We start from the raw sequence: 220948 nt of genomic DNA, 5'->3' as shown, positions 1-220948 counted from the left end.
AAATCGTATTTTCCCCCCCTGGTTTTTTTTTACCGAAATTGATATATCTTCAACCCGGTTACATCTAGAACTTCCATATTGACTCATTTTGTTGAAAAATGATTCACGAAGCTAATGAGACCAAAATTGATGAAATTTATCAAATAGTTTTTTCAAAAAATAAGCAGAACTCAAGATGTTTGAATGAAAAACTGCTGTTTGTATGGAAACCGAAAAAAAAATTATTTTCGATGCTTCGCACCACCATGTACACTGCATAAACCACGCTCAAAACATATTGAATCACTTGGGGACATTTCAAGGAATCGATTGGTATCCGGATTTCCCCGGAAATTCCTCCCAAAGTGGCCAAAAGTAAGAAGGAAGTTGAAAGTCTGATTCCGGATAGTCCCGGGCGTACCGGCATCCATGCCTGGCACGGCGTTTGTTGCATGCACAGTATAAAAAGCTGAAAAAAAGATGGTCAAAAAATAAAAAACAGTCCAATACTTCAACTTTATCACCAACAACTTTTTGCAAAAATGCTTTCTAGTCAATGATAATGAAATCTATAGGTTTTGATAACATTACACACAATATTACAATATTTTTTGCAAATTTGCATTGAACGATTTGAAATTCCTAAAACAAAAAACCGTTTCTACTGTGCATCTTTTCTAAATATGTTTTGTTGCACGCCGATTGTTTTGTTGCACGCAGTTTGATTTGTTGCATATGTTTGTTTTGGTAACAGCTGTTTGTTTCGCGATTCCGGTCGGATGTCGGTTCAAATTCCGCGATTACAGGTCGGTCGGTCGGTCGCTCCGCGAGTGGAATGTTTGGGGGAGTGTCCAACTACCGCTGGTCCAGCAGTTTGTGTGTGATGTCCCGGGAAGAAACCCGGGTTTGCCGCGTCCCACCGTGAACGTTGGAGGTAAGCTGGTCCAGCAACCCGGGTTGGCGGATGAAGGTAAGCTGGTCCAGCGGTGTGTGAAGACGGAAGAAACCCGGGTTTGTCGGAGGAGATTAGCTGAACCAGCGGCGGGAGGACGGAAGAAACACGGGTTGGCGTTTGTGTGTTGTCCTGGAGGACGGAAAACCCCAGGGTTTATTGGAGGAGGCTAGCTGGACCAGCAGCTTGTGTGTTGTCCCAGGAGGACGGAATAAACCCGGGTTGGCGGGTGAAGGTAAACAGGTCCAGCGGTGTGTTTGTGTGAGGATGGAAAATAAACCCGGGTTTGTCGGAGAAGCGGTTTGTGTGTGTTGTCCCGGGAGGACGAAAAAAATCCAGGTTTGTCGAAGGAAATTATCTGGACCAGCGGCGTGTGTGCTGTCCCGGGAAGACGGAAGAACCCCGGGTTGGCGGGTGGAGGTAAGCTGGTTCAGCGGAGTGTGTGTTGTTCCGGGAAGACGAAGAAACCCGAGTTTGCCGCGTCATGACCAAGAACGGGAGGACAGAAGAAGATCTGGAAAGAAGGATGGAAACACATGTTGCCCGCTCAAAAGGAAGTACATCTCACGATGGCACGGCATCAACCCAACAAGGCACGGAAAAGCATCTCAGTCGAAAGGATTAAAAAAATAATGAGATATCGCAAATTTCTGACGCTTGTCTGAACCCGCGGTTCGGTAAGTTATTTGTAAATAAATGTATGCATCTTTTATAAATAAATTATAAGAAAGTTATTTTGTAAACTTCTTACACTTTTTATCTAAGAAAAAAAAATTAAAATTCTAAAATTCTATAATTCTAAAATTATAAAATTCTAAAATTCTAAAATTCTAAAATTCTAAAATTCTAAAATTCTAAAATTCTAAAATTCTAAAATTCTAAAATTCTAAAATTCTAAAATTCTAAAATTCTAAAATTCTAAAATTCTAAAATTCTAAAATTCTAAAATTCTAAAATACTAAAATTCTAAAATTCTAAAATTCTAAAATTCTAAAATTCTAAAATTTTAAAATTCTAAAATTCTAAAATTCTAAAATTCTAAAATTCTAAAATTCTAAAATTCTAAAATTCTAAAATTATAAAATTATAAAATTCTGAAATTCTAAAATTCTAAAATTCTAAAATTGTACCAAAAAATTGGAAAATAAGAAAATAAGCAAATAAGAAAATAAGCAAATAAGTAAATAATAAAATAAGAAAATAAGAAAATAAGAAAATAAGAAAATAAGAAAATAAGAAAATAAGAAAATAAGAAAATAAGAAAATAAGAAAATAAGAAAATAAGAAAATAAGAAAATAAGAAAATAAGAAAATAAGAAAATAAGAAAATAAGAAAATAAGAAAATAAGAAAATAAGAAAATAAGAAAATAAGAAAATAAGAAAATAAGAAAATAAGAAAATAAGAAAATAAGAAAATAAGAAAATAAGAAAATAAGAAAATAAGAAAATAAGAAAATAAGAAAATAAGAAAATTAGAAAATTAGAAAATAAGAAAATAAGAAAATAAGAAAATAAGAAAATAAGAAAATAAGAAAATAAGAAAATAAGAAAATAAGAAAATAAGAAAATAAGAAAATAAGAAAATAAGAAAATAAGAAAATTAGAAAATTAGAAAATTAGAAAATAAGAAAATAAGAAAATAAGAAAATAAGAAAATAAGAAAATAAGAAAATAAGAAAATAAGAAAATAAGAAAATAAGAAAATAAGAAAATAAGAAAATAAGAAAATAAGAAAATAAGAAAATACATACAATTACAAAATTACAAAATTACAAAATTACAAAATTACAAAATTACAAAATTACAAAATTACAAAATTACAAAATTACAAAATTACAAAATTACAAAATTACAAAATTACAAAATTACAAAATTACAAAATTACAAAATTACAAAATTACAAAATTACAAAATTACAAAATTACAAAATTACAAAATTACAAAATTACAAAATTACAAAATTACAAAATTACAAAATTACAAAATTACAAAATTACAAAATTACAAAATTACAAAATTACAAAATTACGAAATTGCAAAATTACAAAATTACAAAATTACAAAATTACAAAATTACAAATGCCGGGACCGTGGTGTAGAGGTAAGCGTGATTGCCTCTCACCCAGTCGGCCTGGGTTCGATCCCAGACGGTCCCGGTGGCATTTTTCGAGGCGAGATTTGTCTGATCACGCCTTCCGTCGGAAGGGAAGTAAATGTTGGTCCCGGACTAACCTAAAAAAAAGGTTAGGTCGTTAGCTCAGTCCAGGTGTAGGAGTCGTCTCCCTGGGTCCTATCTCGGTGGAGTCGCTGGTAGGCAGTTGGACTAACAATCCAAAGGTCGTCAGTTCGAATCCCGGGGTGGATGGAAGCTAAGGTGTAAAAAGAGGTTTGCAATTGCCTCAACAATCAAGCCTTCGAACACCTAGTTTCGAGTAGGAATCTCGCAATCGAGAACGCCAAGGCAATGCTGTAGAGCGAATAATTTGATTTGACAAAATTACAAAATTACAAAATTACAAAATTACAAAATTACAAAATTACAAAATTACAAAATTACAAAATTACAAAATTACAAAATTACAAAACTACAAAATTACAAAATTACAAAATTACAAAATTACAAAATTACAAAATTACAAAATTACAAAATTACAAAATTACAAAATTACAAAATTACAAAATTACTAAATTACAAAATTACAAAATTACAAAATTACAAAATTACAAAATTACAAAATTACAAAATTACAAAATCACAAAATTACAAAATTACAAAATTACAAAATTACAAAATTACAAAATTACAAAATTACAAAATTACAAAATTACAAAATAACAAAATTACAAAATTACAAAATTACAAAATTACAAAATTACAAAATTACAAAATTACAAAATTACAATATTACAAAATTACAAATTTACAAAATTACAAAATTACAAAATTACAAAATTACAAAATTCAACATCCGGGATATCCATGATCATCCTAACATATCAAAAAACTAGTCTACCATATAATACCAGAATATGATCTGGAGTCGAAACCTATCGACCTCTCGCTTATTACGGTGGTAGACCCGCAAGAACCAACTTCAGGGAGTTCTAAATGATCTTTGATATCCCAACATATCAACATAGTAGTCTACCATACCCACTGAAGCTATTGGCATATGATCCTGGGTCGAAACCTATCGACCTCTAGCTTATTACGGTGGTAGACCCGCAGGAACCAACTTCAGGGAGTTCTAGATGATCTTGGATATCCCAACATATCAACAAAGTAGTCTACCATACCCACTGAAGCTATTGACATGTGATCCGGAGTCGAAATCTATCGACCACTTGCTTGTTACGGTGGTAGACCCGCAAGAACCAACTTCAGGGAGTTCTAGATGATCTTGGATATCCCAACATATCAACAAAGTAGTCTACCATACCCACTGAAGCTATTGACATGTGATCCGGAGTCGAAATCTATCGACCACTTGCTTGTTACGGTGGTAGACCCGCAAGAACCAACTTCAGGGAGTTCTAGATGATCTTGGATATCCCAACATATCAACAAAGTAGTCTACCATACCCACTGAAGTTATTGGCATATGATCCTGGGTCGAAATCTATCGACCACTTGCTTGTTACGGTGGTAGACTCACGGACCTAAACTTCTGGAGGTTCTTGATGACCTAGGATATCTCAACAAATCTACAACATCCGGATCGAACACGTTTGCTGTGTTTGAAAAGGAATTCGTATACGATTCTAGTTAGATTCCGTTTCAAAATTCGAATTGTGTTGACTGGGTACCTTGCAACATCAATTTATGTTGCGCGACTTTTTTTTGGAAGTGTTGGCAAAAATCATGAAAATTGACCAGATTTCGGTTTTAGTGGTACCTTAAGCCTAATAAGCGGTCGTGTTTGAATGATGCTGGATAATCTGGAGTGTGCCTTGAAATTCACTAAAACCAAGTACACCAACGAGTAGAGCAACTTTTTGTGAACATTTCTGTTTATTTTTACTTTTATTAAAAGTTATGCTATTCCTTTTACAAGCATTTAAAAAAAATATTTCAAAAATGCATTCCAATCAGTCGAGTGCATTGGGCCACGCCCATTTTCCTATTTTCAGCATAGTTCTTTTTTTCTTCCAGCGCTCTTTTGGGTCTGCTTACTGCCGTTCTACGCATAATTGTCCCATGTTCAAAAAAGTGCAACTGAGAAAAACGCGATTGAAATTTTTCGACCGATTTCTGTGTTTCTACGCATAATTGTCCCATGGGTTCCTATTCGCCCAATGTGTCCCTAATTGCCCCAGTTAGTAGTTTATCACCCTTATTTGTGATTCTCTTGCTATACAACAGGTAAACAAGCTTAGTAAAACTAATGATTCCGTGTAAGAAAATACTTGGTGGGACAATTATGCGTAGAGGTTCAACGATGGGACAAACAGACTTGGTGTTGTTTTTGATGAGTTTCCGAACAAAGTACCAGATTTTATGTGTGTTTCTTAAAGTACACATCAGACTAAACTTAAAAATGGCATAAAGTCAAAATCGTCAAAAACTGACATGGGACAATTATGCGTAGAACGGCAGCTTAGTGCTGCCAAAATTGATGAAATTTTAAGCGAACACTCACGAAAAGAAGCATTTATAGAGAAAGTTTCCTGGCAACACCACAAGCGCTGCTGGTGATAGGAAGATAGGTGTTTGATTAGAAAGGGTATATTTCCCCTAATTCAACTTTTGTCTTAAAAATTAAATAAAAAATGGGATTTTTGTCGACGAAGACACCAAATCGATCGGAAAAACTAATAATGCATAATGACTTCTTCTGACATAGGGAAAGACAAGGTTTCATTCAATAAAAAAACGAAAATTTAAAAATTAAAAGTTTGCTAAATCGTAGACAATTACTCACGTTTAGAATAAATCTAGAGTTTGTTTTAATAGGTAAGTTTATAGGACCAAAGACAATAGTTTATAGGACCTTTTAAAAAATCTAGATGAAAGAAAAAAACAAACAAATTTTATGGGAAGACTGAAAACAATATGGCTATAGTTTTATTGCTGTAACATTTTCCATTCACAACTTGTAACAGATTCCTAAAACGGTTCTCAAAACGGGAAGACCATCCCTATATTACCTACAATATAATAAATGCACTTTTTTCACTGCCACTTTTCACCAAGTAAAATCAACCTGTCCGCCTAATTCTTAAAATCCTTCAACGGATAGTGCTCCTTATGCTTCTCGATGTGCTCCTCCATCTGCTTCATCTGATCGCGCAGGTGCTGCGGCATCTCGTGGTACACATCCTGGAACGTTTCGCGCCAGTCCGCCTTCGGGATCTTTTCGCTCTGGTTGATCTGGGCCAGCACCTGCTTCCGGATGGCCTTCACGTGCGCCCCTTCGGCGGCCTCGTCAAACCAACCGCGTTGCTTCATGAAGTTCTTCAGCTTCGAGATCGGGTGCTCGGTCGTGTTCCAGATTTCGAGGTCTTCCGCCGGTCGGTACGCCGTACTGTCGTCCGAGGTCGAGTGATGGCTGATGCGGTACTGCATCGCTTCCATCACGATCGGCTTGTTGTTCTTCAGGACGTACTCGCGGGCCATCTTGGTGGCGTTGTACACGGCGAAGATGTCCGTACCGTCGAATCGGAGGGCGGCGATTCCGTAGCCGGCGGCACGACCCGCAATTCCGTCGCCACGGTACTGTTCCTTCGAGGGCGTTGAAATGGCGAACCCGTTGTTTCGGCAGAACAGCATCACCGGACAGTCCAGGGTTGCGGCAAAGTTGAACGCCGCGTGGGCATCGCCTTCGGAGGCAGCGCCTTCGCCAAAGTACGTGATCACCACGCGTTGGTTGTCCGGTTGACGCTTGAACGCGTACGCCGCTCCGACGGCCTGCGGAATCTGCGTTCCCAGCGGCGAAGAAATGGTCACAAAGTTCAGCTTCTTCGAGCCGTAATGCACCGGCATTTGACGACCTTTACCCTCGTCTTCCCGATTGCCGTAGCACTGGTTGATAAAGTCCGAGATGGTGAATCCTCGCCAGACCAACACCCCAGCCTCGCGGTACTGCCCATAAACCCAATCTTCCGGACTCAACGCCGCAGCGCTACCAATGTGGCTAGCTTCCTCGCCAAAGTTCGTCATGTAGAACGAGATGCGGCCCTGCCGTTGCGACTCGTACAGAATCTTGTCCATCGTGTTCAGCAGCACCATATCGCGGAACATCTTGTGCACGACCTCCCGACTCAGTCCCGGATCCTGCGAAGCGTCCTCGATCACCCCTTCCGCGTTCATGACCCGATAGATCGGCACCGACTCGACATGTTCCGGCAGCACCAGCGTTGGCTTACCCACGAAGGCCGCCTGCGCCCCCGGGAACTTGGCCAATCCCGTCGCCGGTTCAGAACTCTGCGCCTCGCCGTGAATCGCCCGTGTTGTCGTCAAGCACTGAAATGACGATCAATCAACGAGATCTTCTTCCCAGCTAATATCCCACCGATCTTACCTTCAACGCGAGTTGGTTCCTGCTGGCCAGCCGACCTGCCAGAACCGATGCCGAGCGGAGCAGGGACATTGCGATTTTATTTTGCAGAACCACGAGCGCGGATAATTACGTCAGTCACGTCAAGTCGGTGTGGTCGTCGAGTTGAGTTGAGTTGAACCTGTTTACGAGACGACGTACGCGTTTGTGATGGTGATAAGAAAAGTGACTTGACTTTAGGGCAAAACTTGCTGGGGACCAACAAACACTACTCACCAGGCGAGCTTAATTTGTTTTGACGAAAACGGTGGAGGGAAGTAAGAGAAGACACGATCGCACAGATACAATGGAACGTTTGGATAGGCGATGTAGTCTGATGCGTAAAAATGTGAAATCATTGGAAAATGCAGATCATACGTAGCTTGAATCGATTTTTTAAGTTTTTAAATCTGCGATGTTTCAGGTTCATCCACAGCAGTTGACTCAACATACTGCGAATCAAAACAATACCGTCTACAATCACAAATTACTTCCGTTTCCCACATTGATGCGCCCCTTTCTTTCAGCCGTCTCGACTCTGACCCTCGCTGGTCACAGCTTTACGAGCCGTTTCCACAGGCCACCAGCTAGTTTACACCTTGTCATCATGATGACGAAACCCATTTGTATTACAAATGCCGAATAAATTGCAGTTTCTTTTAATTTTTTTGCCGTGAAGTTATTTTTATTTTGTCAGCCTGCATAAATTTGGCTTTATTTGCGAACTTGGCAAACTGTCAAATACAAATAAGTACGAGTTTGTTTGTTTGTTTGCCATAGTCTAATAGCACCTTTAGAAGGGAAAATTAAACCTTTATTAGCCGTTACTACAAGTTTTCCCTTGTTTTAAAGCTAAAATTCAACCTTTGTCAGTCAGGAGAGTTTTCCTATCTTTAAAGAAGGAAACACTTTCTAGCCGTGTAATAACTGCTAACAAGTTAACGTGGTGATTATTAGGATGACTCGAGATGGTCGATTTTTCAGAACATGTTTTTTTCGGTTGATTTTAGGCCTCTTAACAACCCCCCGAAATTTGGGAGCGATTGGTTGTGTCCACACTTTGCGCATTGCATTTCAATTTTGTATTGGAATTAGCATGGAAAACCCCTCCTTTTCATATTTTTATTTTTATCATTTTTATTTTCCACTATTTTTTTCAAACCAGCACAATATTGTTAAAATTGAAAAAAAAAAATCTCTAAAACTTTCCCGAAGGAAGTGTTGTGCTATCTTGCTTCTGTCAGATACAGCGTGCTCAAAACTGCTCTAAAACGTGATTTCACGTGCAGTTTTTGAAAATAAAAGTGATATAAAAATCTGAATGTAAAAAGAGGGGTTTTCGTGGAGGTTTTCCATACTAATTCCCATACAAAATTTAAATGCAATGCGCAAAGTGTGGACACAACCAATCGATCGCTCGCTCGTTTATGCCCAAAAGGCTTTGTTCTGGTTTGATTTCTAGATTTTTTTAGAAAGTTCTATAAACATATGAACACACACAAAAAAATATTATGGTAATGACAAAAGTAACTTACTCTTGAATTAATAAGTGGTTAAAATTTGCTACATTAAAAGTTTTTTTCTTGTTTTGAAAATGAAAACTTTTACTGCTACAGTTTTTGAAAATCTCATTGCTAACTTATTTAAAAGTTTTAACTTTTAATTCGACTGTATAATTTCTTTCATTTTGTTGTTCTCGTGAAACCGTGTACGTCTAAGTCCAAAATGTAAACAAACGTTTAGGTGATTCCGGTGGTTAGTGAGTGGTGGTCCCGGTGGTCCACGACGTCAATCAAAACAGAACGCGTCCGCAGCCAGGACTTGGACGCGGATACCTTCGAAGGAGGATGGTGCGGAACAAGGTTAGGGGATTAGGGGAAAGTTGGTTTTCAAAAGGATGAGGCCAGCTTCCTGCCGGATCTGCAGCTGTTTCACGACCGAAATGGGTAAGAAGGAAGCTTGGGTGTTTGTTGGCGTTTGTGTTTGATTTTGTTTGTTTTTGTAGGACGCCGTTTATGTGGATGTGAATTTGCACGTGTATTCGATAAAGTTAATTTTAACGGTGAGGAGAAGGATCCAACAGAAGAGGGAAACGACGAGAAGCGATCGGAGGTGGTCAGCGCGGATGTTGCACTCGGTGCCGGCGGTTTACGACCATCAGCAGCATTATGTGCCGGAAGTGATGACGGGACAGTGTGGGATGCCTGAGGGTCCGCAGTCTATTTCTCGGTGCGGGACATGTTTGACGAGTATTACATAAACATCCGGAAGAACAGTTTGCACCAGTTCTGGAAGAACCGTCTGTACTTCCAGAGGTTGGAGCGATATCCGACGAACCTGATCAAGAACATCTACCTGGAATACCGAAGAAGTCACCGGTGAGTATTGAGAATGTGTTCAGTGTCTAGCCATAATTTAATTTACTTTCAAACTCTTTCAGCAACTCCCGCCCGCAAACTCTCAACTTGCGACGGCGCAGCTTCGGCCGGATGAACTGGCAACATCTGTGCCATTCTCGAAGGAGGACGATGTGATCGGAAACTATCGGTTCAGGCGCTTCACTTCCCAGCCGGAAAACGTCGACTTACCTTCCCGAATTAACACCCAATGGCCAACTCCTCCAAGCCTGTCCTGATGATGGCCGGCAACGAGACCACCCTGTTCTCTACATCGCTGTCGAGCTCCAACATGTAGGCCGCGATGTTAAGCAGCATAAGCAGCAGTTTTAATATTAAAATAAAAATAAAAATAGAAATAAAATCCATCATATTTTCGAAAATCATCACTGTAATGTTAAATGTTATTTATTGTTGCCGGGACCGTGGTGTAGGGGTAAGCGTGATTGCCTCTCACCCAGTCGGCCTGGGTTCGATCCCAGACGGTCCCGGTGGCATTTTTCGAGACGAGATTTGTCTGATCACGCCTTCCGTCGGACGGGAAGTAAATGTTGGCCCCGGACTAACCTAAAAAGGTTAGGTCGTTAGCTCAGTCCAGGTGTAAGAGTCGTCTCCCTGGGTCCTGCCTCGGTGGAGTCGCTGGTAGGCAGTTGGACTAACAGTCCAAAGGTCGTCAGTTCGATTCCCGGGGTAGATGGAAGCTAAGGTGTAAAAAGAGGTTTGCAATTGCCTCAACAATCAAGCCTTCGAACACCTAGTTTCGAGTAGGAATCTCGCAATCGAGAACGCCAAGGCAATGCTGTAGAGCGAATAATTTGAATTTTTTTTTTGTTGCCATAAAAAGTTTCTTCTTATAATAAAAGTAAAAAACTTTTACCGATACAACGATTTTGTTCCAGAAGTGCATGGTAGTATCAAAAACTTTCCAACTTTTAAATTAAAAAGTTTGAACTTTCTACGAATATTCACCAACGCGAACTTTTAATCCAACGAACGATCTTTTTAAATTTAGAGTATTTTTTCTTTGTGTGCACAATAACTTATAGGACCTTTTTTTTAAAAAAAAACTCTAGATTTGATCTTTTTTTAAATTTTTCATATAAATTAATTTGAAAATGGTTAGTAAAACAAATAAAACTTACAAAAATTTTATAAATTAAAAAAAGAATTCTCATAAAGTTTCAAAATTAAAAAAAAAAATAAAAATTCAAAAATCAAAATTTAAAAAGAATTGAAATTGTATTACTTTTTATTTGATTAATATATATTATGATTCTATTATCAAATATATTAATCAAATAAAAAAATAGCTTTTTAAATTTCGGGTTTTTTTTTTAATTGGAAATTAGAAAAAAGGAAACATTGTGATTGTTTTTTTTTATTTTGATATTGAAAAAAAAAATATTGATTTTTTTATATTCTTAAAAATTTGGGAATTTTTAAAATCTTGAAAAAAATCTACAATTTTTGAGCTATAGAAAAGTATGGACAAAAATTTTGCTGCCGAGTTATGATATTTTTAAAAAATGTGCTTTTTAGAAAAAAATATAAATTTTATTTATTTTTTTAAACTCCAGTATTTAATGTATCAAGTTTGCAATCAGAAAGTACTTAACACATTTGCACCCTTTTCAAGTAATAGCCACTTAAAATTTAATTTTAAATGAAAAATTCCAGTTTTGTGATTTTTTTAACCCTTTCCCGCCCAGAGCAAAATCGAGATTTTTTACGTTTTTCACCATTACTTGTAACTGGATCGACCGAATTGAGTGCAATTTTAATGGTTATAACATTAAATTCTATAAAAACTAATGCAGTTTGAACCAGGTTGAAAATGGTGGGTTGCAGAGAAATTTAGTTTTGAAGACAAAAATTAGTGGTGCTCTGGAGTAACCATGGGCGTTAGAGGGTTAATAAAGTGTCCATGATTGTCCGTTCCAATATTTCGATGCCAACATTTCAAAAAGCATCATGTACAAACCATGCGTTTTGAGAAAAACGCATTTCTCGACTTTTTTTTGATTAGGTCCTATAAACATATGAAAGACAATAGCTTATAGGACCTTTTCAAAAAAAACTCTGGATTTGAATGTTGAGCATCCATTTTCAATTACCATTTTTATGTAAAAGCAAAATAAGATGTTCTAATGATAACAAACGATGAAAAACGTTGCTTTTGTTGATAGTTGATCATCCATATTCAATAAAACATTATTTCCGTAATTTTATTTGAGAAAAACAAACATAACTTCTTTTGAAATCACCAACGTCGATATCACCCTGCTGTCACTGAGGGGGGCGCTTTGTTATGATTCGTTTTTCTTCGCCGAATGTACATGGCGCTTTTTTCATGTTGCTTTTTTTTCGTCACGAGGTTTATGTAGCCTTTTGTTTGACAGGTTGACAGGGCTATATAAACAGGGACTGCTGATGGCAGAGATTTTGTTTATGTTACTTTATTTAAAATCATGATTAAACAGACTTTACTGAAGTAAATTTTGCTCATTTTTGGTGGAGAGGTAGCCTATTAGGAGTACTTTCAGAATATACAATAACCCAGAAAGTGTCAAAATGTACATGATGCCTTTTGAAATGTTACCGTCGATTTTTTCGGAACGTTGAAAAAAAAATTCCAATAAAATTGCCTAACAAACATTGAAGATTTTACCTCTAGTTGTTGAAACAGCCTTTTATTTTATAGTACCAATATCTCAAAAAATAATTTCCAATGTTAAAAAAATCAAACAATCGTAAAATTTTCTGAACTTTTCGAAAAAAATATATAAATATATAAATAATAATATAAAGTTCAACTCTTAAATTTCAAAAAGGAGTAATATTGATTTTTTTTATTGTTTCATACCATATTTATTATCGCGGGCGTCACTAATTAGAGTTCACGCGCGGTGATACGACCGCAAGATAATGATCGCATGACAGCCGCATGACAACCGCAGAACAAATTTTTGGCTGTTGTCAAAGGTTGCCTTGAGTTTTCAGCTCACTTTTTGGAAAATATTCAAAACAAATCAAGTTGACAGCCAAATCAACGTAGAATTTCAGTTCAATTTGCTGATTTTTACACTGCTGAAGTAAGGCGGCTATAATCTCCAATCAGTCACAGCGAAGGAGAAACGTGATTTTATCTCGCAATAAGCAATACTATTTTTAAAATTTAACATTTCTGCTACCAACCCACCTCCCCCTTTCACACGGTCTTGTTTACCAACCCACTCACACCAACACAAACAAAAAAATTGGTAACGAAAATGTTTTGACACATGCAGCTGCCTGTCAGTGTCATTTACAGAATCTGTCACTGTGTGGCAGAGAAAGAAAAGAAAGAAAAAAAAACATCACCACCCCGTCTAAAAATAAAAACGCCATCGGAACTCTTCAATCAGTGGCGCTTCGGAACGCGATCTCCGAGGACACTCCGCAGCAGCAGAGGTTTTTCCATAAGCTTACTCACGAATAATAACAACATACTCCTCCTCTATCTATTCAAACGATTCACCGGCTTGTAGTTTTTGTGTGGTGTTTTGGTTCTGTTTTTGTCTTTCCACGGGAAACTCCGGGGCTTTATTCCAGGCCTCTCAGTTGGCACAACGCAGTTTGGTGGTAGAGTGTTCAATGGTTCATGGTCCAAGCGTAAACATCGTCCTAACCGGAATATTTTCTTTTTTTTCTAAATTTATTCTTGATTTAGGTTTTTGGTTTAGGGGCACACGTCTCTTGCGTGTCTTCCCTCTTGCTTTTAATACTTTAACTTCTCCAAGGGCTCTCACACACTATCTATAATTCTTCAAAAGCAAGCACCAAAAAACAAAACAATCTCACCTCCCCCCCAAGAACCATGTCCGTAATAGGCAATAACATTGATTACCAGCAGAACGCTGACTTTGACCAGAGCAGCAGCATGGCATCGCCCTCGCAAGCCTCACCGGCCAACTCGGGAGCGGCCGTTCCCGGGGGTGCGACGGCATCGGCCGGCGGTTCGGGCGGACCCAAGGCGGGGGGTGCGGCCGGCGGTGGTGGCGGTTCCAGCGCGCCCGACATGGCCACACAGGTGAGATGCTTCGGATTTCGGTGGAGTTGGACCTAATTTTGAGATTCCTTCTTTGTAGATTCTCACAAAACCCCGGCTGCAGGAGCTGGTCCGGGAGATTGACCCGACCGAGCAGCTCGACGAGGAGGTCGAGGAGCTGCTGCTGCAGATCGCGGACGACTTTGTCGAGAACACGGTGAACGCGGCCTGCCTGCTGGCCAAGCACCGGAAGGTGGCCAAGGTGGAGGTGCGCGACGTGCAGCTGCATCTCGGTAAGGGTCTTTTGATCGTTTTGAGAATGGATTGAAACTAAATTTCTGTTATTCTTCTAGAACGCAACTGGAACATGTGGATCCCCGGCTTCGGAACGGACGAGCTGCGGCCGTACAAGCGCGCCACCGTTACGGAAGCGCACAAGCAGCGGCTGGCGCTGATACGGAAAGCAATCAAAAAGTATTAGGAGCTTAATCATCCCCCCATCTCAGATTATTTCCCACTAAAATAAATTTGTAATTTTCCCCCATCTGAAAACTACGCAGGAAGTGTTCACTTTTGACAAACTCTAGAACAAAGAAATATCCTCTTGATTTCCCTACTTTATATTTTTAGAATTTAGAAAGATTCGAAATAAATGCTTTTATTCGCCGGAATCGATCCGAACTGAGCAATGGCTTGACTTATCAACTTACTCCTCTACAGCTCCGTCTTCCGCTCGATCTTGACCAGCTCCACCTCGAAGATCAGCACCGAGTTCGGCGGAATCTTGTCCCCGGCACCACGCTCCCCATAACCCAACTCCGGCGGAATCACCAGCTTCCGCTTCTCACCCTCGCACATGTTCAGCAGGCCCTGGTCCCAACCCTTGATGACCTGACCCATCCCGAGCGTAAACGAGAGCGGCTGCCCCCGCGGGATGCTACTGTCGAACTCGGTCCCATCCTCCAACGTACCCTGCACCATAAATCCAAAATCATTAAACTTTTAACCCAAAACCTCCCCACTTTGAACTCACCGTGTAGTGCATATGCACCAGGTCGCCCTTTTTCGTCCGGACGGTGCAGTTTTCCACCCGCTTTTTCACGCCGATCTTCAGCTTGCCCTCGGAGCTGGCGTAGCAGACGGCGGCGGTGGCCGCCAGGAGCAGTACAACGGAGAGTTTCATGGGTGCGAATGGGGTTTTACCGGCGGAAAAAGAAAGGACACGTACCGCGGACCGGAGTGAAGTTTTGGATCTTTGGATGCGGCGGAGCAGGGTTGTCAGCTTGCGGGTGAGTGTGAGAGGAAATGTCTGTATCGAGTGATGGAGAAAATCTGTATTTGCTGTTTTAACCCTCATCTGCGGGATTCGCAAATTGGGTACTAAAGCCCTATGGTCCCCTTGGAACGAGCTGTCAAGTAGGACCTTTTTCTGTCAAGAAGGGCCGTGAAGTTAATTTTTAAAAATTGAATTAAAAATCCATTTTTAACTCTTTGTTGTCGTACAAAGGGTCATTGTACTCAGAAAAATAAGCTTTATCGCTGTAAACAATAATATCAGCAATCTAAGCTTCTAAGCTAGCTTTTTGGTCGAAATGGAGAAAAAAGGTGTCGCCAACTATTTATTGCTAGTACCAACCAGCAACCTGAGTCCCCTACGCTGTCCGATTGATCTACACTAGCGGGACCGAAATGATGTAAACCAGAGTGAAAATAAACGTGACAATAATCATAGAAATATCTTTCTCTTGCTGAAAATTTAATAATAATCTGAAATTTTGAAATTCAACAAAACCAATAATTCAAAAATAAAAATTCTATATCAGGAAGTTCAAATAACAAAAAAATTAAAAATATAATAACGGAAATTTCAATAATTTTTAATACCTTAAATTTGGAATTAAAAAAAAATGCAGAATTGAATAATAATTTTATTATTAAAGTATTTATAAATTAAAAAGTTTAAATCGAGGCTTAAATATTTGAATTCGAGGGGAACGACAGTAATCCATTGAGCTATAATTCCAACGAATTTTGTAAATTTTCGTCAGTTTAGTTGGAATTCAAACGATTTAATCGATTGTATCGGATTTAATCGACTTTATCGGATTATTTCGGATTTCATCGGATTTCAACCAAATTTGTCGAGTTTAATCGAGTTTTGAATGGTTCCAGTTTAGTGTGTACGCCGAATGACAGATCACTCGACCAACACAAAACAAAACAAACGTCACAATTCGGGATGATATTGATTTATTGTTGCAACAATTTTGATCCATTGCTTCGGCAGAAGTCTCAGCGGGTGGACGTGTTTTTTCGCGGTGTGTTTGGCGCGTTTTTCACGGCGATTCCGAGGCGTGTGCGAGCGGACAAGCCCGTTCCGGTGGTCAGAGAGGCCACAATCTGGTCGTCGTGGACACGGCGGCGGTGCAGCAGCGGAAGAGGAACGAGTTCCTGCATCCGAGCAGCAGCAGCAGGAGGAGTGAGCAGCAGCGGCCGCGGAGGCAGCTGAGGCGAGAGACGGTCGTTGGTCGGTGGAACCGGCCCCGGAGAGTCGACTGCGGTCGGCGGACCAGTTTTCGGCCAGGCCAGGTCGGAGACAACCCCGTTGTTTACGTGGCTGGCAGCAGGCAGCACAACAACAACAACAAGCGCGCTCAAACGAGCTTCCCGCGCATCCCGCTGCGGGCGGCAGCCAGTGCGGCCAGTTCGGCGGTGAGTGCGAAAGGCGAGTTAATTAGTTTTTTTTTTCGCTCATAGTTTTTTTTTTGTTAGTCATATTTTTTTTCTCTTCTTCCTTGGGTTTTTTTTTTCTTTTTCGCGTAAATCTTGATTAGCTTTTGTATTAGTTTTTCTTTCGTTTTTCATTCCAACCATGGATCCGGATGAGGACCAGGTGGAAAAAATGTCCGAGTCCGAAGACTGGGACACGGACAACGAGGGTGAAGTTGATCCTCTCCCAGGAGTGCCTTCTAACCAAACCGCGTTGGAACTCTACGGAAAGGACACCAAGGTCGTTGTGAAGGGCACTGGCGGGCGCAAAGCGAAGAAACGCAAGTCTCGACTGTCTCCGAAACCATACCCAAAACCTGATCCCACTTCCCCTCCAACACAAAAACCGGATCCAGCTCTTCCACTGAATCCAAGTCCTCTGGTCCCAACAAATCCAACTCCTATTCCAACGAACCCAACCCCTCCGATCCCGCCAAATACGAATCCAATCCCTCCGGCACCAACCCCTCCGATTCCGCCAAATCCGAATCCTATTCCACCGGCACCAACCCCTCCGATCCCTCCAAATCCAAATCCACCAGGTGACAAGGAAAGACCAGTTCAAGCTCGCGCTCGCCAGTACGTGGGGGGCTCGCAGACGGAGTGGGTGGTCTTCTTCCGGCCCAAACAAAAACCCCTTAACTTCGTTCGGATCACAAAAGATCTGCATAACCATTATCCTGGGCTGGTACAATGTACTAAGCTGAACAAGAGCAAGCTCAGCGTGATCGTGAACTCCGCGGAGGAAGCTAACCAGATCGTGAAAGACATTCGGTTCTGTGTCGAGTACCGTGTTTGGATTCCGGCCCACAAAGTCGAAATCGACGGCGTGGTGACCGATGACAGTCTGTCGCTTGTCGACCTCTCAAGGGCGGTGGGACGCTTCAAGAACCCTAAACTTCCAGCTGTGGAGGTACTCGAGTGCCGGCAACTGGGCAACGTCACCACCGAGGGTGGCAAGAAGAAGTTCATTCCTTCTGCCTCGTTCCGGGTGACTTTTGCAGGGTCAGCTCTGCCGGACTACATTGAGCTGTACAAACTTCGGCTTCCAGTTCGATTGTACGTTCCGCGTGTGATGAGCTGCGAAAACTGCCAGCAGTTGGGACACACCAAGACCTACTGCAGCAACAAGAGCAAGTGCTCAAAGTGCGCCGGCCCCCACAAGGACGTGGAATGCCAAAAGCAGGCTGAAAAATGCCTGCTTTGTGGCGGGGAACCGCACAAAACTCGGCAGTGCCCAAAGTACAAGGAGCGCGAGGACAAGATGAAGCGATCCTTGAAGGAACGCTCCAAGAAGTCCTTCGCGGAAATCCTTAGCCAGGCGAACCAATCCAATCGTTTCGCCCCCTTGGCAGATGATTCGGGAGACGAGGAAAACGAGGAGGAAGTCCTCTTCCGGAGAGACGAGGAAAGTGACTCTTCCGGACCAAATCCGAAGCGCAACAAGGTTTCCAAGTCCACAAAAGCCGCTGGCGGCAAGGGTAAGGAAAGTAACTCGTTGAACTTCGAGGAGGATTTTCCTTTCGGTCCGTCAGGTAAGCCCGCTCCGAAGCCGGCACCGATACCTCTCAAGCCGCTGAAGCCCGTTCCCAAGCTGCCAAAGATCCCCCTAAAACCGGTTCCTCAACCAAATCCGATCACCGATGCCTTCAAAGGAGTCCTTACCTTTTCCACAATCGTGGAATGGCTGTGCTCTTTTGTGAGTGAACCGACGCGTTTAATCATAAAGCGGTTTGAGCCTCTCGCTAGACACATCGGGAAACAGCTTGCTAGCACGATGCCCCTCTTGTCGTTCATTTCCTTTGATGGGTAATACACCAAAAACGAAAAACGGCATCTCCTTTCTACAATGGAATTGTAGAAGTTTAACCCCCAAGTTAAACGATTTTCAACAATTCGCATTCGAACGAGACTGTGATGTGTTTGCGCTGAGCGAAACGTTTCTTATCGGAGATGAGACGCCAGCTTTCCGGGGGTACAACATCATCACAGAGAGCAGGGCAGGGCCAAATAGAGGTGGAGGCGTACTGATTGGGGTCAGGAAATGCCACACTTTTAGAAAGGTCACGCTCCCGAAGCTAGGAGGAATCGAAGCAGTCGCAGTACAGGCCAGGATCAGAGGACTGGACATTTGCATTGTGTCCGTCTATGTTCCCCCACAGGTGTCGTTAACTCGACAAAAGTTGTGGGGTATGCTTGAGCTGTTGCAGGCACCGCGACTGGTTCTGGGTGACTTTAATCTTCACAGCACCGAGTGGGGAAGTCACAAGACAGACCCTCAAGCATATCTGATTCATGAACTGTGTGACGACTTCCAGATGACCCTCCTAAACAGGGACAAGCAAGTTACGCGGATTGCAACACCACCAACGCCAACTACGTCTGGTACGAAGGCGAGTGCCATCGACTTGTCGCTCTGTTCCAACAGTCTGGCAGTTCTTTGTGACTGGAACGTGCTCCAAGATCCTCGTGGCAGTGATCATTTGCCGATCGCTATTCTGGTTAGCCATGGCCCACAGCAATCGACAACGGTGGAGATGCCTTACGATCTGACGCGAAATATCGACTGGAAACAGTACGCGGAGGCAGTCTCCATTGGAGTTGAGTTGCGAGCTGGGTTGGCACCGCTTGAAGAATATGCGTTTCTGGCTAATATGATCTATGACAGTGCGGTACAAGCTCAGACGAAACCCGTCCCGGGACCATACATCCGAACGCGCCCTCCACTTCCCTGGTGGGACAAGGAGTGTACGGATCTCTCGGCGGCCAGGTCTGTAGCTTATGTGGACTTCTGCAAGTGTGGATCCCCAGCGAACTTCCAAAGGTATAGAGCTCTTGATCGCAGGTACAGTAATACTCTGAAGCGGAAGAAGCGAATGTACTGGCGGGAGTTCGTTGAAGGACTACCAGCAGATACGTCCATGAGCACTCTGTGGCGCGTTGCGAGGGCCATGCGTAGAGGTTCCGTTCCGAACGAGAGTGTGGAAAAATCGGACAAGTGGATATTGGATTTCGCCAAGAAGGTGTGCCCGGACTCGGTGCCGACACAACCATCATTCGACGTTGTTGATGGGAGCGATTCTAATCCTCCCTTCTCGATGGTAGAGCTCTCCATAGCACTATTGACGGGCAACAACACTGCTCCTGGTCCGGACAAGATCAAGTTCAGCTTGCTGAAGAATCTTCCGGACGTCGCCAAGCAGCGTTTGTTGAAACTGTTCAACACGTTGGTGGAGCAGAACGTAATTCCACACGAATGGCGACAGGTCCGGGTGGTTGCCATTCAAAAGCCCGGTAAGCCGGCGTCCGACCACAACTCGTATCGTCCAATCAGCTTGCTGTCGTGTCTACGCAAGTTGCTGGAGAAGATGATCCTCGACCGCCTCGAACCATGGATGGAACGAGAGCACTTGCTGTCAGACACGCAGTATGGCTTCCGGAGAGGCAAGGGAACAAGCGACTGTCTAGCCTTGCTGGCTACAGGGATCGACATAGCCCGTGGTAAAAAACAGCAAATGGCTTCTGTCTTTCTAGACATCAAGGGTGCATTCGATTCAGTCTCCATCGATGTGTTGGGAGTAAAGCTGCGGCGGAGCGGTCTCAATCCGACGATGTGCAACTTCCTCATCAACCTGTTGTCAGAAAAACACATGCACTTTGTGCAAGGTGATCTGGCAATCACCCGGATAAGTTACATGGGTTTGGCACAAGGCTCACGCCTTAGTCCATCCATGTATAACTTCTATGTCAGTGATATCGACGATTGCTTGACCGGAGACTGCACCCTTATACAGTACGCAGATGACGCAGTGGTTTCAATCGCTGCCAAGAAGGAAGTCGATCTGCTAGAACCCTTGCAAGATACCCTGAACAACTTGGCCCATTGGGCAGTTGAAAAGGGTATTGAATTCTCTCCGGCGAAGACGGAACTGGTCGTTTTTACGGGGAAGCATGAACCGGCACAGCTCAATCTTTCTCTCTCGGGAAAGACTATCGAGCAGTCGGACCACTTCATGTACATGGGTACCATCTTTGATCAGAAGGGAACATGGGGGAAGCACATTAACTACCTGAAGCAAAAGTGCCTGCAAAGAACTAATTTTCTGCGCAGTGTCTCTGGCAACCGGTGGGGTGCTCATCCTTCTGACCTGCTTCGACTGTACAAGACAACGATACTCTCGGTGCTGGAATATGGCAGTTTCTGCTTCCAGTCAGCTGCGAAATCACGCTTGTTGGTTCTCCAGCGGATACAGTACCGAAGTCTTCGCATTGTCTTGGGATGCATGCACTCAACTCACAACATGACCCTCGAGGTCTTGGCGGGAGTGTTGCCTCTGCGAACTCGTTACTACGAACTGTCTTACCGGTTCCTGATCCGGTGTGATTACAGGAATAAACTGGTAATTGACAACTTTGAAACGTTGCTGAACCTTCACGTTGAGTCTCGGCGCATGCTTCTATATTATGACTTTATGTCATCGTGGGAGTGGAGCCCGAGCACAACGGTACAGCGCACGCCTCCGTTAACCAGCAGCACCCTGATTGGCTTCGACACGTCCATGAAAGCCGATACTCGCGGTATCCCAAACCATCTTCTGCGGGGAGTTGTACCGTCGATCTTCGCATCAAAGTACAACCATGTTCCTCCAAACAACAGATTCTTCACCGATGGCTCCAAGCTCGACGGCTGTACGGGATTCGGTGTTTATCATGAATCTTATCAGCTGTTCTTTAAGCTGAAGGACCCGAGTTCGGTTTATGTCGCAGAGTTAGCCGCGGTTTACTGCGCACTGCGAATCATCGAGACCATGCCACCTGACCACTACTTCATCTTCACCGATAGCTTTAGCTCTGTTGAGGCTATCCGGTCTCTGAAGCCGACCAGGGAGTCTGCGTTTTTCCTCACGGAAATACGCAAGACTTTAAACAACCTGGCGGCTCAGTCCTTCAGCATCACGGTGGTGTGGGTCCGCGCTCATTGCTCGATTCCGGGTAATGAGAAAGCGGACTTGCTCGCCAAGATGGGTGCTGAGAGTGGAGACATTTTTGAAAGGCCAATTAGCCTACAAGAATGCTACGGTTTGCCGAGGCAGCGTGCGCTTCTGGATTGGCAAAATCAATGGGACGACGACACCAAGGGACGTTGGATGTATTCCATACGACCTAAGGTGCAAAGAAAAGCCTGGTTCAAGGGAATGGACTTGACGCGTGGATTCATCAGAATGATGTCCCGCCTTATGTCGAACCATTACTCATCCAAGGCTCATCTGTACCGTATCAACATGAGTGATACGAACTTATGCGACTGTGGGCAGGGTTATCAGGACATCGACCATCTCGTATGGGCGTGTCCAGATCACCAGGCTCACAGAATTAAGTTGAAAGATACCCTCAGGGCCCGAGGAAGACCACCAGAAATCCCGATGCGAGACGCGTTATCTCAACTAGACCTTGATGTTCTCTATCCGATCTATCAGTTCCTCGTAGATTCCAAAATATCCATTTAGTTTTCTTCCAGTTAGTTTTCCTTCAGTTAGTTTTCCTTTTGTTAGTATAACTCGCCTTCGCACAAAGCCGTCGTTTCTGGATTGCACCGGAAGCAAAGCAAGAACGCCCCAGCAGCTGGACACCGAGTTGCGGCTGAGGACAAAACGCAAAGGCTAGCAGAGCCAACCAAGACCCCTACACAATCCCCCTTCCCACCCCATGCCTTGTCTTTAACATCAATCCCTTCCCTACTAACCCCGAGTAGGCCGCGGGTAATCGGCTCCCCTCCCACTAACATTTACACACAAGATCCTCTGTAATTATTAAGTTTTTTGTAATTACAAAAGCCGACTCGGTCCTAACCAGGTCCCAGTACCGAAAAGGACCTAATAAAAATAATTTTATGAAAAAAAAAAAAAAAAAAAAAAAACAATTTTGATCGCGTGAAACATATCTAAATTCCTGAATTAAGAACTATGTGATTCCGGAATAGGAAGCTGCTGCGGGATGCTGCTTTTGTTGAGGCTGAGTAGTAGTAGCACCAAGAGTACCTGCTTCTCTGGCCATCTGGTTGCAGGTAGAGCATCATGCAGACAAAAAGGTTTAGGTGAAAAAGTTACGCTTGGCATTTCCAATCTGAATGTGTGACTAAGGTGGTCACTAAGGGTCAGCGCTGGGGAAGTGGCCAATTGCAATTTACTTCCATCGGATTCGGCAACTTGTGGTCATAGTAAGTATCCATAGGTTATAAGATTGCTAAATGTGTTTTCCTAACCTCAATCGATTTTCTTTTGTTGCAGCAGGTTCACGCTGCTGGGCAAGTATCATGGAATCGACGATCGTCGATGGAATCTTCGATGAAAACAGGCAGAACTGTGGTTCTTGGAACACCCTGAGTGAGAATTTAATTTAGACCATTCGTACCGGAGACAATTTGGGAGGAGTGTTTTTCTTAGAGACGATGGTTTTGTGATGATAAACGAAGATAAACAGTTAATAAAGTGGATAAATGTAACTAAAACCAATGCATCTAATTTTATTAAATAAATGTTGAATGCACAACGGTTGTCTTTTAATTCGAATACGTCTGATGTCATTTAACGCAAACCCCCCGCACATTACTAGGCGCAGCTATGGTGAGTTCTGGTAGGGGTTAAGTTCCGGTACGGTAGCCAAGATAAGATCCCACCAATGATGATGAAAGCTGACGCCATTTTTGGTGTTGCCGTCAACATCCGAGAGGGAATGAAACATTTGACAACTCAAACAATGCCGAAGATCTTGAAAAAGATCCTTCACTCCGTGAGGAACAGCCCCGCCGTTTATCTGTGGACCATCGGTAAACTGCATCCAGGAGTTTTAGTTGATTCGGTGCGCCTTTCGATGGATTTTTGCGCCAGTTTCCCCCTTTGCGATGTCTTAGACGTCGGTTTCCTATCTTTCCACCTTTACACGCACAAGTCCAAAGCCAAGGCTCCAGGTTCTACAGCTCCCTCGCCTCTGTAATCACCCTGCGCAACGTACGAGGCCACTTTTCGAGATTCTGTTCCCCTGCTTAAATACGCTAACACGCCATTGAGTTCCAGAAGGTGCTAGCAAAAAAAAAATCCAAACAAACTTTCATAACTGTCATTTTTAAAAATCCATTTGACAGATTGATGATCGATTTCGCCGAGATTCGGCTCGCTAAAGTCAGATTTGCTTTGGCTGAAATCGGATTTGCTAGGATTTTTTGGATTTCACACGCTGAGTCAGATTCAACCCGATTTGCAAAAAATGGTGGAATGTTAGCCAAAATCCGAGATATTTCGCTGTGTCGTTCCCCTCGTTTGAATTGGAAACCTGTAAAATTTCAGAAATAACTAGTAAAATTTCAAAAGTTTTAAAAATCTGAAACATAGAAATTCGAAAATATAAATTTCAAAAGCATTTAAAAACTCTGAATATGAATTCAAAGAGACGAGTTGTTCCTTTTAATTCCGCTATATATTTTTTTTAATATCTTGCAGATACGATATGTACGTATCCAAAATTAAAAAAAAATATAGATTGAAAATTAATAATTGAGTCCTAAAATGAAGCTTAGATTGCTGATATTATTGTATACAGCGATAAAGCTTATTTTTCTGAGTACAATGGCCCTTTGTACGACAACAAATAGTTTAAAATTGATTTTTAAAACAATTTTGAAAAATAAACCTCGCAGTCCATCTTGACAGAAAAGGTCCTACTTGACAGCTCTTTCCAAGGAGACCATAGTTGATCCATTGAAAAAATGTTGTCTTGTCAACTTTTTTTTGCAAAATAAAAAAAAAGTGAAGAAATGGTTTTTATGTAAATTTTGTAAGAATTTAAGAATTTAAGAATTTAAGAATTTAAGAATTTAAGAATTTAAGAATTTAAGAATTTAAGAATTTAAGAATTTAAGAATTTAAGAATTTAAGAATTTAAGAATTTAAGAATTTAAGAATTTAAGAATTTAAGAATTTAAGAATTTAAGAATTTAAGAATTTAAGAATTTAAGAATTTAAGAATTTAAGAATTTAAGAATTTAAGAATTTAAGAATTTAAGAATTTAAGAATTTAAGAATTTAAGAATTTAAGAATTTAAGAATTTAAGAATTTAAGAATTTAAGAATTTAAGAATTTAAGAATTTAAGAATTTAAGAATTTAAGAATTTAAGAATTTAAGAATTTAAGAATTTAAGAATTTAAGAATTTAAGAATTTAAGAATTTAAGAATTTAAGAATTTAAGAATTTAAGAATTTAAGAATTTGAGAATTTAAGAATTTAAGAATTTAAAAATTTGGTCCTAAAATGAAGTTTAGATTGCTGATATTATTGTTTACAGCGATAAAGCTTATTATTCTGAGTACAATGACCCTTTGTACGACCACAAAGAGTTTAAAATGGATTTTTAAATCAATTTTGAAAAATTATCCTCGCGGTCCTTCTTGACAGAAAAGCTCCTACTTGACAGCTCGTTCGAAGGGGACCATAGTTGATCTATCGAAAAAATGTTGTCTTGTCAATTTTTTTTTGCATTAAAATGAAAAAAAGTGATCAGAAATGGTTTTTAATCGTGTTTTTTACCGTTGTACATAAAAATTTACGTAGGGCTTTAGTACCCAATTTCCTTACTTCATAATTTCATAATTTTATAATTTTAGTTTTTCTTGTTTTAGAATTTAAGAATTTCTAATTTTCTGTTTTTTTAAAGAAATTTTCAACTATTGATTTCTTAATTTTGTTTATAAATAATAATTGTTGTTAAAAGTTTTTGAATAAACATTTTTAATCTATTTGATTTTAACTTTTGAATATTTTTAATGTTTTAATTTTTTCCCCCAAAGAACCTCAAGCGCGCACACCTTCAAACGCGCTCATACCGAACTGTCAACTTTTCTTAGGGGGGTCACGAAAAGAACACGCAACATTTCTTGACCGCGTTCCTTCCGATCTGCATACTTAGCTTTAACATGACAGCTGCGAAAGTTTCACTCCATATTGCTGGCTCGCATCTCTTTTTAATATTTATAAATATCTCGATATATCTATTAGGGTGGGTACGTTTTTCAAAAAGTTCTCGGATCAAGTTTTAGTATGGTTCCCCTTGAAGGGCATGCCCATAGGGACTTTCATGCCAAATATCAGCTCATTTGGTTGTAAACTGGCTGCGCGCATCAGGGTTAAAGTTTACATGGGAATTACTATGGGAAATTGGAACTTTTTGTTCAAACGCTCCTACAGGTCTGGGAAAATCATGCGCCAACTTCTGGTATGGTCAGACCTATGGGGAATGGTCTGGAGAACATTTTTCCCGAAGAGAGCATATGGATTCGTTGTCCCTAGACCTGGCGCATCGGCAAATAATCCGATGTCTCCGGAATCAACGGTTTTCCCTCAAAAAGCATCAAATTTTCCTTAGCATGCTATGAAAGCATGATGCACACCGCGACGCCATACGTCAGGCAGCTACCACGTGGTTAGAATATTTGCAAAAAAAAAACAAATTTGCTATGCAAAGATTCTGAATTCGACTAAATAATATCAGGAATACTCGAAATGATCATTTTCTAGTTAAAAGAAGGTTTGCAATTAAATATTCCAGCCGTTTCTCACCCACGTGGTAGCTACCTGACGTATGGCGTCGCGGTGTGCATCAAGCTTGTCGCAGATAAGGCGTGTACATAATAATGTTTCGTAGAGATAGCTTAGAATATCAGAATTAGTGCGCAATATTTTAGAGAAGTCATTTATGACCATTTGTATTATTAGTGTCGAGTTTCGAACGAGCGACGACGCTCACGAAGCAAGAGCAACATCGGTGTGCTTTGAAATAGACAAGCAATGCGTGTGCGACTGTATTAGTGCGTCGCGAGCGTTGAGTGTAGTCGACGCAACGCGAAGCGTTGGTGTTGAAAAGAGAGAATGCGAAACACACGAAGGCGGCGCGGGAGATAGAAATTAGAGTGTTTTGTATGTGTCTGTGCACATCGGATCGTTGGTAGCGGGAGAGTAGCTTTGGTGCATCGCAAATCAGAGAGAGGTCTTTAGTCTGGTTTTCAGTGTTGAAGCGAGCAGTTTAGTTTCAAGTGGTGGGTGGTGGGATCTTGAAATAAAGAAAAGACTCTCGCTCGGTTTAGGCCAAAAACTACGACAATGGCACAGTTGGTAGAATTTAGTGTTTAAAAATAGAATACCTTCGAAAAATGTATGTTATATGGTCCCCCACCCCCACAAGTAGTGTAAATTGTGAAAAGGTGAGCAAGTGATACAATACGAAGACTAGGAGCAACCGGTAAGTTATGCTTGAGACTTTGTTGGACAATTGGAAAAGACGACAACCCACAGTGATGTGTTTGTGCTGAGTCGGGTGAGTGTAGAGCCGACCGGCAACGGGTGTATGCGTGCTCATGCTCTGTTTCGGGCCGATGTTGAGTTAAAAACGTGCCGAAAATTTGATTTTCTGGGTTGTGTTTTGGAATCAAGTTGATCAAACACTGAGGGGAGATTTCAAGAATGTTGTTTTATGCATTGTTTTGGAGAGGCATTGGTTCGATTTCGTGAGGATTTCATGATTTAATTTATTTTTCCTTTTATTAAAATTTAAAGTTGAAGGATGCGTTGTTGCGCGGAGGATTGATTGTTTGGGTTGACAGCTGAATGTTTGTAAATGGAAAAAGATAGATCAGTGTGAGACGACCGTTGTTTGCAGGTCTGCAATGCGGAGAACTGTGAGACGAGTGTTGCACTTTGTGACGGAACTTAAGCGTCGAGCTATTTCCCTGTAGATTGGATTGGTACGAAAGCTGTTCGATGTAACACCGATTGTTTTGTTGGCCTGGTGTTGATTACGCTTTACAATTGGCCTGTTTTGGTACGACACCGGACTGGAGTACTATTATCTGTGGAACGAATTGATTTTAGATCACTCCGATATTCTGATAATGTTTCGATCAAAGTCTGGATGAAATGGCACGAGTTTTCTTATAAAATAAGAGTTTTGGTGATGGTAAGTTGTGGTACGACTGTAATTATTTGAACTTGATGGGAAAAATCGTGAGATGAGCGTTGCTTGTTGGACACGAGGAGGAAACCGTGAGACGAGCGTTGCTCGTTGGACACGAAGAGAAAATCATGAGATGAGCGTTGCTCATTGGACATGAGGAGGAAATCGTGAGACGAGCGTTGCTCGTTGGACACGAAGAGAAAATCATGAGATGAGCGTTGCTCATTGGACATGAGGAGGAAATCGTGAGACGAGCATTGCTCGTTGGTCACGAGGAGGAAACCGTGAGACGAGCGTTGCTCGTTGGATACGAGGAGGAAGCCGTGAGACGAGCGTTGCTCGTTGGACACACAAATCGTGAGACAAGCGTTGCTCGTTGGACACGAAGAGAAAATCATGAGATGAGCGTTGCTCGTTGGACATGAAGAGGAAATCGTGAGACGAGCATTGCTCGTTGGACACGAAAGGAAAACAATGAGACGGGCGTTGCTCGTATGATACGAGGGAAAATCATGAGAGGAGCGTTACTCGTTGGATACCATGAGGAGAAAGAATATTCTCGATTTCATTGGTAAGTTTTCAAACGAGCACTTACAATGAACTCACTTTCATGAGCGATGAACTCCAATGCATGTAAAAAGTCACAATCAGGAATCAGGGAGTACGAAATAGGACGCGAATGTCAAGAAAATGAAGGAATTCGACGATAAATGGGAGAGAATTGAGCGAAAAGAGACCGGAAATAGACATTTTTCTCTCAAGTCTTTCTCGTTTTGCACAAACGATGAACGTTTGACCGAACGATGATCATTTTGCTTCGTGCGTGTTTGAAAAGATCTGAGTGAAAAAGATAATATTTTGTGAGACGAGCGTTGCTCGTTGGCCAAATCAGAGTGTTTGTGAGACGAGTGTTGCTCGTTGACCACATCGGAGTGTTTGTGAGATGAGCAGGACTAGCGTTGCTCGTTGGCATCAAGGGTATTTTGTAAGGTGAACGTTGCTCATTGAACGCAAGGGTGTATTTGTGAAAGAGAGAAGCTCTTTAGCAACAACAGAGTGATTGTAAGACGAGCGTACACAGAAAAAAAAAATCCGGTAAATTTACATCATTTATGATGTACCAAAAGTGCACGCCATTAATGATGCGAATTTACATCTATCTCATCGGAAATTTACATGCCATCCGATGTAATTGTGCCGAAGAAATAAAGCTCTGAAACATGTAAATTTCCGATGAAATCTACGTAAATTTACCCAAATTAAATTTTTTTTTGCTCCGTTGAATTTTGAATCTGATGTAATTTTCAATGTCTTTTGGCGCATTACAGTATTGAAAATATTGTATATTCCGTTGCAATCAATGCTGTTAGCAAAGCAGCGAGGAAATATAAAAATATCTTCATTATGAACTACACAAGGCTAGCCAAAAGAGATTGAAAAGTATTAAAGATTCTAAATTCAACGGAGTTATAAATGAATATATGTTTTTTTAACATTTTCGGCAAGTTCCGAGTTGCTTTAAGAGTTTTGTTTTGATACACTTACCAGCAGTTTTTACCAGGTCATCACCATTCCAAAGTTGTTGACGTCATTTTGGTTCTTCTATTTGATGTTTCAACCAAGCTTTGTAGACTGCTGCAATTGTTCCAATTGAATTTGGCGAAAAGTGCACTATAGTATGACTCGTTGAAGATTCTGCCGAATATCCATCCGAGTGTGCATTACGGTCATCTGCAAGAATTGCATTATAAAGGTTTAGTGATTTCTTGGTGCTGATGGTCGCTCTGGATCTATATTAAGATTGCGTGAAGTTGATATGGGCGTGCAATATGGAATTAAACATTACGTTGCTACCAACAAAAAAATTACAAATATTAAAAGAAATTTGGCACAATCACAATAAGATTCGACGTTTCCTAACATTTTATGTTAGGTTCAATACCATCAAAATGAGTGAAGTGGCTTCCGATTGATAAACATTTGATTTCTTTCAAACTGAAATTTAACAAATTCCTAAAAAAGTGAAACAAATCACTTCAAAATGACTGCTCCAGATTCCCATACTTACGGCATCATTTATTTCAATCCTTGTTTCAGACCTCGGAAAGCTTTCCTCCTCCGAAATGGAAATGATAAACAAGACTGGCAGAAAACATGGCTCGTTTTCCCTTAGCTGTGCAAGCAGTTTGATCTGCATGTCATGTATCTACGGAAAATGAAAAAAAAAAAAAAAAAATAAAGCAAAACTTTCGTTTATAAAAACAAGCCACTAACTCACCATATTCTCTATGACCATTGATAAATGGTGCACTTGGACGCCGGCTTTGTCCGCTTTCGATGACCACCACACTGGAAACTAAATTCTTTTAAAACAGTTCAACAGTTCAAACAGGATTACTGAATTGAAAATAGTTTTTATGAAAAGTCCGAGTTGAAATTTTCATTCATTCATGCGCTGTCTCTGTCTGACCGCTCGACTGAGAACTTTGAACAAACTTTGACAGCTAATACCAATGACTTTGAAAAGTGGTACGGACTGCACTCTTCAAGCGTTTTGTCGGAGTTGCTTTTAATCAAAACTGGGTAAGGAAAAAAGCGTCTAGTTATGACTTTTGTCGAATCTTTGTTTTTTGTGTTAACTTTTATTTGAATTTAAATTTTGTAAAATAGACGAAAGTTTTTTTTTTGAATACTTTAAAAATATCAGTTTGAATTTAATTTAAAAATCACAAACACAGTTTTATTATTTTATTTTAGTAGGTTTGTCGTCAGCATTTTGTTTTTTCTAAAAGTTTTGTGAACAGATATTATTTTTTTCAATCAAATAAATGAATCTTAAACATAAATTTTGAAGGGTGTTAGTGTTTTTGAAACACAATTAAAAAAATTATCCAAATTTATAGGCAATTTCAGTTGAGCAAATTTCATGTAAAATGTGAAAACTTGTGATTCGTGCTTCGAATTCAGTATAAAATGCAATATAAATCGATAAACAAAACTAGTTTTAACAAATTTCAGGAAAATATCCGACTTTTTAACTATTTTACTTAAAATTCATATGTAGGTATTTTGTTAAAAAGCATATGAACTAAGTTACTATCCAGGTTTTTAAGCGAAGATGGCGTTGGAATGTTGAACGTCCAAAATGTCAAAATCGCGCAGTAGCACCAACATTAGAAAAAAATGCGGCTTTCATGCCATGGCACACTTTTTTCGTAATGTTGGTACCACCGCGTGATTTTGACATTTCGGGCGTTCACCATTCGAACGCCATTTTCGCTTAAAAAGCTGGATAGTTAAGAAAGTTAAACATTGATTTTTTTCTTAAAAACTATACCAGCTACTTTAGTGATGGTACATTTAACGTCCAAATAAAGTTTGAAAATCTTAAATATGATTTTAACAAGAAAAACTTTGACTATCAAAGTCACCCTAGAATTTAAACTAAGAATTTTTAACGTAACTATTTTCTTAACACTATTGAAAAAAACTTTTTTCCAAAATAGTTCATGGACTTTGTGTGGCCTATTCCAGTACATGTTTTAAAAATAATAATCTTGAGAAAACCCTTACCTGTTTTAAAATATTCCATAAACAAATTGAAATCCTATCAAAGTCATCCCGGTTTACAGTAATCAAAAAATCCTGTAGTATAACAAATAGTACTTACATAGGTAATTTTTAATGAAAAAAAAAAACTACTTCAATGGGTAAATTGTTAACCGGGTTTTTTATTTGTGTCTAAAGATAATTTTTTAAAGTTTACAAAACAAAATACTGAAAAGACGTGGAATTTAAGGGAAAATTATAATGAATTCTTTTTTATGCAAATAATGGCTGACATCATGTTCAAATCATTTTGTGATACTTATTGTAAAAAAAAGCTTGAGATTTGAAATCTTTTGATTTAAAATGTTTCAACCGGGTCTTTAAATTAATTTTGAATGGCAATAATTAAAAAAGAAAAAAAACATATAATTTTTTAAAACATATATATTAGACATTTTAGAATGGTTTTGGAAAGAACAGACAAAAAAAATATAGTGAATTGTTTAAAAAAAAATAAGATAGGCCGTTGCAAATTTGGTCAAAATCGATCCGAAAAATCAGGGGGCAAAAAGAAAATTGTTTCAAAAAACATCAAAATTTCAATAGAAATAGAAGTCTAATCAACTGAGAATATTCTAAAATACCTTTTTCTGCATTGATAATCATATTTACCATGTTTGGGCTCGTTTGAAAATATTTTGAACTTTTATGAAATTACAATGTACAGCACCGCAAATACTTTTTTCTGATTACTGATTGCAAAACAACTGGACAGGTGTATGATGCATTTTAAAACACTTTTTTCATTCAAATGTTGGTACCGTGGCCTGTAATTTCAATTTTTTAACTTTTTTATTTTTTTGCTCCCCCTCCCTCGACTTTGATCAGAGTAGACGGACATAAACTTCACAAAATATTTGCAACGGCCTTATTAAGTTCTGTCTTCAGGGGTGACATTGAGTCTTGGGCTGAAATTGGGTCTTACAAATTTCTGCAGTTCAAAAAACTGGTGTCGCGAAATGTTCAGACAAACACTCAAAGTCAAAAGTGTCCTTTTTCAAGTTCATCCGTCGTCTCCATTTAAAAGGGTACCAGATTTGAACTGATTTTGACGTGAAAGGTCCTATAAACCATTGTCTTTCACATGTTTATAGGACCTATTAAAAAAAACTGTAGAAATCCTTTTTGGAAGATTCCCATTTCAGAGGTAATTCTAATTTTGAGTGAATCTTGAACCTTTTTGCAAACGGATTACGTTAATATAGTAAGCTTACTCAATTTTGAGTAAATGCTAGTGTCGGAGTTCCTTATTTAAATACCATATTATTGGTAACTAAGTTTTCCGTGCTACAGAACTCCGACAATGTTGAACTGATGGAACTGATGGCTACGGCATGGCTTTCTACCTATGATACACAGCCTTGTGGCTACGGTTCCTTTGATTGGTACTTTCAATCTGTCAACTGATCAAAACAACTAGTTTTTTCCGCTGAAAATGTATCAAAACTTAATTTTGATAGTTGAAAAGTGTTTTAAATTTCAAAAAACGTCTTTTTTACATATATAATACACAAAAGGTGAGTAAAAAATTCAAAACAATTACCTCTTATTCTGAAATAAGTCAAATCTGGCTCACCAGCAGCTGGTTCCAGGGCACCCTCTCGTCGCGATTCTGGCCGTTTTCTCTCCGGATGTTATCATGTTTGAAGCAAATCCTTAAATTACCAATGTCGTTGACCGCTTGCAGACGCAGAACCGGAACGTGACAAGAGTTTCCGGAAACGATCGCGTCAAGAGTGTTGGAGCTTTCCAGTTCTAGCTTCTAATCCGGTTTCATCAGATGAAAGGCTGGTCCCGTCCAGAATCAGCAGGTAACTGGTCCCAAGCAAGTGTAGTTGGAGCTAAACTTCCGGAACCTGTAACAAAACTAAAAGGTAAGAACTCTGAAGTAATTTAGTTTCGTTTTAGCACTTGAATCCTATCCTACCTATTTGAAAAACTGAATTCCGGAAGCAGCTGCTTTGGTCTTGTGCTGACAAAGTTGTTAACAACATGCAAAACAAGTTTCATTAACAAACAAAACTTCCTAATTGTTGCCATTCACAACAACCTTCCAACGCAAACCCGAGTTTGGTTTGTTTTGTTTTGATTAACCGACGTTTCCGAAGATCCATAGCACAAAAATCAACAAAACAATTCAAATCTTGCAATTAGTTTTGAGCACTTGACTTGATAAACAACTTGATGCTCTGCCGCGCAAAAATATCTGTTTTGTTTTCATCAGCTGTCATTCACCAAAAGATAGCAAATTTACATCAAGCTTCATTTACATGCTTTTTAAATTTACAAATTAATGAATTGGGAGGAATAAAAGTTCCATTTACATAAGATTCATGCATTACATTCAATCTCATTTTACAAGAAGGGTCTTTAAATGCAGTTCAACTTTTTACATTGATTTTCAAAGTTACATCGAGCATGTTTACGTTTAATTCAAGGTTTCAGTTTCGGGTAAATTTACATTTTTTTTTCTGTGTAGCTCGTTGGCCTTAACAATGCGTTTGTATGACGAGCGTTGTTGGTCGTTGGCCAAACGGGTGTATTGGCGAGACGAGCGTTGCTTGATGGCCGTAACGGGGTATCTGTTAAACGGACGTTGCTCGTTGGCTATTGGCTATAATATATATGTTTTGTGACTTCAGATGAAGAGGGTTAAGTATAAAGGTTGATAAGACGAGCGTTACTAATTTGCTACGGAGATCGAGGTTCATGGGAGGAGCGTGACTGTTGGCTGCAGGTTTGAAATTAGTTGGAGTTGTTCAACCTTTACGATGGAGCCTTTCTGTGGGTTTGTAGAGAAAACTAGAGGTGGAATAGGAAAAATAGTCGAGTTTGATGAAATCAATCACTTATGATGGAGGGTAGATTGATAAAATATACGCTTACGCTTCGGGCTTTGGTTGAGTTTTTGGAAAGTTGTTGTTTATTTTATTAACGTGACTTTAACCTAGAGAGGTAATTTGTCACTTGTTTTTGGAAAGAGTTCAGAAATTATAGTTGAGTTTTTGGGGATGAAGCTGGTTGCTAACGGGAGGAATTGTGGAATTCAGGTTTACCAGTCGGTTTGAGGCGAAACATTTTAAGTTGGAGCATATTTGTAGGGAGATGTTAAATTGTGTTTATTACGAACGAGAATTGTCGTGAGTTTGAGAGTGTCATTCAGTAAAAGGAGGCTGGGGAGAATTTTAGAAAAAATGGTTTTGAGCGATTATACTCAATGTGTTTATGAATTTGAGTAAGTTTGTGCCGTGGGTTTGAGAAAGGGTAGCTTGAAGGCTTACATGAGTTGTATTGGAGCCTTTGATTGAGTTCTGAAGAGAATTAAAAATAAGTTGGTTTTGATCAAGAGATATTTGATTGATATTCTAGGGAGAGTTTAAAGATTATGATGAGCGAAAAATCGCTGTGCTCAAGAATTTGATTTCTGGTGAGAATTAAAAATGAGCGTAACGCACAGAATGATCGATGTGCTTGAGAGTTTTGATCAGTTTCATGTGAAGTTTTGAGGAGCAGTATTTGATGGTCTTGATTTCAGGAAGGAATGATTTGTTTTCTAGGCAGATTTGTTTTTCTTAGTAATGAAGGGATTATGATTGTGAGCGGAAAATCGCTGTGTTTTGGAATTTGGTCAATTTTGATAATTTGAAAGATGATGATTGCAGGCATCGATGTTTTGAGAAATTCAATCAGTTTGATGCGAAGACCTTTAAAAAGAGTGACCTGATGACTAACACACCTTGCGTTGGAGCCTCTGATTTTTTTCTTCTAGCGAGAATTAAAGATGATTGTGAGTAAAGGAATCACTGTATTTATAAACTTCATTTCGAGTAGGAATTAGAAGATGAGGATTGCGAGCAGGAGTAATATATGTGTGGAGAGACTTTAGAAGCGGTAGCCTGAGGAGGACCCACACACCTTTCTGTTAATGCCTATTATTGAACTTCTAAGGAGAATTAAAAGATGATTGAGAGCTGGAAAAATCGTTTTGTTTGGTTTTAGGCAAAGATTTGGGAATCGGTAATCGATATGGCGCATTGGTTGTTTTGAAAAAGTAGTCTAGAAATGATCGATGTGTTTGGGAAATTCGTTTAATTTGAAGCAAGTGGCCTAAGAGCCTTCACGTCTAAGTTGGAGCCTAGACTGGAGCCTGTGATTGTGTTTCAAGAGAGATGTTAAATGTTGATCATTGCAATCGAGAACTTTCGTGAGTTTTAGAGTGTCAGTCAGTATCACATTTCTGGAGAGAATATAAGAAAAGTTGGTTTTGAGCGATAATAATCGATGTGATTATGAATTTGGGTCAGTTTGTGCCGTGGATTTGAGAAAGGGTAGCTTGAAGGCTTACATGAGTTGAATTGGAGCTTTTGATTGAGTTCTGAAGATAATTCAAAAATGAGTTGGTTTTGATCGATGATGACTTGATTGAAATTCAGGGGAGAGTTTAAATATGGCGATTGTGTGCAAAAACTGCTAGGCTTAAGATATTGATTTCTAGTGGAAAAATGATTTCTAGTGAAAAAAGAATGATGATAACCATCAAACTAATCGATGTGTTTGAGAATTTGAGGGAGATTTGATTGACAATTTAGGGAGAGTTTAAATATGATGATTGTGAATAAAAAGTGCTGTTTTTCTTCAGAATTTGATTTCTGTGAGAATTTAAAGAATGATTATAGCGAGAAAAAAAAAGATGTGCCTGAGAATTTTTATCAGTTTGACAGTTTGCTGCAAATATTTGAAGAGCGGAATTTTGATAGTCTTGATTTATTTACTAGGAGGATTTGTTTTGTGAGCGGAAATCGCTGTGTTTTGGGATTTCATCTCTGTGGACATTTTAAAAGATGATGATTGAGAGCTTCGATGTGTTTGATTATTTTTTTTAATCAGTTTGATGCCAAGATTTGATGATGATAAGCAAATCGTTGTTCTTATGAATTTGATTTCAGGTGAGAGTTAAAAAATGAGCGTAGCGCACAGAATGATCGATGTGTTTGGAAGTTTTGGTCAGTTTGATGTGAAGATTAGAAGAGTGGTATTTGGTAGTCTTGATTTGTTTTCAAGGAGGAATGATTTGTTTCTAGGGTAGTTAAGAAATAATGAATGCGAGTGGGAAATCGCTGTGCTTTAAGATTTAATCTCTGTGGTTGATGATGATTTGGCGAGTTTCGATGTTTGATTTGAAAAAGTGATGACCTATACGCATTGCGTTAGAGCGTTTGTTTGATTACCTAGGGAGAATTTGAAGATGATTGTGAGTAAATAAATGACTGTGCTAAAGAATTTATTTCATGGCGAGAATGTTTCATTCAATTTGATGCAAAGATTTAGGAAACGGAGGCTTAATGACCCACATGGCTTTATGTTGTAGCCTTCGCCTGAATTTTTAGGAAGAATTTTACGATGATGATGAGTAAAAATTTGCGATGAGAAATTCTGTCAGTTTTAAGGACGGTTGTGGCTGTTTTTTCTCTGTTAAACAGAGTACAGGAGAAGGAAAATGTCGCAGATAAGGCGTGTACATAATAATGTTTCGTAGAGATAGCTTAGAATATCAGAATTAGTGCGCAATATTTTAGAGAAGTCATTTATGACCATTTGTATTATTAGTGTCGAGTTTCGAACGAGCGACGACGCTCACGAAGCAAGAGCAACATCGGTGTGCTTTGAAATAGACAAGCAATGCGTGTGCGACTGTATTAGTGCGTCGCGAGCGTTGAGTGTAGTCGACGCAACGCGAAGCGTTGGTGTTGAAAAGAGAGAATGCGAAACACACGAAGGCGGCGCGGGAGATAGAAATTAGAGTGTTTTGTATGTGTCTGTGCACATCGGATCGTTGGTAGCGGGAGAGTAGCTTTGGTGCATCGCAAATCAGAGAGAGGTCTTTAGTCTGGTTTTCAGTGTTGAAGCGAGCAGTTTAGTTTCAAGTGGTGGGTGGTGGGATCTTGAAATAAAGAAAAGACTCTCGCTCGGTTTAGGCCAAAAACTACGACAAAGCTTTCATAGCATGCTAAGGAAAATTTAATGCTTTTTCAGGGAAAACCGTTGATTCCGGAGACATCGGATTGTTTGCCGATGCGCCAGGTCTAGGGACAACGAATCCATATGCTCTCTTCGGGAAAAATGTTCTACAGACCATTCCCCATAGGCCTGACCATACCAGAAGTTGGCGCGTGATTTTCCCAGACCTGTAGGAGCGTTTGAACAAAAAGTTCCAATTTCCCATAGTAATTCCCATGTAAACTTTAACCCTGATGCGCGCAGCCAGTTTACAACCAAATGAGCTGATATTTGGCATGAAAGTCCCTATGGGCATGCCCTTCAAGGGGAACCATACTAAAACTTGATCCGAGAACTTTTTGAAAAACGTACCCACCCTAATATCTATATATCTTGATATATTAAAAAAAACCGTGTCGAATTGAATTCCGTTTCAGAATTCCGATTGAGTTGACTGGAATCCGTTTGGAGCTGCGTATAAGGCTGATACGCAGATCGGAAGGAAAGCAAAACTCCATAAGCGGTATACGCACTTCGGAAGGAACCGGTCAAGAAAAATTTCAAATGGGCAGCAGCGGCAGCGAAAGCAAGCCAGATAGGGTGAAGAAAAGTCCCAAGAAAACGCTCCCTCTCCTTTGTTCTGCTGTTCGTAAAGCTGTTTCTTGACCCCTTTCCTTCCGATCTCCATACTAGCCTTATATATGAAAAACCGCTCAAGAAACGGTCAAGGAAAGAAAAATATTAAGAATTTAAGAATTTAAGAATTTAAGAATTCTAGAGTTTTTTTTGATTAGGTCCTATAAACATATGAAAGACAATGGTTTATTGGTCCTTTTCAAAAAAAACTCTGGAATTTAAGAATTCAATAAAAAAAAGTTGATTTGAATGCATCCCTGGCGGCGCCGTCGCCGCCGCCGCCTTCCACGCCGCCCAAAACAAAAACAACCCGAAAAAGGGCAAAACGTCAAAACAGCGAGGAGAGAGCAGCGGAGAAAAGTCAACGCAAAAATAAAAGAAAGACACCACTCTTGCCAAAAGTCACCATCGGCAGCATCGCACTTTTGTGTCTCCTCCGCGGCGGACCCTCAGCGCGAAAAGAGAAAGTGGCCAGAAACGCACGCACGCACACCCGTGGTGTCCTCTCCTGGGTCAGGCGACATTGTGGGAGGAGAAGGAAAATCTGAAGGCGAGAAAAAGAAAAACGAAGAGATTTTCTGGTTTTTGCCAACGCAAAATAAAAAAAAGAAAAGTGAATGTTGCAAAACCTGTGCGTGTTCCGTGGGTGGTGGTGAGTTGGCCACTTGGTGTGGTCTGTGGAGTGTGATAGGTTCCTTGTTTTCCGTCGACGTCTGTCACGCTCAAAATTAAATTTTGTCCAAGTCATTGGACCCGATCGATCGGTGCGAGGAGGGTGGAGAAGGAGGAGTAAGGCGTGGAACTTGCCCCCCCGCTGGGAGTGAGAGAGATAGAGAGGGGTCACACACTGATAAGACCGCGATAATGCGTGAAGGTTCGACCTGAGAGTCGGAAGATCTGGATTTGGGAACGACGAAGACGACGAGAGGCGGATAACTTGAGGGTTGAGACGCAGTTGCGCGCAGGCTTCCGAGCTGGGTGAGATAAATCTAGGTCAGCTGCTGCCAGTTTTGTTAGCGCTGTTTGCCAACTTGGAGGAAGCTAGCAGAATTTGGGCCAAGATCCGGAAGAGGATGGACGGCAGTAGTATTGGGAGTGGGGGTGGTGGAGGTGGAGGTGGTGCCGGAACGAGTGGCAACGGGTCGACGGCGGGAGCTTCCGGCAGTGGCCGCGGCATCTCGCTTCGGGACAGCGACGACAGCAACAGCGATGACAATGCCGCCCACGGTTCCAACGGGCAGCAGCAGCAGCGAACAATGACACTGATGTCGCCGGCCGGAGGTCGCAAGAAGAGTTGGTCCGAGCTGAAGACGATCGTCAACGAGATGCGCCGCCAGATGTCCTCGCTGTCCAGCATGTTCCCGATGAACGTAAACTTCCGCACGCTGTCCGACGGGCGCACCCGGGTCTACTTCCTAAGTCCACCTCCTGCCAACGGGTGGGACACGGTCCTGTTCTACGCCGACGTTCCCGCCAGCGACACCGACAACCGAGCCCCGAACCGGCTCGAGTGGCACCCCGTGCTGGAACCGATCGTGTCCCCCCTCTCCATCAGCAACTCCCGCGAGGTCCAGCTCCTGCTCGAGCGCAAACGCCTCTCCATCTGGGGCATCACCTCGTACGAACTGCACAAATCCAGCGGCAAGATCGTGTTCCCCGCATGCAACACGCTCTACCAATGCCTCGACACCGGCTACGGCGAGGGAACGCTCTTCGCCACCGAACTCCGCATCTTCCAACGCTCGGCTGCCATCGACCCGCAAATCTGCCCCCAAAACTCGGACCTCGTCGCGTACGTCTGCAACGGCGACATCTGGGTCATTCACACGCTAAGCGGCCACAGCGAACGACTCACGTACGCCCACGACGGACGGCGCTCGTTCTCGGAAGACCCACTCACCGCCGGTGTCCCCTCGTACGTCATGCAGGAAGAGTTCAGCCGCTACCAGGGCTTCTGGTGGCAACCGGCCAGCGCCGACGAAATCTACCGGATAGTGTACGAAGAGGTGGACGAAAGCGACGTCAGTCTGTATACCTTCCCCTCGTCGCAGTCCGTCGGCGGGGACTACGAGGAGTATCGGTTCCCGCGCGCTGGTTCCGCCAACGCCAAGTCCAAGCTCAAGCTCGTTCAGTTTCGGCTGTCGGAGTCGCTCAAGATTACGGACGCGTGCATCCGGGAGCTGCAGTGTCCGCTGACGTACGCGTTCCCGTGGGCCGAGTACGTGGTGCGCGTCGGATGGACGCCGGACTCGAAGTAGTAAGTTGGCATGTTTTATCCATTTTTTTTTTATTTAGTCCCTACATTTTGCCCATATTGTTATGTTATTTCATTTTTTAACTCGTGTTTAGGAGGTCTGACTGCCAAACTTGTTCTGTTTTTTGTTTGTTTTCTTTTATTTGTATGTTTGTCCTTTTTATTTGCTTTGGACCCTGAATTGACGTTTCCCGGAATATTTATTTTTCTTATTTTTGATAGACCGCGGAATTTTTTTTTCCTATATTTTTCAAGAGGAATGCAGAAATAATTCTTTGAAATGAAAAACTGGCATATGTTGTTAGATAAAATTCTCCCTTCTTTTAATTTTGTAAAGAATGTAAAAAAGACAAAAAAAAAAAATTTGAAAAGAGTGAATTTCGTTATTTTTAAAGGAATGAACATCTTAAGGAGTTATTATACTACGGCAAACAAACAAAATCGCACTTTTTTGTGTTTAAAAGTTGTCCTGCTTTGTTTATTTGCCTGTATTTTTCAGTCTCTTTTATTTAGCAAAAAATTGTAGAAAACTTACATTGTAATGGAATTTCCTTCATTAAAAAAAAATCAGTCTATATAGAAAAAAGTGTTATGTAATAATAATAATAATAATAATTGTATTACCCCGGACGTCCGTATTACTATATTATTGTAAATCTTAAATCTTCAGTTAACTTTCAAAATATGATATCAAGCAAGGCTGTGTTACGCTTCATACCTTTTTTTTAAATTTATGTGGAAATTTTGTTACAATGGGGAGAAGGGGTCAAAAATCCAAAAAAAAACGCTTCCTAAGTTCTTCAATGAAATGAAATTGAAATAAAATAAATTCATCAATTTGTGCATTATTGGAGTCATATTTCAGGTTATTTTCAATCCCACAAATAAAAATGTTGGCGAGGACTTTGGATAATCGAGAACGAACTGTATTTACATTTTTTAAACTTCTAAATTTTTGTAGTTTTTGAATTTCCAAAAATTTTAGTTTGGCCGATGCAAATATTTTTCAAAGTTTTTGTCTCTCGGTTCTGGCCGGGGTTGACTGGAGTCAAAAAAATAAATAAAATGAAAAAAATAAAATGAATTTTACACTAGTTCCGATGTTTTGCAATCATTAGTTTTCAAAAAAATTTAGATTTGACGAAAACAAAAAATTTAGCAAGGGGTGACAACAATTTTTCAAAATATTTGTACAAGAGCAATTCTCTACGAAATCCCTGGAGATGGAGCCACACGTTGCCGTCGTTTCAGGGCTATTTGCAAAGATGGTTTCCGATGTTGATATATATCACACATTTATTTTATATTTATATACTTGTGTTGATAGAAATCACAACTTTTATACTATGTAAAATTGCAAGATATTGATTTTTTTTATTTGCATCTCAATATTCTTGTTTATAAAATCTGGTAGGAACAGGTTTAAATCTTTTTGATACATCGTTAGCTTAGGTAGAAATTCATAAAGCAAAGCAACGCTTACGCACAACAGTAAGAGTGGTCTCTTCTAGGCATTGTGGGATTATATTAAATAATTTAATTAATCACAAAAACAGAAGCGTGATTTTTTCTTATCTTAATGTACGTGTTAGGTTAGGATCTGGTATTTTAATAAATATGTTTTTTGCAAGGCACTCAGAATAGCTAGTTTTTTTGTAACTTTAGATTGTTTAATAATTCCAGGCCGACAGTTCTAGGCGAGTTAAGTGATGCTATCAGAATCTCTGATTTCAATTTAAGTGATATACTAACCATTCGGAATTGTCAAAACATCCATAGAGTCTCGATCAATCAATAATGGAATGATATCGGACAAAATTCGTTAATCTGTTGAACTAACGGTTCTCGGATTATGGTTGTATCGTCCATTGTTGCGAATCGAGGATTTACTGGAGTTCTGACGATCGAATGGAGCCTAACATTTGAAAGGGACACATTAGTTTTGTGAACAGGAGTTCATCTCTTTCACTCAAATGACAGTTTATATAAGGTATGATAGGGATACACTCTTGTTTGCAGAGCTTCTGTGCCCTAATGAAATGGAAGGCACGAAATATTCTTCTTAACGAAGAGTATTCACCTTGTAAATTATGAACTGTTCATTTATGTTTATTGGTTTTGGAAGCGGCAAGTCATGTTTAAAAACTAGGTAAAGGAATGTTTGCCTTTGTATTTAAAATTTCGGGGATTTAAGATTCAAGTTACTTTCAGACAGTTTAGTTGAGGTTGTTGATTCAAGTTAGTTAGTTATCCTAAAATGAATAATTGGGCATAAATTATTAGTTAAATTGGTCAAAGTGTACTATTTTATTGGCAGATCTGCTTCTAATTGTAATGTACGACAAGACTACTGACGGACGTGACAAGACGGGCCCAGTAAAAAGGCCTCAAGATTTATATTCCCTAGACAAGTTAGTTTTCATCTTTTGTTTTCCAGTATTTTTTTAATTTCCTTTAAATTATAGGTTTCCTTTGTATAAATCTCCGATTAGTTACATTTTCTTATTTAATTAACTCATAATTCAATTTCTTTCGGGCCTTTTTACTTTGAATCATAATTTCAGATTTTCTTTATTCAGTGTTAAACTTAGATTAACGTAACTGCTCAAGTCATCCAAGTTCTTAAAACTCACACCTACACTAATTTTCTCTCACCTTCCCCCTCCCGATCCCCTATATCTTCCGGTGGTGTTCATTTTGTATGCAATACTAGTTCGGCCACTACCCTTTTTTCCACAAGAAAACGGACTTGGACTGACTTGAGGCCGCGTCCCCCACCTTGCTCCGTTAAACGAAAACGAAACGGAAGAGCAATTCTCTACGAAATCGGTCTTTTTTCTTCAATTTAATTTTTTGTATTTTTTAATCCGACTGAAACTTTTTTGGTGCCTTCGGTATGCCCAAAGAAGCCATTTTGCATCATTAGTTTGTCCATATAATTTTCCATACAAATTTGGCAGCTGTCCATACTAAAATGATGTTTGAAAATTCAAAAATCTGTATCTTTTGAAGGAATTTTTTGATCGATTTGGTGTCTTCGGCAAAGTTGTAGGTATGGATACGGACTACACTGTAAAAAAAAACACGGTAAAAAAAATTTGGTGATTTTTTTATTTAACTTTTAATCACTAAAACTTGATTTACAAAAAAACACTATTTTTATTTTTTTTATTTTTTGATATGTTTTAGAGGATATAAAATGCCAACTTTTCAGAAATTTCCAGGTTGTGCAAAAAATCATTGACCGAGTTATGAATTTTTTAATCAATACTGATTTTTTCAAAAAATCGAAATTTTGGTCGCAAATTTTTTTCAACTACATTTTTCGGTGTAAAATTGAATTTGCAATCAAAAAGTACTTCAGTGAAATTTTGATAAAGTGCACCGTTTTCAAGTTATAGCCATTTTTATGTAACTTTTTTCAAAATAGTCGCAGTTTTTCATTTTTTTAAATTAGTGCACATGCTTGCCCACTTCTGAAAAAAATATTTTTGAAAAGCTGAGAAAATTTTCTATATTTTGCTTCTTCGGACTTTGTTGATACGACCTTTAGTTGCTGAGATATTGCAATGCGAAGGTTTAAAAACAGGAAAATTGATGTTTTCTAAGTCTCACCCAAACAGCCCACCATTTTTAAATGTCGATATCTCAGCAACTAATGGTCCGATTTTCAATGTTAAAATATGAAATATTTGTGAAATTTTCCGATCTTTTCGAAAACATTGTTTTCAAAATTTTCAAATCAAGACTAACATTTCAAAAGGGCCAAACATTCAATATTACGCCCTTTTAAAATGTTAGTCCTGATTTGAAAATTTTGAAAACAATGTTTTCGAAAAGATCGGAAAATTCCACAAATATTTCATATTTTAACATTGAAAATCGGACCATTAGTTGCTGAGATATCGACATTTAACCCTCTACAACCCAACCCCGCCTTTAGACGGGCTTCGATTTAAAAAATCGCCAAAAATCAATTTTTCAACCAATTTTTGATCTTTAAAAAGCATTGGAAAGAAGAACTCCTTAAATTTTAGAAAATGTATGGGCTGGAAGTTTTACTTGTTTTATGTGACTTTGCCAATGTTTTTAAAAATTTCATTTTTTTAGTGGTCAACTTTGGCTGTGTTTTTCACTATCATTTCCTAGACTTTAAGTAAAAAGAAGTTAGCAGTAATTTTTCTAGTGCCCCAGACTATGCCTTTACGCATTTATTTACAATTTAAATGATAATGGTTTCATTTTTCAGCAGAAAATGTGAAAAACATGCAAAAAAATGAAAAAGTTACTGTAAAAACATGAAAAAATTAGATAGGCAAAATGTTATGATAGGAGGTGGTAGACTGCCCATAATTGAAAATTCGGCTATTATGCCAAATCAAGTATTCCGAGAAAAACGCGTTTTAGTGTTTCTCACAAAATCTCCGTCAAGGCAAGTTCCCATAAGAGTGGCATATTAGCCGTTTGGTTTTTCGCATCGGCAGCCAAGTCTAAACACTATTTCAGTGAAATTCAAGTTCCACAAGATGCATTGGAACATCCTCTACCAGCTAGTGCTAATATCTCGTTTTTGCCAAAAGTGGATATTAGCCGTTTTTTCAATGGTGGGCAGTAGAGTAGGCCAAATACTACCAAAAACAAACATAAAATAAACAAGATAAATGCAAATTAAAATACTAAAAATGAAACAAGAAAAACATAAAATAAGACAAGTAAAGTTTTTCGTAGAACAAAAGTTGCTCAAAATGACCTCCTGAAAACGGGAAAAATAAAAATTTTCGAAAAAAAAATTTGGGCAGTAGAGGGTTAAAAATGGTGGGCTGTTTTGGGTGAGACTTAGAAAACATCAATTTTCCTGTTTTTAAACCGTTGCATTGCAATATCTCAGCAACTAAAGGTCGTATCAACAAAGTCCGGAGAAGCAAAATATAGAGAATTTTCTCAACTTTTCAAAAATAGTGGGCAAACATGTGCACTAATTTAAAAAAATGAAAAACTTCGACTATTTTCAAAAAAGTCACCTAAATATGGATTTAACTTGAAAACGGTGCACTTTATCAAAATTTCAGTAAAGTACTTTTTGATTGCAAATTTAATTTTACATCGAAAAATGAAGTTGAAAAATTTTTGCGACCAAAATTTCGATTTTTTGAAAAAATCAGTATTGATTAAAAAAATCATAACTCGGTCAATGATTTTTTGCACAACCTGGAAATTTCTGAAAAGTTGGCATTTTATGTCTTCTAAAACATATCAAAAAATAAAAAAAAATAAAAATAGTGTTTTTTTGCAAATCAAGTTTTAGTGATAAAAAGTTAAATAAAAAAATCACCAAATTTTTTTTACCGTGTATTATTTTTTTCCAGTGTAGTCCGTATCCATACCTACAACTTTGCCGAAGACACCAAATCGATCAAAAAATTCCTTCAAAAGATACAGATTTTTGAATTTTCATAAATCATTTTTGTATGGACAGCTGCCAAATTTGTATGGAAAATTATATGGACAAACTAATGATGCAAAATGGCTTCTTTGGGCATACCGAAGGCACCAAAAAAGTTTCAGTCGGATTAAAAAATACAAAAAAAATCGAATGAACGAAATCCTAGAGAACTGCTCAGTTACTTATTTTTCCCTAAAAAAAATGAGCAAGGGGGTATCTCTGTTGACGATTTTTTATTGGCACCCAACTTTCTATCTTTTCTTCAAAGTTTCAATATCAAAATTAAATGAATAATATTTATGTATTTATTATTTCAGCGTTTGGGCCCAACTGGTGAACCGCATCCAGCAACGCCTCGACCTGGTCCTAATCCCACTGGACAACTTTTGCGAGCTGTACAGCAGCTCATCGCCGTCGCCCGGCACCTCCGGAGCTGGCAGCACCGGCACCACAAGCTCAAGCAGCCACAACAACAGCAAACCCGAATCTTCCAGCGCCTCCAACGAGTACTGGAAGTCGTCGACGTCGGTGACCTGCCGCCCGATGCAGGTCATCTACAGCGAGACCTCCCCGAACTGGGTCAACGTGAACGACATCCTGCACTTTCTCGAACTCACCGACAACGGAGTGACGTTCCTCTGGGCCTCGGAGGAAACCGGCTTCCGGCATCTGTACTTGGTCACGTCTAGTCTAGCGGCCGCTGCGTCGAACGGTGGCGGCGGTAGCAGTAGGAACCACAATCATCATCATAACCACAGCAACAATACTGTCGACAATAGTAGCAATCACTCGTCCGCGATGGACACCAGCAATCATCACTATCACCACCATCACCACAGTCACAGCTTGGACGGGTCGTGCGGGACGCTCGTGCCGCGGATCGTCAACAAGGTGAGTTGGTGGAACTGCTACATATTAGTAAGAAGACCACTGACCTTACTGTCCACAGGTCGCCCTAACATCCGGCGAATGGGAGGTGCTCGGCCGTAACGTCTGGGTCGACAAGAAGCGCCAGCTGGTCTACTTCATGGGACTGCGCCAGACGCCGCTCGAGAAGCACCTGTACGCGGTCAGTCTGCTCAAGCCCAACTGGCTGCGGCTGCTGACCGTGCCCGGCTATTCGTTCACCATCGAGTTCAACGATGTGAGTATGGATTCAGGGTTGTTACGGAAGGTGCGGATCGCACGGATTTGCTGGCTAATTTGGCTTAGGCGCGGATTTCGCGCGGATCGCAGTTTTGATAAATAAAGCAATTGAGAGAGATAGAATTACTTTCAAGTTATAAAGAAAAATAATATCAAATAATTTAAAATTTAAAAGTTTTTTTGTATTCAAAAATTCTTATTTTAGAAATTTAAAAAATCGAAATTTCTAAATTCAAAATTTAAAATATCGGAAATCCAAAACTCTAAAAATTTATGATTCAAAATTCAAGAATTTAAAATTATTAAATGAAAATTTTTAAAATTGAAAAAGTGTTAAAATAATCAAAAGAACAAAAATGTAAATTCTTAAATTCTTAAATTATTAAATTCTCAAATTCTTAAATTCTTAAATTCTTAAATTCTTAAATTCTTAAATTCTTAAATTATTAAATTCTCAAATTCTTAAATTCTTAAATTCTTAAATTCTTAAATTCTTAAATTCTTCAATTCTTAAATTCTTAAATTCTTAAATTCTTAAATTCTTAAATTCTTAAATTCTTAAATTCTTAAATTCTTAAATTCTTAAATTCTTAAATTCTTAAGTTCTTAAATTCTTAAATTCTTAAATTCTTCAATTCTTAAATTCTTAAATTCTTAAATTCTTAAATTCTTAAATTCTTAAATTCTTAAATTCTTAAATTCTTAAATTCTTAAATTCTTAAATTCTTAAATTCTTAAATTCTTAAATTCTTAAATTCTTAAATTCTTAAATTCTTAAATTCTTAAATTCTTAAATTCTTAAATTCTTAAATTCTTAAATTCTTAAATTCTTAAATTCTTAAATTCTTAAATTCTTAAATTCTTAAATTCTTAAATTCTTAAATTCTTAAATTCTTAAATTCTTAAATTCTTAAATTCTTAAATTCTTAAATTCTTAAATTCTTAAATTCTTAAATTCTTAAATTCTTAAATTCTTAAATTCTTAAATTCTTAAATTCTTAAATTCTTAAATTCTTAAATTCTTAAATTCTTAAATTCTTAAATTCTTAAATTCTTAAATTCTTAAATTCTTAAATTCTTAAATTCTTAAATTCTTAAATTCTTAAATTCTTAAATTCTTAAATTCTTAAATTCTTAATTCTTTAATTCTTAAATTCTTAAATTCTTTAATTCTTAAATTCTTAAATTCTTAAATTCTTAAATTCTTAAATTCTTAAATTCTTAAATTCTTAAATTCTTAAATTCTTAAATTCTTAAATTCTTAAATTTCTTAAATTTCTTAAATTTCTTAAATTTCTTAAAATTATTAAAATTATTAAAATTCTTAAAATTCTTAAAACTCTTAAATTCTTAAAATTCTTAAAACTCTTAAATTCTTAAAATACTTAAAATTTATAAAATTCTTAAAATTCCTTAAATTCTTAAAATTCTTAAAATTCTTAAAATTCTTAAAATTCTTAAAATTTTTAAAATTCTTAAAATTCCTAAAATTATTAAAATTCCTAAAATTCCTGAAATTCCTAAAATTCCTAAAATTCCTAAAATTCCTAAAATTCCTAAAATTCCTAAAATTCCTAAAATTCCTTAAAATTCCTAAAATTCCTAAAATTCTTAAAATTCCTAAAATTCCTAAAATTCCTAAAATTCCTAAAATTCTTTAAATTCTTTAAATTTCTTAAATTCCTTAAATTCCTTGAATTCCTTAAATTTCTTAAATTCCTTAAATTTCTTAAATTTCTTAAATTTCTTAAATTTCTTAAATTTCTTAAATTTCTTAAATTTCTTAAATTTCTTAAATTTCTTAAATTTCTTAAAATTCTTAAAATTATTAAAATTCCTAAAATTCCTAAAATTCCTAAAACTCCTAAAATTCCTAAAATTCCTAAAATTCTTTAAATTCCTTAAATTCCTTAAATTCCTTAAATTTCTTAAATTTCTTAAATTTCTTAAATTTCTTAAATTTCTTAAATTTCTTAAATTTTTTAAATTTCTTAAATTTCTTAATTTTCTTAAATTTCTTAAATTTCTTAAATTTCTTAAATTTCTTAAATTTCTTAAATTTCTTAAATTTCTTAAATTTTTTAAATTTCTTAAGTTTCTTAAATTTCTTAAATTTCTTAAATTCCTTAAAATTCTTAAATTTCTTAAAATTCTTAAAATTCCTAAAATTTCTAAAATTCCTAAAATTCCTTAAAATTCTTTAAATTCCTTAAATTCCTTAAATTTCTTAAATTTCTAAAATTTTTTAAATTTCTTAAATTTCTTAAATTTCTTAAATTTCTTAAATTTCTTAAATTTCTTAAATTTCTTAAATTTCTTAAATTTCTTAAATTTCTTAAATTTCTTAAATTTCTTAAATTTCTTAAATTTCTTAAATTTCTTAAATTTCTTAAATTTCTTAAATTTCTTAAATTCCTTAAATTTCTTAAATTTCTTAAATTTTTTTAAATTTCTTAAATTTCTTAAATTTCTTAAATTTCTTAAATTTCTTAAATTTTTTAAATTTCTTAAATTTCTTAAATTTCTTAAATTTCTTAAATTTCTTAAATTTCTTAAAATTCTTAAAATTTTTAAATTTCTTAAATTTCTTAAATTTCTTAAATTTCTTAAATTTCTTAAATTTCTTAAATTTCTAAAATTCCTTAAATTTCTTAAATTTCTTAAATTTCTTAAATTTCTTAAATTTCTTAAATTTCTTAAAATTCTTTAAATAATTAATATTCCTAAAATTCCTAAAATTCCTAAAATTCCTAAAATTCCTAAAATTTCTAAAATTCCTAAAATTCCTAAAATTCCTAAAATTCCTAAAATTCCTTAAATTCCTTAAATTCCTTAAATTCCTTAAATTTCTTAAATTTCTTAAATTTCTTAAATTTCTTAAATTACTTAAATTTCTTAAATTTCTTAAATTTCTTAAATTTCTTAAATTTCTTAAATTTCTTAAATTTCTTAAATTTCTTAAATTTCTTAAATTTTTTAAATTTCTTAAATTTCTTAAATTTCTTAAATTTTTTAAATTTCTTAAATTTCTTAAATTTCTTAAATTTCTTAAATTTCTTAAATTTCTAAAATTCCTTAAAATTATTAAATTTCTTAAATTTCTTAAAATTCTTAAAATTATTAATATTCCTAAAATTCCTAAAATTCCTAAAATTCCTAAAATTCCTAAAATTCCTAAAATTCCTAAAATTTCTAAAATTTCTAAAATTCCTTAAATTCCTTAAATTCCTTAAATTCCTTAAATTCCTTAAATTCCTTAAATTCCTTAAATTCCTTAAATTCCTTAAATTTCTTAAATTTCTTAAATTTCTTAAATTTCTTATATTTCTTAAATTTCTTAAATTTCTTAAATTTCTTAAATTTCTTAAATTTCTTAAATTTCTTAAATTTCTTAAATTTCTTAAATTTCTTAAATTTCTTAAATTTCTTAAATTTCTTAAATTTCTTAAATTTCTTAAATTTCTTAAATTTCTTAAATTTCTTAAATTTCTTAAATTTCTTAAATTTTTTAAATTTCTTAAATTTCTTAAATTTCTTAAATTTCTTAAATTTCTTAAATTTTTTAAATTTCTTAAATTTCTTAAATTTCTTTAATTTCTTAAATTTCTTAAATTTCTTAAATTTCTTAAATTTCTTAAATTTCTTAAATTTCTTAAATTTCTTAAATTTCTTAAATTTCTTAAATTTCTAAAATTCCTTAAAATTATTAAATTTCTTAAATTTCTTAAATTTCTTAAATTTCTTAAATTTCTTAAAATTCTTAAAATTATTAATATTCCTAAAATTCCTAAAATTCCTAAAATTTCTAAAATTCCTAAAATTCCTAAAATTCCTAAAATTCCTAAAATTTCTAAAATTCCTAAAATTCCTAAAATTCCTTAAATTCCTTAAATTCCTTAAATTCCTTAAATTTCTTAAATTTCTTAAATTTCTTAAATTTCTTAAATTTCTTAAATTTCTTAACTTTCTTAAATTTCTTAAATTTCTTAAATTTCTTAAATTTCTTAAATTTCTTAAATTTCTTAAATTTCTTAAATTTCTTAAATTTCTTAAATTTCTTAAATTTCTTAAATTTCTTAAATTTCTTAAATTTCTTAAATTTCTTAAATTTCTTAAATTTCTTAAATTTCTTAAATTTCTTAAATTTCTTAAATTTTTTAAATTTCTTAAATTTCTTAAATTTCTTAAATTTTTTAAATTTCTTAAATTTCTTAAATTTCTTAAATTTCTTAAATTTCTTAAATTTCTTAAATTTCTTAAATTTCTTAAATTTCTTAAATTTCTTAAATTTCTTAAATTTCTTAAATTTCTTAAATTTCTTAAATTTCTTAAATTTCTTAAATTTCTTAAATTTCTTAAATTTTTTAAATTCCTTAAATTCTTAAATTCAGAAAATCTTGAAGTTTTAAATTCTGATCCTTAAAAAAAAAATTATTTTATTTAAGGTTTAAGAAATTTTTCAAAAAATTAAAAAAAAAATGCATTCTGAGATTCGGCCTCATGAGGCTATTTCGGATTCAAAACTGTATTTATTTATTGAAAACGAGTTTAATTTGTGTTCTCAACTAACGTTTTTTATTCTCTTATATGTTTGTCGTGAAATTATTTTTCTTAATATTGCGCGGATTTCGCGCGGATTGGGTTTTGAGACGGCGCGGATTTTTTTCGACTTCTCCGTAACAACCCTGAATAATAGCGCAAGTAATCGCACTTTTACGAACGCCTCTTCTCCGTCCAGGATTGCACGATGTTCCTGCAGACGTACTGCAACATCCAGACGACGCCGTCCTGGGAGCTGGTGCGGCTGAAGCAGACCTGCCCGAGCGGTAGCGTGTCGGGGCTGGAACTGATCTCGATGGGGTACCTGTTCGAGGGTGGCCCCTCGGAAAATACTCAATACAACCCGACCATCTACAGCCCGCAGCTGGCGTCCGGCGAGACGATCTACGCGATGGTGTTCAAGCCGCACAACTTTACGCTCGGCGTCAAGTACCCGACGGTGCTGAACGTGTACGGTGGGCCGGAGGTCCAGACGGTCAGCAATACGTTCAAGGTAAGCTGACCAAAAGTCTCCACTCTGTGGAAGTGTCTCAACTTCAGCGTTCTGTTTTCTCCAGGGTATGCGCCAGCTGCGGATGCACATGCTGGCCGCCCAGGGCTACTGCGTGGTGTGCGTGGATTCGCGTGGCTCGCGCCATCGAGGCGTTCAGTTTGAGAGTCACATCCGCTGCCGGATGGGAACGGTCGAGCTGGCGGATCAGGTCGAGGTGCTGCGCAAGCTGGCGGACCAGCTGGGTTACATCGATATGGAGCGGGTGGCGATTCACGGGTGGTCGTACGGTACGTTTCCACAACTCAACTCTGCCAGTCCAACTCTTCATAGACATTCTTAAATTCCCAGGAGGCTACCTTAGTCTGATGGGCCTGGTGCAGCATCCGGACATCTTTAAGCTGTCGATTGCGGGCGCGCCGGTTACGAGCTGGGAGTATTACGACACGGGGTACACCGAGCGGTACATGGATCTTCCCGACAATAATCGGTCCGGCTACACGGCCGGCTCGGTGCTCAACTACATCCACAAGTTCCCGGACGAGTGAGTATAGATTTGAGTGGCATTGTATGGATGGATGTCTGCCTGTGTGGATCAATCGGACCGCGCACTGGACTCACAATCCATAGGTCGCCGGTTCGAATCCCGAGGCGGACGCAAAAAAAAGGTGCAGGTGGTTATGTTACACATGACCAGTATGACAAAGAACTTTGCAAGAATTAGAATGTCGATTAGAATGTCCGGTCCAAATTTCCCCATGATTCCCGTATAATTAACGTCCTATCGAACTAAGGGGACGGAAATTAAAAGTAGAGCTTAAATAGAAATCGAGGTGAAATCAATCGACTGGTGAACCACTCGAAAGTTACCAAGATGCGGGAATGTTTTTGCAAGACTGTTGCAAGCAGTAAAGGAAATTTCAAAAAAAAAAAATGATTTCGAAACTCAAAAATATAATCATTTTCAAAATCCTAAGATTCTTAAATTGTTCAGCTTGTTCACTGGGAGCGATCTCAGGCTAATTGGGGTAGAGGCAACCACGCTGGCCACTACACCTAAACAACGTCAAAAAAAAAAATCAAAAAAAATATTGTAAACAATATTAAAAAAAAAATAAACTAAACATTCTTTAAACTTAAAATTTCTAGAAATTTCTAAAAAAATTATAAATTCTAAAATTTTTAAAAATTCAGAACAACCTAAAAATATAAAAAAAATAAAAAAATTCTATTAGTTTAAAAAAAATTAAAAATCTTTTCGGATTTTTTGAAAGTTCTGAAAAATTCCACAAATTCTGAAAGTTCTAAGTTCTTTATTATAATTAAAAAATCTATTTTAATAAAAGTTCTAAATGTTCTTAAATTTTTTTTGATTAATTCTAAAAACTCCAAAATTTAAAAAAAAATCTGGAAATTCTATAAATTCTTAAAATTTTAAAAATTCTAGCAACTCTATAAATTCAAAAAAAAATAAAAATTCCTAAACAATCTAAAAATTTAAATTTTTGAATTTTTTTAAATTAAAAAAAAAACTAGATATTATAATTCTAGAATTTCAAAAATTCTGAAAAATAATAATTGTATTTTTTTTAATTCTCAATATTCTGATTTTTTTTTTTGAATTTTTTTTTTTATTTTGTTTTTTTTTTAATAATATCTAAAAATTCTAAAGAACCAAAAAAACTTAAAATATTTATAATTCTATAAATTTTTAAATTTCTAAAAAATTAAAATTCTTAAAACTTTAAATATTTTTTTATTTTGGTAAATTTTAAAATAAAAAAAAATATATAGATTCTGATTTTTTTAAATTCATTTTTTTTTTATTTTGATTTTTATAGAATCTAAAAATTCTAAAAACTCTACAAGATTAAAAATATTTGAAAATTCTAAAAAAGCAAAATTCTTAAGATTTAGAATGAACAAATTAAAAATTCTTGAAATTTCTAAAAAAAAACACAAAATTCTTGAAATTAAAAAAAAAAAAAATTAGGTTTTTTTAATTAAAACAAACTAAAAAATTTAATTCTGGAAATCCTAAAAAAAATATTTATTTTTTTTTAATTCTCTGAATTTTGTTATCCTAAAAATCCTTAAAATAAAAAAAATCTGATTTTTTTTAATTCTAGAAATTTTGTTTTTGTTTGATATCTTTTATAAATTCTCAAAATTCCAAAATCTCTACAAAATGTAATTTTTTTTATAAATTTTAAGAGCCTCAAAACTAAATTTTTAAAAAATTCTAAAAACTTATTTTTTTTTAATTCTTCAAATTCTAGAAAATTTAAAAAAAATCAGATTTCTCAATTCTTTATTTCTAAACATTCGTAAAATGCTAAACAATCCAAAAAAATTATAAAAATAAAAAAATCTTACAGTTTTAAAATTTTTGTACAAAATTTGAATTGCTTAATTTTTTAATTCTTATATTTTTTAAATTTTGAATTCTTAAATTAAAACAATATATTTAATCAATGAAGCCGGGACCGTGGTGTAGGGGTAAGCGTGATTGCCTCTCACCCAGTCGGCCTGGGTTCGATCCCAGACGGTCCCGGTGGCATTTTTCGAGACGAGATTTGTCTGATCACGCCTTCCGTCGGACAGGCAGTAAATGTTGGCCCCGGACTAACCTAAAAAGGTTAGGTCGTTAGCTCAGTCCAGGTGTAGGAATCGTCTCCCTGGGTCCTGTCTCGGTGGAGTCGCTGGTAGGCAGTTGGACTAACAATCCAAAGGTCGTCAGTTCGAATCCCGGGGTGGATGGAAGCTAAGGTGTAAAAAGAGGTTTGCAATTGCCTCAACAATCAAGTCTTCGAACACCTAGTTTCGAGTAGGAATCTCGCAATCGAGAACGCCAAGGCAATGCTGTAGAGCGAATAATTTGATTTGATTTGATTTAATCAATTTCTTAACTTTGAAAATTAAAATGTAAAAGTTGAAATTTGAATTTTTTTATTTTCTAATGAAATTTCTCATCTCTTATTCTTTCCTCTTGTTCCAGGGACAACCGGTTGCTCATCATCCACGGACTGATCGACGAGAACGTCCACTTCTTCCACACATCACAGCTCGTGAACGGACTGATCAAGGCCAACAAGCCGTACCAGCTGCAGGTCTACCCGAACGAGCGCCACTCGCTGCGCAACCTGGAGGCGAGCAAGCACTACGAAACGAAGCTTCTGTCCTTTCTCCAGAATCACCTGTGAGTGTCCTCCTCCTCCTCCTCCTCCCACCTCTACCTCACCTCGCCCCCCCTTCCCCTCTCAATTTCCCCTCTCGAAACTCGTATTTATAGCAAGTTCCGCCGTTAATGTCGATGTTGCTGGATTGTTTCCGATTAAACGAAACGAAACGCGCTTGTTTTATTCTGTCTGTGTGTGCGTGTATGCGTGTGTACTACTACTACAAACAAACCTGTTTAGGGAAGAATCCCCCGCGAAACAAGAGTCACTAATTTTACGAAACGTGTTTTTCACAATTGCGCCAAGTCATCCGGAAGTAGGTACCTACCACATCGGTGGGCACCAGCAGTAGTATTGCGAAGAATACTTATACATATTCAAGAGGAAGAAGAAAAAGAGCAATTTTTGGCAATAAGTTATTGTGTGTTTCCTTTTCGTTTTCCTTTTCTTTCTTCGTAGATTTTTTGTTTCTATAGTCCCTAAGACTCATCACAAACGTGTCACAAAACTCACTCACACATTTAATCGTTTTCACACGCGCGTGAACATTTGTTAGAGCAAGGCAGCGGCATGTAATATCATTATTATTAGTAGCGTAATATGAAAGCAATTGAAATCAATCATTTTCAGTAGCACCAACGGAATGTTTGTTTGTTATTTTTACCTGACGGTTTTAGCATTTTATTTTGTTAAAATGATGCAACACACAGAGGAAAAATTTGAAAATTAAAGTTTATAAACAAAAAAAAACATATTTGCTGTTGAGTAATTTCTTTAAATCAAAGCTTTTCTATAAGGTGAAGAAATTAGTCACCACACAAAATAAAAAAAAGTAAAAAAACGCAAGCTGGGCTTCGATGCTGAAGAGCGTGAACTCGTACTCGTAGTAATGTAGAGAATCATATAAAAAAAAGAAGAAGCAACAACAGAGTGAAGTAATATATTTATTGTGCACAAACAACACCATCTATATACGCTGAAATGCTCACATTCTTGTTTGTTAATCCGAAATGCCTTGTTCATCCTTATAATATTTTTATTTCCTTCTAAATTTCAGAACATAGCTGTAAGTGGAATTGTAGAGAAAAAATTAGGTCAACCTGAATCTGTCAACGAAAAAAAGGAACTCCAGAAACGTCGTCAAGAGGATGCAAAAGGTTCTTGATTTTACAAACATATTTAAAAAAAATATGTTTGATCGAAGCTTCTGGCTACGAGTTGCCAACAACAACTCAAACAGAAGGCAAAGAAGGTAAGTGCAAACTTTTTTTTATTTGACGCCATGACTGCGTTTAAATGATTGCTTTCACCACGCAGCTTTGCACAAACAAAAAGAGAGAGAAAAAAAGACAGAGAAAGAGCATGTTCCTTCGTGTCGCGTGGCTGGTTGATTGTCGAGCTCGGTGTTCGTTCGTTTCAACTTCGTGTGCGGCGTTCACTGACGGTCGCTTCAAAATGACGATTATGACAGGTGCACTCAGTCGGCATTCAACGTTCGAGTTCATTATGAAAGCTGACGGAGGAGCTCTATCAAATATGGAGCAAGCACTTTAAGTGACAGTTCCTCTTTTGAGCATTACTCTAATGTATTGTAGCCTTGGTTTTAAAATTTCAAAAGTTCAAAAAATTATTCTGCTTCAGGAAATATTAAAAAAAAAATCTTTAAATTGAGAAAAAAAAACAAAAAGGTAGATATGATTTTAAATTTGAAAAGGATATTTTTTTACATGGAAGACGATATTCGAAGATAAACGACAACTGGTAGTATCAAGTGGTTAAGACGCGAAAAAATCACCAGATCACAGGCGGGATTCGAACCCGTACCACCTACGTCTCTAGATTTTCTAATAAATCATTATATAATTTTTTAACTACGCAAAAATGTCTGCATCCTAAAAAAATCTTTTTTGTTTTTGGTTTACAAATTACATGGAAATTGAAAATAAGACATTTAAAAAATTTGAATTGAATGAATGATTTTAATCCTTTGATGAAGATATCTCGAGTTTAACCCTCTACAACCTAACCCCGCCTTTAGACGGGCTTCGATCTAAAAAATCACCAAAAAACAATTTTCCAACCGATCTTTGATCTTTAAAAAGCATTGTAAAGAAGAACTCTTAAAATTTTAGAAAATTTCAGGGTTGGTAGTTTAACTTGTTTTATGTGACTTTGCCAATGTTTTTAAAAATGTATTTTTTTAGGGGTCAACTTTGGCTGTGTTTTATACTAACATTTCCTATATTTTCAGTAAAAAGAAGTATGCAGTAATTTTTGTAGTGTCCCAGACTATGCCTCTAAGCACTTTTTTGCAATTTAAATGATGATGGTGCCATTCTATAGCCAAAATGTGAAAAACATGCAAAAAATTGAAAAAGTGACTGAAAAACCTGAAAAAATTAGATAGGCAAAATGTCATTTTATTAGGTGGTAGGTAGAATAGGCCAAATACTACCAAAAACAAACATACACTAAACAAGATAAATGCAAAATAAAATACTAAAAATTAAACAAGAAAAACATAAAACAAGAGAAGTAAAGTTTTTCGTAGAACAAAAGTTGCTCAAAATGACCTCCTGAACAAGGGAAAAATAAAAAATTTCGAAAAAAAAATTGGGCAGTAGAGGGTTAAAGAAAAATAATCCCGAGTTTTTTTCAGCGAATGCAAACTGGCGCCTGAAATTTGGCCTTTACGAGAAATTTATGTTTTAAATTTGAATTTTTTTTACAATAAATGGTTGTTACTTTTGGCCCTTAAGTTCAAATTTACTCGTAAAAAAATAAAAATGTTTGTTTTTTTAGAGCTCTAAAAGTGCCTGGAATATTATTTTTCTCTAAAACTTATCCCTAAATTGCTACCTTAGAAAAGCTGATTTTTAAAGGTTTGCTCAGATGCTTTCTCTGAATTTGGTCGTAGAAGGCGTAGATTGCGAGATAAAATGTTGGTGTCTTTGACAAAGTTGCTCACCACTTCGCGACTCTCAAAGGCCCCTATTATTCTGATCAATCACGGCGCCGGCCACGACCAGTGGTAAGATTCTGCTAAATCGGCTGCGTCTACGGCAAAATATCACGTGAGTTTTAAGGGATTAGTAAGATGGGTATGAGCAACACCGGCTACAATGTTAATTATTTAAAATGATTTTTAATCGAACGTGTGCCAACCGAGCAGTAGTGCTATGGGAAGGACTTATCAGTAAGATTTTACAATAAATAACGCGTGCTTATAAAAAAATACTGCATAAAAGACGGTTGACTCAATAAATCGGATAGCTTGATTAGTTAATACCTAAACTGGAATACAATGTTGATTTTAGCAAATTTGGAAAAAAAATAAATAAAAAGGAACAAACTTAGGATGTCTCATGAACGCATGTCATATGTTATTTGTAACACAATTACTTCGACGAACTGAACAGGCGACGTGCCTTCCGATCAACGATGACAAAGGAAAGACTGATAATGTCATTGCTAGCTAGCGAGAAAACGCACGCAGAAAAATAGGGCATATTTGAATCAACAAAACCATTTTGTTGATTTCAAAATCATGATCTTTGTTGAATCAACACTAAACGTCAAAGCTGATTTTTCAAAACAAAAAAAAACTTTTGTGGAATTGAGAAAATCAAGGTTTGTTTCAACGCAATTTTTTGTTGATTATATTCAACAAAAATTTTGTTGATTCAAACCTCGTACAGGCTGATTCTACAAAACATTTTTCTGCGTGCGCAAAAAAAACACGATCGATCCTGCGAAGCGACCGCGTGGCGCCGCTGCTCACAATCGACTCCACGAACAGCGACTGATGAAAATCAATTTCAATTAGCACAATGACCACCAAACGTGGATCAAAAATAAAATTGGAAAGCACAACAACATTCTACAAGACATAAAAGTCGGAAATAGGGGAAACAAGTTAAGCACGCGCTCCTAACTCCATCCAATTTGCTGATTTTCACTATTTAAGCAAAAAGTTTTGCAAAACTTTTGATAGAAACTTGCTTGCTCACTTCCTATTGAGTTATTTATCACTCGATTACATAAAACTCAATTAAAACCTCAGGGTAAATTGAATAGTTCTTGAGAAATCACGTTTTTAAGTTGGAAATTCCTATTTTGCTTAGCAAATGTTTTTCTAATCCTTCCATTTTCTACCATATATTGCGTTAGAGCACAGTAGGTCTTGAAATTTGCAGAAATAATTTTTAAAAGTTCGCAGCGAAAATAAGTAAATGTTCCTAATTGAATTCATGCCCCAAAAAAACGAGTTCTGTGCGGGCAGCGAGGACGCAAAGATAAGTATTTGTGTTTCTTTTGTTTTATTTGTGATCCGCGTTTGGTGGTCATTGTGCTAACTGAAATTGATTTTCATCAGTCGCTGTTCGTGGAGTCGATTTTGGGCAGCGGGGCAACGCGGTTGCTTCGCAGGATCGATCGTGTTTTTTTGCGACGGTCCGTTTTCTCGCTAGCTAGCAATGACAAATTTTTCCTTTGTCATCGTTGATCGGAAGGCACGTCGCCGTGATTGATCAGCATGATAGGGGCCTTTGAGAGTCGCGAAGTGGTGATGATTGGTTCCTACTTTCCGTCTGTGGTCCATGGAGTAATTTTTGGAGGTCCTGGTCAATAACGGAGTAACAACTACGCTTTGCTAGTTTTGTCTTAGGAAAATGCATTTGAAAATTTGAAAAATATGAGCAGATATGGTGAAGGTCGATGTCGGACGCGTGGTCACTTGGGAAGGAATAACCCAAATAACTATGGATTAGGAAAGATGATCGGAAAAGAAATAACAAGTTGACGTTGGTTTTAGTCTCGTTAAAATTTTATTTGTTCGTGTCTTAGGGAAACTTAAAAATCACAATTAATTCTAGATCGCTTCTGAAATGCCTCTTCACCCTTACAATCAATCAATCAATAAATAGATCTGGATTTGGTTCAGTTTGTTTTAAGTAGGGAGTTTTCGACATTTAAAAAAACAGATCAAGCACTCTTACAAGCTAGCACAGGCAAAAGAAACGAAAAAAATCACTCCGGCTGACGGTACACTCCGTTGAACAGCACGGCCTGCGTAGCGTAGTCGTAGATGACGAAGATGAACGGATGGTTGCAGTGGAACATGGCCGGATCGGCGGGTCGCGACGACCGGAAGCTGAACGCGACCGTCGCGGACGCCGCCGTCGCGCCCTCCTCGTTGACGGTGATCTTGGACTTTTGCAGCACCTCGTCGAAGCCGATCTGGGTTTTCTTCGAGAAGCCGGAGAAGTCGGCCGAATTTTCGAACAGCTTGCCCATGCCCAGTCGGCCGAGGACGGTCTTCATGTCGACGGTCTTTTCGATGCTGAACTTGGGCAGCTTGACGTCGACACGACGGGAGATGCCCTCGTTGACGACCTCGGAGAGGATGTCTGGCGACGAGGTCAGGCGGGCTAGGAGTTTGTCCAGTGCGTTGGATTCGGTGGGGGGTAGGAACACGAACATCGAAACGCGGGACGCTTCGTCCTGACCGGTGTAGGGCAGCTCCAAGATGTGGCAGCCGAGCTTCTCGTTGGCGGCTGGTGGAGAGACGAACCGGTTAGATATTTGACAATACAGTTGATGATTGTAGATTACTCACCGTGGTTGAAGGTTCCCTCGACGTGCATCATGTCGACAAATTCCTGGCGCTCGTTCGAAACGTAAAAGATCTCTTTCTTGGTCTCCTCGGGCTTGAATTTGCTCTGCCAGGTTCCCTACGAAGAATCGTTTCAATAAGCTACTGTAACTCAATCAAAGTTATTCAAACTCACCTTGAAGTAGGCAGCATTGGCGATCGCCAGCTTGGTGTTCTTCGTGATCGAGCCCGGAATCAGCAGGTCCGTAATCTCCCCGTGCGTCGTGTTCTCCACCCAGTTGTTAATGTACAGCCGCTGCGATTCCGGATCCTTCTCAAAGTCCAGCTTTTCAATCTCCTCGAAGAACTTGTCCTCCATGCACTCCTCGACCGGGATCTGCTTGCCGAAGAACAGCTTATCAACGGACACAAACTGGATCTCGTCCGCCTTGTTCTGCCCGAACCGCATCGCCAGCGCCTTCTTCCCCACATTGTAAGCCTGCCACACCACCGGTTTGTCCTCGGTCCAGTGCAACTCCAAGCCCTTCCTCAGCGTCTGCTCGGTGTCGGACTTGGCGCCAAAGTACATCAGCAGCAGCACGTGGTACAGGCTGTACGGCGAGAAGAACACATTCTCCGACGGCGTGGCCGCGTTGATGGCCTCCAGCAGCTTCAGCGTGAAGATGGACTCGCCCTTGTAGAGCCGGGTTCGGGCCAGCGGGTTGTCCGCCTTGCTGTGCTGCACGTTGTCGTCCTCGGCCAGGCACTGGCCGTTGGCGGCGACGGCCGCGGACAGCAGCAGCGCCACGATGGACGCGAAGAACTTCATCTGTGGAAAGAAGAAAATTAAGTTAGTTTGTAAAAATCATCACTTAAAAAAATATGCAATTGAAAATATTAATTTTCTAAGTGTCCAATCAAATACCCACTGGCCGACAGTGAAATTATGGGAAAGGCTCGTGCCTTTAAATTTGAGTGTGATTTTCAGTTACAGTGAATTCTATCGAAATTTCGATCGTTTTCTTCATGACTGCATTCGCTGATACCACACTCACTCACACAAGCAAGAAGAGGTAGGAAAAGAGAGAGAGAGAGAGAGAGAGAAAAAGAAAGAGAGAGAGAGAGAGAGAGAGAGAGAGAGAGAGAAAGATCATGTGTCGTGTCGCTCGACTGTTTGAATGTTGGGCTCGGCATTCTCGCGTGTCAACTTCGTGTGTATCAACGGACGACGGTCGCATCCATGACCGGCGCTTTCAGTGAACATTCAACGATTTGGTCAGTGATGATAACTGACCCCGAGCTCTGTAAAATTTTAGCAAATTTTGTAAGCGACCGATCCTTTTCGAGCATTGGCTCGGCCCTGACTGATGACGAAAGGAGGGAAAGTTGTAAAAAAATAAAAAAATAAAAAAAAACAAATAAAATTTAAATTGCCAGCGATGGCAATTAAAATTTTATTGCAATATCTTATTATTGAAATTTTCCAAAAAATAAAATAAACTGTTCAAATCATGCTTAAAAGACTATCCAGATTTTTAAGCGAAGATGGCGTTCGAATGGTGAACGCCCGAAATGTCAAAATCACGCAGTGGTACCAACATTACGAAAAAAGTGTGCCATGGCATGACAGCCATACTTTTTTTCTAATGTTGGTGCTACTGCGCGATTTTGACAATTCGGGCGTTCACAATTCGAACGCCATCTTCGCTTAAAAACCTGGATTACAACAGAAAAATGCATTTCAAATAGTTTTAAGTTGATGCTCGTCTATTCTCATACAAAGTTTGATTTTTCTTTTAAGATATTTAAAAAAAATGCGGCGTCCTTAAATTACTTAAAATGTTTTCAAAGTGACTCAATGTTTCAACGATGATGAGTATGAATTGGAAAACAAAAAACTTTTTTTTCTTCTTAAAAAAATTAAATTAAAAAAAAGATAAAATTAGTTTCCAAATTCTATGTTTTAACGTAATATCTTCAAATTTCGTTGGCAGGATCTAAGAAGCAATAATCCCAAATTAGGGGCAAAACACGTTTTAGTTTTTCAGGCTGATATATAGCTTTGTGGGGTAACTTTATGAAAAAATGTATATGTACGGGCTTTGGTATTAAGAAAAGCAACATAATCAGGTAATCAGCTTAATAGGCCCATAATGGGGACATTTAGCAATTTTTCTGACTTTTTCAAATGTTAGGCTTGATTTGAATTGACAAAAAATGTGTATTGTAAAATCCTAAAAATGAAAAAAAAAAAAACAGATTGAAATACCGTAGGTTGAAAAAACTAAGACTGATTTCAAAAACTAATTTATCTCAAGATTATTTTTTTTAAGGAGGTCATATCCCCAAACCAGTTATTGGTTTTGTTAAAAAATCTGCCTTATTAAATTATATTACTTTTGCAATCACAGTTTTTAATGATTTTTTTTATTAGCATTTTTTTGCAAAAAGAAAAATGTTCAAATTATTTTCAAACCTTTATGGTTATGCTAACGATGTCAGAAATTCATCATAATTGTGTGGTTTCATCAAATTTTAATAAAATTTATGCTATTTTTTTTTCTGCCAAGATGGTTGATTGCTATTTGGCTGCGTTAAATGCTCTTTTGCATGCCTAATGGCACTTGACAGCTACAACATCCTTGGTTTTAAAGAAGCATGCAATGAAACCGATTGGTATGGCATTGCCATCTGCTTTTCAAGACTCTCTTAAAACTTTGATAAAACCTTATTGAAATCCAGTTGGCTTTACTTAGGTTTATACTTAGGTTATGTTACCGCCAAAATATAAATAAACAAGAAGAAGATGCTCCCTTTGAGTCTGAGCGACTGTAATTCTAGGCAAACGCTACATAGGTCATCCTTGTGGCCCTGTTGGTTATCACATCAAATCAAATCAAAAAGAATGCATTATTATAGATTTTTTCATCCAACATTTTACGTTTTACAGACAGCTCAATTTTCAACATTTGTAAGCAAAAAGTATTACAAAATGTGAATACAAAAAAAGATCATTTGATTTCGTACCGCTTAATTCCCTTAACATAAAAAATATATTTTCTCGCTTTTAAATTAAAAAAAATACGTTTTTCGAAAGAGTGGCATAAGAAAAACTTCTAGCAGTAAGGATTGCATCACATCAAACTTCCCGCTATTAAGTACAGAACAATGCACAAACAACCTGGACGTAAAACCCCAATAGCCAGATTGATTACCTTCGTTCAAGTTCTGTTCCGATGAATCACCTCCTAGCTAAGTTGTTCTTAAAAGTTGTACGTGCTAAACTCTAACTATACCCAAATTACCGTTACATTTTTACTACTCTGCCGTTCTACGGCGATATGACGTATGGAACTTAGGAAAACCAGCAGACATACGTCATTGCGCTGTACAACGGCAGAATAATCAGCGCAACTACCGCAACTAATAGAAACAACTGCGGCTTATCCAGCGCAGTCTAGTCTCAAGCTATGCGAGGTGTACGCCGCGCACTGCTAATTGTAATTGTAAATTGTCATCGCGCGTCTGGGGGTTTTCCAGTCACCTTGGTCGTTGTCGTCTCACCGTCGTGGTCACCCGCGGGAACGTGACCCTCCCACCGTTGTTGCATTGTGCATTCCAACCTACCGCAAACAATAATCGATTTCTGCGGCTTTCATGCAGTGTTTGAGGCATTATTGTTTAACAAACATGATTGCTACATGTGGGCGGTTAAGTTGACCACTTAGTCCGAGCAGTGCTGCCAGAACTGGAGTTTCCCGCGCGATTATCCCCCGTAATGACAGGCCGGCCATGATGAATAATGCAACGCGAGGTGACCGGTTCTTCAACTATATAATATCGCACAAATTACGCGAACCTCTGATCGATTGACGTGCCCATGGCGATTATGGTGACCAATTTATGGTTCAGTAACAGTTGAAGAAGGTTCCGGGGTCGTTTTGTTCAATCCGGATCATTCAACCACTACTGCTGGCATCCGTCAACCGTATGTGGCAATAAAAAGCGACGTCGTCGCGACGCCGTAAAAAACATCAGCTCGAGCAAAGTACAAACAAACAACACCAAAGTTGCGTAGGTTGAGCCGGAATTTAAAGAACACTCATCATATCAAACACCGCATTTATGGATGTGTCGAAAGATGAGTCATTAAGCGTATAGTTGTCTCAACAGACTGCAGGTCGGATTATACAGTCCAGACTCAATTATCCGAAAGTCTCGGAAAAATTTCACTTCGAATAATCGCACTTTCAGATAATCGATTTACGAAAATAAATGTTTTTTTCGTTGCCTAATTATTGATTGCCTAGCTTAAGCATGACCCCTAGACTACACTAAAATGATTTAGAATTTTTAAATCCAAGATGGCGGCCAAAATGGCAGTGATAACCACATTGGACAAATGCATTCTTTAATTTAAAAAGCAATCAAATATTCAAATTTGACTCAAACTTGAATTTTTTGGTCATAATTCGATTATCCGAAGTCGAGGCTTCAGATAATCGAGTCTAGACTGTACAAGAAAATCACTGCAGTTGATGTTGAGCAGTCGAGAGATAAATTTACAATTATAATTCTGTTAGACTATCTGACAGCTTTTTGAATAAATTGCTCTACTTGATTACAACGTTGTTGACACACGTGCTCGTTGCCCTCGTATGCTGATACTTGAAACAGCTCCACTTTCAAGGTTTAGATTTAGATTTAGTTCTCTCGTGGATTCATTTCAAACTCAGCATTTCAGCACTTGTATCGAAAAGTAATACTTTTCAATATTTTTTTTGGAGGTTTGACACTTACGTTTAATTATTACATTACTTATATTTCAGCACTTATCCTACTCTGAATAGCCTCGTTGGATGAATGTAAAACTTGTGCTGAAAAATTCTACATTTTGCAACTTGTGCATAAACTACAATTTTGCAATGTTATACGCAGTTCTATTTTTCCTCAAATAATTTATTATCTATTTTAATATTGCTCAAAATACTATTCTAATCAAAACTCCCGCAAACATTCCCAATTATAGTTAATCGTCTTCTAGAAAGTCTTATTTTAGGCTTATTCAGGTTGAAACACTGGCGGACTGCTTTCGTGCTTTCCGGGCCCCGGTTTTCCTACCCACTTTAGCCGCCGAACATATGTTAATTTTCACCTGACTAAATCCAGCCCCCGGGCTCGGCCCATTCACAGAAAAGTGAAATATTTTTCCGCGCCGATGTACGCGAAAACCGGCACTATGCCATAATAACAAAACATTATCCAACAACTAATGTGGAAATGAGTTGTCGGAATGGCTGAGCGCTGTGGGAAAGAACAACAAATTTAGCTACCTTTTTTTTTGCTTTCTTGCTTATTTTATAAGCTCTTCTGCATTCTGTTTTTCGGGGAACACAAACTGACTGGAAATAAATTGCTACCATCCGCTCGTTAGGTGCTATTTTTATAACAAACATTGCACTCATGAGTGTGGTTTGGGTTTAGGTTTTTTTTGTTTGCTTCTTTCTGTTATCGGTACATTAGTTATGCTGGATTGAAATTAATTTGACGTTTGATGCTTAGTCACTGAACTTGGAACAAGTTCAACTTTAAATATGTTCGTTTTATCGCTATTTGTTTTTGCCTCACTGATTATGTTAAATCACTCTGAAGGCGTTTCTGTTCGATAGATTTAGTATTTTATATCGTGTTATTTATTTAAAACATACCAAACTTATCAAACGTTATGAACACTAGAAGATTAGGTTAATAAATTATATAAAAAAAATGTTTGATTGATTAAATTTTTGAAACAGGACAATAACACAAATTTATCGAAATTGGGGAATGAGGATGAATCGAATTTATTTAAACGTGTACACATAAATTTCAACGATAGGGTTCTTAAATTTATGTTTGTATATTTTCACTAATTTTAACATGTTTTAGTTGAGATCATGGCATTTTTTCAAAATTGATAAATATTTTTTATTTTTTAAGGGATCACTTCTTACTTCTGTATGTTATAACATGGTGCTTGAAATATTGAAAAAGATTTCTTTAAAAAAAATCTCGATTTTTTTTTTAAAGTGGGCACGATATGTTTTTTGGGTTTTTTGAAAAAGATTATCTAAAAACAATGATTTGCTTCTCATGGAATTGAACATTGAGAATTTTTGTAAGGTTTTGCTGAATACTGTATTGAACATCAAATGTTAGAAGAAAAGCTTGTTTTAGCATTCGTTCAAACTGGAATGTTTCTTTATTATAAAATTACTAGGGTTAGTGAAATTTCACGATTTCGCGGACAGCGTGAAATCCGCGAAATTTGTCTTTTACCGCGAAATCCGGTGAAATTTATGTTTGTGTGACGATATTTCACAAAAAAAATTATCAAACTCAATTAGAAATGAAAATAATCTTCAGAATTACTGTAAAGTTAAGCGAGTGAATACCCTGGTTTAATAACTAATATAGGGTTAGTGATTTTTGACGATTTCGTGGACGGCTTCGTGAAATTTATCATTTTTAAAATCATGTTTTTAAAAACCAAAATTATAAATATTTGATCCATAAAGACTATTTAAGTAAATTTATCAGTTTTTAATTGATATGAACCATTTGAAGAATTGTTCAGTTTTTTCAGTTTTTTTAGAAACTTACTAAATTTAGTAATATTTTCATTCGTTGTAATAAACATTTAGCTACTATTTTATTTTTAAAGGTATTGTTTCAATAAAAATTAAAATAATCCAGCTTTGTTTTATTCAAAATAAAATGAAGAATATTTTTTATCTTTTGAATCACCTTTTAAAAACATTTCAGATTTTTTTTTCTGGGTCCTGTTTAATTTTAACAATATTTGATTATTTGGGTGGATGATCTCGTGAAATTTAAAAAATATTCTTTTTTTTTTGTTTTCTCATGTGAGTTAAAAATTTCGATTTCGTTACAAATTATTTTATTTTGCCCATTGATTTTTAATTAGGTTTTTGTCAAGTGAGATGAAAACTTTAAAAATTATTTTGAATGGGCTAACTGTCGCAGAAAATTCATATTATTTTACTAATTTTGGCTAAACAAGATTGTTTAATCTTGCTTTGATATAAATTTAATAAAATGTGAAATGATAAGATAGAAGCAAATCAGCGAAAACTTGTTAGCTTTAGTAGGCGAATCTTAAAAAAAGCAGTTCAGTAAATGAGAAAATGCATGCCCTACATTTTGTTTCAAAAAATATATAGAGCTCATCTTTAAACCGGTGGAAACTTTTTTTAAAATGAGGAGATTTTTTTTTTGTGTCATGTTCAAATTTAGTGAAGTTTTTTTTTAGTTTATTGAAGAATAATATATAATGAAGCATAAGAAGTAGTTTCTGTGATTTAAGCATAAGATTTTCAGAGTTATTTTAACATTTTTCACGTTCCGCGAAATTTGCGTGAAATTTTGTGTTTTGAAATTGAGGTCCCCGTGAAATTTGCAATTTTCGAGCGTGAAAAATCACTAAGCCTAAAAATTACCATTATCAGTGCAACGAATTGGTTATTCAAAATAAACAATTAATTTGTGTAACAAAGTCTGTAAGACTTTTGAAATTTTATTTTTTTATGATTTGTTTATTCTTGGTTTGGAAATTTATTTTGTTTTATCAAATTATTGAAAATCAGGGGGGGGGGGGGGGGGTAAGAAGATCTTGAAAATTAGTCAACGGGGGAATGGAACGAAAAGGTTGAGAAACACTGCTTTTAATAATAATGGTATCATTCTATAGCAATGTGACAAACAAGCAAAAAATTAAAAACTAACTTAAAAATTAGAAAAAAAAACACTTGAAAGGCGAAAAAAAAGGTGTTGGAATAAGCCAAATACTTTCAGAAACAAACATAAACTAAACAAGATAAATGCAAATTAAAATACTAAAAATTATTCAAGTAAAACATAAAACAAGAAAATAAAGTAGTTCGTGAAACAAAAGGACACACAGAAACACGGAGAAATAGATATTCACGAGAATTTTTTTGCTTAGTGGGTTAAAAAACAAAGAAACAATAAAAGTAAGGCAGTTGCATTTTTTTTAAGTGTATGTCCCTCGATTCTGGCCAAATTCTAGTGAAAGGCAAAAAAAAAATATTAAATTTATATTACAAGCCAGAGTATTAACATTTCAATGAAAAATGTGTTGTAAAATGCATTTTATACGTGCCCAGTTGATTTGCAATCATTAAAAATATTTGCAACGGCCTAAGTGAAAATACTCAAAATTATAAAAAGGAAAACACAGACTTAGGAATGTTCTGATTAAACAAAAAATAATTCTCCATTTAATTCAAACATTGGAAAATATTTGTTCATCTTCAGAGTAACACAATATTGAAAAATATTTGCAACAGCCTATGAAAATATTGAAAAAAAACCAACTAAAGCTAGAAATAACAACAAAATCAGGCTATTTTTCGTTATATTATCTAATTTTTTGAAAATCGAATGTCAATGAATAATTTTTATTAGATTTTCAATGTAAAAAAAAACAAAATTTTTGTGATTTTTTTTTTTATAAAAAATAATTTGGACGTACGTAAGCCCATATTTCGTAAATCAAAGTCAACTGAATATTTTTCTTTCGATTTTGATTGATGAAATTAAAAATTTGTTACATTTTTGCTCTGCTCTATAAAAATAATTTCGAAATTTAAAAATCAAGCCCAACATTTGAACATAATAATGAAAATCGAACCAATAGTTTTCGAGATATTTCGAGTTGAAAAATGAGGGCTTATTAGATAACACTGAGAAAAACTCATTTTTCACACAATTCAAATTCGAAAAGTTAAAACCGAAAATTGTAGTAAAGATTTTTACCGGGAGTGCTTTTCTTGATTAAATATTTTTTCATTCAGAATTTCTGAATTTAATTAATTTTAATTTAATAACTTATTTGTTGTACAGCCCGATTTCGAATTTCTAGTCTGAGATTTGTCAGTTAAACTCGTTACTAGGGACTTGTAATCGGGCTGTGGTGGACGAATTTAAATGCTTCAAATGGCAAAAGGTGGGTTTTTGTGCTCTATCTGACCACCATAAAATTCCCCATATTTTTAAACAAAAATGGTTGAAACTTGTTCAATAGACAACATTAAAAATACAATTTTACAAAAATAGATGTTCATAACTTTATTTTTTTTTTTAAGAGTTTCTAGATATAGATATCACAAGTTCAAAATTGTCACCAACTAGCTCAAGGTATTTGACTTGTATTTGACACAGTAACAACATTTACTAAAAAAATTACACAAATCAATCAGATTTCGTAGTTTTAATAGGCTTACGGACAGTTATTTTGCCTCATTCTTAACTTTTTCAGTGAACAATTTTTGATTTTTTCAAGAATACGTTTTTTACGAGTGACAGGATTACATTATCTTTAACAGGACTTTCTGCGCAACGATTTATGTATAAAAGTTGGTAATTTAGTTGAATTTTATGTAATTTTACATCAACAAAGTTTCCGTTCAGAGGGGTATAGAAAAATATATGACTCACTGTAAATAAAATCGGCTTTTTCAGTAAATCGATAAGCCTGGAAAAGTTGGATAAATTTACATTTAATATTGAAATTGGTTTTGAAGATTATATTATACATAAGTTTTGTAGAATTTGTTAACATTGGAATGTAAAATATGACAATACAGTGGATTTTGTCGTTGTCGATATTAAGGGGACCGTCGAGAGCGGGAGGTATCAAATTAAAGAACGAAAAATTTATTGACAGCAGGAGCAATATTGATATCGAGAAGATCGACAGCCAGAGAGTCAACTGTATTTTGTTTTTGATTCGCTGTTAAAACTAATCAAATTATCAAGGATTTCTTATGTATTTAATAACAAATTTCATTGCGATCAAACTGCTCACATGTTGCATTGTTTTTGTTTCTGAAGCTCGTGAACAAAAACATAAACAGCCGGGAAGTTCTCGCAAATCTTCCCGGTGTAGCGATTGCTGATCTCAGCGCGGAAGGTCATCGCGTTGACGTCCCCGTAGAGTCATTTCTGTTTGATAGCCCCTGCCTGTCCGGTCGTCGTCGCAAATCCGCTTGCGCACGCGGACTCGGAGGTCATCCACCATCTTCAGATCAAGTTGGGGGAGGGTGGAGAGGGTGGACCTCGTCGTATCACCTTTTGTGGCCACTGTGTGGCCCCCTCTCCGTAACTAGGTTCGTCACCTGGTTTTGCTGCTTCGGCGTGAGCTGCTGTTGCATTACGTAAAACGACAGAAGGGGCACGCGAACGCGAGTCATGGAACGTTGTGATTCAATTCCAACAGTTACTCAACATCTCTTTTCTTTCAGTGTACCGCGATCACCCCGAGAGGGGTCTGAAGATCTGCGGCGTTACAACACTCGACTCGACTCGGTAAACTCCAGGAGGAAGAAGACACCAGGCCCAAACAATGACTTGGGCATTGTTCGCGATCACCATGATCATCAACCTCCCTCAGCATCTCAACGCAGACGGAGAGATGCTAATCACGCAATTTCCGGCATTCGTGAGCAATCTCTGCCAGAACTAAACACTTCTCGGGTGGGGAATTCCAACTCCAAACTCAATTGAGTCACTCCACAAAGATATTCTCGGAGGAACCCACCCCCAGCCGTAACGGCCATATTCAAACCACGTACTTTTGTTGTTGTTGGTATTCCGATCAGCTACGAGGCTTGTGCAAAGTTACCGCTTGCCTCACACTTCACCACCTTCACCACAAATCCAAGCTAAACACGCGCAGACACAATACGACGATCGCGAGTTGAAACCGGTCCGATTACCACGAGGTGCACTGCGAAACTAAAGTGTGGCCGCGACGACGACGACGACCTGAACTGACCTAACGCGTACGAGCTGCTCTGACGAACTGAGTCGGAATCCGGCCCGAACGCGTGCTTATGACCCTCTCCGGACGAAGTAGGCGAGCGCGAGAGAGGGTGAGCGAGAGTGTGAGATTAGTTGGATTTGCCGTTTTGAGAGTGGGAGTAATTTAGGGGCGACTCCTTGATGCACCGCGATGGCAGAACTGGTTTTCCACAAGTACCTGAGAATTGTTTATTGTGTGGCTTGGGATTCGATGCACACGAAGCGCTGTTGTTGTTCCCGCGTTCGCAGTAATGCAGTGTGTCTAAGTAAGTGTACTTGGAGACATTATACTTGGACGGTTGGATTGGGTTGTCTCTTGAGTGTCCAACGTAACAGAACTTCAAACATCGTTTTTTATACCTTTAAAAATTACGAACTTTTTGACGTTGAACTGGGCTGCAGTCACAACAATAACGCTGATATCTCCTTCCAGATAAATAGAGCTTTCAAACACCGACGTGAATTTCAAGCACCCAGAAGGGGTTATAATACCGTAGTGTATAGTTTATCCTGTGCTAAGAAATGTTACTGCAGAGGGGGTGATCCAATGGATCACTGATTCATAAGGCATCCTTTTTGTATACAAAGTTCTATAGCTGAAAAAGCACTAATATCGGGCGTGGTCTTCGGTCCGGGCGTGGTCGTCGGCGTTTTCGACCCGGAAGCCGCCGCGGCCTCCGCTGCTTGCCGCTGCTGCTTTACGCAGAGCGGGGCAGGCTTCATGCCGCGTATATCCCCGGCGCGGAATGACGGTGCTGTGGCCACCGTTGCCTGCGTGTCCACCGCTGCCTGCGGGTCCGGGGCCGTGCCCTTGCTGGCCAAGGTTGACTCATTGGCTGGGGTTTGAGCTCGGTGTACGCCTCCTTGAGCGCCTCGTTGGCAAGTTTGTTAAAATCATGGTTAAAATAATGAAATGTATAGTTTCTCCTGTGAAAAGAAATGTTACTGGCAGAGGGTGATCCAATGGATCACTGATTCATAAGGCATCCTTTTCGTATGCAAAGTTGTGCAGTAGGTTTTATCATGGCAAGTTATCTAACGCTTTTTGGGGTATTTCCAACCAGAATCAGGCTATTAAAGCTGGAAGTTCCCAACCAAAACGCCTTGTTAGTATCTGTTAGTACGGATGTACTGGTTAATGTCACTCCGTTGCCACGTCTTCCACCTAAGGATTTTCAAACTCTTGGATATGTTTTCCTTCTCTCAGAGACGCTCAAGTTTTTGAGATACTTCTGTTTCTAACTCGATGTGACGTTTGTTGTGCTGTTCGCCAATCTCTAACCAGGGTCGTGCTCTTGAACACTGTACTTCTGATCAATCCGTACCACATTGTTTTTTCCGTTTGTTTTGTCAAAGTGTAAGTCGTGCTGACATTCTAGCAGACAATGCATTTATCACAGCGTTCTGTATCATTGGTCGAATGGTACCGGAAGCAGCGAGCTTGTTTGTACTTGCTTGTAGCTGGCCAATAACCGTTAATACGGTTTGCTGAACAGCTGCGGCTATATAGTGGATCGTAGGCCACCGGACAACCCCCGGATTACGAACAACCTTAAACGGCAGGAGGGGGCTTGGCCGCAGTTGCAAACAGGACGTAGACAATCAGTTGAAGCTCAAAATCAAAGACCCCGAAGCGTATACCCGAGCAGACGGAAATAACTTGGGAAGGTCAGTTTTTGATATTGTGAGAAGATCGAAATATGTTATTGGGATGATCGGATTAGTTGTTAAAATAACAAAAATCAATAACAAAGATTTGTTCGAAGAATAACTTAAACTGTTATTATGTTGTTATTGCAATAACAAACCAATAACACAGAAGGAATCATGAAGGAATAACAAGATTTGTTATTTTGTGCGGAGAGGTGGAGCAGCATAATAACAAAAAATGTTATTGAACTGGTATGTCTCTATAACAAAAAAAGTTATTGTTTTGGTTTATTTGTAATTTGCAAATAAACCTGCAGCTCTCAAAAAATACCCGACTTCAGAGACTCCGACTCCAAGTAAAAGTTGCTGAAAATTTGCTGAATCCGATGCAGTCTCCAAGGTCTCACTCCAGCTCGAACTTCAACGTCAGCTCTGACTTCCTGGCTCTGTGAAAATAATAACTGTTTTTGTTATTCACACTTCAAAAATTCTCAATAAATAAATCAATTCCGTTAGGGAATATAACAAAATTTAAAAAAAAAATAACTCTCAAAAGTTAATTTTATCGGATTAATTTTAGCTTGAAACCCCATTTCATGGTGAAATAAATGACCCCGATGAAATTGGTCAAAATTATTTCATAGTTCTAGCCAATTTTAGTAAAATCCCTTAGGGGGTATATCAAATAATTAAAAAAATCAACTTTCAAAATTTCAACTTTTCAGAATAATTTTAGCTTAAGGGCACCATTTCATGGCCAAAATAATGACCCCGACGAAATTAGTCATAATTATCCCATAGTTCTAACCATTTTAAACAAAGTCCTTTAGGGGGTATATCAAATAATTAGAAAAATCAACTTTTAAAATTTCAACTTTTTAGAATAATTTTAGCTTAAGGACCCCATTTCATGGCCAAAATAATGACCCAGACGAAATTGGTCAAAATTATTTCATAGTTCTAGCCAATTTTAGTAAAATCCCTTAGGGGGTATATCAAATAATTAAAAATATCAACTTTCAAAATTTGAACTTTTTAGAATAATTTTAGCTTAAGGACTCCATTTCATGGCCAAAATAATGACCCCGACGAAATTGGTCATAATTATCCCATAGTTCTAGCCAATTTTAGCAAAGTCCCTTAGGGAGTATATCAAATGATTAAAAAAATCAGCTTCCAAAATTTCAACTTTTTAGAATAATTTTAGCTTAAGGACCCCATTTCATGGCCAAGATAATGACCCCGACGAAATTAGACAAAATTATCCCAAAGATCTAAACATATTTAACAAAAGAAAAAATAATAACAGATTGTGTTATGGACACTTAGAAACTTTTCCATTTGTGCGATTTATGGTAATTTTATTCTTAAGTCAGTATACCGAACGAATAACAAATTTTGTTATTAGGAGATTTTTTGAAATGTATAACATTTCCTCTTATTAGCGTGTTATTAAACATTTTCAATATAATATCACTTCAATACCAAATTTTGTTATTTTATCAGAAACTGTTATTATTTGTTCTTCTTTATGTTGAACTTCAGGATAAAATAATAACACTTTTTGTTATTTTAACAGGATTTGTTATTGAAATATTATTGATTTTGTTATTACCGTCTGCCCGGGTAGCAAGAAACCAAATTTCCTGTTAAATTGTTATTCCATTATTTTGACAAAGAACTTTGTCCTAAGAAAGACCTCTTTCTGAGGAGTCAATACAAATGTTTGCAATGATGTCGCGTTACCACCGCAAGCTCCTCCGTTTAGGATGGAGGGAGACTCTTAGAATAAACAAAAGCTACAGCAAATTTTAGTACCGACAGGATTCATTGAAGACAAAGTTCACGTTGGTAATTCAGATGAATAAACTTTGCAAAAAATGCAACGGATTAACTTTAGACGGTGCACTTCATCAAAATAAATGAAAATTTCGATTGCATTTTTTTCTTGTACGCACAATTGGGTCCCAAAACCTCGTGGTCTTTCCTAATAGAAAGTATCTTACTTTACAGCTCGTTCCAATAGTTGATCCATCGTTAAATGTTAACTTGCCAATTTATTTATTTTTGCAAAAAAAAAACAAAGTCAATCAAAATAAAAAAAGGGATCAGAAATGGGTTTAAGACTATTTTTTACCGTTGTACATAAACATTAACATAGGGCTTTAGGACCCTATTTGTCCACCCTTTTGGGACAAATATGTCCACGTGGTTTAAGGAAGGGCCCTAAATTTGTCTTGGGAGAATTGGAAGATTTGATGTCCGGGGTCACTTGATCCCTAGCCTGTACCTCGCCAGCGTGTTGGTAAGAAAATTACCCTAGTAGCATTTTAGGTTATAAGTAGGCCATAAAAGCCTATTTAGGTCGTATGAGGGGTTTCAGAACCATGACAAAACCTGTAAGTTTAAAAATGTTACTAGTGTAGCTTTGTTCTAGAAAATTGTGTGAAATTGACTCAAACTTACTGTAGAATACAAAGAAATTTGTTAAAAATTATTCGGATTGAGTTACACAAGTTTTTCTGAAAAGTACTGCAAAAAACCTCCAAGAGATTTTTTCGTTGTTATTATGTGTATAGAAAACAATTCAAAACACTTTAAAAAAAGTGCATTAAATTTTAGTTTAGCTTGATCCCTGCATTTTTACAATAATTGAAATCAGCCTTAAGTTTAATTGATTGGTTTAGTTGTTCGTACATAGATTCCTTGAGCATTGTTGGAGATGACTTAGTGCCGGTTGAACCATTTTTGAAATGAGTTTTGTATAAATAATACCATCTTTGTTATCATGCTCAATTTTGATCCAATTAACTATATGTTTTTAAATATTTATTATACACAGTAAAAAAATGCGATTAAAAAAAGTAAAAAAAAAACATTTTGCTAAAGATTTCTTTGACATTATAAAGGGGCTAAGTTACCCCTAATATTTTGAAAAAGGCGGTTTAAAATATTTTCTAAAACGCTTGCCATGATTTAAAGAACTCATCTGATCAAATACCCTTATCAGCCAAAAATAGTTGATTGTTTAGGCTTTCAACTCATGCAAAAAGTTCATAGTTTTGTGGTAAATTGAGAGAGCCATGTGAGATGCAAAAATCAAGTCTCACCACTCTCCTCTACACAGAATAAAAAAATGTGAATTTACTCGACACGGAAAAAATGAAACGAATGTAAACTCAGTTGGTGAAAACGGTTGAATCACACGTAAAATCGTGTTTTTACGTATAATTTGTTGCAAATTTACATCGAATTGCATTCAAATTTCAATGTTTAATGACGTGCAAAAATGTAACATCATAAATCGCAGGGTTGTTACGGACGGCGCGGATGGCGCGTATCGCGCGGATCTGGCGCGGATTTGCTGGCTAATTTTGTTCAGGCGCGGATAGCAATTTTGATAAATAAAATAATTGAGAACGATAGAATTTCTTTCAAGTTACAGAGGAAAATATTATTAGCGATTAAATAAATTTAATTTTATTCGTTGAGTGCAAAAACATCAATTTCTAAGAAGTTGTTAATGAAGAAAATTTTGTTCTGAAAATTATTGATTGTTTTTTTCTTAATACGAAACTTCGAAATAATCTTCGTTTATTTCTAATTTTCTTTATTTTTAAAAATGTATTGAGATTTCTTATATAATTTTTGCATTTGCTTACCTGGTTTAAATATTTTTCTTTTATTATTCACAGGATACATTTAAATTTTTATCTTCTGAATCATATTTTAAACTTTTTCCAAAGATATAAACATAAGGATGTACATAATTGATTCTTAGGGTATGTTCCGGATTAGATTAAACCCTTAGATTTATTTTTTTAGCTCGGTACAGGCTTTCAAAGGTTCCAAGGCATTTTTTAATATAGCAAAAAATAATTATTGAGAGAACATGTTAAACTTTTTAGATTTTTTAAGTTTTTTCAATCTAAAATTTAAATTTTGAAATTTGTGGTTTATTGAAAAATTAAAAGATTCTGTTGCCACTCTGCTTCAGGTAGAATTGGTTCTACTCCCAATTTCACAACATGACGAAATCCACTTAGCAATCTGCTAAAATCTCCGTCTATGTAATTTCAAAAATTAAAAAAAATAAGAAATCTGAAATACAACAATTTGAAAATTTCTGAATTTACGTATTCAAATATACAAAAAAAAATCATAACTAGAAATTGCCAAAACTTACAGTCTACAAAACGCAAAAAGAAATGCGAATCAGCACATTGAAAAATTACGAAAATAAGTTAACATTAAAAGAATATTTTTTTTGAATTGTTTAATTCTTAATTTTTTAAGAAAGTTCTTAAATTAAGAAATTATGAAATTATGAAATTATGAATAATCAAACTATTAAATTCTTAAATTATTAAATTATTTAATTATTTAATTATTTTATTATTTAATTATTTAATTATTTAATTATTTAATTATTTAATTATTTAATTATTTAATTATTTAATTATTTAATTATTTAATTATTTAATTATTTAATTATTTAATTATTTAATTATTTAATTATTTAATTATTTAATTATTTAATTATTTAATTATTTAATTATTTAATTATTTAATTATTTAATTATTTAATTATTTAATTATTTAATTATTTAATTATTTAATTATTTAATTATTTAATTATTTAATTATTTAATTATTTAATTATTTAATTATTTAATTATTTAATTATTTAATTATTTAATTATTTAATTATTTAATTATTTAATTATTTAATTATTTAATTATTTAATTATTTAATTATTTAATTATTTAATTATTTAATTATTTAATTATTTAATTATTTAATTATTTAATTATTTGATTATTTAATAATTTAATTATTAAATTCTTAAATACCACAATAATTGTTTAATAATTATTTTTGCCATTTTCTTAGTTCGGATCATTTTCGGAGTCATATTTAAGTTTTAAAAAAATTTAGAGAAGAAGATAATAGAAGTTTCGTGTTTCGATTTTCCGGAGTAAAATTTTGGCGAGAATCATCGAGTACAAAACCAATATATTTTAAAAATTTTGCGACTTTTATTTTTATGGTTTTTAAATCTTTAAATTTTTGAATTATTTTTTTCCTGAATTTGTTTTCAAAGGAATGATATTTAATGTGTTACAACAACTGCTAGTAATCTTTCAGAAATGGCGAAATAGGTTCCACTTGGTGCAGTTGGGATTTGTACCCACAACTGATCAACGGTACTGATCCAAATGCTTTCTGAGTTATTCTTTTTCGTTTAAAAAAATGAGTCATTATGTTACTTTCTTCTATGTTTCGCGAATTTCTTTTTAATATGGCGCGAATTTCACGCGGATTGGGTTTTGGGTCGGCGCGGATCTAGCGCGGATTTTTTTTCAATTTTTCCGTAACAACACAATTATTAATTTTAAAGATTTTTGATTAGAGAACCTGGAGCTACAGGCTCTCTATTTTTGATGGGTTTGATGAATTCCAATCTATTTATTTAAAGAATTTCGTCAGCATCGTCGTTACTTTTCAAATGTATGAAAAAAAAACCGTATAAAATCCAGAACTGACTTCGGTTTTTACGTAGATTAAACCCCGTTTATGAGTGGCACTTTCTCGCGAAATATTGCCGAAGCAAATATAGGCTACTCTGAGAACTGAGACTGATAACCGTGGGAGAGGTGGTGGCACAGCTGCGGTTTGTGTGAGAGGTTTTTGTTTCGGTTCCGGTGAGGGGATTTACGCGCGGTTTTTCTCGGCATCAGAGGCTGAATCGCGTCGTGCATGAACTTCCTCAATGGGCGTTCACATTAATTAAAAGCCATCTGATTGGGGGTTGATGTTTGATTGATCAAAGGTTGTTTTTGCTACACTTTAAAAGGGCGATGAATACGTGTTTATTACCACATTTAACGGTTAATCGTAATGTATGGTTTTTATATCGAGTCTACATATTCAACTGAATCGGCTTATCAGAGGTTTGGGATGTAATCTTTTTTGCTTTGCAAATTCCGTTTGATTTTGTTTGGTTGACTTGAATCTCAATAACCACACACCCAAACGGCGGTCGCATGATTGTGATGCATGGCGGCATGAAAGTATATCAGAATCTGCATGAAAACTGTCCTCATGCATTTTTTGCGATATAGGGGTATGACATTTCGTGCTTTCCATTTCATTAGGGCACAAAACTTTTGTAAACACGAGTGTATCCCTCTCACACCTAATGCAAACTGTCATTTGAGTGAAAGGGATACACTATTGTTTACAAAAGTTTTGTGCCCTTTTGAAATGTTAGGCTCCATTTTTGCCCGTTACCGACAATTATCGACATAACCAACGGCTTTTTGGTTGTATTTCACAATAAAAAAAAAACCCTTTACAGAACGAGGATTAAACCACCAACTTTTTGATTATTGATCCGGCACGCTACCACCGCGCCATGGACGCTTGATGAAATGAGAGTGAAAGAGCACCAACATATGCTTCTCTTTGGAGTGTTGCTCGGGGACGGGCCAGCATTATATGTGTTGGTGAGAACTACAGATCGCTGAAATGTTTACACGCGGGCAAAAATGATCTACGGGCTTGCTGCAAATTTTTTTATAAAATGTAACATTTTCTGCAGCAAATCCACTGTTGCAGATTTTGAGAAATATTTTTCCTTTGGGTGCATGAAATGCAGGATTTACAATACATAAGAAAAATATTGACAATTTTATTAAATAGCTCAATGTGATTGATTGATAATAGAAACATTAGGCAGAAAATCTAATTTGAGATAAGTGTACTTAAATTCGAAATGCTCGCTTAAGACATCATTTCACCCTATTTTCATTTTCTTTTCAATGTTGATGTTGATGACTAAACGTTTTCATCAGAAATACTTATTGAGAAAAATATGTGCTTTATTGGAGCAAGATAAGCTTCAATTACTTTCTGGATATTTGCTTCTTTAAAACATTGATATGGAGTTCTGTAGAAAGTGCAAACAAATGCATAATGTTACAACAAAAGTGTAAAACGAAACCAGGATTCTTACAATATTAAAATCTTATTAACCCATTATTATTATTATTATTATTGTTTACCCCGCAAAAAGGCATATTTTTCAGAAATGGTTGGTTAATTTCTTTTCAAAATAATTTTTACATGATTTGGTATCTGCGCCAAATAGAAGGTTGCCAAATTGATTGCATAAAATAATGCGAATATCAACCGTCATAAGAATATATGAACACCTCGGTTCTTTTAAGAAGGACTGCGGAGTCGAGTAGCTTCTTTGACGAATCCGACAATGGCTTCTTCAGATTCAGAGACATCGATTCGACTTCAGCTCTCCAAAAAGACTCAACTCCTTCTCTAATTTCAATAATAAATTTAATTCTTTAGTTTCAAAAATAATATCCTAATCTGACTCTTGGCTTTCAAAGTTTCTCGACTCCGACTTCCACTTTCCCGAATTTGTTGACTTAAACTCCGACACTGACTACAGGCCCTCAAAAAGAGCCTGGAATTACAACAGGACTTACAACAGGAAGATTGAATCATAAAGCTTCGAACTAGGTTTGGATCCATCAAACACTGACCTGTTGCACGATTTGCTTCTAACATTGCAAATTTCAACATTTTGTCGTAATTGTGCTATCTTGCCGCACGTCTTAACGATTCACGCAAACGACTGGCAAGATAGCACCATCACGACGTTCTTCTCAGCGGCGAACCGAGGCGAAATGCTGGCCAGAAACCAAAACAAAAAACAGCTGATCGACAGTACGCAGCCACTCGCACACTCCGACAGAGGCTGCGGTGAGCCAACCTCCCGGCCATCGTTGCGTTCGCTCGCGCACGCCCATCTGTCAAACGGTGAAAATTTTCGCTCTCGCAGCTTCAGCCCCGTTCTGTGCTCCGTTTTAGGACGGCAAAAATCATGTGAAAAGTGCCCGAAACGGACCGAAACTAGCACGAAATGGCCACCCAGAAGCCCGGCGAGTGGGCCAACTCGCTTTTGGCCCGGTTCGAGGAACAGGTAGGTCATTTCCGGCCCTCGGACGTTCCAGCTTGCGATGCGTAGCGCTAGCCCGGGACGTGGGATTCTGCCATCCGGACGACAGGGGGGCCCCCAGCCAACTCGATCGATCGATACTGGCTGGCCTTGTCGGAGTGCGTGGGCGAACACGTGGGCTGGTGTGCGTGCGCGATGTTTGGTTGTGTCGGTGGGTGCGCGTGTGATGTGGGGTTTGTTATTGTTTACGTTTTCATTTTTGCCGGTTCATTCATTCATTGCGCAGTTGTTTGTCAACATAGTAGTAGACGAACGGGTGAATGGGGAGTTGAATGGATTTGTGAATGACCGCGCTAGTATGAATGAGTTTATTATTGGACTTGGGGTTTGCGTGAAGTATTTTTAAAGTTAGGCGTTTAATGAATGTTTCTACTTTCTTCTACCTCCAGCTGCCATACCGCACCGGTCCTCATGGAACGCAAGCCCGTCTCAGCATCGACCAGACGATGACCTGTTTGATTCAGATCTCCCGGTACCGGTTCTCGCTCGTAATTTCCGGCCTAACCAAGATGCTCCAGCGGGTCAACGAGATTGTAAGTGGTCACAGGAAATTGTTGCAGCCTACGGCCTCCAACAGTTGAGTCTAGTTTATTATTTTGCAGTTTCAGCCGCCGGCCTGCCGTGGTCACGAGCCCGAACGCTGCTGCTACGATTCGCTGATAGTAATTCTGGAGACGCTCGAGCGATGCCTGTCCGGACAGTCCAAGGATACGGCACGGTTCGAGGAAGCCATGAATGTGAAGCTGCTACTGAGAGAAATATGTCAGTTTATAGGTGAGTATCGAGTTACATCAATCGATCGAAGAAGTTTCTAAAACAATTAATTTCAGATATTCAAAACGAAAACAATCAGAACGCAGCCTCACTGAAAGCGTTAGCTTCCAAAGTCCTGTACGCTCTATCTCAGAATCATTTCGGAGCTGTATTCAATCGCATTTCGGCTCGACTGCAGGAACTCAGCACCTGCTCGGAGGAAAACCCAGATTACAGCGACATCGAGCTCATACAACATATAGATCTAGACGTGAATCGCCTGACTAAGCTGTTGGCAGAAACCATACAAAAATTCAAATCGTTGAAAAAGTCAGCTCACTTTATACTGCTGAACTCCCTGGAAAAGGCCCTCTGGAACTGGATAGAGTTCCACCCAAAAGAGTTTGAAGACTTGCAGCGCAGCCCAAATGACGAACTATCAAAGTGCTGCGAGACGTTCTTCGATATTTTGGATTCGTACGCAGAAAACAAAAAGGCCAGAACACTGTTGTGGCCGCTGCAAATAATGTTGCTAGTACTAAGTCCCAAGGTGCTGGAAGAAATCGTAAACGCAGACTCTGGAGCTCCTTGCTCGCCGAGGCACGTGAAGAAAAAACATTTCATGGAAGGCATCAAAAAGGGCCTAGGAGCACACGCATCTTCGAAACAGTCCACCGAATCAGCAGCTATCGCGTGTGTCAAGCTTTGCAAGGCATCAACGTACATCAACATCAACGACTCCAACAACGTAACGTTTCAACTGGTGCAGAGCGTCATCAATGATCTGAAGGCACTGCTGTTCAACCCAGCAAAACCGTTCTCCCGATCGCAGATTTACAACACCCAAGACACCGACCTCATGATCGACTGTTGGGTGTCCTGCTTTCGGATCAAACCGCACAACAACGAAGCACTTAAGGTCTGTCTCAGTCTTAACTCACCGCCAGCATATCATTATGTGATTGTCAGCTCGCTGCTGAAGATCGTGACCCATGCTCGATTGCCTTGGTGGCCAAAGATTGATCTGGTTTACGCCAGATCGGCAGAACTACGCGCTCTCTTCACGGACACTCTGAACAAAGCCACCCAAGGATACATAGCGCACACTCCACTCAGGATGATCACATCGCTTACGCTCAAGTCCAAAGACGCTCAGAGTAGACTGACACGACCCGACGAAGGTCCGGCCCACAAAGCGCTGCTTCTGCTGATGGTAAGACTGATCCATGCCGATCCAATGCTATTGCTAAACAGTCTCGGCAAAGCCGGACACGAAGTGCAGAGTTCAACGCTCGAGTTGATCAACGGGCTAGTTTCACTGGTTCATCAACCCACCATGCCTGACGTCGCACAAGAAGCTATGGAAGCATTACTGGCCCTCCATTCGCCAGATAAAATTGAAGTTTGGAATCCGGAAGCACCAATCAACACGTTCTGGGACGTCAGCTCACAAGTTTTGTTCTCAATATCCCAGAAACTAATTCAGCATCAAATCGCCAACTACACCGACGTACTGAAGTGGTTACGAGAAATATTGATCTGCAGGAATACCTTCCTCCAAAGGCACAAGGATTACGCAACCGTAGGTTGTCATATCGCGATCTGCCGGCAGGCACACATCAAGCTTGAAGTTGTGTTCTTCATGTATTTATGGTCCGTTGATTTGGACGCGGTCATGGTTTCGCTGTCTTGCTTCGGATTGCTATGTGAAGAGGCTGAAATTCGCTCCGGTTCGGACGAGCTCAGCGTGGGACTCATTTTGCCAAACTACCACCTCTACCAAGAACTATCGCACGTGTCTAGCACGCTCACAACGCAGAACGTCGAATCACGATACAACTTTTACGAACACACGCAAGGACGAGCCGCTCTGCAAAAGAACATCATGTCGCTGTTGAGGAAAATCGAGCATTGTGTAAACGGCGTGCAGCCCGCATGGGAAGAAACGTTCCGAAACTGGGAGGTCACCTCAAAACTGTTGCAGAACTATCCCAAGGGAAAGCTGGAAGATGGCCAAGCGGAAGTCCTTCATAGAAGTATGGGTAAACGAAGAGCTAGTCACCAAAGCACGGAGCACGATCTCGAAGAGCAGATCACCGAATGGGCAAACATGACATGGTTCCTTTTGGCGCTTGGTGGCGTTTGCTTGCAGAAACCTCGTAACCAACGAACGACCCACACCCAGGCGCTACCCATCGGTGCTAGTGGCCCATCGTTGATGCAGTCTACCACGTCACTGTCCAGTTCCAGCTCTGGCCGTGGCTCGATGCATCCGATTATGGGCTCGCTGGTGTCTTCAATGGGAGGCGGCAGTCAAGATGTGCAGTATTGTCCCGTTACGCAGTTCATCGGCCAACTGCTGCGATTGCTGGTTTGCAACAACGAAAAGTTTGGTCCCCAAATTCAGAAGCATGTTAAGGAGCTTGTCGGACAGGAAATGTCAGCCCAGCTTTATCCAATACTGTTTGATCAAATTCGAGCGATCGTGGAAAAGTTCTTCGATCAGCAGGGCCAGGTCGTGGTTACCGACATCAACACGCAGTTTATCGAGCATACAATTTACATCATGAAATCTGTGTTAGACGGACGGCAAAGCAAGGATCAGAACGATCAACCGTCCAACTCAGAACATCTGGGCGTAACTAGCATCGAAAATCTTATGTTGGCCATTGTACGGTACGTTCGCCATCTGGACATGACAGTGCATGCAATCCACATCAAAACAAAGCTGTGCCAATTGGTGGAGGTGATGATGAAACGTCGAGACGATCTCGCCTTTCGACAGGAGATGAAATTCCGCAACAAACTGGTTGAATACCTTACCGATTGGGTCATGGGAACGTCTCATCAAATCGCTCCACCCAGTTCCGGAGACGTTACAATCATCACTCGTGATTTGGACCAGGCCTGTATGGAAGCGGTGGCTGCCTTGCTCCGTGGACTACCGCTACAACCGGAAGAATCGGATCGTGGCGATCTGATGGACGCTAAAAGCGCATTGTTCCTAAAGTATTTCACTCTCTTTATGAATCTCCTAAATGATTGCGTTGATGGATCTGAAGCAGACAAGGATGCCAACAATCCGCCGCTGTTACCTCCTAGACCTCGTGTAGCAGCCGGGAAGCTGACAGCACTACGTAACGCAACGATTCAGGCCATGTCCAATTTACTTAGCGCAAACATTGATTCCGGTCTGATGCACTCGATTGATCTGGGCTACAACCCTGACTTACAAACCAGAGCAGCGTTTATGGAAGTACTTACACAAATCCTGCAACAAGGAACCGAGTTTGACACACTAGCAGAATCCGTGATGGCCGATCGATTCGAACAGCTGGTTCAGCTCGTGACAATGATAAGTGACAAGGGTGAATTGCCAATCGCGATGGCTTTGGCATCGGTGGTCACAACTTCTCAAATGGATGAACTTGCGCGTGTTTTGGTAACCCTGTTTGATGCCAAACACTTGCTGTCTCCTCTATTGTGGAACATGTTTTACCGTGAGGTGGAAGTCTCCGATTGTATGCAGACGCTGTTCCGTGGAAACTCTTTGGGAAGCAAAATAATGGCCTTTTGCTTCAAGATCTATGGCGCAAGTTATCTACAGGGACTGCTGGAACCGCTGATTCGTCCACTGCTGGACGATCCAGTTACAAGCTTTGAGGTAGATCCTGCTCGCTTGGAGGCCACGGAGGACATCGAAGTGAACAGAAAGAATCTGATTGCGCTTACGCAGAAAGTGTTTGACGCTATTGTCAACTCCGCGGACCGGTTTCCACCACAACTTCGCTCAATGTGTCACTGCTTGTACCAGGTGCTGAGCAAACGATTCCCAAATTTACTACAGAACAACATTGGAGCGGTCGGCACGGTTATCTTCCTACGATTCATCAATCCAGCGATCGTGTCCCCACAAGAGTTAGGCATCGTTGGAAAGCAAGTCCCCACTCAAATCAAGCGAGGCCTCATGCTAATGTCCAAAATTCTGCAAAACATTGCGAACCACGTCGAATTCTCGAAAGAGCAACACATGCTCTGTTTCAACGACTTCCTGCGATCACACTTCGAGGGAGGCCGAAGATTCTTCATACAAATCGCTTCCGATTGTGAAACTGTTGATCAAACGTCGCACAGCATGAGCTTCATCTCGGACGCGAACGTGCTGGCACTGCATCGCTTGTTGTGGTCTCACCAGGAGCGCATCGGAGACTATCTGTCGAGCAGTCGGGATCACAAAGCCGTCGGAAGACGTCCGTTTGACAAGATGGCTACGCTGTTGGCGTATCTTGGGCCGCCGGAGCACAAACCAGTGGATTCGCACTTGCTGTTTTCAAGCTATGCGCGCTGGAGTTCGATCGATATGTCGTCGACAAACTTTGAGGAGATAATGGTCAAGCATCAGATGCACGAGAAGGAGGAGTTCAAGACGCTCAAGTCGATGAACATTTTCTATCAAGCTGGCACGAGCAAAGCGGGAAATCCGGTGTTTTACTACATTGCTCGACGGTACAAGATTGGAGAGACGAATGGAGACTTGCTAATTTACCACGTGATACTGTCGCTGAAACCGTTCTGCCACTCGCCGTTTGAAGTTGTGATCGACTTTACGCACACCTGTTCGGATAACCGCTTCCGGACGGAGTTTCTTCAAAAGTGGTTCTACGTTCTTCCGGAGGTTGCGTACGAGAATCTGCACGCAGTATACATTTACAATTGCAATTCGTGGGTTCGAGAGTACACCAAGTTCCACGATCGCATTCTGGTTCCGCTGAAGGGTTGTCGGAAGCTGATCTTCCTAGATTCGCCAGCTAAACTGAACGATGTCATCGATCCAGAACAGCAAAAACTACCCGGTGCGACACTTTCGCTGGACGAAGATTTGAAGGTGTTCAACAACGCGCTCAAACTTAGTCACAAAGATACCAAGGTTGCTATCAAAGTCGGACCAACGGCACTACAGATTACATCCGCTGAGAAGACGAAAGTGCTAGCACATTCGGTACTGCTGAACGATGTGTACTATGCGTCTGAAATTGAAGAAGTTTGTCTGGTAGACGATAACCAGTTTACGTTGTCCATTGCCAACGAGAGTTCCCAGCTGAGTTTCATACACAACGACTGCGACAACATCGTCCAAGCAATAATCCACATCCGCAACCGGTGGGAGCTGAGTCAACCGGACTCGGTGACGGTTCATCAGAAGATACGTCCGAAGGATGTTCCTGGTACGCTACTGAACATGGCGCTGCTGAATTTGGGTTCGTCCGATCCGAATCTGAGGACGGCTGCATACAATCAGCTGTGCGCGTTGACTGCTACGTTCGATCTCAAAATCGAGGGCCAACTGCTGGAAACGCAGGGATTGTGTATTCCATCGAACAACACCATCTTCATCAAGTCGGTTAGCGAGACGCTTGCCACGAACGAGCCACATTTGACGCTCGAGTTCCTGGAAGAGTGTATTCAAGGCTTTCAACGGAGTACGATTGAGCTGAAGCATTTGTGTTTGGAGTACATGACACCGTGGTTGGCTAATTTGGTGCGTTTTTGTAAACCATCCGACGAGGGTAAGCGCCAGAAGCAGGTTGCGCTGATTTTGGAGAAGCTGATCAATCTCACCATTGACCAGAAGGAGATGTACCCCTCGATACAGGCGAAGATCTGGGGCTCGATTGGTCAAATCCCCGAGCTAATTGATATGGTTCTGGATAACTTTATTCATAAATCGGTGAGCTCCGGGTTGGGATCGCCACAAGTGGAGATCATGGCTGATACAGCGGTGGCGTTGGCTTCCGCAAATGTACAACTAGTGGCGAAGAAGGTGATTGGGCGACTGTGCCGAGTTATGGACAAAACGTGTCATTCACCAACGCAGTATCTCGAGCAGCACATGATGTGGGACGACATCGCTATTCTGGCCCGCTACTTGCTCATGTTGTCGTTCAACAACTGCTTGGACGTCGCCCGTCATCTGCCGTACCTGTTTCATTCGGTAACGTTCCTGGTGTGCAGCGGATCTCTGTCGATGCGCGCCTCAACCCACGGTCTAGTCATCAACATCATACACTCACTGTGTACGTGTACAAAGCCCTCCTTTTCGGAGGAAACCCAGCGCGTCCTTCGCCTGTCGTTGGACGAGTTCTCGTTGCCAAAGTTCTATCTGCTGTTCGGTATCAGCAAGGTCAAATCCGCAGCCGTGACTGCGTTCCGTTCGTCGTGTCGTCATCCGAACGATCGCTGGCTGGGAAATGAACGAGTCTCGCAGGCTCCTCCCGCCGATCGTGAACGGCTAGCGCTACCCTCGCTGGAGGTCATCACCGATGCACTGCTGGAAATCATGGAGGCCTGCATGCGAGACATCCCCGAGTGTGACTGGTTGCAGACGTGGACGTCGCTGGCGAAGAGCTTCGCCTTCTGCTACAATCCTGCGCTGCAACCGAGGGCGTTGATCGTTTTCGGGTGCATCTCCAAGAGTATTACCGACCAGGACGTCAAACAACTGCTGCGGATCTTGGTGAAGGCCCTGGAGTCCTTCAACGATATCATCCTGCTGGAGGCTCTAGTCATGTGTCTAACACGCCTGCAACCGCTGCTCCGTCCAGAGTCCCCGATCCACAAGGCCCTGTTCTGGATAGCGATCAGCGTGCTCCAGCTGGACGAATCAACGCTGTACGCGGCCGGGCTGGCGCTGCTCGAGCAGAACCTCCACACGCTCAACTCGCAGCAACTGTTCGACAAGCAGAACATCGCCGACGTCATGATGGCAACGCGGGAACCCCTCGAGTGGCACTTCAAGCAGCTCGACCACGCCGTCGGCCTCTCGTTCAAGTCCAACTTCCACTTTGCGCTGGTGGGCCACCTGCTGAAGGGGTTCCGCCACCCGACGCCGACGACCGTGTCGCGCACGTCGCGCATCCTCACCATGCTGCTGGGCATCATCGCCAAGCCGCAGCGGCGGGACAAGTTCGAGGTGACGCCGGAGAGTGTGGCGTACCTGACGGGTGAGTTGGCAGTGGTATGATCGATCGTTTCAATTCTGACGCGTTTTTTCGCAGCCCTCGTCTGCCTCTCGGAGGAGGTACGATCGCGGTGTCACGTGAAGCACACGTTACCGCGGGTGGACGTGGCCGGCGGAGATCCGTCGGCAGCGGGTGCAGCCACAGGCGGAACGCAGCCCGGAAGCGCTGGCGGAAACGGTGGGAACGTTAGGCGTCAAAAGTCCTGGGATATGCTGGATCAGTCGGCGATTCAGTACGCGCGGCAATCGCACAAGGTGCAGCAGCATCAGGTAAACGTAATGTTTGGGAGGTTGGCACTTGATATTGCGTGATGGGGAATTCAGGAGGGGTTTGTTTCCGAGGGTCTGGGGGCCGGGAATGGTACGGGTACGGGCGATCGTTCACTCTCAGTTTCTTTTTCAAACAACATTGGTAGTGCCTTGATTCAGTTCCGAAGGAAAACGTTGTCAAAACTGTTTCGTACTTCTTTTTGTGTAGATTTATTATCGTTGGAAATTGGACGTTCGGTATTTAGTTTATGATTCTTTCCCGATAACCTCCTCAGTCCCAGTAGAGTATGTTACTTGGTTTTATATTGGCGACTGTTTATTCTCCTAGTGTATCACTCACATAATGATCGCTCATCAGCTCAGTTATTCGTCACCGCTCTCTGTCTCATACGATGTGTTACGTTAACAGGCTTTGGTTTGTTGTTTTTTGGTTCGATTTTGTTTCTCGTGTTTGTTGTTTCACTCACTGGGAGTCGTATTTGGTTTATCGATATTTGGTTGATGTTTGTACTCACACTCTGGTCTCATTCCATGCATTTCCATCTTATAATCCCCTTGTACAAAAGAAGTATTCCCGATTCTATCCAATTTCTGGAATCTCGTATCGTATCGTAGGGGTTGCCTTTCGACGAGTTGAACCTTGTGTGTTTATCGAACGCAATTGGACTGGTTGTAGCTATGGTTTCTTCACCTTGTTTGTAAAACCACCCGGTCGACTCGTGCTCTAACTTTGTATAACAGTTTCAGTTTCCTATATAACTTCAACCTTCCGATTACAATGTATTTAAACACCCATTTTGTATGCATCCCACCGTTTTCCTTTATCTAGGACCCAGCTATCAAAGGAAAATCCTGGCGAAGTCTTGACTTAACCCATAATCCGAATCTGGGAATGATCAGTCATTCCTCGTTTGTGTCACATGCTTGTACTAATACCAACACGACTACAGTCACACCTTCTGCGTATAGTAACAATACCAACACCAACATCCCGAATAATAGTAACAGCAACAACAGTAACAACACGAATGTAAACAGTATCAATACGGGTGGTCCGATCGCTGGTGGTGGTGCCTACCATCGGAGTGACTTCCGCAACCGGCGTTCTTCGTCAGAACCGGTTAACAATCAGATGGTTCTGAACAATCCCAACATTGCCAAGTTGCTGGCCCTCAAACAGGCCCACATTTACTCCGGTACCAGTGCTTCTTCTGCTCCTCCTTCTGCTATTTGTACCTCTACAACAACATCAACAATTACAACAAACTTACTCACCACATACTGTACAACAACCACCACCACCACGAATACCAGTACGCTGACGATCAGTACTGCCCACAGTAGTGCTACTAACAGCACTAGCCCGGCCCAATCTATCGAAGATGTTGAGAACGACGATGACGCGAATAACTTTATCGTCGACTGCTTGCAAGACATTTCATCGATCAAAGTAAGAACAATAGCGCAAGCAACCAATCCCACCCTCATTTCTCTCTGCTCTAACGCATCTTGCTAGAATCTCAGTCCAGTGTCTTCTCTTGCTCTCTCAGTTTATCTGTCCTTTTTAAACTCCCTCTTCCTTTTAACTCGTTCACTCTTCATTCGATCCCACATCTATCGCTGTCAAATTCTTGTCAAGTTTTAACCTCAAAATTTTCTTACACTCTCATTTCCCGTTTCTTTATCTGTCCGAATTTCGAGTTTTTCGCGAAACTCCTTCTCTAACAACTCCTGCTCCTACCTTCACCTACTCTATCTCGTGTTGTTGATTTGCGTGTGCGTGTGTGAGTGCCTCTAGTCTTCTCCCAGAAAGTCGCCAACTCTGCGTTACCTCTTCGCCAAAAGGTTTGTGCGTTTAATTTAGAACTGCATCCGGGTTATTCAAGGTTTCTCCTTCCTAACTAAACTCTCTCACGCACTACTACACAGTTTGTCGTCTCTCTCCACAAGTCCCCCTTTCTTATCTCTATCGATTTGTTACCGTCAATTGACGATATTGCACTCCATTGATTAATATCGCTGTGGGTTTATTCCTCGATTTTTTGCACGTCCGTTTAATGAACTTCCTGTTTCGAAGGAGGTTCTTGCAAAATGTGGGTTTCCAGTTACAGCAACGGCCAGCTCCCAACTTGTACCCGTTGTCAACCTTATCTCTGTCTTACTTTCTCTCTTTTTACCCCTTTTCTCTCCTGTTATTGCGCCTGACCATGACACATGATGCTTGTGTTTGGATAATCCAAAACCCGCCCATCAACAATAAAAAAACCGCCAATCATCAACTATTCCAACATGTCCGTTTTTGCAACCGAACCTGTCACTCCGAAACCATCTCGAAATTTTCCACCTCCACGCCACATCCAACAATATGGTTTTCATTGCTTCTTGTTATTGTTTCCTGTTTTTGTCACTTTTGTTTGGTTCCGTTTCGATTCCTGCATGTGTTGTTTCCAACTATTGTTCTTTCAAACACGTTACAACTTTTGTCTTCAATATGACGATCGTCCACTTTTATCTCTTATTCGTTGAACGAAACATCCGGAAACTTTTCGTCTTTCTCTCTATTGTTCTCTGTACCGTTGACAAATCATTATGTGTTTTTCTCGTGCGTTATTCGTTTGTGTTTCCGTTCATTGTTTTCAACTCTCAACACGTACAAACTCGAACACACGCTACCATTATTTGGCCGATATACCAATCAACAAACGTCAACACACTCACACAAATCAGTGTTCAAAAACGGCCCGCCTACTGTTCAAGACGCAGCGCTCGTTCTCCGTGCCGACGCCGAAGCAAGGCCAGGGCAAGTCCGCTGGAATAAGTGATCGGCAGAAGGTATCATCCATTGTTTTCTTGCAATAGTTTCTTTCTCTCTCTCTCTTTTACACACACTCTCTGAAGCTAGTGAATCACGTCCTTTTCCACACAGATTATTTGGTTGTGTACGTGTGTTTTTTGCAAATATTTTTCTCAACACAATCTACAATCTTTGCTGCGAGTAGCCCTTCTGTTCCAACTAATATTTTTGCTAAGTCACTCGTGTTTGTGTGTGTATACACCGCCTGAACCCTTTTGTTTACACAACTTTGACAGTATCTGTGAGGCACCTGCTTTTCGTAGTTCTAATTGGTGCGTGAGTTTGTACAACTGTGTATGTAAACAATTCGACCAATTTTGGCCAAAAGCCATAACGTAAAAGATTCCGCAATTCTCAACAGCTTCCCAAATCTCAAAGTAGACGTGTATAGGCACAGTCGATGCGACAGAGTGCTTCCACTCTGCCGGCGGAAGTTCCTGTCGAACCTGTCGACCGTAGTTCGCTAAACTCTGCAAATCACTTTTCAAGCAAACGTTGGTAAATAATTCCCGAAAGATGCTCACGCTCGCCACTCTCTCTGCTCGCTTCCGAAAACAGGAACGCGGCTCCCGCTCGTCCGTGTCCAACGAGTCGAACGTGCTGCTCGATCCGGAGGTGCTGCCGGACTCGTCCACGCAGGCACTGGTGCTGACGGTGCTGGCGACGCTGGTCAAGTACACCACCGACGAGACGGAAACGCGCGTGCTGTACCAGTACCTGGCCGAGGGTTCCGTCGTGTTCCCGAAGGTGTTTCCGGTGATGTAAGTATGATCTGTCACCTGCTCAAATTGTTTTCAACTTCTGATTGATTGCCAAGCGACAGCACGAGCACCAGTCACAACAAACACTAAAACTGACGTAGAACGAGGGACAAGCTCCGTCGCAGCAACACTGAACTGTCATTTCTGACATACAAAACGTGCTCGATTTTGTCTCTCCTTTTGACAGATAATCATAACTACACTGTAAATAAAGCTTACTGATTTCTACAACGCACACTATGACGTGAAATCAGTCACATTTGTTTTGAAGCTACACTGAAAAAATTTAACACAAACTAAAAACACAAAAAATGTGTCCTCTTCCCTTCCGCCACAGCCACTCGCTGCTCGACCAGAAGGTAAACAACGTGCTGTCGGTCTCCAACGATCAGATCGTTCTCGCTTCGGTGCAAAGCATCATCCAGAACATGCTGGCCAGCGAGGACGCCTCGCAGCAGCCGCTGCACTTCCTGCAGAGCTGCGGTTTCGGCGGGCTGTGGCGGTTCGCTGGACCGTTCACCAAGGTAAGCTAGACGCAGCTGACAGTTGCTTACCTTTAGCTTGTGTTTCCTTGGAACCTGGCAAGGTAACCAAACTGTCATTTCGTGTTGAAAACGGTCTTAAAAGGGTTGTTTTGACATTTCTTTAACTGATTTTTATCCTCTCTCAGTACAACATGATGGTCGAATCCTCCGAGCTGTTTGTCAACTGTCTGGAGGCGATGGTCGAGACGTGTCTGCCGGTGGAGGAAACCGCTCCGATGCCGCCGTCTCCGCGGCCCTACAACCTGAGCTCGAGCCTGAGCAGCCTGACGCTGGGATCGCCGACCGACAAAGGTTCTTCCTCCAACTAAACCGGCATCATGTTGTGTTGTTGTACTCTCTCTGTCTCCCTCTCTGTACTGTTGTTACGTATATACCGTCGTCGGTATCCGTGTTGCCTGCAGTTCCGCCTCTCTGTTACAACTTGCGGAAGTTCTTTTTGCTGAGTTGTGTTCAATGTTCTCTCATTGGTTATGATTTAAGCCTTTTTGTGATGTCAGGATAAAACAAGTATTTCTGACTATTTAAGAACGACAAAGAATTTTTTTAGACATCGATTTTTGTATTTCATTCTTAACAAGTTGTGTGTTTCTTTAAAGAAGTATTTAAATGTGAATAGGTTCTTCAGTAACTCCGAACTTGATTTAACATTGTGTATTTCATGTATTTATAAGCCTGAGTACTTATTGTCCCGTTGATATAGTCAGCCAGAGTGTCAAGACCACGGTTGAGACGATTTTATCTTTAAAAACATGTTGCTTTAATTTTGGACATTTTACCTGCATCTATTTCTATTGCCTTTTTATAATTGTTATTGAGTTATACAATTGGCTATATTGAGTGTATTTTTGTTTTTAAAAGCATGACACATTATCTTGTTGTTTTAACGAATATATTAGTTGATGTTATCAAAATTGCTTCTAATTTTCTTTATTCTCTCTCTTTCTCCTCCAATTCTCAACCTTCATCTCCAATCTCGTGTCTTAACTTAAAATCTGTTGAACCGTACGACTGCTACTTTAAACTTTTAATAAACTTTCTTTTGCTAAACAAACTAACAAAACTAACACGTAGCCTTCTCGTCAGAATCCCTAGATCACGACGGCTTTAGCGGTAGCGTAAGTTCACTGCGCAGAGCTTCCTGCAGCAAAGCACGTAGTACAAAGCATCGATTCGTTGATAGCCCAACACACAATATTTAAATGAAAGCAAAAACTATGATAAACAAAACAAAACAAAAAATGGTAACAACAATACACAACAAACAATGAGCACAACATGAATGTATACACACACATTTGATAACAATTAACCGACACACGCATTACTAACTGAGTACGACAAGGCTAAACACAGCACCAAAGAATAGAAGTCACACAAATGTAGTTGTTGTAAACATATTTTTAAACTTTCTCGTATGGTGTTATCCGTATCAGTATCAGGAGAAATTTGTGCTATCGCCATTTTAAATTTATAAATCATTGAAAAGTGTTGTAGTCTTTATCAACTGGTTACGTCATTTGTAAATTTGAATATTTCATTAAGTTTATGTCATTTGAAAAAAAAATTTAAGCTTTACTACACATTAAAAATTGTTTATAGAGATTTTTTGTTTAGAAAAAAAAATTGGTGCCAATTTAGCATTTTGTGTTCCTTAAACACACTGGAAATCTCAATTTACAGAACCAAACACTACTCTAGGAGTGTAAGTGTATTACACTTGGATGGCAGCTCTATCACTTGTTGACGATCGAAGACTTTACTACTATTATACAAGAAAAAAAAATCAAAAAGTTGTTTTCACCTATACAATCGTTTTGTTCAAATCAACTATTGTGTACAGTGTTTATGTAAAACTTAACGCATAGAGAGAGATAGTGAAAACAAAAATGAAAGTCATTGTAGTGCAATAAGAAATGTTCAGCTTGAGCTTTCTATTAGGGGGAACCGGTAAGGATGGAGGAAACTCAAATTTATATTCAACTTTGTCCTGCTGGGGGCCCCCTTTTGAAAATGCAAGAAAAACGATGGAAAGGCCTCGTCTTGGTAGAAAATAAATATTTTTTATGTCAAACAGGGGTGCATTTTACATTCCAATCCGAAAGAAATCCCGTAACCTTCCAATTTCAGTTTGTTTGCGATGGTTGGTACACCCAAAGCAAATCAATGCTACCGAAACTATCACAAGCGAATTGCAACAGCAAATGGTAGTCTTTTTGTCAAAATATGGGTTAAACATGCACTCACTAATACATCAGTTTTATTTTGACACGCTGTGGCAATCACAAAATGATTGCATTTGCAACATGTTTGTGCTACGCTCTACCTTGCAAAAATCTCATCCGCCAAATCCGAGTGTTATTGCATTTGACACTACAAACACAGGCAAAGTTGTGTTTATCTTCTGTTTAAATATTTTTCAATAATAATTTCAATATATTTTTTTAAAGATTCATCAAATTTGTATGACCCAATCCTACCCCTGCTGGCGGTATTTCTTTTGTTAGGTTTTCAAAATTACAGTTTTAGAATTTGACGACTTTAGTTAAAAATTGTTTTAAATTTTCAGCATGTTGGTTTAATTTTTTAAATTGGCGGAAAATTCAATTTGTTCAACATTTTAGTGAAACCGAAATATTAGATTTTGTTCATTAAATGATACAGTCATCCGTCAAATTTGAAATATAAGAATTTAAATATTTATTAGTTTAAAAGTAAAAGAATTTAAAAAATGTATCACTAAAGAACCTCGGAATGAATTAATTTTAAAATTTTGGAATTTTTGATGGGGGAAAAGGCGGGAATTTGATTTCACCGAGAGGAAACCGGAAAAAAAACCGGGAAATTTTTATTATAATTGGGTACTAAAGCCCTATGTCAATTTTTATGTACAACGTTAAAAAACACGATTAAAAACCATTTCTGATCACTTTTTTTCATTTTAATGCAAATTTTTTTTTGACAAGACAACATTTTTTCGATGGATCAACTCTGGTCCCCTTGGAACGAGCTGTCAAGTAGGAGCTTTTCTGTCAAGAAGGACCGCAAGGTTAATTTTTCAAAATTGATTTAAAAATCTATTTTAAACTCTTTGTGGTCGTACAAAACGTCATTGTACTCAGAAAAATAAGCTTTATCGCTGTAAACAATAATATCAGCAATCTAAGCTTCATTTTAGGACCCAATTCAATTTATTGAATTACTTAGTTTTTTTTTTTCTAAATAAAAATGTCATTCAAAATGAATAATTCAGGAAAACAATGTTCGACAATGCTTGATTGTTTAGATAACAATAAATAACTGTGCTAATTTTGAGCTAAAATGGATTAGGGTTTTTCTTTAAATCGCTAATAACTCGTCATGGTTAACTCGGATCGCTTTGTGGTCTTTGACAATGTTGTATGTTATTGAATTTGACATAAGAATCTCATACTTGACCTGATTTAGAAAACAGAAAACAAAATGTTTTAAATTTTCAGTACTTTGGTAAAATGTTTTAAATGGTTGAAAAATGCGATTTGTTTAACATTTTAATTAACAGAAAAGAAAGTATTTGATAAAAAGATCATTTTATGTTTAAAGGCTCCAAACATCCTAGCAAAAATCCCTATTTAAAAAAAAAACAACTAAAAAGACGGTCAAGAAAAGGGTCATTACATGAAAAGAATTTTCTCTTTTTTGGAGTTAAGCAAACCAAAGGGACTTTCAAAACAATTTTGACCAAAAAATACGAAGTTTAAATTATTTTCTTCTGAAAATTCATAATCTCTAAAAATAGTGAAATTTACGAGTTCAAAAGTTCAAAAATTTTGAATAGCCATTTCTAATCTAAAAAATGATCTCAAACAGAAAACTCTTTATAAAAAGTAAATATCAACAAAGAAAAATGAATTTTAAAAATGCAAGCAATTAAAAGTTTTTGGAAAAAAAGCAGAAATTTACATAAATTTCCAAAAAATACTTAAGTTTTGATTCAAATTCGCAATTTTCAGTGTAAGAACGGGCCTTGACCGATCTTATGCACCAGGTTCCCGACGAACACGCACTGCCCTTACACCTACATCTCACCCTTGCTCTGAGTCAGTACGAGCAACACGCTAGAACACGCTTTGAGTGTTCGTGCCAGGCATGCACACCTTCTTTTCCTGCTACGCATTTTAACCCGGCCGGGGGTGGTACATTACGTAGGGTTTGATGTAAGTATAAGCGCCTAACCATTTCAAGTGTGCCTATCAACTTTCATTAAAGCAAAAACTGTTTTATTTTTAGTTTGAATTCAAAAACTAAATGTTATTTACTGTGTATTGTTTTCTCCTGAAATCTTCCCTATTGTTGAGTCGTGTTTATCTGTTGCTATTTCTTTTTTCGCGGTGTTTTGTTAAAATATTTTGGTCCTAAGCATTTTAGAATTTTTTTTCAAAAGTACAATAGTAATATTTGTGTTAATCCTTTAATCATTCCATAAATTGAGTAAGGGCTCGAACCTCACTTGCTTAAGAAAAAGGTGAAATTTCAAAACAATGGACAGTGAAGGAAATATACTATGTAAAGAATCAATAGTAAAAGAAAGATATTAGAAATTAGAAATTATTCAAATAGATAAATAAAGAAAAGGCACATGATAGACAAAATTTACAACGCTATCAAATTAAGGGAAAGCAGATAGTTTGTTACAGCAGCATCAATTGGTAAAATAGAGTGGAAAAGCGTTGAGAAATAAGAGAATCAAATAAGTAAAATCGAAATCAAATGGAGGATAGTAAACAGAAGCCGTTTTAGAAAATCAGTGAAGCAAAATAAACAGAAGATAGCTGTTAGCTGAAATGGAAAGTAGAGAAACCCCGTTCTGCGATGCTCAGGTACATCCACAGCAGTTGACTCAACATACTGCGAATCAAAACAATACCGTCTACAATCACAAATTACTTCCCTTTCCCACATTGACGCGCCCCTTTCTTCTAGCCGTCTCTACTCTGACCCTCGCTGGTCAAAGGTTTACGAGTCGTTTCCACAGGCCACCAGCTAGGTTACACCTTGTCATCATGATGACTAAACCAAGCCAACGTGGAGGTAAGAAAATAGGACACTTGCAAGGAACCAGAGCATATGCTGTTTTGTCCAAACAGCACTACGGATGTAGTTGGGTTCCTTCCGGGATGTTCCTCGCCTGGGTGTCAACCGACGAGTATCATCAGTATCATGCACTCTTGGCCTGCACTTAAGTTTTGATTCAAACAAGAAAAATAACCGAAAGCTTAACAGTACTTATTATTTCAATGTTTATTTCTAAAATTGGCAAACTAATAGTTTTTGATACTTTGTTTCAAATGTTAATGGCTTAAATTTATAAATAACTTAATTTAAAATTTGATTTTAAATTTTATTTTAAATCAATAAATTGACTTGTACTTACAAAAAAGATCAAGGCGAAAATATGGGAAAATATATTTGAAATTACATATAATATATTTGAATATTTACCACAAAAAAAAAGAAAAAAAGTTGGAATCCCTTTTCTAATAATCAATCAATGTGACAAAATGAACAAAATCATAACTTTACGCTGACCATAGTTGTTAAAATTAGGCTCAATTTTTATATTATTTTTTAACTTCGTTTCGGTTTTTAGTTAAATATTGTTTGATAAACTAAAATTAATTAAAAAAATACTGATAATACAGGTATTGTAATGAAAATCTGTGTCAAATGCACCCAATATTTATAAGAATTTATAATGTCTTAAATAACCTCTTCATTCTCAAAAAGACTGAAATAGTGAAAGGAACCTTAAATTTAACCCTTTATGGCCTGATGAGTCATTATCGGTTATGTCCCTAATATCAAAATTTCCTAAACTAGCGTAAGAAAAAAGAATTATTTTCTCATCATTAACTCAATAAATATATTTTTCAAATTAGGCCTGAAAGGGTAAAGTTAGTCACTGAAGTAGAATGTTGTTGTTTATTTTATCAACGACTTTAACCTAGAAAGGTCACTAAAAAAAGAAAAGTAGAATAAATTAAAGAAATTTTATTTGAAAATTGTATAAAATATCACAAAATTATTCAAGACAGTTATAATTTCCATACAAGTATGCTTAGGATTCCCGACTTTTCGACAACACATTGTAAATTCCCGACTTTTTCCAGATTTTTGAGGATTTTGGCGAATTTCCGACTTTTTCCCAACATTCCCGATTTCCCGACTTGAGTGGCCACCCTGCACTGTCATTAATGATTATAATTCTTTCGATGTTGGCGCTGAGCTCTCAGTTAATTTTGAGGGAACGATTCTCTCGGGATTCTCTTGGGATATTTAAACTTTTTATTCTACCACCTCCTATCATTACTTTTTGTCTTTTTAATTTTTCCTTTTTTTTAGAGGCATTTTTAAATTGTTTGCTTGTTTTTTACATTTTCTAAAAAAGAATGATACCATCATCATTTGAATTATAATTTAAATGCGCTCAGACATTTTTTTATTTTTACGTGTGATACAGACGATTACATCGAATCTTAAGTTTGCATCAATCGAGTTTACATGTGATTGATTATTTCCTTGTCGAGTAAATTTACACTTTTTTCTGTGTACGTTTCATCAGTTCCTTCGATGCCCTCCCTATCTCGATATGTTTCTTAACTCGATGAATTCCTCCCAGGATGCTCCTAAGGATGGTCACGACTTGCGCAGACCTTTTTTAGCAAGACGGCGGAGCATTTAACGTAAAACGGAAAGCCTGACACGACCCGTATTTTTAAACCCAGTTTTATTTAAAAAGGTCGAGAAATAACTTTACGCACAGAAGAGCAAAAGGCGTTCCGTTTTTCGCATCGGTCTGAGTCTTTTTCTTTCCTTTTATCATTTCCGCTATCTATCCCGCCCACCAAATGTTTTTGTTCACTAACACTTCCGCACAAGTATTTGCTACTCACCTTTCGCGTACCTATTTTCGGCAACGGTTACCAATCGCAATCCAGCCATTCTGCTTCTGCTGCCTCCATCTCGCTCCTTCCTTCACCCTTCGTATACCTCCGTCTCGCTTGCTCATGCTTTCGCGGCAGCCCACTGCTGCCTGTGGCCTGCCTGGGTTTCGATTAGGCAGCTCAAAAGTGAAAAAGTCTTACCAAGAAAAAGTCGTCCATCTTCGTGTCGGTGCGTGAATTTGGTGAAATTTCCACCCTAGAAAAGTGACCGCGAGTGACCAAAGTGGTATCAGTTTGTCGGGCGAGCTTTGCTGTGCACGAGGTGAGTCGAATTTGGGCGGTTTGCGTTACGGTGGGGTGGATTTTATGAATTTTAGAAAGTTCGTGTTTCGTGAAAAGTGTTCCCTGGTAGATCGAAGTAGCCTCGCCGGGAAGATGGCTGCGCGGCGTTGGTTTCGGGAGCGCTCACACACACGCACACATTGTTCGCGAACGAGCGCGCGCGCAATGAAAGAGACAACACGCCAGCGTGTTGTCTCGCTCTAGCGCAAGCGGTGTTTTTGTTACTCATTTGTGTGTGTGAGAGAGCTGATGCATTTTTGGGGTTATGTTTGACGTCAATTTTTTCTTTTCTTCTATTTACAGGAAGCACAATTGGGTGGTGAATTTTGATTTCACCGGAAGTGAAGAACTAAAAGAAGCTATACAAAATGGATATGTCTGGTCCACCACGTGGTGGGTTCCGGGGAGGACGGGGTGGTCCACCCCGAAGCGGCGGATTTGGCGACCGGGGACGGTAAGTCTTTTTTGTTATAACTGTTTTGTGTGTGTGTGTGTCGTCTGTAGTGTGTAAAAGAGCGAGAGCGAGACAGAGAGAAAGAGAGCAAGTGGTGAAGTAGTGGTGGTCAGTTTTGGTTGCGTTGCCGCGGCGGTTGCTGAACGAAGAAGGGGCCGAGGGGTGATTCGTGAAGGTTTTTGGGAGGGTGATGTTATTGTTGACATCTCGTGGTTAGAGTTCTGCGCCGTGCAATGTCATACATGGACTTAATAAATTATTATGTATTTGAAATACAGAGCAAATTTGCTAATTCGAATCGAACTGCATTCGTATTACCGAATCCGAATTCGGTAATTGAAAATACTGACAGCTGTCAAAAGCTTGAAACCACGTGCTCGGAAATCGTCAAACAATAGAGTTAATACATCTTTTAATTTTTCCGCCATTTTGGCTGCCATCTTCGATTTAATCACTTCAGAGTAGGGTCCTTAACCTCGACAACCAAAAGTAATACAATGAAAAAATATTTTTTTCATGATTCAATATTGCAAGATACTATCCGAAGTAAACTTTATACAAGGCCATTGAGTAATCGGGTCTGGACTGTATTCTTTAATGCTTTATCTAATGAAAGAACGCTCTCTAATATGTAAAACAATGTAAATGGGCCAATATTAGCTTGTAAACAATACGGATATCCTGCTCACTCCTAAAGGGTATATTGGACTTTGACAAACAAACAAACTCGCAACCAAACTTTTTGACAGTTTGCCTTCTTTTATTCTGCAGAAACGTCAGCCTGCATACATTTGGCTTTGTTTGCGAGTTTGCCGCAAATAAGTTTACAAGTTTGGCAAACTGCCATACAAAAGGGCCAGTTTGTTTGCCATAGTCTATAACCTCCTTAACACTGACTTGCCATCAAACTATTCGGCACCCTCAGCAAACGTCAAATCATTACAAATTGCTACCGGATCTTTTTCCGGATCACTCCCGGAAAAAGATCCGGCAGCAATTTTGTATGGTTTGACGTTTGCGGAGGGTACCAAAAAAAGGTAAACAAATCACTTCGTGCATCGGCCAATTACGTTTTACACCGTGACGTTATTTGACAGCTCGTGTGCACTGTTTACATGGTCTTCGTCGATTGTCGACGAATTTTCCCGAACAAAATCGACGACCGCATCGAACTGTGCTAAGTCCATGTCAACAGTGCACTCCTTTCTAACCTCCAAATCGAGTCGGCGTAAAACCTACAGTGAGTTAAATATTTGTCCGTACCCCCCCCGTACGGAAAATGTTTGTGATATAAAAGTACATAAAATTTGACTAAAGTGCCATGTTTTATACATCAATCGACGCGGCAGAATGTCCTCTTTAAGACACTGTCATTGGATTCGCAAAAAAAAAAATTCTTGAAAAATACAAAAATAATTTACTGAAAAAAGTCAAAAAAAGAGGTCAAATAATTGTCCGTACCCCTAGTAAAAGTACAAAATCTGATCGATTTAAGTGAATTCATTTATGAAATGTTGTTTCAGTGTCAAATACTAGTACCTTTAGCCAGTTTGTGACAACTTTGAACTTCTGATAACTTTGTTTAGTTAATTTATATTAAAAATTGGTTTAAATTTAGTTTTTTTAAGTAAAACTTATCAAAACATTAGTTTATAAACAACTATTTTTATAAAATTGCTATTTTATGTTGTAAGAGTCTCTATTGAACAAGTTTCAACAATATTTGTTCAATATACATTGTTTTCATCTTTTTTATTGACATTTTTCGACCAAAAATACTGTTTCGGAACAATACCGTTAAACAATCCGGATTGTCCCGGAACCGGTTCAACCCCTCGGAGGGAAATTTTGTGGTGATCAGATAGAGGACAAAAAAACCCACCTCTTGCAATTTGAAGCATCCAATTTCGTCCACTACAGCCCGATTACGAGTCCCTAGTCTGAAATTTGAAATTTTCACTTTCCGTGCTGAGAATTTCTGTACCGTCCTGGGTCAGAATGTTTTGCTTGGGGAATTTGAAAATTTCAAATTTCAGACTAGGGACTCGTAATCGGGCTGTAGTGGACGAAATTGGATGCTTCAAATTGCAAGAGGTGGGTTTTTTTGTCCTCTATCTGATCACCACAAAATTTCCCTCCGATGGGTTGAACCGGTTCCGGGACAATCCGGATTGTTTAACGGCATTGTTCCGAAAGAGTATTTTTGGTCGAAAAATGTCAATAAAAAAGATGAAAACAATGTATATTTTGAACAAATATTGTTGAAACATGTTCAATAGAGACTCTTACAACATAAAATAGCAATTTTATAAAAATAGTTGTTTATAAACTAATGTTTTGATAAGTTTTACTTTAAAAAACTAAATTTAATCCAATTTTTAATATAAATTAACTAAACAAAGTTATCAGAAGTTCAAAGTTGTCACAAACTGGCTAGAGGTACTAGTATTTGACACAGAAACAACATTTCATAAATAAATTCACTCAAATCGATCAGATTTTGTACTTTTACTAGGGGTACGGACAATTATTTGACCTCCTTTTTTGACTTTTTTCAGTAAACAATTTTTGTATTTTTTAAGAAAAAGTTTTTTGCAAATCCAATGACAGTGTCTTAAAGAGGACATTCTGCCGCGTCGATTAATGTATAAAACATGGCACTTTAGTCGAATTTTATGTACTTTTATATCACAAACATTTCCCGTACGGGGGGGTACGGACAAATATTTGACTCACTGTAATAACCGTATTCTTCTTTTATTTCCCATTTCTTTTCTTATTCTTGAAAGAATTTCAAAATTTCAGTTTGATAGTAATTTGCTAAATTTGAAGTCTTGGTGGCATGTCAGTTCGTCAGTGTTCCTAACGTAAACATCCACTGATGTGAGCAGGATACACTTTTTGCTTAGATTTCATTGTATTTACTCAAATATGAGTTAAGTTTATAAAATTTTATGAACATAATTTCGAAATTTCTTCAAAAGGCTCTCGAAAGTAGAGAGATTCGGTCTCGTCCGATTTTCGCTCTCAGTGAGTGCTCAGGAAGGTATCACATTCCATCAAACTTAGTTTTAAAACAAACATATTTCGAGTTTGGTAGTTTGCTGGCGAATAAGTTTGCGATTAAGTGAATTATATCTAGTATTTAATTTAATTCGAACCATTTTAGATTTGAAAATCTTGATATTTCTGATGCTTGCCGCGAATTAAAATAAAGATTCTGTAAAATCCACCAAACAAAGGCGATATCAAGCTTTTCACGAGGTTATTCCTGCCTGAGTTTTACTCATATTTTGAGTAAATTTAGGCGAAATTCGACGAATGGCCAGGCCCACCACGTGCAGTTTACCGCTGAGACGATTCATTGAGTCAGTTTTTTATTCTTGCAATTGTTTTCTTTTATCTATCTTTAGTTTGAGGTGGCGTATTGTTTATTGGCAAATGATTACACCACAGTAATTGTAGCAGAGTAGTGTCAAGCTTATACTAACGTTCGTTCCCATTTTTCCCTTTTCCTATTTTCGCGTCGATTTATGTGCGTCACACCGAATAGCGGTCGCGGTGGTCGTGGAGGTCCCGGCATGGGTCGGATGATGGGTGGCCCGCCAATGATGCGTGGTCGCGGGGGCGGTGGCATGATGCGGTCCGGACCGCCCCGTGGCATGGGAGGTGGTGGTCCGATGCGCAGTGGACCGTCAATGTCCCGGCCGTACGGAAGCCGCCCGCCGCTAGGTCCCCGCAGCAGCTATCCGCCGTCTGTTTCGAACGGTTCCAACGGGTCTGCTCCGCCCCCTCCGTCGTCCACCACTGAAAACGGTAATGATCTCAAAACGGCCGATACCACTTCGGCGGCCAAACCGGTCGCTGCGACGACCGGGGATAGTACTCCGACTTCGTCGGCACCGCCCGGGGCACCAAAACCGGCCACCACTTCGTCACAGGTCCCTAGCTCGGAGTCGGGTCGGGGTTCTCCACCGCAACCAATTAAAACGGCTGATTCTAGCAGCTTGTCACACTCGCGTGATTCGCACGAACCGTCCGGCGGTGGCAGTTCGTACCATTCGTCGTCGTCACGTGGCTACGGAGGTCCCCGGGGAGACCGTGGAGGATACATGCCACGGGGCATGGGACGAGGACGTGGTGGATATCGAGGCGGCGGCGGCTATCGTGGGGAAAATTCGTACGACGCGCCTCGTCCGTTCCGCGGAGGTTCCCGAGGTGGTGGCCGCGGAAGCTACGGCGGAGGTGGACCAGGAGGTTACGGCGGTGGACCGGGAGGGTATGGCGGTGGATCAAGCTACAACAGTGGAGGATACAACAACGGACCGCCTCCCTCGTATCACCAGATGGGCGGCTACCAGGGCGGTGGCGGCTACAACCAAGGACCGCCTCCTCGGCAGCAGTTTGACACGCGACAACCGTCCAACACTACCACGGTGACACCGATCAAGCGCGGAGGAATGCCCGGTGGACCACCCGGGCCCAAGCGGGGTCGCTACGACTCGGGACCGCCGAGCCGAGCGTTGCCACCAAAGAGCATGCCGCCACATCACGGTGCTCCGGCTCCGGTGTCCTCGTACAATGCGCCTCCCGCGATGCCCCCCCACGGAGGCTACCCGGAACATAGTCATCCTCCGGCCAGCATGGACCAGTACGGATCGCACGGAGCGGCCCCAGCCGGTGGTAGCTACGGAGCCGGCGCCGGTGCGCCTCAGGGAGGTTACGGCGCCAACGGGTACAGCCAAAGCGGGTACGGCAGTGCCGCCGTCCCGGCCACAGGCTACGCCACCGGAACGGAGTACGATGCCAGTCACTACGACTACAGGTAATGAGCGCGGTTTGACCGACGACCTTCGAAGGCGTTTCTAACTCTTTCGACCTCTTCTATCTTAGTGCCGGAACGTACGACACCCGGTATCAGGCAGGATACTCGCAAGACTACAGCCAGTCTTACGGCGCGACCACCGAGTACAGTGCAGTCCCAGCGGAAACCTACCCCAGCCAGCAGTATGACGAACGGTCGGCGTATTCCGGCTACGGTGAGTACCATTGAGTTCTTTCTTTTCGAACAGTATTTTATTTTTCTTCTCTGCTATTCTTGACATTTTCTGTTCCAATTATGCAAAACTATAAAAGAGGTTAAACTGTAAAGATCTGCAAATCAGACTGAAACCAAAAAAAGAAAAAACGAAACCTCAAAGTTCCTTCCGTTATTATCGTATTATTATTTTTATTGTTTAAACTATTATTTAAACCGACTATCCATAGAGAATAAGCTAATCCACAGATTGCACCCAGCAACGCCCACAGCGGCCCAAACACTCTTGATAACCTATTCCCATTTCGAATATCCTTATAGACACGCAAGCCTACTCGCAGGGCTATGCAAAGACCGATCAGTACGCTCATGGTGGTTATTACTAAAGCGAGAGAGAGAGAGAGACAACTCTCTAAACAAATACAAATCACAATGATTGAGAGACAAAAGGTAAACAAAAAAAGAGAGCAAACGCAAAAGAAGTGTGTGATTGTGTGTGTAATGCGACTAAGCGCGAAAACGCAGCAACTTACGATAAGCGCAAAAAAAAAACTGAGACAACTGAGCATCTCAACGGCAACGGAATGAGAAAAAAAAACCAAACAAATCAGAAAAAAAAACAAAAACTACTAACAAAATGGCACCAGTTTTTGAACATGACGCGGAAAACGCAGCGCAGCGATCCCGAACAGCGGAAGAAACGCAACTTCAGACACAGAGAGTGTCGTCAGCACGTGCAGATTTAGGGCTCTAGGGAAGGCGCGTTTTTTTAAATTGAAAAAAAGTTCGTTTTCAAAGCAAAAGTCTTAGCTCTTAGTGATAAACGTCAAATTTTCTTTTTAAAACTATTAACTGAATTGAAAATCTTGGTAGTAATCTTTGCATACAATATTGCAACAACTTTAACTTGTTTTTATAGAATTGTACCATAGCAAGACAGAATTATGGAGCAAATAAAAGTGGTATAATAAACAAATAATATCCAAGCAAGTAAAATGCAGTGAAACAAAGTTCTAGGCGTAGCGTAAACATAGGTGTCTGCAGAAGTGTGTAGCTGACCAATATTCTTATTCATTATTACTATATTCCCATACAAAAAAATATAAACAACCCCAGAAATAAACATCCAACTACAATTGAATCTGTGTACTACAATTCCCGCTTCCGCCGCAGTTCATTGCCATTCAGAAAAGAAAAAGAAAATCCCAACAAAATAGAAACAAACACAATCCACAACACACTGAGCGCCGTGTACGGTTTCCTAAGTCAATATTTTTATTTTTTCGTCTATATCTAAATTAGCTTTTGTAAAAATCTTCTAAATACTCTAGTTATTTTTTATTTACTTCTAATTTGAGTTGAAAAATGCTACAACTCAATTGTTTTCATTCGAACAAAAAAAAAAATCATTCGAAACTACGTCTTACAAAGAGACAAATCTCAACAATTCCAGATTCTCTCTCGTATGGGGTTGCGCTCTAGCGGGTACTTTCATTTTATTAGCTCTTTAGTTAGTTTTTTTTTTCAAAAACAAAACCAGTCATCATTACGACTGAAACGAAAAACCACATGCAGCTGTACTGTCTTCTAATTGCATTGAGAAAAATTCCTATGACTGAAATTAAAAAATAAAAAACAATATTACGATTCCTATAAAACACTTTCTAAAATAAAAGAATACTTGTAATTGCATGAAGCCGATTCGAGACTCTCCAACGAATGGATGTGTTAAATGATATAAGCATAGTTAAAACTAACGACAAACTACAGCGATATTTAAAAGTCAAGAGGGTACAAGAAAAAAAAAACCCAAAAACTGGCTGGAAGAAACAAAAAACAGTCAAAAAGTTGTGTCGTAGACAGAATCAGAGCGTCATTTAGCAAAGTCTCTAATTCTAGGTACTTGAAGTTCACATCTGTGTTTGGGAAGTGCAGTTTCGATGGAAAATGTTTGGCACTTTAGGTACTTGAAGTTACCCTCCGTGTCAGGGAAACGCGCATTTGGGAGCGTTCTTTTTTTACGTAACGCAAAAAATCGGATTTTTAGACCGCCTCCCCCCCCCCCTCGCAACAAAATTTCCATACAAATTTTAAAAATTTTGTATGGAGCGTAACACGGCCATCGACCCCCCCCCCTCCCCCCATCTGCGTTAGTAATAAAAGAACGCTCCCTTTGGAATTGATTTATTAAATGTTATTTAACGTCAAAACATCTTGAATTAGGATGTCAAAATCGATTACAGAGGGTTCTATTTGATTGGACCACGAATATTTCGTTCCCAGTGGTTAATCATCAACGGAATTTTGCGCTTGTGACATGATATCCTAAGTGGCGGTAATAACATCAATACCAATTTTTGTTATTGAGACGATCGGTTTTGTTATGCCCATTGAAAGACAAATGAGCTGAATATAACAAGGAAGTAACAATAAGATCAATCATCATCAAACATCAATATCATAATTGCTAACCATTTGTTATTGCAATGTCAAAACCTGTAATTTCCTTGTTATTCTACGCACATTTTTATGTGGTTTAGAAATCAATCAATGAAAAAACTTGCTTGTTGTTATTAAGAGTTCATTCCCCCCTGCTCGGGATGCTGTATCAAGATCCCTAAAGTTTAATTGCCATTAAATGTCTTGAAAATAAATTACTTTGGAAAATGTTTGAAACTCATTTTTTTAAAGTTCTCGGGTTGGTTTTCATTCACTTTTTTCTTCAAAACAAAACGAAATTTCAACAGTTTAAAAATAGAGGTTTTAACAATGGTCCAAGAAACCACTTTTTGTTTTTAAGTGTTTTTGAATACCTCTCACAAAAAGTAGAATTTAAGCGCTAAAAGTGATAATTTAGTCAATTGGATATAAAATTGCATGTAACCATCACAAGTTAGCGCGATTTAACGAAATAATGTATTGCAAACGTTAGTCGTGATCGATAACGCTTGCAAGGTCACCCGCGACAGATAATAAATAACGAAACAAAAAATAAAAACTTCAAGTGCGAGGATTTTGACAAGTTTACCAGCAGTCTGGGGTATTCAAAATATGTGAAGGCTAAAAATTAATCTTTAATCAGTTCGACATCAACTTTAGTGAAATACGCCCAAGAATGAAGAGGGTTTTGAGTAATGCCTTTACGAACAGGAGAGAAGCTTCCAGAACTATACCGGAAATGTTAAATTTGAGTAATAACGTTTCAAAAATCGTAACCTTGGATGGAAACAAGCAGTCTCTCCCTCTTCCTATAGTGACAGTTCACATTGAGTATGAGTATGTGAATAGCCTGATTATTTATAACCAAGGTGTAACCTACTGAAAATTTATTCTAGATTTCGTTAAATACCAAATATTCTTACAGTAAACAAATTAAGCAGTTTATAAGGATCTAACCTTTCCTGGCCTAACCTCTAAAAGATTTCACGCTAATTAAAAATTTCCAAAAATAAAAATTACGATCTACAAACGATTTTCGTTTTAGATTATTGTACGTGGAATGCAAACTGTCAAACTGAGGTTCAAAAGTAGAAAGTACTGCAAATAACATGCATAACATCATGCAATAACGATTGCGTTTCTTTTATGTTATTAACACTTGTAGCCCAAACGGGGTCAAAAAAGTTGGAAATGCCTTTTTTATTATAACTTAAGGTACACGCACCTGTTTTGGATCTACCTTGTTGGAGTTGATTCTTGACATTCTTCCGGATCGAATGCAAAAAAATCATCCAAATCGGTTGAGTTTTCGCCGAGATACAGCCGGTTGAAGTTGCATTTCCAACTTTTTTGACCCCCTTGGTGCTTCGCGTCAGTTGACCGTTGGTGCTACAAGTGTTTCTTAATAGGAAAAGTTTGGTATTGGATTGCACGTATCACAATGTTATCTTACGAAGAATAAAAAAATAACGAAATCAGAAGATTATAAAAATAAAAAAAAATATTTTATTTGAATCTCCATGCTTAGTATGAGCGGATTTCATAAAAGCTGTTTTATAATTACTTTTTGAATGAACATATCTCGGCATCCAAACATAAAAACAAAAACAGATTAGAGAAATAATTCATACGGAAAAAAAGAATCAATGCTGTGATAAACGATTTTTTGTGAATCAAATTTAACATAGAAATTAGTACCTTTCTTAAAAATATTTAAAACATTAACAATCAAAAACGGCAAAAAATGTTTGGGTCTTCCGTAACGGAACGTAAGATAAATTCGTTTATTTGTTTGACAGTCAAAAGAATTTCCTCGAAGGGCTGTGCCGAGAATCAGGGCGATTTCAAACGACTATAAAATTTAATTTCCGATTAGACTTCAGTGGAAACAAATCAGTTGCAAATCATTGGTAGAAAAGAGCTACGTTAAAAGGTAGAAGAAATGAGAATTAGTACAGGTAATTAACTGGTTAAAAAACAAAGGGTTACGTAACACAAAATTTGGCATTTTTTTTATCTGAAAATGAAAATTGATGAAATACCTAAAATACATAAGAACTTGCCGATATTGATTTGAAATTAATCATCAATAAAAATTAAATTTCTTGACTAAACTTCTTCACAAAACAATAATCACAAATGAAAATCCTACTACATCGTTAATTTTCAAGAATATTTCTGAAACAGGAAGAAGAAAAGTTCAAATTGAATTTCGAATACTTTGTATGCATTATACTGCCGCTCGAAGCTAGTCCGTCCCATATGTAATTTAGTCAATTTTGAGGTATTTATGCAGTTTGGTTCGAAATCATGTAAACTATCAGAGAAACCAATAAAATTTAATACTTTGTTCTAGAAAACCGGAGAAAATCCACTTTTTCGTGAAATTCTAACACGTAGCCTTATGAGTGGGACAAATTTGACTTGCGTTTTTCTCGGCTTGCTGTTTTTACATATGGGACGGACTCGTTTAGAGCGGCAGTATAAACGTTTTACGAATGATGTCAGAATATTGTTCCGTCAGTATTAAGAACAGTCAATCTTATTTTTTAATTTGAATATTTATAATCTAAAATCATACGACGTCTTCATATTAATCCTCATGACAGTGTTGCAGTATTCAGGGCTGTAGAGTCGAATTGTGACTATAATCACGGGTATGAATCTTCAAGCTATAATTTATAAAAGTGAAGAACCGGCATCAGTTTCTTCTCCGCTTCCACAACCCTGCTAGTAATTTTCTGATATATTTGTTGTGGCTGACAAAACACGTGTTCATAACAAAGCAAAATGGTGGTTAGATATGGCATTCGAATTATCTGATGAATAGTTCAGTGCAATTCCGTTTTTGGCAACATAAACTTTTTGTTAAATTTTCTTGCTATTAAAAAAGTAAATATGAAATTAGTATTCGTTAGAAGAAAAAATACAACTGAGCTTCTGTGCAACAAATTCAGTTGTCAAGCCAACACAATGATTTTTTAGGAATAAAATAATAGTCAGTCAAGTTGCCAAAAACAGAATGACACTGTACAATGAAGATACCATATTTATTTGAAACTTTTATTAGCCTGCATTTACACAAATTTTGGTTATTATCTCCAAAACAATCTGTCGATGACAATTCTCCTATAAAAAAAAAAGAAAACAAAACTGTGCTACACTAATATAGGTAAGAAAGGTTACTCAAATACAAATGCAGTAAAAATGCATCAAAACTATTTATCCCAGTCGATATGGCTATTTTGTGTATCTTTCAATTGCAGCATAATCAATAAAACGGATCACACATCACACGATTATTTGCTAACAACCGGAATGTTCAGTCGAAAGAGTTTAGTAAAGTGATACACAAAAGGTAACTATTTCCTTACATTTTATTGGCAAGCTGGCAAGTGATACTTTGTAGAAATGGGAATGTTTTAATGGACAACACGGAATGTCATCAAACGGTTATGTGAAACTCAAGCATAAAAAAAATCGAAGAAAAAAAAGAAACAGTTATATCGGGCTAGAAAAAATGTGCACTATTTCAAAATGGCTGACAGTGATCCAGGTAACGATAGTTGTATTCGGGCAAAAAAAAAGTCAAAACCACGCGGTGATTTGCATCAGGAGGAAAAGAAACAGAAAGAAATGCATAAATAAAATTCCCGCCAAAAATGCGGTATCTTCCAGTTTAACGAGAATGTCAAAGAAAGAGGAATTAGCCGGCTGTCTGAAGTTTCGTTAAAATTTGCTGAATTGACGCGGTGTTTACCAATACAAGTGCAGGCAGAATATGTTTGGTTTATTGACCGTTTTTATGTTCAAACAGGGTCTTTTCAATAAGGCAGGGATTAAAAATGTGGCCTTTCAAAAAGGTTTCAGAAATAATTATTTCATTTCTAAAGGTAGAACAATTCAACCAGGTACAGCGGACCTTTGTAACGGCAAAAAATAACTACCCCTTGGCGAACCGAACATAATTTTCCCTGACAGGCAGTCGTCCGCAGTCCTACGATAGGTAGCTTGTATTGGTGTTGTGTGCGGGTTTGCTGAATGCCGAGTCACCAATATAAACCTCACTCGGTTTCGTATTCAGCATCATTCAATCAAGCACAGTGACTCAGTAAGCATCGCAGCACCTCAGGAGAAGCAAATTCCAACCTTAGTTAGTTCGTGCTATAGGCGGTGGCTCCAACATTATTGTTCAGTTTAGCAGTGCAAAAGTGGAGAAAAGATTACCAGATTATGTAATCCTTGAAATTACTAGTAAAAAACTAGCAAGATTTGTTTAACTGCTGTGTGCTGAGTAAAGAAGAAAAAGTGAATTCAATCTTGTCATGCTGAAAAATGTCTGCCAATCGTTAACACTGTGAACAGCAGCCAGCAACTATCACAGTCTAACAAAATTACGACATCAAAATCAATTAATCGATTGAAAACTGCACAAAAACCTGAAAAATCAAACAGGAAACGTCTTGAAAGTTCCATGCCACGCTGTTTTTGAACACGGCAAAGATGGCTGCCGTACGCCATTGTCACTTCGCAGAAAGTTCATGTGCCAAACGAAGAAACATTTCGACAATTCGAAGAATAGGTAAATACACATCCCAAGACTAGCTGTTTTCCAGAAAAGGTGTACAAAAAACTATCAGCCCAACAGTTCGTCAGCCATTTTGAAAAAAATAACCTCAAACATTTTCCAAAAGTCATCCACCCATTTCTAACCTTTCATTCTCCATTTTTCCTCTCTTCGTACAGCTTTGATAGTGTCTGCAGCAGCCGGCTAAACAGATTTCTTCCGGATGGCAAATTTACGCTTGAAAGAGCCGGTGACGGATAACGAGCCTGCGTAGTATCGGAGTTTAACCTCACAAATACCAACGGAGCAGTCAGCAGATGCCGGTAAAAAAACGACACCGATACACTGGGTGTAAGTAGTGATTTGCCGGCTAGACAGGTTTGCCGAGCAAGCCGCCCAAGTCTGCGTCTTAATCGTCTTCTAAAGTTGTCTTTCGGAAATGATTTTTTGTGTCTCTTCAAAACTAGGTCGTTTTAGAATATTTGCGATAACAAGACAAACCACTGAAGTTTCGGATATGTTTTAGAAATTCGTTTTTTGCAACAGTTTAACAGTCTCGACAAATGACTCTACGTGTCTCTTCAAAACTAGGTCGTTTTAGAATATTTGAGTTAGCAAGACAAACCACTGAAATTTCGGATATGTTTTAGAAATTCGTTTTTTGCAAATGTCTAGCAGTCTAAACAAATGTGTTGGCGTGTCTCTTCAAAACTAGGTCGTTTTAGAATATTTGCGATACCAAGACAAACCACTGAAATTTCGGATATGTTTTAGAAATTCGTTTTTTGCAAAAGTCTAATAGTCTCAACAAATGTGTTGGTGTGTCTCTTCAAAACTAGGTCGTTTTAGAATATTTGCGATAGCGAGACAAACCACTGAAATTTCGGATATGTTTTAGAAATTCGTTTTTTGCAAAAGTCTAACAGTCTCAACAAATGTGTTGGTGTGTCTCTTCAAAACTAGGTCGTTTTAGAATATTTGCGTTAGCGAGACAAACCACTGAAATTTCGGATATGTTTTAGAAATTCGTTTTTTGACAAGCCAACTAGACTAAAACCAGGCCAGCCACTGGAATTTCGAAGAAATTCTATAGTTTATCCTAGTTTACATTCAAAATATTGACGAACACACGTTGTGGTGATTTTGTGTGCCTCTTCAAAACTAGGTCGTTTTAGAATATTTAGGTCTGAACCCATGGTTTTACGTGTCTCTTCAAAACTAGGTCGTTTTAGAATATTTATGTAAAAAGATAGAGCAACCACTTAAATTTCGAAGAAATTCTATAGTTTATCCTATTTAACTCTTTGTTTTAAGAACCAACCACTTTTATTTCGGATATGTTTTAGAAATTCGTTTTTTACGAAAATCAAACATAAAACTGAGCTTTTGTGTCTCTTCAAAACTAGGTCGTTTTAGAATATTTACGTAAACAAACACAACAAGAAGTGATCTTTTGTGTCTCTTCAAAACTAGGTCGTTTTAGAATATTTACGAATTGAAATTAAGATACAACCACTATTATTTCGGATATGTTTTAGAAATTCGTTTTTTACTAACAAACAAACAGAACTGAGCTTAAGTGTCTCTTCAAAACTAGGTCGTTTTAGAATATTTACGAAAACAAACACAATATGCAATGATCTTTGGAAATCAAGTTACAACCACTTTGATTTCGGATATGTTTTAGAAATTCGTTTTTTACGAACAACAAACATTAAACTGAGTTTTTGTGTCTCTCGAAAACTAGGTCGTTTTAGAATATTTACGAAACCAAACACAACATGAATGATCTTTTGTGTCTCTTCAAAACTAGGTCGTTTTAGAATATTTATGAATGGAACTCAAGATACAACCACTATTATTTCGGATATGTTTTAGAAATTCGTTTTTTACGAACAAACATTCATAGAAGTAAGCTTTAGTGTCTCTTCAAAACTAGGTCGTTTTAGAATATTTACGAAAACAAACACAACATGGATGATCTTTTGTGTCTCTTCAAAACTAGGTCGTTTTAGAATATTTATGAATTGAACTCAAGATACAACCACTATTATTTCGGATATGTTTTAGAAATTCGTTTTTTACGAACAAACATTCATAGAAGTAAGCTTTTGTGTCTCTTCAAAACTAGGTCGTTTTAGAATATTTACGAAAACAAACACAGTATGCAATGATCTTTTGTGTCTCTTCAAAACTAGGTCGTTTTAGAATATTTACGTATCAAACACAACAAGAATGATCTTTTGTGTCTCTTCAAAACTAGGTCGTTTTAGAATATTTATGAATTGAACTCAAGATACAACCACTATTATTTCGGATATGTTTTAGAAATTCGTTTTTTACGAACAAACATTCATAGAAGTAAGCTTTTGTGTCTCTTCAAAACTAGGTCGTTTTAGAATATTTACGAAAACAAACACAATATGCAATGATCTTTTGTGTCTCTTCAAAACTAGGTCGTTTTAGAATATTTACGTAATCAAACACAACAAGAAGTGGTCTTTTGTGTCTCTTCAAAACTAGGTCGTTTTAGAATATTTACGAAAACAAGCACTATGAGAATTTATCTTTTGTGTCTCTTCGAAACTAGGTCGTTTTAGAATATTTACGAATTGAAATTAAGATATAACCACTATTATTTCGGATATGTTTTAGAAATTCGTTTTTTACGAATACATAAACATAGAACTGAGCTTTTGTGTCTCTTCAAAACTAGGTCGTTTTAGAATATTTACGAATTGAACTCAAGATACAACCACTATTATTTCGGATATGTTTTAGAAATTCGTTTTTTTCGAATACAGCAACATAGAACTGAGCTTTTGTGTCTCTTCAAAACTAGGTCGTTTTAGAATATTTACGAAAACAAACACAACATGATATGATCTTTTGTGTCTCTTCAAAACTAGGTCGTTTTAGAATATTTACGAATTGAACTCAAGATACAACCACTTTGATTTCGGATATGTTTTAGAAATTCGTTTTTTACGAACAAACATAGAACTGAGCTTTTGTGTCTCTTCAAAACTAGGTCGTTTTAGAATATTTACGAATTGAAATCAAGATACAACCACTATTATTTCGGATATGTTTTAGAAATTCGTTTTTTTCGAATACAGCAACATAGAACTGAGCTTTTGTGTCTCTTCAAAACTAGGTCGTTTTAGAATATTTACGAAAACAAGCACAACAAGAAATGATCTTTTGTGTCTCTTCAAAACTAGGTCGTTTTAGAATATTTACGAACAAACATACAAACCACGAACTGAGCTTTTGTGTCTCTTCAAAACTAGGTCGTTTTAGAATATTTACGAATTTTACTCAAGATAAAACCACTATTATTTCGGATATGTTTTAGAAATTCGTTTTTTACGAACAAACAGACAAATCACGAACTGAGCTTTTGTGTCTCTTCAAAACTAGGTCGTTTTAGAATATTAAACTAAATTTGATTCAACCATTCTAGTTTCAATAATTTCAATAACTTCTACATCTGCGAAATTGAAACAAACAAAAATCCTTTTTGTGTCGGTTATGTTTATGAGCTTGTGTGACTCTTCAAAACTAGGTCGTTTTAGAATATTTAACTTAATTATATTCAACCACTCTAGTTTCAATAATTTCAATAACTTCTACATCTGCGAAATAAAAAAGAATTAAAAATTCCTAACAGAAAACCTGCAGTGTTCAGGAATTAAAGACGTCAACCAATTTGTAATTTCAATAATTTCAATAACTTCTACATCTAAGACTCTAAAAATGATTCAACTACTGAAATTTCGAAGAAATTCTATAGTTTATCCTAGTTTGAGACTTGAAAAATTAACAACCACTGAAGTTTCGAAGAAATTCTATAGTTTATCCTAGTTTGCGTCTTACAAGAAAACCCAACTGCTGGAATTTCGAAGAAATTCTATAGTTTATCCTAGTTTGCGTTTGCGAACAACCAATCACTGAAGTTTCGAAGAAATTCTATAGTTTATCCTAGTTTGCGTCTTAAAAAAAACAACCAATCACTGAAGTTTCGAAGAAATTCTATAGTTTATCCTATTTAAGATAGTCTGACGGTGAGTTACATGAACGATATTAGTGTTAAGCCAAATAAACAATAAAAAATGAGAAAAAAAAAACAATTAAACTTTTAATCGTAAAATTATTGAGAAAAATCCCTGAATTTATTCCCAAAACATAACTGTGTTGAAAAGATTGTCGTTTGTAAGCCGTTTTTTTCGGCACACTTGGCAAATGTCAAACCAGTACGAGCTTACTGCTTGATCTTTCTCCGGAAAAGATTCGGCATCATTTTTTTTACTGGTTTGACACACGCTGAGTGTATGGGAAAGTTCGGTTGGCTTCCAAAAGGACTATAGTTCTTCCAGAAATATTGCCATTTGACGGATTTGTTAGAAAGAATCGCAGTGTTTCATGATTTATTTTGCCAACGCCATCTATGTTAGGCCAGAGTGAATTTAAGCTAACAATTCCATTTCGAAAAAGCTGGATAATGTCTCCAGTGTGTATTTTAGTATGAGCAATTTAATGTGTTTTCACTGTTTCGGAAATATTTTAGAAACTCGTTTTTGTAAAATACATACTGCGGTGACCCGCTCACTACCCATAATTTACCATGATTTTTGAAACTACTTTTACGATTAGGTCCAGCGAAGACTCAAACCCCCTACTTTTCGAACAATTGGTTGTTGGACCGGCTATTTCTCTTTTCTTTCTCACAGAGGCGATACTCAACCCTGGCATCACTGCAGCAAACTCGATGAGCCGCGAGCCGAAGCCGAAACTGGTTTCCTTCGGTTTACCGGTTCTTCTTCCTTGACCGCGGTCGTACTTACTGTGGTGGTCTCCGTCAGTCGTAGTGTGGCAGCGGTCGAGTCAGGTCGGTTTTCCTCGTGGCAGCAGCTTGGCCCGTCCCTTTACTTGGACAGAGAGTGCTGGAGATAGGTCGTGGACATGCGGTGGTTCAACATGCTCTCCTCCCGGCTGGTGTTGTTCTGTGGTGATGCAAGTCAACAGTAGAACCGCCGAAGTGAAAATTTAGAGGCAAAACAAAAACAATTATTAGTAGAAAGTGGTGGAATGTTATGTTGTTCTGGTCATCGTCTTGTGAGTGCAAATAGGTGAATACTTACCGTCGATGCTTCCAGTTTTATGATTCCGGGAGGAGTCCAGACGGGAGAAGAAGGAAGATAAAGTGCACGCCTGCCGGTAGAAACGGGGGATTAATCTTCGTGTCGTGGTTCAGTCCGGTGCGCAGCGAATCCTCCTCCGACGACGAAGTGCTCTCCGACCGCCGCCGGCCGGTTTGGCATTTCGGATCTCGTTTTTTTTCGTTCCTCCACGCGCTGCCGCTTGTATGCGTGTGTGTAAATATACACAAACTGTACACAAAGTATCTCGGAGGCCTTTCGTCAAGTTCTTCCCCGCGCGTTCGTCGGGAGGACGATCTTGGTTGCGGCTTTCCGTATTAGCTTTGAAATGTTTGTACTTACGATTAGGCTTGCTCGTTTGTATCGACGAGTCCGACTTTGAAGGAGAGAGAAAAGTTCTTTTTCGGGTTCTTCTACGGCCGCCGTCTTCTGTCAACAGCCTGCCAACCACCGGCGGCGGCCTACTGCGTGCTTGTTGTCGCGCGAGAAACTTGATCAAGACCCGGGCAGCGCGAAGAGAGAAGGCTACCGAACTAAACAGAGGGTTCACTGAATTGACAGGTGTTCTTTGATGAAGCAGTGTGATTTGGGATTTTTCTTTTCAAGCAAATACTGCTCTAGATTTGCATGTTTAGATTGTAAAAATAGCGTTCTAAACCCCTAAGTGTTAACTTTTATATACAAAATAAAAGGCACGGCCAAAAACTATTTCACGCAGAAAAATATTTTGTAGAATCAGCCTGTACGAGGTTTGATTCAACAAAATTTTTGTTGAATATAATCAACGCCGATTTTGCGTTGAAACAAACCTTGATTTTCTCAATTCTACAAAAATCTTTTGTTGTTTTGAAAAAGTTGCTTTGACGTTTAGCGTTGATTCAACAAAAATCTTGATTTTCAAATCAACAAAACGTTTTGTTGATTCAAATATGCCTTATTTTTCTGCGTGTTTTGGTAACTTTTAATGATTTTAATTTAAAAATAAATAAATCCTCAAGACGGCTGCGACGAATCAACTATGGTACCCTTGGAACGAACTGTCAAAGAAGATACTTTATGTCAAAAAGCACGCTTAAAAATTACGCACATATTTTTTTTCGAAATTAATTTTTTTTTGACTTATTGTCTTTCTTATGTTTATAGGAGCTAATAAAAAAAATCGAGAAATCAACTTTAAACTTTTTGTAGGCGTACAAATTGTCATTGCGCTTCGAGTCTGGACTGTATTCTAAAAACAATTGGAACTTGAGTTTGCAATGGTTTTTTTTTTGCAGCGGAAATTTAAATATGTTTTTTTTGCGCTCTTAAAAAATCCCAATTTTTGATTAATGTTTTTCGCATAGAATTTGTTTCTGTAAAACTTTTTTGGGAAACATTTTTTGTGGCACAGTGCATAATGGTGCCGATTCTTGTTCCGAAGTTACGAATTAATGAAAACAATTAATTTGGGGAAAATATTGAAATAGGATAGAATAAAACGCAAAATTTTATTTGCAGTCAAAAATGACTTCACAATAGAGTCCTAAATTTTTATGTACAACGGTAAAAAACACGATCAAAAACCACTTCTGATATTCAACTTTTTCACATTTTAATGCAAAAAAATAAATTGACAAGACAACATTTTTTCGATGGATCTACTATGGTCCCCTTGGAACGCGCTGTCAAGTAGGAACCGTGGCCGTGGAGTTACACGTTTCGCCTTGTAAGCGGAAGGTGATGGGTTCGATTCCTGTCTGGCTCGGCAAAGTCAGATCCCTTCAAAGAGAAAATCTACTCACTGGGTAGGGATTGGATTCGACTAGCGGCGTGCTGGATTTACAATCCAGAGGTTGTGAGTTCGATTCTCGTACCAGTGATAATAAAAAAAACTATTCTGCCAAGAAGGGTCGCGATGTTATTTTTTTTTAAATTGATAACAAAATTAAACTTAAATATTTTGCGGTCGTTCAAAGTGTCATTGTGCTTAGAAAAATAAGCATTATCGTTGTGAACAATAATATCTCGAATTTAAGCTTAATTTTAGTACCCAATTTGGTTGGTGCATCGTTTTGAAGTCTAGGCACCTTGATTTTAAAATTTTGAAAACGTTAACTTTTTGCGACGTGAAAATACTTTGTAAAGGAAAGTCCGATTTGGAAACCTGTGATTTTTTGTTCTTTTCAAAAGAATTAATTCAATTTCAAAATCAATCCAAACATTCTTAAAGGGGTCCAAACACTAATTTAAGACATTTCCTAAAGTTTAAAATGCGACAAAATTTAATTATTTCCGAAAGTTTTGTTTTCGAAAAAGTAATGTGAGGTCGAGTCCGGTGAGTGCAACACATTACAATTTTTTATAGTTCACCAAAACATTTCAAAAGGTCTTAAGTTGTACAAACAATATCATTTATCAATAATTAAACTTAGGCCAATGCTGATTTACCTTTCACATTTTTCCTTTCGGTAGATTATTATTAAAATTGAACTAAAATAAGATTTTAAAACAAAAATTAACGTTAACTTTTCCAGGGGTTGCGTTCTTTTGAATATTTGTTATTAAGTTACTTGACTTTGACAGTGACCTTTTGTTACCTTAAGTATGGTATAAATTAACTCAACATAGATTTTGGACAGATATTGTCCAGAATTTGGTAGTTTTGCTATAAAAAAATTCAACGTATTTTTTAAATGCCTCTTTCAAAGAGCATTGAATAATTCGCTAATTTCGTTCCATAATTCCAGCCGCAGAACCTTGAGTGTAACTCGTAAGCATCACTGAAAGCAAAAAAGACTTTCAGTAAACTGTGAACAACTAGTAGAAGAGATGTGAAAGTTTGCAAAATTATCAAGAAGAAACAAGTAAAAGCAGACGAAGCAGAAGAAGCATCATCATTTGGAACAGCTGTTGGTTGAAAGTGTGAAAAAAGGGAGAGAGAAAAAAGAACGAGTAATTTTCAGAAATGCATCGGCACCATATTGCCGCCGCTGATGCTGCGTACGACGCCCACGCACCCACCCGAACGGGGAAGTGGCCTGTCTGCTGAGAAAGTATCGGCGTAAAGTCGAGATCAGTGGCTCATCTTTTGTGGTGCGGTTTTTCGGTGCGCGAATTCTGAAAAAAAGGGAGAGGTGAGTAAAGTGAGTGAGTTGTTACCAACGTTGCCAGATTATTTTATGAGAAATCTGTATTTTCTTAAAAATAAATCTGTATTTTATCTGTATCATGTCAAATTCGAAGCTATAGAAGATTTTTTTAGACTTTTCACAACAGATTTAAGCTTTTTAATCATTTTAAAGCATAATTCAATTACTAAATTGTTGAAATTTTCGAATTAAAGCATTTTTAAAAAATCTGTATATACAGATTTTTGTGATTTTTGGGATCAAAAAATCTGTATAATACAGATTTATCTGTATATCTGGCATGGCTGGTTGTTACTCTTTGGGGTGGGGTGCTAAGTTGATCATTTTAACGTGTAAAACCAGTTGGAGCAGTGTGAGCAAAGAACCAGTTTTGATTTGGAACATCCAGTCTTGGAAGAAGTTGGAAAGTTGATGCTGGCATGAACACCACCATCAGCTGGCGTTTGTGATTTGTGCAGTTCGCTGGTCCTAGCCCAAGGTGAGTGATTGGACAGTAATTATTCTTGAACTATCACATAAAAGCATTTTCTATCAACTATTGCCTCACAATATGTTAAGGTCGTTAAACGTGCTGTTCAGAATCAACACATTAACAACAAAAACCAAATTTCCCTGTTTTTGCTGCCCTCATGCCATATCGTAAGGCCCGATGGTCAACAATACCGGCGGTAGTAATACGAGTGCATAATAAACAAAATTGGTAAACAAACAGAAACACACTAAAATACTATCCATATACATTTTTTTGAGTGGCTGGCAACGTATGGTATGTATTACACAGTAAAAATTTTGTAATTTTGTATAATAAGCAATTCCAGCTCAAATCAGGAGTTTTTCTGGTACCCGACCCTCTCCGATTTCAATGAAACTTTTTAGACATGTTTTCCTTGGCCTATATAAGCCATTTTTGTGTATACGGAGCCAATTGTACTCGAGAATGACATTTGAGAAGGGCGAAAGCTATATATAAATATTTTTGTATTTCGTAATTTAAAAATTACTGTATCTCAAAGCCGTGGCATTGTATCAAAAAGTAGTCGAAGACAAACTTGTAGGAAATTTGACAGGCCTTCCGAAAAAAATACACTGAAAAATAAAATGCACGCCACTTCTATGAGATTTTTAAATCTTTAAGTTTAAAAGTTAAATTTAAAGGTGATGTCACGATTTTTTTTCGTTTAAATTTTTTGAGGAAATAGCCTAAGATGTTACAAAAAGACTCACAAAAATGCAGAATGGTATGTCTCTCCTAAAAAAATACATAAATCATTTACTAATACCTTTTTTTTTGAAAAGTGGTATAAATGTCAAAATTTTCAAAAACCGATAGTGGGAATCGATTTCCCAGATAATTTTACATAAAATTCTCCATATTGACCATTGTCCTATGTCCAATCCTTGTGAAGATACAGCGGTTTTAAAAATAAAATGTAGAAAAAATAGGTTTTTTTTTGTGGTTTTATGCAATTTCAATATGACAGACTTGGTTTTTCAGTCTCGAAAAAAAATTTACCGTAAAGCTCGTCCAATTTCCTATAAGTTTGCTTCGAGATACAGTAATTTTTAAATTATGAAATACAAAAATCATAGATCTAGGGTTTTTTCTCAAAATTTATTTTCCCTAAAAGAGCATGCAGCTAGCAACATCTAAACTTAGAAACATGTACCCTCCCTGTAAAGGCTAATGAATTGATCTCAGTTGAAAGGTTCTCCAAATCTCTGAATTGCAAATGTAACATCCTGGAGCAGAACTGTTAAATTCTAATAAACACCAATTGAAATTGAAATACAAAAATATTTATATAGCTTTCGCCCTTCTCAAATATACACAAAAATGGCTTATATAGGCTTATATATAACTTATTTTGGCCGATTTTTGCGTGACATGCTTTATGGATGACGCCTAATGTATTATTACATCAATTTCAGTTGAAAAAAGGGATATTACATCGAAAAAGATGTAATTTTATTATTTTTAGAATAAAAATTAGAAATTTTTTCTTACAAAAAAATAAATAAAGGAACAAATTCCAGATTTAATACTACTTTGATTTTTTTACTCTGTAATTAACTGTCGTCGCTTTTGTCGATTCGATATTCAACCATAAATTGTCAACCATCCAAAATTTATGTTTTTTTAACTCTGCAATGAAAAACCATTGTAAATTTTACTTAATTTTTTTTGTCCCACACCCTTAAAATTTTTCTCGAAAAATCAAGGGTAAAAAAGTAGCGATTGCTTAAAATTTGAAAATTGTAACTTGTACAATCGAATAACGTTGAAATATTTTGTTTTTTTTATTAAATCATTTTTTTAGGTTAGGTTTGGCTTTCGGTCTGTTTGGGGCATCAAAAATTTGTGTGTTCTCTTCTAACCTAAAAAAAATACTGATGCGGTCGAATAAACAGCAGTATTTTTTTTATCAAATAGATCACTGATGCCCTTTCTTTAAAAAAGATTTTTTGGTGCAAACATGAAAAATAGATGCAAAACTTTAGGGAAAAACAATTGAAAACATTTTTCAAAATTTATCTTAAACGAAAACCTTAAGGTTTTTTAATCAAATTTTCAAAACAAAATTTGATTTCTAAAAATTATATTTTTTTTCTTATGTTTCAGGGGACTAAACCCGCAAATTTTTATTAATAGTGAAAACTATTTTTTTTGAAAAATAGATAAATCTTACCATCTCTTATTTTTTGACTACAGCTATTAATGTAAAATCGAATTTGCAATCAAAAATTACTCAAGAGAAATTTTGATTAAATGCACCATTTTCGAGATACGACCATTGACCATTTAAAGTTCGATTTAAATTATATACATTTTTATTTTTTTGAATCCCGATCACAATTTTCCCAATTTTCAATGTTAAAAAATGAAACATTTATAAAGTATGTGATTTTTTGCAAAAATATATTTTGAAAATTTTGGAGTCAAAAATTACATTTCAATCGGGCCAAATATTCAATATTATGCCTTGAACTTTTTCAACATACCTCGAAAGCGATCACATTTACAAAATTTCTGTAAGGCACTTTTCTATAGTGAATTTGATTTTACATCAAAAACTGTAGAAAAAAACGGGGGAATTTTTCGGCAAAATATCTACCCGTACTTCTTTTTGGCTCAAAAATTGCGTGTTTTTGTCCCCAAAAATATATATGTAAAAATACAAAACTTAAATTTTGGGATTTTTTTTGATATTTTTCTGGAAAAAAATGAACCATTTTTTAAAATAGTCTCCATCAATGCCTACAACGTTGCAGGTAGTTTTTGAATTATGAAATTATATAAAAAAAATCCATTATGTTCAGATTTGCTTTTTTTTTTTAATGTTTGCGTTTTTAGAGCTGATAACTAAGTATCCCGATTTGCTCCATACTCTGTTGACCTATAGCTAGAGTGATGGCTAATGAGTAAGATGCTCATTACATATGTCCAAACAACCCCTAAAAATGTATATTTAAAAGGGATTTTGTACCTATGGACTTGCTCATAAGATATCTGTTACATTATTTTAACATTTTTCTTTATGACAGTTCTATTTGGGTCCTAAAACTAAGTCTAAATTTGGGATACTATTGTTCACAACGATAAAGCTTGTTTTTCTGAGCACAATGACCCTTTGTACGACCGCAAAGGATTTAAAATGGATTTTTAATCCCGTTTTAAAAAATTAACTTCGCGGCCCTTCTTGACAGTTCTTTCCAAGGGGACCATAGTTGATCCATCTTAAAATGTTGTCTTGTCAATTTAATTCTTTTGCAATAAAATATAAAAAAGTGATCAGAAAGGGTTGTTAATCGTGTATTTTACAAGAGAATGATGGAACAAAAGGAATTACAAATCCGCATAAATAAGTTCAAGATTGTTCAGGTGTAAACCGAAAACGCGATCAAAAATTAAAGTGGAAGAATAAGGCTTTTAACTGCTTGTCTAACGGTCGGTGTACAGGACGCCGCACTATTTAATCATTTTCTGGCGTACATTCAATTTTGCAGTCCAAAACCAGTCATTAAATTGGAAAAATAAAATTCTTTTTCAAATTGTCTATTCTTGATTTGTGTGCACCTACGTCGAAAACCAAGATTGTTTACTTTTTGCTCTTTGGTCTGACAGTCTTGGTCTGACAGATTTGGTCTGACAGCTTTATAATGGATTTTGGTCTGGTCTAGGCGAGGGATAGGACACAGCACCTTCCTGGTATTTTACCGTTGTACATAAAAATTGACGAAGAGCTTTAGGACCCTATTCTAGTTGAAAAAAAAACAATTACATCGGTCACGAAAGTCCCTCCATCCAAGGAAGAAATGAACAAGGCGACTTTTCCTCACTACAAACACAAACACACATCCTTCCTGGTGGCGTATGACAGCCACTAAATCATTGTTGAGAGTGTTATTGTAGTGAGCTCTTGAGGCGTTTCATAAACTGGATCATTCTTTGTTGTCTGCTGTTGTGGAGAGAGGAGATATGCCCTCACGACGACGACGCACCCGCCAGAGTGCCGGTAAAACGATAATAACAACAAGCCAACAAAACTGACATCGCATAAAAAAAACCAAAACAAAACAACAGCAACAAAAAGACAGGCAAAACACTTAACCACAGCCGCGAAAAGTTTGTACTGTAACTTTGGATATTTTGAAAAGCATTTATTTTGTTTGATTCTCTCAGTGAATTTTTATGCGATTGAAATATTACTTTCAATTTGTCTAAATTTCATTTAAATTTTTTCTCATTAAATTTACGAAAAACCAAAGTCACCCCCAAGTGATGGTGCCTATCGTGCACAATTTTCAAATTGCAGCATGCTTCACGACGTCACGAGATTACCGGCAGCGCCCAGGTACTCGATGCTCACTTTTTGGTGTGTGTGCAGTCTGAAAATTGCCCCCGCGGCACACACTCCCACAGATCCCCCGGAACCTTTCCCTAAACGACGAGCGGCCAAAACACTGCCCCGAGAACGTCCCTTAGCTTCGTGGTTGTTTGAATTAGAGTGTAAAAGTTTAAAACTCAGCTGTCAACTTTTGACATTGACACTCTCAAGCATTCAAACGACTTGCATTATTGTTCTTTTACATGGCCAGGCCTACTGTGTTTAGTTAACCGCAACGATGATTCGTTGAAATGGGTTGAGTTTGAGTACGAATGCTCAAACCAAAACAAATTTTTGAATCTTCAGAAGCAATAAATTGTTGAAATTTAGTTTCTTGGTTAGAACAACTTCAAAAAGCCAAGTCTTAATTTGATTTGGGACTCAACCTGACGAGCCAAGGGTTCGGAGACCGCGTGAGACAGGTGCACCTGCCGCGGTCGTTGTCTGATGTCGGGACCACGAGGACTCACCGCAATGATGGCAGTTTTATCTGGCGGGCCGGTCTCGTTGCCGCCGCCATGGTCGCCCAAAAGGGAGCAACATTTTCCCGAAAAAAGAAAAAAAAAACAGTTTACCGCGGGATAGCTGCAGCAGTCAGTCTGCAACGGAACGTGTGCAATTTTTCTCCCTCGTGCTCTTCCTTTCTCGCGCTTGGATACGTGCAGTATTTATCGTTTTTGAAAGAATATAAACTCAAAGAACGGAAAAAGGAGACCAGGAACAGAAAAAAAACGGTCTTTGCAAAATCGTTTAACCGTCTGCACGACATTATCGTCGGCACGAACCAGACGGACTGAGGGCGAATACCTTTCCTCAAAGAGTGTTTTTCATTTGTATTTTTTTATGTATCTAATTTTTGGAAATTTAAATGCTTTGAAGAAAACTCCATGTTAAATAACTTTTTATACTTCACATTAAAAACAGGGCTGCGGCGTCGGGTAGCTTTTGGAGCAACTCTAATTTCGAGTTATGAGAATTTAGAAATTTAGCGACAGTGACTCCTGTGACTTCAAATTCCCATACAAAGTTCGACTCAACCCTGATTAAAATTCACAAGTAGAAGTGAAAATATAATAGAATCTCACTAAATTAAACGCAAAACAGAGGTTATGTCCAACTTTCCGAGACATTAACTTGGTGGAATAGTGTCGGAATGGTGCTTCGAAAAAAAAAACTGACTCAGGGGTTTTAAACTGATTCAATTTCAATGTGTCATTTTAATTGGTTTTAATTGAACGATTGGGAGAAGGTAAACAAAAATAATTTTCAAATTTAATTTGAAAAATTCAAATAAAATGTTATGAAATTTTTTGATTAGCTCAGATATCAAAAATAAAATAAAAATAAATGTCTACCTCAGCAGCCAGAGATAGAAACTACAGAAAATATAGGAAATTCTTAGAACATTTCGTGTAAAATAAATTTCAGAATTGCAAATTTCTCACAAGATTATAGTTAAAGTGCACTCTATTTTAAATTTTCTATAAATTCCAAATTATTCGCCAAAATCTGCACAAATCGGGCATTTAAAATTTTCTGTCAAAAAGTCGGGAAAAGTCTGGAATTCCAAGCATACTCGCTTGAAAATGTTTTGTTCAATTTTCAATTCAATTACACTCAATTCGTTTTTAACACTTAGCAAAACGTTTAATGTTCCTATCACTATTTAAAGCTTAAACTTTTTTTTGTTATATAAATGTGGGGTTAAAAATGTAGATAACTGTTGTTTTTCATTTATCGAAAAAAACGTAACTAGCAAATGAAATCCAAACGTTTTTCATGTTCAATAAAAAAAACAATTGAAAAACATTTTTGCTTTTTGAGAATCTAAAAAGAAATATTAAATAATTTAAAAAATAGTCTCTTTAAAAAAAATTAATAAAATATAATGCAAAAACAGCAAGCTGAGAAAAACGCATTTGATGAAGTTAGTCCCACACATAAGGCTACGTGTTAAATTTTCACGAAAAAACTGGATTTCCTCTTGCTTTCTAGAAAAAAGTACTGGATATTATAGGCTTTTCTGAAAGAGCACAAGATTTTGAACCAAATTGCATCAATAACTCATAAGTGATGAAAATGCATATGGGACATTTATGCGATCAGGGGCAGTATAGATCTTATTTAACTGGTTTTTATATTGAAATAAATTAGAAAACAATAACTTAACATAGATCTTTAGAATTGACCCAAAATTAAAAAAGAAACCATTATAATTTTTTTAAATGAGCTCTTCGATGTTTAGATTTTTTTTGTGGGTTTTTCTTTACAAACCATTCTTTTTTTCTTTCCTATAGAACCAAGGAACAAAAACTTGAGCCAAACTATGTTAAAATTGAGTCATTAAATCTTATGTATTTTTGAGCTTTTTTTTGTTATGTTAGATTATTTTATGTAGATTTTCCGTTGGTCGAAATTATGACTGCATCCATGAACAAGCCCTTTTTTATTAATTTGTTGTTAACCCTCTACTGCCCAAATTTTTTTCCGAGATTTTTTATTTTTGCCGTTTTCAGGAGGTTATTTTGAGCCACTTTTGTTCTACGAAAAACTTTACTTCTTTTGTTTGATGTTTTTCTTGTTTTATTTTTAAGTATTTTAATTTGCATTTATCTTGTTTAGTTTATGTTTATTTTTGGTAGTGTTTGGCCTATTCTACCACCTCCTATCATTACAATTTGCCTATCTAATTTTTTCATGTTTTTACAGTCACTTTTTCAGTTGTTTTGCTTGTTTTTCACATTTTTTTGCTATAGAATGGCACCATTATCATTTAAATTGTAAAAAATGCGTAGAGGCAAAGTCTGGGACCCTACAAAAATTACTGCATACTTCTTTTTACTTAAAATAAAGGATATGTAAATAAAAATCACAGCCGAAGGTGACCCCTAAAAAAATGACATTTTTATAAACATTATCAAAGTCATATAAAACAAGATTTTTTTTTCTCTTTTTCCAATGCTTTTTAAAGATCAAAAATTGGTTGAAAAATTAGACTTAAATGGTGTAAAATCTGATACCAGAGCCATGATACAGTCCAGGCTCGATTATCCGTAGGCCTCGAAAAAAATTCACTTCGGATAATCAAAAAAAAAAAATAAGGAAATGAGGTCGCAGAATTCGAATTTGATGTTAAAAGAAAGAATTTTTAAAACAATCTAAATTAATATCCAACAAAATTCAAAAATCATTTTTAGATGCAAAATAATAGTTGCAATTTGAAATTAATTCAAACATTTTTGTTATGATCACAAATTTTAAGTGAAATTTTCGAAAAAATTTCAGGTTTTTGCACTCTAAAAAAACTATTCAAAAAAGTTTATGTTCCTCAACTCTGACTGAAGTCAAGGGAGAAGGCACAAATAGATTAAAAAAAAGCATTTTAATAAAAAAATAGTTGGAAATGCATTATGTTCCAATGTTACTAATAAAAAAGTAAGCGAGATATACCTTAACAAATGATTTACATTTACAATTTACAGTTACAGTTGAATTACAATTTTGTAAAATTCAAATGATTTTTGAATAAACCCGAAGGTGCTAAAAGTGAGAAATGAATTTTAAATTGATGTCAGCTGGTTGCAATTACATATAAATTATACACACAAAAATTCGAAAATAAAAAAAAATCGTATTTTGGGAATTCTATTTTTAGTGATCAAAAGAAAAATAAAAAAAACTAGATTTTTCCATGTACTTTTTTTCACAAATGTTCTTATCATAACCTACAACTTTGCCGAAGATACCAAATCGATCAGAAAAACCCTTCCTAAGACACCGATTTTCGAATATTCAGATGCCCGATTTGCCTCTCCCGATGATATTTAGATATTTTGGAAACTAATGATTGCAAAACAACTGGACTGGTGTAAAATCCATTTCAAAAAAACTTTTTCTGTTGAGTTGTTTAAACCTGCTATTAATTTTATTTTGTTATTTTCTTGCCTTTATCGCCTTTGGTTAGAGTCGAGGGACATAAACTTCTTAAAATATTTGCAACGGCCTAACCTTAGTCGAAAAGGACTGCTCATACCATGCAAAACTTGTTTTTTTTTTTATTTGAAAATTGTTAATACATTTTCTCACAGCCTACTCCCTGGAAAACGTTTTGTCCCAGCCTACTCAAATAAAAAGCCCACCCCGGGTCCTGTCCTCCGAAGCCTTCCTTTTGATGGCGCGGCGCCATCGCCTTCACAAATAAACTACTTTTTATTCAACTTCAAAAAAACATCGCATCCATTAATGGTGAGTGTGTGTGCGTGTGTGTCTGAAAAGAAAACATACAAAATTCATTTAGTGTTTCCTCCCTGTATTTCGCGAACCGATCAAACTGCTGACCAAAACTGGAGATCGAATAAATGGCCCAGAAAAACCAGTTTCTTTTGCAATCCTCGTGTGACCACGGTGCGCTGCCGCTAACTGATGACCGCTACTGTTGGCCAACCCTCAAATATAATTAATTGAACAAATTAAGATTTTTTTTTTATGAAATATCTCTTTAATATTTTTTGCATAATTTTATTTTGCTAATTATTATTACTGAACATTTCATTTATATTCTTAACACTTGTTAGAATTTTTTACATTTATAAAAAATAATAATAAAAGTTCATCGAAGGGTTAGCAAAACATGCGTGGCATAATGGCGCCACCTCGTCGATGGCTAATGCTTCCGACGACTACTGACAAATTTGGGCGGTGAGCCACAGCAGTCAGAGCGCACAGTCCTTCGAACTAAAAATAGAGTTGTTTCTGTTATTCGCTGGGCAAGTTGAAGCGATAAAAACTTCTTTTTCAACGCTTGGTTGATTTTTTTGTTAATGAGAAAATTTTAAATAATGCATTTATTTATTTATTTAAAAAAAGTTATAAAAGAATTCATAAAAACTCAAAAATAGAAATTTGCAACCGAAAAAAATGCAACCCACATTTGTTGCAACACTAATCCAGCTAATAAAAATTCATGGTCAATACCGCCTTCCAGCGCTAATTAGTCATCCAAACAGACGCGTGTCGTTGTACACACGTTTTGCCAATTCGCGGCAAAATTGCTGACAAATCATCTGTTAGCCTGCCTGCATGCCTCGGCGAACAAATGCAGGCCCTGCAAAAAAAGGGTTTTTTTGTTTTTTTGTTGACGCTACCAGAAATGTGAACACTGGAAGAAGAGTTGAAAAAGATTGTTAGAAATATATTTTAAATAAATAATATAGTTTTTATTAATGGTTCGCAAATTTTACTCTCAAAAAAAAAATACTCCCATCCACAAATTTTATTATAGAGTTTTTCTCCGTATCCCTTCAAAATTTCCCCAAAAAATAGACGACGACTTTTAAATTAATTTCAAATTATTTAATTTACATTCAAAATAAACGTGTACAATCAATTGCAAACTATGTATTACTCTTGAGCAGAGTGGCCATTCAAGTCGGGAAATCGGGGAAGTCGGGAAAAAGTCGGGAATTCGCCAAAATCCGACATAATTCTGGAAAAAGTCGGGAATTTGTGATTTTTTGTCAAAAAGTTGGGTTTTCCAAGCATACATGTTTGAACATTATTTTTTAACTCTTGAATGACTTTGTAATATTTTGTACAATTTTCAAATTAAATTCAATCAATTCTGCTTTAGTAACTTACTTTAAATTTAAGGTTTTTTTTTACTATTTCTATAAATTTAAAAATGAAAAGGCTATTTAAGGCATCATTTTTTTTTCTTTTTTCTAATCTCTTAAAATAAATATTGGATACCTTAAAAATCTGATTTTCATATTTTTTTTTATTAATCAAATGGTCTTTACTGTTTCATATTGTCACATTAATTGAATATTTGGGATTGGCAATGTGTTTTTTTGTAAATATTTTTTTTTTAGCTAAATTCATAAAGTAATTTTAAAACAAAAAATCAAAATAATGCCTTTGAACTTTTTTGTGAGAATGTGTAAATTTACTGTAGATAAAACATGATTTTCAGTTATCGGAAAACTTAAGATCGAATAAAATCTAATCGCTGTTCGTTTTGAATGAAAAAATTAAAAACTTTTGAAAACATAAAAAAAAATTGCAATCAAATATTTCTAAGAAGTTTTGATTTACTGCAAAATTGTTTTTTTGATCTTATCAAACTGAATTTTTCATTGAAACAAAAAAAAAAAGTTATAAATTATGGATGACTAGATAAATAAATATTAATACAAAATTAAAAAAGTAACTTTGTAACAAAAACATTTTTTTTAACGAATTCTTAGATATTTTTCTAAATTCTTTGAAGAAATTATAAATTAGTAATGAATTTTTAAATTAATTTATCATTAGATTTTTGGTATTTCCCGCTGAAACAAAGTATCAAAAACTATACGTTTGAAAAATTAAAAAATAACCATTTAAACTTTAAGTATTGTTGAGATTTCGAGTATTTTTCAAAGATAATTGTTTATGTTTCTAGTCTGAATCAAAATAATGAGCTTAAATTTTTTTGTCTATTTGTTGTTAAATTTCTGTGTTTACAAAAATTGCCAACAGCTTGTTTTTTTTTTAAATTTAAGTTTTTATGGTTGATATTGACTTTTCTTATGAAGAGTTTTTTGTTCGAAATAATTCTTCAGATAAGCAATGCCTATTATTAAAGCTTTCTGGAAAAGTTGGGAATTTGAAAATTGGATTTGAGTGGTCACCCTGCTCTTGAGTCACTTATACAATCACTTGACTCTCACTACCGCTCTCATTCGCGCAAAGTTCGTTCGTTTGAATCCTACCGAAACTCCGATCACCTTCTCCACGACTGCATTCAAATGATTGCTCTCCTCACGCAGATAGTGCAGTGAGCAAGAGAGCAAGAAAGAGAGAAAAAAGAGCAAGTCCCATCGTGTCGCGCGGCGGCATTAGTGTCGGCCTCGGCATTCGTTCGTTTCAACTTCGTGTGCGTTCACTGACGGTCGCTTCGTAATGACGATCATGACAGGCGCGCTCAGTCAGCATTCAATGGATGGATCGATGATGCAATATGGCTGATTTGATTATAGGACGGCAACCATAAAATATTAGATAAATAAGTAAAATTGACGGAAAGAATTCTATATTGCTATACTGAAAGACTACTTCCTGATCTCTATAACAAGTCAATCCTTATTTTCAATATCATCCCAGTGCCCACTCACTCACCAAATTGGATAGATACGGCCACTGCCGGGGATATGAAGTCATTCCGTTCCACCTTCATTACTTTCATTTTCCGCCAGATTTGAGTCCATCTCACAGCATCCAGTACTAAATCAATACCATCACCGTACTACTGGCTTGTGCCGTCCCAACTTCGTTCCGTACGTGCATCTCTGTTCCGTCCATAAAATGTGCTCCTTTTCCGTTCCCTTCCTTAGGGTAACTGCACCTATTGTTGATTGAGTCCTAAGTTACACTAGATTGTTGGAAAATGAACAACTTTACCCTATTATAGACTACTCTACAAAGTCTCGCTTGGTGTCTCCAGCAACTGGCGTCATCTTGTCGTTATTGGTCCACCACCGGATCTCAGCCTCCTTGTCCTTCCTCGGGGACACCAGCTCTCCACAACTCGACATCTTTTCTTTCATCAACTAATCGGCAAACCTTGTGCTCGTCAAATAAACCGTTTCCAAAAAAATAAAGAACGAAAGATGCAGCCCCTGGACCTTGGGGGACCATGATGGCCAAAGTGTCTCAAAATAGTGATGGCCATGACTTCATCTAACCGTAGTGTAGGACGGTCCAGTTGGGGCAGAAAGGGCGGAGAAGATTTGCACGTGCACAGCAGATGCCACCCCGGGATGTGAAGGTGTACTTTCTTCATATTTTGGATACATTTTGGGACGCGCGACGGTCTTTGTCCAGGCGTCACAGACAAGTGGAGGTAGATCTTGTAGGGCTAGACCCAAACGAATAAAGTATGACAAACAGTGTTATATAGAAAACACAAAAGACAAAGCAGGCTTGCATTCTGTCACTTAGTTGACATCAAACCATCATTAGGTTTAACAGCGTGACGTCACGAGCGCACACGCACAAACATTTTCACCGAGACACACGTGCAAATATGTAAACAGTGCAGGCAAGCTGTCAAATTTCTAACCTAAAAATCGAGTCTGCGTAAAACCTAATAGTATTTTTGTAAAGAGAAAGTTGGTTTGATTCTTGGTAATAATACAGTCAGAGTTGTTTCTGTCATTCGATGTCGGAATCACTGCCAATTTCAACTAGAACTTCCCTCTGACATTCTGTGAAGCAAACTCCCCCTTCCCCATCCAAATATCCCACGGAAAGGTAGCACAATTAGTGTGCACCAGGTACTATTTTTGTCACGATGAGCTCAAAAAATTGCAAATAGTTTACTCTGTTCCCCGTGTATATTCCACGGCCTAGCTCGAAAGGTAAACGATGACCCGGTGCGACGATGACGACGGAATCTCACCCGGTTCGTGCGCAAATAGACCGGATCGAAATTGAATTTCAAACGGTTCGTGGACCGGGCCGCCATTATTCCGTCTCGAGAGTGTGTAAACAGAACGTCGCGGGTTGTGTCAATTTGGACGATTCTACAATTTAGCGAATGTGTTAGCAAACTTGCGACTTTGTTTGGATTTTGAATGTTTCATTTGGAATGTTACAACGTTTGCATTTTTTCTTGAATCGTTTTTGAATTGAGTGTCAAATGTCCTTAAAATCACAATTGTTCGAACATTTTAACCTAAAAGAGGATATTGCTTTCAAACGGTGCACTTAATCCTTTTCTGTAAAGCCCGTTTAGATTGCAAGTTTAATTTTGCATTTTAAATGAATTTGAATATTACTTAAATAATTAAAGCTCTAGAACTAGATTTCACACTATCCTGCAAATGCATTTTTTTATCTCCTATCATAAATTTTCTCGACTAATCTCGACCCTAAATCAAAATCTTACTCTTCTTTCTGGCATATCCGATTGATTTCAAATTTGTATCAGATCTCATTCATGGCCTGGACTTTGATCTGGAAAAGATAGTCTTCGACTTTACGTTTTACAAATCGACCTTTCTATGCTTTTTTAAATTTTTATTTGCTCTATTTTGCATCAGACCGGCCCGTGGCTTAATGGCTACGGCTCCCGCCTCATAAGCGGAAGGTTCCGGGTTCGATTCCCGACCGGTCTCCTTGAAATTATTCGACTATAATTGAACTTTGAATTCGAACTCACACCTTTGGATTGGTAATCAGATGCTCTAGCCACTCGGCCACCGAGGGGTTGACACCCCTTGAGTGAATTAATCCGTAGTGGTGAAATAATGTCACAAGGTCATTTACTAAATAATACAACAATCCCTCTCCCAACGATTCCCCTACACACACCACACACCATATTCTATAAATAACTCGAAGTGGTTGGTACGGTATGTCCCCACTTCTTCTTCTTCCCCTGATGATTCCATGAAATGTGGGTTCCGTTCATAGAATCTGTCTCTTGCGGTTAATGCAACGCAGTAGGCCGGGCCGCTTTAGTGAGTGTAATACATTTCGGGGGTTCTCGAAAGTACTGCAATCATTAATAACGACAAGAAGGAACTTGAGGCGTAATCTAACCATAAGTTCTTCCCGGATGCTTTCTTCGGACTGGCTGCGCTTGTGTTCGATTAGATTAGATTAGATTATTTGCTCTATTTTGCATCATTCGTTTTTCCATGCAAAATGAGCATGTGAATATTCGAAAATCTGTACCTTGAGAAAGGATGTGCTGATCGCTTTGGTGTCTTCGACAAATTTGTAGGTTACGATTAGGACTTTTCGGAATAAAATGAGAACACGGAAAAACATTTCATTTTTTTATTTGATTTTTTGGAACTGGGAATTGAATTCTTAAAAATACATATTTTCTAATTTTTGAAATTTTCTGATATGTTTTAGGGGGCTAAAAATCATCTTTTGCGTTACGTTTAGAATGGTGCAATATGTCGAAAACATCGTTTAACAATATTCCCAAAATTATTTTCAACGTTTTCAAGTTATACTCATTTATATTAGTTTCAACAGGGGCATTAATTTAAAAGTTGAGAAATTTATTTCAATTTTCATTTTTTTAATTTATTGATCGGTCCTCATTGTTCAACTCCACAATCTCGGTAACTATTAGTTTGATTTTCAGTGTTAAAAATTAAGCTTTTATGAAATTTTCCGTCTCGAAAATAAAAAAAATAAAATATTTCGATGTTGTAGAATCAAGAGAAAAATGAGCATGATCATGAGCATGAGAGACCACCCATGGTTGTCCTTCTCCGTTGCTGAACAGGACCATAATATCCCATCAGCACAACCGGTCACACGCTTCAACGATCAAATGATGTTTCCCTATTCAACAGCATGCATGAATGCGCTGAAAAGATAAAACATCACGATCATCAAAACTAGAGCCGGTGCGAATAGGAAACAGTCGTTGGCCACCAACGGCGCCTGCCATGTCAGTTTGTAGATCTCGAGGGGATGGGACGGGAATGTTAGTTAGCACAGGCTGCTACCAAGGGTGGGTTCTATACGATATCCACACCTCCACGTGTGCCGGAAAACTACTTCTACTTGGGATTTTGTTAGTGGGGAAGGGTAATGGCCAGGATTCAACTTAGAGGATGATGATGCGACCCAATAATCAATAAATTTTGTTTAATGGTGTGATGTATTATGCATTCTCAAGGCAAACAGTCGGAGTATGCGGATGAGACTATTCCCGGTTATTTTGTGTTGAGTTTAGCATAAATGATTCAATCTTAGACAGCCGGCTGTGGAAAGAAAACACCAAATAAAATGCGAAAACGCGAAATCACCCGGACCGAAAAACACACACAATCGGGGGGACAACAAAGACGGAAACGGCAACGAAAATCCTGCGTGATGACCGCGACGCGCACCGTTCAAATTCTCCAACGCAACTGTCAAAACCTATTTTCAAAAATCGGCCTTGATTTTAAAAATATTCAAAATATTTGTATAAAAAAAGCATACAATTTCACAAAAGTTAAACAACTTTTCAACATAATAAATAAAACAACAGTTTCTGAGACATGAGTTTAAAAATTGAAGCTAATCAGAAAACACCGAGGATAACAAATTTGTCATAAAAATAAATTTAAAGACGCTGTATGTCGGCAACTAGCAGTCCGATCAACAAAGTCAAAAAAAATGTTCAAAATTTTCTCAACCTTTCAAAAAAAAATCTGTTCAAAAATGATTGTTAAAGTTCTATTTCACATCATTTTTATTTTTTCCAAAAATTCGTATTTTTATAAAAAAAAGGATTTTGCACCATCCTAAAGCGCAAAAGATTACTATTTTATCTCCTAAAATTTTACAAAAAAAAAACAATCTGAATACACTACAAACTCGATTATCCGAAGGCCTTGGAAAAATTTCACTTCGGATAATTGAAACTTCGGATAATCGAATCACGAAAAAAAATCGTTGTCATATTTTTGATTGTTGAGCTTTAGTATGACCCTCAAACTACTCTAAAGTTATTTAGAATTTTTAAATCCAAGATGGCGGCCAAAATGGCGATAATGAAATATTGAAAAAATGCATTTATTTTATTTTACAGGCAATCAACCATTCAAATTTTAATGGGATCGCAGAACTCGAATATGATGTCCCATCCGAAGTCCCATACAGACCTTCGTGTAATCGAACTTTCAATTCAATTGTGTTTTTATTAGAATTTAACAGTTCTGCTCCAGGATGTTACATTTGCAATTCAGAGATTTGGAGAACCTTTCAACTGAGATCAATTCATAAGCCTTTGCAGGGAGGATACATATTTCTACGTTTAGATTTTGCTAACTGGGTGTTCTATTAGGGAAAATAAATTTTGAGAAAAAACCACAGAGTAATCGAACATCGGATAATCAAAACTTCGGATAATCGAGGCTTCGGATAATCGAGTTTGGACTGTAGTCTCAATCATAACCTACAACATAGCCGAAGACACCAAATCGATCAGAAAGATAGAGATTTTCGAGTTTGCCTTTTTATATTGTATGGAGACTTGTATGGAAAAACGAATAGTGCTTCTTTTGACATAGGAAATGCATCATTTTGGCGAAATGCGCCAAAACGTCCATCAGCTTTTACAAAAGGACACTGATACGATCAGAAATTGCCTTGCTAATAGAGATTTATATTAAAAAAATACGTAAGTAACAACTCTTTTCTGCCAACTTTTGACAAAGGAAAAAAATTGCTGATTAGTTCCAGCACTTGCTCCAAATGTTGCTCAATGACCTCTTTTCCAAATAGCCCTCATGTTTCGCAATCGTAAACCAAAACACCAGTCGAAGTTGTTCGCAATCCGTCGTGGTGTAAAGTGCTATCTGGTCGCATGTCGAATTTTCGAGGTTCGAGAAAAACATGTTGTAATGATTGACCTTGAATATAAATAAAATACTGGAGCATGCACTGTAACAAAATGGTTTCAGAGTCATGTAATGTGGAAACTTTGTATGACGAGTGGCAACATTGCACGGAGTTGTACCTCTCAAACTTGAAATCGAGTCTTGTTGATCTGTAATATCCATAACCACGTAGTCCATTGTTGAAAACAATATTCAAAATGGGGTCCTTAACTTGACCCAACACAAATTGCACGTGTGACAAGTTAGCACAATCACAACCATTTCAATCCGACCACAATCCGAAACACAAATCGCCCGTATAATGAGTGGTAAATCAAGCCCATACAACCAGAGCGCAAACACCATGGTACAAGAGGGATAAAAAAGGACACATCGACATAAACCGCGCGTCACTGTCAGAGAATGTTGGCGAAGGACTCTTTCTGTTTTTTTTTTTTTTTTATTGTAACTGCCATATATCGCGCATTAGTGGTCGTAAATCTTCGACGTTAGTCCACCCGCCCCCAACTTGACTCAACGGGATGCCTGACTTAGCCATTTCGAAGAACATTCGTTACATCCGGACAGTTGCAGTACCAGGTACTAGAGCCTCTCCCGGCAACGAAATTAGTGGCAAAAAAGGGAGGATTCGAAATCACGAAATGTACACTTGGGAATGGGGTTTGCTAAAAATATAGAAACTCATAAAAATCGATCGTTGCCTTCGTTTTTTCTAGTCCACCTTTCCGCGGCAATACTTTATGAGGGAAGGATGCCAAACTGGATGGTGAAGGGTGGGGGAGCGTTCCATTTCCGGAATTTTGGACTTCTTTTCTTGGATTGGTCGTCCTTGAGGTAAATTTAAGTTCAATTAATGTCCGACAAGATTTTGTCTCACTATCAAAACTACACAGATTCCAAAAAAAATCCCGGTCTATGGAAATCCCCTATTTTTGTATATTTGTAAATTTTGCTATTTTTTGCAATTTTTGCAATTTTTGCAATTTTTGCATTTTCTGCAATTTTTGCCATTTTTGCAATTTTTGCAAATTTTGCAATTTTTGCAATTTTTGAATTTTTTGCATTTTTTGCATTTTTTGCAATTTTTGCAATTTTTGCAATTTTCGCAATTTTTGCAATTTTCGCATTTTTTGCAATTTTTGCAATTTTTGCAATTTTTGCAATTTTTGCATTTTTTGCATTTTTTGCATTTTTTGCATTTTTTGCATTTTTTGCAATTTTTGCAATTTTTGCAATTTTTGCAATTTTTGCAATTTTTGCAATTTTTGCAATTTTTGCAATTTTTGCAATTTTTGCAATTTTTGCAATTTTTGCAATTTTTGCAATTTTTGCAATTTTTGCAATTTTTGCAATTTTTGCAATTTTTGCAATTTTTGCAATTTTTGCAATTTTTGCAATTTTTGCAATTTTTGCAATTTTTGCAATTTTTGCAATTTTTTCAATTTTTGCAATTTTTTCAATTTTTGCAATTTTTGCAATTTTTGCAATTTTTGCAATTTTTGCAATTTTTGCAATTTTTGCAATTTTTGCAATTTTTGCAATTTTTGCAATTTTTGCAATTTTTGCAATTTTTGCAATTTTTGCAATTTTTGCAATTTTTGCAATTTTTGCAATTTTTGCAATTTTTGCAATTTTTGCATTTTTTGCAATTTTTGCAATTTTTGCAATTTTTGCATTTTTTGCATTTTTTGCATTTTTTGCAATTTTTGCAATTTTTGCAATTTTTGCAATTTTTGCAATTTTTGCAATTTTTGCAATTTTTGCAATTTTTGCAATTTTTGCAATTTTTGCAATTTTTGCATTTTTTGCATTTTTTGCAATTTTTGCAATTTTTGCAATTTTTGCAATTTTTGCAATTTTTGCAATTTTTGCAATTTTTGCAATTTTTGCAATTTTTGCAATTTTTGCAATTTTTGCAATTTTTGCAATTTTTGCAATTTTTGCAATTTTTGCAATTTTTGCAATTTTTGCAATTTTTGCAATTTTTGCAATTTTTGCAATTTTTGCAATTTTTGCAATTTTTGCAATTTTTGCAATTTTTGCAATTTTTGCAATTTTTGCAATTTTTGCAATTTTTGCAATTTTTGCAATTTTTGCAATTTTTGCAATTTTTGCAATTTTTGCAATTTTTGCAATTTTTGCAATTTTTGCAATTTTTGCAATTTTTGCAATTTTTGCAATTTTTGCAATTTTTGCAATTTTTGCAATTTTTGCAATTTTTGCAATTTTTGCAATTTTTGCAATTTTTGCAATTTTTGCAATTTTTGCAATTTTTGCAATTTTTGCAATTTTTGCAATTTTTGCAATTTTTGCAATTTTAGCATTTTTTGCAATTTTATCAATTTTTGCATTTTTTTGCATTTTTTTGCAATTTTTGCAATTTTTGCAATTTTGGCTTTTGTGGCTATTTTTGCAATTTTTGGAATTTTTGCGTTTTTTGCTAGTTTTGCTAGTTTGGCTATTTTTGCTATTTTTGCTATTTTTGCTATTTTTGCTATTTTTGCTATTTTTGCTATTTTTGTTATTTTGGCTATTTTTGCATTGTTTTTAATTTTTGTTTTTTTTTTGCTATTTTTGCATGTTTTGCTCTTTTTGCTTTTTTTTTTGCTATTTTGGTTCTTTTGCTATTTTTAAAAAAAAATGCAATTATAGAAATGTTTGCTATTTTTTGGTTTTGCTATTTTTGCTATTTTTGAAAAATACTTCCAATTAAATCCAACAAACATTGACCACTCTGAGTGTCTGGTAACATAAAAAAACTACCCAAACTGGACGAGGCCAACGAACACTGCGAGGGATGCACATTTCATTTAAAATTTAAAAACCAAACGCCATTTCCATCACGACCTTTGTAAAGTGCTGTATAGGAAGAGCCAACGAACGTTCGCTCTGTGCTTCCCAAGGGTGCCGTTTTTTGGGATGAATTTTTGGACGTAGGGCAAAAAACAAACAGGTGCAGCAAACCTTCAGACACTGAACTCCGGGGTGGTGGCGACTAGATTAACCCTTGGCGAGCAAAAGGGGAAACTTAATTTTGAAAATTTGAATAGAAAAATTTAAAAAAGAGCATGACATTTAGAAATAACCATTAAAAAAATTAGAAATGAAAACTAAAAATGGCAAAGGTTACCCCAAACTGTGGAAAACGAGTTGAGCTTTGCACGCTTTTCAATCAACTTTCCGGTGGATAACATTCTGCTAGAGCCAGCAGTTCCGGACTCGACACGGCAGACAAGCACCAGGTAAAGGTAACTGCACCGGAAGATTGATGACACTCGGATGATGGCGTTGCACCGTAGTCCATCCATCGTTTTCCACTTTTTCACTCTTCGAATCGAGTTACTTCCTGTTTCCTGTAATCATGATAGGCTGGTAGGGTGGCGCTTGTTACAAATTGCATAGTTGACTGATTTAAATTTTGATTTTTTTTTTGCAAATTTAAGAATTTGTACATTTTTGTGAAAACAAAAAAATATTTCAAGTAATTTCACATAGGACACTCTTGCGTTTATTATGGCTTCATCTCTATTATGGAAAATAAATGATGGTATAGTTGACGCCAGATGGAAGGCAACTCACTTTACTAGATTGACCTTTCAATTTTTGCCTGCATATTGCCCTTCAGTAAATTGCACGTGCGAAACGTGATTGAGTGCAAAAAATAACACTCCACGTAAGTGTCTTCTGGATGGCACATCAGCCTGAGTGGCAGTTGCCTCTTTTTGAGCAATAAAATCGACTCAAATGTGATTATTTTGATGCAATCATTTACTATCTTTAATTTCGAATTTGAACCTTAATTTAAAACATTTTAATTTTTTGTTATCAAGATTAGACAAATTCAACCTTCAATGCATTAATTCGCACCACAATTCAATTTGTCTGCCCATTATACCCCAAAACAATTAGGAAGCTGCCAAAATGAGGTGATCCTCATTACCACTCTTGTAATTGACGCCTAATTTACACCCAATTCTGCACTAATTACCCATAATGCTTCCCCAATCCCAAGTTCTACCCGACACCAATCAGCTACGGGTCAGGACACCGATTTTCACCAAACCCACGCCCTCCCCTTGTCAAAAGCAGGTTGAACAAAGCAAGCTCTGGGAAAGAAAAAGCTTTCGGGATTCAAAAAGGGTACCACAACGACGGGAAACAGAGTACCGTGGTGGTCTTTTACATTCATCAGGGCGAAAAGGATTGTTGTGGTGTGGCACTTAAGTGCTTCTTGCTCTAATTCCCTTTTAAGCATGTGATGGCATTGTTGTTGGCTCTTGGTTGGCTCTTTTAGTCAAACTCATTCTTGCTTTATGAACTCACTGAATGTAATTTAGATGCTCGAAATATTTTCTTTCTTCTCAAAATTTATTTTCCCTGAAAGAGCACTCAGCTAGCAAAATCTAAACGTAGAAATATGTACCCTCCCTGCAAAGGCTTATGAATTAATCTCAGTTGAAAGGTTCTCCAAATATCTGAATTGCAAATGTTACATCCTGGAACAGAACTGCTAAATTCTAATAAAAACACAAATTGAATTGAATATTTTCTTTCTTTTCGAAAACTACGGCCGGTGATGCATCTAATTAGGACCTAAATTTCAAAATTTTGATTTTTTATTTTCAAGAAACGGATCTAAATGTAGAAAAGGAATATTTTGGGCCATCCATATACCAGGTGATCACTTTTTTGAAATTATTGACCTCACTCCTCCCTCCATGTGAACAATTGTCCAAACAAAAAAACTGTTTTTTTGAAGGAGGTGGTACATTTGGATTATGGATGACTAGGGGAACTATACCCTTTCTCAGCCTTTTTCTATTATCGGCCTCTCAGCACTTTGATCTTGAATAACAGCTTTCATAAAGTGTTTTTGACTGTTCAAAAGTAACAAATAGCTCAAATAAAAGTGAGCAAACAACTTTCCATTGTTGATACATCTGAAAATGTTGATTTAATAGCGGAAAACGGCAAAAGTGATGAGAATTGGTCAAACGGCTTAGAGTGATTAAAATGGGTATATTTCCCCTACTTTATAAATTCAGGGTTTATCTTATTCGCCACAAACATGAAAAAAAGATGAAAAGTTGTCAAAACAGGCGCAACCTACAAATAAAATAGTATTTTTTCGAGGATTTCGGACCTCATCACCCTACTCCCTCATAGTACATAATTTTGTCTGGATCGTCACACCTGCTACGTAATTTGTGGATGGCGGCTAAGCGAAACATTTCATCACGGAACACTGTCATTATTTTTCGAAATTTTTAACCTGGAATTTCTTATGGTCTATGTTTCATTTTGCTATTTAAAAATATTTAAAATTATTTTTTATTGCATTTTTTAATTTTTTTCCTAAATTTTTAAAAGAAATTTGTCAAACAAATTAAATTAAAAATTGCGATTGTTGGAATAAAATTCAGGCCAATACAATTTTTATTAGAAGTTTTATGTAAACGCATCAAATGAATAACCGTTTTGAACTGTTAGTCCCGCTTATTTTTTTTTAATATTATTTTCGAAAAGATCGGAATATTTCACGAATGTTTTATTTTTTAAACTCTGAAAATCGGACCATTTGTTGCTGAGACATCGGCATTAGAAAATGGAGGATTGTTTGGGTTGGAGTTAGCTAACATCAATTTTCCTATTTCTTGTTCATTAAGCCACTATATCTCAGCAACCAGAGGTACAATCTTGAATGTCACTTAGACAATTTTACAGCAAATTTTCTGAAATATTTTCGGAAGTCGTCACTATTTTTAAGAATCGAAAAACTGCAAATATTTCACTGAAATCAAACATTCAGTGGCCATATCTTGAAAACGAGGCATTTTATCAAAAAATCTGAAAAGATTTGTTCGATTGCAAGTTCAAAATTACATACCATATTTCTTTAAATGCTACGTAATTTGTGGATAGCGGCTAAACGAAACATTTCATCACGGAACACCGTAATTTTTTTGAAATTTTTAATCTGAAATTTCTTATGATCTATGTTTATTTTACTATATAAAATGGTTTTTCATTGTCTTTTTTGATTTTTTGAATGTTTAATTTTTTTAAAGTCAAACAAATTTATAAGAAAAGTGCGATTTTTTGGCATTAAACGGAACGGAATCGACGTAACACATTATAATGTGGCCCTCTTAAACCTTGCGGTTTCGTCAACGGATCCACAGGCGTGTATCGTTCTTTTTTTGCGACAAGACTCCGCCTCCCGGGTCTCCTAAGTGTGAAGGTATGGGCACGGGGAGAGGGCACCGAATACCTATATTTACACTTAGATTTTTTTGCGTCCACCTCGGGATTCGAACCGGCGACCTCTGGATTGTGAGTCCAGTGCGCGGTCCAATTGATCCACACAGGCAGACATATAAAATTCAGGCCAATTAAATTTTTATTAGAAGTTTTATTGAAATGCGAGTTAATATTGAATGTTTTACCCTTTTGAAATGTTAGTCTTGCTATTTTTTTTAAATATTGTTTTCAAAAAGATCGGAAAATTTCACGAATGTTTCAATTTTTAACACTTAAATTCGGACCATTAGTTGTTTAGACATCGGCATTAGAAAATTGATGGTTGTACTTAGACTTAGAAAATTTCAATTTTCTTATTTCTTTTTCTTTAAACTGCTGTATCTCAGCAACCAGAGGTACAAATTTTCTGAACATAAAATAAATCAGATATGTCAATTAAAAAGTTAATTTAAAAATCGGCAAGATTTTTTTCCTTGTACCTATTTTTCTGAATAGTCCTAATTTTTTTTATCCTCAATGCCTACAACTTTTCCGAAGACAATAAAAAAATACAGATTTTAGAATATTTAGGTACCACTTTTTGTATGGACAGCTGCCAAAATTGTATGGGTGAACCAACGACACAAAATGGATTCTTTGGTTATAGGCAAGTTTCCCACAGAGTTTGAGCCAAATTAAAAAAAAAAATCAAATAAAATCTATTTCCGGTTTTAGTAGAGAATTGCTCACGTGGTTAATGGATGAATCCTTACAAAAAATACATAATTTCGACCTTGTGTCAGTTCGGCCTTCTGTACACTTTTGACCTTTTGTCCTTTCGACCCTCTGGCCATTCGACCAGTTGACCATCGGCCTTTTGTCGAAAGACAGAATTTGAGGGTCGAAAGTGGCCAGATTTCAAAATTAAGTGAAAAATTGATTTGTTTTAACAAATGGTGTAATTTGGAGTTCAGGAGAGTTGGGGAGCGTCCTTTTATTACGTAACGCAAAAAAAGATTTTTCAACCCGATTCTCGTACCGGGATGATGAAGTTTAAAAAACCCCTCCCCCCTCGTAGCAAAATTTGCATACATTTTTTTCCAACCCTCACTCCCTACTGCGTTACGTAACAAAAGAACGCTCCCTTGTTGTAAACGAGAAGGCTTGGTTGAATGTTAGGGTGGTTCACAATAAGAGTATTTTTAAAAATCTAATTTTTCAGATTATATTTTTTATTTTATTTTTTCTGCTCTTCTAGAAAGTTGTTGGGTATGCCAATCCAAGCAACTTGGTCAAAGACACTAACGTAATCTACGCCTTCTACGACTGATTTTAAAAATCAGTTTTCTAAATGTAGTTATTCAGGGCACTAGCGTGCACAGGGTGGGGCAACATGGGGCAACTGCCCCACCATCCTCAGAAATTTGGTCTAAATTTGGTCAGGGGGTGTCCATAAACGACGTAATATTCAAAACGTCCATATTATTGCCCCACCTTCCTCAAGGAGCTGGGCACGCTACTGATTCAGGGTAAAGTTAAGAGAAAAGTAAAGTTCTGAGTACTTTTAGTGTTCTGAAAAATGAAGATTTTTGATTTCAAAAAAATAATTTTGTGAAACCTATTTTAAGGCGATTAATATCCAAGTTTAATAAATACTTAAATATCTTGAAAAAGTGCAAGCTAATTCGAAAATGTTTAATCTTTTAAATATTCTTTCAAATTAATTTATTCGTGTTTCATAAAAAAATGCAAATTTTGATACGCCCCCTCTTTCGACCTTTCGTCTATTCGACCATTTGTTATTCGACCTTGTGTTCATTTGACTAAATGACTTTCGACCTTTTATTGTACATTCGATCAGGTTGTGCTGTATTTGTTTTCCAGCGACTTAACATCCTTCGAAATTGTTTTGACAGTAAGGGCAAGATGTTATTTTCTATGTGCGCCAAAGGGTCGAACGATATTTTTTTTTAACCATCGTCTAAATTGCAACAACACCTCAAAAAATAGTAAAAATGAAAGTGCATTCTAAGGTACAAACCACCATAAAATACGAACTAAGAGTGAAGTAAAAAAGGCTCGAATCAGGCTCGGCGGGGTAATTAGCTTAATTACAGCGCAAGGAACAAAGAAAATGTTTCATTTAGGAACTCCACGGATTTTTGTGTGTGTGTGTGGTTTTACCCCGAATGCGAGCTTTTTGATATCGCTGCCCCGCTAGCCAAGTTAAGGCTAGATGTAAAGATTATATGGACAAGGGAGAACAGACCTGTCTGGAACGCTGACCTTACAGCAGCAGGCCGAAAAGAACACACAGCATCCGGGGGAGTGCACGGAGGGAAATCTTGGTTGGATTTTAAGAATTGAAAAATGAATTTCTTAAGTAAGTCATTTTTTTTTCTCACAGTGCCTCCTAGTAAATGGGGAAGGGGGGGGGGGGTGCAAGGTGTGTATTAATTCCCGACCAAATCTGGATGCAGAAGCGGCACTGGCCCTACTTATCGGAACGCATTAACTTGATTAATGAGAACTAAGGAGACTGAAAGGTAAGACTTCGAGGATATGGTGATGATGATGATGTTGGTCTCTACGCGCGGTATAGCTTAAATTGAGCGGGCGATTTCGGCCTTACCTATATATGTGGCGCATAACTTATGCTTCCTTTTTATGTTTCTGGTGGAATTAGACCTTGGAGGATTATTGCTGGTTCGGATTGAGTGATTTTTCTTTCCTCTTCTCCTTTGTGATCCTTTGTCCGGAGAAAAAGTGACTGAAAGGAGAAGAATAATTCTAGCCATAAATTGTTATTAGCTTTTGTAGAAAGACAATGGTATTGAGATAAATTAGAGGATTCTTATTTTTTTTAACTTGAAGTAAAACTAGTGAAGAAATTGTGTAACAAGTTTGCACAATCAAGGTCAAAATGAAATCCGGAACAAAACGAAAATTAATTTTCTACCTCTACAAAGCAAAAAAAAAAAAGTTTGCTAGGCGATCAACAAATTACGAGAAAACTTTTGTGTCCAACAAAGGCGCTCCAAAACGAGCAATCGCTTGCAGGGGATTTTCCCAACAATCAGTACAATAAGTCGGGAAAACCGACAAAGTCTTGGTCGTTGTACGGATTCCATCAATTATCTTGGCTCCTTTTCGGGGAAACTATTTTACCCCCATCATCGCCAGTTTGTCTTGTATGGATTCCTGGAAAAGAACGGCTAACCACTGCTGAAAACTGCTTTCGGGTTCGTCTTTTGTGGTGGCGTTGGCGGAAAAGTGGGAAAATCGTTCACTTTTCTTCTGCGGGGGAAAATTGCGATTTTGAGGATGAGCAAGTTTGTCGCAGAGATCGATCATTACTTTAAGAATAATGCAGTTTACGTGACCAAATGAGTTATTGGTTGAAAAAAATAAAATAAAATAAATAAATTTGCATAAAAAGCTTTTAGCTTAGTTTAAAGTTCGACCTGTGAAAATATTTATATTTTTTTGTTCCTTACTCCTTCTTTTAAAACTACCCAAAAAAGTAATAAGATGACTATAAAAATATCTGCGGAAATAAAAAGACCTTTTTTAATTTTCCTTGGGTTAGAATATTTTTAAGAATGTGTGATTTTCTACTTTTCTATTGTTATTTATCTCCAACTAGTTCTTCTAAGGATTGAAAGCCAAACATTTGGTTGTTAGTTGGTATTAGTCAAAACTTTGAAAACCAATTAAACAATCATTCAACTTTCAAACTGCCTGCAAAAGTTTTCTTCACTTCTACCACAACTACCCTATGGCTCACGTGTAGGTAACATACCCAGAAAACTTTCCTCCGACACGTGTCATTCCAACTGTCGGAACTTCTGTATATGCTCCACAAAAAAACCTAAAATTCCTCCTTTTCTAAACCGAATCTCACCGAATGTCACTTTCGACGTAGATTTTCCCTGTCCTCTCCCCAAATTCCAAGTTTTGGCACTTTACACCACTTTTTTGCCTCTCGACATAACTCGCAGTAGGCCAACCTAGAAGTAGGCAAAATTGGCAAGCTAACTGCTCTCTTGAGCGGCTCCCGTACTCAACGACCACTCATTAATTTCCCCCCCGGCCGGTGGAAAACGAGGTTAAGTGGGTGAAAATTACGTCCTCTCTGGAGCCTCCCTCCTCCTCCTTGTCCAGGACCCTTCGTGCCCCAAATAATTTTACAAACCCAGCCAGGAACGTATTGTGCAGGCCATTTTTCAAACCATCCCAATTTCCAGCGGAATTTCCCAACCCCACAGGTTCCGGGATATCTATAGCACAGGGTTCACGGTTGGCCATTGATTTATTCCTCCGTGATATTGTGCAATTTATACATATCTCTAACCGGTGCATCAAAACCATCGTCGAGAGAGCCCACCAGTAACATGCAATGAAAATTGTATGCAATCGCGATTTGAGCGCGGGCACGCTTCACAAAGTTCAAACGCGTTGGCACTCGCCACCAACAGGCAAGCCCACAGACAAGCAGAACTCTTCAGCCCGGTCTAACGCCTGTGGGTATGCAACGCTTGCCGCGCGCTCATACAAAAAACCGCTTGTCTTTGGCAGGGGAAAGGTTGTGCACACATTCCAACTCCGTTCTACGAGCAGAATGTATTATTTAGAAACATGCAATTCGAAAAATTGCCTTTTCACTTTTCAGAACCTGGCTGCGGAATTTGCGGGGCGTAGACGGTAGGAGGCAGCACCGGCGCGAGTAATAAATGCTCGCCTGTAACTATGCAATTTGGGGGCGTCGCTCCTCGTTGGAGGAAGATGGAACAGAAATGGGCGCGTGCAATAACAAGACTTGAAAGATTGAAGCGATTGCCGAAATTTGAATGGGCGATGTAACCCACTTTTTGAGTGTGTGTGGTTTATCAAATTTCAACCAGGACAAAAGCGTTGAAATTGTGAAAAAGTCTAGAAAACTATCCCACTCCTGTCAAAAGATAAAGTGGCAAAACTTGTCTAAAATGTGTTTTTGCTCGAAAATCACTTTTTAATTTTAGGAAGGTCTAAAAGGAATTATCTCAATTTTAACGCTGATTTTGAAAACAAAATTGTGGAAAATTAAAAAGTCAAAAAGTAGGTTTTACCATACTAAATTGAAATGCAATGCACAAAATGTGGGGTGCAATAGAAAAAAACATGTTCTGAAAAATCGACCATGATGAACCACCCTACTGGTCATACAAAATGGGCTTGCGGGTTTGTTTTTTTTTTATTTTGTTTTAATTGACTTTTATCACTTAAAGTTGAATCCTAAAAATATGTATTTTTATTTTCGGTTATTTTAGGTCCCCCCTCATCCTTAAAATTTCCTCATAAAATCAACGAGCAAAAAAAAAAAATATTTACTAAGATTTTAATTTTCATAGAAAAAAAAACTTGTGAAATCCATTGTAAACTATGTGGAATGGATTTTAAACCGCATATTTATGGATTTTATTTTTATCCAAAAAAACACATTTTGAAATTTTAACAAATTATTAATTTTTTGGCCACCGATTGGTAACAGACGTAAAAGCATTGGAAAAAATAGGTTTTCATGAATTTTTGTTTCGAAATTTCGAAAATCAGGCTAAAAATTTGGAACAAAAAGTTGTAATATTTTTTTTACAAACCTTATATGTTTTTGAAGACTTGAAAAGATATAGTTTAGGGTGGTGCTGAATCTGATTCCGGAGTTTTTTTTGTGGTTTTTGTATGAAGAAAATCTGAAATATTCATAAATAAAATTTCAAAAATCATTTTTAGATGTATCATCAAATTTGCAATCGAAAATAACAATATTTTTGATAAAGTGCACCGTTTTCGAGTTATAGGCTTTCTAGAAAAAATTTTCATAAAATGTTCAAGTAAAAGCACTTTTCATAATTCATTGTTGAAAAGCTGAGAAAATTTCCATTTGATTTGATTTGAATCCTTCAGACAGCTAGTTATTGAAATGTTGAAAAATGGGTTTTCCCAGTTTTATCTGATTTGTCTTCATTTTTCAAACTCGCGATATCTCGAAAATGTTGGTTCGATTTCTAATGTTAAAAGTGAAACTTTTGAGAAATTGTCTGCTTCTTTTTATAAAAATAATAATTTAAAAATAATAAAATATACCCCAACTTTTGTTAAGGTCCTAAATAATTGTTTTAAACCCTTTATAAATGTTCTTAGTAAAAAAAAATCGAAATTTTCATCAATGCTTAGAAATTTCGGAAACTTATCCCTGGTCCCGTTTATCCCCCCGACTTGGATCAGAGTCGAGGGACATAAACTTTAAAAAATATTTGCAAAAAAAAAGCAAAGCAATCCACTTTAACGACCCCCGGAACTTTTGTGGTCTCTGTTGCAAGTTTCTGCTCATTTCTAGGCGTCCGAAGGTTATGTGTGGTGAGTCACCCAAAACCTCTTTTATGCAAATGGACCGACGTTTTACTTCCCCATACGATAGAAGAATATTTGCAACGGACTATTAAAAAATGCATTTTTTTTTTCAAAAAATCCAGAAACGGAAATAAATTTTTGACCAAGTTGTAATTTCTCTAGAGGTGGGCAAAACGTTTTTTTTTTGGAGCCGCCCATTTTTGCTCGCTCATAAAAATGAGCGGCTCTTTTGAACGCTGCTTTTCCTCTTTTTACATTTTTTTATTGTTAAGAATGGTAATAGACACAACGTTTCAAAATCGGAACGGTGCTTTCCAAAAACCGGAGTTTAAATTTTTTTGATAAGGTAAAAAAATTGAAGTTTTACCCATTTTTTTGTATTGAAAAGTGCCGAACACAGTTTGTTAAATTAAAAACAAAACATATTTTTAAATCAATTTTTAGTGTATCTTTTTGTTTTGGTATAGTCCTAATCCATATCTACAACATTGCAGAAGACACCAAATTGAAAAGAAAATTTAAATGAAAATAGGCTGATTTCGTAGACAATTGGTTATAGGGAATGAATGGACAAGGTTTCATCCAAATCCAAAAATACAAAATATTGTTTTTTAATTGTTTGCAATTTTTTGAACATTCACCCTATACTTTCAAAATAATGAACAAAAATTTCAAATATTTAAAAGTAGATCATACTTGAATAAGGATTCATTTGATTTTGGTGAAAAGAATAATTAATGAAAAATTATCTATGCATGCATATTAGGGTGCCCAGAATATGTGATTTTTTCTCAAAACCTCGCTCCACAAGCTGTGTATTGTTCCTTGGCCAATTTTAGGACTCTGAGCCAAATATGAGCAATATCGGTCATCATTTACCCATTGATACTCGGAGCTGAAGTTTGTATGGGAAAAACCGAAAAAATGTATGGAAAACCCAAATTTCTTACGGTTTGGTCGGCACGGTACGCTACTTCTATCCAAATATTCCCAAAAGTGAGATTCTTATTGAAAATTTAATGCTCTACAACTTTGTAGAACATACAAAAGGTGTAAAACTTGATCCTGAAAAGTTATTAGCGATTTAAAAAAGTCATTTTTGTATGAAAAACATTTTTTTCACCAATTTTAGGCTCGGGTATCAATGGGTTAATCTCAACCAATTTCGCTCAAAATTGGCACAGATGCTTAAAATAACCCAAAAAACCGTTTTCCGCTTGTGGAGCAGGGGGTCATTTTTTCTGGGCACCCTAATGCATATATATTAGGGTGGGTACGTTTTTCAAAAAGTTCTCGGATCAAGTTTTAGTATGGTTCCCCTTGTAGGGCATGCCCATAGGGACTTTCATGCCAAATATCAGCTAATTTGGTTGTTAACTGGCTGCGCGCATCAGGGTTAAAGTTTACATGGGAATTACCATGGGAAATTGGCACTTTTTGTTCAAACGCTCTTACAGGTCTGGGAAAATCACGCGCCAACTTCTGGTATGGTCAAGCCTATGGAGAATGGTCTGGAGAACACTTTTCCCGAAGAGAGCATATGGATTCGTTGTCCCTAGACCTGGCGCATCGGCAAACAATCCGATGTCTCCGAAATCAACGGTTTTCCCCCAAAAAGAATAAAATTTTCCTTAGCATGCTATGAAAGCTTGATGAACACCACGACGCCATACGTCAGGCAGCTACCACGAGGGTGAGAAACGGCTGGAATATTCAATTGCAAAACTTCTTTTAACTAGAAAATGATGATATCGAGTAATCCTGATATTATTTAGTCGAATTCAGAATTTTTCAACCACGTGATAGCTGCCTGACGTATGGCGTCGCGGTGTTCATCAAGCTTTCATAGCATGCTAAGGAAAATTTGATGCTTTTTGGGGGAAAACCGTTGATTTCGGAGACATCGGATTGTTTGCCGATGCGCCAGGTCTAGGGACAACGAATCCATATGCTCTCTTCGGGAAAAGTGTTCTCCAGACCATTCTCCATAGGCTTGACCATACCAGAAGTTGGCGCGTGATTTTCCCAGACCTGTAGGAGCGTTTGAACAAAAAGTGCCAATTTCCCATGGTAATTCCCATGTAAACTTTAACCCTGATGCGCGCAGCCAGTTAACAACCAAATTAGCTGATATTTGGCATGAAAGTCCCTATGGGCATGCCCTACAAGGGGAACCATACTAAAACTTGATCCGAGAACTTTTTGAAAAACGTACCCACCCTAATATATATTAACGATAACATGAACGAGTTTTAAAAATTGTAATAAAAAAAAACGAAAAATAATAAATTAACGAATTCATTCATTTAGCAGGGACCCATGGGAAGGGGAAAGCGTAGTTGCCTCTCACCCAGTCGGCCTGGGTTCAATCCTAGAAGGTCCCGGTGGCATTTTTCGAGACGAGATTTGTCTGATCACGCCTTCCGTCGGACGGGGAAGTAAATGTTGGCCTCAGCTCAGTCCAGGTGTATGAGTCGTCTCCCTGGGTCCTGTCCCGGTGGAGTCGCTTGTAGGTAGTTGGACTAACAATCCAAAGGTCGTCAGTTCGAATCCCGAGGTGGATGGAAGCTAAGGTGTAGAGGTTTGCAATTGCCTCAACAATCAAGACATCGAACACTTAGTTTCGAGTAGGAATCATGCAATCGAGAACACCAAGGCAATGCTGTAGAAGGAATATTTTGATTTGATTTTATTTTTTGAACTCATTTTCAACTGACGATATCTCGGAAACCAAAAGTTAGAATTTCAATGTTTAAACAAATTAATAAAAATATTTTTATTCTTCTGTTACACGTGCTTAGTCGTCGCCCACTTTCACCTAATCCTTGGTCAGTGATCAGCCGCTCAGATATTCATCTATACCAAAAAGAGGAATTCAATTTATTCGCATGACTGACAGTCTCTGGCCAAACAAGATCAGTTGAGCTGAGGCATCAAACCACTCTTGTACCGCACCGAGCCGCCGCATGTTTATCAGAGTTTGCGAGTTCGGAACGAATTCTAAACGGGCCCAGAAGCTCCATGTCGCCGCCGCCGCGGTCACAGATTGAATAATTTATGGTCGTCTTATAAAGTCGTTAGCAAGTGACAGTTATTCGCGCTGTTAAAGTGACACAGATAATAGAATAAAGGCGTTAAATTATTGAATTTCTTGCGCTCTCTCTCGTTTTTTTTGTTGCCTTCTTTCCGCAAGTCACAGGATGGAACCGACGACGACGACGGTCTTCCGGATAATTTGGCTGGAAGCTATAGTACAGCTCACATAAGTCACTGTAAGACCCACAAAATAAGGTGTAATCATACCCGCGTGGAGAGGGAGAGGGAGCCAAGAGAAGGTCGTTTTGTTTACGTGCCAAAAAAGGGACGAACAAAAATGACTCGGCTCGTAATGAGGTGCTAAACGCGACTTGGGGAGGTGCCCAGCTGGACTGTGCTCTGCCGTCTTCTGGGGAGGTATAATTCAGATAAATGATCACTTAATGGCGCACGCGGTGCTCATCCACGGGACACTCTGGAAAGTGTGTGGGTTGAGAGTTCAGCAGGGACTTGATTTGTGTTGCTACCCTCTGTTTGGTCGGTGTAACTCGGGAACGAATCTTGGTACTTTGAGATTTTTGGTTGTACTGATTCATTTTTCGCATCGTTACACAAACACTTTGAGCGGTGACCAAACTGGCCACCGGTCCCGGAATGTCATGCCCATTTCGATCCAGTCGCCTCACAACAACCTGAATACGTCGCTCAACCGCGGTGCCATAACAGTGAAAATCGGCCCCACTTTTGGGCAAACCAGGCTCGATGCAGCATGAATGAATGAGTTGTCCGTCGTCGGATATGAATGAAAATGACGACGGCGGTGGACACGACACACAACTTGTGGGAAAGTCGCCATGGACCGGTCCGACAACCCGTTTTGGGGAGGACCCAGACACGTACGGCATAAAGGGCCGGATTAGAAGGGGCTCACACTGTAAGGAAAACCAGTTTCAACCTTTAAGGGGTGACCAACTCACCTCCGTGTACGCACGAGAGCAAGCAGCAGTCAAGTGCTCAGTGCTCCATCGTTTTTTCGATTTTTTTCGCCGTAGTTTACCGTGATTAGCCGCGAGTTTGCTCCTGCAGCATGCCAAGGGCCGGCCGTGGCCGTGGCAGTTCGAGTGCGGCCTCGAAAAACCCGCGAAGTTCGTCTACCGGCCGTGTGCAAAAAGGTAAACAAACCAACGCCGTGTCGACCGCCATCGCGCAGGGGAGAGTGAGCGCAGAAGGCATCGACAAAAAGTTACTACATCCCGGATATGTTCCGAGATCACCAGTGCGAACCCGTTCAGGTACTTCCGGTGCCACGACCAGTGGCACATCAACATCCGCCAACATCCCCATCAGGAACGAGTTCCAGATGCTGAGCGACGACGAAGAAAACAACAACAACAACACCGACGGTAGCAGCACTACCGACGACGACGACGAAGACGATGGTCGTGCACGGAAAAAAGTGCTGACGTCAAAAAAGAACAATTCTCCAACGGAACGAAGACCACCTCCAATTTTTGTTTTGGACACGTTGGCGGACGATGTTGACGAGTTGCTGGAAGGCCTCGGATATTGTCTGAAAATCGGTAAGTCGGCAGTGCAAGTGATCACACTGAACAGAAAAGATTTCGACCTGGTGCTTGAAGAACTGAAGCGTAGCAACTTCAACTTCTACACATACGACCCAGAGAAGCCCCCTGTTAAGGTCGTCTTGCAGGGTTACCAAGACCGTCCGATCGCCGACCTGAAGCGACACCTCTCGAACGCCGGAATAAAGCCAAGGGAGATAAAAGTGCTCTCGCGAAAGACAACAGTCACGGGTACGCATACCCTGTACCTGTTGTACTTCGACCGCGGCACCGTCAAGATCCAAGATCTGCGGCGGACTAAGACGTTGGACGGTTTTTGGGTAAACTGGCGGTTTTACACCAAGAACCCGACGGACGTAGCGCAATGCCACCGTTGCCAGAAATTCGGCCACGGCTCGCGGAACTGCAACCTCCGACCCCGCTGCGTGAAGTGCGGTGAGTCACACCTCTCGGAGGTGTGCGCACTGCCACGAAAGGCGGATTTGGGGGAAAACGCAGAACAAACTAAGCCGCGCGTAAAGTGCGCGAACTGTGACGGCAACCATACCGGCAATTACCGCGGATGCGTCGCGCGCAAGGCCTACCTCGAGGAGCAGGAAAAGAGGAAGAAGAAAGCAGCAGCGTCCCACTCTCCTCAGCGAAGTACGAGCGCAGCCGTTCCTGCAGCTGGACAACGTACGGTTCCAGCGGACAACCCAGCGATCCCTCCTGGATGGGGGCGTTCGTTTGCCAGCGTGGTCGCTGCCGGTAGCGGCGATGCGGCCCAGCAAGGAGTCACCGGGGAAGATCTCTTTACCCTGCCGGAGTTCTTTGCTCTCGCGGGGGAAATGATGACGCGGTTTCGGAGCTGCCGTAACAAGGCGGAGCAATTTCTGGCCCTCGGGGAGCTGATGATCAAGCACATCTATAATTGATTATTTTTGTCTGTGATCTAGTTTTAAGCTTTCTCTCTATCTATCCTTTTCCCATTGCACTTTCTGTAAGTTTTTTGAAAACTTTTTCTTACTCTTGTCTATTCCATAGTTATTGATAATAATTTTTCGATTGAATTACGATGTAAAACACAGCTGAAAGGAACACCAAAACTCTGTTGCGTACCTAAATGAACTCATTGTAACTTGATTATTCACAAATAAAACCGAATTGAATTGAATTGGGTGACCAACTCTCCGGAAGGAGAGACCGATGGCAGATTTGCAGATCTCGACAGTTATAATACTCTGCACGAGGGACGTAACCCCTTTCGAGAGTGCCACAGCTAAAAAAGTAGTAATCCAGCTGCGTGTAAAAGGCCTGGGTGTAAAATAAATATTGCATTATTTTATACAATTTGATGTGATTTTACACCCTGAAATATGTAGCCCATCAGTATGGGAAACCTACTTGACCGAAATGTCAAGCTCATATATGCGTTTATCCTTACAACTTTTCATCGGTCTGATGGCCGAGCGGGCTAAGGCGCCAGTCCTTACTGTTGGTGCTGGGTTTGAATCCCATCGATTGCAACTTTTTTTTAGTGTTTGCAAAAATTGTACATGCAGTGTGTAATATTTAGTGTTTATTTTGACGAAGGTGATGTGCATGCTTTTGCATGCGATTTTACCATCGGATTTTTTGCTGTGTGGGGTGTCGGAAAGAAAATGCTTTCAAGTATCAATATGGGAGGAGGAAGGGCAGTAAACGACACCCATTGAAAGAGTCACCACCAGGTGGTGAACGTACAACGTCGAATGGTTGAAATTAGTTTCATTCATGGCTCAACTCATAAGCCACCCTGTGGAAGCGCATCTCCAGCGCAATAAGAGAAGAGGGAGATGACTCATTTAGACGGTATTAGCGACGGAGATGATAATGCTGCTGCTGCTGAATGTGTGCTAAATATATGCGAGCATCGTCTCGTGCAGCACTTGGGACTGTGAATGAATCGTCCAAAGGTATAGCGGGCTTGAATGATTGATGGTTTGTATGGAGAGGCGACTGCTGACTGGTTTCGCTGGACAAGTGTTGAATTCACCGAGGGCTGATAGATGGCTGGCTGTGCGGTGGCTGACGGCGAATGTTGACACTGACTAAGAGGATTCCGATAATTTTTCAACGCTAATTGATGGACCCGCTTGGCAGTGATTGAGTTATAATTGAATTTTTAAAAGGATTTATTGAAGCGTTTGCGTTGATTTATTGAGGTTACATGGTTGAGCGTGACATTATTTTATCAATTTCATTCAAATATTTTTTTATTATTAAATTTTACTTTTGTAAATTTTAAAAAAATGACATATTTTTTTGTTTCTTTTCAGGTACATACTTTACAAAAAATATTGACTATCGAATCACATCAGTAAGTTAGTATCTTATTCGAGTATTAGTATTCGAAACGAAACATTACAAAAATATATTTTTGGGTACAGGATAATTTGAACACTAAGCATGTCTGCATGATTAAGCCTTTGATCATTTTGTTATTGTTGATTTGCCTTAAACTTTGAGAGAACTTTTTTTTATAAATAGAGATGACATTTTGCATTTTTTTATGCATGCAAGAGCTATTTGTATTTTTTGAATTGCCTCAAACTTTGTTGGGGCCTTCCCTGTGACCAAAGAAGTAATTTTGTGTCATTGGTTCACCCATAAAAATCTCCATACAATTATGGCAGTTGTTCATACAAAAAATTTATGTAAATATTCGAAAATCTGTAACTTTTGTAGGAATTTTTTGATTGATATGGTGTCTTGCACAAAGTTGTACTGCCCATGTTCGCATAAATGTCCCATATGCAAAAACAGCAACCTGAGAAAAACGCATTTGGAGTTTGTCCCATACATAAGGCTACGTGTTTTTGCGAAAAAACTGGATTTCCTCCTGATTTCTAGAACAAAGTACTGGATGTTATAGGCTTTTTGGAAAGAGCACACGATTTTGAACCAAACTGCATCAATAACTCAAAATCGATGAAAATGCATATGGGACATTTATGCGATCAGGGGCAGTGTAGGTACTGATCTGGGTGCTGAAAAGACAGAATGCATAACGTGATTTTCGAAAGCTCCCCACTGCTCCTCACTAATACAACTGCACTACAGCTGTAAACATAAGCAAAGTAGAAGGCTATGTTCAAGCTCAAGCGTGACATATTTTTTGATGCTGAAGTGAATTATTATGAAACATTTTGGATCTGTTGATGTTGATGTTACCGATGACCGATGGCTTCGCACTTTTTTCTTCGTAGACTAAATGATGGGCGGCCAAAAGAGGCCTTTTTTGTTTTCCACGTGATGAAAAATTGTGTCAAAAGTGGGTGGAATTTCGTGAATCAGAAGAGCAACCGAATGGAAGTTCCGAGATTATGTATCTTTGATGTGTAGTGATAATATCGGAGTAAGATTATCCAATATTATTTGGAAAGTACTATTCATAGTTATTGATAATTCGTTGCTAACATTAAAAAAAGCGTCATAAACATAGGTTTTGCGTGAGACATAGCGATTATAAAATTTTAGCGACGAATTATGCCAATCTCAATTTCAACCCTCTTATTAAGATGTTTTGACTTCGAATACCTCAATAGCCATTGATTTTTTTTTATTCCTGACTAAATAAATTATAGATCGATCACAATACTTGCCACTTCTTGATATAATTATGCGAACAGTAAATTGGTTCCGCTTTGACAGTTCTAAATTGAGGCCACTTTGCGGACAACTATTCTGCACCCAGGTACTGATGAAAAATAGGTACACGGAAAAAAAAAATTGGTCAGTTTTTAATTTACTTTTAGGCCGTTGCAAATATTTTTCAAAGTTTTTGTCGCCCTCCCCTTCAAAATCGTTCCGAAAAATCAGAGGGCAAAAAAAATATTATTTCAAAAACCTTCAAAATTTTAAAGGAAATAGAACTATAACCAACTGAAAACAATCTAAAATGCATTTTCCAGCGTTCAAATTCATGTTTAGCATGTCTGGGATCGATCAAAAATATTTTTAATTTTTGTGGAATTCGAATGTACAGCACCGCAAAAAGTTTTTTTTTCGACGAAAAAAAAATCTCTTTATGACTTTGTTATTTTGAAAATTAATGATTGCAAAACAACTGGGCAGGTGTAAAATGCATTTTAAAACACTTTTTTCATTCTAAAGTTGAAACTTCATAAAATATTTGTAACGGCCCTATTTAAAAATTTTTTTTCTCAAAATCCGTATTTAAAGAACATTTAATTTTTTATATGGGACAAACCCCCGCATCTTTAAAGCCATTCAGATGTATGGAGCAAAATTTTGCCAACGATTTATGATTTTTTAAACAGTTTGTAAAAAAATAATAATTTTGTACATTTTTTGACCTATTTATTATGTAAAATTGCATTTGCAATCGAAAAGTACTTTACATTTTTTTTGATTAGTGCACCGTTTTCAAAATATAGCCATTCAAAGTTAAATTTTTTCCGACAAATTCTGGTTTTATTACTTTTAAAATAGTGTCTTGAAAATATGTTTTTCGAAATGTTCAGAAGCGGCTTAAAGAAAAAGAAACAGGAAAATTTAAGTTTTCTAGGTCTCACCCAAACAACCGATATCTCACTAACTGATGGTCCGATTTTCAATGTTAAAAAATGAAACATTCGTGAAATTTTCCGATCTCTTCGAAAACAATTTTTTCAATTTTTTAGATCAAGACTAACATTACAAAAGAGCGTAAGATTGAATTGTTTGCCCCTTTTGAAATGTTTCGATTGCAAATTTCAATTTAACATTAAAAAATAAGGTCAAATTTTTATTTGCATGAAATTTCGATTTTTTTCCAAAAATTGCTATTCTTTCTAATTATAACTCGGCGGCAGAATTTTTGTCCATACTTCTCTATGGCTCAAAAGTGGCAAGTTTTTGTCCCCTTAAACTTATAAAAAAATCAAAATAAAAAAAATAAGTATTTTGGGAAATTTAGTTTTTGTGAAAAAAATAATGAAATAATCGCCTGGCTTTTTTTCCGTGTACCCATTTTTTTCTAAATATACAATACCTACAACTTTGCCGAAGATGATCAGAAAATTCATTAGAAAGTTAAAGATTTTCGAATATTTATGTACCATTTTTGTATGGACAGCTGCCAAAATTGTATGGAGACTTTTATGGGTGAACAAATGACAAAAATTGACCCCTACAAAGTTTGAGCCAAATAATAAAAATACATAAAATAAAATGGTAGAAATCGGCCAATTTTGTAAAGAATTGCTCACAAGCTGAGCCCATTAAATTGTGACAGTGGATTAATTGGTGCAGAATTTCCCGTTTGGGATTTTTTTTCCCATCGTTTTGATAGTATAACAGATAACATTTTTAGATTATCGTAAGGCAACTTTTGAGCATGCAAAAATCAAGCTTAACATTTTAAATTGTTCAAAAAAGTATTTAGAGATATTTTATAATGATACACGCTTAGATTTTTTTTTCCGAATTTGGTAAAGTTTACCGAATTTTCAACTGCTGAACAACAGCAACAGTTCGTTAAACTGCAAACTATCGAATTTGGTAAAAACTTACCGAAATTCGATAATAAAGTTCATTATTGTTCATCGTACAACCGAAATTCGGTAAAATTTGGTTTCTTTGACAGATGGTTAACCGATCTAAACTTTACCGATTTTTCAATTACCGAATTCGATAAAAAAATCTAAGTTTGTAAGCTTGCTTTAGACCATTTGAAATTTTTTACAGGACTTCTTCTTCATGAAATATTGTTAAACAGTATAAAACTGGACATTTTCAGAAATTTTTACCGTAAAATGTATAGCTTGAAAACGGTACGCTTTATCTAAAAAAAATTCTGGAGTTATTTAAAAAATGTTCCAAAAATCAAAATTTTAATATTTTGCTTTTTGGGTTCTTTTGAATACATCTGACTCAAGGCAGCGACTCAAAACTACAAACTTGTGCGATATTAAAAAAAAATCATTTTTTTTTTCAATAATCATGTTCAGCTATCAAACTTTAAACTATCCTAAACTCAAGCGCAAAAGATGCCCTTTCTTCTTCCCTTAAAACATATCTAAAAACTTTGAAATTTTCAAAGTATTGATTTTGTTTTTTTTAACTCTTAGATATAAAAAGTGAAAGAAATTTTTTTTTACGTTTAATAAGGCATTCTAGGATAAACAAATATAGTTTAACTCAAAAATTACGAACTCTTCGTCACAGTGTTCTGATGCAAAAAAAATGATCGAGCTCGAGCTGTCTTAGTCCCTGCGAAAAATGTTGGCGGACATAGCGGGCGGTCAGCAAAAAAAAAAAAAACAGCTGGGAGTCGCCTGACAAACAGCTCTTGCTAGAAAGAGATAGAAAATCTAGTGCAAACAAACCCCCAGCTTCAATGTAAACAAACTTTGAATGTGTTGGTTGATTTCTCGGGTGAGTTTTCAAAAAGCCGTAAGAGCCACCGTGACCTCTGACACTTATTTTCGTTTTTCTCCAAATTTAAACATTATTTTGTTTGTATTAAGTTAAGGGCACTTGAAGGACGTGTAGATGAACAATCTCAAGCATTTTTGAAAATGATTTTTCATAAGTACCTTGATTACCGGTACAACCAGGGCTATGTGACTAGAATGCCTTTTTATTATTTTCGTTTTTTTTTCGAAATTTTAGAGAATTTCTCATACATTTGTGACACTTATCTGGACAGTGGCAGTTTGGGTCCCTATTTATTATCTAGAAGATTGCAAAAAAAAACATGTCTTTACATGTTGTGACCCAACTGTACAATTTTCTTTTTTAATCAATTTTACAAAACGTATTTGTTATTGTTTACGTTGCTTGCTTCAGTATCGCGACAGGATAGCGTGATCGCGCGACGAAATGTCATTATTTCTCGGTTTCACAATTGCCATGCCACGATCATATCCAGGAAGTCAGTTTGTCCAATGGGGATCACACATGACACTATAGAAGTCGTTCAGCTTGGCCAAACATTTGTGTTACACACAGCTCATAAAAGAGTACGCTTCTGCATGTCTCGCCGTCACACAGTCTGCTGGCAGCTGGCAGATAGTAGTTATAGTAGGCTGTCAATAATAATATTGTGGAGCTGTCATCTGAGATGGGGTTATAGTGTTCACGAGTTGGCGTTACATAAATATTAGGTCGCACATTTAGTATAGTCAAATCATGGAATTTCCTGAATATAGAAAAAGAGGATTTAAATCGATAAATCATTGAATTTCAATTCCAAACAAAAACAAGAACTGGCAATTATGAGGGTTGTCTGTACTTTTTTTACAGCTGATGATTATTTTGTCTACAGTCGAGTTTTAAAGGCGATAAGATGTTTGTATTTCGTTAGTTTAATAAACAATTATATTTTATGGAGTTCAAAAAGTAATCATAACAAGCATTTGAACTATTAGAAAGCGCGTTGAAGTGTATTTCAATTACGGCAAACTCATAGTAAACAGTTCTTGGAATCAATGACACATGGCCAACTGGGATGGAAGTGTCGATGGTTCGACCATATCGGACGATGCTGATTGCGAGCACATGCTTTATTTTAAAATATATTGAGATGAATATTTCCACCCACTTCACTTAGTCTATACCAACCCATTTGTTTTGCTTTTGGCAGAGCCCTCAAGTTTTGGGTAAACATTTGCGGACGACATTTTACGGCTTGGTGTTTTGCTTTTGGCGCGATTCGTTTGGCGCTGTTTTATTTGCCACTTTAAATTCAATAGTATATTTATGCTCTGCCTTGAACGGCACAAAAAGCCGCATGAATAGAAGCTTTTATGTTTCGTTTGTTCTTTTTTTTATTACGGCGTAGACAGTTGATGCTCTTACATCGAGCATGCACGGAAAAAGTTGATATTTTTTTGATGGACTACCAGAATATTTGAAAAAAAAAGTGATTAGAAATAGTTTTTAAGCGTGTATTTTTTCCATTGCACATTAAAATTACATTAAATTGTGGGAAAAAACGTCACATTAAGCTGAATGTTGTTTTTTCCGTATCAATTGGAATAGAAACGTCTACCCAATGGTCTGCAGATGATGATGCTTTGACCACGCTGGTGATAGTTTTCTTTTTACGATGAGGGGCTCGGAATTTGTTTCTCTTTTGCTCGCTTTATCTATTTGTTCAGCCGTTGCTTAATTTAGTACAGCTGCTAATTCGTTCTCGTTTTTCCCACCAAACTTGAACCTTCCCCCCGAGTAAGAGGTTCGGAATGAAGTGGGGCAGGGAAAGTAGCACTGCGGGCTGCCGATTGTCACGCAGAGATCATGGGAATGAAAACAGTCTGTTGGGCGCTGTTTTGGTCTGTTCTGGTCACCAGAAAGATGGAAATCTTCACGACAACAACAACAACATCAGAAAGGAAAAACAGAAAAGAATGCCACGCTATAAGGTCTGACGGAACTAGGTCAACCAGAAGACTTTAAATAGTCGAGCGGAAATCAACAAGTTCAGCTCGGGTTGAGGGACCAACGGAATTAGTGGTAATTGAGCCCAGCTGGAATGATAGATGTCAGAACGGTTGATCCAGTCGCGACAAAAGTTGACGCATTAATTCAGGGACGAGTGTTATTTTCTCAACTTGAAAAAAAAAAAAAAAACTCTGTTAAGTTGCACAAACTAGTAATCTCATCCCGAAAGTGGGTCACTGCACCATCAAATTGCTATCGTCGGGCCACAGTTGGCAATTGCAACACCCAACTGACACTGACGCACGCGTGACACTCCCACGCTTTTCCGGTTATCTCGTCGCCGCGCGCAATCACATCGCGCATTATCCGCGGAAGCTCACATTTGTGATGCCAGCGAGTCTGGTCGGGCCACATTGAGCGACCTCTGCTCGGGTCTGACGAGTCAGTTTTGCGTTTGCGTTTCTTACAGCTCAGCTGAACAAGCCCGGTTTGAGGTTGTGTGACGACTCATACAAAATTATTGGATTTACACAGAAAAAAAAGTTGAATTTTAGAATGTTGAAAATTTGGTAGGTTGAATAAAACCTTTTTTTTAGTAATACAGTCGACTCTCTGGCTGTCGATCTTCCCGATTTCAATATTACTCCATCTACCGATAAAATTTTCAGTCCCTTCAAACTGCATACTACGATTCTCTTCATTCCTCGATATTTTCTCTTGTTTGAAGGATCTCTTCCTCGACGGTCCCTTGAATTCATTTTGCTCTAAAAATCTCTTCTGGTTGTCAATAATTTCACTTTCTCATGGCTTGCATAGACATTTTTCTTTGAGAAACCAAGCTTTGAAGGGTGTTTGACATTTATTTGTTTTTGTTTAGTGACGTAGCCATCGTTCTCTCCCATAGCTGGGAATCCGGAAAAAAATATTTTCAATCGAGTCTTCATTTTGCATCGTTCTGTAAACTGATGATTCTCTTCCTCGACGGTCCCTTGGATATTGACAACCAGAGAGTCTACTGTATTACATACAAAATGGGTAAAAATGTGAACCTGATGAATATTCATCAAAAACTGATGAAAATTCATCATTTTCTGGGGTAAAATTAATCATTTTTTTCCACAAAATCTGTCTCCATTTCCTGATGAATATAACCATAATTTTTTTATCTTTGTAGTACGAGGCAAATGAAGGTCTAAAATCCTCCTGGATAGCGCCGAACTAGTTTAGATCTGTTCAAAATAAAGCTGTCCATATTTCTTCGAAGACCTTCAGATAATCTAACATTGGATAAACGAGTATGGACTGTAAGCGATAGTCCACAAATTACGTGGTTATAGAATCCATTCTCCCCGCTTACCATGATTTATTCTTTTTTCAAAAAAGTTCAACTTGAGTATGGCCGTCGTCATTTGTTAAAAAATTAACTTTTTGCAAATTTAATAAATAGTGTCTTTTTGAAAAGTAAAATTCCGTTGTGAAACTGTCAACTTTTCCTGTCCTTTTGGAGAAAGGAAACGGCCTACTTTTCCCTACCAAAAATAGCAGAATGGAAAATTAATATCTTACAATACCAGTGCTGAAAAGTTCTATTTTTCAGCTCTGTAATGGGTGCTGAAAAGTTGAACTTTTCAACACTAGTATCGAGAAGTAACATTATTCAATATTTTTATTTTGTTTTGAACGATGAATTTACTAAATACATGAATGTTCGACATAAAATTCCATTCTAGAAGCGTTTTTCGAAATGGCAAAAAATGTTGTAAGCAACTCGTTGCAAACCTCGTTGGATAAATGTACGACTTGTGCTGAAATAAGCTTCTTTTTGCAACTTGTTGCATAAACTACTATTCTGAATTGATGATCGCTGTGATAAACTCATTTTTCACAATTTTCATTCTTTGCCAAGTCAAATGTCAGTTACCGAAGGTCAAAAAACAGCAATTCCCCACGAAAACAGCATGATTCGAAAAAAAAGTTCTCCGATCGGGCTCAAAATTTTTCTGGAGGTTCCTTGGCCGAAATAATTAGACCCGTATTTTTTTGTTTGGCCATTAGGGTGACCTACGCCGTGTTAGGGTGGTTCGAAAAATGGCAATTTTCGTCGATTTTCGCAAAATCCACTTTTTTCAAAAAATCATATCTCCGCGCCATTTCATCCGATTTTAGCTGTCCTAGACGCAAAAGAAAGGTGATTAGTTTGGCTATTTGGGAAAAATAGTAAGAAGTTTCAAAAATCTAGCTTAACTTTTAAAAAGGTCGTATGAAAACTTAAAATGCTGTTTTGAAGGTCTCGGGACCAAAGAGCCTATGTCTGAAAATATTTTTATCGGATTCCTCGGAAAATTTCACATAACATATCAAAAAATGGTGAAGTTATGTTTTCGATACTCTGAGATACGATTTTTTGAAAATAAAAACTGGGTTTTTCGACGCGCCACGCGCAAAAATAGGAAAATGACGAAAACGGGAAAAAATCGACTTTTTTCACTAAAATTGCGATAACTTTAAAATTTCAGCAATGACCTATACATGTTAGGGTACCAAAATTTTCGTAATTAAAAGACGCAACTTTTGGCATAACATCATCTCTTTTTCTGCGTATCATCAGTTTTTCTATGCTAGTCTCCATACAATATTGGTCCATACAAAAAATTCAAGATAAATATTCAATTTTCTTTTATTCCTGACAACCAAAGGTTGGTTCAGCGAAGTATTAAAAAGGAAATTGTAGAGCATTCTTCAGATAATACTTTTTTTTACTATTTAAAAAAAAATCAAAAAGGCATTTTGAAAAACACACCTGAAACTAGCTATAACTCAATAACGGTGAATATTTTTTTTACATTTCAAAGGTTCTTTGCATAGCAAATGCAATTTTACACCCAAAAATGATTCTTGTTTTTTTTGGGTAGAAATTCCAACACATTCCAAAATTTACTATTTTTTGAAAAAATCATAACTTGGCAAAAAAATGACCGTCACTATTTTTTCAAAATTTTCCTGATTATGACCAAACATTTTGCTGAAGACACCAAATAGATTTAAAAAAATCATTCTCAACTTACAGATTGTTTAATATTTTCCTTTTTTTGTATGGACAGCTGCCAAAATTGTATGGAGACTTGGATGGAAAACGGATGATGCCAAATATCTTTCTGGACGCGAGGAACGCACGAATAAAGTTTCATTGAGATTAAATAAAGCAATGATAAATCGATTTACGAAAATGTAGAGAATTGCACTGCTTTCACAAATTTTCAAATTATCGATAAACGTTTTTTTCGATCTGTGGTCCCAAAATTACAAATTTGTAATAAGATTAATGACCTTTCTAGATTAACAATGCATAAATAAAAGTTATGCGATGTATTCTCAATAGTTTACAATCGATTCTACAAGTTTTTTCAACGGAAATTTAAATTCTAATGCATCTACCTTCTAAACATGAAATTTTGGGTTAAGTCTTGCTTTAGAGCATTACCTTTTCAGTATGTTCGCTCCTCAGATTTTTTTTTGCTCAAAAACATAGAGAAAAAAAGAATCAAAACTATATTTTAAACTTGGTTTAATTATATCGGGAATACATTTGTATTTTTAACTTATTAATCACAATTAAATTTATCTGCAAACAAATATAAATGAAAATCCGTCAAAATCTCAGGTCACCACATTTTAGAGTTAGTTTTCAAACCGTCAGAAAAAAAACATCCTCCGGAAATGCAAAACACATGAAACCGATAATTATACAAAACGGCACATCCTGACAAAAAAAAAAAACAAACGACAAATGCCACAAAACCACGTGGAATCGACTTTTCCTCGCATCGCAAAACGGAAAAGCCCCCCTCCCCAAGCCATACCGTTTAAGTGAGTTTTAATTTATTCACTCTCGATTGCCACACACTTGCCGGAAACTGGTGAATTTCTGTGCGCTGCCCAAAAGTGTCTTAAAAACACTGGTGGCCGTTTAGTTTGGTTTTTTTGCCCTTCTCAGAGCTCGGAATATTGTCGCGTGATTATCCTCTTCCCTCGTCCATTACGGGGCGCTTGATGGCTGAAGTTTGACTGCTCCTTTTTTCTGTGGGTGGGAAGCTTTCAGCTCTCGGTTTCGGAAATGGAACTGTTATGTTATTTTTAGACTTTTATTCAGGTACAACGGCAGTGTATTGATTTTTAGCCGCCACGGCTCTTGCTCTTTCGACGCGGTTAAGTACTCTGTGGCCAAATTTAAAGTATATATTTTTTGTTTATTTTTGCCTTTTCGTTGGTGGACCCTTCGTATCCCGGCATGACGACAAAATTGAAGAGGGAACAAATCACACGACACCCATTTCACACTTAACATGTTCCAGCAATAAACAGAAAGTTTATTGCATAAATATTATTGCCTTTCATTAGCCAAAGCAGCCATGGTTAGGGCGAGCCGTGTGAATGTAAATATAAATATTGCCAATCGAAACCAGATCGGTGAAACCAAGGGTGAAACCAACCGGCTGCTGGACTCAATTCGTCTACTAGTGTGGATCCCTCGACCTAGTCGTCTGGTTATCGTTGACGAGTAAGTGGATTATTTTTTTTAAATATATAGAATAATAGAAAATTTAGATTTTTCCCATGTTTTGGAAGTTAGTTTGAGTAACTTTTGTTCTGCGAAAATCTTATCTTCTTTGGTTATATGTTTTCCTGCTTTTATTTTCAGTATTTCTTCATGCGTTTATCTTGTTTAATTTTTAATTTCTTTTCTGATAGCATTGTAAAAATCCTCGAGAAATGCTACTACATTTATAGATGGTTCTTTACATCTCCAATGTTTGGAAAATATTAGCAAGGGCCTTATATTTTTTTTAAAAATTGTAATGTTTTGAAAGTTTTTAAGGAAACTTTAATTTAGCCTGAAAATTGCAATTAAAAAGTTCTTTTGTAATTTTATAATAAATTGCACTGTTTTCAAACTACATATATGGGTCATTCCAGGTCAACTGAGTACACTTTTGGACTCGACCATCACCGATTTGGACCAAACTTGGAGGGAACGTTCATCTATCGATAGTTAACAGAAATCCCAAGTTTGGTGCTGATTGGACCATCCCTCTATTTTTGGCACCGCCCTCTTTTTTGACGATTTTCTAAAAAACTTTTTTTCTTTTAATCATAACTTTGCAACTATTTGAGCAAAAGACTTTCTACAGGTTGCATTTTATAGAAAATTGTCCAAGGAATCAGATAAAAATAAAATTTTAACCCTTAAATGCCCAATAATATTATATTTTAACGTTTTAAGTATTAAAATTCAGTTTTGACCCATTCCTTATATTTTAATTTGATTTATTTTATCACCATCGTGTTTCCCGGACAATTTTTTATAATAATCAATGTAGACCTCAAACTAAAATGAACTGTTGGCGAGATACAGTGATTTTACTGAAAAATGTTTGATTTTGCGCTGCACTTTGTCCTATGAATTCAAATCCGAAATAAGTTTCTCACATATAAAAACCGAACTATGCGGGAATCATCCCTTTTTGTTGAAAAGTACACCATGTACTTCCGTGTGCTGCGCAAAATCAAACTTTTTCAGTAAAATCGCTGTATCTCACCAATAGTTCATTTTAGTTTGAGGTCTACATTGATTATTATGTAAAATTGTCCGGGGAACACGATGGTGATAAAATAAAACAAATTAAAATATAAGGAATTGGTCAAAACTGAATTTTAATACTTAAAACGTCAAAATATAATATTAGTGGGCATTTAAGGGTTAAAATTTTATTTTTATCGAATTCCTTGGACAATTTTCTATAAAATGCAACATGTAGAAAGTCTTTTGCTCAAATAGTCGTAAAGTTATGATTGAAAGAAAAAAAAGTTTTTTAGAAAATCGTCAAAAAAGAGGGCGGTGCCAAAAATAGAGGGATGGTCCAATCAGGCCCAAACTTGGGATTTCTGTTAACTATTGATAGATGAATGTTCTCTCCAAGTTTGGTCTAAATCGGTGATGGTCGAGTCCAAAAGTGTACTCAGTTGACCTGGAATGACCCATATCCATTTTTTGCTGAATTTTTAAAATAGTGTTCATCTTTGCCCATACCTGACAAAAATATTTTTAAATTGCTGAACATAAAAAGAAATGCAGAAAATGTGCCCTTCTCAAATGTTGCTCCAGAAATGATCTGCATTTCTTTTTTTAACATAGTTGATTTTGGGTGTGCCAAGATATGGCCACGCAAACAATGAAATTCAGTTATAATACATGTTTGTAAGTGCTACTCAATCAGTCCCCATCTTTCAGTTGACGACATTTTGAAAGCTATTTATTCAATTATCACTGAAAAATAAAAAAAAATCTGTCACGATCACGACTAACATTTTAAAGAGCCATGTATGTAATGATAGCAGTGATTTTGACACCCTGATTTTTTCACAAAGATGAGAAAATTCCATGAAGGTTTCATTATTTGACACTGAAAATCGGAAAAATAGTTTCCAAAATATAGTCAATTGAAAAATAGGTACAATTTGGCAGCACTTTGAATTGTGTATTTTAATTTTTAACAAAGCTTTATCTCAGCACTATTGATATCAATAAGGCTAGAAAAGAATTATAGATTTTTTTCTCAGCTATTTTAGAAATATTTTTTTTTATCGAAAAAAAGAGGTAAATTATTGTAAGGGACCATCCATAAACCAGGTGGACACTTTTTTGGATATCTTGACCCCCCCCCCCGTCGTTGACAATTTTCATACAAAAAAAAACTTTTTTATACGGAGCATAGACAACCGTAAACAATTTATGCTTCATTTTATAATATTTTTGAAAAAAGTTTATATTTTATTGACAAAAGTTGAATGTGACACTAAAAGAAAATCTTTTCATTATTTCTTCACTCTTTTCAGAACTAACATAATGATTTAGAGCGAAATATATTAAAACTGACAAATAATAGGCATTGTAAACCAAGTTTGATCTTGTTCAAAGATAATGATAACATATTTTGGAAGGAAATGAAGGGCATGGGCATTGGGCATTTTCAAGTACCGTAAAACAGCGTGACATTGATAGCCGGGCTGACTTTGCTAGGTTTGAGATTTTTCCGAAAAAAGAAGAGTACAAATTAAGTACATACGGAAGGATATGCATCATACTGACCGTGGTAGAGAAATGTTAAAAGTACCTCAAGAAGACCTTTTCATAAAAATTTGAAAGGTTTAAAAAGTTAGATAACAATGATGATGAAAATGTCGATAAAATGCATTATTTTAATCTTCTCAAGTTGTTATGATTTTTACAACGAATATGTTTTTGAATCGGAACACGGAATGCATTTTCGGATTCATTGGACAATTGTTAAAAATAAATATTATGTGTTTTTGAAACATAATTAAAAGAAATCTCCAAATTTATAGGCATTTTGAGTAGAAATAATTTGATATAAAAGGTAAAATCTTTTGATTCGTGCTTCGAATTGAACTCAATCGATAATTTTATAAACAAAACTAGTTTTAACAAATTTCAGGTAAATTTGAGACTTTTTTAACAATTTTACCTAAAATTTATATGTATTTTATAAAAAAGTTAACTAATTATTATTTTTACTTATTTCTTCTAAAAAACTATATTAGCAACCTTAGTAAATGCTAAATTTGACGTAAAAATTAAAGGTACAGGGAACGAAAATATGATTTAATTAAGTATTTTTTCTAAGAAAACGTAATAAACTATTCAACGTTGTTATCTTTTAGAAATCATTGAATTGGAAAAAAATGCTGAATTTAACGGGTTTTCACGTTGTCTGCAAAATCGAGAATATTCACAAATAATGCTAAATCATTTGGCATTTTTGATCAACTAAAACATACAAAAAGATGAAATGGTATTTTTTTTTTAAAAACGTTTATTTAGATCATTTTGTTTAACTGTACATAAATAAAATCGAGTAATAAAAAATAGGGGTTTTCCTTGTTTCTTGGATAGCTTTAATAATAAATTTCAACTTTGCCCAAGTAACCAATCGATCAGAAAAAACGAATTTTCAAAAACCGCTTTTGTGAAAATAAATCCCGGACTGAAAGGGTCAACGAAAAACCACTCTTCACAATCCCACTTGACGCCCCACGGGACGGCAGAGCCTTAAAACAACTTGATCGACTGGATGCTGCCTTCAGTACTTACCAACCGACTAAGCCAAGTGTTGTTGCGGCTTAAGCGTGTGCCCGGGCGAGCAAACATGAGCCGCGATGGACTTGTCGCCGCTCCGGTTTGATAAATTGTGATTTATAGTGGTCACAACTTTTGCGCCCCTTTTGCGGCCACATTCCTCTGAAAGCTGCTAAATGTTGTTGTAATGCTGACTGATGCATGTTTGTCCCACGTGCCATTAGTTTCGAAACTCTCTATTAAATTAATAAATTTGATCCAAATAGTTCAAAAATTACAATTTTGCACATGGGACACCTTTGCATTTACGGGCAGCGATGACCGGTGGCTGCAGGATTCAACGCGGTGAAGGATGAAAAAATCGTGTTGCAATTCAATCTGGCGCTTTGCATAAATTGTCCCGGCCTTGTCTCCAGGAATCTGTAACAGATCGATCAGCCGGATTAGGATTTATTGGCTGTGAGATTTTTACACACTCTCGTGTTCGGTTTATTCGCTGATACCGGCGACGGATTTGCATAAATAACTGTGTCAACTTGCAGTAAAAATAAATCGCAAATCAGTGACTTTTACAACTTCGGAGCTAAACAAGTTTTTTTAATAACATTAAACCAACACTTGGGAATTATTGATGGACCCCTCGTCGCTTAAAGTTGGCCACATTTGTCGCAGCAAGATTTTATTAATAGATTATTGCAGCCGTGACCAGTGGTAAGAATACAGATTAGAGTCGGATCGTGCAAATAACACGAGCAGTTAATGGAAAAATCAATGGAGAAATCTGCGCCTCACTGTGAGTAATACTTGGACGACTGAGGCGCACAGTGGGTGCTAAATTGGACAAATTTCGTTTTATTGATTTTTCACAAATTTTTAATTTGTAGATGTACAAGTTTTTAAATTTAAAATTTAACGAATATTGCGAAATATGTCAAATTTTGCAAGGTTTCACCACTGTTCTCCGTAACAACTTACAGCACTTTAAAACTCACTCACACCGGTTCTGGCCACGGTGGTTGGGATAATATTTATGTACAGCCGGTGGACAAATGACATAAATTATGACCACCGGCTTTTTGCCACCTTGTCGCGCACTCCTCGGAGCGGAATCCGTGGGAGACCCACGATCTCGGAGGGGCCAATCTTGTTATTAGCACTCGATAATTGTCGACACCGCCACCCCGTGTAAGGTTGCTTTTTTATGGGCCATCAAGTGCAGTGGCGGGCTTGGAGTGTGGAGCATAAAACCATACAATTATGCAGTTAATATGCATAAACTAATTTGGGAAGGGTGTTGGGAGGGACAGTGTTTTGCTTTACGCAATCGATATTTTTTATGATGCTATATCTTAATTTTGAACCAAAAAGAGACATTTTAAATGCCACTTTTTACCTTAAAAAATGACAAATGATTGATAAGCTACATAATGTTTTGTTTTCTTAATGTTGTGCATATCATGACGTCCGTTGAAATTAGATTACCAAATTTGAAAGTTCAAAATGCAAAATGTAATATCGTTTGCTAAATATTTAATTAGATTGTCACTTGCACGTCAGCAGTCCAGTTGTCTGCTCCCACTTTTCTGGCACTCAAAGTAGAGTCATTATTCGTGCCTTCAAGAACAAAGATGCGACGAAATGCAGTGCAGAGCAGAGTCACTTTGAGAGCACTTTTGAATAATTTAATATATTGTTTTATCTTAGTGACGAGGTCATGCCAGCAGGACCGGTCTGTCACCCTTGTGTAAATTTAGGGGAAAGTGGGGCAAGTGTAACAAGCTAAGGAAATGCTCGTTTAAACCCATTAAAAACGTTAAAAAATCTGTTGGATTTTGTATATTCATCATATTCCAGGTCTTAACTAAGAATTCAATAGAACAAGTTTTTTAAAAAACCTTGTTTTTTAATGTGAAAAATTGATATTCAAATTTTTGATTTTCCATGCGTTCTACTCAACTTGTGGGGCAAGACGAACAACCCGTTAGGGCAAGAGGAACAATGCATGAAACAACATGTTAATTTGCTAACAATTGAACTGTCAATTAGACACATCAGATTAGAATGTATTTGAAGCGTTTCTTTAATTGATAAATAATGATATTTTACAAAAAAATTGATCGTTTTTACGAAAAAACTAATTATTTAGATGATAAATTACTAAATTTTCATAATACCACTATAATTTGCATGGACATTTTTTTTAAACAATTGTTTATCAGTTTTAAGTACGTTTATGTATTTTTTTCCCAATAATATATGTTGTTGCAGCAATTCGTAATTTTTTCCATACTAAAAATCCATATGGTACACTTGCCCCACCTGAACAAGATTTTTCAAAAGCTCTCAACAAAAATAACCAAAAGTTAAATCATACTTTATAATAGGTGCAAGTCATTGGTGGGACACTACTGATCAAGGAAAAATAGTATTTTGATAAAATGAGCCTGAAAACGAACTCTAAACCTTATTTTGTACTTTCCAAATATTAAAAGAAAACAAAGGTTTTGATAAAAAACTTCATTACATCTTATACTCCGTGGCGTTTACGTCGTTTTGTCGGTAATGTGATAGTAGAATTAACTAATTGCATTGCTAGCAACAATTCCTCATACATGAAATAATCAAAATTGTAAAAATTACGGCCGTACGAGCGATTGTTCCTCTTGCCTCATATGGTCGTCTTGCCGCACCTTCCCTATGTAAATGCAATTTGATTTTTGATACAAAATTATCCTTTGAAACCATCAATCAAGACCAAGTCCAAATGTATCTTTTTTGTATATAACGAAAATGCTAATTTTATGTTAAGTTATTGTAAAAACCTCACTTTTCAAAATTTTCCAAAAAAAATAAAGGAATTTTTTTTTGCTTTTTTAAACTGCCGCACTAATTGAGTCCGTCCCATATTTTAAAAACAGCAAGCCGAGAAAAACGTACAAATTTTTATTGGTTTTTCTGATAGTTCACATGATTTCAAACCAAACTGCATCGTTACCTCAAAATTGATGAATTTACCAATGGGACGGACTTACTTCGAGCGGCAGTTAACTGCCCATGTTCGCATAAATGTCCCATATGCAAAAACAGCAAGCTGAGAAAAACGCATTTGAAGTTTGTCCCACACATAAGGCTACGTGTTAAGTTTTCAAGAAAAAACTGGATTTCCTCCTGATTTCTAGAACAAAGTACTGGATGTTATAGGCTTTTCTGAAAGAGCACACGATTTTGAACCAAACTGCTTCATTAACTCAAAAACGATGAAAATGCATATGGGACATTTATGCGATCATGGGCAGTTAACTAGTTATTAATTATTGTTTTATTTTTGTATTTTTTATCCTTCAACAAATTTCAAATTTTTGACAGTAGTACAGCCGTAACAATCGGAATCCTGTAAATGAACCTCGTCCATTTTTGAGTATGTTACGTAAAATTGTACGAGGAATCCGATTAAAAAAATTTCAGACACTTTGGTCCAGACACCGTTCAAACGGCATTTGAAGTTTTCATATGACTTTTTCAAATGTTAGGCTAGATTTAACTAAAAACTAATTTTAATTGAAAGCCAAACTAATCACCTTTCATTTGCGTCCAGACAGCTAAAATCGGTTGAAATGGAGCGAAGTTATGTTTTTTTTTGAAAAATGTGGTTTTGCTTAAATTGACGAAAATTGTAATTTTTTGGACCACCCTAACACGGCGTAGGTCACCCTAATAAGCAAAGTAAATCTTTCCCAGTTCCTGAGGGGAACACCCTTGAAGAGTATCGGGGCCGGCATTTACAAAGCGGATTCAGTGGCAGTTTCATTCTCAACTTAATGTTAACATGTTAAGGTTAATGTTAACATTCCATAGGTCGCCTTCCTAAGGTGTCGTGATAAGGTCCAGTTTGTGACGATACACTACCTTCCCTTTACTAAGCAATCGGATCCAGAAGAGAAACGATCACCAGTTGTGTTGGTCCGAGCCGGGATTTGAACCCCGATCTACCGCTTACTAGGCGGGAGCGTTACCACTAGGCTACGTGGGTCGGTCGGCTAGGGTGTTTGGTCACCCTAATGACCAAACAAAAAAACGGGTCTAATTATTTCGACCAAAGAATTCAATTTCGAGCCAAATCGAAGCACTTTTATTTTTTGCCTTCCTCATCTTACTGAAGAAAGGCTATATAAAATCACAAAAAATGAACTTCTCAATTAGCCCTCCTGGACCCAGCTTCACGTATATCTATTGACTCAGAATCAAATTCTGAGCAAATGTCTGTGTGTGTGGTGGGATGTTGATAAAAAAGATTGTCACTCGATTTTCTCGACACTGCACAGTGGTCCAGATCGCAAAATTAAGTGGAAAATGGTTTTTCCGAAAAATGGTTAAGTTTTGGAGCTTTAGTGTCTTCAGAAGAGTTGTTGCATATGGAAAGGGGCAACTTTTGGTTTGGTTGAAAATTAGGGTGGTTCACGATTAGGGTGATTTTGGAAATCTAACTTTACAGGAATATTTTTGGGAATTTTTTCGTCTTCTAGAAAGTTGACGGGCTTGCCAATCTAAGTAACTTTGTCGAAGACACCAAAATTTTATCTCGTAATCTACGCCTTCTACGACCAAATTTATAGAAATCATCTGAGCAAACCTGCAAAAATCAGTTTTTTTAACGTGGCAATTCAGGGTTAAGTTTTAGAGAAAAGTGGTATTCAAGACACTTTTAGAGCTCTAAAAAACAAACATTTTTACTATCTGACAAGTCAATTTGGATTTAAGGGTCAAAAGTTACAGCGATTTTAAGGTAAATAAGATGCAAATTTAAAACTTAAATATCTCGAAAAGGCGCAAGCCAAATTTTAAGCCCTAGGTTGCATTTGAAAGAGGAGATCCTGCACTATAAACGCTGAAAAAATCTTAGGGGTGTTTTTCTTTAAACTCGAGATATTTTCATTTGAAAAAGTCTAATTTTCAAGGGAAAACCTTATGGGACCACCCTAACGAATTTCGAAAATTGTCCAAATATATGTTTTTCTATGTAATTTTGCCCGCTGAATCTGAATCTGCCCTCAGAATTGACCCAAAGGGTCGAAAAATCGATTTTTGGTCATATTTTGGGTTTAAATGATAATTTTACATTAACACCCAAAATATGACCAAAAATCGATTTTTCGACACTTTGGGTCAATTCTGAGGGCAGATTCTGATTCAGCGGGCAAAATTACATAGAAAAACATATATTTGGACAATTTTCAAAATTCGTTAGGGTGGTCCCATAAGGTTTTCCCTTGAAAATTAGACTTTTTCAAATGAAAATATCTCGAGTTTAAAGAAAAACACCCCTGAGATTTTTTCAGCGTTTATAGTGCTGGATCTCCTCTTTCAAATGCAACCTAGTGCTTAAAATTTGGCTTGCGCCTTTTCGAGATATTTAAGTTTTAAATTTGCATATTTTTTACCTTAAAATCGCTGTAACTTTTGACCCTTAAGTCCAAATTGACTTGTCAGATAGTAAAAATGTTTGTTTTTTAGAACTCTAAAAGTGCCCCGAATACCACTTTTGTCTAAAACTTAACCCTGAATTGCCACGTTAAAAAAACTGGTTTTTGAAGGTTTGCTCAGATGCTTTCTATAAATTTGGTCGTAGAAGGCGTAGATTACGAGATAAAATTTTGGTGTCTTCGACAAAGTTGCTTGGATTGGCAAGCCCGTCAATTTTCTAGAAGACGAAAAAAATCCCAAAAATATTCCTGTAAAGTTTCCAAAATCACCCTAATCGTGAACCACCCTAATTTTCAACCAAACCAAAAGTTGCCCCTTTCCATATGCAACAACTCTTCTGAAGATACCAAAGCTCCAAAACTTAACCATTTTTCGGAAAATCCATTTTCCACTTAATTTTGCGATCTAGACCACTGTGCACTGGCTAAACCGATGCATCAAAAATTATGCAGTTTAGTTAAGTACTTCAAAAGTTATGCTAAAAAACCATTTTGACTAAAGTTCAGAAGATTGTAAAAAGGGTAGTTTTTGTAAGAAAACCCGTCATGTTATACATTTTCAGAAAAGGTATTAGAAAGATCTTTAAAGCGTCCAAAACAGAGAAAATCTGACAACCCTATCAAAAGTTATAAGCACTTAAGTGTTATTTATGCACTTTTTGAAGGCCGGATCTCAAATATTTTGATGAAAACGTTGTTCGGATCTATCATGCGACCTATCGTTGACCTTTTCAACGAGCACGAATTGGATTAGAGATCTGATTACCCTATCATAAGTTGTAAGCAAATAAGTGCCCTGTAATATTAAGATTTGACCACCCAATCTAGTGGTATGAATAATGAGTCAAATTGATAGAACACTGAAAAACACCGCCCTTTTGTGTCTATTTTTTTTTTACCTATGGGTGGATTAAGTAACGTTTTGAATTGATTGATTTTTTTATATAGCTAATAAGAGCATAATTTTTTTATGAAGTAATTTCGTGATAAATTTTTGATTAAAAGTTATTTTTGTTTTTTTAATCTAATCTGATCTTTTAGATTGACAAAGCTTTTGAACTAAATAAATATTAAGTATAATTTTGTTTATTAGTATACAAATTTTAACCCTCGTTAATTTTTTATTAAGGCTGATCAAACTTAAGAAAACCTCAGTCATCACCCTCTAATTAAATATATTGGTTCTTGTGCATACATTATTTTTGGAATTTAACACTGGATAACAGGTTTATTTTAAGACTTTTAAATTAAGCTTTTAAAAAATAAAAATAAAAATTGGGAAATTCCGCTTCTATAAATGATAATAACTAGATGTTGTGTTGGAATTAAGGTGAAGTGCAAAATTAATAAATAATTATTCGATATAGGATTTGCAAAAATCACAATACATGGCAAGTTTACAAATGTTCAACCATTATACAACACTCCCAATAAGATTCAAGGTCGCCCAGTTCTTCAAATCTACCTTCCACGTGTCCCACCGAAACCGAAAGCACACTTCAGAACTCAACAGCAAACAACACCAGCCAAAAGGAAGGGCCCATTTATGCCCAAACCACGTCAAGCGCTCATGTGATCCAACACAGCAGCCTACTTTGGCAGGCCGCGTGTGATGGAATCTGGAACGCGACCAAAAAAAATATCGAGAACCTCCCCAAAATGAAAAGGTCCCGGGACTGCGGAAATGTTAAATGACAAATCGTTTCGAAACCGGCTCATCTGGGACAGCAGCAGGTCGATCGAAATCAGCAGCAGCAGCCCCAGTTAAAGAACATAACCTCAAAAACAACACCTCTAAAGCTCAACCTCAACGACGGAAGGCTTGGGCAAGATCGAGGAAAGAGAAAGAAAGAAAGTCATGGCCATCGGTGATTGAGCTGGAATACGGCAAGAATGAAAACAGATAGAAAAAAAAAAAACTCCAGCAAATCGGGAAGAAGCTCTATAGAGCGTCGAATATATCAACTTTATGGCCAAGTGTGTCGTCGGAATGTCTGGGTTTACGGGGCGAAGGCTGACTGGAGGAATTTGCCCTCCGGGCGGGACAGAAGAAAAGAAGGTTGATGAAATTTATGACAGTGATGTCAGCAAAGGTGGAGCTGTTGTACTGTGGGGAAAAGAACATGGAATAGGTGGTCACGCGGGTTGCTCCGATTTTTGACCGTTTTGTTTTCGATTTGTTGTGATTTACATACATTAGACAAAGATTTTGAGAATCTGGGTAACATTTTTTTTTGGTAAATTAGATTTTGGCCAAAATTTGGATGAAACAAAAAACACTGAAGCAACCGAGCACAGAAAAATAAATAATAGTAATTCTATAGAATTTCGCAATTTTTATTTCGTGATTTTTAATTTTGTATTGTTTATTACCCCTATGTCAAAAAATCCATTTTGCATCATTAGTTTTTTTTTCATTAAAGACTCCATACAATTTTGCGTACCGTCAGTGGGGGTGACATTGGGTCTGGGGGGTGAGATTGGGTCAAAGTGATTTTATACGGATTTTACCATTTCTCAGGTTATTATCAATGAAACTGGATTCTGTTAAAAGGGTTGTGTAGGGGACATCTTAAGATGACTTTGCTGAAAAAATCTCGTTCCTAGAACAAATCCTGTTATTTTGGCAGCTGTCTAAAGTTGGGGTACGTTTTTGGCTAAAAATGACCTCTCGAAAAATCATTTTTCTTATATTTTTGTTAGAATTGCTCGAAAACTACCCAAATGTTTGAAAATCTCCACTTCAAACATTAAAGCGAGTCAATACGATTCCCTCGAACAAGAAACGCTGTTGGATGACTTGTTTTTACCATATCGTTGTATTTCAGCATCATTTTAGTTTCATTTGACCCAATGTCACCCCCTCTAAGGAGTGAGTTTGGGTCAATTTTAAAACTATTGGCATTTAAGGTAGTGTTCATCAAAATCCACCATATTTTGGGAAAATGTTAGTAGACTATCTAAGAACAAATCTACGTTGAAAGATTTTCGATGTTATTTAAATTGTTTTTGTTATTAAGAAATTTCGAGAGGTGTTTCGTTTTTTGACCCATAGTCACCCCCACTGACGGTACTGATCATAAAAAATGAGCATCGAAAATCTGTATCTTGAAAAGGGATTTTCTGATCGATTTGTTGTCTTCGGCAAAGTTGTAGGTTATGATTAGGACTTTTCGGAAACTTGGATTTTCCGATTTTTATTTAACATTTGGTCACTTAAAGTTGCATTCCCAAATCAGGGTTATTTTTTTAATTTTCGAATATTTTGGTTATATTTAAGGGTATCAATCATGGCATATTTTACGCTAGGGTTTATATAGGTACCAGAGCTATGATTTGTTTAAGGATGTTATTTTGATTTATTTTAGGATAAATCGTCTGTTACTCACTTAAATCATGAACATTTATAATGAAAATTTCAGGAGTGACGGGATCGATCTTAGTAACGAATTTAATACATTTTATGTCATACGGAAATTTAGATTTTCTTCATTCATGTAACCCCTTAAGAGGCTATATCTCGGTAAGGCCGTTGCAAATATTTTTCAAATTTTATGTCGACCCCCTTCAAAATCGTCCCGAAAAAAAGGGGGCAAAAAATTTGTTGTTCCAAAAAACTTCAAAATTTTAATTAAAATATATATCTAATTGACTGAAACCAATTTAAAATGCATTTTTCTGCATTTAACCCCTTCCCGCCCAGAGCAAAATCGAGATTTTTTACGTTTTTCTTCATTACTCTTAACTGGATAGACCGAAGTAGATGAAATGTTCATGGGGATAAGTTAACATTCTATATAAACTAATGCAGGTTGAACCAGTTTGAAAAATGCATGGTTGCAGAGAAATTTAATTTTAAAGACAAAAAATAGTGGTGGAGTAATCATGGGCGTGAGAGGGTTAAAATCATAATAAGCATGTTTGGAATCGATTGAAAATATTTTATTTTTTTTTCAAAAAATCTGATGCAAGTTTTTTTTCAGGCCAAAAAAAAAATTCTTCAATACTTAGATATTTTGGAAACTAATGATTGCAAAACATTTGGATAGGTGTATTATGCATTTTAAAACACTTTTTTCATTGAAATGTTAAAATCAAGGCTTTTTACTTCAATTTTGATATTTTTTTTTATTTTTTCGCTCACCCCTCGACTTTGGCCAGAGTCAAGGGAAATAAACTTTAAAAAAATATCTGCAATGGCCTAACCAATGTCAAAATATAATATTGTTGAAAATTTTCTAATCTTTTTGGAAAAAAATAATTGCATGGTACTTATATAAGCATTATTTTTATTTGTCATGAATCATAGGCAAAAAAAAATGTTTGCAAAAAGAGAACACAAGACAAGAGAATTTCAAAAATTCTCTATATATTTGAAATTGTACTAAAAGTAGAACAAGTATTTAAAATTTCCTTTTTTCAGTTTTTTATTCTATTCAAAGTGTAATGGTTTGTGTAAGAAAAATTTTTTGACTGCCCATTTTCTTGAGATCTTGTTTAAGATTCGTTATTTTTCTTACACGGAGAGGAACCAAGTCCCATGGAATTCGAAACTACGTACGATGCAATTTGTTCGAGGTCTCCACGCCTGAATGTACGCCGTCAACATGTCACCGAGTCACTTTACCCCCAGATCTCTCCGATCCATCGCCCTTGTCGCCGCCGCCGACATGTTGACGTCAAATCGGCAGCACCCAGCTCAGTTTAATCAACCAAAACTAATCACGCGCATTAAATCGCACAAATCATCCATCTCATCGCGTCCTGATTTTTTTTCCTCTTCTCCCTGACTTGATGCCTTCTTGCCTACTTACCCATCAAAGCACTAACTTGTTTTCCTTTCTTTCTTTCTTCCGCAGATTTTAACGACCCGAGACGCGCAAGCCGTCGTCGCCAGGTCTGCCGCAGTTCAGGCTGATCATCATCCGGCGCTGTTGTCATCCTTTCCAAGATCTGTCCCCGGGTTGGCTGGGGGGGTTCGGGGCGCATCATGCCATTAATCAAGTTGATTATTATTATGAATGTAATTAAGTGGAAAATGTGTGCAAACGAAGGGGAAATATTTTAATAGCCCTTCACCCTAGTCCGGGTTTTTGCGGGAAGTGTTTGTGTGTGTTCCGACGGGGAGCGTGCAGTGCCCGCCCAAGAAGATTGTGATATTAATAGACAGGTGCGTTGAAGAAGGAAGAACGACGACGACGACGACGATGGCGCTTCGTTGGCTTGAGCTGTGTTTTAAGTATAGATTAGTGCTAGTTGGTTTTATTGTGCTATTTTACTGTGTAAGTTACGCAGTGGCGGGAGATTCCGGGGACCAGGGGGGATCCTTGGACGGTGACTTCCAACCGGGTGGTGGAGGCTACTATCAGCGAAGACGGCATCACTACCGCGAAGGTCAACACCGGCGGTCGTCCTATCGGCGGGTTCGAGCACCGCACGATGGTCGTGGTCGGGTCAAGAAGAGTGGTGTCGTCGAGGGTATCCTAGCGCAGGACTCCCCCATCAACGATATCATCCGGCAGGCCCGCGAACGCAAACCCAACATCATCCTCATTCTCACCGATGATCAGGACGTCGAGTTGGGTTCGCTCAACTTCATGCCCCGAACGCTGCGTCTCCTCCGGCAAGGTGGTGCCGAGTTCCGGCACGCGTACACAACGACCCCGATGTGCTGCCCGGCGCGGTCCTCCATCCTGACCGGGATGTACGTGCACAACCACAACGTGTTCACCAACAACGACAACTGCTCGAGCACCACGTGGCAGACCACGCACGAAACGCGCTCGTTCGCGACCTACCTTTCGAACGCCGGCTACCGGACCGGCTACTTTGGAAAGTACCTCAACAAGTACAACGGCTCGTACATCCCGCCCGGGTGGCGGGAGTGGGGCGGGCTCATCATGAACTCCAAGTACTACAACTACAGCATCAACATGAACGGGCAGAAGATCAAGCACGGCTTCGACTACGGCAAGGATTACTATCCGGACCTGATTGCGAACGATTCGATTGCGTTCCTGCGCCAGAGCAAACACCAGAATCACCGGAAGCCGGTGCTGCTGACGATGAGCTTTCCGGCGCCGCACGGACCGGAGGACTCGGCGCCGCAGTACAGTCATCTGTTCTTCAACGTTACCACGCATCAGTGAGTATTGCTTTATTTCGTTTTTTTTTCATATACACCAATTGTTAACAAAAATAATTTGCAGGCTTAGAGATTTTTCACGCTAAAAATATGCAAATTTCACGGGGACCGTAACTCAAAAAAAACAATACTTTACGGAAATTTCGCGGAACATGAAAAATGTTAAAATAACTCTGAAAATTTTATGATCTCAGAAAATACTTTTTAAACTTCAGTATAAATTATTCTTTAAAAAACTAAAAAAATCTTTTCTAAATTTGAACGTGACACAAAAATAACTGTTCATAATTTCCAAAAAAGTTTTCATCTATTTTGTCTTTTAACATTTGAGCAATTCTCTACGAAATTGGTCTTTTTTCTTCAATTTTTTCAATTCAATTCATGTTTATTTGTTGTACTAATCATAATACAATTTGCTTAACTAATGACAAATGCAGAGTTTTGGAAATACTTACAACTACAAATTAATTCAAATACAATCATTGGATGAAATAAATACAGCAAATTTAAATCGATTAAGCGAGAGCAGAAAAAACTGTACAAAACAACTGCTACAATTGGTAGGGAAAAAGAAGAAGGATAGGAAAGCTTAAGTTTATATCACAGGGAAATTGATCAGTTCGTTACTGAAGGCTTAAACTTTAACACGGTGTGTTAGCTTGCACCTATGCAGGGCATAGGTACTTCCCCATCAGCTCTTGCAGCGCGAAGAACTGCTCCAGCTTGTTTCGGCAAGTGTTGAGTCGCGTATACATGTCCCTCGCAAGGGAGAGGAATTCGGTGAGGGTGAATAAATCACCATCACTGTTGCTGTCCGGGGTTGGACCATTACCGCTAGCCGCCACGTTGGCGTAAGTACGCCCAAATCCAGGAGGATTTGTTTGACGGTTTTCGGTCGAGGGTTGACCTGTCGAAGTCCTTGAGGAATGTGGTGCTGGCTTTTTCCTCTTCTCCAGCGCCTCGAGGTAGGTCTTCCTAGCGGTGCACCCGCGGTAATTGGCCGTGTGGTTACCCTCACAGTTAGCACACTTCACGTTCCGCTTGTTCTGCTCGGCTTGGTTGTCCTTTCCCAGGGATGCTTTCTTGGGCAGCGTGCATGCAGCCGTGAGGTGGGCTGCGCTGCACTTGACACACTTCGGCGCCAAAGTGCAGTTCCGGGAACCGTGTCCAAAACGTTGGCATCGGTGACATTGGGCAGCATCGGAAGGCCGCTTGCTGAAGTATCTCCAGCTAACCACGAAACCTTCCAGCGACTTGACTTTGCGCAGATCCTGTATCTTGATTGAACCACGTTCGAAGTACAGCAGCCAGAGAATCTGGTCTCCGGTCACTGTAACTTTATGCGAAAGCACTTTAGCTTCGCGAGGATAAATATTTTTTTCGCAAGAATTACATCCACGAACTCCTTGGGCGGAATTGGATCGGGAACCCAGAAAGTACTACCTTGACCGGAAGGTTTTCCGGCGAATCATGCGTATAGTACTGAATATTCGCCTCTTTCAGCGTTTTCAGCACTTTTTCGAAACGCGGACGATCGCTTGTGATGATGTTTACAGACGACTTATTAATACGCATGACGTATTCACAGTCGTCCAATGTTTCCGCTAATGCTTCCTCGATTACAACAGCCGGGCGACCAGGCACTGTAATCGGTGGCATTTTTTTATTCGATTTTTTACCCTTTTGCTCCCCCGCGGTGGAGGTGCCCTTAGCCTGCGACGGTGTAGTAGTAACACCATCGCCACCACTGACGTCGTCGTCGTCGTCTTCATTGTTGTCATCAGACAACACAGCGAATCCATTTGAGGTTGGAACCGTCGAGGAAGTTCCCGGCTTGTTGGTGCACAATCCACTAGTTCCAGGTTGATCCGGTTTACCGAGAGCCACCGATCCACGCGTTCGTATGGGGCTACGGGCAGGTACGAAGTTGGATGGCAGCTTCAGCAGGTTAGTTGATCGTTTGGAGCCGGACGAGGAGGTCTTCCCGATGCTGCTGCAGGAACTGGCCCGGCCACGTCCACGAGGTGCACTCGAGTTGCCACGGCCGCGGGTGTTCCTACCCATCGTGCGGGGAAAGAACTCGCGGTTAATTCAACGCACTGTCACCGTAAAACGAAAGATTTTCGCGGAGCATCAAAACAGTCGATGTTGCCGCGAACAGGGTAGCGACCCGAAGATGTTTCTTCAATTTTAATTTTTGTATTTTTTAATCCGGCTGAAACTTTTTTGGTGCCTTCGGTATGCCCAAAGAAGAAATTTTGCATCATTAGTTTGTCCATATAATTTTCCATGCAAATTTGGCAGCTGTCCATACAAAAATGATGTATGAAAATTCAAAAATCTGTATCTTTTGAAGGATTTTTTTGATCGATTTGGTGTCTTCGGCAAAGTTGTAGGTATGGATACGGACTACACTGGAAAAAAATGGTCACCATCCACCCAAATAATCAAGTATCGTGAAAATTAAACAAGACTAAGAAAAATCAGAAATTTCTTGAAAATAAATCAATTCAATTTAAAAAAAATCTGTGCAATTAAAAAAAACGAAATATACTTGTTCAGTCAATTTTAGCAAGTTTTTGTTGAAAAAGCCAACATTTGTAAAAAATAAAACTTTATGGTATGAGAATAACTAAAATCAAATGATTGATGTAATCTTCCTTGTGAGAAAATGTTTTTTTACTTAGAGTGATTTTTGTTAACATGATTTAAGTATTCGTAGCATTCACTTCTCATTAAATATTGTCACAATTTTATAATAATTTATGTTTTGCTAACAATTCGTTCAAAAAACAATTCTTCAAATGTTTACCATTTGAAGAATTGTCCATAAAAAGTCTTTATGGATGAAATATTTATTATGTTGTTATTTAAAACAATTGATTTGAGTAAATTGGTAATTTTCACGGGATTTCACGGAAATCTTCAAACATCACGAATTTCACGCTGTCCGCGAAATCGTGAAAATTCACTTAACCTAAAAATGATCAATGATTTAAGAATTTGTTTTCTTAACTCAAGTTTATCGAAAAGGCATCAATTTTGTCAAACGCAGTGTTATTTTAAGGGTTTAGTTTAGAGTTTAGATTATCACAAGTTTCTAAATCACTGTTCTAAAGACAGCGCTCTACACTCACAATCTATATCCAGAAGTCGTTGCTTGAACCCCGCGGCGGAAGCAAATATTGAAAATTTCACAAAGAAAAATAAATTCGTTCCAAATCAAATCACAAACAGATGAGATGTGGGTCAGTTAAAATTTTTTATATCAAGCAACTCACAGTCATTACGAATTCATTGTCGCGAAACGAAACTGTAAACTATTTTAAACTTCATGTGGGTACTCGATAACACCGCGCTGTCCTAGTCACTGTCCAATCACTGAATGGCAATCCTGGCTGAATAATGTATACACATAAGTTTGATTTCAATTTCAGCCTGTTTGAATAAAATATATTTGCTGATTCCGATGCTGGTTTATTGTGGCACATCCCCAGCGAAATGTCCATCGAAATTGGACTCGTCACAAACTGTGTACTCCGGGGATCTAAATCAAACCCCTAAAAGTTAAACAGACAGGGCAGAGGACATTCTAATACAGTTCGACACGTCGCGCACGTGAGAGGTTAAATCGAGAGGGCAGTCGGGATTCATCCCATTTTCGACCTCGCCTGCCATTTGATTTGCAACGAAGAAACAATTTCCGTTGACGTCCGGTCTGGTTCCGGCTAATTAATTAATTATATCCCGGCCAGCGAGCGCGATTGCCTGCGGTGAACCGTGACCATCAGCCGGGAATGCTGGCGCTGGTGGCTGCACGGAAAGACATTGGATTTGAAGAATACCTTTATTTTTATGCCGAATTCCGATCTATTATTTTCACCATTTTTATACCGCATACCGATTAATTCCGGTTATTTGAATAATTTAAATAATTTTAATATGTAGAGTTCTAAAAATATAATTCAAATCATAATCCATAACAGAGGCAAATTTATTCATTATTTTCAATATTTTTAAGGGTCCTCTCTTCTTTAGAATTCGTTACCAAAAATCATATGCGCAAAAAAATGCCATTCGAACACTTCAAACTTACGTGGAATTTCCCGTGGATTTCGAATATGTCAAATATGGCAGCTCAAAAATTGCCGGCTTTCTGGCCTCAAAACTTTTTTGAAAGTTTGTTTAAGAAAAATCGTAAAAATTATGGGAAAAACTGCAATTAGCCAAAACGTTAATACTGCAGGATTATAGTGAGGGTACGAGCATAAGTTCAATTAATGTATGAACAAACAAACGCGGAAATTTTCATCCAAATCGAGAAACCTCGATACGACCTATATAGAACAAACCGACCAAAATCTTCAAAAACTGTCTCTTAATTACCCAAGTAGAAAAAACGTATAGGAGTTCTTCAAGAGCTCTTCAAGATGGCTATAGCATAACATTTTTGAAGAACTTTTGTTAAAACTTCTAAATCATTTTGGGTAATTTTTGGCTTAAACATCAGTTTTCGAATAACTAAATAATTTAATTCAAATAGCTGTTGTTAAAAAAAAATGAATAACGCAATTTGCGATTTTTTTTTAAAGAAAGAAAAAATAACCCTTGTGAAAAACGATTTAAACATTCTAAAGCAATTAATTTAATAATTTATAAATTGTGTTATTCCAAGGTTGTTAATCGATAAAATTATCGTGGATAAAATAATCGTCTGACGATAACGATAATGGTCATCGTTATCGTCGGGACAATAACGATAATCTATCGTTATTTCGATAATTCTATCGGCGATAATCTTATCGTTGATAATGGACGATAACTTATTTTTAAAATCTATCTAAAATGATTAATTCAACCATATCATGTTAAATTTTCAATGCTTTCACTATTAATATTTTTTTTGAAAATGTATTAAGTTTCTAAGTTAAAATATGTGCTCAAAATTGTTCACAAAATACCGTATTTTTCCGAAATTACTCAAATTTTCATAATTTTCAATATGGGTATCACAAGAAAGCGAAATTGTGCATGCTTTTCACTTTATTAGGGATTTTTTTCTAAATACCAAAATTTTCACAAATTACCCTATTTTTTCGACAATACTCAAAATTTCAAAATATGCAAAATGGGTATCAAACGAAGCGAAATTTTGTATACTTTTTTCACTTTATTAGAGGGTTTGTTTTTAATACTAAAAATTTCACAAATTACCGTATTTTTCGAAATAATTTGATTTTTTTTCATAATTTGCAATAAAGGATATCAAACGAAGCGAAATTTTGCATGCTTTTCACTTTATTAGGTATTTTTTTAAATACATTTTTTTCACAAATTAACGTATTTTTTCGAAAATACTCAAAATTCCTAAAAATTCAATATGGGAAAAACGAAGCGAAATGTTGTATGCTTTTTTCACTTTATCAGAGGGTTTTTTGAAATACAAAAAAATTCACAATTTATCGTATTTTTCGAAATAATTTGATTTTTTTCGTAATTTGCAATATGGGTATCAAATGAAGCGAAATTTTGTATGCTTTGTCAATTTATCAGAGTTTTGTTTTGAAAATACTAAAATTTTCACAAATTACCATTTTTTTCGAAATAATTTGATTTTTTTTCAAAATTTGGGTATCAAACGAAGCTAAATTATGTATGCTTTTTCAGCTTATTAGAGTTTTTTTTTTGAAAATACAAAAAAAATCACAAATTACCGCAATTTTCGAAAATACTCAAATTTTCAATAAATTGCAATATGGGTATCGAACGAAGCTAAACTTTGTATGCTTTTTTCAGTTTATCAGAGTTTTTTTTAATATTCCAAAAATTTTCACGAAATACCGTATTTTTCGAAAATACTTAAATTTTCAAAATATGCAATATGGGTATGACCCAATCTCACCCCCCAGAACCAATGTCACCCCTGATGACCGTAGGGTTTTTGACGATTTTTACACATTATGAATATAAGGAAAAATAGTGGACATACAGAAATGGTGGTTCCAATCATAACCTCAAAATGGCAAGATCTTCAGTGGGCGTGCAACTAACGATGCCATTATTTTAAAGAGTTATATTGGTTATCAATTTCAAAATTCAAATTGCGCATTTTTTTCAAAGAAATGTTTCAATAAATTATCAACTCATTTTGAATCATCTTAGACTTTCCGTTTACCGAAATCGTTCCACAAAACCGGTGGCACGTGTAAATTGCCCTGCCCTGTCCCACATCTGTCCAGTTTCGCTCTTTGCCAGCCTGTACCATTCACAAGTTTTGCACCCCTCCTCCACCTCCATCAAAATGATCCCAACCCCCCAGTCAATGTGTACACAGTCAGCAGAGGTGGAGTGATTAATTTTGAATAAACTAATTAGTAACGGCTGCCCTTCTGGCATCGGCGTCGGCGGGGAAAGGGACTTCCGTTCCGTTCATGACCCACGTGTTGGTTTAATTTCAATTGCATGCTCTCTTGCTTACAGCCAGGTCGAAAAGGGGAGTTGAGAGTTCAATCAGGACATCTCACTTGGGACCGATGTTTGCCTAATGTATTCATAGCATTTGAAACCTCTCCACACTCCAAACTCTGTGGCCTCGGCTGTTGTATCTTCCACACAGAAAAAAATAATGTAAATTTGGAAGCTGTAATTTTGGAAGGTTGAATATTACCTCTTTTATGATGTAATTTTACCTCATTTTAGACTGAAAAAGTGACATTACACCAGAAAAGTGGTAAAATTACACATTTCCAGAGGTAAAATTACACATTTTTTCTGACATAAAAGATGTACCCCTTCCCAGATGTAATATTACCACGATTTTTTTTTCTGTGCAGGAAGGGTAAAATTTAGAAGTGTCGGCTAGATTACACTACCAGGAATCGCTCTAGCGCGGTCCAGAAATGAACGACGCTCCAACGACCTGCATCCAATTTTGGCACTTTTGAAACAAAATGCATAATAAATTGTATCCTCCTGGTGGGAGAGATATTCGCTGCGCAGATTGGAATTAATCACCTCCGGAAACCCTCTTGGAATCCCCCTCCTCAGTATATCATCGATTTTGAATTAAACTTTGCTGTTCGCGTCCGGTGGTGGATGGCGCCCGGTTTTATCTCATGTAGAGTTCGGTCTATGGATTTTTTGTGTGTGATGAATACCGCTGCAACAACGATCGGGCCCCCCGGATGGGAGCGGCCTGATCGACCCAGTTTGCCATTATGACCATCACAGCATAATCTATGGCGGTCTCATTTGTGGAGGCTGAAAAAAAAACGGAACGGATAGAGATATCATCGATGGGGTACAAATTGTAATTGATTATTCAGGTAGAATTAAACAATAAAAATGAACTTTGTTCAAAGCAAAAGTGTAAATATCTGCCTTGACATCAACAATATTTTTGAATGAATAATCTATACTCGACAGCTTACCTTATTCGATGAAAATGTAAAAATACAACTTGATTCTGAAGATCGTGGTTTCCTTCATGAATAATTGATATATGGGTAATCCTCCGCCAACTCACACAGCAGTTGCCCCGACCCCTCTTCGAATTGCGTAAAACTTTGCTCTAAGGGGTTATTTTGGTTCCTGATTACGAATCCGAAGTCCATTTTTCGATATTTCGTGACGGTGGGGCAGTACGACCCCTTTCATTTTTCTGGTTTTTTTTACTAAGACACTTTTTTCAGTGATTTGTAGCTCGCAACCGTGAAGAGATAGAAATTTTTTGTCAAAGGAACTTTTGTGTAAAATTAGACGCCCGATTTGATGGCGCACTCAAAATTCCGAAAAAACGTATTTTTCATCAAAAAAAGTTAAAAAATAGTTTTAAAATCGCTGCCATTTCCCGTTACTCAACTGTCAAAAATCGTGAGATATGTCATTTTATGGGAAATTTAATGTACTTTTCGAATCTGAAATAACCCAGAAGGGTCATTTTTTCATTTAGAACAATTTTTTTCATTTTAAAATAACGTGTTTTTTCCAACTTTGCAGGGTAACATTTTAGAGTGTAACAATGTTCTACAAAGTTGTAGAACAGACAATTATAAAAAAAAATGATACATAGACATAAGGGGTTTGCATGTATTCTTCACGAGTTATCAGAAATTTACAAAAAAGGTTTTTGAAAAAGTTAAGATTTTGACCATTTTTGACCAGTTTTTCGAATTTTTAACCCCAAAAACTCAATCGTGTGCTATTGAAAATATTTTTTTCGGAAAGTTCAGCTAATTTTGCATGATGATGACCCCTTGGACGATTGTTGTGACTCGTGCATTGCGAGAATCAGATTTTTTTTCAAAAAAAAAAAAATTATTGTGATAAGTGAGTGTATCCGGTTTGTTTTTTTTTTTTATTTTCGAAAAATCCTAACATACAAGCAGTGCACAAGCCAAAACAATCGTCCAAGGGGTCTTTCTTATGCAAAATTAGCTGAACTTTCCGAAAAAATACTTTCAAAAGCACACGATTGAGTTTTTGGGGTTAAAAATTCGAAAAACTGGTCAAAAATGGTCAAAATCATAACTTTTTCAAAAAACTTTTTTGTAAAATTCTGATAACTCGTGAAGAATACATGCAAACCCCTTATGTCTATGTATCATTTTTTTTTTTGTAATTGTCTGTTCTACAACTTTGTAGAACATTGTTACACTCTAAAATGTAACCCTGCAAAGTTAGAAAAAACACTTAATTTTAAAATGACAATTTTTTTTCTAAATGAAAAAATTACCCTTCTGGGTTATTTCAGATTCGAAAAGTACATTAAATTTCCCATAAAATGACATGTCTCACGATTTTTGACAGTTGAGTAACGGGAAATGGCAGCGATTTTAAAACTATTTTTTTAACTTTTTTTGATGAAAAATACGTTTTTTTCGGAATTTTGAGTACGCCATCAAATCGGGCGTTTAATTTTACACAAAAGTCCCTTTGACACCAAATTTCTATCTCTTCACGGTTGCGAGCTACAAATCACTGAAAAACGTGTCTTAGTAAAAAACCAGAAAAATGAAAGGGGTCGTATCACCCCACCGTCACGAGATATCGAAAAATGGACCTCGGAATCGTGCTCAGGGACCAATATTTCCCCTTAGAGCAAAGTTTCACGAAAATCGAAGAAAGGTCGGGGCAACTTTTTCTGATTTCGTGTGAGTTGGTGGAGAATTACCCATATTGCAAATTTCACCTTAAAATGTCTATAACGTGAAATCGGAGCCCTTTTAAAAAACGTGTAGAGTTATTTTCGATTGCAAATTTGGTTTAGATTTTGTTTAAAAAATTTCTAGAAGTCTTCCCAAAAATATTGTTTTGCGAAAACTACCTCCTGTATCAGATGTTGCATCATGAGTAATTCTCCACCAAAATCGGAAATATATTTATTTTGATATTTTATTTGGCTAAAATTTGTAGAGGCCTTTACCCCACAAACGAAGCAATTTTGTGTCATTGGTTCACCCATACATACATACCATACGGCAATATTACAAAATTGGTATCTTTTGGAGAATTTCTGATCGATTTGATGACTTCGGCAAAGTTGTACGTATTTTGAAATAAGTGCACGGATTGTTTTTTAATATATTTTTTTTACAAAAAAGCTATTTCTCCGAATCCGCAGTTTTTTTGTTTTTGATTTGTTATACTTCAGGGGACAAAAACTTGCCGTAAAGAAGCACGCACCAAAATTTAGTCGTCGAATCATGATTTTTTGAAAAAAAAAATTGTTTCTAGAAAACATTTAAATCTTACTCGAAAATTTTTGCTTGATTTTAGTTGTAAAATCAAATTGGCAATCAAAAAGTACTTTACAAATAAAATCATTAAATACGCGATTTTCAAAATATAGTCACTTAATGTTTGATTTTATTTTATTTATTTATTCCATATCGTAACTTAAGACATTGTCTTTTTTAATGTTACATTGTGTGTTCTGCTTGAATTCAATTAACTTTAATAAACTAAAACTAACTTAGGTTCTCTTAATTAACTAATGGTTTAGATTGAGGTTGATAAGCAGATCAGATAACTTCAAAAACGTTACTTAATCCACCGTAAGGTGGTTGATGCCCTCCTCACATTAATACAGTTTTTTTTTGGTAAAATAAAAATATCTAAATATAACTATATATGCTCATTACTCGATAGGGTTGTCGATCCTAAATCTATTGGACTCGTTGGATAGGTCTTGTGATTACGCATCTAACGATGGGTCGCACGATTGATCCGGACATCGTTCCCATCGAAATGTCTGAGAACCGGCTTCAAATGAGTGCATAAACCACACTTAAGTGTTCATAACGTTTGATAGGGTTATCATTTGAAAGGTCTTTCAATTATCTAAATAACGACGTGTCACATGATGGACCCGGACATCATTTTCATGGAAATACCTGAGATCTGCAAAAAGTGTATAAATGACCGATTCTTAGCGAAGCTACACCAAAATGTCACATTTTTCAATTTTCAATGTGATTTTTAATATGAAAAAAATCATGTTTATTATGATGCAATAATTGCAATGTGCTTTAAATGCGTTTTCTTACCTCAAAAGCCAAAAATATTGACCAAATATGATCTGCAAGCCATTGAATGGGAGAGGAGTTTTTTCATAAATCTGCTCCTTTCGTTGTCCCGTCACGAAAAGAAATGGCTGGCAAAAACTCAAATTTCAAGCAATTCTTTCAGTTCAAGGAGCAAAAGACTCGTTTTTAAATTTGTAGCGATTTTTGTGGTGTGCCTTTTAAAAGTCCAGTTTTACGATGTTGTCCCGTCACGCTACATTTTTATTTCAGGGGAAGCACAGGTACTATACGGTTCATTCTGCATGATATTTCTTTGTAGGAAAATCAATTATCTTTCTAAATATGTAATAACATTGGGGGGTCTCTTCTTTTATTTTGCCACTACAGCCAAAACGCTGAAAAAAACTTGGAATTTTTTTGAAAAGGAGCCGAAGAATCGGTCGAATAGTACTTAAGTGCTTATAACTTTTGATACACGGAGAAAAAAGAGTTCCCAAAATCGTGAACAAGTTTTCATGAAAATGGGAACCACTAACAAAGTGCTCAAATTTCATGGTACATCACTTTGTTCGAGGTTCCCATTTTCATGAACGCTTGTTCACGATTTTGGGAACTCTTTTCTTCTCCGTGTAAGGTTGTCAGATCTTCGATGTTTTAGGTAAGGTTGTCAGATCTTCGATGTTTAGTTAGGTCTATCAAACACCTTTCTATAAATACAAAAAACACCCTTTTTACAATCTTCTGAAAATTAGCCAAAATCGTTTTGTTACCATAACTTTTGAAGTACTTAACTAAACATCATGATTTTATATTTTTTTGTTTTGAAATTGTAGTTTTTGTTAATTTTCGCAAAAACTACTTTTTCAAAAAATCATAACCCCGCGCCATTTTAACCGATTTTGCGCAAATATAAGATGATTAGTTGGCCTTTCAAAAAATAGTGTCAAGTCTCAAAAATCAAGCCTAACATTTGAAAAATTCGTATGAAAGCTTGAAATGGCTTTTAGACCGTGTCTGGATAAAAAAACCTATGTCTGAAAATATTTTTATAGGATTTCTCGGAAAATTTCACATAACATATTAAAAATTGGAGGTTTCGACCCGTACTTTCCCCAGATATGACCACGCGCAGAAACTGAAAAATGTCGAAAACTAGAAAAAAAAAACAAATTTTTCACTGATCTGCGATAACTTTAAAATTTCAGCGATGACCTATTCTTGTTGGGGTACCAAAAGTGACATCTTTTAATTACGAAAATCGCGGGAAATAGTTAAAAACACAACCGAAAATTTAAAAAAAAATTCTAATTTGTTCTGTGAAAAAGGGGGTAATGATCTAAAGAATCGTCATGACTAAAAAACTCTTAAATTTTTTTTAATTTGGTTAACCCGAATTGACATTTTCTTATGTAAGTTTAATATTCCCTCTGGTAATATGTATTTTTTGCGGTGTTGTTAATAGCCAATGCAACAAAAGTTGGATAAGTTCATTACAACCGTCAAAAATATTTTTTCAAATTCTGCTATGCAAATGTTCTGTTGACTTTGAGATCAGAATCGGATTCCATTCCTAAATCGTTCAACTCCTTTAACGTTCAGATCTTTATTTGCGTCTCACATCCAGCAACTTAGCTCTGCCTTCTCTCGAGTTCCCTTTGTGTCGTGCCCTCGCGCAATAACTGCGCGCTGCTCGACATGATTTATGACCCCCATTGCCATTTACAATAAACCACAATCTCATTAGCTATTCATAAGCAAATAATAGTAGCGTGAATTGGTTCACACTTCTCTACCTCTCTCTCTTCCCCCTCCCTCCAGCACCCCAGCGTACGACCACGCGCCCAACCCGGACAAGCAGTGGATTCTGCGGGTCACCAAACCGATGGAACCGATCCACCGGAAGTTTACCGACCTGCTGATGACCAAGCGGCTGCAGACGCTCCAGTCGGTGGACGTCGCGGTGGAGCGGGTCTACCAGGAGCTGAAGGCGCTCGGCGAGCTGGACAACACGTACATCATCTACACGTCGGACCACGGCTACCACCTGGGCCAGTTTGGACTGATCAAGGGCAAGAGCTTCCCGTTCGAGTTTGACGTGCGCGTGCCGTTCCTGATTCGTGGCCCTGGGATCGAACCGGCCAGTGTGTTCGTAAAGGCGAAGTTCTGCGGGAGTGGTACGCAATGCTTGACTTTCTTTGTCTTATCTCTAGGGTCGACGAGATCGTGCTGAACGTGGATCTGGCGCCGACCTTCCTGGACATTGGTGGGGTGGCTCCGCCACCGCACATGGACGGGCGATCGTTTCTGCCACTGATTCTGAACCGACACCGGAATGCGGTCGACAAGTGGCCCGATACGTTCTTGATTGAGAGCTCAGGTCGGCGGGAAACGCCCGAGCAGATGCAGGAACAGCGGATGAAGGCCGCCGCTGCTCGGTACAGTGCCCGGATGAATGCGATGGCGGTGGCGGCGAATGCAACGGTGCTCAGTGTGGAACCGGTGATGTTGCCGCAGGAAGCGCTTGTGACGGCGGAAGGGGACACGGGGAAGCGGGATGAGGGAGCGATGGACTTTGGGTCGCACGAGCACGACGAGGATGACGATGAGCACGATGGGGAGAATGATGGTGAGTTTGGTGGTTCTTTGAAGATCGGGATTGAATTGTAGAGTTTGCTCTTGTTTTACCAGATGACGATCACCACGCAGAAGATTCCGATGTAGATCACGCGGAAGCTAGGCAGGACCACGAGGATTACGTCATCGATCACCAGGAGGCACAACACTTTGGAGTTAGTGAAGGTAATTTAAATTATTTCTATTCAGGGTGACCACTCAAACCCATTTTCAAATTCCCGACTTTTTCCAGACTTTCTTATCTGAATTTCAAACAAAAAATTCTATAAGAAAAGTCAATATCAACCACCGAAAAACAAATTGAAATTAATTTAAAAAAATCCAACAGTTGGCGATTTATGTAAACACAGAAACTGAACAACAAATAACAAAAAACTTTAAAAATGGAAATTCATTATTATGACTCAGAGTAGTAAGTCAAGGTTATTAATCGATAGAATTATCGTCGATAATATTATCGTCTAACGATGACGGTAATGGTTATTATTTTTTGATAATATGGTAAGTTTCAAAGTATAAATACACAGAAAAAAAAAATGATGGTAATATTCAGGAAATGGTGACAGATTTTGTGACTAAAAAAATGATGAATTTTACCCCAGAAAATGATGAATTTTCATCAGTTTTTGATGAATATTCTTCCGGTTCACATTTTTACACATTTTTTTATGTAATATTACTCAAAAAAGAGGTAATATTCAACCTACCAAATTTTCAACATTCCAAAATTCAACTTTTTTTTCTGTGTACTTAAAAAATCACAAAATACCATATTTTTTTGAAAGTACTCAAATTTTTATAATTTGCAATATGGGTATCACACGATTTGAAATTTTGCATGCATTTTCACTGGTTTTTTGAATGAAATACTAAAATTTTCACAAAATACCGTATTTTCTCGAAAATACTCAAATTTTATAATTCGCAACATTTGATAACCATGTTGCGAAGCGAAATTTAAAAATACTCTTAAACAGTAAAAATACATCGAAAATTTTGGATCGTTTGATATGTACCCATATTGCGAATTATAAATTTTTTAGTATTTTTCGAGAAAATGCGGTATTTTGTGAATATTTGAGTTTTTTTTTCAAAAATATCTAAAACAGTTAAAATACATTTAAAATTTCAAATCGTTTGATGCCTATATTATGAATTATAAAAATTTGAGTATTTTCGAGAATATACGGTATATTATGAAAATTTGAGTATTTCGTTCAAAAAACTCTAAAACAGTTAAAATACATGCAAAATTTCGAATCGTTTGATATTGCGAGTTATGAATATTTGAATATTTTCGAGAAAATACTGTTTTTTGTGAAAATTTAAGTATTTCATTCTAAAAGCTTTACAACAGTTGAAATACATGGAAAATTTCGAATCTTAGGTACGCATATTGCTAATTTAAAAAATTTGAGTACTTTCAAAAAAATCGCTATTTTTAGATTTTTTTTAGTATTTATACTTTGAAACTTACCATATTTACTAAGAGGAAGTTTGAAAATTTTACATAGTTTTGTTGGTTTTAGTCAATTTAAAAATATATTAAATATATGTTACAGTCATCCCTCATATTCGGAACAGTTTACAGATCGGCCAATGCTCAAAAAATCATAGCAAATCGATAATTGAACTTAGTGATTCGCTTTTACCTTCATTTGAAAGCTTTTCTTGCGATCTTTCGAATGCTGTATCGAACAACTGCAAATTTTAACTTTTATATCAAGTTTTTGAAGAAAAACATTGACCCTTGAAATCCACAAATTCGGAACACTTTTTTCTTACGGATGTAAACAAACTTTGGATCTCACCAGGAGTACATATTTGTAAAAAAATAATGACTTCACACACTGAAACCAGTGAAACTCAAGCTTAGTCATGTTTTATCCATGGTCTGATAACTTTTTTTGTGAAAATATCTGTTAAATTCAGGTGTTCCACAATTGTGGGAGGCACAATAACATCCCACAATCATGGAACAGACAATTTGCAGGCAGTGTTTTGCTGCTAAGGATTTAATAGTCTTGAAATGAAGTTTTTTTGTTCAAAAAGTACGACTTTTACTAGTGAAATAGCAAGAAAATGTCCAAATAAAGGTCCTAAAAATAGTAGGGTCGAGAGAAAAGCTGCATTTGGCATGCTATTGACAAATTATCACAAAAGTGTTCCGAATTTGTGGGTGTTCCGAATATGTGGGTTGACTGTATCATTAACAACCTTGGTAGAAACACAAACAATTAGTCTTTGAAAAATAATTGATAGTTTAAAAATACTTATAACTTCCATGTTATTTCTTGAATTGGCAGACGTCTTCGTTATACTTTTAAATCAAAGAATGATTAAAACTTAATTGCTGTTATTATTTTTAAAAAGGATTTAGAAAAATATCAAGGAATTCAAAAAAAATGCTTGTGCCAAGTTTCCTTTTCAAATTTAAAATTTTTGATATTAAATTTTTTAATCAATGTTAATTCATGTAGTGGTCAGTATTCACCTGTTTTTTTTTCAATGAAAATTCAGTTTGATATGATTTTATGCTCTCCCACTTATTTTAAGCAAAATGTTTGTAGAGACGAATTTTTAAAGAATTTAGCAATAACTCAAAATTTCTTGGATAAGGTTTTTCGCAATTTCAATATTTGCTTCATGTTTTCAAATTTAAGTTTTCCGAAAACGTAAAATCAAGCATTATCTATAGTAGGTAATTTACCCATATTCACCAAAAAAGTTCAAGGGCAACATTTGGAAAAAAATATTTGAAATTGCTAAATGAATTTAGTTAAACAATTAAAAATATTTCCCAAAAAAAAAAAAAAAAATACCATTGCGACAAAATGAAATTTAATCATAACTCTAAGTTGGCCATTAAGCTCTATTTTTATATTAGTTTTTCATTAACTTTACCTACCTTACCTTAACCTATATCAAATACAACAATTAATTGAGATAATTTGAATTTAAATTTAAAGTATGTTAAAAAAGGAGAATTGAGGGAATTTAATTTGAAAATTGTACACTATATAAAAATAATATATTCAAAAAAGTATGCTTGAAATTCCCGACTTTTCGACGAAAAAATCATTATTCCCGGCTTTTTCCCGAATTTTGACGGATTTTGGTGAATTCCCGACTTTTTCCTATTTCCCGACCTGAGTGGCCACCCTGAATTCTATGGTGTTCAACTGACTACAAAAATACTTTCAATCCCTCCAGCCCATCACGACCCGCTGGACAACCACCTGCCCATGTCCCCGTACCGGTCCAAGATGGAGCGACTGAACAACGAGTGCTCGAACCCGGTCATGCAGCAAAACTGCGTCCCAGGCCAGAAGTGGCGCTGCGTCAGCGAGGACGGCCGGTGGCGGCGTCACAAGTGCAAGTTCCACCTGCAGCTGCAGAACCACCTGGCGGAGATCAACAAACTTTCTAGTCAAAACAAGCGCAACTGCGCGTGCTTCACGCCGGACGGGCTGATCTACACCAAGATCAAGTCCAAACGGGACTACAAACATCACGCGCTGGGCGGCGGTCGCGGTCACCACCGGAGTCGCCGCCAGCGGAGGGACGTTCCGGCGTCGTACGAGGAGCGGCTGCTGGAGGCCGACCGCGATATGGCCGGGCTGATACGGATCGCGCGATCCGTCGTGGAGTTGGAAGAGTTGGAGGAATCTAGTCATAGCAGAAGCAAGCGGGAGACCTCCTCCTCCGGAGGAGGTCAGATCGAGAACGTGATTCACGAGCTGCAGAGTTCGCTGAAGGAGATCGAGCAAAGCGTCGAGCAGAGCGCGGTGCTGCGACGGCAGAACCAATCGGAGGGCGTTGAGGTAGAAGCAGGTACCAAGTGCTTCGTGACGGCCGTCGGCCGCGTCAACTGCTCGAACGTAATCTACGAGGACGAAAACAGCTGGAAGCGCAGCCGATCGCAGATCGACATGCTGATCAAGGTGCTGAAGAACAAACTGAACGACCTGAAGGGCATCAAGAAGCAGCTGAAGGAGCACCGACCGTCGACCTTCCACCCCGAAGACGGCGAGGAAGAGGAAGACGAAGACGACGACACTCAAAGCGCGTCCGTTGAGCTAGACTACGAGCTGCGAATGACCAGCTCCACCCCGTCAACAACCTCAACCACTTCAACGACCACCACAATCATTCCCTTCCTTGTTGACAACGGTCTCCCGCGGCGAGACCACCTCAACCGAACCAGCCACATCGGCTCGAAGCGCCCCAAGCACAACGGATTCCGACGGCGCCAGAAACCGTACCGGGGTGGTGGTGGAGACGACGAGGGTCCCCTCATCGACATGAGCCTCTTCGATACGGCCGAGGGAGAGGTGCTGCTGCCGGAGGGGGTCGCGAATCGAACGGCTAGTCACGGTAGACACCGGAGCAATGGGCAGTGGGCGGCCGGAGGGGGGAAGCATCGCAGTCGGAATCGGGGAGAGATCACCACGTCGACGACTACGACGAGTACGGTGGCGCCGACGGAGGCGGAGGTGGAAAGTGAGGAAGAGGTTATCGTTGTGGGAAGTACGGAGCAGACGGTGCTGGACATTACGGAGGAAGTGCTGCGGGCTATTGCGAGCACTACCACGTTGGGGTACGATAGTCCGGTGGAGAGTTCGTCTGCGGCTGCGGAGGTGGCCAGTAGCAGCAACACGGATGCTACTGATTTGGATCAAGGTTAGTTACGTTATTAACTTATTAACACTAAGGTTTACATTGTGAAGGAGACAAGCGATTTTAACTGAAACTGGAACATAAAAAAGTATTTGAAAACTTTTGAAGGCGGTTGCAAGTGTAATTTAAATTGCCTTTTTTCAATAACAGACTTCTATTAAATTATTGCATGTTTTTTTAAATGCTATTTTTGGGTTTTGTTTTTAGTACTCATTTTTTTTTAATTAGATAGAGTAATTCCAGCTCAAATCGAAATTTTTCTGGTACTTTTGTACCCGACCCTCTCCGATTTCAGTGAAGCTTTGTAGACATGTTACCTAGGCCTATACAAGCCATTTTTGTGTATATGGAGCCAATTTATTTGAAAATACCATTAAATGTAGTAACAGTTCAATAGGGCGAATCTGCGTTTGTAAACAAGCAGTCTATCCCCGTCTTACTTTACGTGAACTGTCACTTGAGCAAAAGGGATAGACTGTTTGTTTACAAACGCAGATTCGCCCTATTGAACTGTTACTACGGATTTAAGAAGAGCGTCAGTTATTGAAATATTTTTGTATTTTGTAATTTAAAAATTACTGTATCTCGAAGCCGTTGGATCGTATCAAAAAGTGGTCAAAGACAAACTTGTTGGAAATTGGACGGACTTTTTGAAAAAAAAATACACTGAAATAAAAATACACGCCACTTTTACGAGATTTTTTGAGTTTCAAGTTAAAAAGTTAAGTTTTAAGGTGATGTCACGTTTTTTTTCGTTCAAATTTTTTGAGGAAATACACAAAAATGGCTTGTATAGGCCTAGGATAAAATGTCTACACATTTTCTTTGAAATCGGAATGGGTCGGGTACAAAAGTATCTGAAAAATTTCTGATTTGAGCTGGAATTGCTCGATAGCTAAAAATAAACTATTTAATTTAAATCTACCAAATTTAAAAGTATTGAGGCACTGTTCTAAAGTAATCCTATTTTTGTCCAAGCCTCCTTTAAAATTTCCCAGCAATAAAAGGGGCAAAATAAAAAAACTGCCGAAAATTGGAAGTTTCATTGAAAAGAAACTCGTACAATTGATTTAATTTCAAATTGATTTAAGACCTTTTTTTCAAATATTCAATTTTGTAAAACTTTAAGAAAAAAATTATTTTGTTTTTTTAAATTTTTTTGGTAAAAGCTTAAATTAGACAAAACATTGAAATAAATTTACATTGGCCTAATCAAAAACAAATAAGAAAACTATATTTTAAGTTCCATTTCTCCTTGCAAAAAAATCAAGAAACAAAATGTATCAAAATACAGGCATGCTACTGTCAAAAGTTTGCCAAATGTCTGAGATACATGATTTTTTCCGATCATAAGGCTGGTACAAATTTTATTTAAAGTTTTTATCACCACCCCCACCCCCTTCAAAGTTGACCCGAATAATCAGGGGGCAGACATTTTTTTTTTCAAAAAACTTCAAAAGTTCAATGGAAATTTAAGTGCAATCAGCTGAAATTGATTTAAAATGCATTCCCCTGTGTTTAAAATTATTTTTAGCATGTTTGGGTTGATTTAAACATCTTTTAAATTTTTAAAATTTTCCATGTTTAGTATCGCAAAAAGTTTTTTTTTCGCTATTTTTTTTTTGTTTTCGTCAAATCTTATTTTTTTTTTTTGAAAACTCATGATTGAAAAACAACTGAACTAGTGTAAAATGGATTTTAAAACACTTTCTGCATTCAAATGTTGGGACTATGCCGCACCCCCCCCCCCCTCCCCCTTTTCAGCCCTGGCCAGAGCCGAAGGACAAAAACTGTGTAAAATATTTGCATCAAAATTATTCAAATGTCGGAAAAACGTTACCAATTTTGAATAGTTTTAATTAGGGACCATCTATAAACCACGTGGACACTTTAGGGGGGGGGGGGGTAATGGCAATTGTCCACGCTCCATTTTTGTATGGACAATTGTCCACGAGGGGGGGGGGGGGTTTAGATTTCCAAAAAAGTGTCCACGTGGTTTGTGGATGGTCCCATAGCTAAGTAATTTTTTATGAAATCATCAAGTTATAGTTTTTTTTACCGGAATTGTTTTTAAAAAATTGTGTTTACAAATCTTAAATTCAATTCAAGCTTTCCAATTTGGAGTAAATTTGGTTTATATTGTTGAATTTCTTGAAAGGGACCATCCACAAACTACGTGGACACTTTTGGAAATCTCAATCCCCCCCCCCTCGGGGACAATTGTCCATACAAAAAAAAAACTTCCTACTACCGGCAACTTATTCTTTTGCACATTAGTTAGTCACTCACTTGAAAAATAATCCCGAAACATGTAATTAATTTGCAAGCGCTATAAAAAAAAAACACGCAGAGTCTTTTGACCTTTATACCTATTTCAATCGAAGGCTGAAAAAAACCGAGCGAGAGGCGAAGGCAGCGCCTGTTGGAGTGAGCCAGTGATGTCAGGAAACTTTTTCTATAAAGGCCACTTTTCGTGAGTGTTCACTTAAAATTTCGTCACAAATGGCAGCACTAGGCAGACACAAAAGAGCGCTTAAGAAAAAAGAACTCGGCTGAAAATAGAAAAATGGGCGTGGCCCAGTGTATTCTCGTCAGATTAGTATACACTTGGGAAATATTTTTTTTATATGCTTATCCAGGTTTTTAAGCGAATATGGCGTTCGAATGTTGAACGTCCGAAATGTCAAAATCGCGCAGTAGCACCAACATTAGAAAAAAATGCGGCTGTCATGCCATGGCACACTTTTTTCGTAATGTTGGTACCACTGCGTGATTTTGACATTTCGGGCGTTCACAATTCGAACGCCATTTTCGCTTAAAAAGCTGGATAAAAGGAAAATAAACAGAAATGTTCCCAAAAAGTTGCTCTACTTCTTGGTGTACTTGGTTTTACTATATTTCAAGGAACACTCCATCCAAAACTTCCAAAAAAGTTGGAACGGTAACTTCAACTCAATGGTTCTCGAGCATAACTAAACCAATCAAGTTGATTCTTCTTTCCAGTGATTTGTTAGGATGTTTAGATGATTTTAGAACTTTGCAGAACTTAATTTGTACAAATCTGTAATTTTTGCGATCAAAAACATCGTTCCAACTTTTTTTTTCACGTGTAAAAAAAAAATCGCCAAAAATTCCGCGGAGGCCGTCGTTTTAAAAAAGGTGGAACGATGTTTTCGGTCACAGAAATTACAGATTTGATCAAATCAAGTTCTGCAAAATTTTAGGATCATCTAGACATTCTTACAAATCACTGGAAACAAGAATCGTCCCGATTGGTTGAGTAATGCCCGAGAACCAGCGAGTTGAAGTTACCGTTCCACCTTTTTTGGGAGGCTTGGGCGTCCGTGTAAGTTGGACATGCGTTGGGCGTTCCAGTGTTAATACGCTTAAAATGGGTGTATTTCCCCTATGTTATTTCAAAACAGTAAAAAAACTAAAAAATCCTAAATTTATAAATTCCAAAGTTGGAGACACCTTCGAGTACACATTTAAATTAATTCTAAACATAATAATGAGTCTAAATATTGAAAAAAATAAGCTTTAAAATTTCAAAATCATCACTAATTAATTCCAGACCCAACGATGCCCGAACCTAGTTCAACTGAAACGCCCGAAGAAGACGTTGCAGCCAGAATGGACGGCAGCTCGCCAACCACCACCACCAGCACCACCTCCATCCCATCAACCAGCACGGTGGCTAACGAAATCTTCAGCGCCATCAGCCAGAACCAGATTCCACCGGTGGCAAAGAACGACGCCACACTACTTCCGCCGGCCGCCGAGTGCTACTGTGAGCCTGAAGTTGAAGGGTAAGCAAACGGGGGTTCGTCACTCGTCAGCTCGTCAAAGTCACTAATGAAGTCACTCTCTTTCAGCCCACTCACGGATGAACGCGAACTGGCGCGCGAAACTCGTCGCCGGCTGAAGGAGGAACGACAGCGCAAGAAAGAGCGTAAACGCCATCGGAAGGCGAAGCTGGAGAAGGAGTGCCTGTCGGAGCGAATGAACTGCTTTAGCCACGACGCGAACCACTGGCGGACGGCACCGCTGTGGGACGATAAGCCGTTTTGTTTCTGCATGAATGCGAATAACAATACTTATTCGTGCCTGAGGACGATTAATCAGACGCACAACTTTTTGTACTGCGAGTTTACGACGGGACTGGTCACGTACTACAATCTGAGAATCGGTAATGAGCCACTAAATTGAGTTTAGTACTCTTCCCTAACCAATCTTCCTTTTTTGTAGACCCCTTCGAAACGCAGAACCGCGAATCATCCCTCACCGCGGAGGAAAAGGTCGTCCTGCACGAAACGCTCGAGTACATGAAGAACTGCCGCGGCAAGAGTTGTACCCTGCCGAGGCATCACCACGGAGGAGCAGGACTTCCGGGAGCGCCTCCGGTGGAGGTGGTTGCCGGTAACGTTGGAGGGTTGCTACCGGCCGTTGGGATTGGGGGTGCCGTAGCGGGAGGAGTGGTGGCCGGAGGCGTTGGACGGATGGCCACCGGAGGAGGAAGCGTTGGGGGTGGTGGAGGTGGCGGGGGCAAGCGTAAACATCACAGAGATCCTGCGATCGGTGAGTGGAGGGGGGAGGAATTAGGTTCGACAAGCTGACGGACGTGGACGGAATGCATGCGACGACGATGAGACTTGAGCTGTGGCGTGATAAAAAAATTGGAATGCCAATAAATTTCCAAAGAAACCGCTGAGTTTATCTTTCATAAAGAGATTGAAGAAACCAAGGTATTTTTTGAAAATTTTATTTTTTCATTCAAAAAACTCTAAAACAGTGATGCAGGCAAAATTTTGAATGGTTTAATACACAAAAAATGATTTAATACACATTTTGCGAATAGCAAAAATTGAGTATTTTCGAGATAATACGGTATTTTGTGAAAATCTGAGTTTTCAATGCAAAAAAACTCTAAAACGCTGGAAATGCAGGTAAAATTTCGCTTCGTTTGATACCCATATTGCAAATTATGAAAATTTTAGTACTTTCAAAAAATTACGGTATTTTGTGAAAATATCAGTATTTCATTAAAAGAACACTATAACAGTGAAAAATCAGTTAAATTTCACTTTGTTTGATACCCATATTACAAATTATGAAAATTTGAGTACTTAAAAAATACGGTATTTTGTGAAAATTTTAGTATTTTATTCAAAAAATCTCTAAAACAGTTAAAATACATGCAAAATTTCGAATCATTTAATACCCATATTGCGAGTTATAAAAATTGAGTATTTTTGAAAAAATATGGTATTTTGTGAAAATTTGAGTATTTTATTCAAAAAACTCTAAAACAATTAAAATAGATGCACAATTTTGAATCGTTTGATACCCATATTGCAAATTATAAAAAAATTTAGTACTTTCAAAAACAAATACGGTATTTTGTGAAAATTTTAGTATTTAGACGGGCTTCGATCTAAAAAAAAACGCCAAAAATCAATTTTTCAACCAATTTTTGATCTTAAAAATGCAATGGAAAGAAGAACTCTTAAAATTTAAGAAAATATTAGGGTTGAAAGTTTGACTTATTTTAAGTGACTTTGTTTTTAAAAATGTCTTTTTTTTGGGCTCAACTTTGGCTGTGTTTTTGCAAACATTTCCTATAATTTAGGTAAAAAGAAGTATGCAGGAATTTTTTTAGTGTCCCAGACTATGCCTCTACGCATTTTTTTTAAACAATTTAAATGTTAATGTTGCCATTCTAGAGCAGAAATTGTGAAAAACAAGCAAAAAATGGAATAAAGTGACTGTAAAAAGATGAAAAAATTAGAAAAACAAAATGTAATATGATAGGAGGTGGTAGGATAGGCCAAATACTACCAAAAACAAAGATAAATTAAACAAGATGAATGCAAATAAAAATAATAAAAAAAAAAAATAAAAACATAAAACAAGAGGAATAAAGTTATTCGTAGAACAAAAGATGCTCAAAATTACCTTCTCAACACGGGAAAAATAAATAATTTCGAAAAAATTTTTTGCAGAATAAGGTTAAGTGCAATCAGCTGAAATCAATTTAAAATGCACTTCCCTGCATTTAGAATAATTTTGAGCATGTTTGGGTTAATTAAAAAATCTTTTAATTTTTAAAAGACAAAAAAGACAAAAAAGACAAAAAAGACAAAAAAGACAAAAAAGACAAAAAAGACAAAAAAGACAAAAAAGACAAAAAAGACAAAAAAGACAAAAAAGACAAAAAAGACAAAAAAGACAAAAAGACAAAAAAGACAAAAAAGACAAAAAAGCCAAAAAAGACAAAAAAGAAAAAAAAATTAGTAAGATGATCCTCAAAAAAGATTTAGTCAGATTGGTTACGAACCTGAGCATTTAATTCTGCACGAGGTTTAACAAACTAAATCGATGGTTCAAGAGTTTTGCTGATTTTAAATACTTGAAACACAGACAAACAGACGTTAAACTGTTTTCTATTACCAACCATCATAATTACTGAAATGGCTGATTTCGAGTCAGGGACTGGCCAATCAAATTCTTAAAATTTGAAATTTTGCAAAAATCATAAAACAATTTATTGAAAACTGATTTTTGGTGAATGCATGTTAATTTTTATGATTTATCTGTTACTGCTATTTTAAAAATAAAAAGGTTTCGACTGTTAAATACGTGATTTAAGATATATTATTTGTGACGTAATTTGTCTTTATTTTCAAGTAAGCAAAATAAACATTCCCGAATTTATTTTCAGCAGCCAGTGGCAACATTCCGGTTCACTTCTCCGATTTTGATGCCCGCACAAATGGCACTCCAAAAAAGAAGATAAAGTAAGTTTTTTGTGTAATTCCTTATGTTTTCAAAATTAAACTTTCTGATTTTTAAAATTATATTTGTTTCTTTTTAAGGTGGGGCAAACGCAAACAGCAGCAGCACCAGCAACACCACCAGCAACAGCAAAACTGGCAGCAGCAGGGACTGAACTACCACCACAACAGCCAGGACCAGCTGCAGCTGCACCAGCAGACCAGAAGTGGTGGCGGCCACAGCCAGCAGTACCCTAGTCAGAGCAACGAGTTCCACGGCGGTGGATCGAGACGGAATCGAACCAGTCGGCGACCCATTTGGAGGAGTACAATCTATAATGCTTAAGCGGTCGAGTGTTAGTTTGTTTTGATTATTTTAATTTTTTTTCTGTTAAACCCTTGTGTTAGCATGGAATCTCACCTGGTTTGGGAAGAGTAAGAGCGAAAATTGTAGAAATTTTAATTGTAAATGTTCGTTTGAAAACCAGAGATTGGAAAAAAAACAGAGTGGTGAAAACAATGACTGATGTAAATGTATTTTATTTTTGAACGCTGTACTTTGTTCAATGTGTCGTAAGCTTTTAATTAAATTAATCTCTCCTTTGTTCTTGTATGTAATCAAAATACATAATTTTGCCCTCGAAATCGAAACGTACTAAGAAAGCGTCACAAGGCAATGTGTTGAAATCCTTGGCTAGAATAGGTCACTGCCATTCCACGAGTTTGGACAAAAGTCAGCGCGAAACAAGGTATGAAAAAGCGAACCCTAGAGAATCTTTGTTGGAGGCTGCTTCAATGCCAAATAATTACTCCAATTTATATGCTTTACACATGCTACAATTATGCTACAATGTCAGACAATGAACAAAAACACACACTACTTGCACAATAAGTATTAGCGGCAGGTCTTGCGGAAGCATAAGTTTGATCTGAAGGTGTATAACTTTAGAAAAAAAAAAACAGCAAGCAAAATAATCATCATATTTATTACAAAACAAAAAAAAAAAACACACACACACATACAAGATTGTGACCAGTTTGTAGTGCGATTAGCAGCAGCAGCAGTGTAGATTTGCGTTTGGAGGCAATCGGATCAAGCCGTGATGGCAAACGTCGAGTGTATTTAGACTTGCGCGGCTAGTCGGAAGAAAATGGTAGGCAAGTGCAAACCAATTTTGCAGTTGAAAAGTTCAAATAAAAACAGTAGAACAACCACATCTTAAAGTAAATAGCGTATTTTTTATTTGTATGAGAATGGACCCCTACGAAATAAAATCCCCCCCTCCTATGTTTATTTTTTTCGTTAACTTAGTTAAATGAGTTAAGCAGGTTAACCTCTTGAAAATTCTATAATTTCATAAAAAAAATGGGCCAAACGGCTCGTCTGCTGAAATGTTGTGGCCCGCGAGACCGTTTTGAAATTGAGATGAAAGTTGACCCGTTTTAATAATATAATTATTGACGTAGACTTACGTCTTTGTCGAAGGTACTGGGGTGTCATTCCAAAAAACCCGGGCCGAAGGCCCTGGATTACTGCGTCATCCGTCAAACGCTTATATCTTCCTTCCCTCTAATCGAATCGACACGATTTTGGTTCCATTCGATTCGAAAATTATTCAGCAATTTGCTATAAAACTTTCATTGTTGGCAAAATAGTTTAACTATTGAAACAATTGAATGTTTTAAAATGTTTTCAAAATGCAGAGATTTTGCAAGCAAAATGAGCGCTTCCCACTCACGGACGGGAATGTCAAGTACCTATTTTGAGGGGAAAATCATCCGAGCAACGCGACCGAGTGTCGGTCGCGAAAAAGGAGGGGAAGTAGCGGGCCGAAATCATACATAAGAACGTGCGCCAGAGCCCATTCCATCATTCACGTCTCAGACGTCGGACCGGCAGCAGCAGCAGCAGCAGCAGGAAAGCTCAGCCCAGAGCAGCAGCAGCAGGAGAGAGACCAGAGCAGCAGCAGGAAAGCTCAGCCCAGAGCAGCAGGAGAGAGACCAGAGCAGCAGCAGCAGGAGAGAGGGACCAGAACTGGAAAAGAAGTGCGCATCGCCTTCTCGTCGTCACCGTCAGCCAGTTGCCTCTCGATGGCCGGACCGTTAGGATCTTTCGTGGTTGCTGTGGTTCGGAGGTGCTTCAATCCCCATCCCTCGTCCCACCCGGGACGAGGCATCAACAAGATGAGGCGCGCGCCTGCTGCCTTCCGCCGAAAAGCCTCTCGTGGGTCAAGCCTTGGTTGTTAAACAATCGGGACATCCAACTAGCTCGTCGCATTCGCGGCGAGCGCTTCTGAAAGATTTACGTCTCATCAAATTCTAGTGTTGAAAGAGTTGCCCTCGTCCCACCCGGGACGAGGCAGCGAGCTAATTTTAATTTAAATTTCAGGAACAAATTTTGGTCTTCGGGGGCGACGGATTGCACAGCTTTCTGAGGCTGCTCTCGCCCCCAACCCCTATGCCCCCTCTCCCCCTCCCCCCATTCGGCTCGCTAAAATTCCTTCGTCTCTTTCTTTCCTCTCTTTGCCGTTCGAATGGGTGTTCCTTCCAATATATATAGCTAATTCTTCAAATTAATATATGGAAAACCCACATGTCCACATATCTAAATTTTACGTAAGTCTACGCCATTCCGGTTATGTCTGTGACATAACTACTTTGACTTTTTAATAACAAAAACTATCATACAAAATGTATTCTTTTGACATCTGCTAAATTTTTCACTAAACAATTTTGATGCTTGTTTTTGTTACTTATAAAACACACTTTAATCCTCTTTTGAAGATTGTTTTGCAACTTTTATTTAATAACAAGTTTATGTTCAACATTTTTTAGGCAAGAGATGAGAACAAAATGATATATCTTTATTCTTTAAAAAACGGAATGGTTTAATTAACAACAAAAAATTGAGACCTTTCAAATAAATGTCGAGACAACAATACATAAATGAATTGAATTCAATTAAACATTTGTAATATTTATTTTGATTTTTTTTTTTCATCCAAGTTTTCACTAATCCAAAAATTTCTAAAGCTTTTTTCGTTTATTGTATTCAATCAGAATAATGTACTTGAAATAATGTTTAATCTAATGTAGTTCAATGAACACTTCTTGAGTTTTTTGAAAAGGACCAATAAACAATATTTATTTTTTTGCTTTTATGTGTTTTAAATACTCCTGACCCAAGGCGGTTTTAAAAAAACCAAAGAAGCAAAATTTTGAAATTTAGTTTATTGGTCCGTTAAAAAAAAAACTCTAGAATTGTTTTTAATTTATTGCATACCTAATGATACAGTCATGCTCCGGTTTTGCACAATCCCGCTTATGAATACTTTGTTACTATCCATTGCAATTCAAATTACATAAAATTTTCACAAGGTACGTATTTTCCTGTATTTTTAAAACGCAATGTTTTTTCTTCGAAACAATAAATCAAAACTGTTATTATTGCAAAATGTGTATCAAATGGCCAAGAATTTTACAAACATATCAACATTTCTGACACAACTTTTGAAAATACAAAAATAATCACAAAACTACGTATTTTCGAAAAATATTGAAAATTTTAGTTTTAGACAATATCGGTATGAAATGGTCGGGAGTTTTCCATACATTTCAACAGTTTTGACATTTTTTTTTAAATTAGTAAAATAGAGTCACAAAACTACGAATTTTTGAAAAAAATGCAAAAAATTTCAGTTTTCCGCAAGAGAGAAATCAAATGATCAGGATTTTTCATACATTTCGATGGATATTTTTAAATACTCAAAACTTTCATAAAACTACGTAGTTTTGAAAAAAAAAACTCTAAATTTAGGTTTTTACAATATGAGTATCTAATGATCGGGAATTCTATGAATATAATTTTCGAATGTTATAAAAGTTTTTTTGTGAGTGCATTTAAAAAAAATATTTTTACTGCCACAATGTATGAAAAAAATCCCGATCATTTGATACCATTTTTATGTGTTTTTATGTGACCCCCGTTTTAAAAAAAACCGAAAATCAGAGAGCAAAACTGTATTTTTTCAAAAAATGTCAAAATTTTAAGGGAAATAGAAGTCTGATCAACTGAACACAATCTAAACTACTTTTTTTGTATTGGTTATCATATTTAGCATATTTGGGCTTGTTTTAAAATGCAGTTTTTTTTTATATAAAAACCTGATGTTGAGCAAAAACTATTTTTTTGCATTTTTTTTTTGTAAATACTTAAATATTTTGGAAACTAATGATTGCAAAACATAGTTGGTGTAGGTGGTGGAAAGGTGTATAATGCATTTTAAAACACTATTTTCATTAAATTGTACCTTCCCTTCGGATATGACCAAAACGAGAAAAAATCAACTTTTTGCCTTCCTCACCTTGCTGAGGAAAGGCTATAAAATTTCTCAAAAAATGAAATTTTTAGTTAGACCTCCTAGACCTACCTTCATTTCTACATATCGACTCAGAATCACCAGCTGAGCTAATGTCTGTGTGTTTGGCTGTATGTAGACATGTGTACCGAATCAATGTCACTGGAATATCTCGTCACTGGCTGAGCCGATTTTGACCGTATTGGCCTCATTCGATTCGTCTTGGGGTCCCATAAGTCCCTATTGAAATTTATAAGATTTAGTAAAGCACATCAAAAATTGTGCTTAAAAACTGCTGCATGTAAATTTCTCAATTTGCTAAAAAGGGTGGTTTTTGCATGAAAACCTGCCAGATCTGACTTACCTATCTCAATTTACTAGCAGTTTAAATAAATTGTCTGAATTGACATAACCTCAATCTATTTCCCAACAGGTTTTTTTTTATTTGTTTTTGTTTACTAAAATTCGATTGTACAGGGTGATTCAGTTCAATATATGAAAAATGACAGTCGATGATCGACGAACAGGGCTGTGCCGTTTAGTTCAATCCAAGCATAACAATATAAACGGACCAAAAACGTTGTACAAGCAAGCACTGCTTCCTGTTTATTCCTAATCTTTCCTAATGGACACATAAACTGACGTGAGCAGGATGAACTGTTAGTTAACACTTGTAGCACCAACGGGGTCAAAACTTACGCGAAGCACCAAGGGGGTCAAAAAAGTTGGAAATGCAACTTCATCCGGCTGTATCTCGGCGAAAACTGAACCGATTTGGATTATTCTTGTTGCATTCGATCCGGAAGGATGTCAAGAATCACCTACAACAAGGTAGATCCAAAACAGATGCGTCTACCCTAAGTTACAATGAAAAAGGCATTTCCAACTTTTTTTCCAAGGGTTCCAAGAGCCGGTGTAAATGCATTTCCAACTTTTTTGACCCCGTTGGGGCTACAAGTGTTAACATTTCAAGCATTCTTTAGAAATATCAATTTTAAAAATGTTTAATAAATGTGAGGAAGGCATCAACCACCTGAAGGTGGATTAAGCAACGTTTTTTTTTCACTAAAACTGCGATAATTTTAAAATTTTAGCGATGATCTTTATTTTTTTTAAGTACACCATAAGTTGCGTCTTTAAATTTGTGTATCTCGAAGTATGTTTTAACGCAATCTAAAAAATGTAAAAATAAGAAAATCACGCAACAAAAATTTTAAAAGTACTGGAAAGACATAAAAAAACATATAATGCAAAAGAAATGATAAGGGGTTGTAGAACAACCCCTTAACACATATTTTTTGTGGTATATAAAAATACCACAAATGACTGAAGAATAACACAAGAGCTGCTCAAAATGAGCTTTGATCACAGGAAAAATAACAAAAATCGAAAAATTTGATAGAGGGACTAATTTAATTCGATTTAGTTTGATCAAAATCCCAAATCCCCTCAATTTACCAAATGCCCCAACACCCACCCACGTGACACACGAGTCCTGCGTGGCTTATGCTCACGTGAGCATTTCAATCAGGGAACGCGCGCGTATTTTTGGCCCTGAAAGTATCGTCCCCAAATGATTTAGTGCGTGTCTTCGTATACATCGTCACACATCACCAAGGAACCAAGCGTCAGGAAGACTTTTTCCGAAACTTGCGGGACTTCGGTTCACGGAAAGTGTGTGTTTTTTTTTTTTGGGTTGTGTTACTAGAAGCCACCGGTGATTTGGCCATTTTTTTCGACATTCCGCATGGCTCAGACTTGCGGACAACAAGTCGAAGATACACGTGACAATTGTTTTTTCCGGTGATTGCAGTGAAACAGGTGCGCTTTCTCTATGATTTGAGGTAGGGTATTTGTCCCTATTTTGGGCCTACTAAGCAGAGCGCACTTTTAATTTGATGTATTCTCAAAGGCTGCTATTGGCAGCCTAGTTTGTTTTACATGAATAAGTTGGTTTTTTAATGCTTAAGCTCGTACATAATAAACATTTTGATAAAATTGCCTTATTTTGCGGTAAAAGCAAGAAAAACTAAAACACTTTTTGCCCCTATTCTTGGGATATTGCTCCTAGCATACGACCTTCTTTGTGCATATTTTCGGCCTACCTTCTGATTGGTTGATATCTCGAAGCACGTGGCGAACTTTTTTGACGTACGGTTCAGCCCTAGCTCGTACAGTTCAGCCCCAAAAAGTACGGTCACCAAACAGGCTAAATCGTTGTGCGGTTTCAAGCCACAAATCATCGTTAGAATGATTGATTTAACCAGTAACTGTTAAATTACGTGCATAAATTTAATGAGCATAATTTATTTCGTTAATTTGTGAGCTTTAAACATAATTAAATATTTGTTGCGCAGCCAAATAATTAACCCGTACTACGCGAGTAAGGACTTTGAGATGTGAAAGGCGCGCACACACTGTCACAGTTTGTAGAAGTGTCCAATGGACTGAATATACAGCCATCGTCTCCGAAATTAAACAGTAACTTTGATTAAGAATATAATTGATTGGTGTCAGTTTAGTGATTGTTTTTTGAAACGGGATAATGCTAACCGCCAATAAAAACCTATTGCTGGTAGTTTGAGATTTGGGGGAAGGCTCTCATTTGCGTGCCGAGTGATGAAAGCCGAGACGCTGAGTGTCAACAAGCGGTAAGCAAAAGTGGTGAAAATTTTGGGCCTAATGGGCAACTAGTAATTTTCTACAAAAAAATTGACGAGTGATATGTTTATACCGTTTTTTCCTATTTAAAAGGAAATAGTGAATTATTGTTGCCCACCAAACTGAAGCTAATGACAGCAAGTATCATTCCCAAGTGGCAGTTTTCTGCAAATTGACGGTGGAATGCACAATTTCGTCAAATTAAGTTTGGTAGGCTCAATATAGGTACTAGGCCCAAAATAGGGACAAATACCCTAGATAGAGTAAGTTTTTTTTTGTTCAATTATAACATGATTAAAAAAATATTCAACTTTTCTAAGATTTTTAAAAAATGTTTTTCATTCAAAACAAAATGTCCAAACCCCAACTAACCTTACCCAAAAAAGGCACTGGAAGTTAACAGGATTTGGGCACATTGCACCTCGGTTAGACAGCACGCAACGGCTTATGTCCCAGACTGTTGCCGTATCGAGTGACGCAATGTCCATTGCCGGTTTCGTCGTCGCACCGTGTAAAGCAGGTCATTTCCCTCCTATCTGGGAGGGAAGGAGCAGGGTCCTCGTAAGAATAGGACAGTTTACCGGGAAATAACAGTTTTCTTCAAGGTCGAGTCGAGTTTTCCCTGAGGTGTTGAAAACATGCCAAATATTTACATCAGCTTGATGTGGCATATGGGTAAGGATTAAAGTTGAATCAAAGCTGGGAAGGAAGCCTTGTGGAAATGCTGGACGTCACATGTTTTTTGTTGTAAATTTGGTTTAATTATCGTCAATAAATCCGATTAGAGTTGAATTCGGTGTCGAATGACATCACGTTTGCTGATGGTTTGATTGCTGGATTAGAAAGAATTCACGTTTTCAAGTCTTGTTGCTACTCAATTATTCAAACAACCAAACAGTAATTCGAAAAAATGCTAATTCTGCAAAATCTGCAACCTACATTTTTACGATTCTATTCCATTCCCCAGAATCCCACACCCCAGAATGGCCCATTCCCCAGAATGATCCATTTCCCAGAATGACCCATTCCCCAGAAATATTTAGGACCTTGAAAAATATGTTATGTTTCCCATTTGGTATAATTCCATTTAGCATAACGCCGTTTGGCATAATGATGCAAAATGGTCAAATGGCATAATGACATTAAATTTTCAACATTATTTCAATATAAGAATCGCTTTAAAGAAGAAATCGTGCCTTGTGATAGCTGCTGACACTAATTTTTTTTTTATTCTTTAAGAAGGGAAAACGGGGAAAACTCTCTTTACTAGGGATAACTGCTAAAAGAAAATTCAACTTGTGTCAGCATACTGCAGTTATCACAAGTCAAGGGAGTTGTCCCTTCTTTAAAGAAGGCAAAATTCAACTTTAAAGCGAAATTTCAACTTTTGCCCGCAGTTAGACAGTCAAGAGAGTTTTCCCTTCTGTAAAGAAGGGAAAATTCTACTTCAAAGGGAAATTTAAGCTTTGGCAACAGTACTGCCAGACCAGAGAGTTTTCCCTTCAATTTTAAAGGGAAAATTAAACTTTTGTCAGCAATTATCACAAGTCGAGAGAGTTTTCCTTTCTTTAAAGAAGGAAACATTCAACTTTTGTCAGCAGTTATCACAATAAAGGCGAAATCCGAACACTTCACACTTTAAAACTGTTCACTTTTTGAAATAAAGTACATTCATAATAAAAATAAAACATTTCTGGGGAATGGGTTCATTCTGGGGAATGGATTTCAGAGGAATGGGTCATTCTGGGGAATGGGTCATTCTGGGGAATGGCATTCTGGGGAATGGGATAGAACCCATTTTTACACTTTGCTACCCTCCATTGACGGTGACGAGCAGAACTTTGACCAGAGCGAATATTAATTTAATCAAATTAGAGAAGTCGATGCTGCAATGCGATGCGATGTCGGCGACTTTATTGTCACCATAGTTGGTTGTTTCTTGAGAATGATTTAGAAATGACTTATTGATATTTTTACACGAATATATATATTTTTTAATTTTCATCCCTCAAATTTATTGTTCAAAATCCCACAAAATAATTACTCAGTTTCTTTGTATGTTTTTTTCAAAAGAAATATCATTTCTTGCTGACGATGTGTCATAGTAAAGATAAAGTCAAAGGTTCTAATTCTTTTATTTGTATATTCTTAAAAAATAACATTTAAAATAACACAATTGTAATTTCAGAAAATTTTCTTCACGATTTTTTCTCAAATTCTAAAGTCCAAAGAAGCACATTCTCCCCTAACAATGAGCAAAATTTGAGTGAAATCACACAAAGAGCTATTGAAATCCCCCCCATTTATACATATCTCTACCCTTTTCGTTCTTTTTTTTTGCATATAAATTGTCCTCAAGTTCTTTCTGTTGCGCTAGTCACGGCTAATGACGAATCGCCTCTTGTTTTTAACCTCCCGGGTGACCCTTTGATCAGACAATATTTAAAAAGTCATAATCGAACTTGCCGAGCGTGTCAAACGTTGGACCGTTCTAAATTGTTGAGCTTCTGGTCTGATAACAGAGTGTTGGAACAGCTCGTTTATTTATCTACACTCCAATCATAATTAGACGCGACAAAAATGCGAGTGGTTTGGTTTGAATCAGATTTTTTTGGAATCATTTCTGATGAGTGAGTCATATTTTTGGTACCATTGCTATCTTTGAAGTGATAGGGATCCTTCAGACTGAAATCGAATATAAGAAATATTTTTTTCAGAGTTTTTAAACTGTATATAGTTTAAAAAAGTATTTCTAAGAAAAAAAACTATAACAGTCCAAACTCGACTATCGCAAGTCTCGATTATCCGAAGGCATGGCGAATAACACTGGAACGCCCAACGCATGTCCAACTTACACGGACGCCCAAGCCTCCCAAAAAAGTTGGAACGGTAACTTCAACTCGCTGGTTCTCGGGCATTACTCAACCAATCGGGACGATTCTTCTTTCCAGTGATTTGTAAGAATGTCTAGATGATCCTAAAATTTTGCTGAACTTGATTTGATCAAATCTGTAATTTCTGCGACCGAAAACATCGTTCCACCTTTTTTAAAACGACTGCCTTCGCGGAATTTTTGGCGAATTTTTTTTTACACGCGAAAAAAAAAGTTGGAACGATGTTTTTGATCGCAAAAATTACAGATTTGATCAAATTAAGTTCTGCAAAGTTCTAGAATCATCTAGACATCCTAACAAATCACTGGAAAGAAGAATAATCTTGATTGGTTGAGTTATGCCCGAGAACCATTGAGTTGAAGTTACCGTTCCAACTTTTTTGGAGCCTTGGGCGTTGGAATGATAATAAAAAAATTATATGCAAAAAGTATCAATGAATTTAGAAACGTATGATTTATTGACAAACCATGCGTCTCCAGAAGAGTTTTTGCTGTGTAGTTCATTAACACATTAGATTCCTAGCTAAAATATTTCCTTAGGTATTTGTCACATTCAAATCGAGCGTCCTCGTTCCCGTCCCCGGAATTCCCGGGATTTCCCGAAACAAAATATTTCCCGTTTCCTGGGAAATTGACAAATTTCCCGGGTATTCCCGAAATTCAAGCGGGAGTTTCCTTTTTTTTTTTTAATTTACAAAATTCAAATTAAGAGAGTACCTAACTTGGTTTTATTTAATTTAGTCTACTGTTCATATTGAACTTATCAACTTATCTCAACTTATTTATTTCTGAAGCATTTACAACTGGGAATAGATCTTCCTTATTTGTTGCACAAAAAAATAATAATGTAATATTTTTTAACAATTTGGTAGCAAAATAATGATGAGAAGTGGGATCAAATTAAATTTCAATAAATTTCTATTTTTGCTGGAAATTTGTGGAAAATTTCTCGTTTCTCGGGAATTTCAAAACCCTGGAAAATTGGACGGTCTACATTAGGGTGACAAGAAAAATTTAAAATTTTGTAATATCAGAAGAGATTCCCCCTGAATCGATTCATTAGGCAATAATAAGCATTTTTTGCATTCGCGTGATTCGCGTGGAGATGGTGATCTTAGCGGGTTGTAGACTGGATTTCGTCATGGATGATTACCCAGATATTTTTTTTAAATTTTGATGTGTTCAAGTGGATCCTTTGAGCTATGATCAATGATCAATAATTTTGATTTGATTTAATTCTAACCTACTTTTTCAAAAGGTCCTACACCCAAAGTTGAAGACCAAGCGGGAAAAAACGAGAGGAATGTACTATTTGGCGCGAGTGCTTACAACAACAACAAATCGTGTTCATTCGTTCAATGATCGAACTACGGACGAAATTTTAACCCTCTACTGCCCAATTTTTTTCGATTTTTTTTTTATTTTTCCCGGGTTCAAGGTCATTTTGAGCAACTTTTGTTCTACGAAAAACTTAACTTTCTTGTTTTATGTTTTTCTTGTTTCATTTTTAGTATTTTAATTTGCGTTTATCTTGTTTAGTTTTTGTTTGTTTTTGGTAGTATTTGGCCTATTCTACCACCTCCTATCATTATATTTTGTCTATCTAATTTTCCCATGTTTCTACAGCAAGTTTTTCAATTTTTTCTCGTTTTTCACATTTTCTGCTATAAAATGGCACCATTATCATTTAAATTGTAAAAACATGCGTAGAGGCATAGTCTAAGACACTAAAAAAATTACTGCATACTTGTTTTAACTTTAAATATAGGAAATGTTAGTATAAAACACAGCCAAAGTTGACCCCTAAACAAATGACATTTTTAAAAACATTGGCAAAGTCACATAAAACAAGTAAAACTTCTAACCAATATATTTTCTAAAATTTAAAGAGTTCTTTTTTCCAATGCTCGAAGATCAAAAATTGCTTGAAAAATTGATTTTTGGCGAGCCCGTTTAAAGGCGGAGTTGGGTTGTAAAGGGTTAAATATACAGAAACTAATATAGTTTAAAATTATACAGATTTTTCTTATTATATGAAGATAATTTATATTCAGTGGAGGTTTACACGGCGTATCCAAAAAAAAAAAAATATCTTGAAATATAGAACTCGGAGATTTCAAAAATTTAAAAACATTATTTTTGAAAACGTTTAGAAAATTTTACACAATTTTCACACTTCAACAACGTCCAGAAGCGCAAATTGGTGAGAATTTTCTTCTAATTTAGTTTTTCAAAGATGGCAAGGATGGACCCAAGTTTAAAAATAAAAAAATGGCAATTTGGTTGAGTAATTTTACAAAACAAATG

General features: G+C 37.2%; 8 protein-coding genes across 17 annotated transcripts; 5 read left to right on the top strand and 3 right to left on the bottom strand.

Annotated features, from left to right (window-relative positions):
- Positions 1-5961: 5961 nt before the first annotated feature.
- Positions 5962-7649, bottom strand: LOC120413663 (2-oxoisovalerate dehydrogenase subunit alpha, mitochondrial). The gene is made up of 2 exons (XM_039574586.2): positions 7454-7649; positions 5962-7395 (listed from the first exon to the last, which is right to left on the bottom strand). Exons 1-2 carry the CDS (start codon positions 7520-7522, stop codon positions 6145-6147), a joined length of 1320 nt encoding a protein of 439 aa, XP_039430520.1. The 5' UTR covers positions 7523-7649; the 3' UTR covers positions 5962-6144.
- Positions 7650-13176: 5527 nt separating this feature from the next.
- Positions 13177-14446, top strand: LOC120413665 (transcription initiation factor TFIID subunit 12). 3 transcript variants are annotated; one of them, XM_039574589.2, is made up of 4 exons: positions 13177-13314; positions 13757-13933; positions 13992-14184; positions 14245-14446. In XM_039574589.2, exons 2-4 carry the CDS (start codon positions 13784-13786, stop codon positions 14370-14372), a joined length of 471 nt encoding a protein of 156 aa, XP_039430523.1. In that variant the 5' UTR covers positions 13177-13314; positions 13757-13783; the 3' UTR covers positions 14373-14446. The 3 variants fall into 3 exon arrangements, with proteins under 3 accessions (XP_039430523.1, XP_039430522.1, XP_052565691.1); XM_039574588.2 differs by having other exon boundaries at positions 13754-13933; XM_052709731.1 differs by lacking the exon at positions 13177-13314 and adding an exon at positions 13363-13485 and having other exon boundaries at positions 13574-13933.
- A 47-nt stretch (positions 14447-14493) lies between these two features.
- LOC120413667 (peptidyl-prolyl cis-trans isomerase FKBP2) lies at positions 14494-15157 on the bottom strand. Its single transcript, XM_039574593.2, has 2 exons — positions 14925-15157; positions 14494-14863 (listed from the first exon to the last, which is right to left on the bottom strand). The coding sequence occupies exons 1-2, from the start codon at positions 15072-15074 to the stop codon at positions 14606-14608; spliced, it is 408 nt and encodes a 135-aa protein (XP_039430527.1). The 5' UTR covers positions 15075-15157; the 3' UTR covers positions 14494-14605.
- Positions 15158-38282: 23125 nt separating this feature from the next.
- On the top strand, positions 38283-55956 carry LOC120413668 (dipeptidyl peptidase 9). The gene is made up of 7 exons (XM_039574594.2): positions 38283-40159; positions 45917-46490; positions 46549-46743; positions 51484-51798; positions 51863-52085; positions 52147-52339; positions 54794-55956. Exons 1-7 carry the CDS (start codon positions 38976-38978, stop codon positions 54996-54998), a joined length of 2889 nt encoding a protein of 962 aa, XP_039430528.1. The 5' UTR covers positions 38283-38975; the 3' UTR covers positions 54999-55956.
- Positions 55957-59777: 3821 nt separating this feature from the next.
- LOC120413681 (serine protease inhibitor 88Ea-like) lies at positions 59778-71451 on the bottom strand. The gene is made up of 4 exons (XM_039574608.1): positions 71223-71451; positions 60764-61396; positions 60592-60706; positions 59778-60529 (listed from the first exon to the last, which is right to left on the bottom strand). Exons 2-4 carry the CDS (start codon positions 61394-61396, stop codon positions 60003-60005), a joined length of 1275 nt encoding a protein of 424 aa, XP_039430542.1. The 5' UTR covers positions 71223-71451; the 3' UTR covers positions 59778-60002.
- A 9459-nt stretch (positions 71452-80910) lies between these two features.
- LOC120413660 (neurofibromin) lies at positions 80911-94654 on the top strand. Of its 6 annotated transcripts, none has more exons than XM_039574578.2 (11): positions 80911-81107; positions 81533-81676; positions 81731-81917; positions 81974-88897; positions 88952-89184; positions 90014-90634; positions 91912-92016; positions 92597-92799; positions 93137-93323; positions 93470-93635; positions 94416-94654. In XM_039574578.2, the coding sequence occupies exons 1-11, from the start codon at positions 81048-81050 to the stop codon at positions 94541-94543; spliced, it is 8958 nt and encodes a 2985-aa protein (XP_039430512.1). In that variant the 5' UTR covers positions 80911-81047; the 3' UTR covers positions 94544-94654. The 6 variants fall into 6 exon arrangements, with proteins under 6 accessions (XP_039430512.1, XP_039430514.1, XP_039430513.1 ...); XM_039574580.2 differs by having other exon boundaries at positions 80912-81107; positions 81746-81917; XM_039574579.2 differs by having other exon boundaries at positions 80913-81107; positions 94428-94654.
- A 5780-nt stretch (positions 94655-100434) lies between these two features.
- LOC120413662 (uncharacterized) lies at positions 100435-117040 on the top strand. Of its 2 annotated transcripts, XM_052710972.1 has the most exons (6): positions 100435-100586; positions 100910-101060; positions 104614-105885; positions 105954-106099; positions 106420-113119; positions 113284-114404. In XM_052710972.1, the coding sequence occupies exons 2-5, from the start codon at positions 100975-100977 to the stop codon at positions 106482-106484; spliced, it is 1569 nt and encodes a 522-aa protein (XP_052566932.1). In that variant the 5' UTR covers positions 100435-100586; positions 100910-100974; the 3' UTR covers positions 106485-113119; positions 113284-114404. The 2 variants fall into 2 exon arrangements, with proteins under 2 accessions (XP_052566932.1, XP_039430519.1); XM_039574585.2 differs by lacking the exon at positions 106420-113119 and having other exon boundaries at positions 100436-100586; positions 113284-117040.
- A 923-nt stretch (positions 117041-117963) lies between these two features.
- On the top strand, positions 117964-209958 carry LOC120413658 (extracellular sulfatase SULF-1 homolog). Of its 2 annotated transcripts, XM_039574577.2 has the most exons (13): positions 117964-118236; positions 120993-121379; positions 121737-121872; positions 182831-184116; positions 196461-196787; positions 196853-197268; positions 197331-197441; positions 200490-201959; positions 205531-205765; positions 205832-206145; positions 206205-206534; positions 208678-208753; positions 208832-209958. In XM_039574577.2, exons 4-13 carry the CDS (start codon positions 183179-183181, stop codon positions 209073-209075), a joined length of 4461 nt encoding a protein of 1486 aa, XP_039430511.1. In that variant the 5' UTR covers positions 117964-118236; positions 120993-121379; positions 121737-121872; positions 182831-183178; the 3' UTR covers positions 209076-209958. The 2 variants fall into 2 exon arrangements, with proteins under 2 accessions (XP_039430511.1, XP_052565570.1); XM_052709610.1 differs by lacking the exons at positions 117964-118236; positions 120993-121379 and having other exon boundaries at positions 208681-208753.
- The last annotated feature ends 10990 nt before the right edge of the window (positions 209959-220948 follow it).

Source organism: Culex pipiens, chromosome 3 (genome assembly GCF_016801865.2).
Source record: "Culex pipiens pallens isolate TS chromosome 3, TS_CPP_V2, whole genome shotgun sequence".
NCBI lineage: Eukaryota > Metazoa > Arthropoda > Insecta > Diptera > Culicidae > Culex > Culex pipiens.
This window is presented reverse-complemented; position numbering and strand designations above follow the sequence as displayed.

Coding starts and splice junctions, on each gene's coding strand:
- LOC120413663 (XM_039574586.2), bottom strand. CDS start 7,522: ATGTCCCTGCTCCGCTCGGCATCGGTTCTGGCAGGTCGGCTGGCCAGC. Junction 7,396..7,453: donor GGAACCAACTCGCGTTGAAG/GTAAGATCGGTG, acceptor TCGTCATTTCAG/TGCTTGACGACAACACGGGC.
- LOC120413665 (XM_052709731.1), top strand. CDS start 13,721: ATGTCCGTAATAGGCAATAACATTGATTACCAGCAGAACGCTGACTTT. Junction 13,934..13,991: donor CGCCCGACATGGCCACACAG/GTGAGATGCTTC, acceptor CCTTCTTTGTAG/ATTCTCACAAAACCCCGGCT. Junction 14,185..14,244: donor CGACGTGCAGCTGCATCTCG/GTAAGGGTCTTT, acceptor TTATTCTTCTAG/AACGCAACTGGAACATGTGG.
- LOC120413667 (XM_039574593.2), bottom strand. CDS start 15,074: ATGAAACTCTCCGTTGTACTGCTCCTGGCGGCCACCGCCGCCGTCTGC. Junction 14,864..14,924: donor TGGTGCATATGCACTACACG/GTGAGTTCAAAG, acceptor TTTATGGTGCAG/GGTACGTTGGAGGATGGGAC.
- LOC120413668 (XM_039574594.2), top strand. CDS start 38,976: ATGGACGGCAGTAGTATTGGGAGTGGGGGTGGTGGAGGTGGAGGTGGT. Junction 46,744..51,483: donor TCACCATCGAGTTCAACGAT/GTGAGTATGGAT, acceptor TTCTCCGTCCAG/GATTGCACGATGTTCCTGCA. Junction 51,799..51,862: donor CGGTCAGCAATACGTTCAAG/GTAAGCTGACCA, acceptor TGTTTTCTCCAG/GGTATGCGCCAGCTGCGGAT.
- LOC120413681 (XM_039574608.1), bottom strand. CDS start 61,396: ATGAAGTTCTTCGCGTCCATCGTGGCGCTGCTGCTGTCCGCGGCCGTC. Junction 60,707..60,763: donor CCAATGCTGCCTACTTCAAG/GTGAGTTTGAAT, acceptor GATTCTTCGTAG/GGAACCTGGCAGAGCAAATT. Junction 60,530..60,591: donor CGAGGGAACCTTCAACCACG/GTGAGTAATCTA, acceptor TCTCTCCACCAG/CCGCCAACGAGAAGCTCGGC.
- LOC120413660 (XM_039574578.2), top strand. CDS start 81,048: ATGGCCACCCAGAAGCCCGGCGAGTGGGCCAACTCGCTTTTGGCCCGG. Junction 81,108..81,532: donor TGGCCCGGTTCGAGGAACAG/GTAGGTCATTTC, acceptor TTCTACCTCCAG/CTGCCATACCGCACCGGTCC. Junction 92,800..93,136: donor CCGAAGGTGTTTCCGGTGAT/GTAAGTATGATC, acceptor CTTCCGCCACAG/CCACTCGCTGCTCGACCAGA.
- LOC120413662 (XM_052710972.1), top strand. CDS start 100,975: ATGGATATGTCTGGTCCACCACGTGGTGGGTTCCGGGGAGGACGGGGT. Junction 105,886..105,953: donor GCCAGTCACTACGACTACAG/GTAATGAGCGCG, acceptor CTTCTATCTTAG/TGCCGGAACGTACGACACCC. Junction 106,100..106,419: donor GTCGGCGTATTCCGGCTACG/GTGAGTACCATT, acceptor ATATCCTTATAG/ACACGCAAGCCTACTCGCAG.
- LOC120413658 (XM_039574577.2), top strand. CDS start 183,179: ATGGCGCTTCGTTGGCTTGAGCTGTGTTTTAAGTATAGATTAGTGCTA. Junction 197,269..197,330: donor GCACGATGGGGAGAATGATG/GTGAGTTTGGTG, acceptor TTGTTTTACCAG/ATGACGATCACCACGCAGAA. Junction 206,535..208,677: donor TCACAGAGATCCTGCGATCG/GTGAGTGGAGGG, acceptor ATTTATTTTCAG/CAGCCAGTGGCAACATTCCG.